The sequence below is a fragment of the Pongo pygmaeus genome, chromosome X (genome assembly GCF_028885625.2).
Source record: "Pongo pygmaeus isolate AG05252 chromosome X, NHGRI_mPonPyg2-v2.0_pri, whole genome shotgun sequence".
Classification (NCBI taxonomy): domain Eukaryota; kingdom Metazoa; phylum Chordata; class Mammalia; order Primates; family Hominidae; genus Pongo; species Pongo pygmaeus.
This window is the reverse complement of record NC_072396.2, coordinates 84,722,554-85,010,911: the sequence shown is the minus strand read 5'-3', so window position 1 is coordinate 85,010,911 and position 288,358 is coordinate 84,722,554. Positions and strand designations below refer to the sequence as shown.

The following is a 288,358-nucleotide window of genomic DNA, read 5'->3' as shown; positions in this document are numbered from 1 at the left end:
GATATTCTCATGCAAAATAAGGAAGTTGGACTCCTACTTCATACCATAAACAAAAATTTACTCAAAATGAATCATAGACCTAAATATAGGCACTAAAATGATAAAACACTCAGAAGAAAACATAAGTGCAAACTTTGTTATATCGGATTTGGCAAAGCCTTGTCAGACATGACAAAGCACAAGTAACCAAAGAAAAAATATATACATTGAACTTCAAAATTAAATAATTTTGTGTGTAAAAGAACATGATCAAGACAGTGAAAATATAATCCATAGAATGGGAGAAAATATTTAGAAATTATATAACTGATAAAGGTATAGTATCCAGAATATGTGAAGAACTATTAGTACTCAACCACAAAAAGGCAAAAAAAATCAATTTATAAGTAAGAAAAAAATTTTTAGATATTTTTCTAGGAAAGATATACAGAAGGCTAACAAACACATGAAAAAATGCTCCACATCATTAGACATCAGGGAAATGCAAATCAAAATACCATGAGATACCACTTCAGACTGACTAGAATGGCTATGATTAAAAAATGGACAATAACAAATGATGATAAAGTAGAAAAATTAGAATGCTCAAACATTGTTGATTGGAACGAAATATGGTGGAAATCTGGGAAAACACACATTAAACACAAATGCCAATTTGCCATTTCCTCAAAAAGTTAAACATAGCAGTTACCATAGAACCCAGCATTTCCACTTTTATATATATAACCAAGATAAATGAAAACATATACCTACACAAAAACTTTTACACAGATGTTCACAACTACACTATTTATAATAACAAAAAAACTGTTAAAAATCAAAATGCTCATCAACCGATACAAGGGTAAACAAAATATTGTATATTCACACAACGAAGTATTTTTCAGCCATAAAAAGAATGAAGTACTTATAACATGCTACAATATGGATGAAACTTGAAAGCATTATACTACATGAAAAAAGCCAGTCACAAATGGCCATTTATTTCATGATTCAATTTATATGAAGTGTCCAGGAAAGACAAATTCACAGAAACAGAAAGTAGATTAGTAGTTGCCAAGAACTTGGAGGAGAGAGTAATAGGAACTGACTGTTAATGAGCATGGAGTTTATTTTTGGGGTAACAAAAATGTTCTGAAATTAGATAGTGGTGATGATTGCACAACTTTGTGACCATACTAAAAACAAATGAAACAAAAATGTACAAACAAACATTGTACATTTTAAAGTGAAACATGTAATTCATGGTACGTGAATTATAAATGTTATTAAAAAATACTCTGGGCATCAGTAGCCAAAATTATACTATAAATAATAGTCTTGGCTGTGCCCAGTGGCTCATGCCTATAATCCCAGCACTTTGAGGGGCAGAGGAGGGAGGATCCCTTGAGCCCAAGAGTTACAGACCAGCCTGGGCAACATGGTGAAAACCCCTGTCTACAAAAAAATTTTTTTTTAATTAACCCAATGTGGTGATACATGCCTGTAGTCCCAGCTACGCGGGAGGCTGAGGTGAGAGAATCACCTGTGCCAGGGAGGTTGAGGCTGCAGTGAGCCGTGATCACCCCGTGCCACTGCACTCCAGCCTGGGCAACAGAGTGAGACCCTGTCTCAATAAAAAATGTTGAGAATAATAGAAGCTGGCATAAGAAGCATATTTCCACCTATGTGGTTCATAGACTAGACTAGGGAGGTGAAGCATCACAGACAATAATACAGTCTTATTCCAGCTATGGTTTCTTAGAAAGGGCTCTGAGAACAGAATATCTGAAAAATGAGGGTGCATGCATCCTTCTTTAGACTTAGAATCCTGGAAGACAGTAGCTTCCCTGCATCAACATGTTAACAGGGATGGAGGGAACTTCACATGGCACAGCATGATAAAGGGGTAGTTATATTTTCTCATACTACCAAAAAAATGATGAAGTACAACAAGAGAGGGGATGGGAGAGGGAGGGAGGGGAAAAAGAGAGAAATCCTGACGGGTTTTGATTTTGATTTTGAGAAGTAAATACTGCAGAGGGTGGGGGATTAGGTTAAGTGTAGTTTGGGCAAATAAAATATGTAATTGAAGCCATCTCAGCAGGTTCTAACATAGGGGAAACATTAGCTAAAGAGAGATGGATTTCCACGCTTTAGCGGATGCCAGTATGGACAGACATTAATGACTAAGTGCCTCCTTGCATATGCCATGATACTATTTGAGCAGCTGGAAATGTTTATGCCACACTGGGGAAAGAGGATGAGGTGAGGACAAGCTCTTGTTAGACTGAATTTGAGCCCTAAAATAACTGAGAAAACTTAAAGTTACTTGAGCTTACCCAGAATTGATTAATAGCAAATTTCAGCCACTAGGTGGACTCAAAACTCAAGGTTGAAATGAAGTTTGGTTATAGAAAAATAATGACTTTTGGAACACTTGAATAAATGGCTTATGAAAGTCAGAATTCCTGCGTAAATTCTATTAATATAGTAGAACAAATTTTAAAACTTTACTATCAAATTTAAATGTGTAATCAAAAACTACTCATATTTTCTTCTTTCATGAATGAACTTCCAGTCCCTTATGCAAGTTTTATTTCCAGATAACAGAATCCAGGATTGGATAAGACTTCATAAAACACCTGGTCTCATGCACTCTCCTGAACTGTACCTACACCCTCCCTGAATATCTTCAGTGACATAGAAATTCAGAATTCACAATGCAGCCCATTCTATTTTGGACTGTTCTAATTGTTAGAATATTTTTTTAATGATCCAAAATCTATCTCGAATGCCTAGAAGCTGGTCCTAATTCTGGTATGATTAATTTATTTATTCCTTTGATAAATATGTAACAGACACCATGCTAGGCCTGGAAGTTGTAACAGGAAACAAGACAGGCATAGTGTAGAGGCTAAGACACACATTAAACACAGATCAAGCACCAGTATCTTTCCCTGGCTTACACAAAAGCTGTGGGTTATAAAGGAATTTAGGAGAAAGTGAATACAACAGACCACATTTTCACAAGTAGTGCCTGTTTGTCAAGATAGTTATTGAAATATATAGTTCATGAAATCTGAAATAGACGGGAAGGAAAGTGAAAATAGAAGGAGGCTACCATAAAGGAAAAAGTCAGAGGTATCAATGGACTAGAAGTCAAAGAACTATTATGGTAGGAGTGTTTGCCTAAACACTCTGGAAGATAGGAGACTCTCATGAGAAAATAGGATGCTTGATGAAGATTAGCACATTTGGGGGTATCTTCAGTAACAACATCTCTGGAAGTTAGTCAGTACTACAGCATAATCTAACATCTTCATTTCCAACTGTTAAGGACTGAGTGTATCTCCCCCAAATTTATATGTTATAATTATACCCAATAATATGATATATTCAGAAGCAGAACTTTTGGGAGGTAATTAGAGTTAGATGAGGTCAGGTGGGTAGGGTCCTCATGATGTGATTAGTGTCCTTATAAGAAGAGAAGGTGACCAGAGCTCTCTCCACCACATGAAGATACAATGAGAAGGTGGTAGTCTGAAAGCTAGGAAGAGGGCTTACTATGAACGGAATCTCCCACCTTGATCTTGGACTTCTCGCCCCCACAACTGTGAGAAAATACATGTCTGTTGTTTAAGCCTTCCATCTATGTTATTTTATTACAGCAGCCCCAGAAGACTAAGACAACAACCTAGAATCTGTTTTCTGGTGTACAAAGAAAATTGTAACCTCAAATATAATTTTCCATCATATGGACTAAATTAGTTATTTCTGGTAAATCACCTACAAACGTTGCTTGACACATAATAAGCACTCAATAGATGTTACATTATTGTTACTATCATTACTATTGTTATATTTACTTCAATCTCTAGAATGAGTTACAAGAAACTTAAGAACCTTTGGAAATTGCAGGAGGGAAAGAAAGTTAAAAAAACTGCATGAATAATATTTTAACATTTGTACAGACTACTGTTGGTTTACAAAGCACCTCCAAACACATTTTATATATATATATATATATATATATATATATATATATGCAGAGTATATATATTATATATATTATATTTTTTATATGCAGAGTATATATTTATCAATATATATGCATATATAATTTTCACAATATTCCTTTGAGGTATAAGTAGCAAAAGTAGTAACCTGACTTTACAGATAAGGCAGTGACTCCCAAAAGCTCTGATAATAGGCAATCTATAATGTGAGCCTGATTAATCTGACCTCACATCTGATGTTCTTTTTTCTCTTCTGCCTCCCCTGATAATAATAGAGCTGAAAAAGAAACCTTAAAAAGCTAACTGGTCCAAGCCAGTCTAAGTTTAAATAGAGAGCAGGAAATCTAAAATAATTATTCAGAACTTTATCATTATTTTCTTGATTACTTTGTAAAATTCTCTCAGAGAAGCCTTCTTTCTGGCTTCTGTACCTGTTCCTCAGAACTGTTTTTCTGTCCTTTCCAACTGAGGAACTATTCCTATAATTAGTTGTTCTTTCCACACATGAGACTCCAATGTCCTTTTCTTTCTCTTCTGCACTAGTCACTTCTTCCTAAAGGAAGACAACACTGCTTTACTCGTAGAAAAACAGCGCATAGTTTTATTTCTCTTCCATTATGCTTCTTTAACAAGTCTTGCACCATTTTGGATCAAATCCATTACAATTAGGTACATTCCTTGTCTTATATGTTTTAAGGGTATTAAGTATGTGATTTTGGGGGGGATCATCCAAAAGTTTTTGCATTGTGTCTAATGAATGCTAAAGATGAAGTCAGAAAACAGCTTGCCTGCTCAAGTTAAGCCTTTTATTGACTTTTCATAGGATACTTTTAATATTTATTCTAAGTGTGAAAAATTGTAAGAGCAAACGACTCCCCATTCAATAAATGGTGCTGGGATAATTGGCTAGCCATAGGCAGAAGATTGAAACTAGACCCCTACCTTACACCACATACAACAATCAATGCAAGATGGATTGAAGACTTAAATGTAAAACCTAAAATTGTAAAAATCCTGGGAGATAACCTAGGAAATATCAATCTGGATATAGGACCTGGCAAAGATTTCATGATGAAGACACCAAAGCAATTGCAACAAAACAAAAATTGACAAACGTAATTTAATTAAAGAGCTTCTGCACAGCAAAAGAAACTATCAACAGCATAAACAGACAACCTACACAGTGGCAGAAAATATTTGCAGACTATGCATCCAACAAAGGTCTAATATCCAGAAACTATAAGGAACTTATACAAATTTACCAAAACCCCCCAAACCACCCCATTAACAAGTGCGCAAAGGACATGACCAGACACTTTTCAAAAGAAGACATACATGCGGCCAACAAGCATAAGAAAAATTACTCCATATCACTAATCATTAGAGAAATACAAATCAAAGCCACAATGAGATACCGTCTCACACCAATCAGAATGACTATTATTAAAAAGTCAAAAAATAACAGATGTTGGAGAGGTTGCGGAGAAAAGGGAATGCTTATTTTGTTGGTGGAAGTGTAAATTAGTTCAACCATTGTGGAAAGCGGTGTGGCAATTCTTCAAAGAGCTACAAACAGAACTACCTTCCAACCCAGTAATCTCATTACTGGGTATGTAACCAAAGGAATATAAATAATTCTATCATAAAGACACATGCACATGTACGTTTGCATCACTCTCCACAATAACAAAGACATAAAATCAGCCTAAATGTCCATCGACAGTAGACTAGATTAAGAAAATGTGGTACATATACACTACTGAATACTATGCAGCCATAAAAAAGAATGAGATCATTTCCTTGGCAGCAATATGGATAGAGCTGGAGGTCATGATCTTAAGCAAACTAATACAGAAAAAGAAAACCAATACTGCATGTTCTCACTTACAAGTGGGAGCTAAACAATGAGAACACATGGATACTAGGAGAGAAACAACAGACACTGGGGCCCACTTGAGGGTGGTGGGTGGGAGGAGAGAGAGGATCACAAAAAAATTACCTATTGGTTATTACATTTATTACCCGAGTGATGAAATTATCTGTATACCAAATTCTCATGACACACATTTTACCTACATAACAAACCTGCACATGTACTCTTGCACCTAAAATACATTTTTAAAAAAGCATAAAAATCACACCTGCATTTCCAAGTCACATTGCACTTCAACAGAGTCTAATCTTTCCCACGAAATGCTGTATGAGAGATTCTGCAAAGCAAGGGTGGATGACCCTGTATCCATGTATGTCCTTCAATATTGGGTCTCCCAATTCCTCACCTAGACCCCCAACCTCTTCAGGAAAAAAAGTAATTGTCTTGAATTATTTTCTACTTGTTTAATGTTTCCTAATCTTATCTTCTCATTTAGAATATGCAACTCCCTCGAATAGGGGAACCCTTCTGTACCACTTACTTCTCTCAGGCTCCAACATTCATTGTTCATGGATACAGGTGAAAAGGAAAAAAAGTTACCTTCAGCAAGTCATTTACTCTTTCTTACTCTACATTTCCTTATCTTTACAGTGAAGGAGTTAATCTAGGTCAGAAGTTCTTCACCAAATGTCTGTATTAGAAACCAGATAAGTTTTCCAAGCCCAAACCTCAAAGTCAAGTTTAGTATATCAGGAATGAGGCCAATAAAATTTATCTCAGAGAAGTTTCTCATGTGTTTCTGAAGTAGATCCCATGTTGAGAAATGAGCTGTAAGAAGTCTATCACTCTATAAACATGCTGTTTTTCTGTAGACCATATAAAAATTTATAGCCCTTCCTGAGATTTTTATTTGTCTAGGGCTCTTCACACTGGCTAGTTTGGCCACTGCTCTGTATAAGGCAGCTATCAGTTCTCATAGTCTGGAATATCTAGATTACTAAATGTAACAGGTAATGAGATTTATTTTGTTATTCTTTGTTTGGATGTTAGCATTACTGAAATGGATGTCCTATATATATTTATATATTAAAGAGCAGTTTTAATGGCCTGGAGTGGCAGGAGAGAAGAGAGAAAATGTTTAACTGTTTATTCAAACAAATAATGGCAGTCAGATTCATTTTCAATAGCTTTTCTTTCCTCTTAGGGAGATTCTATAGTCACTGCATTTTAGTATTTTTCCTATTCATTGTATGAACTCTCAATTGCTCATTTTGATTATTTCATCACCACTGCTCAGTCAGTAAAATTAAAACAATGGGAAAATGATAACATTCACTGTTGTTATTTCTCTTTGAAAAAAATTTTCCCCTCCCTAAATAGAATAAATTTACAAAATACACAGTGTAACAACATTTATTCTTTTATTTTTTAAGTTTTTGGATACTTAGTAGGTGTACACATTTATGGTGTACATGAGATGCTTTGATATAGGCATGGAAAACATAATAATCGCATCATATGAAATACCTCAACATTTATTCTTCATGGATCTACGGATCCATGAAGAATAATGGATGGGATGGGAGATGCGAAATGATGAGTGACTGCCAGTGGTTATGTGACAACTGGTCCCTGTGGTGCTTGGAGGCCTGGAGCAGCAGTTTATGGCACCATTTGGAAGCAAGCTTTTCCACTATACAGAAGCCTGCAAAACATTTTTGGCATGCATGCCACAGGATAAACTTTCTTACAGCTGCCGGTGATGATGCTAATAATGATGTTGATGACACAGTCATATTCTGTTCTCAAAATGATAAAGAAGCAGCATAGGTCTGTGAAATCATCACATTGCTAGCATATAAACACCTGGTACTTCAATTTAAAAAGCAAAAAGAAAACTAGACTGGGAATCAGAAGACATAGGCACCAGTGCCAGTTTGGTCACTCACTAACTCCTTGGGAAATTTCATTCCCTCTCTTTGGGGATCATTTTTTTCATCTATAAGAGTGTTATATTAGACCAATAATATTCAAACTGTTATTTAAGGATTCCCCTCAATGGCTGCCTAAATGTGATAAGAGGGAGCAAAATCTTTATTCTTCCTCTTTCAATCAGAGGAACTCTTCCTCTTCCAATGCCTATTTTATGTAGTGGGCTACTTCGTGTTTGTGTGTGTGTGAGAGAGAGAAAGAAGAGAGAGGTTTAGTTTCCTGGATTTTTAAAAGTAAATTTATTCTAGAACATGGGACTTTATATCTGTGATGTCCTAGAACTCTACAGTATCTATGATTAGAAAACAAAGATCTTCCAAAGATCTTCACGATAAATACCTCCTTTATTTTGCTTCTATTAGATCTTTTGCTATTGCTTTCATACCCTCTACCCCCATCCTCCTGAGCTTCAAGTCATAATGTGCCTAATGAATGGCACTAACACTGTTACCCCCATAGGGCTGACTTAAGACCTAAAAAGATTCAGGGTTATATAGGTAGTGGAATTTTGAGAAACTGGCATGTGAGACTCAAATTCTCATCCCACACCATTTCTGGCTGAAGCCTGAATGCCCTTTTCAGAGAACAGAACCTGTTGTTACACATGGAGAATTTAGGTTTATAAAGGCAGACCCTTCTGGGAGAAAGAACATTGACATAGTCACACTCAATTAGAAATGACTTTTATCTTGGCATGAGCTTTTGATTATGGAAAAACTGAATTATTGAGTACCTCAAGTCACAGGATGGAACACATCTCAATTTCTTCATATATAACATGGGAATAATGATAAATATAATAAAAATAACAATGACACTGACAATTTATTGAGTCTTCAAGGGGTTCCAATATCATATGAGACCCTTGACTTACACTACCCATTTTGTCCTCACCTTATAAGGTGAGTGAATTATCCTTACAAGGTAATGAATTATCTATTGCAATGATAAAGTCTCTGTTATTTATAACTTTATTACTATTATTATTATTATTAGGTAAAGGATCTAGGATGGGGAAGCTAGAAGTCAAATTTTCCCAATTATACAGTCCTGCTCTCATGCTTCCTTGACAGTATGGAGTCAGCTCTCTCTTTTACGTGATATCCTAATCTTTGCCAATGTTACATTCACTTAGAAAAATAAACTACTATAGCTACAGCTTTTGCTGCTGAAACCTACCATAACTTTTCCACAAAGGTTCTCACCAGTCTCTCTACACTTTAGTGTAATAGAAAGTACTGTAAATGAAACTTAAAAGTTTATGTTTCTCTCATCCAGTGTTTACAACATGATTTCTCATTAGAAATCATCCAGCTTAAATTTCCTGCTCTATCAGAAATATTTATTTATTTATTTATGTTCAGAAATGTTATTTTAAATCAAAATGCTATAAAGTTTCTCAAACATTTGGAAACAGCCAGAGAAATCTTTCTCTTCATATATTCCTATAGAACACACAAGTCTGTCACTCTCAGCAGTAAACAGTAGCAGCTTGTGTGGACTCTCATCTCTTATTTTACTTTCAGATGGTCCTATTAAGTAATCACAAGGGATTTATTCAAAGTAAAGTATTTTTTAGGTTGGCAAAAAATAAATGCTTCCCCCATCCCAACCTTGAACATGATGATTAATTAATTTGTTAGAACTGTGCTGATGTTTATTGAAAGGATTTATATTAGTAGACTATTTTACCACTTACCAAGTCTTCTCACCTCCCTTTAATTTTCATAAAATTCCTGTGATATAGTTGGGGCAAGTGTTGCTATCCTCATTTTCCAGATGAGGAGATTGAGACTGGGAGAAACAGTGTGTCTTGTCAGGCAGTTAGTGAGTGGCTGAGTTGCAACATTATTAAAACATAAATATTCTCATTATGCATTCTTTGCTCTTTCCAGCTCTTTCCACCTGTTTCATTACATGATTCGATTGTGTAACAGGATTGAAACAAGGATGTCTCTACTCACCTACCACAGGAAAAAAAAAATCTCTGATAGACTATAGAGTCCCTAAAAGACAAATCTTTCTCCCAAGCTCTCCTTCAAGGTAATGCCTCTATAAATGGTACCTTGTATTTATAGCCTCCAGAATTATTGGTCTTTACCTCTTTCATTGGGTCCTTCAATTCTCCACCAACTGCCTTCAGGTTCTGCTCTACTACTCCCTATCTATCTTGCACATTCTCTGTTTTTTTAATAACCTTGGGAAAAGTATAGGGTAGTTTTTAAGGTAGGGTTGCCAGGATGCCCAGTTAAATTTGGACTTCAGATTAATAATGAAATAATGTTTTAGTATTAGTGTGCCCCAAATATTGCATAAGGACATACTTTATACTAAAATATAATTTGTCGATTATCTGAAATTCAAATTTAACCGAGTATCCTGTATTTTTATTTGATAGATCTGGCAACCCTAGTTAAAAGCAGAGGTTCTGATGTCAAAATAACTTCATTTGAATACTGACCCTGATGAGCTGCATAATCTTGGACGAATTTTTAACTTTTCTCAATTTTAATTTCCTCCTGTCTAAAATAGGGGTAATAATATAATAAGGTTGTTGAAATAATTGAGATAATGTGAATAAAGCTCTTAGCAGAGTGTGTACCACATAATAGATACTCCAAATGGTAATTATTATTATCACTGAATGACAATGAATAATAGCAGCACGCTCCCTGCTAAGTAGACAGGCATTTAATAGATAATAAAATTTTCAGTTCATGGGCAAAGCTCATTTAGAAAACTTCACATAGACAGGTCTTCTCAGGGCATGGACACTTTTTTATAGTTGAGCCTTAAAGTATAAGTCCTCAGTGTTTGAAACAGAAATACCTTTCTTTATGAAGCATAATGCACTATAAGTAGTTTTTAAGTTTTAGTTGACATATAAAGCAGGAATAAATGCTCAGGATAATCAATATCCAGCATCCAAAATGTGGTCCTCTCAGATCACTTAATTTGGTCAACAGGTGTTAGGCAATATATAATTCCATGTCAGCCTGCATTTGTATAGTATATCAAGAAGCAAGTGACCTTAAAGAAGCACACAGCAATAAAGATTGAAAACAAAGCAAAAGAGAATCAAGAAAGGTGAGTAAAAGTGAGGAAGGTCCAGTCAAAGTTTGAGGTTCTGGAATAGGTCTTCATTTACTTAGAAACTGTATGAAAAAAGTAGGGCCCAAGCCTAGGGATACTAGTGACACTGAGCAGGATTTTGAAATGGGAATCTCAATACTGAAGTACACACAAGCAGAAATGAGACTCAAAATATTTAACAACTCATAGGGACAGGAAGTACCACAGGTAGTATTGGAGCTGAGTACTAGAGGCTCCATGTTTGTCTGTGTAGATGCTGGATCATGAGAAGATACAAAGGTCCAGAGGGAGGAGCCAGAGTTGCCAAGATTCTCATGATGGGAGGATTTGGAGGGTTGGGGCAGCAGCTTCATATCAGCTGCTATGGAAAGAATTCAACATGTTTAATGGCCGTTAGAGCCACACTAGTGTACACCAGCAAAATAGCAGTCCTGGATACAAGATTCAGACTAGATTATGAACAGAACAAGCAGGCAGAATGGAACAAGCAGACAGTGTGGAATGATCTAGAGCTGCATGCTTGTACTTCTCATATCCCTAAAGTTGGATTGTGATGATTTACTATTGCTCTCTGCTTTTACATCATCAAGACTATAAGCTCAGTGAAAAACAGGAATTGCATCATTTTTGTTCACTATTTATTCCTATTACCTATCACAGTGCTCAGTAAATATTTGTTTAATACATGAAGAGCCGATCAATTTTTCTTAATATATGGAGTGTTCTGAAGATATTTCTACATGAAAGACAGAAAGATCTGAGAACTCCTTTTTGGTTTTCAATTGGCCTTGGAGAGCTGCTACAGACACAAGCTGGTCCCGTATCATTAAAACCCTTATAATATCAATTTCTAAGCTTCTCTTAAGCAGAAGACTACAAGGATGTTATACAATTACATGACTTCCCTAAAGTAAAGCTGAACCCTTAAATGAAAGAGGTAGAACCACACAAGTCCCTGGGATCCTGAGTTGTTAAACTTTTTCAATTCTATTCAAAATCTATTTAGCAGAAATGGGTTCAGTTTACAATTATTAGCATACATAGGCCGGGCGTGGTGGTTAATGCCTGTAACCCCAGCACTTTGGGAGGCTGAGGCGGGCGGATCACTTGAGGCCAGGAGTTCGAGACCAGCCTGGCCAACATGATGAAACCCCTTCTATCCAAAAAATTAAAAAAAGGAAAGAAAGAAAGAAAAGAAAAAAAGAAAAAAGGAAAGAAAAGAAAAGCCAAGCCAGGCGTGGTGGCGAGTGTCTGTAATCCCAGCTACTCGGGAGGCTGAGAGATGAGAATTGCTTGAACCCGAGAGGTGGAGGTTGCAGTGAGCCGAGATTGCATCACTTAACTTCAGCCTGGGAGACAGAGTGAGACTTCATCTCAAAAAAAAGAAAAAAAACATAAATAGTATATTCAGGAAAAGACTTTGGTCACTTTCAGATAAAACCAAGGTCTTTCACAATTTATTTTTCTCGTAATAAACTGCCTCCACTCATTTGGGGAAATAGAACCAGAACTATAGTGAAATTCTGTAAGCTACAAGTTTCTCAGCTTTAAATAGAAATAGCAGAACAATTCAAAGACAGCTTCCCATAACAATGATTCAGTATTTTTTAAGTTGCAGTCAATATACCTTAATTTGTTTTACATCACTTTACAGATATGATCTTAAATATAATTATTTAGAGGCTATTTCATAAAACTCCAAGTGATGGTGTGTATTTATACCCTAACAAATACTGAACCAATATGTAATAATAAGGCCATTTTTACAAATTTACTAGACCTTGAGGAAAAGAACATAACAATGTAACTGGGGACCAAAAGCTCCAAATTGCCTCTAGGTAATAAAAGGACACCTAGCTTAATTTTAACACTGTGATAACTATTTTGCTTTCAAATTATTATTTCATTTTTCATGGATTTTCACACATACATAGTTGATTGGCTAAATTTCCATGCAAATGACTAGTTATGAAAACATTAAACCACATTTAATTTGATTTAATAGATATCTGTTGATATTAATTTGTTGATTTCTTTCTGCATTGACTAAAAAAAAATCATTCCTTTAACTACACAATTATTCCAGTTTATCCTACACACTAATTCTTATCAAGTCACCTCTCCACCCTTCATCCATGCATACATTATGTAATAATGCTAAGTTAGCCATTTACCTCTTCAAAGTAAAATATTTTAAAAAATATATTCCTTTAATTTTTTAACAGGAAAATAAATTCGTGGTATTTGATACTTCCATTCCCAAAGCAGGAACTATTTACTTTGTTTCTCCATTTCCAAAAACAAGTTTTAGTAAGACTCAGAAAGTCTGCTTACAACCTTGAATGGACCATCACAGTGTTAGGTCCAGTCTTAATAACCTCGGGGAGACTGGCTTCTTTTGAGGACTAACCTATAAGACAAAATGAGCCTGAAAATTCCAGGAGTACATTATGGACTGTATCTCTTAAATAGGTGTTGATGTTTAAAGGACACTCTTGACAGAAAACCACCTGAGACTAGGTCAAATCTACTTTGGGACCCACAATAGTGACCTGAAATCCAAAGACGGGATGTAAATTAAACTGATCTATATAAGCAGGGAGCAACATTGTATTCAGCATCTTTCATAAACTCCTTGACTTTTTTTCCTACCAGAAAACATGATGATCCTCCCCAACGACTGAATCATTTACATTTCGTATATTCATAGAAGCACAAAACGAATACTTTCAACTTCTACAAATGTGAGACAAAAAGAAATTTATTATTCCATACATTTCAAAAAATGTTTTGAAAGGGAACATTATGGTCGTATAAATAATACCCGTGGTGAAAAACAGAATGAAGAATGACTACTTAAAGCCAAACTATGCTAAATCACAACATCATATGCATATTTCATTCAAGCACTGAAGTCAGTAGGTATGAGGTCAGGATAAAACGTAACACCAAATTCATCATCTTTCCTTACTTAAGAATTGCATGACATTTTTAAACCATTTTAACCATAAGTGAGTATCTTTAGATGATAAATATTTTGATGACACAGATAAAGAGGGGAAAATTTTAAATATGAGAGTGTAATTAAATGCATTTATAAATTTGATATATACTAAATACTGTGGTTTTGTATATGATACTATGTAATTTCAACACTTTATGAATATATCTGTTTCATAAAGTATTAATACATATTACTGGACCTAAGAAAACAATCCACACTAGTAATAATGTCCCATGACATTTAATTCACTTTTGTAAATGTTAACATTAATATTTCATAATTTTAGTAACTCTCCTATTAAAATGCCGAAATTTAACAACATAAAAGACAATATACATACAACTTTTTTTCAATATCTAAAGATACCGAGTTACTTTAAACTCTTACTCATTGTCTCTTCAGAATCAAATGTCTGAATGATAAAAATTGATTGGTATGGTTATGGTAGAGGATGGTGTGGAAGGGAGCAATAAAGAGAAAAACAGAGGACAAATCAGGAGTACTTACTATTATTAGATCATATACATTTGAAGAGGGTGAAAATAAACTAAGTATTGTGTGATCATAAAGAACGAGCTATTAGGGCATTACAGTGACTCATTCTACAAGAGTTAATCAAAGACACAAGAAAAAATTGGAAGGTAATATATGATTGTCAATGCACAAATCTTATTAATGCATAATGCAATCATAAGAATTCTATAACAGAAATTAATACCATTTTATTTTACAACACAGAAGTGCATGTCGATCATTTTCCTATTTCTATTAAAAGTATGGAGTCTTCTTTCCAAGTCTGCAATAAATTATACTGTTACTTTAGATATATTTTGTTAATTTATTTAATTTAGATCCAAAAATTTCCATAATAAACTGCTGCCTTTCATTCTAAGCCAGGATCATGATTGAGGATAATCTGATGTGTAATAAGTTGCTGAGAGCCTTTTTATTTCTAAATGGTGGTTCTCTACTTTCTTCACTCTACCTGTGTGTTTTGTTTCCTCCCATCTCTAAAAACAACCAGAGGTAACAGTGATATAAAACAGTTAATGCTCGTTCCAGGAAAGTTCCAAAGCACCACGTTTCAATATAAATGGTACTTACAAATTTTCCATTTTTCCTTAAGCCCTCCCTCCATGTTTCTTTCAAACATCATTTAAATTTGACTTTTGTTTAAAGTATTTCCTTTTATATGTCCCCATACTCAATCTTGATATATAGATATCCACATATAGATAACCAGATATAGATATCCATATCCATAACTACATATCATAATTTCCCCTAGACTATTTTGATTGTCAGTATAAATGCATTTTTGTGGGGAAATAAATGTCCCTCTCTGATATACCTTCTAGTGGTCCTTCAGTATCTTAGAGCAATAATCCACTCCTCATCCCATTTTTGTTGTAAATAAAGCTGTGCGACACTGAGGTAATTGATTTGGGGTGCCAGTAACAATTAAATAGGTAAACACATAGAGAGTTTAACTTGACAACTATTAAAATATCAACACATTAAGAACTTGCACTCTAAAACGTAGTTACTATAGTTGTCTCCTACAAGAATTCAGATGTACCATGGGTCAAATCATTTCTCAAAAACTATAATAACCACACCCCAAAGAAGGCTAGATGTGACATGATAAGCTAGAGAAAACTCTTGTTATTGCAGTCTCTTAAGTCTGTCCAAACAACCTACATTTGTTTTCTACTGTAGATGTGATAGAAGTTCCCTACTTGTCTGGTTCGATATTTGTAAGTTAGGGGTACTGAATTAAGAACTCTTTCCATGAGAAATGTTACACAGATTACATAGTGGTAGAGTATAGGGCAGCTTACTGAGCTTTCCATAACTCAATGTTCTGCTCTTGAGAGATTTGAAAGCTGATGTAATTTACATTATTCATTAGCAAATTGGAAGCCATAAGATTGGTTATAGAGTGTCATCTGGTGAGATTTTCTTCCAATAATTGTTTGCAGAGCTAGTCCACCTTTCTTTCCATATAAGTATTAAGCATAGAATTAGAGAGGGGCTGTTTATGAAACAACATACTTTTTTCTTGGCTTTCATCCCCATTCAATAATTTTGAGGTAGGTAACGCCTCTAGAGGCCCAATGACAGGAGAATGACCCAGTGGCCTACCAACTGAAAACAAAAGGGGACCATTAAAAACATCATTATGTGTGTGTTCCATAAAGCAGCCTGAATCACACATGTTCCTCACATCGTCACCTCCAATCTGTAGGTCAGGATAATTGTGGCAAATACTCATACACAACCAGGATCTATATAAATCTAGTTGTCTTTGTTCATGTTTTTCTCTCTTTGAAAGGGGCAATGCAACTGACACATTTCCTGGAAGAGATAATACCTTTGCATTTTGCTACAGTTGTCTCATCCACAGATTTTATTTGATCTGTATCATCATTTTGCTCTGTTACACTTTCTTTCCTAGCTGTTTCTTGATTTTCCATCTTAGCAGAGGAAAGTGAATTTTCTTCTCTATCTAAAATCTTCTTTTTCCAAGTTTCCTTTTCAGTCTTCTTACATATAAATGGTTTGCAAAATTTTGCATATTTCTGTTCTTTGTACAGCAGGTCAATTAGGAAAGCTTCTCTAAGCATTTTGTTAGACAAGTTTTACAACGTAAGTTTCTAGTATATTCCTGTACTATAAAATAACTCATTAAGGCAATGTACATTAAAAATGTCAAATAAGGATTTATCTCGTACGTGAAACAAAAGTAATTTAGGGAGGCCGTGTTGCTCAAAGGTTAGGAAATAGGACCAGGAATAACGAAACCTGGGTTTCCGTTCTGCCATGAACTTTTAACATAAGCTAATTTATTTAACATTTTGCGGTCTCAAATTTTTCAGCAATTAAATGATGATACTGCACATCATTTAATGAATCTTCACAGGATTATTGTCAGTATAATATTATATGGTGCACATGCAAGTGTTAGAAGTACAAACATACAAATGTATAATTATTATATTCAACTATCTTTAAGGGTTTATTTAGAAATGATAAACTTTCTATCTTCAAAGAGTCTACTTAAAATGAAGGCTGCTGTCAAGGAATTGGTTTTAACTATCATTTTTAATTAATGTCATTTGAGTCATAGATTGAAGTAAATTACTATACCTTAGAATGTATATAAGATGTGGAAATTTATATACAGTTTGGACTCCTGCAAATTTGTTGATTGAAAACATAAATACAGCCACTTTACTTTTTGAATAACGTAGGTGAATAGTTATCATTTCAGTGGTGAGAGCTATGTGAGATAATGCATTTGTTAATTGGCTAGATTTAACCACTCCAAAATGTTGTACATAATAAAAACATACACTGTTATTTGTCAATTTAAAAAATAATGTAAATGTAAATAGGTTTGTCAACTTCATTATCAATCTTTTTTTTTTTCTTTCCCTTTCCCTCCCTCCACTCCTCCACACTTTCTTCTCTTCTCTTCTTTTGTATTAAAATCTTACTTAGCACTTATTGCAGACTTTTGTGTGGCTCTTTAGTGCAATTGGCAATCTTTACACCTCCAATTTTCTCAACACTATAAAAGCATGAAAGAAAAAAGCAGACTTGATTCAAGATACAATTTTCCTCTTATAAGACAAACACTGTTTGTTATAACTGTTTCCAGGAAATGCACTTATATTCATATTTAAAGTCTTCTGTGAAGAAAATTTTAAAAAGAACCAAAATATGTAAGATTTTAGACTTACCTTTTTCAAATATCGGGATACCTAAAGATTTGTTTTTCTGAGACTCCAACAGTACAAACACAGAAGATGTCCTGTTTGGCTCATTTAGTTCTCATATTTCGTTTACTCTTCAAAAATAAAGCTTTAACCACACAAATTGTTCTGCTTTCCACTCATACCCTAGGACTGAACCAAACTAATAAGAAAATGACATGGATTGATCACATGTACGGTATGGTAGTGATCCAAAAGAGGATCTTGAAAATGTTTATTCAAGTTTTCCGTGACAATGAGAATGGGAAAATGTTAATAGCACTAGCTTTTTTTCATAGAAGTTAAGGTAGAGACAAGGTTATTTTAATTTTTAAAAAATATTTACAGATTCATGGGGTACATGTGCAGGTTTGTTATATGGATATATTGTGCAGTGGTGGAGTTTAGGCTTCTAGCATACCCATCGCCTGAAAAGTGAACATTGTACCCAACAGGTAATTTTTCAACCCTCATTCCCCTCCAAACCTGCCCCCTTCTGTAGTCTTCAGTGTCTATTATTTTCCTCCGTATGCTCATTTATACCCATTTAGCTCCCACTTGTAAGTGGGAAAGTGTGGTATTTTGTTTTCTCTTTCTGAGTTATTTCACTTAGGATAATGGCCTCAAACTCCATTCATGCTGCTGCAAAAGACATGATTTCACTCTTTTTTTATGGCTGGGTAGTATTCTATTGTGTGTATACCATATTTTCTTTATCCAATCATCTATTGATGGACACTCAGATTGATTCCATGACTTTTCTATTGTGAATAGTGCTGTGATAAACACACAAGTACAGGTGCTTTTTTGATATAACAATTTATTTTTCTTCTAATAGATACCCAGCAGTGGGTCTAATGGGTCAAATGGTAATTCCATTTTTAGTTAAAGTGTGGATACCAGAATATTTTGTAACAATGAATAATTAGAAGTAATCTAAATGACCATCAACTACAAATTGTTAAATTAATTATAATATATCTATAACATGAAATAATAAACTGAGTGCTTTCAATTACATAATAATAATAAGCATCTACAGAGTAATTACTACATGTCAGTCATTCTAAATGTCCTATATATAGTACTTAATTTAGAGCTAAAGCTACAACCCCCATTTTACAGAGGAAACAAAGACAAAGGAAGGTTATATAGTTCCTGACAGTCATAAAGCTAGTAAATGATAGAACTAGGATTTGCACCTGATAATTGGATTCAGAACCAGAATCCGTGCTCTTAATGGCTACACTACATTTCCCCTATGTGTACAGAATACAAGTTGTGAAACAATATATGCATCATGATTCCATGATGAGTTGTGTGCACTGTATGCCAGGCACTATTCTAAATACTTCACATATGCTAAAGACATCCTCATAACATGTCTATGAAGCGCTTAGTATCCCCATTTTACCTATGAGGAAACCCAGGCACAGAGACATTAGATAACATGACCAATATCACACAACATTAAGTAACAGAATCTGGGTTTTAACCCAGGCAGCCCAGCTTCAAAGAAAGCATGCTTAACTTGTTTGTTAAACTGACTTTTTCTCCCGTTTAGTTACCTTAATATGTGTAACCATGTTGGCGGAAAAGGATACAAATCAAATTCTTAATAGTAGCTTCCTCTGGAGGGAGAGTGGTAGGAGGTAACTGAAGGAATATTTTCACTTTTTACTCTATATATTTACACATGGTTTGAATTCTTGTACAAATGAGCATGTATTCACGTATTACTTGAATAATAATAAAACATTTACACACACAAAAGGAGAAGAAAAATCTTTACTACCTTCTTTACAATGTATTCTCCCAGCCTCACAAATGTCTTACCCGTTTTTTAGAATGATTTTACACCCAGATGCAAACTGCCAAAGTAGACTAGGCAGCATAAGCAAAATATCTATGTAGTTCACATTTTCGTCTACAATTATCAATACAGCTTTTGTTTTACAGTTTTACCATTATAAACGATTATTACAAACATACTATAGGTTATAATTTTGCATGCAATAGTAACCTAATTATTTTAGGTTGTCAAAGATACCCTCTTGTAAGAAATAGTGCACTAATGTAGCTTAGAGTCAAGGGAATGACTCACAGTGAAATGAGGAAGTATGTCACAATCCTATACTGGAAACATAATGAAACCTATTTAAAAAAATAAAAGAAGAAGAAGAAAAAGAGAGAGAAAAGAGCAACCCAACCCCAAAGCTAGCAGAAGACAAAACAAATAACCAAAATCAGAGCTAAATTGAAGAAAAATGAGAAGAAAAACCATAAAAAAGTTCAACTAATCCAGGGTTTGTTCTTTGGAAGAAATTAGACTGCTAGCTAGACTAATAAAAAAAACAAAGAGAAAAACACAATCAGAATGACAAAGGGGACATTACCAATGATACCCAGAAACAGAAAAAAAAAAACACCCTCGGAGACTACTATGAATACCTCTACGCACACAAGCCAGAAAACTTAGAAGAAATAAATTCCTGGCAACATACAACATCTTGAGATTTAACCAGGAAGAGATTGAATCCCTGAACAGACCAATAACAAGTTCTGAAACTGAATCAGTAATAAAAAGCATACCAACCAAAAAAAGCCCAGGACCAGACGAAAACACAGCTGAATTCTACCAGATGCATAAAAAAGAGCTGGTACCATTCCTACTGAAAATATTTCAAAAACAATGAGGGGGATGGACTCCTCCCTAACTCATGATGCCAGCGTGATGCTGATACCAAAACCTTGCAGAGACACAACAAAAAAAGAAAGTTTCAAAGCAATATCCTTGATGAACATAGATGCAAAAATCCTCAACAAAATACTGTTAATATTATAGTAAACAAAGTCCAGCAGCACATCAAAAAGCTAATCCACCATCACCCCTAAAATGCAAGGTTGATTCAACATACACAAATCAATAAATGTGATTCACCACATAAACAGAACTAAAAGTAAAAACCACATGATCATCTCAACAGATGCAGAAAAGGTCTTCCATAAAATTCAATATTTATTCATGTTAAGCACCCTCAACAAACTAGGCATTGAAGGAAAATACTTCAAAATAATAAGCACCATCTATGAAACACCCATAACCAGCATCGTACTGAATGGGTAAAAGCTGGAAGCATTCCCACTGAAAATTGGAAAAAGACAAGGATACGCTCTCTCACTAGTCCTATTCAACATTGTACAGAAAGTCCTGGCCTGAGTAATTAGGCAAGAGCCAGAAATAAAAGGCATCCAATTGGGAAGAGTGGAAGGCAAATTTTTCCTGTTTGCAGACAATATGATTCTATAGCTAGAAAACCCTATAGTCTCTGCCCAAAAGCTCCTTGATCTATCTGATAAACAACTTCAGCAAAGTTTCAGGACACAAAATCATTGTACAAAAATCAGTAGCATCCCTATAAACCAACAACATCCAAGCTGAGAACTAAATTAAGAATGCAATCCCATTCAAAATAGCCACAAAAAGAATAAAATACTTAAGAATATAGCTAACCAAGGAGGTGAAAAACCTCTACAGCAAGAATTACAAAATACTGCTTAATGAAATCAGAGATGGCACAAACAAATGGAAAAACATTCCATGATCATAGGTAGGGAGAATCAATATTGTTAAAATGGCCATAGTGCCCAAAGCAATTTACACATTCAATCCTATTCCTATGAAACTACCAAGTCAATGCTACTCCTATCAAACACAAATTTCATTACAGAATTAGAAAACTCTAATTTAAAATTCATTTGGAACCAAAGAAGAGCCCGAATAGCCAAGGCAACCCTAAGCTAAAAGAACAAAGCTGGAGGCATCACATTATCTGACTTCAAACTATACTAAAAGTCTACAGTAACCAAAATAGCATGATATTGGTACAAGAAAAAATACACATAGGCTAATGGAACAGAATAGAGACTCCAGAAATAATGCCACCCACCTACAACCATCTGATCTTCAACAAAATTGACAAAAGCAAGCAATGGGGAAAGGACTCCCTATTGAATAAATGGTGCTGGAACAACTGGCTACCCATCTGCAGAAGACTGAAACTGGAGCCCTTCCTTACACCATATACAAAAATTATCTCAAGATGGATTAAACACTTAAATGTAAAACCTAAAACTATACAAATTCTGGGGGATAACCTAGGAAATACCATTCTGGACAAAGGACCTGGAAAAGATTTTATGATCAAGATGCCAAAAGCAATTGCAACAGAAACACAAATTGACACTTGGAACCTAAATAAACTAGAGAGCTTCTGCACAGCAGAAGAAACTATCAACAGAGTAAACAGACAATCTACTAAATTGGAGAAAATATTAGCAAATTATGCATCCAACAAAGGTCTAATATCCAGAATCTATAAGGAACTTAAACAAACTAACACGCATAAAACAAACAACCCTATCAAAAAGCAGGCAAAGGACACAGACATTTTTCAAAAGAAGGCATAGACCCAGCCAACACGCATATGACAAAATTTTCAGTATCACTAATTATTAGAGAAGTGCGAATCAAATTCAAAATGAGATTCCCTCTCACACCAGTCAGAATTGCTATTGTTATTATTATTATTATTATTTTTTTTTTTAGGTTCTGGGATACATGTGCAGAATGTGCAGGTTGTTACATAGGTAAATGTGTGTCACAGTGGTTTGCTGCACCAATCCATCACCTACGTATTAAGCTCCACATGCATTAGCTGTTTGTCCTGATGCTCACCTCCCTCTGCCCCCTGACAGGCCCCAGTTCGTGTTGTTCCCCTCCCTGTGTCCATGTGTTCTCGTTGTTCAGCTCCCACTTATGAGTGAGAGCATGTGGTGCTTGGTTTTATTTTCCTGTGTTACTTTGCTGAGGATGATGCCTTCCAGCTCCAAAAGACATAATCTCATTCATTTTTATGGCTGCATAGTATTCCATGGTGTATACGTACCACATTTTCTTTGTCCAGTCTATCATTAATGGGTTTTGGGTTGATTCCATATCTTTGCTATTGTGAATAGTGCTGCAATAAACATATATGTCCATATATCTTTATAACAGAATGATTTATATTCATTTGGGGATATACCCAGTAATTGGATTGCTGGGTCAAATGGTATTTCTGGTTCAGGATCCTAGAGGAATCACCACACTGTCTTCCACAATGGTTGAAGTAATTTACATTCCCACCAACAGTGTAAAAGCTCAGAATGGCTAATATTAAAAAGTCAAAAAATGACAGATGCTGGTGAGTTGTTGGGAAAATGGAACACTTTTTGCTTCTAACATAGACTCCTTTATGTTATATCCCACCTCTTTTGCCGTCCTCATCCCTACCTCCAGCTCAATCCAGTTGTAGCAATGCCCTGTCCTCAGAATATCTGCCTTTTCACTTCTCTCATGACTTTTCGTTCTTGGATTGTTGTAGTTGCTTCCAACCTTGCCTCTTTCCAATCCAATTGCCATCCTAGATTTGTCTACCTTTCTCACAAACCTTCTGAAATTTTCAATGGCTTCGGATCACCCATCAATTAATAATAAGCATAGACACAATTTATTGAGTGTCTCATAAGTGAAAGATGTTCTTAGGAAACTTCTACTCTTAATCTTCGCAGCAAATCTGCCAGTTGGGATTATCCACAATTTTAAAAAACAGAAAACACCCTCCAATGATTAAAAATCAAAATACAATATGAAACCTGAATGCCTCTGTGATTTGCCTTGTTTACTTCCTCAGCCTCCATCTTTTCCTCCACTTGCTCCCAAAGCTCCAATTACCACATTGCTTCATTACCGGTCCTTCTACCTGAAATGTTTTCCTTCTCATAATTTCCTGGCAGACTGTATACATCCATCAGCTTTCAGTGCTTTAAAGATACATGCCTTAACCTACCTAGCCTGGTTTTGGTTTCTCTTAATTGTATTTACTTCATCTTACCAGTTATCACTCTGTGAGTTCCTTGAAGGTAAACACTGTCTTATCCATGCATCTGTTCCCAAGCAATATGGAGAGTGTGGCACTTATTATCATAAACAAAACTTATTATCATTTTCTGCACTACCTACAATGTGTCAGACAGTCTACTAAACACTTTCATGTACTCAATTATTTTAATCCTTACAATGATGTTTTTAGGTTGGTATCACTGCCCTCTTTTTAACAATAAAGAAACTGACACTGGAGGAAGTAATTTACCTGAGATTCATAGTTATTAAGTGGTAGAGCCATAGATTATAAATGGGCCTAACTCAAAAGTTTGGAGTTGAGGTTCTTTGGCCCTTCACTCTCAATTTCCATTCCCCACATTTGGCAAACTGCCCAAATCCTGTAAATATTGCCTATTTTCCACTACTTTACAAGGTTACAATAAAAAATAAAGGCTGAAAAAATGAGATATGAACGTATTGAAGAGGAAGCAAGCATTTAAGACAGAGGTCCCTTTTATACAGGAAAAAGGAAGAGGAAGTGTAGGACAGGCAGGGACAACTGAACCCGCTATTTCAGAAACCAAAAGGTCAACTCTCAGAAGGAAAGGGCAGCTTACATAGCACGCCCTCAAGAAGGGAGGAGAACTGGAGAATGGAGGCATTTCCCTGTGCTAAGAGATAACAAAAGTTGATAAAGTGGTCATGTCCTGACAGGCACCATTTGCTCTGTCCCTACAAGCACAAGCAACGTGATTTTTATTTATCTTTTCTTCACTGATTACATTTTATTTTGGCCATTTTCTCCCTCAGGTATCTAGGTCTTTCAAGAGTGGCTTCAGTTGACAGCAGGAAAGTTCATGTTCTCCTCCATTCCCAAGCATGGAGGGGGAGAAAAGGCAGCAGGATTGCAGAGTCAATTTGCTCTTCCCTCTCCCCCTCCCCTGAGCCTCGCAGATGAGACAATAGAAGAGGACTTACCTGTAGTTTATCATCCCTAGGTGTCCAGACCACTCCCCCAAGCCAGTGGGGATTCCACTCCCTCTTCACCAGCATTCCCTGGAATGGACCCTTGCCTAGGCTACAGAGGCACTTGTTTCCCAGCCAATGGTGAGCGCATGGGCCGCTGGCCCTTACCAATGGCCAAGGATAAGGGCAGGGCTGGGTATGGGAGTTGAGCCTGAAGCAGCGGTGAAGAGGCTGACCCTGTGTTGCTTCTGCAAAGTAGACTCAGTGGAAACAATGAGTTCCATTAAAGTCAGTTACACCAGCATGTCAGGCTCTAGGGAGGTGAGTGGGAAGAAAAGAACCTCAGCCAGTGGGGTGGGGGTAGTGGGTAGGAGTGAAGACTTAAGATTGTGCTAAGACATTATCAGCCCGTTTCTGCCTTCTATTCTTCAACTCTAAGTTTTCAAAGGTGGGAGGTGCAAGGAAGAACAGAGAAAGTGATTATTGCCCTCACTTAGGTTGTGCTCTTAGAACGGAATGATCCGGGAGGTTTCAGTATTCTGAGCTCAACCATCTTAAGGTCCTCCAATAATTTTGCAGATGTTTCAAATGGAAGAAGTAAAAAATCCTGTTTAGTACAGGAGAGGAAAAATGTCAGTAAGTGAATGGCCAAAATCATCCAAGAAGTCAAGGCAACCTAAAAGAAGGGCAAACTGATTGTTGATTTCTAAGAAGCAATTGTATTTGCATAGATGAGACATTTCTTAGATGAATTAAAGTTTAGATGAATTATTTTGATGGGGATAAAAGAAATATTATAGAACAATGTCTTCCAACAGAAATACAATGTGAGTCACATATCAAATTAAAAAAAATTATAGTTGCCACTTAAAAAAAGATACTAAAGTTTTATTTGACACAAAATTTACAAAATGTCATTGCAATATGTAGTCAATGTTTTTAAAAGATGTTACTTATTCTTTTTTCACATTAAGTCTTCAAAATCCAGCATGGATTTGCGCGCATATGGCACATCTCATTTTGGACTAGCGACTTTTCAAGAACACAAAAGTCACATGTGACTAGTGGTTATCACATGGGATAGCACAGTTAAAGACGGACGATTATATGACTTAGAATCTCATTCTGCAAAGTTTTTAGAGAAGAATGAAAACTGAAGGATGTGGAGATTATTATAAATGGTTGACAAACACTCTACATGATTGCTATGTGCCAGACGCCATGATAACTGCAGACAGGAATGAGGTTTGATCTCAGCCTAGAAAGAGTGCATTGCTGTTGCATAAAACCTGGTCTGGTAGATTAGTGATTTCACTTGGGTATTAAGAAACAACGATAGCAAAAGGCTGTTTTTAAAAAGAAAGTTATGAAGAATGGGAGGGTGGGAGGGGTGTGAGTAATGAGAAATTACTTACTGAGTACAATGTACATTATTCAGGTGACGGACACACTAAAAGACCCGACTTCACCACTCTGCAATATACCCATGCAACAAAACTGCAGTTGTACCCCATACATTTATACAGATTTAAAAAAGAAAGAAAGAAAGAAAAAGAAAATTATGGATGATTTGACTAGTTGCTGTTGTTTTTAACACTGTGATTTATGTTATTGAGTATGGTACTAAGCATCCATAAGAGAGAATAACTTAATAAATAAAGACCATGATGGGTGCAGCAAAAGATTCACCCAACTATTGGTCCATGACTCCCAAACTGTAGCAAAAAATCACCTAGAGGACTTGTTAAAACAGATACCTAAGACCCACTCCCACTGAGTCTGATTTTGTAGACTTAAAGTGTAGTAATGCTGATGCTGCCAGTCTGTGAATCACATGCAGAATAACATTGGTCTAGGCTGTTCTTCTCTTAATGGTTTCCTTTGAAAAGGTTTTGAATAACTACTACAAAAATGTGACATGTCACATTCAACATGCTTTTGCAACCTCGAAATCTAAGAAGGCTTAGAAGGTAGAAATGCTGAATTTTGGAACTTCAGAATTTTTTCTGCTGTCTGTTGGAAATAGGCAGAGTTTCTTAAGCATGGCTGGAATATTTGCAAGTCATTAAGCAAAAAGCCCACTGACTTTCACAGGAATCCCACTTGAATAAACTGAGGTTTGTACCTCTCAAATTACTTTCACATATGTTTTCTCCTGCTAGCATTAGAGGTTTTATGTGACAAAATGGCCTAAGATTGTTGTGCAAAAACACAGAAACCTCAACCTTTACCTAACATTCATGCTGTACTTATTTTTAAAATTGTAGTTAAAAAATATGTTTAAAAGACAGCCAACTATTAACATTTTACTTTAGCAGTTACATGTGTTTCAGGGGAAAAGACAATGGAAAAAAAGTCTGTTAACAGATGATACAAATCTTACAGTTCACACGAGAGAACATAGCAAGAACTGACCACTTTTATCCACTCACATACTTGTAAATATTAATCCCTTTATGTATTTATTTTCTTTTATTTTTCCATCCTGTGGATTTTATCTCTATATTTAGGCATAGTCTATGATTATAATTTGGAACTTGTAGTATGGTTTCCACAAACTTAAAAACCTGGTATCATGTCCATTTCCTACACAAAGCTGCCATAGATATTAGCATAAATTAATGCAGTGAGGAGTGCAAAGGCTGCCTCAAGTGTTAGCAGAATGTTCTTACCACTTCAAGTGTGGTATGAAATCAATCTGGTAAATATTTATAACCCACTAGGGATTTTCTGCCCCCACTAAAATTCTTCATATATATATGAAAATGAACATGATACCAGGTTTTTTAATTTGAGGAAAACATACTACAAGTTCCAAATTACAATCAGAAACTATGCCTAAATATAGAAATAAAACCCATGGGAGGATGAAAAATAAAATATATATTATATATCAAATACACCTATTTAATATATTTATATATTACATATATGTGTGTATGTATATGATTTCACAAGAAAGTTATCTAACTTTTGCTCCTCAAAGAAAATTACACCGTTAAAAGCTGTTCCTGTTCCATAATATAATGGACAGGGAAAATGAAAAAAATATGAAAACATTGGGACCAGCCAGCAGATTAACATCTTTCTATTTCTCTCTCCCTCTATCTAGGTGGAGCAGAAACAGGAAGAAGTTACTAGACTTTTAGAGACTTACAATATAAAGTATGAATTAATAGATGTTTCTATCAGTTTTAAAGTACTTCAATAAATGAGAAGAAAGGTTTCTACCCTTAAGGCTCTTCCACCTCAGATATTCAATGGTCAAGAATATCGTGGAGTAAGAGTAAATGTCCATTGTTATTTTATTTTAACACCTTAAGGTCATATACATGGGGAAATATTACATTTATGGAGTACGAGATTCAGATTTACCTAGCTATAGAATAACTTAATTATGTCTCTGAAGACAAAACAATTTGTACTTTTGATAAAAAGATTATCATAAAAGAAAAATATATCATGCCACTTGTTTTGGGATACTTATGCAGTAGTTTTCACCATACATTATAATATGAAATGACTGGTGTTCTGGGGAAATTTTTCATCTAACAGCTGGCAGAGGTTTACAAAGGTCCAGCAAGATAATTAGCAAACTTAACATAGATACCTGAACTTAATAACTTTATAATTAAAAATTATCAGCAGTAGTATTACAAATTAATTATTTTTAGGATTTTGAAATGTTTTACAAAGCAAAGGAGAATAAAGAGATTCTGAAATTCCTGAAGATGGAATGAATGGGTGGTTATGATACAAGAGACATTTACTGGTATGGATCTACATATACATCCATATATATCAGTTACTTTTAAAACTATAAAAATAGAACTCTTTCACTAACATAACCATTTTGACACATGGGCCTTTCCTGTTTCAATCGCGCATTAAAATTATTTCATTACACTGTGAATATTTTATATAGCTGTGTAAAAAACATTGTAAATTGTCTATCATAATCAAACTTTTAAGAATCACTGTCCATTTATAGGCATGAAATATACTTTCAGTATAATTTTAAATTTGCTTTCAGTTTTATTTTGTAAGTGCTTCTTTTTAAAAAAAATTATTTTTTTTTTAAGTTCCAGGGTACATGTAGTGCAGGACATGCAGGTTTGTTACACAGGGTAACGTGTCCACGGTGGTTTGCTGCACCTATCAACTCATCACCTAGGCATTAAGCCCAGCATGCATTAGCTCTTTTCCCTAATGCTCTACCCCTGCCATCCTCCCCTGACAGGCCCCAAATACCGTATGTTCTCACTTATAAATGTGAGTTGAACAATGAGAACACATGGACACAGGGAGGGTAAATATTTCTTAGTATACTTAACTGAGTTTTAAATACCATACTGGGGCTATTTGTTCAAAAAAAAAAAAGAAAAAAAGAAAAAACAAATCACTGGCCTTATTCTAAGTCCTCCTAAAAAGAAAATAGAGAACAGAGTAAAAATCTATATTCTTAACAAGGTCTCAAGTGATTTTTCTTGTACACTGAAATCTGGGAACCAATACTAAAGAATAACAATAGTTTTAGGTCACCTCTCCCTTGCCCCCACCTCCACTATAAAATGATAGTCTTCTTCCAAATCTGTTTCTTCTCCAGTTGTTCTATCATGTTGAATGGCAAGTCCATCCACTCAAATCCCAACTCAGAAACTTGGTAGTCATCATTAATATCACACACTCCCTCACCCCCATATGGAACGAATCACGAAGCCCTAGATGGGTTAGTCTCAACATCTCAGTTACACTCTACTTCTCTAGCTGTTGCGTTTGTTCATGTCCTCATCACTCTTGCCTGCACTACTGCAATGATATCTTAACTAACCCCCTATTTCTAATTTTACTATTCTGATGTCTGCCCTCTACACTGCTGCTAGATTAGTGCTTTTCAAGCTTGGCTGAACACTGGAATCTTCTAAGGAATTTTTAAAACTGTAATGTGTGGATCACACTCTTAATGATTCTAATGGGCAGCTAGGGTTCAGAACAATGGTATTAAAGGAGTCTTTTTAAAAATAAGTTTAATAAAGTCTACATAGCCTGCAACAGAAAGTTTCTCAGCATTTGGTGTGGGAAATTCACGTTCCTTAGAATCATCTGGAGTGCAGAACCTTAAAGCTGGGGCCAAGTTAGTTGAATTTTAAATGAGTAGCTCCAGGTGCTTCTTAAACAATAATTTTTGAAACCTATTGATCAATATGCCTCTATACTCATTCTTTGAAACAGGCATCTGTAGATCATTCTTTTCCACCTCTCAGTTACATCCATCCTTCTCCACCATGCATCATCATCACCTTTGCATTTCCTTGCCTTTTTGCAGACACTTGTAGTCCTGCTTCATCCTACCATCTGCTTGACAGTAATCATTGATCTTTGAAGTACAACTTTCCTATGAGGCTTTTCTTGACATCGTCCTTCTCTAATTGAATGTAACTCCATTCTTCTTTATGACCCAGATGACATTAATTATCTACTTCTTTTTTTTTTTTTTTGTGGTTTGATCACTTTATTTTAAAAGCATAATAGTACTTGGAGAGTCCATGCTAACCACTTTCTCCATGCCTGACAAGTAGATAAAAATGTGTAACAAATCCAGTTGCTCTGAGATGGAAAAGAATGTGCAAATCATTGGTATTTTTAGAATATCATTATACTTCCAACTCCTCGTGTGCTCTCATCAAGTGAGCACAATTCACAATGTTAAGGCAATTTAAACAAAGTATTTTTTGGTAGAACCACATTTGAGATGGAATCCATAAAAATATGTTCGAAATGAGAGTTACCAGCTCTGAAATTATAGAACTAGGGTTTACATAGTAAAAACCACCCTGAAACCTCTAATATTGATTTGAATCCCTTCAGCATTGTCTTATAATGCATATTGGTCATTTGCAATGCATGACGATTCTTTTCCTATCTACTAATTGTCATTTCTTTTTTTCTTTTTTTTTTCAAGTTTTTTTCTTTTTATTATTATTATTATTATTATTATTATACTTTAGGCTCTATGGTACATGTGCGCAACGTGCAGGTAAGTTACATATGTATACATGTGCCATGCTGGTGCGCTGCACCCACCAACTCGTCATCTAGCATTAGGTATATCTCCCAATGCTATCCCTCCCCTCTCCCCCCACCCCAAAACAGTCCCCGAAGTGTGATGCGGTGTTTGGTTTTCAGGATACAAAATCAATGTACAAAAATCACAAGCATTCTTATACATCAATAACAGACAAACAGAGAGTCATGAGTGAACTCCCATTCACAATTGCTTCAAAGAGAATAAAATACCTAGGAATCCAACTTACAAGGGATGTGAAGGACCTCTTCAAGGAGAACTACAAACCACTGCTCAAGGAAATAAAAGAGGATACAAACAAATGGAAGAACATTCCATGCTCATGGGTAGGAAGAATCAATATCATGAAAATGGCCATCCTTCCCAAGGTAATTTACAGATTCAATGCCATCCCCATCAAGTTACCAATGACTTTCTTCACAGAATTGGAAAAAACTACTTTAAAGTTCATATGGAACCAAAAAAGAGCCCGCATCGCCAAGTCAATCCTAAGCCAAAAGAACAAAGCTGGAGGCATCACGCTACCTGACTTCAAACTATACTACAAGGCTACAGTAACCAAAACAGCATGGTACTGGTACCAAAACAGAGATATAGATCAATGGAACAGAACAGAGCCATCAGAAATAATGCCACATATCTACAACTATCTGATCTTTGACAAACCTGACAAAAACAAGAAATGGGGAAAGGATTCCCTATTTAATAAATGGTGCTGGGAAAACTGGCTAGCCATATGTAGAAAGCTGAAACTGGATCCCTTCCTTACACCTTATACAAAAATTAATTATCTACTTCTATCACAGCCCTCATAAAAGTTTAGAACTATTGTCTACTTTAAAAGTAAAGCCAACACTTTTGAATACTTACTATATGCCCGGCACTTTACTAAAGTTTTTTTATATGAATATACCTCATGTAATCCTTACAACCCTATGAGGCAGGTACTATTTGTTAGCTCCACTACATGGATGAGGAAAATGAGTTACCAATTAGTAATTTGCACAAGATGACACAGCTAATAAATGATAACGTCAGGTCTTGAACCCATTACAGACGCAAAATAAAAGGCCTTTCCTACACAATGGGGTTACAGGAAGAGGAGGGAGGATCTGAAAAGAGAGAAGGCAGCAACAAAATGAGTCAGTAGTAGGGGTCCCTAAAAAAGAAGTCCCGGCCAGGCACGGTGGCTCATGCCTGTAATCCCACCACTTTGGGAAGTCGAGACAGGTGGATCACTTGAGTCCAGGAGTTAGAGACCAGCCTGGACAACATGGCGAAACCCCATCCATACAAAAAATACAAAAAAAAAAAAATAGCCAGGCATGGTGGCACGCACCTGTAGTCTCAGCTACTCAGGAGGCTGAGGTAGGAGGATCGCTTGAGCCCAGCAGGCAGAGGTTGCAGTGAGCCGAGATCTTGCCACTGTACTCCAGCCTGGGCAACAGAGTCCCGTATCAAAAAAAAAAAAAAAAAAAAAAAAAAATCCTTTCTTATGGTTAAAACCCAAAACCCAAAACTTCCAGGGAGATGGAGGAATAGACTCTTCAAAAATCTCTCAGCTAATTTTAGGAGGACCAGAAAGCAGAAATGACTGTTGTATCTCATTTCCGAAGTCTAGCCAGAGAAGACTGGCAGCCTTTCATTGCAACACAACTGCAGAGTTGCAGTGCCTAAGTGAGAGTCTAGGATGATGGGGTTCAGGGAAGCCTCACAGAGCCCTACAGCTCCATTTCAGTGAGTGAGAGAGCCTTCCAAAGTTTCATACGCCTCCTGTGGAAATAAATGAAAACCACCAAAAATGAGAACAATTAAAGACTATTTATTCAGTTTGCTATAGCAAAGGAGTGAGCCACAATCACTTGCATTTTGCAGAGATTGAAAAGAAGGCAAAGAACTGGGAAATCTTTATGGCATAAAAAAAGGAAAAGCTTTATATACACCCTGATTGGAGGCTGTTGGCACGGGGAAGCTGAATGCAGGCTAACTAGAAGCAAGGCATCTTACATGATTGATTAAAGAAGCATAGTTGGCTTTCTCCAGTTGGTCGTAAGTTGGAAGTAGGGACAAAAATTAGGGAAGCTGGCAGTTATTAACCAAGTACTAGCTGTTTGAGGCTGACCTCAAAGAGGCTGTGGTTTGATTTCATTAACGGTTTGCTGCAGAGTTCAAGATTTGGCTTTCCAGGTTGGATGTTGCAAGTTATGGGTCAGATATCTATTTTTATATAAAAACTGTCCATCGTCTGTCTCTATATTCAGTTTCTCCACTCCAGGAGATGCTAAAAGATGTGACGTGTGAGCCAGAAGATATAGAATCTTCAAACTCAGAAAATGAATGATTAGAGACCTTTGTGAATCTGATGACAAATAAGTAGAGGGAAATAGACAAATCACTCACAGTTTAAAGTTCATTTCTCCTTTAAAATAAAGACAATGCATACTATATACAAATGAGTTTTTCCCCCATCAACACCTTATTCCTCCAGCTTTCAGACACTGACTAAAAAAACTGAGGATTGTCACTTAGCATAATAACATTCCTTGGAGCTTCCCATAGGACTGTTAACTTGGGTGGCATAAAAACGTCTACTAATTTTGCATATAACACCCTGACAACCATCCACTGGGAAGGTCTTTTCTCTTCTCCTAAACCCCCTGTCATGGGTAAAAAGGTGACCTCTCCCCCCACAAAATAGATGTCTACATATGAATCCCTGGAACCTGTGAATGTTACCTTATTTGGAAAAAGGGGTCTTTGTAAATGTAATTAAGGATTTTGAGATGAGGTGATCACTCTTAATTATCAAAGTGAACCCTAAATCCAATGACAACTTTCCTTATAAGGGTAAGGAAGAGGGAGATTAGACAGAGAGGAGAAGAAAGAGGAGGCATTGTGATCATGGAAACAGAGATGGGAGTGATGCAGCCACATGCCAAGCACTTCCAGAAACCAACAGATGCCAAAACAGACTAAGAACATTTTATCCTCTAGAGTCTCCAGAGGGAATGTAGAAATGTTGATAGCTTGGTTTCAAACTTCTGGCCTCCAGAACTGTGAGAGAGTAAATCTCCATTGTCTTAAGCCACTTGATTTGTGATAGTTTGTTATGGAATTCACAGGAAGTTAATATATACTGCAACCGCCATTTCCCAAAATGAGAGCAGAAGAGAATTAAAATATCTAGGATCGTGGTTGAGGTTGAAAGAAGAAAAGGTTTCCCTTTACACTGATAAAGGATGGACACAGGCGTATTCCTAAGGTTGCACTATGGGTGAAAGCTAGCGGAATAAGGCAAGAGTCACTCTCAAATCCCAAGTATCTTTTATATTAATTCTGTAATGCAGAGACTTTGAAAAGAAAGGAGGTTGTGTGAAATTAATATCTAGTAGTATGCTACTGGCCTTGTTGAGAAAAAGAAATAAAACAGCAGAAAATACTACAGTATATAGCACACGTATAAAAGTACTTAACTCAGAACTCACTCGAGGTGGAAAAACAGTGGGCACTGCTTGAAAACATTGTAAGGTGAATAAGAAACCCACAGCCACCTGAAGCAAATGATTATGACCTATACAAACAGCACACTGTCTAAATCTTGGTAGGAAAGCCTGAGGAGAAAGTTTCTTTGGGAAACTTGGGCATGCAAAAGTCCTCCTATATACCGGGGAATTTAAAAATAGACTTAATGCTAAGGACAGAATGCATGCTCAGAAAAGGCTTGAGAAGACCCTAAGATTTCACCTCTGGCTAATATCTAGACTCAAGGCAAGCAGAAAGTGGAGGTTATGTCAGAGTTGCAAATGGCTTGGCTAAGCCTAAAAGCCTTGCCACAGCACAAAGCCAATACTCAAAGACTGGGAGTGGTGTTTTGTATGTGTTTGTTTTTTTGAACTCCTGGATCTTAAGAAAATCTCAGAAAACACAAGCTGAACAGAAGCTAATCTAACTAGAGACTTCAGTGAACACATGTTCAGTGAATACAATCTTTGCAATAGAAAAATAGAAAAACTGTAACCTTCAAGAATATAGAACAACCAACCTTGGTAACTACATTATAATAGTCAAATGTGCAATTTTTGAAATACAATGAGTATACAAAGAAACAAAAAAGTATAGCCATTCAAAGGAAAAAATAAATCATTCCTGAGGAAGACCAGATATTGGACTTACTACACAAAGACTTTAAGTCAACTGTATTAAATACACTCAAAGAGCTAATGGAAACTATGAATGAAGAACTAAAGGAAACCAAGAAAGCAATATATGAACAAAATGAGAATTTTAATAAAGAGAAACTATAAAAAAGGAACCAAAGTGAAATTATTAAGCTTACGATAACTGAAATTTAAAAAATACTAGAGATTCAAATCATATTTTAAGAGGGAGAAGAAAGAATCAGCAGACCTGAAGACAAGACAATTGAAATAATCCAGTCTGAGAGGCAGAAAAAAATGAACAAAGGTGAACAGATCCTAAGGGACTAGTGGAACTCTATCAAGAAAATCAACACACATGTGCATAATGAGAACAGCAACGCAAAAGGGAAAGAAACAGAATGATTATTTGAAGAAATAACAAAACAACACAAATTTGATAAAATACTTGACTCTACACATCCAAAAACTCAACAGACTTTAAGTAAGACACATTCAAAGAGATTCATAAAGAAATGCATTATAATCAAACTGTCAAAAGCTAAAAACAAAAGGGGAATCTTGAAAGCAGCAAGAGAAGTGGATCATCGAATACAAGGAATCCTCAATAAGAACCACAGCCAATTTCTCATCACAAACCATGGAGTCCAGAAAGCAGTGAGATAACATATTTAAGGTGTTAAAAGAAAAATAAAACATGTCAAGCAAGAATCCTAAAAAATTATATTTCAAAAATGAAGGATAAATTAAGACATACCCAGGTAAACAAATGTTGAGACAGTTTATTGCCAATAAGTCTGCCATATAACAAATGTCAAAGGGAGTCATTTGGTTTCAAATGAAATGACACCAGACTTCATTAAAAACACAAGACTTGATTTAAAATACAAATGCATAAAAAATAAATCAGTTATTGATTACACAATGTAGAAAGATGTAATTTGTGATGAGAACAACAAGATAAAGAGGGGAGAGGACAGAGCTATATAGGCACAAAGTTTTTATATGCTACTGAAGATAAGGTTATATCAATTAAGACTACATTATTATAAATTGAGAATGTGAATTATAATTCCCATGGTAATCACTAAGAAAATATTTTTAAAATATACGTGAAAGGCAATGAGAAGGGAATGAAAACTCCCTACAACACAATAAAAAAAATTACAAATGAAAGCACTAATGAAGAGTTGAGGGACAGAAATGGTATGAAATTTATCAAAACAAAAACAAAAATGTCAGAAGTTTTATTTATCAGTAATTACTTCTAAATGTAAGTGAATTAAACTCTCAAATCAATAGGAAAATTTGGCAGAATGGATTAAAAAACATGGTCCATGCGGGTGTGGCAAAATGGCTGACTAGAAGTCGCTAGTGTGCGCCACTCTCACGGAGAGATGAAAGAGTGGCAAATAAACACTAGCTCTTTAATTGGAACATCCAGGTGGACAAAATGGGATTCATCAAGGAAACAAAACAATCCACAGAGAATGGAGAAGAGTAAGACAGCACAACTCACCAGGGAATGGCATCCCTGGGCTCAGGAGATCCCTTGTGAGTCCCCAGCCCTACCACCCACCACCCACCACCCACTCTCACCCCCATCCCCAGGCCTCCAGATCAACACAGAGAGCTACCGGGACTCTTGGCAGAGCTGCTGCTCAGGCACACATGGAGTTCCAGAAGCCTTGGATCCCTGGGAACCCTGGAACCAGTAGCTGCAGCTCATGCAATGGAGGAGGCCAGGCTCCCTCAGACACAACCAGGAAAGGGGCCAAACCCATGGGGTTGAGCAGGGCCACACTGCAGGCCTCACCTGCAGGGCATCTTGCAGAATAAGAACGACCGGCCTGGGATGCTAGTGAGGCCACCCCAGCCCTATCTAAGTTGTCAGGCCAAGAGCTCCGTGCACTTCCCTGGGACAAAGCTCTCAGAGGGAGAAGCAGGCTGCCATTTTTGTTGCTCTGCAACTCTCACTCCTGTTGCCCTCAGGCTCAGGAAGGTGTGCAGTGATTAGGGACTAACATGGACCCCCCAGCACAGTGCAGCTGCCTTATGGAAAAGTGGTCACGCCGCCTTCCATGTGGGTCCCCCACCCTGCTATATTCACTGGGAACGGCCTAGGGACCTGGGACCCCAGCCACACCCTGCCTGGGCTCTCGGGCTGGTAGCAGCTCTGCACTTCCCTGGAACAGAGCTTCTTGCGGGAGAAGGCAGGCTGCAATTTTGCTTCTCTGCAGCCCTTGTTTCTGTTGCCCTCAGGCTTGGGAGGGTACACAGTGATTAGAGCGTAATGGATACCCCTAGCATAGCACAGCTGTGTCAAGGAAAAGCAGCCAGACTGTTTTCCACGTTGGTCCCCCACTTCTGCTACACTTCACCGAGCAGTGCCTCTCTACCTAGGCACCAAGCACACCCTGCCCCTGCCTCAACACTTCAGTCGGTGGTGCCTCTGCATTTATTTCAGGAGAAAATTCCAGAAACAACTCACAAGCCACTCTGCTATTGCAGCTGCTTACTGTCCTTCCTTACTGTAAGCTTCCTTACTGTCCTTGGGCTGGGGAAAAAACAAAGCGCCTGATTGTTATGCTGGAACCCCCAGCATGCCATAGCCACTATATGGAGAGAGGTCTAGTCTCTCTTCCCTGTAACCCTCCAACCCCCAATCCTCACCAGGCAGGGCCCTCAACTCAGAACCACAGAATAGTCACCCCACTCCTAGCTGAGCATTCAGCCACTGTGATCCTGATCCGCCTCTAGTGGCTTTGGGTTTCCCTGGGGACAGGCTCATAGAGGCAACCAAAATCCAGCAGTAGATCTGCCCCTGATGCCCTCAGACTGAAGAAGAAACAGAGCCTGAGGGCTTTGATCGTGCTTCCAGCAAGACACAGTCACCCCACAGGGAGAGGAGTCCAGTCTCTTCTCCCTGTGAGCCCTGCTCTTCTCCAAGTGGGGCCCTTAGCAAAGGCCAGCAGCACAGCTGCCCCACTCCTGGCTGAACATTCCCAATAGCAGTGGCTCTTCATATTTCTGAGGTGGAGTTTCCAGAGGCAACCAAAAGCACCTCTGCACTGCTGCCAATGGTACTGCCCTTACTGCCCTTGGACTGGGGAAGGAGAAAAGAATGCATGCTTTAACCATACCTTCAACAAGCAGCAGCTGCCCTAAGGAACAGAGGCCAGTCTGTCTCCCCATGAGCCCCCCAGCCACTGCTCATCATCGGGCAAGGCTGTCCAGCTTGGGCCTACAATGCAGCCTCCCCACCCCAGGCCAGTCACACCTATTGACAGTAGCTCTGCATTTCTCTGGGGTGAATCCCCAAGAAACAAGTAAAAAGCTCTCTGCCAGAGCCACTGCCAAGGTCCCTCCCCCTGCTGGATCGAAGCTGGGAAAGAAACATAAACCCTGAGTTCACCCCAGGGCTGCAGTGTGCAGCTCTGGACTGCCAAGTCAAGATCTAGAGTCAGCACTCAAGTGACAGAGGAGTCCACACTTCCAAAGAAGTGAAAGGGAGAAGGGCTGCAATTGTGAGGAAATGCATAGGAGCCAGATAGCTGAGCAAGAGCCTACCTGCTGGTCATTACACTTAAGTGTTATCTACTGGATCAAGCCCACATTTAAACACCAGAAACACTTTACTATTATGACCCCCTGTGAAGCCAAGAAAGATAACTCAGCAACAAATAAGGATGCTGCACAAAGCTGTGGTCCTCTGAAAATATCGAGAAAAGAAGTCAATAGACTGTACTCGAATTACACCACAGTGAAAGGATCATCAGTCGACACAGATGAGAAAAAAAACAGTGCAATAACTCTGGCAACCCAAAAAGCCAGAGTGTCTTGTTCCTTCCAAATGACCGCACTACTTCCTCAGCAAGGGTTCTTACCCAGGCTGACATGGCTGAAATGTCAGAAATAGAACTCAGAATATGGAGAGGAATGAAGATCACTGACATTCAGGAGAAAGTTGAAACCCCATCCAAAGAATCTAAGGAGTAGAATAAAAAGGTACAGGAGCTGACAGACCAAATGGCATTATAAGAAAGAAACAAACTGATCAGATACAGCTGAAAAACACACTAAAAGAATTTCATAATGAAATCACAAATATTAAAAGCAGATTACAACAAGCTGAGAAAAGAATTGCAGAGCTTGAAGACTGGTTTTCTGAACTAACTCAGTCAGACAAAGGTAAAGAAAAAAGAATAAAAAATGATTAACAAAACCTCCAAGAAATATGGGCTTATGGAGGAGCCAAGATGGCCGAATAGGAACAGCTCCGGTCTACAGCTCCCAGCACGAGCGACGCAGAAGACAGGTGATTTCTGCATTTCCATCTGAGGTACCGTGTTCATCGCACTAGGGAGTGCCAGACAGTGGGCGCAGGTCAGTGGGTGAGTGCACCGTGCGCCAGCCGAAGCAGGGGCGAGGCATTGCCTCACTCGGGAAGCGCAAGGGGTCAGGGAGTTCTCTTTCCAGGGGTGACAGACAGCACCTGGAAAATCGGGCCACTCCCACCCGAATACTGTGCTTTTCCGACGGGCTTAGGAAACAGTGCACGAGGAGATTATAGCCCCCACCTGGCTCAGAGGGTCCTATGCCCACGGAGTCTCGCTGATTGCTAGCACAGCAGTCTGAGATCAAACAGCAAGTCAGCAGCGAGGCTGGGGGAGGGGTGCCCGCCATTGCCCAGGCTTGCTTAGGTAAACAAAGCAGCCTGGAAGTTTAAACTGGGTGGAGCCCACCACAGCTCAAGGAGGCCTGCCTGCCTCTGTAGGCTCCACCTCTGGGGGCAGGGCACAGACAAACAGACAGCAGTAACCTCTGCAGACTTAAATGTCCCTGTCTGACAGCTTTGAGGAGAGCAGTGATTCTCCCAGCACGCAGCTGGAGATCTGAGAACCGGCAGACTGCCTCCTCAAGTGGGTCCCTGACCCCGACCCCCGAGCAGCCTAACTGGGAGGCACCCCCCAGCAGGGGCAGACTGACACCTCACAAGGCCGACCTGGTACTCCAACAGACCTGCAGCTGAGGGTCCTGTCTGTTAGAAGGAAAACTAACAGAAAGGACATCCACACCAAAAACCCATCTGTACATCACCATCATCAAAGACCAAAAGTAGATAAAACCACAAAGATGGGGAAAAAACAGAGCAGAAAAACTGGAAACTCTAAAAAGCAGAGTACCTCTCCTCCTCCAAAGGAACGCAGTTCCTCACCAGCAACGGAACAAAGCTCGATGGAGAATGTCTTTGACGAGCTGAGAGAAGAAAGCTTCAGACGATCAAATTACTCCGAGCTACGGGAGGATATTCAAACCAAAGGCAAAGAAGTTGAAAACTTTGAAAAAAATTTAGAAGAATGTATAACTAGAATAACCAATACAGAGAAGTGCTTAAAGGAGCTGATGGAGCTGAAAACCAAGGCTCGAGAACTACGTGAAGAATGCAGAAGCCTCAGGAGCCGATGCGATCAAATGGAAGAAAGGGTATCAGCAATGGAAGATGAAATGAATGAAATGAAGTGAGAAGGGAAGTTTAGAGAAAAAAGAATAAAAAGAAACGAGCAAAGCCTCCAAGAAATGTGGGACGATGTGAAAAGACCAAATCTACGTCTGACTGGTGTAACTGAAAGTGACGGGGAGAATGGAAACAAGTTGGAAAACACTCTGCAGGATATTATCCAGGAGAACTTCCCCAATCTAGCAAGGCAGGCCAACATTCAGATTCGGGAAATACAGAGAATGCCACAAAGATACTCCTCGAGAAGAGCAACTCCAAGACACATAATTGTCAGATTCACCAATGTTGAAATGAAGGAAAAAATGTTAAGGGCAGCCAGAGAGAAAGGTCGGGTTACCCTCAAAGGGAAGCCCATCAGACTAACAGTGGATCCCTTGGCAGAAACCCTACAAGCCAGAAGAGAGTGGGGGCCAATATTCAACATTCTTAAAGAAATGAATTTTCAACCCAGAATTTCATATCCAGCCAAACTAAGCTTCATAAGTGAAGGAGAAATAAAATACGTAACAGACAAGCAAATGCCGAGAGATTTTGTCACCACCAGGCCTGCCCTAAAAGAGCTCCTGAAGGAAGCGCTAAACATGGAAAGGCACAACCGGTACCAGCCGCTGCAAAATCATGCCAAAATGTAAAGACCATCGAGACTAGGAAGAGACTGCATCAACTAACGAGAAAAATAACCAGCTAACCTCATAATGACAGGATCAAATTCACACATAACAATATTAACTTTAAATGTAAATGGACTAAATGCTCCAATTAAAAGACACAGACTGGCAAATTGGATAAGGAGTCAAGATCCATCAGTGTGCTGTATTCAGGAAACCCATCTCACGTGCAGAGACACACATAGGCTCAAAATGAAAGGATGGAGGAAGATCTACCAAGCAAATGGAAAACAAAAAAAGGCAGGGGTTGCAATCCTAGTCTCTGATAAAACAGACTTTAAACCAACAAAGATCAAAAGAGACAAAGAAGGCCATTACATAATGGTAAAAGGATCAATTCAACAAGAAGAGCTAACTATCCTAAATATATATGCACCCAATACAGGAGCACCCAGATTCATAAAGCAAGTCCTGAGTGACCTACAAAGAGACTTAGACTCCCACACAATAATAATGGGAGACTTTAACACCCCACTGTCAACATTAGACAGATCAACGAGACAGAAAATTAACAAGGATACCCAGAAATTGAACTCAGCTCTGCACCAAGCGGACCTAATAGACATCTACAGAACTCTCCACCACAAATCAACAGAATATACATTTTTTTCAGCACCACACCACACCTATTCCAAAATTGACCACATACTTGGAAGTAAAGCTCTCCTCAATAAATGTAAAAGAACAGAAATTATAACAAACTATCTCTCAGATCACAGTGCAATCAAGCTAGAACTCAGGATTAAGAATCTCACTCAAAACCGCTCAACTACATGGCAACTGAACAACCTGCTCCTGAATGACTACTGGGTACATAACGAAATGAAGGCAGAAATAAAGATGTTCTTTGAAACCAACAAGAACCAAGACACAACATACCAGAATCTCTGGGACACATTCAAAGCAGTGTCTAGAGGGAAATTTATAGCACTAAATGCCCATAAGAGAAAGCAGGAAAGATCCAAAATTGACACCCTAACATCACAGTTAAAGGAACTAGAAAAGCAAGAGCAAACACATTCAAAAGCTGGCAGAAGGCAAGAAATAACTAAAATCAGAGCAGAACTGAAGGAAATAGAGACACAAAAAACCCTTCAAAAAATTAATGAATCCAGGAGCTGGTTTTTTGAAAGGATCAACAAAATTGATAGACCGCTAGCAAGATTAATAAAGAAAAAAAGAGAGAAGAATCAAATAGATGCAATAAAAAATGATAAAGGGGATATCACCACCTATCCCACAGAAATACAAACTACCATCAGAGAATACTACAAACACCTCTACGCAAATAAACTAGAAAATCTAGAAGAAATGGATAAATTCCTCAACACATACACCCTCCCAAGACTAAACCAGGAAGAAGTTGAATCTCTGAATAGACCAATAACAGGAGCTGAAATTGTGGCAATAATCAATAGCTTACCAACAAAAAAAAGTCCAGGACCAGACGGGTTCACAGCCGAATTCTACCAGAGGTACAAGGAGGAACTGGTACCATTCCTTCTGAAACTATTCCAATCAACAGAAAAAGAGGGAATCCTCCCTAACTCATTTTATGAGGCCAGCATCATCCTGATACCAAAGCCGGGCAGAGACACAACCAAAAAAGAGAATTTTAGACCAATATCCTTGATGAACATTGATGCAAAAATCCTCAATAAAACACTGGCAAACAGAATCCAGCAGCACATCAAAAAACGTATCCACCATGATCAAGTGGGCTTCATCCCTGGGATGCAAGGCTGGTTCAATATACGCAAATCAATAAATGTAATCCAGCATATCAACAGAACCAAAGACAAAAACCACATGATTATCTCAATGGATGCAGAAAAGGCCTTTGACAAAATTCAACAACACTTCATGCTAAAAACTCTCAATAAATTAGGTATTGATGGGATGTATCTCAAAATAATAAGAGCTATCTATGACAAACCCACAGCCAATATCATACTGAATGGGCAAAAACTGGAAGCATTCCCTTTGAAAACTGGCACAAGACAGGGATGCCCTCTCTCACCACTTCTATTCAACATAGTGTTGGAAGTTCTGGCCAGGGCAATTAGGCAGGAGAAGGAAATAAAGGGTATTCAATTAGGAAAAGAGGAAGTCAAATTGTCCCTGTTTGCAGATGACATGATTGTATATCTAGAAAACCCCATTGTCTCAGCCCAAAATCTCCTTAAGCTGATAAGCAACTTCAGCAAAGTCTCAGGATACAAAATCAATGTACAAAAATCACAAGCATTCTTATACACCAATAACAGACAAACAGAGAGCCAAATCATGAGTGAACTCCCATTCACAATTGCTTCAAAGAGAATAAAATACCTAGGAATCCAACTTACAAGGGATGTGAAGGACCTCTTCAAGGAGAACTACAAACCACTGCTCAAGGAAATGAAAGAGGATACAAACAAATGGAAGAACATTCCATGCTCATGGGTAGGAAGAATCAATATCGTGAAAATGGCCATCCTTCCCAAGGTAATTTACAGATTCAATGCCATCCCCATCAAGCTACCAATGACTTTCTTCACAGAATTGGAAAAAACTACTTTAAAGTTCATATGGAACCAAAAAAGAGCCCGCATCGCCAAGTCAATCCTAAGCCAAAAGAACAAAGCTGGAGGCATCACACTACCTGACTTCAAACTATACTACAAGGCTACAGTAACCAAAACAGCATGGTACTGGTACCAAAACAGAGATATAGATCAATGGAACAGAACAGAGCCATCAGAAATAATGCCACATATCTGCAACTATCTGATCTTTGACAAACCTGAGAAAAACAAGCAATGGGGAAAGGATTCCCTATTTAATAAATGGTGCTGGGAAAACTGGCTAGCCATATGGAGAAAGCTGAAACTGGATCCCTTCCTTACACCTTATACAAAAATCAATTCAAGATGGATTAAAGACTTAAACGTTAGACCTAAAACCATAAAAACCCTAGAAGAAAACCTAGGCATTACCATTCAGGACATAGGCATGGGCAAGGACTTCATGTCTAAAACACCAAAAGCAATGGCAACAAAAGCCAAAATTGACAAATGGGATCTAATTAAACTAAAGAGCTTCTGCACAGCAAAAGAAACTACCATCAGAGTGAACAGGCAACCTACAAAATGGGAGAAAGTTTTCACAACCTACTCATCTGACAAAGGGGTAATATCCAGAATCTACAATGAACTCCAACAAATTTACAAGAAAAAAACAAACAACCCCATCAAAAAGTGGGCGAAGGACATGAACAGACACTTCTCAAAAGAAGACATTTATGCAGCCAAAAAACACATGAAAAAATGCTCACCATCACTGGCCATCAGAGAAATGCAAATCAAAACCACAATGAGATACCATCTCACACCAGTTAGAATGGCAATCATTAAAAAGTCAGGAAATAACAGGTGCTGGAGAGGATGTGGAGAAATAGGAACACTTTTACACTGTTGGTGGGACTGTAAACTAGTTCAACCCTTGTGGTTGTCAGTGTGGCAATTCCTCAGGCATCTAGAACTAGAAATTCCATTTGATCCAGCCATCCCATTACTGGGTATATACCCAAAGGACTATAAATCATGCTGCTATAAAGACACATGCACACGTATGTTTATTGTGGCATTATTGACAATAGCAAAGACTTGGAACCAACCCAAATGTCCAACAATGATAGACTGGATTAAGAAAACGTGGCACATATACACCATGGAATACTATGCAGCCATAAAAAAGGATGAGTTCATGTCGTTTGTAGAGACATGGATGAAATTGAAAATCATCATTCTCAGTAAACTGTCGCAAGAACAAAAAACCAAAGACCGCATATTCTCACTCATAGGTGGGAATTGAACAACGAGAACACATGGACACAGAAAGGGGAACATCACACTCTGGGGACTGTTGCGGGGTGGGGGGAGGGGGGAGGGATAGCATAGGGAGATATACCTAATGCTAGATGACGAGTTGGTGGGTGCAGCGCACCAGCATGGCACATGTATACATATGTAACTAACCTGCACATTGTGCACATGTACTATAAAACCTAAAGTATAATAATAATAATAAATAAAAATAAAAATAAAAAAGAAATATGGGCTTAGGTAAAGAGATCAAATCTATGACTCATTGGCATCACTGAAAGAGAAAGAGGAAAAGCAAGTAACTAGGAAAACATATTTCAAGATATTGTCCATGAAAATTTCCCCTGCCTCTCTAGAGAGACCAATATTGAAATTCAGGAAATGCAGAGAACCCTTGCAAGATACTACCAAAAAAGACCATCCACAAGATACCTAGTCATCAGATTCTCCAAGGTTGAAATGAAAGAATAAATGTTAAAGGCACCTAAAAGAAGGGACAGGTCACCTACAAAGGGAACCCCATCAGGATAACAGCAGATCTTTCAGCAGAAACCCTATAATCCAGAAAAGATTGGGGACCTATATTCAACATTCCTAAAGAAAATAATTTCCAACCAAGAATTTCATATCCAGCCAAACTAAACTTAATAAGTGAAGGAGAAATAAGATCCTTTTCAGACATGCAAATGCTAAGGGAATTTGTAAGCAAAAGACTTACCTTAAAAGAGGCCCCTAAATTATTGCTAAATATGGAAAGGAAAGACTATTACCAAGCACTATCAAAGCACAGTTACATACACAGACCATTGAAACTATAAAGCAACCACACAAAAAACACTGCATAATAACCAGCTGACAAACTGATGACAGGATCAAATCCACACATGTCAACATTAAACTTGAATATAATTGGGCTAAATGTACCAATTAAAAGGCACAGAATATGAAGCTGTAAAAAGAAGTATGACCTAATGGTATGCTGTCTTCAAAAGACACATTTCACATGCAATAATACACATAGGCTTAAAGTAAAGGGATGGAGAAAATTATACAAAGCAAATGGAAAACAGAAAAAGGAAGGAGCTGTAATTGTAATTTCAGACAAAACAGACTTTAAATCAACAAAGATCAAAAAAGACAAAGAAGGGCATTACCTAATGGTAAAGAGTTCAATTGAACAAGAAGACCTAAGTATCCTAAATATAGATGCACTCAATGCAGGAGAAGAACGATCAATAAAGAAAGTTTTTAGAGACCATTAAAGAGACTTAGACTCCCACACAATAACAGTGGGGGATGGTAACTCCCCACTGACAGTATCAGACAGATCACTGAGGCAGAAAATTAACAAAGACATACCCAAAAACCATAGCGTATACATTCTTCTCAATGCCACATGGCCCATACTCTAAAAATGATCACATACTCAATTCTTCTCAGCAAGTGCAAAATAACTGAAATCATAACAGAATCTCTCAGACCACAGTACAATCAAATTAGAAATCAAGACTGAGTAATTCACTTAAAACCATACGACTACATGGAAATTGAATAGCCTGCTCTTGAATGACTTTTGGGTAAATAATATAATTAAGGCAGAAATCAAGAAATTCTTTAAAACTTATGAAAACAAAGATACAACATACCAGAATCTCTGGGACACAGCTAAAGCAGTGTTTAGAGAGAAGGTTATAGCAGTAAACAGCCACATCAAAAAGTCAGAAAGATCTCAAATTATTAATCTAACATCACATATAGAAGGGCTAGAGAAACAAGAATAAACAACACCAAAGCTGGAAGAAGACAATAACCAAAATCAGAGCTGACTTGAAAGGAATTGGGAAACAATAATATACAAAAGATGAACGGATCCGGGGACCAGTTCTTTGAAAGAACTCATAAGATAGATAGATCACTAGTTAGTCTGATAAAAAAGGAGAAAGAGCCAAATAAACACAATTGGAAATGACAAAGGGGACATTTATCATTGAACACACAGAAATACTAAAACCCTCAGAGACTACTAAGAACACAAGTATGCACACAAGATGGAAAACCTAGAAGAAATGAATAAATTCCTGGAAACAAAGGCTCTGACTACTGAATCAGGAAGAAATTGAAACCCTGAACAGACCAACAAGTTCTGAAATTGAATCAGTAACACAAATCCTACTAACCAGAAGCCCAGAACCAGGGAAATTCACAGCCAAATTCTACCAGATGAATAAAGAAGAGCTGGTACCATTGCTAATGATATTATTCCAAAAAACTGAGGAGGAGAGATTCTTCCCTGAGTCATCCTATGAGCCCAGAATTATCCTGATATGAAAACCTGGCAGAGGAACAACAACAACAACAACGACAACAACGAACTTCAGTCCAATATCCTTGATGAACACAGACACAAATTCCTCAACAAAGTACTAGCAAACTGAATCCAGCAGCACATAAAAAAACTAATCCACCACAATCAAGTAGGCTTGATCCCTAGGATGTAAAGTTGGTTGAACATACACAAATCAATAAATATGATTCATCACATAAACAGAACTAAAACCAAAAATGACATTGTCATCTCATAGATGCAGAAAAGGAACTTGATAAAATCCAACATCCTTCCATGTTAAAAACCTTTAACACACTGGGCATTGAATGAACACACTTCAAAATAATAAGAGCCACCTATGACAAACACACAACCAACATCACACTAAGTGCGCAAAAACTCGAAGCATTCCCCTTGAGAACTAGAACAAGAAAAGGATGCAGTCTCTCAACTCTCTTATTCAGCATAGTACTGTAAGTCCTGGCCTGAGTAATCAGGCAAGAGGAAAAAAATAAAAATAAAGGTCATCCAAAAGGAAGTCAAACTATCCCTGTTTGGAGATTATATGATTCTATGTTTAGAAAACCCCAGAGTCCCTGACCAAAAGCTCCTTGATAAGATAAACAACTTCAGTAAAGTTTTGGGATATAAAATTAGTATATAAAAATCAGTAGCATCCCTATATACTAACAACATCCAAACAAAAAGCCAAATCTAGAACACAATCCCATTCACAATAGCCACAATAAATGGTGCTGGGATAATTGACTAACCATATGCAGAAAATTCAAACAGGACTCCTTCCTTACACCATATATAAAATCAACTCAAGATGAATTAAGGACTTAAATGTAAAACCTAAAGCTATAAAAAGGCTAGAAGATAACCTAGGAAATACAATTTTGGACATAGGACCTGGCAAATATTTCATGAAGATGTGAAAAGCAATTTCAGCAGAAATACAAACTTATTAATGGGACCTAAATAAACAAAAGAGCTTCTGCATAGCAAAAGAAACTATCAACAGAGTAAATAGACAACCTATTAAATTGGCGAAAATATTAGCAAACTATGCACCAGACGAAGGTCTAATATACAGAATCTATAAGGAACTTAAATTAACAAGCAAAATACGTCCAGGTGCAGTGGCTCATGCTTGTAATCCCAGCACTTTGAGATGCCAAGGTGGGAGGATCCCTTGAGCCCAGGAGTTTGAGACCATTTTGGGGAACATGGTGAAATCTGGTCTGTACAAAAAATATAAAAATTAGCCATGTGTGGTGGCCTGCAGCTGTAGAACCAGCTACTCAAGAGGCTTATGTGGGAGGGTCACCTGAGACCAGGGAGGTGGAGGCTGCAGTGAGCCAAGATCACAACACTGCACTCCAGTACTCCAGCCTGAGCAGGAAAGTAAAACCCTATATTAAAAAAAATAAAAGGGAAAACCTAAACAACCCTATTAAAAGATGGACAAAGGACATGAACAGAAATGTGTCAAAAGAAGACATACACATGGACAATAAGCATATGATGGAAAGCTCCACATCACTAATCAGTATAGAAATGCAAATCAAACCCCAAATAAGATTCCATCTTGCACTAGTCAAAAGGGCTATTGTTAAAATGGAAAAGAAAAAATGATCCTATATCTGGAAAACCCCTTCGTCTCAGGGTAAAAACTCCTTAAGCTGATAAGCAACTTCAGCAAAGTCTCAGGATACAACATCAATGTGCAAAAATCACAAGCATTCCTATACACCAACAATAGACAAGCAGAGAGCCAAATCATGAATGAACTCCCATTCACAATTGCTACAAAGAGAATAAAATACTTAGAAATGAAGTGAAAAGGGGAAGTGAAAGGCCTCTTCAAGGAGAACTACAAACCACTGCTCAAGGAAAAAAGAGAGGAAACAAACAAATGAAAAAACATTCCATGATCACAGATAGAAAGAATCAATATCTTGAAAATGGCCATACTGCCCAAATTTATAGGTTCAATGCTATTTCCATTAAACTACCATTGACATTCTTCACAGAATTAGAAAAAAAAAAAAAACTTTAAAATTCATACGGAACTAAAAAGAGCCTGTATACCCAAGACAACACTAAGCAAAATGAACAAAGCTGGAGGCATCATGCTTCCTGACTCAAACTATACTACAAGGCTACAGTAACCAAAACAGTATGGTACTGGTACAAAAACCAGACACATAGACCAGTGGAACAGAATAGAGATCACAGAAATAAGACCGCACATCTAAAACCATTTGATCTTCAACAAACCTGACAAAAACAAGCAATGGGGAAAGGATTCCCTATTTAATAAATGGTGCTGGGATAGCTGGCTAGCCATTTGCAGAAAATTGAAACTGGACCCCTTCCTTAAACCTTATTGAAAAACACCTCAAGATGGATTAAAGACTTAAAAGTAAAACCCATAACTATACAAACCCTAGAAGAAATTCTAGGCAATACCATTCAAGACATAGGCACAGGCAAAGATTTCATGGCAAAAACAACAAAAGCAATTGCAACAAAAGCAAAAATTGACAAATGGGATCTATTTAAACTAAAGAGCTTCTGCACAGCAAAATAAACTATCATCAGAGTGAACAGACAATCTGCAGAATGAGAGAAAATGTTTGCAATCTACCCATCTAACAAAGGTCTAATATCCAGAATCCACAAGAAACTTAAACAAATTTACAAGAGAAAAAAAAGCGACCCAATTAAAATTGAGCAAAGGACACGAACAGAACCTTCTCAAAAGAAGACATATATGCAGCCAACAAACATATGAAAAAAAGCTCAACATCACTGATCATTAGAGAAATGCAAATCAGAACCACAATGAGATACTATCTCCTGCCAGTAAGAATGACGATTATTAAAAAGTCAAGAAACAACAGATGCCGGCAAGGCTGCATTTTTCTGTGTTTTATTTTACCTCTGGCTGAGATATCTATTTTTTAACTGATAAATAAAAATTATATATATATTTATGGTGTATATGATGATTTCTTAAAGATGAATTTTTGGGTTTGGTTCTGGATTTTCTGGAAGTTTTTCTCTAATCAAATTAAAGACATTACAGACTCTCTTTCAAGTGGTAAACAGGGCACTCTGTCCATGGCATGATGTGTCAATAAAGATATGCAAAATTTGACCATTGGATACTTCTAATCAAATACTTATAAAGGCAAGGTTCTGGGTTACCATGTATTTGATAGCTTAGGACATTTTTGTCAAACTAATGCATATAATGATATTGACAGGCTACTCCTAACTACACTGGAGAAAGTAGGACAAGAAAAAAGAAGTTTCATTAAATTTATTTTCCAATTACAGTATGTATGGGGAGATAGATATACATGCTTATGAATATGTATTTAGTGACTGATGTAGAGAAAGTCTTATATACTTATAGATCTATATTTACTTATTTATTGAGTCATGATTTAAGTTACATTTCTCACTGGAGATCATAACCAAAAAGTTTGAAGGTAATTATTATAATGGGTTGAAAATAAATGACTCAAGTTAAGGCTACTTTACATTATTTCAGACTGTGTGTGTGTGAAGGGTGTGACAAGCTAAAGAACATTTGGGACCTGGAGTTTTCTGACTCCCTCCTTTCTATGTCAAGAATACTGAGCTGAGACTTTATTTCAGGTTAATTTTGAAAAATAATAGCAATGTGTACAACATATCTAACACAGAATAAGTGCTTGTAATGGTAGCAGCCCAAAGGATAAATAGTAAAGTATATTTCGATTATTTTGCCTTATTTATCCATAGATAGTCTCCTGTAGTATCACTTGCCTGATTTAACGATCCAATATAAAATCTGCTTATTAATCAAATACATTAAAAATGAATCACTAGTTTGTTATATATATGAAGTCCATTGGCATAATTCAGGGAAATATCAGTCTATGACTCTTTGTGTTTGACAAATAGATATGGTATCTGAGTTGAAAAAATATACTTTAAATTATGAATATATAATATTTGCAGTTCCTTTAGGCAGAAACATTTGTTCCTCGAGTGTAATGGCTTTCAAACTGTTCTTTAAAAAGGCTTAGGGGATCCCAAGAGTTACTTGGTGCTTGAGATGGAGTGGGGGAGAGAACAAATACACACACACACTTATTTCACTCAGAAAAGCTTTACTTAACAAATATTTCACACTGGGCTTATATCATATGTTGTTCAAATAAAGAACTCTTTCTGGTGTTTTCTAAGACACTAGTCATAACCAGGGTTGATTAGCACTGAAAACAGAAATGCACGTTTTTCAAGAAAATCTTGAAGTGTGCACTTTATAGTAATTTTCCTGTTACTTCAGAAAATTTCTCTTTCAAGATGACCTTAAAAGACATATAGTAGAAATACCACTGGATTGAGTAAGAAGCACCAGAATTATTCTTCCTTTGCATGTTACAAGTTTTGAGTCCTGGGGTATCATTTGATTTTTCTGTATTTCAGTTTCCTTGTTGGTAAAATGAGGTTGTCTAGACTAGATGGAAGTAGCAAATAGGTTTTAACTCCTGTGCCAGATCTAATGATTGGTAGCGTCTTCCTAAAGTAATGTGTTCAGAAGAATTCTGAGACTCCATAGGAAAGATCACTATAATCATTTAAAGAGTATCTGGCACGGACAAGGGAATAAGTGTGGAAGATTTTATGTAAGACATTTTATATCCCTGGGCCAAATGATCTCTTGAATTCCTTTCCAATTCCAAACAATGTAACATACCTTAAATATAAAAAACAAGGAACACATCAAATAAATGTAAAGCACATTAATAAATGACAAAGAACATTCACTACTATAAGAATAGCATCAAGCCTTTCATGAGGAATCCTCCTCCATGTCCCAAACACCTTTCACTAGGCCCCTCCTCCCAACACTGCCACACTGGGGACCAAATTTCAACGTGTTGTGGTGGGACCAAACTAATCATCCAAATGCTATCCAAACCAAAGCATTCTTCCCCTCCCCCTCAACTCATGTTCTTCTCACATACATCATTTCATCTCAGTAGTCTCAAAAGTCTTAACTTGTTCCAGCATTAACTCTAAAGTCCAAAATCCAGTCTCATTCAAGACTCAGGCAAGTTCCTTCCAGCTATGAGCCTATAAAATAAAAAGCAAGTTATTTACTTCCAAGATATAATGGTGGGACAGACATTTGGTAGACTTTCCCATTCCAAAAAGGAGAAATAGGCCAAAAGAAAAATAAGCCCCATGTAAATCTGCAACCCAGCAGGGCACACTTGCAGAATTAAATCCTTTTTTTTTTTTTCTTCTTTTGAGACAGAGTCTTGCTCTGTCACCCAGACTGGAGTGCAGTGGCAAGATCATGGCTCACTGCAGCCTCAATCTCCTGGACCCTACTGATCCTCCTACCTCAGCATCTTAAGTAGCTAGGATCACAGGTGTGTGCCACCATGCCAGGCTAATTTGTTTTACTTTTCACAGAGACAGGGTCTCCCTATGTTGCCCAGGAAGGTCTTGAACTCCTGGGCTCACGTGACCCTATTGCCTTGGCCTTTCTAACTGCTGGGATTACATTACATCTTAAAGCTCCAGAACAATCTCCTTTGACATCGATGTCCTACATCTAGGGCACACTGGTGTGAGGGGTGGGCTCCCAAGACCCTAGGAAGACCTGCCCACATAGGTTTCCAGGATGTAGCCCACGTGGCTGCTCTCACAAGTTGGAGTTGAATGCCTGTGACTTTTCTTAGCTGGTATTGCACACTGCCTGTGGCTCTACCATTCTGGGGGCCCAGTGGTGGCTCTGCCCCTATGGCTCCACTAGGTAGTGCCCTAGTAGTGATTTCCTGTGGTGGCTCCACCCTGTAGCAAGTTTCTGGATGGGCTCCCAGGCTCTCAGATACATCCTCTGAAATCTAGGTGGAAGCCACCTAGCCTCCACGACTCTTGCATTCTAGGCACTTGTAGACTTAGTACCATATGGAAACCATCAAGACTTACTACTTTGGCCCTCTGGAGCAGTGGCCTGAGCCATACCTGAAGCTGTTAAACTGATGGCTGCTCTACCCAGAGGGGTTGAGATTTGGGGAGCAGCATCCTGAGTTGATGTAAGGCAGTGGTGCCCCAGGTTCATCATAGAAAACCATTCTGCCCTCCCAGGCCTCTGGGCTTGTGTTGGAAAGGACAGCCATGAAGATCTTCAAATGCCGGTGTAGCCTTCTTCTAATTGTTTTGACTATTTGCACCTGTCTCCCTTTTAGCCATGCTAACTTCTTTAGCAATGGGTTGCTCAGCCAGTCTTGATTCCTCTCCTTAAAATTCCCTTTTATTCTCTACCACAAGGCCAGGCTATGAAATTTCCAAATTTTTATGATCTGCTTCATTTTTAATTATAAATTCTGGCTCTTAGGTCATTCCTTTGCTGCCTTAACTAATCATAAGCTATTAAAAGTAATCACACTAATTCTTGAGCACTTTGCTGCTTAGAAATTTCTTCCATCAGACATGCTAGGTCATTATTCTTAGGTTTGACCTTCCACAAAGCTGTAGAGCATAGACATAATGCAGCCAAATTCTTTGCAACTTTATAACAAGCGTGACCTTTGTTCTACTTTTCAAATAAATACTCATTTTCATCTGAAATCTTATCAGAATGTCCTTTACTGTCTAATTTTAGTCACTACCACTTACCCAATCTCTAAAAAGTTGCAAACTTTCCCTCATTTTTTTAGTCTTCTTTTGAGTACTTACCAAAAGCACCCTAATGCTCCCATTGCTGCAATACCATCTCCTTCTGGCCTGCTCTTTCAAACTCTTCTAACTTCTGCCCTTTACCCAGTTCAAAGCCACTTCCCCATTTTCAGCTATCTTTATAGTAACAATCCACTCCTTGGTACCAATTTTATGCCTTAGTCAATTTAGTGTTGCTGTAACAGAATACCTGAGGCTGAATAATATATAATGAAAAGAGGTTTATTTACTTCACAGTTCTGCATGATGGGAAGTTCAAGGACATAGCTCTGGCTTCTGATGAGGAATTTCATACTACGTGGTCATAACATGGCAGAGGAGGTCAAAGGGGAAATAGACACGTACAAAGAGGCAAAACCCAAAGGGCATTATGGCTTTATTAACAGCCCACTTTTCAGGTAATGAACCCATTTCCATGAGAACTAAACTAATCCATTCCCATAAGAAATAATTCAGTCTCACCAGAGAGAGAACTCATTGACTACTGTCAGAATGGCACTAAGCCATTCATGATGGGTCATGCCTCATGATCCAAACACCTCTCACTAGCCACCACTTCTCAACACTGCCACATTGGAGGCCAAATTTCAAGATCAGTTTTGGTAGGAACAAAAAACCACATCCAAACCAAATCCAATCAGTTTCTAAAAGTAGGCATAATGTGTTGTTCATAGTAGTATTCTGATTCTCTAACGAAGTGCCTGCTACATAGTATACAATTAAAAATATGGGTCAAATCAGTGAATAATTATAATTACTATTGACAGTAGCACTTTACAACTTAAACATCACAAAATGTAGAGAATTTGATTTTAAGACTGAGTTTTTTGATGACCCAGAATGTCTTCTTCCTTAATTATATATTCCCAAAGCACAGCATGGTGGCTGATACATCGTAGGAAACAACAAAAAAAGTAGAATTGAGTTGAAATGTCCATTGGCCATTAACCATGTAGACTGTTGCCCCATTTGCTGAGGAGTCAGTCATTAAACCAGATGTTAATTTGTGTTTTTCCCACCTCCACTCCAAGCTAGTTATTATAAAGTTAATAAACACATGCTTCCCCAAATCTTCCACTTAACACTTTACTAACACTTAGAGAGATGTGAAATAGAGAAATGTGATCTGTATATATTTCCAATATATATAGTAAAAAAACTGAAAGGAAATAAAACTATCCACTATTTCGTGCAAGTATCATCAACATAAACAAACCTGTTTGATTATTTTAACTGACTTCACCTCTTCAAGCCAGTCCAGAAACTGTCAGTCCAGTTCTTCATTTGACTTATTTTTACTGATGGAGCTGATAAAACCAATATAAGTATCAAAATGCTTTGTGAATAAAGAGCTAGATTAAAATTATACCAGATAAATAGTTGAGGTAAAATCTGTACCTTCTCTGATTTGTTTATCTAAGTTACTTGCTTGTAGTATTTGCCTTAAAATTCTATTTCAAAGTTTAGACTTTCTGCTGCCACAGAAACTGCAGCATTCAGTAAGATCAGGATGTAATTTTTAAATTTAAGTAAATAAAAAAAAAGTGTTCGTGCCCAAGAATTTGACTTTATAGTCAGTGTTCAGGAATGTATTTATTTTATATATGGTCATCTAAAGAGAATGTAGGGGTAGAGAGAGGCAGGAAAAATGGTTCCGTTCAGCCTCACTTTAAGAGGAATGGCAGTGAGTGGCAAAAACACAGATTTTAGAGTTATTAATATTTAGAGAACTGCTATTTCCCAGCTGTGTAACCCTGGGAAGGTTACGTAATTTCAGTTTCTGCATCAAAAATGTAGAGATAATAATATCTACAGTATTAGCCAAGGTTCTCCAGATAAACAGATAGATATGTAAATAACTACATATATATAAATCTCTCTCTATATATATATAAATATCGATATCTATATATCTATGGGTATAGATATATAGGAATAGATAGCTATATTTATGTTCATATATGTGCTATATGCATATCTATGTTCATATAGATATCTTTACATCTATAAAGACATGTATCTATGTATCTATGTATATTGATCAATGTCTACATATCAAAAAAGATATATATTTATGTAGATATACATAGATATGTATATATTTTTATCTGTATTATATATATATACATCTATATATACATATATAGCAAGAGAGAAAATACATATATAGCAAGAGAGAAAGAAAAGAGAGATTCATATAAGAAATTAATTTAAAAGATACATTTTAAGGAACTGGCTTATACAATTGTGGAGGCTGGCAAGTTTGAAATCTGCAGAGCAAGCTGGCTGGCTGAAAATTCCAGAGTTTACGTTGTAGTCTTGAGTCTGCAAGCAGTCTGGAAGCAGAGTTGCTGCTTCCTCTGTGGGCCTCAACCTTTTTCTCTTAAGGCTTTCACATGATTGAATGGGGTCTGCTCACCTTTATGAAGGGTAATCTGTTTTACAAAGTCTATTAATTTAAATGTTAATCATACCTAAAGAACATCTTTACAGGAACATCTGGACTGGTGTTTGGCCAAACTACTAGGTATCATAGTCTAGCTGGCACATAAAATTAACCCTTGTACCTACTTTTCAGGGCTATCGTGAAGATTAAGTGAAATTATATATGCAGAGTACCTGGCAGAGTGCCCAGAGTAGGTGCACAACTTTCATGATGCCCAGTCACAATAACACAATTGGGACTTGGATAAAAAAAGGGAGAAGAGAAAGGTGTTCTATACAAGTTCTATAGCCATTGTATTTTACTCAAAAGTAAGAGAAGGAAAAAGAAAGTGCTAAAAACATGTGCCCATTACTGTCTCTCTGCCCCTTCCAATACATTACTCGAGTAGTAATACAAATTAAAAGGTCAAAGATTTTTAAAATCTCAGTCAGTTAAATGATTTTGTATGTTAAAGCTTTTAAATTTGTACAGGAAATAAGATTTACTTTATTGTAAAAGGCAACCATGCTGAGCTTTTGTAATGGAAGAGTGAGGAACATGGCAGTCTTTGATACAACAAAACAATTCAACAAAGAAAATTATTTAAAACACAAGTTAAATTTCTGGAACTTTTCCCTAAGGGCATAGAGCAGTACTGTCATAAGGAAATGACAGAAGATGGTAACTCAGTCCCACAGAAATAAATGAAGAGAGCCAAAAGGGTAAATAAGAATATACATATTATAAAAACTCTATATTTGTGTTCTGCTCTATTCTCATAGTCTCTTTAAAAGACATACTATATAACGTTATAATTAAAACAATGTACTTATGGATTTGTAATATATATAGATGCCATATGTATAATTATAATAGCATGAAAATGGTAAAAGGGGATAGAGTTTATAGGAGTAAACATTCTATACTTCACTGAAATTAAGTTAATATGAATCTGAAGCAAATTTTGATAAATTAAAATGTGTATTGTAAGCCCTAGACAGAAACTCTAAGAAAATAACTAAAAATACAATTTTAAAATAATCAACAGAATTAAAAGGTTACACTAAAAATATATCCACTTAACTTAAAAGAAGACAGTAAAAAAGGAACAAAAATGACACGAGACAGAAAACGAAAAGCAAAATCACAGATGTCAATCCAACTATATCAATAATAACATTAATGTCACCAGATTGAACAATCCAATCTAAAAGCAGATAACATCACAAAAAACAACAACATCCAATTTTATACTTTCTATGACACACACACTAAATTCAAAGGTAATAACTGGTTGAAAGCAAAAGGATGAAAAACAACAATAAGATGAGTGACTATACTTATATCACAGAAGATAGATTTTAAACTAACAATAAAAGTTATTTATAGAGAAAGAGGGACATTTTATAATGAAGAAAAAGTCAATTCATGAAGAAGATACAACAATTATAAAAACTATATCAACTATCAGTGAAAGCCTTTCCTCTAAGATCGGAAATAAGACAAGGACGCCCACTTTCACAACTGTTATTCAACACAGTACTGGGAGTCCTAGCTTGAGAAAATAGACAAGATAAACAAATAAAAGGCATTTAAATTGGAAAGAAAGAGGTCATATTATCCTTATTTGCAGATAATATGATCTTAAATTTGGAAAAATCTAAAGATTCCACCAAAAAAAAAAAAACTATTAGAACCGATGAACAAATTCAGTAAAGTGGCAGGACACAAAATCAACATGCAAAAATCAGTATCATTTCTATATGCCAACAGCAAACAATCTGAAAAAAGAAATTTAAAGTAATCTCATTTACAATAGCTACAAATAAAATAAAGTACATAGTAATAAAATTAACCAAAGTGAAAGATCTCTGTGATGAAAACTATAAAACATTGATGCAAGACATTGAAGAGGACACACACAAAAAATGGAAGGATATTCCATGTCACAGACTGGAAGAATCAATATTGTTAAAATGCCCATACTACCCAAAGCAATCTACAGAATCAATACAAACCCTATCAAAATACCAATGACATCCTTCACAGAAGTAGAAAAAAAAACCCTAAAATTTATATGGAAGCATAAAAGACTCAGAATTCTCAAAGCTATGCTGAGCAAAAAGAGGAAAATTGGAGGAATCTCATTACCTAACTTCAAATTACAAAGCTATAGTAACCAAAACAGTGTGGTACTGGCATAAAAACAGACACATAAAACAATGGAGCAGAATGGACAACCCAGAAATGAATCCGTACAACTAAAGTGAACTCACTCTTTTCATTATTTAGATCATATTAGTTCGTATAATGAAACTCATGTGGATAAGACCTCACATACTTAATACAGTGAATTACCCCCATACAAATGGAAAAAATTAAATTTAATGTTTCTAGATCAATATGACTGTTAATTTCTGCACAATGCCAACTCGATAAAATGTAATACACTTTCCAAAGTTGAGAGCACAGCTAAACTTTCAAAAAATACAAATATATATGTATATAATATACAAATATATATAGATAGATCAATAATAACTATGTTATGCATAGTAGCAGCAACAGCTTTTCCAGGTTCTGTAGTCATCTGAACACAATTATAGACACATCTAGCAAACCTCATTTAAAAAGGGAGAAAAGTTAAGAAACAAAACCCCAGAAAATAGCAATGTTCTGTTTTTCTTGTGGTATTTGGCACTATTTTTTAAATTAGCTTCTGAATCATCATCTGGAAAAAAAATTCTGGAATAATATCACTAAACACAGATCTGATGAAGCACTGTCACTACTATGTATCATAAAGCAGGAACAAGATATTTCACATTCACAGAGGTATCATATAGTACTCTCCTATGTCTATAATACTACAAGATACAATTAAAAAGGCATTATTTGAGGCTTGACTCTATCTTTCCAGCAGAGAGCCCAAAGGATGGTATGACAGCTCTGTAAAGAAAGAGGAAGTCAAAATGTCCCTGTTTGCAGATGACATGATTGTATATTTAGAAAACCCCATCGTCTCAGCCCAAAATCTCCTTCAGCTGATAAGCAACTTGAGGAAAGTCTCAGGATACAAAATAAATGTGCAAAAATCAGAAGCATTCTTATACACCAATAACAGACAAACAGACAGCCAAATCATGAGTGAACTCCCATTCACAATTGCTTCAAAGAGAATAAAATACCTAGGAATCCAACTTACAAGGGATGGGAAGGACCTCTTCAAGGAGAACTACAAACCACTGCTCAACAAAATAAAAGAGGACATAAAAAAATGAAAAAACAGCCCATGCTCATGGATACGAAGAATCAATGTCGTGAAAATGGCCATAATGCCCAAGGTAATTTATAGATTCAATGCCATCCCCATCAAGCTACCAATGACTTTCTTCACAGAATTGGAAAAAACTACTTTAAAGTTCATATGGAACCAAAAAAGAGCCTACATTGCCAAGTCAATCCTAAGCCAAAAGAACAAAGCAGGAGGCATCACGCTACCTGACTTCAAACTATACTACAAGGCTACAATAACCAAAACAGCATAGTACTGGTACTAAAACAGAGATATAGAACAATGGAACAGAACAGAGCCCTCAGAAATAATACCACACATCTACAACTATCTGATCTTTGACAAACCTGACAAAAACAAGAAATCGGGAAAGGATTCCCTATTTAATAAATGGTGCTGGGAAAACTGGCTAGCCATATGTAGAAAGCTGAAACTGGATCACTTTCTTACACCTTACGCAAAAATTAACTCAAGATGGACTAAAGACTTAAATGTTAGACGTAAAACCTTAAAATCCCTAGAAGAAGACCTAGGCAATACCATTCAGGACATAGGCATGGGCAAGGACTTCATGTCTAAAACACCAAAAGCAATGGCAACAAAAGCCAAAATTGACAAATGGGATCTAATTAAACTAAAGAGCTTCTGCACAGCAAAAGAAACTGCCATCAGAGTGAACAGGCAACCTACAGAATGGGAGAAAATTTTTGCAATCTACTCAGCTGACAAAGGGCTAATATCTAGAATCTACAAAGAACTCAAACAAATTTACAAGAAAAAACAAACAACCCCATCAAAAAGTGGGCAAAGGATATGAACAGACACTTCTCAAAAGAAGACATTTATGCAGCCAACAGACACATGAAAAAATGCTCATCATCACTGGCCATCAGTGAAATGCAAATCAAAACCACAATGAGATACCATCTTACACCAGTTAGAATGGCGGTCATTAAAAAGTCAGGAAACAACAGGTGCTGGAGAGGATGTGGAAAAATAGGAACACTTTTACACTGTTGGTGGGATTGTAAACTAGTTCAACCATTGTGGAAGACAGTGTGTTGATTCCTCAAGGATCTAGAACTAGAAATACCACTGGACCCAGCCATCCCATTACTGGGTATATACCCAAAGGATTATAAATCATGCTGCTATAAAGACACATGCACACGGATGTTTATTGCGGCACTATTCACTATAGCAAAGACTTGGAACCAACCCAAATGTCCAACAATGATAGACTGGATTAAGAAAACGTGGCACATATACACCATGGAATACTATGCAGCTATAAAAAGGATGAGTTCATGTCCTTTGTAGGGACATGGATGAAGCTGGAAACCATCATTCTCAGCAAACTATCACGAGGACAGAAAACCAAACACCGCATGTTCTCACTCACAGGTGGGAATTGAACAATGAGAACACATGGACACAGGAAGGGGAACATCACACACTGGGGCCTGTTGTGGGGTGGGAGGAGGGGAGAGGGATAGCATTAGGAGATATACCTAATGTAAATGACGAGTTAATGGGTGCAGCACACCAACATGGCACATGTATACATATGTAATAAACCTGCATGTTGTGCACATGTACCCTAGAACTTAAAGTATAATAAAAAAGTACCTTCTTAGACAGCATTTCCTTTCATTAGCTGCGCAGTTCTAGTTACTCACTATTCTTCATAAACATCAGCTAAAAACTGTTAAAAAAAAAAAAAGCCATTGGATTCATACAAAGATCATAGAATGGAGACAAGCAAGACACAATCTAAATAGTACTTTATCCAATCTGTTGTGTTTAACTGGTCAGAGCTCCATGGAAGAAAGGAGATTTCAAGTAGCACCTCAAAGCTTTGAAGCACAACCAAAACACAGCATCATTTCAGACCGAAGCAGTAACAAACATTCCTACTTTGATATGGTTGAAGGATGCTGTCATCAATATTGAATCATCTGCTCACTTATCCAGGAAGAAGGGGAGATTAGTTACTACTGTACTATGATTGTACTCAATCAACATGTTACAAAAATCAAGCTGCCATAATAATAATAAGAAAAAAGGCTCCTATACACTGGACCAACTATCTTCAGTTCTTCACCTCCAAGCATCCAGTGTTTACTTCCACGTGTGCTCAATGTTTAGCTAAGACATATAAGTGAAATGTGTGGTATTTGGTTTTCCATTCCTCCATTAGTTCACTTAGGATTGTGGCCTTCAGCTCCATCCCTGTTGCCACAAGGGAAGTGATTTCATTGTATTTTATGGCTGCATAGTATTTTATTGTGTATATGTACCACATTTTCTTTATCCAGTCCAAAATTGATAGGCTTCTAGGTTGATTCCAGGTCTTTGCCTTTGTAAATGGTATGGCAATGAACATAGAAGTAAATTTATCTTTTTAGTATAATGACCTGTTTTCCTTTGGGTTTATACCCAATAATGGGATTGCTGGGTTACATGTTAGATGTGTTTTAAGTTCTGTGAGAACTCTCCAAACTGCCTTCCACAGTGGATGAATTAATTTACATTCCTACAACCAACAGTGTCTAAGTGGTGAACTCATTTTTGAGAAAGGTGCCAAAAATGTACAGTATTTTCAATAAACAGTGCTGGGAAAACTGAATTTCCATATACAGAAGGGTGAAACTAGACCCCTACCTCTCACTATATACAAAAATCAAATTAAAATGTATTAAAGAATTAAATAAATCTAAAACCTCAACTTATGAAACTACTAAAAGTAAACATTGGGGAAACTCTCCAGGACATTCTGGAGTGGGGAAAGATTTCTTGAGTAACACCGCCACAAGCATAGGCAACGTAAGAAAAAATTGAGAAACTGGATCACATTGAGTTACAAAGTTTCTGCACAGCAAAGGAAGCAATCATCAAAATTACGAGACAAACCACAGAATGGGGAAAAAAAAACCCTGCAAACTCTCCATCTCAGAAGGAATCAATAATCAAAATACATAAGAAACTCAAACAACAATATAGGAAAAAATCTCATAATCCAATTAAAAATTGGGCAAAATATTTGCATAGACATTTCTCAAAATAAGACATAAAAATGGCAAACAGGCATATGAAGAGGTGCTCAACATCACTGATCAACCAAGAAATGCAAATCAAAACTAACTACAATGAGATATCACCTAACCCCAGTTAAAATGACTTTTATCCAAATGTCAGGCAATAACAAATTCTGGCAAGATCGTGTAGAAAGGGGAATCCTTGCACACTGTTGGTGGGAATGTAAATTAGTACTAGCACTATGGAGAACAGTTTGCAGGTTCCTCAAAAAACTAAAAATAGAACTAGCACATGACCCGATAGTCCCACTGTTAGGTATATACCCAAAAGAGAGCAAGTCAGTATACCAAAGAGATATCTGCACTCCCATGCTTATTACAGTACTATTCACATAGACAAGATTTGCAAGCAACCCAAGTGTCCATCAACAACAAAAGGATAAAGTAAATGTGACACAAATACACAATGGAGTACTATTCAGCCATAAAAGAATGAGATCCTATTATTTGCAGCAACATGGATGGAAATGGAGGACATTACATGAAATAAGCCAGACACAGAAAGATAAACTGCACTTGTTCTCACTTATTTGTGGGAGCTAAACTTTAGAACAACTGAACTCATGGAGATAGAGAGTAGAATGATGGTTACAAGAGGTTGGAAACAGTAGTGGAGGGGGGACTTAGGGATGGTTAATGGGTAGAAAAATATAATTAGATAGAATGAATAAGATGTAGTATGTGATAGTACAAGAGGGTGACTACAGTCAACAATAATTTAGTGCACATTTAAAAATAAAAGAGTATAACTGGATTGTCTGTAACACAAAGAAATAAAAACTTGAGGTGATTGATACCCTATTTACTGATGTGATTATTACACATTGTATGTCTGTATCAAAGTCTCATGTATCCCATAAATATATACACCGACTATATACCCGAAAAAATAAACATTAAAAAAGTGCACCTAATAAAAGAGCCCCACAGTAAATGAAGAAAACAGACTGAATTAAAGTGACAAGTGGCCAACTGAACAATAATAGTTGACGGCTTCAATACCCCATTTTCAATTAGTCACCTTTAGAATGCTCCAGCCACTATCAGGGTACTCATTCTTCTCAAGTGTACACAAAATATTCTGCATGGTAGATCACATATTAGGCAATAAAACAAGAATCAATAAATTTAAACAGACTGGATTCATATGAAATAGGCTATCCAACCACAGTGAAAAGAAATTAGAAAAAAAGAACAGAACAAAATTTAGGAAATTCACAAGAAGTAGAAATTTAAAAACACATTCCTGGAGACTCATGGCAGATGGGAGGCAGGACTAGATTGCAGCTCCCACTCGGACAGAGAAGTGTGTGGAGGCTTACATCGTAAACTTTTGCTCCATAACAACTGCAGAAATACATTAGGAAAGGCAAGAGAACCCACAGGCCCTCTGAAGAAAGCAGATTGTTCCTGCAGGAGTAGGGAGACACACCAAAAACTGGGAAACCTGAAGGTCTATGTTACAGAGATTCTGACCTTACTTGGAGCTGAGTCAATTTAGAGAGCCGAGAGAAATACAGGGTAGAGAAAGCAGTGAGAAAATGCCTATGGGCTCACTGGGTCCCCTAGCAAGCCATTTCTGCCCTGCCTCACAGGGGTCCTTAGGGAGGGCAGTCAAAGGCACTGGGAAAAGGGCACAGGGAGAAGGAAACCTCCAGCTCAACACTGTTAACAATTTGAACTGATTGAGAAGTCTCCTGGCCAGAACTCAGGGGAGGGCGTGAATCTGGTGTGCAGACTCCACAGGCAGGAGAAGAATGAAAGCCTTAATTGCTTTCTTTTTATTTTATTTTATTTTTTTTTTTACGTTTCTAATTTTATTTATTTATTTATTTATTTATTTTTATTATACTTTAGGTTTTAGGGTACATGTGTGCAATGTGCAGGTTAGTTACATATGTATACATGTGCCATGCTGGTGCGCTGCACCCACCAACTCATCATCTAGCGTTAGGTATATCTCCCAATGCTATCCCTCCCCCCTCCCCCCTCCCCCCACCCCACAACAGTCCCCAGAGTGTGATGTTCCCCTTCCTGTGTCCATGTGTTCTCGTTGTTCAATTCCCACCTACGAGTGAGAATATGCGGTGTTTGGTTTTTTGTTCTTGCGATAGTTTACTGAGAATGATGATTTCCAATTTCACTCATGTCCCTACAAAGGACATGAACTCATCACTTTTTATGGCTGCATGGTATTCCATGGTGTATATGTGCCACATTTTCTTAATCCAGTCTATCGTTGTTGGACATTTGGGTTGGTTCCAAGTCTTTGCTATTGTGAATAGTGCCACAATAAACATCCGTGTGCATGTGTCTTTATAGCAGCATGATTTATAGTCCTTTGGGTATATACCCAGTAATGGGATGGCTGGGTCCAATGGTATTTCTAGTTCTAGATCCCTGAGGAATTGCCACACTGACTTCCACAATGGTTGAACTAGTTTACAGTCCCACCAACAGTGTAAAAGTGTTCCTATTTCTCCACATCCTCTCCAGCACCTGTTGTTTCCTGACTTTTTAATGATTGCCATTCTAACTGGTGTGAGATGGTATCTCATTGTGGTTTTGATTTGCATTTCTCTGATGGCCAGTGATGGCGAGCATTTTTCGCAACTGGAAGGTGAGTAGCCTGAGGCAAGTTCTCAGCCCCGCTGGCTCAGTGCCTGGGAACAGACTCAGTGTTGTTGGGGGGTGCATGGTGAGGTGAGACTGGCCCTTTGGGTTGAGTGGGACCTGGATGAGGCCTGTTACTGACAGCTTTCCCCCACTTCCCTGACAACATGCATGACAAAGTAAAGGCAGCCGTAATCCTCCTAGGAACATAACTCCATTGACTGGGAACTTCACCCCCATCACCCACAGCAGCCACAAGAAGACCTGCCCGAGGAGAGTCTCATCTCGAACATGCCCTGTCCCCACCTTATGGCACTTTCTTACCCACCTTGGTAAATGAAGACAAAAGGCATATACTCTTAGGAGTTCTAGGGCCCCACCCACCACATGTTCCTCCCCATACTACTACAGCTGATGCTCTCTTGAAAGTGCCACCTTCCAACAAGAGACCAACCAGCACAAAAATAGTGCAGTAAGCAACCAAAGCCAAGGACTCTGACAGAGTCCATCTTACCCCCCTGCCACCTCCACCAGAGCAGGTGCTGGTATCCAGGGCTGAGAGACCCACAGAGAGTTCACATCACAGGACTCTGTGCAGACAAGCCCTAGTACCAACTCAGAGCCTGGTAGACTTGCTGGGTGGCTAGATCCAGAAGAGAGATAACAATCACTACAGCTCAGCTCCCAGAAAGCCACATCCCTTGGAAAATGGGGAGAATACTACATTAAGGGAACACACTGTAGGACAAAAGAATCTGAACAACAGCCTTCAGGCCTAGACCTTCCCTCAGACAGAGTCTACCCAAATGAGAAGGAACCAAAACACCAACTCTGGTAATGTGACTAAACAAGTTTCTTTAACACTACCAAAAAAAATTACACCAGCAATGGATCCAAACCACGAAGAAATCCCTGATTTCCCTGAAAAATAATTTAGAAGGTTAGTTATTAAGCTAATCAGGGAGGCACCAGAAAAAGGTGAAGCCAAATAAAAGGAAATTAAAAACAAACAAACAAACAAGAAGTGAAGGGAGAAATATTCAATGAGATAGCATAAATACAAAAATCAAAATGTCAGGAAACAATGCACACATTTATTGAAATGCAAAATGCTCTGGAACGTCTCAGCAATAGAATTCAACAAGCAGAAGAACTTCAGAGGTCGAAGACAAGGTCTTTGAATTAACCAAATCCAACAAAGAAAAAAAAAAAGAAAATATGAACAAAGCCTCCAAGAAGTCTGAGATTATGTTAAATGACCAAACTTAAGAAAAAATTGCCATTCCTGAGAAAGAAGAGAAATCTAAAAGTTTGGAAAACATATTTGGGGGAATAATAGAGGAAAACTTCCCCAGCCTTGCTAGAAACCTAGACATATAAATACAAGAAGCACAAAGAATACCTGGGAAATTTATCGCAAAAAGATCATCACCTAGGCACATGGTCATCAGGATATCTAAAGAAAGATTAAAGAAAGAATATTAAGAGCTATCAGGCAAAAGCACCAGGTAACGTATAAAATCTATCAGATTAACAGCAGATTTCTCAGCAGAAACCCTACAAGCTAGAAGGAATTGGGGCCTTATCTTCAGCCTCCTTAAGCAAAACAATTATCAGCCAAGTATTTTGTATCCAGCAAAACTAAGATTCATAAATGAAAGAAAGAAAAAGTCTTTTTCAGACAAACAAATGCTGAGAAAATTTGCCATTAACAAGCAGGTACTACAAGAATTGCTTTAAAAGGAGCTCTAAATCTTGAAACAAATCCTGGAAACACATCAAAAAAGGACATTTTAAAAGCATAAATCTTACAAAACCTATAAAACAAAAATACAACTTAAAACAAAAAAATTAAAAACCAAGGTATACAGGCTACAAACAGCACAATGAATGGAATGGTACCTCACATCTCAATACTAATATTCAATGTAAATGGCCTAAATGCTCCACTTAAAATGTACAGGATTGCAGAATGGATAAGAACTCACCAACCAACTATCTGCTGCCTTCACGAGACTCACCTAACATATAAGGTATCATATACATTTAAGGTAAAAAGGTAGAAACTGACGTTCCATGTAAACGGACACAAAAAGTGACCAGAAGTAGCTATTCTTATATCAGACAAAACAAAATTTAAAGCAACAGCAGTTAAAAAAGGAAAAGTCAGACCTAACATAATGATAAAAGGCCTTGCCCAACAGGAAACTATCACAATCCTACATACATATGCACCTAACACTGGCGCTCCCAAATTTATAAAACAATTACTAATAGACCTAAGAAATGAGATAGACAGTAACACAATAATAATAGTGGGGGACTTCAATACTCCACTGACAGTGATAGACAAGTCATCAAGACAGAAAGTCAACAAAAACAGAAAAAACGGATTTAAACTATACACTGAAACAAATAGACTTAACAAATATATACACTACATTCTACCTAACAACTGGACAATATACATTCTGTTCAATAGTGCATGGAAACTTCTCCAAGATAGACCATATGATAGGCCACAAAATAAGCCTCAGTAGATATAAGAAAATTGAAATTATATCAAGAACTCTCTCAAACCACAGTGAAATAAAACTGGGAATCAACTCAAAAAGGAACCTTTGAAACCATGAAAATACATGGAAATTAAGTAACCTGCTCCTGAATAATTATTGGGTCAAAAATGAAATCATGATGGAAATTACAAAATTCTTTGAACTGAATGACAATAGTGAAATAACCTATCAAAATATCTGTGATACAGCAAAGGTGGTGCTAAAAGGTAAGTTCATAGCCCTAAATGCCTACATCAAAAAGTCTAAAAGAGCATAAACAGAAACCTAAGGAATTTAGATTCTCAAGGAATCTAGAGGACACCTCAAGGAACTGGAGAAACAAGAACAAACCAAATTCAAACCCAGCAGAAGAAAAGAAATAACAAAGATCAGAGCAGAACTAAATGAAACTGGAAAACAAAACAAAACAAAAAAAAACGCAAAAGATAAATGAAACAAAAAGCTGGTTCTTGGAAAAGATAAATAAAATTTATAGACAATTAGCAAGATTAACCAAGAAAAGAAGAGAGAAAATCCAAATAAGCTCAATTAGAAATGAAACGGGAGATATTACAAATGACACCACATAAATACAAAAGTCCATTCAAGGCTACTATGAACACCTTTATGCACATGAACTAGAAAACCTACAGGAGATGGAAAAATTGCTGGAAAGACACAACCTTCCTAGCTTAAATCAGGAAGAAATAGACACTCTGAAAATACCAATAACAAGCAGCAAGATTGAAATGGTAATTACAAAATTACCAAAAAAAGGCCAGGACCAGAAAGATTCACAGCAGAATTCTACCAGACATTTGAAGAAGAACTGGTACCAATCCTATTGACACTATTCCACAGGATAGAGAGAAAACCCTCCCTAAATCATGCTATGAAGTCAGTATCACCCTAAAACAAAAATCAGGAAAAGACATAACCAAAAACAAACAAACAAACAAAACAAAACAAAAAAACAACTGCAGACCAATATCCTTGATGAATGTAGATGGTAAAATCCTAAAGAAAAAAACTAGGTAAATGAATCCAATAACATATCAAAAAGTTAATACATCATGATCAAGTGGATGTCATATCAGGGATGCAGGGACAGTTTAACATACACAAGTCAAGAAATGTGATACCCCACATAAACAGAATCAAAAACAAAAATCACATGATCATCTCAACAGATGCAAAAAAAGCATTCAACAAAATCCAACATCCTTTATGATTAAAACTCTCAGCAAAATCAGAATATAAGGTACATCAATGTAATAAAAGCCATCTAGGACAAACCCACAGCCAACATAATACTGAATGGGGAAAAGTTGAAAGCATTCCCTCTAAAAACTGGAACAAGACAAGGATGCCCGCTCTCACCACTCCTCTTCAACATAATGCTAGAAGTCCTAGCCAGAGCAATCAGACAAGAGAAAGAAATAAAGGGCATCCAAATCAGTAAAGAGAAAGTCAAACTGTTGCTGTTTGCTGATTATATGATTGTTTACCTAGAAAACCCTAAAGACTCTTCCAGAAAGCTCCTGAAACTGATTTAAAAAATTCAGCAAAGTTTCTGGATACAAATTTAATGTACACAAATCAGTAACTCTTCTATACACCAACAGTGACAAAGCTGAGAATCAGATCAAGAACTCAATCCCCTTTATAATAGTTGCAAAAAAATAAAATAAAATACTTAGGAATATACCTAACCAAGGTTGTTAAAGACCTCTACAAGGAAAACTACAAAACCCTGCTGAAAAAAATCATAGATGACAGAAACAAATGAAAACACATCCCATGCTCATGGATGGATAGAATCAATATTGTGAAAATGACCACACTGCCAAAAGCAATCTACAAATTCGTCACAATTCCCATCAAAATACCACCCCCATTCTTCGCAGAATTAAAAAAACACAATCCTACAATTCATATGGAACCAAAAAAGAGCCTGTATAGCCAAAGAAAGACTAAGCAAAAAGAACAAATCTGGAGGCATCACATTACCTGATTTTAAACTATACTATAGAGCCATAGTCACAAAAACAGCATGGTACTGGTATAAAAATGGGCACATTGACCAATGGAACAGAAAAGAGAACCCAAAAATAAACCCAAATATTTACAGCCAACTTATCTTTGACAAAGCAAACAAAAAGATAAAGTAGGGCAAGAACACCCTTTTCAACAAATGGTGCTGGGATAATTGGCTAGCCACATGTAGGAGAATGAAACTGGATCCTCATCTCTCATTTTATTTAAAAAAAATCAACTCATGATGGATCAAGGACAAATCTAAGACCAGAAACTATAAAAATTCTGGAAGATAACATTGGAAAAACCCTTCTAGAAATTGGCTTAGGCAAGGATTTCATGACCAAGAACCAAAAAGCAAATGCAATAAAAACAAAGATAAATACCTGGGACTTAACTAAACTAAAGAGCTTTTGTATGGCAAAAGGAACAGTCAGTAGAGTAAACAGACAACTCACAGAGTTGAGAAAATCTTCACAATCTATACATCTGAAAAATGACTAATATCCAGAATGCACAATTAAACAAATCAGAAACAAACAAACAAACAAACGATTCCATCAAAAAGTGGGCTAAGGACATGAATAGACAATTCTCAAAAGAAGATATACAAATGGCCAACAAACATATTAAAAAAATGCTCAACATCACTAATGATCAGGGAAATGCAAATCAAAACCACAATGCGATACTACCTGATTCCTGCAAGAATGGCCATCATCAAAAAATAAAAAAAGAAACACAGATTTTGGCATGGATGTGGTGATCAGGGAACACCTCTGTAAACTAGTATAGTCACTATAGAAAACAGTGTGGAAATTCCTTCAAAAACTAACAGTAGAACTACCATTTGATCCAGCAATCCCACTACTGGGTATCTACCCAGGGGAAAATAAGTCATTATACGAAAAAGATACTTGCACACGCATGTTTATAGCAGCACAATTCACAACGGCAAAAACGTGGAACCAACCCAATGCCCATCAATCAACGAGTGAATAAAGAAGCTGTGATTTATATATATATATAGAAATATATATACGTGTATTTTATATATATATATTATATATATATATAATGAAATACTATTCAGCCATAAAAAGGAATAAATTCATGGCATTCATAACAACCTGGATGAGACTGGAGACTATTGTTCTAAGTGAAGTAACTCAAGAATAAAAAACCAAACTAAATATTCTCACTCATAAGTGAGAGCCAAGCTATGAGGATACAAAGGCATAAGAATGACACAATGGATTTTGAGGACCCAGGGAGAAAGGGTGGGAAGCGGGTGAGAGATAAAAGACCACAAATTGGGTGCAGTGTATACTGCTCAGGTGATGGGTGCACCAAAATCTCACAAATCACTAAGGAAATTACTCATGTAACCAAACACCACCTGTTCCCCAATAACCTATGGAAAATATTATAATAATTTAAAAACATTAAAAATATAAATAAAAAATAAAAACACATTCCTAACCAGTGGGTTAAAGAAAAAAATGAGAAAAGACCTTGATATAAATAAAAGAAACACACACACACACACACACAATATAACAAAACTTATAGGATGTAGTTTAAAAAGTGCTTGGAAGAAAATGTATACGTGTAATATTTTAATTTAAGAAATTTTTCAGATCAATACATTCACTCCCACTTTAATGAGAAACTGGAAAAAATGAGCAAACTAAACAAAAGCAAGCTAATGATTAGAGGGGAAATCAACAAAATATAAAACAGAAAAACAATAGAGAAAATCAACAAAACCCAAACTTGGTTCTTTTAAAGATAAACAAAAATGACAATCCTTTAGCTAGATAGATCAATAAAAATAGAGAGAATACTAAAATTACTAAAATCAGGAATAAAAAAGCAGACATCACTACTGACTATAGAGAAATATGTAGGATTATAAGGGAATTGTATGAACTAGTATAGTTGGAAAATGTTAAAATCTATCAAAACTGAGTTAAAAGAAATAGAATACTTAAAAAGGTATGTAATGAGTAAAGATACTGAATTAGTAATCCAATGACTTCCCACATAGGAAAGTCCAGGTTCAGATGGCTTTACTGGTAGATGCTACCAGATATTTAAAGAAAAATTAATACCAATCCTTTGAAAATTCTTCCAAAAGATGGAAGAGCAGAGCAAGCATTACAATATATTCTTTGGGGCCAATATTAACCTGATAGCAAAAGTATAAAAATATATCACGATATAAAAAATGACAGACCAATATCCCCTTATGAATAAACATGCAAAAATCCTGATGAAAATGTATAGTAAACCAAAATCCAGCAATATATAAAAGAGATTATGCACCATGGCTAAGTGGAACTTTCAGAAATTCAAAGTTGGTTCAACATATGAAAATCAATTAATGTAATATACTGAATTAATAAAAAGAAAACATAATTTTCTCCATAAGTGTAGAAAAAAGCATTTGCCAAAATCCAACACTTTCATGATAAGCAGTCAACAAACTAGAAATTAAATCGAACTTCTTAAACCTGATAAAGAACATCTATGGAAAACCCAAAAGACTGTGACAAGATGCTCAACTAGACACAGCCAGGATGAGCTTCTCCCACTGAGAGAGACCAGAATATAGGGTAGAACAGCATATTCCAAACAAATCGTCTCAGAAAATACACTGAGAGTGAGTAGAGAGAAAAATATAGAAATTGGGGCTGAAGAGAGAGGAAGCTGCGAACCCTGCACTGGGCTGCCAAGCACTGGGATTCATTCTTGGCCCTGAAAGGCTCCTAAGGTAGGGGTGAATGAACTAACTGTGGAGTAACCCACTCTCACCACAGATCTGCAAGATCTTAACTGCAGGAAATCCCATGACTCCTATGGACATATAAATTGCAAGGAGGAACTGCGCAAAGAGTTGGAACAGACAGAGCCCAGGGAGTTGCCATGGGGATAGCTGCAAAGGAACATGGCCATAGGTGCCCATTCCTCAATGCTCTCCATACTACTCTAGATGGCTCTCAGCTGTGTTAACTACAGGGCTTGAAGAGAGCAGGGCTGTCTTTCCCACAGAACAAGGGCAAAACTGATCTAAGTGCTCCCTGTCCACTTCACCATGGGAGCGGGCACACAGTGAAGCCACCACTGGTCAACCAGAGGGCTTTTGCAGGTGACCACTACCAGATTGTTTTCACTGGGGGCCCCTCCCACCATCCCACCAGAGTGCTTTCCCCAGTGCCCCCACCCCCACCACTGCGCCACTGGAGCCCTTTAGCCAGTGGCTCCCTGCCGCTCTGAGGGAGTGCTTGTGACTACTGCCCCCATTGCCCTGACGTAGTGCTTTTACCAGCCAACCCCCACTGACCTGATGGAGTACTTTCACCTTCTGACCCCAACAGAATGCTTTTACCAGCAGCTTGGGAGACTCTCAACCCCCCTAGCACAGCTGGTGCTCAGTCTCAAGGGGCCAGATAACAAGACTATGGGCTCAGTCCCAGTCCCCCAGGGTAAAAGCAGTAGTCCAAGAGTGACAAGGTGAGCCTTGGCCCTCTAAAAGCATCCAGATGTGAAGCCAATCGACCATATTTAACTTGCACCACAAACACTCAAGAGAAATGAAGACTATAAAAACAAAAAGCCCCATCCAAAAGACAGCAATTTCAAAGAATAAATGAACATCGGCTTTCACAGGTGACAAAGAACCAGCACAAAAACTCTGGCAACTCTAAAAGCCAGAGTGTCGTCTTACCTCCAAATGATCACACTAGCTCCCCAGCAATGGTTCTTACCAGATTGAAATGGTTGAAATGTCAAACACAGAATTCAGCCTCTGGATGGAAACCAAGCTCAAAGAGATACAGAGGGTTGAAACCAAACAAGAAAAATGGTAAAATAATGCCAGAGTTGAAAGATGACCTAGCCATCTTAAGAATGAACCATACTGAACTTCTGATAATAAATTTTGTACACAAATTTCATAATACAATTGGAAGCATTAACAACAGAATAGATCAAGCTGAGGAATCACAGAGCTCAAAGACCACTTCTTTGAATCAATGCAAGTAAACAAAAATTTAAAAAATAATTTTAAAAATGCACAAAATCTCTGAAAAATATGGAGTTATGTAAAGAGACCAAACCTATAACTCACTGGTATTCCTGAATGAGGAGAAAGAGTAAGGAACTTTGAAAACATATTTTAGGACACAGTCCCCGAAAATTTTCCCAACATCACTAGAGAGGTCATCATGCAAATTAAAAAATTCAGAGAACCCTTTTGAGATATCATACAAGACAACCATCCCCAAAACACAGACTCATCAGATTTTCCAAAGTGAATGTGAAAGAAAAATTGTAAAGGCAGCTAAAGAGAAGGATCATGTCACCTATAAAGGGAAAGGCTAACATGGGCCTTTCACCAAAAACGTTAGAAGCCAGAAGAGATTGGGGGCCTATTTTCAGCATCTTTAAGAAAATAAATTACAACAAATAATTTCATATCCCACCAAACGAGGCTTCATATGTGAAGGCGAAATAAAATCCTTTTCAGAGAAGCAAATGCTAAGGGAATTTGTTACCACTAGATCTGCCTGAAAAGGCATCCTTAAGTGAGTGCTAAACATGGAAATGAAAGAAAGATACCTACCATCACAAAAACACACTTACATACATATGCCACAGACACTATAAAGCAACTACATAATCAAGTCTACATAACAACGAGCTAACAACATGATGACAAAATCATATCCTTGCACATCAATATTAACCTTGAACATAAACAGGCTAAATGTCCCCACTTAGAAGGCATAGAGTGGCAAGCTGGATAAAGAAGCAAGACTCAACTGTCTGCAGTCTTCAAGAGACCCATCTCATATGCGATGATACCCACAGGTCCACAGTAAAGGGATGGAGAAATATTTATCATGCAAACAGAAAACAAAGAGCAGGGATTGCTATTCTTATATCAGATAAAACAGACTTTAAACCAACAGTAATTTAAAAGGACAAAGAAGGTTGTTACATAATGAAAAAGGGTTCAATTCAAATAGAAAACTTAACTATTCTAAATATATATAAACCCAAATTTGGAACACTCAGATTCATAAAACAGGTACATAGAGACTTATGAAGAGATGTAGATTATGATACAATGATATTAGAAGACATCAACACCTCACTGACAATGTTTCAGACCATCAAAGCAGAAAACTAATAAAGATATATTAGATTTAAACTCAACACTTGAACAATTGGATATAATAGACATCTACAGAATATGCCACCAAATAAGAACAGAATACACATTCTTCTCATCTGCATGCAGTACATGGTCTAAGACTGATCACATGCTTGAGCATAAAACAAGTTTCAACAAATTAAAAAAAAAATCTAACCGTATCACCCACATTCTAAGACCAAAGTATAACAATAATAGAAATCAATACTAAGAAGATCTCTCAAAAGCAGTTACATGGAATTAAACAATGCACTTATAAATGACTGTGAGTAAAAAACAAAATTAATGGAGAAACCAATAAATTATTTGAAATTAATGAAAAAAGAGTCACAACATACTAGAATTGTTGGCACAGAGCTAAAGCAGTGTTAAGAGGTAAGTTTATAGCACTAAAGACGTCAAAAAGAAAGATCTCAAGGTAACAACCTAATATCGAACCTGGAGGAACTAGAAAAACAAGAGCAAACAAACCCCAAAGCTAGCAGGAGAAAATAAATAACCCAAATCAGAGGAAAACAAAATAAAACTGAGATGCAAAAATTCACACAAAGATCTACAAAACCAAAAGTTTGTTCTTTCAAAGGATACGCAAGATTGATAGTCTGCTAGTTCAATTAACAAAGAAAAAAAATGGAGAAGATAAAAATAAGTTCAATCAGAATGGAAAAAAGTGACATTACAATAACCCCATGGAAATACGAAAAAGAATAAATGATCAGAGACTATAACAAACACCTCTATGCACATAAGCTAGAAAACCTAGAAGAAATGGGTAAGTTTTTGGAAACACACAGCCTCCCAACATTGAAAAACTTGATACCCTGAGTAGACCAATAACAACTTCTGAAATTGAATCAGTAATAAAAAACACCTACCAAGCAAAAAATAAAGCCCTAGATCAGATGGATTTACAGCTGAATTTGACCAAATGTGCCAAGAAGAGCTAGTACCAATCCTACTAAAATTATTCCAAAAAATCAAGGACGAGGGGCACCTCCCTAACTCATTCTATGAAGTCAGCACCATTAAGATACCAAAACCTTGCAGAGACACAATAATAGAAGGATACTTCAGGCCAATACCCCTGATGAATATACACACAAAAGTCCTCAACAAAATACTAGCAAACCAAATTGAGCATCACAACAAAAAGTTAATACCTCATGATTAAATAGGCTTCACTCCTGGGATGCAAGGTTGATTCAACATCTGCAAATCAATAAATGTGATTCACCACAAAATAGAATTAAAAAAAAACACGTAATCATCTCTATAGATGCAGAAAAGGCTTTTGATAAAATACAACATCACTTCCTATTAAAAATCCTCAACAAATTAGGCTCTGAAGGAACATACATCAAACTAATTACAGCCATCTATGAAAAACCCACAGCCAACATCATGCTGAATGAGCAAAAGCTGGAAGCATTCCCCTTGAGAACTGGAACAAGGCAAGGATGCCCACTCTCACCACTCCTACTTAACACAGTACTGAAATTTGTAGCCAGAGCAATTAGGCAAGAGAAAGAAATAAAAGGCACCCAAATAGAAAAAGAGGAAGTCACACTATCTCTCTTTGCAGATGATATGATTCTATTGCTAGAAAATGCTAAAGACTCTGCCACAAGGCTCCTAGAACTGAAAAATGACTTCAGTTAAGTTTCAGGATACAAAATTAATGTAGAAAAATCAATAGCATTTCTATACGACAATAACATTCACATTGAGAGCCAGATCAATAATGCAATCCCATTTGCAATAGCCACAAAAATAATAAAATATCTAGGAATACATCCAAACAGAAACATGAAGGATCTCTGCATTGAGAACTACAAAACAGTGCTGAAAGAAATAGAGACAACACAAACAATTGGAAAAATATTCCATGCTCATGCATGGGAAGATTTAATATCATTTAAATGGCCATGCTGCCCAAAGCTATCAATATATTCAATGCTATTCTTATCAAACTACCAATGCCATTTTTCACAGAAGTATAGAAAGCAATTTCAAAATTCACACAGAACCAAAAAAAGAGCCTGAATAGTCAAAGCAATCCTAAGCAAAAAGAGCAAAGCCAGAAGCATCACACTTACCAACTTGAAACTACACTACAAGGCTAAAGTAACCAAAGCAGCATAATACTGGAATAAAAACACATCCATGGACCAATGGAACAGGAGAGAGAACCAAGAAATATAGCTGCACACTTACAACCATCTAATATTTGACAAAGTTGGCAATGACAAGTAATGGGGAAAGGACTTCCTATACAATAAACTGTGCTTTGATAACTGGATAACTATATGCAGAAGATTAAAACTGGACTCCTTTAACCACTTACAAAAATCAACTCAAGCTGAATTAAAGATTTAAGCATAAGACCTCAACCTATAAAAACCCTAAATGAATACCTAGGAAATACTTTTCTCAACATAGGCCTTGGCAAAGATTTTATGACTAAGTCCCAAAAAGCAACTGTAACAAAAACAAAAATTGAGAAATGAGACCTAATTAAACTAAAGAGCTTCTGCACAGCAAAAGAAACTATCAACAATGTAAACAGACTACATACAAAATGGGAGAAAATATTTGTAAACTATGCATCTGACAAAGGTGTAATATCCAGAATCTATAAGGAACTGAAACAAATCAAGAAGCAAAAACCAAATAGCCCCATTTTAAAAATGGTCAAAGTACATAAGCAGACACTTCCCAAAAGAAGACTATTTAAAGGAGCTATTAAATATATGAAAACATTCATAACACCACTAATCATCAAAGATTTGCAAATCAAAACCACAGTGAGATACCATCTCACACCAGTTAATATGGTTATTATTAAAAAGTCAAAAAATAACAGATGCTGCCTAGGTTTGTGGTGAAAAGGAAATGCCTATACACTGTTGGTGGGAATGTAAATTAGTTCAGCCACTGTGGAAAGCCATTTTGAGATTACTTAAACAACTTAAAACAGAACTAGTATTCAAACCAGCAACCGCATTACTGGATATACATCTAAAAGCAAATATATCATTCCACAAAAAAGACACATGCATTCATATGTTCATTGCTGCATTATTAACAATAGCAAAGATATGAAATCAACCTAGATGCCCTTCAACAGTGGCCTGGATTTAAGAAAATGTGGTACATATAGACCCTGGAATACTACACAGTCATAAAAATAATGAAATCATGTCCTTTGCAGAAACATGGATGCAGCTTGAGGCCATCATCCTAAGCCACCTAACACAGGAACAGAAAACCAAATATCACATGTTCCCACTTATAAGTGGGAGCTAAACACTGAGTATACAAGGACACAAAGCTGAGAACAACAGACACTGAAGACTACTTGGAGAGGATAGTGGAAGTGGGTTGATAGTTAAAAAACTAATTATTGTGTACTAAACTCACTCCCTGAGTGACAGGATAATTCCTTCAGCAAACCCCATTAACATGTATTTTACCCATGTAAAAATGGGTAAAGCACATGCAGCTCCTGAACCTACTTTAGAAGTAAAAAGAAAAAAAAAGTGCTTTTAGGTAAAACCAGCTTAATAAATGTGGAAAAAATATATGTCAAACTTATATTTCACTTAACGGCAAAAGATTGACATAAGTAAATAAATAAATCGGGAAGAAGACGAGGATTTATGCTCTAGAAACTTATTTTCAACATTGTAATCGAGGTTCTAACCAGGCCAATCAGGCAAGAAATACAATATATCCAGATCAGAAAGGAAGTAAAAGTTTCTTCCTTTGCAGATGACAGGATTTTTTATTAATATATAAAATATCTTAAAGAATCCACAAGAAAACCTATGAGAAGCAATAAACCAATTCAACAATGTTGCAAGTTACAAAATGAAAATACAAAAATCATACGTAAATACAGTGGTTACGTGTGTTTATGTACACTGGATAGATATGAAGAAACCAAAATTAATATTAAGAAAACAATTCTACTTATAACAGCATCAAAAAGAATAAAATGTTTAGAAATAAGTTTAACAAAAAAGGGTGAAGTATAAACTCTGCAAACTAAAAACCATTGCTGAAAGCAACTAAAAAAGATGCAATTAAATGGAAAGGCATCCATGCTTATGAATTAAAAGAGTTAATATCGTAAAGATGACACTGCTTCCCATGTTCAACTAAAGATTCAACAGAATCCCTATCAAAATACCAGCTGGGTTTTTTGCAGGTATTGACATGCTGATCCTATGAGTCATATAGAAATGCAAGGGATGCCAAAGGAAAAAAAAAAGAATTTAAAAAGAAAGAACAACATTGGAGGACTCACACTTCCAAGTTTCAAAATGTACTATACAGCTACAGAAATCAAAACTGTGTGGAACTGGCAAAGGTACACATATGGTACACTGACATATAAACCAAAGAAATAGAATTGAATGCCCCAAAATATACCTTTACATGCAGCATTATTTACAATAGACAAGTTATGGAATCAACCTAAGTGTCCATCAATGGATGAATGGATAAAGAAAATATGTGTGTGTGTGTGTGTGTGTGTGTATATAAAACATTTTCTTTATATATGTTCCTTTATATATGTTTTTTATAAAGAATATATGTTCTCTATAAAATATCTTAAAATAAATAATATATGTTGTTTATAAAAACATATATAAAGGAACATATATAAAGAACACATACATGTTCTTTATGTTCTTATGTTCTTTTTATGTTCTTTATATGTGTTCTTCTTATGTTCTCTATATATGTTCCTTTATATATGTTTCTTTATATGTTTCTTATATAACATTTCCACTGTATATGTGTGTATTTTATATATATATTATATATTTATATTTTACATATATATAATATAAACACACATATACAGCGGAATACTATCCAGCCTTATAAAAAAGAAGATTCTGTATTTGCAACAACATGGATGAATGTGGAGGACACTATGCTAAGTGAAATATGCCAGATGCAGAAATACAAATACCACAGGGTCTCACTTATATGTGGAATCTAAAACAATGTTGGTTAGCAGAGGCTAGGTGGGGTGGAATAGGGTGATGTTGGTCAAACAGTAAAAAGTTGCATCTGAACAGTAGGAATAAAGTAAGGTTATGGATATATTAATTAGTTTGATTAAATCATTTCACACTGTGCATATATACACATATATAATATGTTATATAAAATAGCATCACACTACTTCTAGTTGTATGCAATTATAATTTGTTAAAATCATTAAATTAACAAATATATAACTACATATTTATGTATGATTATCTTATTTTTGACAAAGCTGCCAGGAAAATTTAATGGGGAAAGAGTGGTCATTTCAGCAAATGGTGCTTGGGCAACTGAATGAACTTAAATCCCTATCCCATATCATATACAAAAAGTAACTCAAAATAGATCACAGACATAAGTGCACAAGGTAAAACTATTAAATGAAAACAGAAAAGTAAATCTTTATGACCTTGGATTAGGCAATGTTTCCTTAGCAAAAATAAAATATAAGCAATAACAAAAAAAAAGCTGAATTTGCCAAAATTTAAAACTTACATACTTCAAAGCATACCCTCAAGAAAATAAGACAACCCATATAATGGTAAAACATTTTCAAACCACATATATAATAACAGACTTGTAATCAGAATATATAAGGAACTGTTAAAATTGAACAATAAAAATACAAATAACCCAATTTAAAGATGAACACAGGATCTGAGAAGACATTTCTCCAAAGAAGATATATAAATGGCTATAATCACATAAAAAGATGCTCAACATATTTAGCCATCAGAGAAATGTAAGTCACAACTACAATGAGAAACCACTTTATAGCCATCGGAATGGCTGTAATCAAAAGGATAAATAACAACAAGCACTGGCCAGAAATTGGGGAAATCAGAACAATACTCATACATTGTTGGTGGGAATGTAAAATAGTGAAGCCAACTTGGAAAAGTCTCACGTTCCTCAAATTGTTAAATACAGAACAATCATGTAACTCTTCTACATATATATCCAAGACACAAAAACAGGTGTTCAAACAAAAAATCTGTACACCGATGTTCACAGCAGCATCATGCATAACAGCCAAAAAGTGGAAACCACCCAAATGTCCATCAACTGATTAATGGGCAAACACAATGTGCTTTTATCCATACAATGGAATGTTATTCAGTAAAACATGTGAAGTACTAATGCATGCTACAACATGGATGAAACTCAAAAATGTGGTAACTAGAAGACACAAACCACAAAAAACTACATATTGTATGATTTTAGTTATATAAAATGTCTAGAATAGGTAAATCCACAGAGACAGAAAGTAAGTTGGTGTTTGTATAGTGCTGAGGGAGTGGGGGATGGGGAGTGACTGCTATTGGGTAGAGTTTATTTGTTGGGTGATGAAACATTCTAAACTTAAATTGTAGTGATGGTTGCACAATTCTGTGAATATACTAAAAGCCACTACCTTACACACTTTAAATGAGCAAAGTTTACAGTATGTGAATTGTATATTTCAGTAAAGATATTAAAAAGACAATTGTGTGAAAATAGGAATTATGGTAACATTATAGTACTCTTTACAAAGGATTTCAGAATTTTGTTTGCTAAATAAAGGAAGGTGATAATAGATACAGGGGAAGAATGATGGGTGGGAGCAGAAGACTAGAAGGTTCAAATTAATCAAATGTGAATGTTTCTTAATCAGTTTTGTTGGAATTCTTCAAAAGAAAAGAAATATGTATTTTACATTAAAAAGATTAGACCAATGTCAACCTTTCAATATTTTTCAGCATCCACAACTGGGTAATAAAATCCATGTGAATCCTCATTTTTCCTTTTGCTGAATGAATGGAATATGTGCAGTGAAATCTGACTTCACTAACATTTTCTGTGTTTAAACTTTCCCAAGCAAGTAATTAACAACTTCTATTTTAAAATTCTGTTTACCCCTACACACAGAGTCCCAAAGAAATGTTGACATTTAACAATGCAATCGACATCCAATTTGCATTGTTTGGTGAAAATGAAAATCTTCCTGAGAGTCAAATATTCCCAAGAAAAAACCAGCTCAATAACTGAACATAACAAATAAACAAGTCTGATTTACAAACAGAAACAATCTGAATGTAATATAACAAGTGGCAAAGATTATATTTTCCAGCCAAATATTTTGGAAGATTTTTTTAAATAAAACTCACCTTCATATTCAGAATTTCACTTGCATTTTTGTATCTACAAAACATATTTCTCAGCTGACAAAATAAAATATTTCAGTTTAGGAAGACTCAATTCAACGTTTTACTTTAATATACTATGTTCATTTTAAATTATATAAACATGGCAAAAAATACATCTATTTTTAAAGAATGCCTGTTTTGTCAGTGTTAACTTATTTGACATTAAAATAAAAGTGAAAATGACCACATAAAATATTCCAAGTATCATCAGCAACATTTAATAAAGCTTAGGAGAAAATATTGACTAAAAAAATGTATTACGAAGCACCCTGATTTCTCTAGAGTTCTTTATGCCGTATTTTTGTAAAACCAATAAAATTGTTCGTTTGACCTCATGTGTATTGTGAGATTAAAAGCCCTAAAAAGAAAATGTAGAAAACAAAAACCTTGAATTGCATTCAAAGCTTTTTCTTTCTGCTATTTTCTCTTTTTGCATTCCCAACCCTCTAAAAAAAGATATTACTCATCTAAAATTACTATTATATAAACTCCAAGAACACATAAGTTATGTTTCTAAAAGTACTGAGTTTATTTTAAAGCATAGCATCAAGTTTGAATCTCATGAAACAAAGGCATCTCTTCATTATATGTTGATTTTGGCAAAAAGTAAAGACCAGCATACAATAGATACATATGATAATGTAGTTTAAAGTAAGAGGTGTTTGCTTTTGGTAATGAAGTAGTGTGAAACTAACTATATAAATCTATGTTGGTTATTTAGGCCATGTTTCTTGTCTTTTTAGAAGTCTTCAGACTTAATATTTTAAAAGTTGCCCTTTTTATTTGATACTTCTACTTTTTGCTGGAATAGAGGCACAGAAAAGATTCTCACTGCTTAGACTAATACACTCATACAATACATGGCTAAACTGAAATAAAAAGGTAAGATATCTTAGGAATAGTAGCATTTACGATTGTGAGTTGTTTTAAACGGGCAAAACTACTAAGATTTGTTTTAGCAAAAAAGGGAAACCAATCTTGGGAAATGATCGCCAATCTGTTTTATAAGAGTTATTTAAAAGTCTAATCTCTTTGCTAGATAATGCCATTTTAAGCTTACTTGGCATCCCACTTTCATGATATACATATGCATATTTCACTGAGGCAAGGAACTTGGATATATCATTCCATCATAGCTGTGTAGATAAACAAGGAACTTGTCCACTGAATGAATCTATTGCTTTTGTGCGTGTAGAAAGATATCTGTTCTGATCACTGAAATGTGCAACGAGAGGCTACATTTAGAAGCTCAGAAAATCTGTGGTTCAATATGTAGAAGTTTCATCTACAAAAGAATGGGAATGTTATAATTACGATAGGAAATTACAATGTTTAACGTATCATAAACATTACCTGCAAGTACTTTTTAATCACAATAATATAGCATCAAAAAGGTACATATTCTTGTTCACGAAAATTAACGAGGCAACTTAGGAATGAGAAACAGGTTATCTCTCTTTCTCCTTTTTAATGTAGAGCCGCAGATACACTTAAGTTGCCATAATAATGGCAGAAGGAGGGAAGGGTGTTTTCTTTGTAAAATCATTGGTGTACACAGGATGGCTTGGCAGGTAACAACACTATTTCTATGATATCTACTTATTAATATAATTTTATGTTAATATCCCATTCTCCTCACCATAATCACCATAATGTTCAAATTTTAATTTTGTATTCATTTTGAATGTTTGCATGTGAAAACCCAACTAATCTATTATTTCAACATTAAGCCGATTTCTTATGAAGCAAAGCTAATTCTGCTATTTTATAAAAGCAATGGAGACTCATTTTTCAGGATGCTTAAAGCACAGTGCTTAAGGTTCATGCTTGCTGCTTTGCTTGCACTTCTGCTTCCTGAAATGAAAAACAAACAAAACAGATAAGTTTAAACATCACAGAGCAGACACGCATGTGTATTTTAGTTAGACTACATTAGTTCCAACTACTAAGAATAAACAAAAGCCCCCAGAAGAGATTTCTTAAAAAGTTCTTAATAGAAAAACTATATAATACAAACAGATTTCTAGAAACAGATATACAAAAAGACTACCTAATCATTCCTAATGATTTGGAATACTTCCATGAAAGCAAGTGATATACAGCTATAATTGATATTTTACTTAAAAATAGTCAGCTAGTTTCCTTTTTGTGTGATTTTTTCATGAAAATTGAGTATACAAAAACATGGTTACTTAAGTTTAAAATCAGTTGAGTTTTGGTTAATTAAGGTTTAAATTACTTAGAAAATGTGCTGTCCATTAAAATATTGTAGTTTTCATGTTTTATGATAAAATACACACCAAAAAATCAGGTTTTCTTCCTTCTCCTCTGTATAGTGAGGTACTCACCTCTAGCATAGGAACTCTGACCTACATGTGTGCTCTGGTGCTCAACATAATACTGGACACAAAATAAACTTCAAGGAAAGTTTGTTGAACTAAAGATGGGTGGCAAGATTGACTCCAGAAAAGGAAACATCAGACTTAAGTTGTAGAAATCAAGCGTGGTAGACAACATCATTCTAAACACCTGTCACTAAATCAATACTTGACAGTCTCAGGAGGACTGATGCTGTCCAAATGAGTCCCAGTATTACATGCAAAAGAAGTGAGAAAAGCTAAAAGAGACACTAGATTTTTACCCAAAAAAAGGCAAAAGTAAAGGAAAGAAGAAAATATGAAATGACACCAAAATTCATTCTTCAAATATACTTTGAAAAAGTAATGAAAAAAAATGACATATACTACCTTAAAAAAATAATGAAATATACTACTGACTCAGTGATATGGTTTGGCTCTGCGTCCCCACTGAAATCCCATGTCAAATTGCAATTCCCAGTGTTGGAGGAGCAGCCTGCTGGGAGGATATTTGATCATGAGGGCGGTTTCTAATGGTTTAGCATCATCCTCCTACTGCTGCTTGTCTAAAAGTTTGTAGCACCTCTCCCTCTCTCTCCTGCCACCATGCGAGGACGCGCTTCCTTCCCCTTCACCCTTTGCCATGATTGTAAGTTTCCTGAGGCCTCCCCAGCCATGGCTCCTGTACAGTCTTTGGAGCTGTGGGTCAATTAAACCTCTTTCTTCTTTATATATTGTCCAATCTCAAAAAGTTCTTTATAGCAGTGTAAGAATGAACTAATATATAAAATTGGTACCAGAGGTGGGCTATTACTATAAAGATACCTGAAAATGTGGAAGCAACTTTGGAGGAAATGTTGGAACAATTTGGAGGGCTCAGAAGAAGGCAGAAAGATGATGGAAAGTTTGGAGCTTCCTAGAGAATTGTTAAATTGTTATGACCGAAATGCTGATAGTGACATGGACAATAAGGTCCATACTGAAGTGGTCTCTGATGAAGATGAAGAACTTATTTGAAACTGGAGTAAAGGTCACAACTACTGTGCTTCAGCAAAGAGACTGGTGACACTGTGCCACAGCTCGAGGGATCTGTTGAACTTTGCACTTGAGAGAGATGATTTAGGGCAAGCTTGTCAAACCTGTGGTCTGTGGGCTGCATGCTGCCCTGGAGAGCTTTGAATGTGGCTGTATTAGTCTGTTTTCATGCTGCTCATAAAGACATACCCAAGACTAGGAAGAAAAAGAGGTTTAATTGGACTTAGAGTTCCACATGGCTGGGGAGACCTCAGAATCATGGCGGAAGGTGAAAGACACTTCTTAAGTGGAGGCAGCAAGAGAAAATGAGGAAGATGCAAAAGTGAAAACGCCTGATAAAACCAACAGGTCTGGTGAGATTTATTCACCACCACAAAAGCAGTATGGGGGAAACTGCCTTCATGATTTAAACTATCTCCCAACGAGTCCCTCTCAAAACAGGTGAAAATTATAGAAATAAAACTCAAGATGAGATGTGGGTGAGAACAAAGTGACAAACCATATCATTCTACCCCTGGCCTCTCCAAATCTCATGTCCTCACATTTCAAAACTAATCATGCCTTCCCAAAAGTCCCACAAAGTCTTAACTCATTTCAGCATTAAACCAAAAATCCACAGTCTGAAATCTCATCTGAAACAAGTAAAGTCCCTTCTGCCTATGAGCCTGTAAAATCAGAAGCAAGTTCATTACTTCCTAGATACAATGGTGGTACAGGCATTGGGTAAATACAGATGTTCCAAATGGGAGAAATTGGCCAAAACAAAGGGGCTACAGGCCCAATGAAAGTTCAAAATCCAGCAGGGCAGTCAAATCTTAAAGCTCCAAAATGATCTCCTTTGACTCCATGTCTCACATCCAGGTTACACTGATGCAAAAGGTAGGTTCCCACGGTCTTGGGCAGCTCTGCCCCTCTGGCTCTGCAGGGTACAGCCTCCCTCCCAGACCCTTTCACAGACTGGTGTTGAGTGTCTGCAGCTTTGCCAGGCACATGGTGCAAGCTGTCAGTGGATCTACCATTCTGGGGTCTGAAAGACAGTGGCCCTCTTCTCACAGCTCTACTAGGTGGTGCCCCGGTAGGGACTCTGTGTGGGGGCTCCAACTCCACATTTCCCTTCCGCGCTGACCTGGCAGAGGTTCTCCATGAGAGCCCCACCTCTGCAGCAAACTTCTGCTTGGATATCCAGGCATTTCCATACATCCTCTGAAATCTAGGCAGAGATTCCCAAACCTCAATTCTTGACTTCTGTGCACCCACAGGCTAAACACCACGTGGAAGTTGCCAGGGCTTGGGGCTTGTGCCCACCACAGCCATGGCACAAGCTGTACTTTGGCCCCTTTTAGTCATGGCTGGAGTGGCTGGGACACAGGGTACAAAGTCCCTAGACTGCACACAGTATGTGGACACTGGGTCTGAACCACAAAACCATTTTTTCCTCCTAGGCCTCTGAGCCTGTGATGGAAGGGGCTGCTGCGAAGACCTCTGACATGCCCTGGAGACATTTTCCCCATTTTCTTGGGGATTAATATTTGGCTCCTCATTACTTATGCAAATTTCTGCAGCCAGTTTGAATTTCTTCTCGGAAAATGGGCTTTTCTTTTCTATTACATTGTCAGGCTGCAAATTTTCCAAACTTTTATGCTCTGCTTTCCTTATGAAAGTGAATGCCTTTAACAGCACCCAAGTCACCTCTTGAATGCTTTACTGCTTCAAAATTTCTTCCACCAGATACCCTAAACCATCTTTCTCAAGTTCAAAGTTCTATAAATCCCTAGGGCAGGGGCAAAATACCACCAGTCTCTTTGCTAAAACATATCAAGAGTCACCTTGCTCCAGTTCCCAACAAGTTCTTCATCTCCATCTGAGACCACCTCAGCCTGGACCTTATTGTCCGTATCACCATCAAGCTTTTGGTCAAAGCCATTCAGTAAGTCTCTAGGAAGTTCCAAACTTTCCCACATTTTCCTGTCTTCTTCTGAGCCCTCCAAACTGTTCCAACCTCTGCCTGTTACCCAGTTACAAAGTCACTTCCACATTTTTTTTGAGATGGAATCTCACTCTATCACCCAGGTTTTTGTGCCATGGTGCAATCTCGGCTCACTGCAACCTCCACCTCCCTGGTTCAAGTGATCCTCCTGCCTCAGCCTCCCAAGTAGCTGGGACTACAGGCACATGCCACCATGCCCAGCTACTTTTTGTATTTTTAGTAGAGACAGGGTTTCACCATGTTGGCCAGGCTGGTCTTGAACTCCTGATCTCAAGTGATCCACCTGCCTCGACCTCCCAAAGTGCTGGGATTACAGGCATGAGCCAGTGCACCTGGCCACGTCCACATTTTTAAGTATCTTTTCAGCAACACTCCACTGCGCTGGTACCAATTTACTGTATTAGTCTGTTTTCACCCTGCTGACAAAGGCATACCCGAGGCTGGGAAGAAAAAAAAAATGCTTAATTAGACTTACAGTTCCACATGGCTGAAGAGGCCTCAAAATCATGGGGGAGGAGAAAGGCACTTCTTACATGGTGGCAGCAAGAGAAAATGAGAAAGATGCAAAAGCAGAAACCTCTGACAAATCTATCAGATCATGAGACTTATTCACTACCACTAGAACAGTATGGGGGAAACTGCTCCCATGGTTCAAATTATCTCCCACTGAGTCTCTCCCACAGCACGTGGGAATTATGGGAGTACAATTCAAGACGAGATTTGGATGCAGACACAGAGCCAAACCATATCAGTGATCCAACACAAAGTCATAAACTTTCTTAAAACATTATGAGATTTTTTTTTTTTGCAATTTTTTTTAGTTCATCAGCTATCACTAGTGTCATTGTATTTTATGTGTGGCCCAAGACAATTCTTCTTTTTCCATTGTGGCCCAGGGAAGCCAAATGATTGGACATCCCTGATTTAGGGTCTCTGGTGGAAGAAACTTCTAAGGAGCAAAGTGTTCAAGATGTAGCCTGGCTGCTTCTAACAGCATAGCTCATATACATTCACAAAGAAATGGTCTGGAATTGCAACTTACATTGAAAAGGGAAGCAGAGAATAAAAGTTTGGAAAATTTGAAACCTAACCATATGGTAGAAAATAATAACCCATTTTCAGGGAAGGAATTCAAGCTGACTGCAGAAATTTGCATAAGTAAAGGGAGCTGAATGTTAATAGCCAAGACAATAAAGAAAATGCCTCCAGGGCATTTCAGAGGCCCTCATGGCAGCCCCTGCCATCAAAAGCCCAGAGGCCTAGAATAGTAAAATGGTTTCGTGGGACAGGCACAGAGCTCCACTGCTCTGTGCAGCCTCAGGATATGGCAACTCATGTTCCAGCCACTCCAGCTACAGCCATGGCTAAAAGAGCCTCAGATATGTGTCAGGCCACTGCTCCAGATGATGGAAGCTACAAGCCTTGGGGACTTCCACATGGTGTTGAGGCTGTGGGTGTACAGCGGGCAAGAGTTGAAGCTTGGGAGTCACAGCCTAGCTTTCAGAGGATGTAGGAAAATACCTGGATGTCCAGGCAGAAGTCTGCTGCAAGCATGGAGCCCTCATGCAGAACCTCTACTGGGGCAGTGCTGAGAGAAAATGTGGGGTTGGAGCCCCCACACAGAGGCCACACTGGGGTACTACCTAGTGTAACTGTGAGAAAGGGGCCACTGCCTCCAGGCCCCAGAATGGTAGATCCACTCACAGCTTGCACCGTGGACCTGGTAAAGCCACAGGCACTCATCACCAGCCCATGAGTGCAGTTGCCAAGGCTGTACCCTGCAAAGCTGCAGGATCAGAGCTGCCCAAGGCCCTGGGATCACATCCCTTGCATGAGCGTGCCCTGGATGTGAGACATGGAGTCAAAGAAGATTATTTTGAAACTTTAAGATGTAATAATTGTCCTACTTGGTTTCAGTCTTACATAGAGCAATTTTGTCAGTTTTGGCCAATTTCCCCCTTTTGTAATAGGAGCATTTACCTAATGCCTGTACTCCTACTGTATCTTGGAAGTAACTAACTTGTTTTTATTTTACAGGCTTATAGGAAAAAGGAACTTGCCTCATCTCAAATGAGACTTTGGACTTGGACTGTTAAGTTAATGCCGAAAGGAGTTAAGACTTTGGAAGACTGTTGAGAAGAGATGACGGTATTTTGCAATGTGAAAAGGACATGAGATTTGGGAGGGGCCAGAGGCATGATGATATGGTTCAGCTCTGCATCCCCACCCAAATCTCATGTCAAATTGTAATTCTCATTGTTGGAGGAGGGGCCTGGTGACAGCTGATTGGATCATGGGGGGTGGTTTCTAATGGTTTAGCACCATCCCCTTATTTCTGCTTCTCTAAAAGTGTGTAGCACCTAACTCCATCCCTCCTGCCAACAAGTGAAGATGTGCTTGCTTCTCCTTTGCCTTCCACCATGATTGTAAGTTTCCCGAGGCCTCCCAAGCCATGCCTGCTTCACACCCTATGGAACTGTAAGTAAATTAATCTTCTTTTCTTTATAAATTACCCAGTCTCGGGTAGTTGTTTATAGCAGTGTGAGAATGAACTAATACATTCACCTTTGTAAATGCCTAGTCAAAAAAGGAAAAGTCCCTAAGTTCTTTTGAAGCTTTAATAGTGTTTAGATGTCAAAATGAATATGTCTTAAAGTCACAGTATGCGTCTTGCTTCATTTTATAGAACAAGCTTTCAAGAGTTTCTACACATAATTCAAAAAATAATTTATACTAAGACCCCTCAAAGACATAGCATACATAGTTGGAGAAGCAGTTGTATAATAATGAAAAAATGACCTAACATGAAATCCTTTTTCCTCTAAGGACCTAACATTGCTACGTAGCCAGTATTTTGTTGTGTTTTTTTATTTTGAATTTTTGTATGTACACAGTAGGTATATATATATTTGTGGGGTATATGACATGTTTTGATACAGGCATGTAATGGATAATAATCACATCTGCGTAAATGGGGTATCCATAACTCCAGTATGTATTGTTTGTATTATAAACAACATAATTATTATGTTATTAGTTATTTTAAAGTATACAATTAATTTATTTTTGACTGTAGTCCTCACGTTTTGGTATCAAATACTAGACCTTACTCATTGTTTCTGTTTTTTGTGCCATTAACCAACCCCACTTCTCAATCTCCCACTACCTTTCTCAACCTCTGGTAACCATCTTTCTATTCTCTATCGCCATGAGTTCAATTTCTTGATTTTTAGATCCACAAATAAGTGAGAACGTGGTAATTGTCTTTCTGTTCTTGGCTTATATCACTTAAAATAGTAATCTCCAGTTCTCTCCATTTTGTTGCAAATGACTGGATCTCATTCTTTTTTATGGCTGAATACTACTCTATTGTGTATAAGTACCACATTTTCCTAACCCACTCATCTGTTCATAGACACTTAGGTTACTTCCAAATCTTGGCTATTATGTACAGTGTGGCAACAAACATGAGATTGCAGATATCTCTTTGATATACTGATTTGCTTTTTTTAGTGTATACACCCAGCAGTAGGATTGCTGAATCATATGGTAGTTCTACTTTTAGTTTTTTGAGGAACCTCCAGACTGTTCTGTATAGTGGCTGTATTAATTTACATTCCCACCAACATTGCACGAATGATCCCTTTTCTCCTCATCCTTACCAGCATGTATTATTGCCTGACCTTTGGATAAAAGCCATATTAACTGAGGTGAGATTATATCTCATTGTAGTTTTTATTTGCATTTCTCTAATGATCAGTGATGTTTAGCACACTTTCACATCTGTTTGCAACTCGTATGTCTTCTTTTGACAAATGATTATTCAAATATTTTGCCTACGTTTTAATTGGATTGTTAGAATTTTTCCTATAGAGTTGTTTTTTGTTTGTTTGAGACAGTCTCACTCTGTCAACCAGGCTGAAGTGCAGTGGTACAAAATTGGCTCACTGCAACCTCCACCTTTTGGGTTCAAGTGATTTTCGTGTCTCAGCTTCCTGAGAAGCATGTCTTACAGATGTGTGCCACTACTCCCAGCTAATTTTTGTATTTTTAGTAGAGACGGGGTTTCACCTTGTTGGTCAGGCAGGTCTCAAACTCCTAGCCTCAAGTGATCTGCCCGTCTTAGTCTCCCAAAGTGCTGGGATTACAGGTGTGAGCCACCATGCATGGCCCCTATAGAGTGGTTTGAGCCTCTCATATATGCTCGTTACCGATCCCCTGTCAGATGGGTAGTTTGCAAATATTTTCTCCCATTCTTTGGGTTGTCTCTTCGCTTTGTTTATTGTTTCCTTTGTTGTGAAGAAACTTTTTAACTTGATATGATCCCATTTGTCCATGATTACTTTCGTTGCCTGTGCTTTTGGGGTATTTCTCAAGAAATTTTTGCCCAGACCAATGTCCTGGAGAGTTTCTACAGTGTTTTCTTGTAGTCATTTCATAGTTTGAGGTATTACATTTAAGTCTTTATTGTGAAATGGTTTTTGTATATGGCAAGAGATAGGGGTCAAGTTTTATTCTTCTGCATATGGATGTCCAGTTTTCCCAGCACCATTTATTGAAGTGACTCTCTTTTCCCTAGTGTATGTTCTTGGCACCTTTGTCAAAAATGAGTTCACTGTAGGTGTGAGGATTTGTTTCTGGGTTCTCTATTCTGTCACCTTGGTTTATGTGTTTGTTTTTATGCCAGTACCGTGCTGTTTTGATTAGTATAGCTCTGTATTATAATTTGAAGTCAGGTAATGTGATTCCTCTAGTTTTGTTCTTTACACTTAGGATAGCTATGGCTATTCTGGGTCTTTTGTGGTTACCTATGAATTTTAGAATTTTTTTTATTTCTGTGAAGAATGTCATTGATATTTTTACATTAATTGAATCTGCAGATTGTTTTGAACAGTATGAACATTTTAATGATATTGATTATTTCAATCCATGAACATGGAATATTTTTTCAATTTTTTGTGTCGTCTTCAATTTCTTTCATCAATGTTCTACATTTTCATTGTAGAAAACTTTAAGATCTTTGGTTAATTCCTAGGTATTTAATTTTATTTGTGGCTATTGTAAATGGAATTACTTCTTATATTTCTTTTTCATATTATTTGCTGTTGACATATAGAAATGCTATTGACTTTGTATGTTGATTTTGCATCCTGCAACTTTACTGAATTTGTTTATCAGTCCTAATAGTTTTTTGGTGAAGTCTTTAAAACTCTTTGAATTCCATATCATATCATTTGCAAACAGGGATAATTTGACTTCTTCATTTTGAATTTGGATAACTTTAGGTATTTTTCTTGGCTGGTTGCTCTAGCTAAGACTCCCAGTACTATGTTAAATAACAGTGGTGAAAGTGGCATCAATGTAGTGCTCCATATCTTGTAGGAAAGGCAATCAGTTTTTCCTCATTCAGTATGATACTAGCTGTGGTTCGGCCATATACAGCTTTTATTGTGTTGAAGTATGTTCCTTCTATACTAAGTCTTTTTGATGGTTTTTATCTTGAAAGGATGTTGAGTTATATCAAACACTTTTTCAGCATCAATTGAAATGATCATATGGTTGTTATCCTTCATTCTGTTGATATAATGTGTCACATTGGTTGATTTGCATATATTGAACCATCATTGCATTCCAGAAAAAAATCTCACTTGGTCAGGATGAATGATCTTTCTAATATAGTGCTGAATTCTGTTTGCTAATATATTTTTGAAAAATTTTGTATCAATATTCATCAGAGATATTGTCCTGTAGTCTTCCTTTCTTTCTTTCCTTTCTTCCTTCCTTCCTTCCTTCCTTTCTTTCTCTCTTTCTTTTTTTTTTTTTTTTAATGTGTCCTTGTGTGATTTTGGCACCAGGGTAATATTGGCCTTGTAGAATGATTTTGGAACTATTCACTCCTCCTCTATTTATCAGAATAGTTTGAGTAAAATTAGTATTACCATTTCTCTTTTATTATTATACTTTAAGTTCTGGGTTACATGTGCAGAACATGCAGTTTCGTTACATAGGTATACACATGCCCTGGTGGTTTGCTGCACCCGTCAACCCATCACCTACATTAAGTATTTCTCCGAATGTTGTCCCTCCCCTACTCCCCCACCCACAGACAGGTACCAGTGTGTGATGTTCCCCTCCCTGTGTCTATGTGTTCTCATTGTTCAACTCCCACTTAGGAATGAGAACATGCAGTGTCTGGTATTAGCATTTCTTTAAATGTTTGGTAAAATTCAGCAGTGAAGCCATTGGGTTCCAGGCTTTTATTTACTGATAGACATTTTGTTATGGCTTTGATATTTTTACTTGTAATTGGTCTGTTCAGGTTTTGGATTTCTTCAAGGTTCAATCTTGGTTGGTTGTATGTGTCTAGAAATTTGTCTATTTCTTCTAGATTTTCCAATTTATTGGCATATAATTGCTTGTAGTAGCCACTAATAATCCTTTGAATTCCTGCAGTATAAGTTGTAATGTCTCATTTTCATCTATGCTTCTTTTTATATAAATCTTCTCCATTTTTTTCTTAGTCTGGCTAAAAGTTTGTTAATTTTGTTTAACTTTTCAAAATACCAACGTATTCTTTCATTTTGTATTGTTTTCTTCATTTCGATTTGTAACTAGTATTTTGGATTAATACTAGTTACACGTATAGGGAAAGAAGTTTATTTCCCTAAAGTGACACACTATCAATCTTTCCTATAATTTGTCATAAATTCTGCAGCTCTAAGTTATCATTTTTAATGGGAGAAATCACTGGCATAGAAATCCAGAACAAAATTCATCTCAAAATTCTTTAAAATTTGTCTTTAGAACACATCAAAGTTATAGTAAATTATTTACCTTTCTAATCTTACTTTATATATCAAATATGTGAATTTATCTGAACTCTTTATTAGTGCCTAAAAGCAAATTGTCAGTATTTGTAGAATGAGTCATCTAATCAAACAGAGAGCTTTAGGAGCAAGCATATAATGTTCTCTTCCTCCGTATTCCCAACGTAAACATCATTCCATAAAGGCACTGGTTTTAAATCAGATAATCTTGGGCTAAAATTTCAGCTTTACTACTAAATCATTATATACTCTTGGACAAATTACTTAAATTATCCTCTCTAAAGTGCTTCTAATTATATCTATCCTAAAGGGATGGTGGAAAGATAAAATGAGATGTACCTGAGGTGCCTCTCTCAGTGTTTGGCCCATTATAGGCAACCACCCTTCTTTCCTGCTTTTCCCCTCTCTCTTTTTTTTTCTTTTTTTTTTTTTTTTTTTTTGGCGTAGTAGCTAAAATCGATACCACAGCTAAGTTTATGAACATGCAGTCTCTCTTGGACATGCAGTAAAAATAGGATGAATTCAGTATAAATAGGATTGCTTCAAATCTCACAGCAGAGACGGACTCCGTAGCTCCTCCCTGGAGCAGTTTAATTCAACTAAAGCTAACGAGGACATTTCTCTGACCCATACTCTCTATTCTTTCAACATAAGTGAACATGCCTTTGCCAATAGAGTCGTTTTCCTTTCTGCACAAGCATCACCAAATATTTATTTTGTAGTAAAAATATCAGTGATCTTATTTCGTATCTCAAAACCATCATCTCCACTTTAAAGTAAGAAATGCCAGTACTAAGAAATGTTTCATATTGACAAAATTGAGTAAATCATAGTAGACAAATACATACCTTGTTTTAAACAATCAAATATAGAAAAGAATACAACAATTATTTGTCTTACACAGAAGGATTCTTTGCCTTATGGAAATATTTGACACAGAGTACCTTTCAATATCAAGCTCTCCAGTGCATTGGTTTCAATTATTTTTTAAATGTAAAGAGTATATTTGATAATTATTTAAAAGTAGAGAATAGGAGAAAATGCATATTAACTACCTTTCAGTCTTTTTTTTGTCCTATCCATACATTTTAAATGTAATTAGAATATTAACCTTACTTTCAAAATAATTCTGTAGCTCATTTACATATATGTTTTCACAAACTTTCATTTTCTTCATGACAGTCCAAGTTCATTCAGTAGATAAACAATTTTTGTTGACACTATTGTTGGATACTTAACTAGTTTCTAAAGTTCAGAATTAGACACAGTATAATACTTTGTTCATATTTTATCCATAAAGTTCATTCAATGCATGAATTAATTTAGTTGAATCTCTTGTTAAATATGTTAAGCATTTAACTTGTTTTCAAAGTTTTAAGATTATAATTAACACTTCTATTCACATTTTTATCTATGAAGTTTTTCCACGTATAGGATTATTTCACTTGATTATAATACCCAATGTGAAGCCACTGGGTGAAGGAGTACCAATATTTTTGAGATCCTTGACACGTATTTGCCATTTTGGTTTTCAAAAAGGAGTACCAATTTATGCCAACATCAGTAATGTATTACAGCAACTGTTTCAATCCACCCTTCTCAGCACTATTATCATTTTGTTTTAGTTTTGCTGACTTTACAGCTAAACATTTTATCTCATTTTATCATATAACTTTTATTATCAATTAACTTTTTCAATGTGGGTTAACTAGTTGTCTTTCTTATTTAGTATACTTTCTGTTCATCTGGTTCTTTGTTGAAGGCTTATTGTCCTGTTAAAGGGGAAAACTCTAGAAATTGAGCTGAAGTATAAAAATATCATTCTGACATGAAATGGATCACTTCTAGTCTTGGAAAAACCTATTAAATACCAAAATTCAAAATCTCCCTATCACCAATCCACCCTTCATGTTCATTGTCAATACCACACCTATTCTTGTTAACCCAGTCTATCAGGTCCTTCTTTCCCATCCTTCATAACATTCACTATTCTTTTACTCTATTCCTACTACCGGGCTTAAGCAATGATGGAAGAAACATGGCAACCAAGATGTCTAGCTTCCTATGGGCCCATCCATTCTAACTACTGCTGGGCCCTGCTTAGCTGTTTTTTATTTATTTGTTTATTTACTTATTTATTTATTTATGATCTTAGCCTATTCCCTAGCCAATTTTCAACTGAATCTGTTCAATTCTTCTCAGGGATCTAATGTTTCAAATTTCCCCTCACTCCTTGCGGCTAAGTTTTCCTCCTGCCTTATACTTTCAAATCTGACTTTCCCTAACCTTCCCACACATTACAATTTCTCTTTATTTTTATTCTTTTCTCCTAATTCCATCCACTCTCGGAACACCACATGCTCTTTCCAAGGCTAACTTCTTCCCTGGATCACTGACTTTCCATTTCCTCCATGACCTTTGCTTCATTTCCCAAACACCAAGGTTAGAGATCCCATGGCTAGCTTTAATCCCGCTCAGGTCTTTATAGGCACAAGCAACTCATTAATTCCTAAATCCTGTAACTTTTTTTTTTTTTTTTTGGTAGGGGGAGGCTCCTAAATCCATCTTTTCCTTTCCATAACTGCTGTCCCATTTTAGGCCCTCTCAATCACTTTTTGATTTCGTATGAATTTTAGAATTTTTTTTCTATGAAGAATGATAGTGGTATTTTAATGGGAATTGCATTGAATTTGTAGATTGCTTTTGGCAGTTTGGTCATTTTCACAATATTGATTGCATCCATCCATGAGCATGGGATGTGCTTCCATTTTTGTGTTATCTATGATTTCTTTCAGCAGTGTTTTGCAGTTTTCCTTGTGGAGGTCTTTCTACTCCTTGGTTAGGTATATTCCTAAGTGGTTTTTTTTTTTCAGCTAACATAAAAGGGGTTGAGTTCTTGATTTGATTCTCCACTTGGTCACTGTTGGTGTATAGAAGAGCTACTGATTTGTGTATATTAATCTTGGATCTGGAAATTTTGCTGAATTCTTTTATCAGTTCTAGGAGCTTTCTGGAGGAGTCCTTAGGGTTTTCAAGATAAATGATCATATCATCAGCAAACAGTGACCAATTGACTTCCTCTTTACCAATTTGGATGCCCATTATTTCTTTCTCTTGTCTGATTGCAATGGCTAAGACTTCCAGTACTATGTTGAAGAGAAGTGGTGACAGTGGGCATCCATGTCTTGCTCTAGTTCTCAGTGGGAATGCTTTCAACTTTTCCCCATTCTGTATTATGTTGGCTGTGGGTTTGTCACAGATGGCTTTTATTACATTAAGGTATGTCCCTTGTATGCTGATTTTGCTGAGAGTTTTAATCATAAAGTGATGCTGGATTTTGTTGAATGCTTTTTCTGCATCTATTGAGCTGATTATGTAATTTTTGTTTTTAATTCTGTTTATGTGGTGCATCACATTTATTGACTTGTGTATGTTAAACCATCCCTGCATCCCTGGTATGAAACCCATTTGATCATGGTGGATTATCTTTTTAATATTTTGTTGGATTCAGTTAGCAAGTATTTTCTTAAGGATTTTAGCATCTATGTTCATCAAGGATATTGGTCTGTAGTTTTCTTTTTTGGTTGTGTCACTTCCTGGTTTTGGTATTAGGGTGATGCTGGCTTCATAGAATGAGTTAGAGAGGGTTCCTTCTTTCATTATCTTGTGGAATAGAGTCCAACAGATTGGTATTAATTCTTCTTTGAAAGTCTAGTAGAATTCTGTTGTGAATCATTCTAATCCTGGACTTTTTTGGTGGTAATTTTTAAATTACCATTTCAATCTTGATGCCTGTTATTGGTCTTTTAAATGTATCTGATTCATTCTGATTTAAGCTAGGAAAGTGATATTTTTCCAGGAATTTATCCATTCTCTTCTAGATTTTCTAGTTTATGTGCATAGAGGTGTTCATATTAGCCTTGAATGATCTTTTGTATTTCAGTGGTGTCAGTTATAATATTTCTAGTTTCATTTCTTAGTGAAGTTATTTGGATTTTCTTTATTCTTTTCTTGGTTAATCTTGCTAATGGTCTATCAATTTTAATCTTTTCAAAGAACCAGCTTTTTGTTTCACGTATCTTTTGTATTTTTTTGTTTCAATTTAATTTAGCTATGTTCTGATCTTGGTTATTTCTTTCTTCTGCTGGGTTTGGGTTTGGTTTGTTCTTGTTTCTCTAGTTCTTTGAAGTGCGACCTTACATTGTTTGTGCTCTTTCAGACTTTTTGATGTAGGCGTTTAGGGCCATAAACTTTCCTCTTAGCACCGCCTTTGCTGTATCCCAGAGGTTTTGATAGGTTGTGTCATTACTGTCATTCAGTTTAAAGAATTTTTTAATATCCATCTTGATTTTGTTTTTAACCCAATGCTCATTCAGGAGCAGGTTATTTAATTTTGGGTTCCTTTTGGAGTTGATTTCCAGTTTTATTCCACTGTGGTCTCAGAAAGTGCTTGATATAATATCAATTTTCTTAAATTTATTGAGACTCATTTTATGGCCTATCATATGGTCTATGTTGGAGAAAGTTCCATGTGCTGTTGAATAGAATGTGTATTCTGCAGTTGGATAAAATGTTCTGTATATATCTGTTAAGTTCATTTGCTCCAAGGTATAGTTTAAATCCATTGTTTCTTTGTTGACTTTCTGTGTTGATGACCTGTCTAGTGCTGTCAGTTGGATATTGAATTCCCCCACTATTATTGTGTTGCTGTCTATCTCATTTCTTAGGTCTATTAGTAATTGTTTTATAAATTTGAAAGCTCCAGTGTTAGGTGCATATATGTTTAAGATTGTGATATTTTCCTGTTGGACAAGGTCTTTCACCACTATATAATGTCTCTCTTTGTCTCTTTTACCACTGTTGCTTTAAAGTTTGTTTTGTCTGATATAAGAATAGTTGCCCCTGCTCTCATTTGGTGTCCATTTGCATGAAATACCTTTTTCCACCCCTTTACTTTATATGCCTCCTTACGTGTTAGGTGAGTCTCCTGAAGGCAGAAGATAGTTGGTTGGTGAGTTCTTATCCATTCTGCAGTTCTGCATCTTTCAAGTGAAGCATTTAAGCCATTTACATTCAATGATAGCATGGAAATGTGAGGTACCATTGCATTCATTGTGCTCTTTGTTGCCTGTGTACTCTAGGTTTTTTCATTGTTGTTTTTTGCTTTTGTTTTCAAGCTTGTATTTTTGTTTTATAGGTCCTGTGTGATTTATGCCTTAAAGAGGTTCTGTTTTGATGTGTTTCCAGGATTCCTTTCAAGATTTAGAGCTCCTGTAGTGGTGGCTTATAATGGTGAATTCTCCCAGCATTTGTTTGTCTGAAAAGAGCTGAGTCTTTCCTTCATATATGATGCTTAGTTTCACCAGATACAAAATTGTTGGCTGATAATCATTTTGTTTAAGGAGGCTGAAGATAGGGCCCTAATCCCTTCTAGCTTGTAGGGTTTTTGCTGAGATATCTGCAGTTAATCTGATAGGTTTTCCTTTATAGGTTACCTAGTGCTTCTGTCTCACAGCTGTTAAGATTATTTCCTTTGTCTTAACTTCGGATAACCTGATGACAATGTGCCTAAGGCGAAGATCTTTTTGCAATGGATTTCCCAGGTGTTCTTTGTGCTTCTTGTATTTGGATGTATATATCTCTAGCTAGGCCAGGGAAGTTTTCCTTGATTATTCCCCCAAATATGTTTTCCAAGATTTTAGAATTCTCTTCTTCCTCAGGAACTCCAATTATTCTTAGGTTTGGTTGTTTAACATAATCTCAGACTTCTTGGAGGCTTTGTTCATATTTTCTTATTCTTTTTTCTTTGTCTTTGTTGGATTGGGTTAATTCAAAGACCTTGTCTTCGAGCTCTGAATTTCTTTCTTCTACTTGTTCAATTCTATTGCTGAGACTTTCCAAAGCATTTTGTGTTTCTAAAAGTGCATCCAAAGTTTCCTGAATTTTTGCTTGTTTTTTTCTTTAAACTGTCTATTTCATTGAATATTTCTCCCTTTACTTCTTGTATCATTTTTTGGATTTCCTTGCATTGGGCTTTGCTTTTCTCTGTTCCCTCCCTGATTAGCTTAATAACTAACCCCCTGAATTCTTTTTCAGGTAAATCAGGGATTTCTTCTTGATTTGGATCATTACTGGTGAACTAGTGTGATTTTTTGCAGATGTTGAAGGGCACTGTTTTGTCATATTACCACTGTTGGTTTTCTGGTTCCTTCTCACTTGGGTAGGCTCTGTCAGAGGGAAGGTCTAAGGCTGAAGGCTGTTGTTCAGATTATTTTGTCCCATGGGGTGCTCCCTTGATATAGTACTCTCCCCCTTTTCCTATGGATGTGGCTTCCTGTGAGCCAAACTGCAGTGATTGTTCTCTCTCTTCTGGGTCTAGCTACCCAGCGAGTCTACCCAGCTCCTGGCTGGTACTGGGGGTTGTCTGCACAGAGTCCTGCGATGTGAACCATCTATGGGTCTCTCAGCCATGCATACCAGCGCCTGGTCTGGTGGAGGAGGTGGAGGGTGCAATGGACTCCGTGAGGGTCCTAAGCTTTGGACCCTCTATTTTTATGCTGGTTGGCCAGGAGGTGGCGCTTTCCAGAAACCATCAGCTGTAGTATTGTGGAGAGGGAACGGCAGTGGGCAGGGCCCTAGAACTTCCAAGATTATATGCCCTTTGTCTTCCACTACCAGGGTGGAAAGGGAAGGACCATCAGGTGGGGGAGGGGCTGGGCATGTCTGAGCTCAGACTCTCCTCGGGTGGGTCTTGCTGTGGCTGCTGTGAGGGGTGGGGGTGAGATTCCCAGGTCACTGGAGTTCTATACCTAGGATGGCTTCCTCTGCTGAGTCACGCAGATTGTCAGGGAAGTCCTGTAAAATCAGCAGTCACAGGCCTCACTCAGCTCCCAGGTAAACCGAAGGGTTGGTCTCACTTCCACCAAGCCCCCCTCCAACAGCCCTCAGTCTGTTTCCAGGTGGAGGGCAAGAGGGGCTTAAAAATTCCCCCAAGGCTATCCACCTCCCAGCTGCGAAAGAAAAGGGCTTTAGTTCTTCCCTTGCCTGTGAAGTCTGCAAGTGATATTTGCACCCTCCCCCCAATTCTGGCCAGAAGGCTACTTGCCCAGTTCGAATTGTTACAAAATTTGGCTAGATAATTCCTTCTTTCTGTGGAGTTTTAACCCCTGCTCCTCTGGCCACCCTCCCGATGGATCCCTGTGGTGCCAGGCAGAAATGAGCTGCTTGGGGACTCAGAGAGATACCAGGGCCTTTCTGTTGCTTCCTCTACCCCTGTATTTCGCTGGGCTCTCTAACTTGACTCAGCTCCAGGTAAAGTTGGAAACTTCTCCCACAAACAGACCTTCAGTTTCTCCAGTGAGGGTATGTGTTCGGGAGAGAAGGGTCTCCCTTTTCCACTTCCTCAGTTGGGGCACTCACAGTATTTGGGGTGTCTCCTGAGTCCTACAGGAGCAGTCCACTTCCTTGAGAGGGTCTGTGGGTCCTCTCAGGATTGCTGGTTTGTTCTTGCAGTCTATTTGGGGCTAAAATTCATAATGCAAGCCTCCAGATGCTACTCTGTCTGGATTGCAGATGCTGCAATCTAGTGCTCTTACTATCTTATTTAAAGAAAAGTGCCGGTAACTCTACTGGTTTAATCCACTAGCTCTCTGAACTTGGATAAGTTGATTATCTTCTGTGCCTCCAGTACAGCTGGTAGATTAAAGTGCCACCCACTATTTACAATAGCAAAGACTTGGAACCAACCCAAATGTCCATCAATGACAGACTGGATTAAGAAACTATGACACATATACACCATGGAATACTATGCAGCCATAAAAAAGGATGTGTTCATGTCCTTTGCAGGGACATGGATGAAGCTGGAAACCATCATTCTCAGCAAACTATCACAAGGACAGAAAACCAAACACTGCATGTTCTCACTCATAGGTGGGAATTGAACAATGAGATCACTTGGACACAGGGCGGAGAACATCACACAGCGGGGCCTGTTGAGGGGTGGGGGGTTGGGGGAGGGATAGCCTTAGGAGAAATACCTAATGTAAATGATGAGTTGATGGGTGCAGCAAACCACCATGGCACATGTATACGTATGTATCAAACCTGCACGTTGTGCACATGTACCCTAGAACTTAAAGTATAATAAAAAAAAATGAAGTACCACAGAAACCCCCCCAAAAAAAAGAAAAGTGCCTTACCTCACTTTTCTTATGGCTCAAATTATACAAAGCCTAAAATATAACATTTTATCCATGGGAAAAGAAAGTTCGGCAAGAAAACCATTTCACAATGACATAAACATAGTACTAGTAAATTTTTGTCTAGTGAAAACAGACAATAACACAGCTTTTTAAAATAGGAGAGGGAATTGGAGTTCAAAGAATCTGTCTAACATACAATTAGTTGCTAAGAGCAAAACATAAAATGATAGAGCAAGAGACACGCATTTTGATTAAGGCAGTTTGTGTGAAGAACTACTATAAAAGGCAAAAGTATGTTTAAAGTTGATAGTTTGGGGACATCTCACTAGACAGACAATTTTATTGTTGCTTTCTTTATTTGGTCTCTCCTGAAAATGCTGCTACTTAAAAAATTAATTTGTGTTGGCAGGAAAAAAGCCTCGAATTTGGCGAGCAATTTAGTGAACAGTTTTGCAATGCAGATGCTCTTAATTAACTTGAATGGATGACTCTATCATTTGCTCTCACACAAAGACAATAAGTGCTGCCAAGGAGATTACCATGAACTAAGATGCTTACTGTCGATGTAGAACCATGCAGGACAGCTGGAATAATGAAGGCTTTAAAATTGCTAAGCACTTATTTGTGCGTAGGTCAATGAGAAATTTGCTCCCGTGGGCAGCTTGATGGGGAAGTCACTCTACCTACCTGCTAAACACATAGTTTATGCATTTGGTTATGCACATCTTTCTGCCCTAATAGGAATTAAGTGGATGCAGAGAAGGCACTTTTTGCTATAAAGGACTGTCTCTGACTTAATCTGAATACTTAACAAAAATGAAAATCTTACTGATTAAAAAAGTTCAGCAGCAATAAAATGACCTATAAAGCAGGAAAAAAAGGGTATCATACCTTTGAACCAGGTGGAGCTGTCAAGCCTAAGAAGGCATACACTGCATTATTTTCTCTGGCTTCAAAGAAGGCATCATAGTCCTTGATGAAAAGAAGGTAAGATGAATTAGCAATATGTAACCAATAAAAGAAAAAAAGGAAATTTATTCAGCCAAGAGCAGTGGCTCATGCCTGTAATCCCAACACTTTGGGAGGCCGAGGTGGGCGGATCACCTAAGGTCGGGAGTTTGAGACCAGCCTGATCAACATGGAGAAACCCCGTCTCTACTAAAAATACAAAAATTAGCCAGGTGTGGTGGCACATGCCTGTAATCTCAGCTACTTGGAAGGTTGAGGCAGGAGAATCGCTTGAGCCTGGGAGGCGGAGTTTGCAGTGAGCCAAGATCACGCCACTGCACTCCAGCCTGGGCAACAAGAGGGAAACTCCATCTCAAAAAAAAAAAACAGAAGGAGATTTATTCAGAATGACCTGACTGGTCGACAGAATCATCTACCTCCTTGGGGACAGACAGACTAACTTCCATAATACTAGAATTCTGGAAGGAATGAGGAGTAATAAAGAGGCAAGGCTTCTGGATCTTATTTAATATAGGTTGAAAAGTGTGCTGTTCTATGTCACAAAAACTGCAGAATGATTTATTCCACATCACATGGAATTTAAATCTGCCTGCAGCTTCCTCCACCATGCAAAACAGCCACCTATTTCCCAGTAGGAAGATGTCTATTTCTGGTCAGACACTGTTGTTTCCATTCACCATATTTCTATTCCATTATTCATTTAGGTTGAGATTTTCTCAGAGCCCACAGTAGACTAGATATTAGCTAGACATGCCCAAGGCCAGAAGAACAGTTAATCTTTGCTGTGTTTTGAGAAAGGCAATGAGATGTCCATGATGCATGACCAGAAGAGCAACCAAACAGCTAAGAGGTTTCAACCTGGAGAATGCAAGAGAATCTTCACATGACTAAATTTGGTTGGGATTTCTACTGCCATCTTATAAGCCACAACGCATTCTCAAAAAGCAACGAATAAACTTTCCTAAATTTGGCTGTGATGCATAATCAATAGCAAACATATTTAGAAAACGTAGCCATTGTCTACATCCAGCCTTTGAGTGAATGCAAAGGACAAATGACTATATGCAAGAGATATGACTATATATATGCAGGCTTGGAGGCAGAGGTGAAAATAATGGATAGATTTGGGGCAATCTATTACAATAAACAAGAATTTAAATTGTTTTCTTACCCCGCGATACTGGCTTTCATTGAAAATCTGAGGTGGCAGGGGGTACCCTGTGGCTGGTCGACTATTTTCAGGTACATTTTCTCTCATCCACTTCCGATTCTCTTCATTGGCTGCAATATCTTTTTCTTCAAATCCTATTTTGTTGGCTTCTAGGAAACCAAGCACATCTTGTTGTTTCTTCTTAATCTAGGACCCAAAGGACAAGAAACCGTATTTTCCAAATTCAACAAAAGTCAAATGTTTGTGAGCTGGCAGAAATGAATTCAGACAGAACAAAGATTGTGGTTTCACAGAAGTTATATGATTTTCCCTCTTTGTTAGTGTATTGTTAATAATGCCTCACAAGTGTATTGAAGAGCTTTTGGTCCACTGGTCCTTTTATCAAGTTGAATTTCTCTTTTTTTTTCCATTGAAAATTCTCATTATTTAATGATGTACATGCAAAACTAACTGATGCATATCAATATCTAAAAATGCAGTTAACTCCAAATTATGTGTAGTGAAAAGTTATGTTTTCTGATACTCTACAAGCCTCCCTTAGTTTCAGCCTTTCAAGAAAGTTTTTCCAAATGACGCATCTGCTTCCCTTCTTAACGAGAATTGTATATGCAATAGAAATGAATCTTTCCTTGACAAACCGCACAAGCTTCAAGAGTCATTCAAGTCTCAATTTTCAGTGTTCAAAACAGAAACTGAACAAGAAGATATTAGCTAATCCTACAACCTATAAAGTTTGCAATATATCTGTACCATTCATTAGCCCTTATCATGTGCTGCTAAGGTATCTTTTATGTGTAGCATGTATTAGGTTGGTGCAAAAGTAATTGCAGTTTTGGTCATTGCCTTCAATGGCAAAAACTGCAATTACCTCTGCACCAACCTAATATGTTCATCTAGATAACCAGGTAGCGATGGCACATGTATTCTGTCTCCTTATCATAGCTAGGAGAGAGCTTTGAAAACAGTAAAATTAATACTATTCAGTTCAGTTTCTCTTCTGATATGCATTTCTTTTAGAACCTGTATTCACACGTCAATGGTAATTAACCCATATTTAAAACCATAACTTAACATTTCTGAGCTATAGGACCGTAATCAATAAGCAAGTTTCTTCATGGAATCACATTAAAATAAAGACACATGGAGTGTTGTCATCAAAAAATAAAATAAAATAAATCTGTCCACCAATGAGAATAAAAATGCAAAATAAGCAACTCACATACAGTCAAGTCCCTCTCTGGATTTACACCCCTCCATCTACCCCCACATACATGCATATATGCATAAAAGTTGTGTTTTTGTCTTTCTAAGTTGCTTGTGATTGTGATTAAATAATTTTCTCTATCATCACATAACCTCAGGAAAATAATTCTCAATTTCTCGCAATAGAAACTGAAAGTTTTCAATGCTATTTAGATTAGAGTACTGAATGTCCCTCTTTAAAGATCAGTTAGAATCTGGCAAAACTTGCTACAAGGTAATTTTTCTAATGAGAATTCTGTTTTTTAATTGGCTTATAAAATCAAACTTTCATTCCTAAATGTAACATATGCCCTCTTTTGAACTGAGAAAAATCAATGTAAAACTCAATAAATAGGAGTGTCTAGTGGACTAATGCACTTGATGAAAGGTTCCATTAAATCAATGGTTTCAACCTCTGAGGTACAGTAGGTGGGTTCAGTCAATGTCAAGTGTGTCAAGTAATTTGTCGATCATTAGCATATTTACAAATTTGAGTAGATACAAAGATGTCCCATTAAGACTGTACTTTCAAGGCTGGGCACGGTGGCTCACATCTGTAATCCCAGCATTTTGGGAAGCTGAAGCAGGAGGATTGCTTGAGCCCAGGAATTCGAGACTGGCCTGGGCAACATGTGAAAACCCCATACTTTGAGGGAACTTGCATTCCAATAGATTTTTTTTTTGAATGAGTGAAGAGACATGCTAAGAATTTTACATACATGACCCTGGCAGAATGTCATCAGTCACATTTGCATGAGCAGAGGACCTTTAAGATAAATTATTTTTTGAGGCTTTTCCTACCTTATTGAACGCTTACTTTGTTGAGAACATGACTCACTGTGCTAAGTTAAAATGGTCGCCAGGCCTGGTATCACTAGGCATGATAGTGTACCTTCACTGAAGTAATTACTCTCCAGCCATCAGTTGGAGAGTAATGGCCAAGTATTTCTCCCATGCCCCGAGATTGCCTGATGACAAGTACACATACCTACTAGTGTGTTCTACATCTCCATAAAGCTGAACAGAATTGGCCATAATCACGCTTCGCTAAGAGGTTCTGCCATGTCAAATATGAACTTTTGTTCAGCTTTGAATCTTCAGGGAAAGTTAAAAAAAATTGTTTCCTAACTTGATCAAATTTTGAAGTCCAAAATTTCACATATTGTTTATTTCCAAGAAGGAATCTATTCCTTTAATTTTTTTTTTCCAAGATAGGGTCTTGCTGTTTCACCCAGGCTGGAGTGCAGTCTCATGAGCTTGCCTCACTGCAGCTTCAAACTCCTGCACTCAAGTGGAGATTTCTAATATATAAATAATTATTGCTTTTTTTTTTTTTTTTTTTGAGACGGAGTCTAGCTCTGTCGCCCAGGCTGGAGTGCAGTGGCGTGATCTCGGCTCACTGCAAGCTCTGCCTCCCGGGTTCAAGTGATTCTTCTGCCTCAGCCTCCTGAGTAGCTGGGATTACAGGTGCACACCACCAAACCCGGCTCATTTTTGTATTTTTAGTAGAGACGGGGTTTCACCATGTTGGTCAGGCTGGTCTCGAACTCCTGACCTCATGATCCGTCCAACTCGGCCTCCCAAAGTGCTGGGATTACAGGCATGAGCCACTGCACCCGGCCAATTATTGTCTTTCTTATACGCCTATAGGCACACGTTCACTATAACACACCCTTATAAGGGAGTATCTGGTGATGGTAATTTCCTAATTTCCCTAATAGGACTTAAAATAAAGGGACACAGTGAACACATGAGACTGAAAACCATATATTGCCAGAACCAAGAGGAACAGGTGTCACAAGGGTTCATTTAGAAATAATATTTAAATTTCTTCCAGGATAAAAACGACTTTGGAGTTAAAAAGCTATTGATAGCCTTTTCAGCAAGTAAATGCATTTGCAAGTGGACAATGCACTGTCCAGGAATTTAAATAAATATTTTTCAAACAGTAAACCACACCCCTCACCTCTACCCAAAGAATTCCAAGTCATTTCTGTCCACATGTCAGATTTTTGAGATTCAGGGTATTCTTCTCTCCAAAGACACAGAGCAGGTACATTAAACAATTGTTTTCTGGAGTAAACAGTTGTCTTCCCACAAGCCTTAGCAAGCTCCCTTTCTGTCATGCTAAGGGTCAAGTTTCTTTCAAAGAAAGGGGAGTGACAAAGTTTCTGCTTTAGAAGGTGCCAGTGTGAATGTTGCAAATACCAAAGAAAGATCAAAACTTCACCAATGATGCTTCAAATGGGAAAATACCCTTTTTATAAAAGAAAGTGTCGACCTTCCAAAAAAAAAAAAAGCCATTTAACCAAAGTGGGAATTTTGCCTTTTTTTATGATCAACCTCTATCACACTTTCTCTACTAACAGTTAATTAACATTGACAGAAGTTCTTGAATACGATGTGCTAAAATATAAAATGATTGTCAGAAGTTACTCAACAATATTTCTTGAGTGTCTCTTAAGTGACTCTCAATGAACTTTGTTAGACTCTCTAAACTAGCTAAAGATAAATAGGTGTGATCCCTTCCCAACATTACAATCTATTGGGAGAGATTAGAAATAGATATATTTAAAAGTTCAATTAAAATAGCGTATTTAAATAAAAAGCTAAGACAACAATACAAGGTTGTTAGGTGAGAGGAGCCAAGAGAATGGCAACGCCAATGAGAGAAGAGAAAACAAGCATTTATTGCTAGTAGCAATGCCACTTAGACTAAGCTTAATAAGGAGAGCACAAATGTTAGATTTTTAATCCTTCTATATTGCATACAATCTATAGTTCTGGTGAGATGACATGCTTAATAAAATTTAATATAACTAGCCAACGGTAAAAACTGAGCTCACAAAGGTGACAGCATATTGAACTAGAACAATGAAGGTACAGTATTACAAAATAAACTTGGAAACTTTCTAAATGGATGCTCACAATTTCTCCTACTAAATTATTACATATAATTGAACTCTATAAATAAATCATGGTGTGTATGTGCATTTGTCTTTTTTCAAACAGGTTATAATTTTTGACTCAGTCAACTTCCTCAAAGAGAAATTCAGATACTGAGTCTCCCTCCATTTGGCTCCATTTATTTCAAATGCTACCCTAGGAAGGGCCACTCTTCATTTTAGAAGAGTAATGAGCCTGAGCCGGGCGCGGTGGCTCACGCCTGTAATCCCAGCACTTTGGGAGGCCGAGGCGGGCGGATCACGAGGTCAGGAGATCGAGACCATCCTGACTAACAAGGTGAAACCCCGTCTCTACTAAAAATACAAAAAATTAGCCAGGCATGGTGTCAGGCACTTGAAGTCCCAGCTACCAGGAGGCTGATGCAGGAGAATGGCCTGAACCCAGGAGGCGGAGCTTGCAGTGAGCCGAGATCTCGCCTGGGCAGCAGAACGAGACTCCATCTCAAAAAAAAAAAAAAAAAAGAAAAGAAAAAAAAGAAAAGTAATGAGCCTGTCTTTGCCTAGTCTGTGTCAAATGATTTAACAGTGGAGTGGACGAGGAGTGAACAAATAGCATTTAAAGCTGCCAGTTCAGTCTTTTACTTAATTACTTACAAAATACATCTAAAAGGAACATCAAATCTGAAACCCCAGTTAGTCAGTTTGTCAATAAGCGAGTGCAGTATTGCCACTGTGTAGTCTTTCAGTAACCAAACAGATCTGTGTCTATTCTTAAATGAATAATGAATACTGCCATGACTTCCTAGACCATTGTCTTCCTTTTTTTTTTTTTTCTTTGGACGTAGTCTCACTCTGTCACCCAGGCTGGAGTGCAGTGGCACGATCTCAGCTCACTGCAAGCTCTGCCTCCCGGGTTCATGCCATTCTCTCACCTCAGCCTCCTGAGTAGCTGGGACTACAGGCGCCTGCCACCATGCCCGGCTAATATTTTTTTTGTATTTTTAGTAGAGACAGGGTTTCACCATGTTAGCCAGGCCGGTCTCAATCTCCTGACCTCATGATCTGCCTGCTTTGGCCTCCCAAAGTGCTGGGATTACAGGCATGGGCCACCATGCGCAGCCACCATTGGCTTCTTCTTGCTCAATTTCAGGGTATAACCACAGCAAGATACAGCTTTTTTTTCAGCTTGTCTGTTTGCAATATTTCCAAAAGTGGTTTGATCACAATCCAATGTGTGAAACCTGTAATTTGTATCTCTTTACCAACAAGAAACAAGTCTTGGTTAAAATGTCTAATAAGAATTTTCTTATCATTCCTCACCTCCACCCCGGTTCCCTAGAGTTCTCATGACAGATGTCCCAAGATATGGCAGCATTAAAGCATAATCTAAGATTTCCTATTTTATTCCTGCTAAAAGAAAAAGAAGATCACTTCCAAGATGGCCAAACAGGAACAGCTCTGGTCTACAACTCCCAGTGAGATCGACGCAGAAGACAAGTGATTTCTGCATTTCCAACAGAGGTGCCTGGTTCATCTCACTGGGACTGGCTGGACAGTGGGTGCAGCCCACAGAGGGCAAGCCAAAGCAGAGTGGGGTGTTGCCTCACCGGGGAAGTGCAAGGGGTCACAGGATTTCCCTTTCCTGGCCAAGGAAAGCTGTGAGTGACTGTACCTGGAGGAGCAGTACACTCCTGCCCAAATACCGCACTTTTCCCAATGTCTTCGCAACCAGCTGACCAGGAGATCCCCTCCCATGTCTGGCTTGGTAGATCCCACACCCACGGAGCCTTGCTCACTGCTAGCACAGCATTCTGAGATTGACCTGGGACACGGGAGCTTGGCAGTGGGAGGGAAGTCCGCCTTTGCTGAGGATTGAGTAGGCAGTTCCATGCTCACAATGTAAACAAAGTGGCAGGGAAGCTGGAACTGGGCGGAGCCCACCTCAGCTCAGCAAGGCCTACTGCCTCTCTAGACTCCACCTGTGGGGGCAGGGTATATCTGAACAAAAGGCAGCTGACCGCTTCTCCAGACTTAAAGTTCACTGCCTGGCAGCTCTGAAAAGAGCAGTAGTTCTCCCGGCATGGTGTTCGAGCTCCAATAACAAACAGACTGCCTCCTCAAGTGGGTCCCTGACCCCCGTGTAGCCTGACTGGGAGACACCTCCCAGTAGGGGCCAACAGACACCTCATACAGGTGGGTGCCCCTGTGGGACGAAGCTTCCAGAGGAAGGATCAGGCAGCAATATGTGCTGTTCTGCAGCCTCCACTGGTGATATCCAGGCACACAGGGTATAGAGTGGACCTCCAGCAAACGCCAACAGACCTGCAGCTGAGGGGCCTGTCTGTTAGAAGTAAACCTAATAAACAGAAAGGAATAGCATCAACATCAACATCGACATCAACAAAAAGGACATCCACACCAAAACCACATCCGTAGATCAACAACATCAAAGACCAAAGGTAGATAAATCCACAAAGATGGTGAGAAACCAGAGCAGAAAGGTGGAAAATTGCAAAAACCAGAATGCCTCTTCTACAAAGGAACACAACTCCATGCCAGCAAGGGAGCAAAACTGGATGGAGAATGAGTTTGACGAGTAGACAGAAATAGGATTCAGAAGATCTGTAATAACAAACTTCTCCGAGCTAAAGGAGCATGTTTTAGCCCATCGCAAGGAGGATAAAAACCTTGACAAAAGGTTAGATGAATGGCTAAGTAGAATAACCAGTGTAGAGAAGAGCTTAAATGACCAGATGGAGCTGAAAACCACAGTACAAGAACTTCGTGAAGCATACACAAGCTTCAATGGCTGATTCAATCAAGCAGAAGGAAAGGATATCACTGACTGAAGATCAAATTAATGAAATACAGTAACAAGACAAGATTAGAGAAAAAAGAGTAAAAAGAAATGAACAAAGCCTCCAAGAAATATAGGACTATGTGAAAAGACCAAATCTACGTCTGATTGGTGTATCTGAAAGTGATGGGGAGAATGGAAACAAGTTGGAAAACACTCTGCAGGATACTATCCAGGAGAACTTCCCCAATCTAGCAAGACAGGCCAACATTCAAATTCAGGAAATACAGAGAACACCACAAAGATACTCCTCAAGAAGAGCAACCCCAAGACACATAATCATCAGATTCACCAAGGTTGAAATGAAGGAAAAAATGTTAAGGGCAGCCAGAGAGAAAGGTCGGGTTACCCACAAAGGGAAGCCCATCAGACTAACAGTGGATCTCTTAGCAGAAACCCTACAAGCCAGAAGAGAGTGGGGGCCAATATTCAACATTCTTAAAGAAAAGAATTTTCAATCCAGAATTTCATATCCAGCCAAACTAAGCTTCCTAAGTGAAGGAGAAATCAAATACTTTACAGACAAGCAAATGCTGAGAGATTTTGTCACCACCAGGCCTGCCTTACAAGAGCTCCTGAAGGAATTACTAAACTTGGAAAGGAGCGACTGGTACCAACCACTGCAAAAACATGCCAAATTCTAAAGACCATCAATGCTATGAAGAAACTGCATCAATTAACAGGCGAAATAACCAGCTAACATCATAATGACAGGATCAAATTCACACATAACAATATTAACCTTAAATGTAAATGGGCTAAATGCCCCAATTAAAAGACACAGACTGGCAAATTGGATAAAGAATCAAGACCCACTGGTGTGCTGTATTCAGGAGACCCATCTCACATGCAAAGACAAACATAGGCCCAAAATAAAGGGATAGAGGAAGATCTACCAAGCAAATGGAAGGCAAAAAAAGCAGGAGTTGCAATCCTGGTCTCTGATAAAACAAACTTTAAGCCAACAAAGATAAAAAGAGACAAAGAAGGCCATTACATAATGGCAAATGGCTCAATTCAACAAGAAGAGCTAACTATCCTAAACATATATTCACTCAATACAGGAGCACCCAGATTCACAAAGCAAGTTCTTACAGACCTACAAAGAGACTTAGACTCCCACACAATAATAATGGAAGACTTTAACACCCCACTGTCAATATTAGACAGATCAATGAGACATATCCAGGACTTGAACTCAGCTCTGGAACAAGCAGACCTAATAGACATCTACAGAACTCTCTACCCCAAATCAACAGAGTATACATTCTTCTCAGCACCACATCGCACTTATTCTAAAATTGACCACATAATTAGAAGAAAAACACTCTTCAGCAAATGTGTAAGAACAAAAATCACAACAAACTGCCTCTCAGACCACAGTGCAATCAAATTAGAACTCAGGAGTAAGAATCTCACTAAACAGCACAACTACATGGAAACTGAACAACCTGCTCCTGAATGACTAATGGGTAAATAATGAATGAAGGCAGAAATAAAGATGTTCTTTGAAACCAAGGAGAACAAAGATACAATGTACTAGAATCTCTGGGACACATTTAAAGCAGTGTGTAGTGGGAAATTTATAGCATTAAATGCCCACAAGAAAAAACAGGAAAGGCCTAAAATCGAAACTGTAAAATCACAATTAAAAGAACTAGAGAAGAAAGAGCAAACAAATTCAAAAGCTAGCAGAAGACAAGAAATAACTAAGATCAGAGCAGAACTGAAGGAGATAGAGACACAAAAAAACCCTTCAAAAAAAATTGGTGGATCCAGGAGCTGGTTTTTTGAAACAATCAACAAAATAGATAGACCCCTAGAAAGACTAATAAAGAAGAAAAGAGAGAAGAATCAAACAGATGCAATAAAAAATGATGATGGGGATTTACCACCGATCCCACAGACATACAAACTACCATCAGAGAATACTATAAACACCTCTACGCAAATAAACTAGAAAATCTAAAAGAAATGGAAAAATTCCTGGACACATACACCCTCCCAAGGCTAAACCAGGAAGAAGTTGAATCTCTGAATAGACCAGTAACAGGATCTGCAATTGAGGCAATAATTAATAGCCTAGCACCCAAAAAAAGTCTAGGACCAGACGGATTCACAGACAAATTCTATTCGAGGTACAAAGAGGGGCTTTATTGCATGCGTAGTTCCTTCTGAAACTATTCCAATCAACACAAAAAGAGGAAATCCTACCTGACTCATTTTATGAGGCGAGCATCATCCTGACACCAAAGCAGGGCAGAGACACACACAAAAAAAGAGAATTTTAGGCCAATATCCGTGATGAACATCGATGTGAAAATCCTCAATAAGATACTGGCAAACCGAATCCAGCAGCACATCAAAAAGCTTATCCACCACAATCAAGTTGGCTTCATCCCTGGGAGGCAAGGCTGGGTCAACACATGCAAATCAATAAACGTAATCCATCACATAAACAGAACCAACGACAAGAAGCACATGATTATCTTGATAGATGCAGAAAAGGCCTTTGACAAGATTCAACAGCCTTTCATGCTAAAAACTCTCAGTAAACTAGGTATCAATGAAACGTATCTCAACATAATAGGAGCTATTTAGGACAAAACCACAGCCGATATCATACTGAATGGGCAATAACTGGAAACATTCCCTTTGAAAACTGGCACAAGACAGGGATGCCCTTTCTCACCATTCCTATTCAACATAGTATTGGAAGTTCTGGCCAGGGCAACCAGGCAAGAGAAAGAAATAAAGCATATTCAAATAGGAACAGAGGAAGTCAAATTGTCCCTGTTTGCAGAGGACATGATTGTATATTTAGAAAATCCCATCGTCTCAACCCAAAATCTCCTTAAGCTGATAAGCAACTTCAGCAAAATCTCAGGATACAAAGTCAATGTGCAAAAATCACAAGCCTTCCTATACACCAATAACAGACAAACATAAAGCCAAATCATGAGTGAACTCCCATTCACAACTGCTACTAATAGAATAAAATACCTAGGAATCCAACTTACAAGGGATGTGAAGGACCTCTTCAAGTAAAACTACAAACCAGTCAGTGCTCAAGGAAATAAGAGAGGACACAAACCAATGGAAAAACATTCCATGCTCAGGGATAGGAAGAATCAATATCGTTAAAATGGCCTCGCTGCCAAAAGCGATGTATAGATTCAATGCTATCCTCATCAAGCTACCAATGACTTTCTTCAAAGAATTGGAAAAAACTACTTTAAACTTCATATGAAACCAAAAAACAGCCCGCATAGCCAAGACAGTCCTGGGCAAGAAGAACAAATCTGAAGGCATCACACTATCTGACTTCAAACTTTACTACAAGGCTACAGTAACCAAAACAGCATGGTACTGGTACCAAGACAGATATATAGACCAATGGAACAGAACAGAGCCCTCAGAAATAACACCACACATCTACCACCATCTGATCTTTGATAAATTTGACACACACAAACAATGAGGAAAAGATTCCTTATTGAATAAATAGTGTTGGGAAAACTGGCTAGCCATATGCAAAAATCTGAAACTGTACCCCTTCCTCACACCGTATACAAAAATCAACTCAAGATGGATCAAAGACTTAAATGTAAGACCTAGGACCATAAAAATCTTAGAAGAAAACCTGGGCAATACCATTCAGGACACATGCATGGGCAAAGACTTCATGTCTAAAACACCAAAAGCAATGGCAACAAAAGCCAGAATTGATAAATGGGATCTAATTAAACTAAAGAGCTTCTGCACAGCAAAAGAAACTATCATCAGAGTGAACAGGCAACCTACAGAACGGGAGAAAATTTTTGCAATCTGTCCATCTGACAAAGGGCTAATACGCAGAATCTTCAAAGAACTTAAACAAATTTACAAGAAAAAAGCAAACAACTGCATCAAAAAATGGGCAAAGGATAGGAACAGACACGTCTCAAAAGAAGACATTTATGCAGCCAACAAACATATGAAAAAATGTTCATCATCACTGGTCATTATAGAAATGCAAATCAAAACCATGAGATACCATCTCATGCCAGTTAGAATGGCAATCATTAAAAAGTCAGGAAACGACAGATGCTGGAGAGGTTGTGGAAAAATAAGAATGCTTTCACTCTGTTGGTGGGAGTGTAAATTAGTTCGACCATTGTGGAAAACAGTGTGGTGATTCCTTAAGGATCTAGAACTAGAAATACCATTTGACCCAGCAATCCCATGACTGGGCATATACCCAAAGAATTATAAATCATTCTATGATAAAGACACATGCACATGTATGTTTATTGCAGCACTATTCACAATAGCAAAGACTTGGAACCAACCAAATGTCCATCAATGATAGACTGGATTAAGAAAATGTGGCACATATACACCATGGAATACTATGCAGCCATAAAAAAGGATGAGTTCATGTCCTTTGCAGGGACATGGATGAAGCTGGAATCCATCATTCTCAGCAAACTATCACAAGATCAGAAAACCAAATACCGCATGTTCTCACTCATAAGCGGGAGTTGAACAATGAGAACACATGGAGACAGTGAGGAGATCATCACACACCGGGGCCTGTGGCGGGTGTGGGACTAGGGGAGGGATAACATTGGGAGAAATACCTAATATAGGTGACAGGTTGATGGATGCAGCAAATCACCATGGCGCGTGTATACCTAACTGTAACAACACTGCACGTTCTGCACATGTAACCCAGAACTTAAAGGATCATTTAAAAAAAAAAAAAAAGAAAAGAAAAAAGAAAAAGAAAAAACTCTACTCTGTTTTCTTTTTTAGTTGCACTTCTACCACAATCATGCCTGCAGTACCTTTTCTAAAAACATGTTAAGGCTTACATAATTTCAAAAATAGAGTCTAGTGTGAAAAGTAAGTAGATCCTTAAAGGATGTTTCTCAAAAACTGCTATGTCTTCAGGTGTTAACAGCAAAAAAAAAAAAAAAAAAAAAAATACAGTCATTCCCAGTTTCCGGGTTAAAAGGGTTTTTCTTCTTGACTATGAAATCGGTTCTGAATAACTTTATCTACGTCTTTTTTATCTGGAATTACTATCTGTCTATACTTTTTTCTGGAGTCAGAAAGAACATTATTTAGTCACTTTCCCATTTCTTCAGAGATGGCTTCATGAGGCTGTGAAATAAGGAGCACTGAGAGTAACATCCTACCCTAAAGCCAATTCTACTTTCGGTGCCTGAAACTCTACTATTACTGATTCCGTACTTTGGTCCTCACAGAAAGGGCCAACAGTGAGCATATTTGAAGTAAAGGGAGGGACCGCCTAGAGTGAATCAGGTAATGGAGACAGTGAAGTTTCTTTGTCTCAGAATTTTGCCTAGAGTTGCCCCATATGTATTCTAACAGAGGGTCACATAATAAAGGAATAGGAAAAGCCTCCCAAGATAACCCCAAAAGGAAATTTCCAAGCCTTACTATATGTTAGTAGCGAGATATGCACAGGATAAAATCGTTTACGGACAGAAGACTAACATTTGTTGAGTGCTTGTTAAGTGTTTTCTGAATATCAAACCCTTTTTGGGGTGGCTATCCATTTCACGGCAAAGGAAACAGGGGCTCAGAGATGTTAAGAAACCTGCTCAGTAAGACAGAGCTATAAATGGTCTTTAAATCAAATTACATGTCTAAATTTAGCTGACTACAAAGCCTTGTTTTTGTTTTGTTTTGTTTTTCATTACTTACAGTACACTACTTCAATGGGGGGGATATACTAGATATACTCCAAATTCAGCTGGAGACTGACATATGAGCGAGTTCCTTCTAAACTATGTAACTAAGTAAGACACCAAAGGTTGAGACATCTTATATTCTTTCCTAAATATCCCTTATGAGTGAACATGAATTCCTAGTTATTATAATCTCCTTTCTCTTGACCAGCCTTAACTGACTTCAACGAAGTCCTAACCCCCTATTATGTGGGCTTGCATGAACACAGGCAGCATGCACACAGGAGAACTGAGTAGAACACCACGAGGCCTCTGGTTTCTGGACCACACCGAGAACAATACAGCACATGCCTCCGCTTTGTCAAGAGTTCAGTTACCTAATAGTTTTGAGTGGGCAAAGTTAGTGTGGAAGATATACTTTCTGTACTTCAAATTTACCAAAAAAACAGACAAGGAAGTGCAAAGGCATCAGACCTCTTCTGTTCTTTTTATTTTTCTTATTAAACACTGCACCCATCACTTTAAAAAAAAAAAAAACCTGCCCAACGAACTTTTTAAAGAGCAAAACGATCTAGTTACAATGTATTTCTTTTGAAAGCAGAAACAAGCTTTGACTGAGTCAGTAACAATAAAGGGACTAAAGTTCCTTCTGACTATGGAAAACAGCATGGACAGAGAAAAGTTCCAGACAAGAAAGGTCTGGATACATGAGATTATTCAGAAGTGATATTTCATTTAGTTAAGAAAGAGCCTTTTTAATCCAGAAAGTGGGCATGGCTGTACTTTCACCTCTTGCAGGTGAAACTGTCCCCATATAGTCTTATCAAACGTACATGTCAAGACAGTTGTTAGCTGATTAATATATGACAGACATAAATTTGGCCAAAGGCTGAAATTCAAAGAATTGAAACACATACAGTTACCCAACTGCTACTGAGGTTCTCTGTGGCCGGTTCCAACCCCTACCCTCTCTGACTGTTTAACTTTCAATGCCCTGCATAATGAGGCCCAGCTTCATTTGCCTCTGTAAAAGTATGCAGCCTCCTCTCTCCCAGATCAGATCAGGCTGCCTTTATTCTCCTCTGAACATGTCATGCCCAGCACTCCAGTGCTTTTTCTCACTTTGTTCCCTTCATCTGCAAGTCTCCCCTCTCTCCACTGATGCCATTCTAATCTATTCTTCCAGGTCTACTCTGAAGTTCTCTGTGGCCACTCCATCTGACCTCCTGCAGTTTTTACCACCCAGTTTGGAGCTTAATCAAAGAGTACCAATGTTTGCCAATCATTTCACATGTCAAAGTAACATCTCTTCAGTTACTTGATAAGCTATCTGGAGGTAGGGACTATGCCTTTTGCTTTTGTCTCCCCATATAGTGCTCACCACAGGGCTGGACACAAAGTAGATACTAAAACTGATTGATCTCACAATTTTATTTTAAATTCAGCAGCACCAAAATGTTTTTAGATTTTAATTATAATAAACTTTAATTCTGAAATGCAATTTACATTTACAGAAAAGTTGCAAATATAGTAAAAAGTCTCCATATATCACTCACCCAGTTTCCGCTGTTGTTAACCTCTTACCTCATAGTGGTACATCTGTCACAACTAAGAAGCCAACATTGGTAGGGTACTACTAACTAAACTCCAGCCTATTTGGATTTCATCAGCTTTTCTAATAATGTTCTTTTTCTGTTCCTTTCCAGGGTGTGTCAGTACACTTATTTGCCATGTCTCCTTAGTCTCCTCTGGGCTGTAAGAGTTTCTCAGACTTTTCTTATTTGCTGTGACCCTGACAGTTTTGAGGGGCCCTGGTTAAGTATTTCGTAGAATGTCCCTCAGGTCAAGTTTGTCTTATGTTTTTCTGATAATTATACTGGGGTTATGGATATTTGGGACAAATACCACAAAGAAGAAATGTCTTTCTCATCACATCATGTCATAGGGCATATTATAGCAACTGACTTATTGATGGTGATATTAACCTTGAATAACTGGTTATAGTAGTGTCTGCCAGAGTTCTGCACCGTTTATCCCTTTTCATCACTGTATATTTAGAACAAAGTCAATAAATCCAGCCCACACTCAAGTAGTCAAGGTGCTTTTATAAAAGCTCCTACTGCATAGTGGGACTCTGACCATACTTTCTAGAGTTTCTGGGAAGTTTGAGAAAAGTAAGGTGGCTGTTATCAGCAACCTATGACAGTTTATTAAAAAGTAATATACATCAGTCTTTGAGGCTGAGCGGGCAGGATTTTTCTTGATTTGGCTCTTATTTGGAAATATTTATTCAAAATAAATCTGGATTAAACATCTCACGTACCAAATTAAATTGATGGGTTCTCCAAAATTGTTTGGAGAAAACCCCATTTATTAGTGGTGTTTACTTATGTTTTTAGTCACTTTTTTGATGCCAGATATTCCTCCCACCCTTTAAGTACTAACGCCTGTGGAATGTACAATATGCCTACATGCATTCTTTTTACCTAGGATTTGAATACAGGGAGGCATTGTTCATAGTTACTGTTTGCACACAGATTCTTATCCATTCCCAACTAGCAAAGTACTTCCTTATTCTCCAAATCCTAGAAGAAAGCTGATCAGAAGAAAGAGTCCTCAAAAATGCCCAGAGCCCTACAAAGTATCCTTCTAGCATATCCTATGGTAAAGAAATAGCATCTGCTTTACCAAAACACAAAAAGATTGAAGCACAAAATTTTTACAAGATTTAGAGTTCTGACCGCACATATGTTATGGGCTCCATCATAGAGAGACACTTTAGGCTATCAGAAGGTGCTCTGTAATTATTTCCAAATTCAGGAGGATTTCAATTTGAGGCTGTGTTCTGAAAATACTGGAAGACAGATACTGTCTTCTTATAATTCATATCAATAAGAGCTACCATTTGTAGAAGGTCAATTAAGTGATAATAGCTACAGTGGGCGCTTTGCATATATTATTTCATTGAATAGTTATAGTAGCCCAGCAAGGTAGATATTATTATCTCCATTTTACAGACTAGAATACTGAGATTCAAAAAGGTTAAGTAAATTTATCCACAGTCACAAAGCAACTGGGTGTCAGGGCTGGAATTCAAACTTAGATATCCCTAACTCTAAATCTTAAGTTTGTTCCACTACTTTTCACTGTCTAGCCTCATGATATTTTATATGGCTTTTTTCTTTAGAGATTTTTATAGAAGATTGACAATCTTTTACAACTAATATCACTTTTGATGTGTTCTTGCTAAATAATTTAAATTTAACTTCCACTTACCAGACTGTGATTTTGCTTCCTTTTTTATCCAAATGAGTATGTACACAATTTAATCAATCTCTACATCATTATAAACAAAATCAATGGAATACCCAATTTCAACTCTAAGATCTTCTGCTTCTAGGGAAGGATCAGCGTTCGACTCCTGCCTAATAATGTTAGGAGCTATAGTTCAATCAAGATGATAGTCCCTGAGTACACATTGAGCCTAATGGCCACTGTTCTTATACCCCGATGTAAGTAAAAATAAAATAAAGATAGTAGTTATGGTCTGAAAGAACTTTAATTATAATTATAAGGTCACAAATTCCATACTAGTAGATAATTTAATGATGGAATCTAACGAGCCCTTAATCAAAGTTTGGCCTCTTTCTGCTACAGGTAAGTGGGTATATTAGGGCTGGGCTCATAAGAAGAAACAGTGAGACACAGACCCCACTTTAGAGTGTGCTAGCAATGGGTTATGGAATTCTATATGTATTAAGTCTCTCTCTGTATTGCAGATATAATTGTATTATAAAGTATAATACAATAATTATTATGTATTAAGTGCTTCCTATGGGCCAGGCACTGTGCTAAGCTCTTTACATGCTTATTTTATTTAATTCTAACAATAATCTTATGAGACAACTGTTATTATTTTCATTCCAAATTCATAGACAAAGAGACAAATGCTCAGATGGATTAAAGAACATGCTCCAAGTTACAGTTAACCATGCTCTGTCAGACCAAAAAGCACCATTTAAACACTAAGCCTACGAATAACAAAATCATGCACTACCATGTATGTTGTCTCATGCTAATTAGACTGTCTGCCAACTTAATGAAGCCTCCTTGAGTGCAGATATGACTCATAATACTTTTGTATTATGCTTAATTCTAAAGTTTGGCCTAAGAAAAAACAAGAATACCTGTTGGTTATTTTGAGTATTTTGAAGGTTTTATACACCATAGGTTTTTTTAGGTAATCATTTTGTCCTTTCCCAGTCTGAGATTATGTGATAATCAAACAAAGAAACATGCCAGCAGCAATAAAAGCCTCTTGGATCTTTAAGATTTCATAAGAAAAAGTTTCCGTGAAGAAGCAATGATTCATATGAATTACAATGACTTTGCCAAAAGAAAGTCTTATCTCCATTTGAAACTGTTTTCATGTATTTAGTCAAATAAAGTGTGAAGTTAAGAACATTCCACAACAGGGCTTCCACAACAGTGTCAGTGGCTTTTGACCATAGGCGGCTACAGAAAATGAGTAATAAAAGGGAAATAGAGGAACAGGTACTTTAGGTTGTTCTGGGGGCTTTGGGAGTAGGTGCCCTTAAAACAAAAGCCTTCCTTGAAACAAATCACACTGTCATAAGCAAGTACCAAAACTAAATATTTGTGACAAGTGCTAGCCTAGCATATGTTGACCTTCCATTTCAAAAATTTCTGACTAGAGTTACACTAAGATTTTGAAAGCAAACAAACCAGTTCATTCCAGCCTCCACTTCCCTGCCCTTATCGCTACCATTACCAATTTGGTACAGTGAGTTTCTGCATAGATTTCAATTCTCTTTAGGGGAACTTTGTCAAGGGACAAGTTAAAGAATCCAGAGAATCAAGGGAATCTGACTAGTTATAAGGATCATTAAGAGCTATGAAATGATGATTATTTTATAGTCCGTAAGATGTTCTCCAACTCACCACCTTCTCTATGCAACAAAGACAATCCACATCCTAAAACCACACTTCCTACAAATGCTACAGTGCTTCTAATTTTGGTCAGACAGATTCTCCAGGCAGCCTTCCCATATAAGGATAAGCAAAAATACACAAACCTTCAAACAGGCTGATGTGAGGTCACAGGGCAGGCATATGCAAACCAAATTTGGTAGCTAAATTCTCCAGCTCACAACAGATACTTTTAAAAAAAGACTGTAACTCCAAACTCCAAACTATCAGTTATTGAATCACAAGAAAAGTAATAATCAATTAATCTGTTCTTGTTAGTGTTAACTGGATGAAAACTATGAGCCAGTCTACTATGTATAACATTAGCTTTTTTTCTTTTTACTTTTCTATTGCAGAAAACCCTACTGTAAAATGTGCTGCTAAAGTGGATACATACAATAGCAGAGTATTGCATCTGAATAAATAAATTAGTCCAACCTGTCCCTGTACACAAGGAAATACAGATTTCCCAAATGTCCTGTGAGAATAGCCTCTGCTCCATTGTAGGAAAGTCACTGTCCTACACTGTGACCAAGAAAAATATCCATAGACATGACATCATTTGATATGAAGGGTAAGGCAGTATCCTGAGGGTATCCATGTCTTCCACTTGAACTCCAGGGTAGAATAAAACCCTTAGAAATGGCCCATGGCCATGAAGAGAAGATAATTCTCCCCACTTCTCTCAACCAAAGCACCTTGATTTAGGACAGGTTAAGATATTGTCTTTCCAGTGATCACAGAGTTCCTAATAGCACTATCATATGCCTTGGCAATTTTGAAGGCTGTTAATTAAGTCAGTCAAATAAAATCAGAAATATTTTGATAGCATGCACCCAGAGCCATGGAAATGTTCATGTTATTTGATCCAGTAATTTCACTTCTGGATTCCTAGTTTAAGTAAATAATCCAAAAGACGACAGAATTCTGAGTCTGAAGTAGTTATGCAACTGTGTTCTGTTGTTGTTGTTCATTTACTTGTTTTCAGAAGTGGAAGATTGAAAGTTGCCTGCATATCCAATCATTTGGATCTGATAAAATGTTTGGTGGCATGGACAGTTGAAAGAATGTTGTGAGCACTCTGAAACTGACAGCTATACAATTCTTCAGCAACAAGAAAAAATGTTAATGATATCAAAATTGAGAAAGGAATTCTGGAGAATAATGTATTTGCTCTGATTTCAACAGTAAAAAGGAGAACTGTGTATATTTTTTAAAGACTAACAGGAACCTAAAGTATAATAATAATAATAATAAAAGAAAAAAAAAAAAGACCCCATCTCTAAAAAAAAAAAAAAAAAAAAAAAAAGACTAACAGGAAGTCAAACACCATCATTATGATGGCTTCGAGACAGCAGGCATGAGTACCTAGCACCTTGCTCAGGAGACTCATTGAACTGTGTTGGGATCATGAGATTATGGGGATTTTACCCCTAAACTTTTCCAATAGTGTTATATAGCTTTACAGAATTTTAAAAAATCAATTCATAGATATTGAGCTCTTACTAGATGCAGCATGGTACAGTGGAATGATTACAGATTGTGGAACCTGTGACCCACTCTAATGTGGCCCCACCATGTTCCCCACCTCCTGGTGTTCACTCCCTTGTATGCTTCCCTCCCCTTGAGTGTGGGTAGGATCTGCTATTTGCTTCCAACCAATAGAATTTGGCAAAGGTGATAGGATGTCACTCTAATGATGACGTTATGTTATAAAAGACTTTTTCTAGAAGACTCACACTAGGGTCTTTCTTTTTCTGGCTATGAAGAAGCAAAATGCCATGAGCACTACAGCCTCAAAGAAATGAATTTTGCCAACATTCACATGAGCTTGAAAATTGATTCTGCCATAGTGGAGCCATCAGATCGAGAAGTCAGTCCTTGCTGACACCTTGATTGTAGTCTTTCAGAGAACTCAGCTAAGCTGTGCCAGGACTCCTGACCCATAGGCACTGTGATGTAATAAGTGTGTGTTGTTTCAAGCTACTAAATACTTAGTATTTGTTACACAGCATAGAAAACTAATACAGAACCTGACTGACTTGCATTTGAATCTCAGATCCTCCATTTATCTGTGTGACTGAGCAACTTGATTAACTTCTCTGAGTCTCAAATTCCTCGATTAGTTGAGAGTCATAATACCTACCTCTCAGAATCGTTGCACAGAAAATTATATATAACAGATGCAATGTGCCTATTGCACTGCCTGTCAAAAAATAAGCTAGATTGTTAATTATAAGCTCTCTCATGGCTGATCATGTTATCTAGTGCCTGCTATCATATCTGACCCATAGCAGGTATTCTATAAATATGTAGAGAATAAACAAATAAATAAATGATAATAAGTGCTCAAGGATTGGTAGCTAGTATTTTAAATATACATAAGGAACTAGAGATATATAGAGTTGAGAGAAAATCTCTCCCCTCAAGCTATTAAAACTAATGAATGACAGAATAATGCATCAACCATAATACAGGAAAGTCTTCCTGGGGCAGTATAATAGTGAAGGTATATAAATGAAGAACTGGACTTTGGGATCAAACATAAGAAAACTGTATCTGCACAATTCAATAAAATGTTTCTTAAGCTGCTGTCAATATCAATAGAAACGACAAATAAGGATGATAAAGTGCTTAAAGAAAGCAATATAGTTGCTAGGTAGCATGATCAGCCAAGTAGTTTACAATACGCTGGGCTGATGCCTAAGCATTAATGAAGCCTAATAACTTTCCTCACTCACATCATGGGGCTCTGAGAAACAAGATAGGCTGCTTTTTATGCCCAGTAAATGTTTGAAGGATCACTGGGAGACTGTAAATTTCTCCCTGAGAAACTTAAGAAGACATAACAATTTATTGAATTACAGCAAAACTCCAAAAGTGTTGTGCTCAGAAAAAGGGCTGACCAAAGTAAGAAATTATATCTTGATAATGATCCATAAAAAGGAGCTTCTAAAGTAAGAGAATCTAATAAGAAAGTTGACTGGCAGTTAAATACTGTGGAGCAATATATTTATTGAGCGCTAAGTCAATTCCCATCAAAGAACATCCTGCCAAATTGTAAAATTGCTCTTTTTCTTAGATTGGCACCTATTAAATTGTTTCAAATGCAAAAGCATTCTCTCTCTCAATGAACAGATAACTCTGAAGCAGTAGAAAATGTTCTAAAGTTAAATAAATCTGAACCTCAATCCCTATACTCAAAACCTACTCAAGTACTTAGCTAGTGTTCACTGTGAAAATCCACCAACATTTGTTTCTGAAAAAGGGGGAAAACCAAAAACATTGTGAAATAATGAGGAGTAAGGAAGTCATTGATATAATCTCTGAAAGTCCCCCAAATCATTCTATGAAGAAGACTAATAATACCCATAGAAACACACATGAAAATTCTCAGAAATGCAACTCCTAATGATTCTAGGTTGAAATAAATGTATTTCTCCACTTCCCTTTATTTTTCCGATGGGAAAAAAAGCTATTTTTACATAGGCCTTTCTGTATTTTCATCCCAGTAAAACGTCTCTTTGTTAGAACCAAATTTTCTCTCAATACAACAAAAATATTTTAAGGCAATGGCTTTTTTAAACTCAAAACTGTTATTACAGTGGCAACCATAAATAACTGAACTATAAATAAAGTGAAAGAAGGGGAGCAAAACAGAAAATTACTCAGAGAGGTCTGACCTATTGCTAATGGCATCACTCTGACAGAATCGCAATCTAACACTCACTGTGAAGCAAGCCCTCAAATGCAGGAAAGAATCATGATCCTTTGGCAGATTGATCAAATTCACTGAAATGGCACACAATGCCCCAATTCAACTTATATAAATTCTTTTTATATATCCTTAATAATTATTATTCTATTAAATGTCTAACAGCAGAAGATAGCAAATCTTTGTACACATTATATAACTGGTTAATTGCCACAGAAAATTCTGTCAGAATTTTAGATCACAGGGTCAGCTTTCAAAACAATGAAACCCTTGTCTAACTAAATAGCATGCTTTATTAACTTCATATAATGAGACAAATAGGCATGTCTTTATTTTTTACACACTGAAAAATTAAACATAGCCACCCATTTCAAAACTAACCTTCAGTTACAGTCTATTCAGGGTAAAAGAGTGTAAATGGCCTTCCACAAACATAGGATGATTGCAATTTTGCTTTTTAAAAGAATTTGTGGCCAGGTGCGGTGGCTCATGCCTGTAATCCCAGCACTTTGGGAGGCTGAGGGGGGTGGACCACGAGGTCAGGAGATCGAGACCATCCTGGCCAACATGATGAAACCCCGTCTTTACTAAAAATACAAAATTTAGCTAGGTGTGGTGGCGCACTTCTGTAGTCCCAGCTACTGGGGAGGCTGAGGCAGGAGAATCGCTTGAACCTGGAGGCAGAGGTTGCAGTGAGCTGAGATTGTGCCACTGCACTCCAGCCTGGCAACAGAGCGAGACTCCATCTCAAAAAAAATAAATAAATTAAGAAAGAAGTTGTAAGAATCTCCACAAAGCAATGTATATTAATAAATGTTGCTTAACAATCTAAAATCTGTTTACATCAATGCCTCTTCAAGGCTGCACAGACTCAGTTGGTAGATAAGTCTTGATCAAGTTACTTTCACACACAAAAATACTGCATTTCCCTGGTCACTCTCTCTAGGCTGGTCTGGGAAAATAACTGTCAAACATCTGTCACTGATGGTGGGTCCACATGGTAATCATCATACCTGAAGGGCTCCCCATGACTAAAGAAAACACACACAACAAAAGCAAATACTACCTTTTCAGACTATGTTAGCTGTAGCACTGGGCTTTTTCCTCTATAGTTGGTAAAGTGATAAGATTTCATTACAAAGGAAATTAAACACTTTCCTTTCAAGGGAGCCTAGCAACTTAGATAATTGTTTACCCACCAAAACAAATTTATTTGCCATAGGAAGAAGAACTAGTCTGAAGCCACAGCGGTGTGCCCCAGATGAACATACCAGAAAGCACTATGAATGTACTCTCAGACACAAGCCAAAAAAGCATGGTCCAAACTGCCCAGCTGAGAACAACTGCCATATATTACCTAATTGGTTAAATAAGACCAGAATCAAATGATCCGAGAAGTTAACCAACTAGTAAACGAGAGGTGCTAAATAAAAGGGGCTTGGGTCATATAATTCTATGGGCTCATTACTGAATTCCTGTGCAATTAATTGTTAGCATAGTTATTTGAACTATGACTATCAAGAACAACAGTATGTCCAGAAATAAGAACTACTGTCAAGAATGGTGGAGTCTGAGATTTTACCCTACTTGCAAACTAACTTGTAAGCCTGCCACAGTTTTAAGGATGCTGGCAGATAACATGAGACCCCTGGGCCACAGATACAGCAGTAATCAGAGTATCAGCATTTTCTTTTACCTGCTTCCTGATCCTCAATTTCTACATGATGATACAGAGGGAAAGGATACATAATCTGAATATACTGGGCAGTAAGCAAATCTACCCTTTGCTCTGAAGGGAGACACTATATCTTTCAAGGATATTTGCATCTTTGAAAAGATAATACAGAACAAAAGCAGTCAGTGCCACTGCTCACAAGTTGTGCAAAAAAGCAAGAGACCAATAAAATTCGTATGCCAACATCTACCATTTACAAGTTATTTTGACTCTTATAAAGTGTCCAGCTCTTGTCTTACAGATTTTTGAAAGGGAAGGTCATCTGAACATCAAATGTTGTGTTGGGTGATTAAAGCCTGTAATTTCACCACCTGGTTGAACAGAAAATTGTGGGTGTTAAGTTGTATAACAATTCAATTAAAAATAGGAGTCATGGATGCTTGAAGAATCCATCAAGTGCCCGGCAAAGTGGCTCACGCTTGTAATTCCAGCACTTTGAGAGGCCAAGGTAAGAGGTTTGCTTGAGGCCAGGAAATTGAGGCTGCAGTGATCCATGACCATGCCACTGGGTAACAATCCAGGTAACAGAGCAAGATTGTCTCAAAAAAATGAAACAAAAACCAAACAAACAAACAAACAGAAAAAACAAAAATAATCCATCAAGCCAGACTCAACTCTTCCATCTCCAGGGATGATAATACAATTCCTTCATCACTCTCTTGTTAAGTGGGTTATTTATTTGTGAAATCAATTATTGTGATCCACATTACATCCTTATCTATTTTCACTCTAAAAGCAAATCTCCATATATTTACCAAAACACAAAAAGTAAACCATGGCCTCATTTTAAAGTATAGACAAGCTGCAAAGCATTTATTCACTTTATGAACATGTTTTTGCCTTAAGCATTTTGATCCTGATTCAGAGAATCACTTATTGACATAAATCTAATAGTATTCAAGTTGAAAAAAGAAAATAACATGTCAGAATCCTTATTGAAAGTAAAGTGTATGAAAAAAGAACTCCAATGTCTGGTGTTATTACTCAAATGTTGTGTAAGCAGAACTGCTTTCTTCTCTTGTTTTGTTTTAATTTTATCAATATTAGTAGCAAGTATAACTTACAGGAAATAAAATTGTAGAAATTCAAATACTCATTTTACCCACTGATTTTTAAAAATGCTGAACTGCTTACCGAAAATGTGGCTAAAACCTGTTTAAGATCCAGTGGGAAGCCATATACTAAAACAAGCTAGTCCAACCCGGGACCCACGGGCCACATGTGGCCCAGGACGGCTTTGAATGTGGTCCAACACAAATCATAAACTTTTTAAAAACACTATGAGATTTTTTTGGAATTTTTTTTTTTTTTAGCTCATCAGCTATCATTAGGGTTACTGTATTTTATTTGTGACCCAAGACAACATTTTTTCCAATGCGGCCCAGGGACACCAAAAGACTGAATACCCCTTTACTAAAAAGCGAAGTTCAGTTACAAGCCAGTTTCCATGGTGAGACAGTAAGATACATTTTCTCCATTAAAATGATGCATTCATATGCACAAGTGGAATGATTTATTCTAAAGTATCTTAGATGATTTATTCTAAAGTATCACTTAGTGATCCAACAATAGATAATTTATTGAAATATATCTAATTTACCTGAGCATCTGACTAACTGGCAAACAGGTATAACTGACAGCAAACAGGTATTGGATTCTGCCCATTATAACCTCTCTAAAATTTAAAGAGGTTACTAATCATCTCTGCGCTTCAGTACATCTCAGGTATGTTTCAGGTATATCTCAGGTAACATCTCAGGAATGTTTCTTTGTTTGTTTGTTTCTTTGTTTATTGGTATAGATGCAGTTTCTGTAAACATTTATGGATATTTTAAAATATCTACATGATAAATATTTGTTAATGATTCTTCATCATAGAATACTGCAATTTTTTTTCTTTTTATTATCATTATTATTATTATTATTATTATTATTATTATACTTTAGGCTCTATGGTACATGTGCGCAACGTGCAGGTAAGTTACATATGTATACACGTGCCATGCTGGTGCGCTGCACCCACCAACTCGTCATCTAGCATTAGGTATATCTCTCAATGCTATCCCTCCCCCCTCCCCCCACCCCACAACAGTCCCCGAAGTGTGATGTTCCCCTTCCTGTGTCCATGTGTTCTCATTGTTCAATTCCCACCTATGAGTGAGAATATGCGGTGTTTGGTTTTTTGTTCTTGCGATAGTTTACTGAGAATGATGATTTCCAATTTCATCCATGTCCCTACAAAAATACTGCAATTTTTTAACATTAGATTTGAAACAGACCAACGCCTAAGTAACTATCTTTTTAGGGGAACAGAAAAAAAGCACTAAATATTCCCAGCCTTCCAGAACATGTAGAATTCCATATAAATAATTCCACTTTTCTTGGTATAAAAACAAGTGGAAGTGTTAAGAAATAATTGGAAAAGATTGCTGCTATGTAGCAATTTTAAAAATGATTAATACTTTTTCCATATTCTTCAGTTCATGTTTCTATGAAATATCCTAGCGGTGGAAGCTACCCCCAGTATCCTGTAGGTTAGTTCTGGTTCCACAGCCTCAGTTTTCGGGGAGCAAAAAAGTAGAAAATACTATTTCTGTTTTAGAATGTTTAAAGTTTAGTGGGACATTAAAATTCAATTTGCCATAATTCAGTGAAATATATGTGAGAATTATACATTTTAAATACTTATATCATATGCCAGACATGACACTAAGCATTGTGTCTCATTTTAATTAATGAGAAAACAGTTCTCAGAGCAGTTTAACTTTCTTGCCCAAGAGAACGCCGCTAGAAAATGGTGGAACAGAGATTCAAACTAAACAGCTCAACTTTAGAACCCATGATCTTTACCACCATATTATACAAGAGGAAATTAAAGAATTAAGTCATAAATAAAAAAATAATAACAGTAATTTGTTAAAGAATTAGGAAATTTTTCATCCTAAAAATTGAAAACGGGAAGCTAACTAGTCAAGCCAATGAAAAAAAAAAAAGAGTGGCTTTAAACTAATAAACAGAAAACTATAGTATTAAAATATAAAATTCCTTTAACAGTTAAAAACATATTTTAAGCAGTTATTCTAATAAATATTTTTGTCTAATACATTTTCCAGCATTCATTGCTTTTCAAGTCTAGAACTGAAATCAAAAATATATTTTAAATGGTATTACATAAAATCCATTAAAATACAAGTAATTTTCATAAAATGTCTCAGATTGCCCAATTTAGTTTATGATAATGAGTAGAGAGCTGGGTGTCCTTTGACTTGTGAAAAGTCTTAGGAAGTTTCTTTAATTATGCAGTCTTCATTAAAAATCAGCAGGATTTTTTACAAATATCACGAACTTAAGATTAGAAGCTATGGTATAACTTAAAGCAGTATTTTTTGAACTCTCTACCTGATGGTGTATTTATGAATATGTTTCATATCAGGTCACAAAATGAAGCTCTATAGCTTTTCCATCCAACGGGGGACCAGGTATATTTGGATACATTCAATGACTGCCTAGTGCCTATTATCTACCAGTACAATTGAAGGAAAAGATGGCTCATGACTGTGAATAGTATTTGCTGAGAAAAAGAAAAACTTAAACTAAGGTCTAAATTCTGCATTTTTATTGCACCTATGGGTGCTTTATGAAGAACAAGAATTTGGCCTTGAAAGTTTGTTCTGAGGAGAAAAAAAATAGTTGAAGTTGGTAAACTTTATATAAATTAGGCTACTGTATGTCAATGAAGGCATAATTTCATCAACTATACTTAATAATTTCTTTTAAATGTGGAAAAGGAAAAAGAAGAGGATGGAGTACAACACCAAACTTGGGTTATACCAAAGTATTATGCGTGAGACTAGGAAGGGAAATAATCACCTATCATTATAGCTAAGACTATTTTTTCTTTTTTTTTTTTTTTTTTTTTTGAGACGGAGTCTCGCTGTGTTGCCCAGGCTGGAATGCAGTGGCGAGATCTTGGATCTCGGCTCACTGCAACCTCTGCCTCCTGGGTTCAAGCGATTCTCCTGCCTCAGCCTCCCAAGTAGCTGGGACTACAGGCACGTGCCACCACGCCCGGCTAATTTTTTGTATTTTTAGTAGAAACAGGGTTTCACCGTGTTAGCCAGGATGGTCTCGATCTCCTGACCTCGTGATCCACCCACCTCGGCCTCCCAAAGTGCTGGGGCTACAGGCGTGAGCCACTGAACCCGGCCAGTTGAAACTATTTTTAAGAAAGAAAAAGCAAGTCCATAACTCCAGAACATGGAGACAAGACGCTGCTTAGTATACTGCATTTAAAAAAAAAAAAAAGTTAAAACCTTCATTACATTAAAAATATTTTTAAAATTTATTTTAAATTATACACTGTGAAATTCACTTTTTTGTTGTACATTTCTATGAATTTTAACAAATGCATAGAGTCATGTAACTACTATACAGAACAGTTTAATTACTCCCCCCAAAATTCCTTTGTACTACCCCTTTATAGCACTAGTTTTTAAGATTAAAATTTCCATTCACCGATATTCTTCCTAACTACTTGCATAGTTACTTTCTGGTTTCTTTCGATCATTTTGTTGAATAAGAGTTTAGCTTTTTCACAAAAACACAAATGGATAACCGTCTGTATGTCAGGACAGCAAGTATTTATTAAGTACTCATTCTGGGCCCAGCAGTGTTCTGGGGACTACAAGAGAAGACAAAAATATTACATAAAAAGGGAAACTATAGGCATGTAAAACTTTGCAGACATAAAAGATATTCTGTAATGGAATGCTTAATTGCAAGGTTCACATTATAAAAGGGATGGTTAACAGGGTTCATGAGTCCCCTAGTAAAATGTGTATGTAATAAGCAATAAAATGGGACAAGGAAAACAGTGAGGAAAATTAGTATAATAGAAGTATGCAAGATAGGTTGAAAATAGACTGTAGTTAAGAAATTATTGTTTAATCTAGGTCTGAAAGAACAAGGGTCAAGTGGAAGATATAAGTTGTAAAAATGCAGAGGAAATTTACTCTCTAAGAGACATTATTAAAATAACTAATGAGATTTACTGATCCATTGGTTGGGAAAGATTAAGAATTAAGAATTATTCAGTCAAGCACTCATTTAACAACTATTTATTGAGCTGAGACTTTTCTTGACACTTGTTCTAGGTGTCAGAACAAGAGCAATAAAGATAGCTAAGTTTTTTTGTTTTTTTTGTTTTGTTTTGCTTTGTTTTGTTTTCCCAAGACAGCGTGTTTGAGCATGCCTCAGCCACTTGGAAATAACAACATAGTGCATATAGATAAACTCTGTGAGCTTTAATTCAAGAAGGAAAATGGGAATCCACCAGAATTGTGAGGGACATCCCAGATCCTTGGGAGAAGAATGTCAGCAAGCAGCCCCTGTGATGGCATACAGCTGATAAAAGTGAGAAAAAATAAAAGTGATTAAAGTACATGAGAGAGGCAGAGAGCCTCTCCCTATGATTCATCTTTCCACTGGGGATCCAAGCAACCCAGGCCAATGCACAGCGCTTTCTTTCTCCCAACCGCTGGAGCTAACATGGGAAGAGGCTTGAAGACACTCTGAGGGAAAGACACCAGGAAAAGCTGCGGATATTTTCCCATACCCAAGGCTAAGAGCAGGATGCCATTTTTAATCTGGGTGCATAAAAGCCAGTCATGTTTTGGCAACCTGGTGGCACAACCACGCAGGCATTTTAGTCCCTTGCCAGAGATTGGAAATTCTGTTCTGGAGTTAGGTAGGGGGTCTCCACAGCCAAAACCGTGAAAAGTGCCTCAGCAGTAGGAACTGGAATTGTGCTCTGCCCTGTCACAAGCCTGGGTAGGGAAGAAAGCTGCTACAGCAGCTATCTCTTCTGGACAATGAGACTTGCTACCAGGGCCAGCTTGTTGACCTGGAACTAGTCTGTGTGGGCCATTGCTGGGTGCCCCAGCCTGGTCTGCTGAAATCGTGGCACAGCAGGGCCCTCTACAAAGAGTCTCTCAGTAAACAAGAATAAAGTATATACCTAGCTGTGTTGAGTGCAGCCAGCTCTTACCTGTAAATGCTATCTACGGACTTGTAGGTTTACCTGCATGGTACAATATAAAACCTGCTGACAGACATACACTATCTAGATTAACAAAGATAAAAAGACATAAGATTCAAATAAGCACAATCAGAAACGACAAACGTGACATTACAAATGACCCCACAGAAATACAAAAGATTCTCAGGAACCATTATGAACACTTCTATGCACAGAAACTAAAAAATCTAGAAGATGATATCAATATATTCCTGGAAACACACAACCTCCTAGGATTGAATCAGGAAGGATTTGAAACCCTAAACAGGCCAATATTGAGTTCCAAAATTGAAGCAGTAATTTAAAAAAAAAAACTTCCAACCAGAAAAAAAGCTCTGGACCAGATGGATTCACAGCCAAATTCTACCAAAGAAGAACTTATACCCATTCCTCTGAAAGTATTCCCAAAACAAGGAGGAAGGACATCTCCCTAACTCATTCTAAAAAGCCAGCATTACCATAATACTAAAACCTGGCAAAGTTACAATAAAAAAAGAAAACTACAGGACAATATCCCTGATAAACCTAGACACAAAAAATCCTCAACAAAATACTAGCAAACTGAGTCCAACAGCACGACAGAAAGTTAACGCACCACAATCAATAAGATTCTACACCTAGAAAACCCTAAACACTCTTCCAAAAGCCTCTTGGAAATGATAGACTATTTCAGTACAAATTTCTAATACAAAATCAATATACACAAATCAGTAGCATTTCTATACAACAATAACATCCAAGCTGAGAGCCAAGTAAATAATTCAATTCCATTACAATAGGCACAAAAGAATAAAATGCCTAGGTTTGATGTGTTCAAACCAAAATGTGAAAGATCTCTATAACAAAAACTACAAAATAGTTCTAAAAGAAATCAAAGACAACACAAACAAATGGAAAAACTTTATATGCTAATGATTTGGAAGAAAAGTATTGTTAAAATGGCCGCACTGCCTAAAGAAATCTACAGATTCAATGTTATTGCTATCAAACTACAAATAACATTCTTCACAGAACTAGAAAAAAACTATGCTAACATTCATACGAAACTAAAATATTGCCCAAATAGCCCTAGAAATCCTAAGCAAAAACAACAAAGCCAGAGGCGTCACATTATCTGACTTCAAGCTGCACTATAAGGCTACAGTAATCAAACCAGCATGGTACTGGTACTAAAACAGACTCCCTGACTAAGATAAAAAAAAAAATAGAGAACCCAGAAATAAAGCTGCACACCTATAGTCATCTGATCTTTGACAAAGTTGAGAAAAATAAACAATTGGAAATAACTTCCTATTCAATAAACATTTCTGGGATAACTGGCTACCCATATGCAGAAGATTGAATCTGGGCCCCTTCCTTTCATGAAGTACAAAATTTAACTCAAGGTGAATTAAATATTTAGATGTAAGACCTCAAACTGTAAGAATCCTAGAAGAAATCCTAGGAAACCATACTGGACATCTTCCTTGAGAAAGAGTTTATGACTAAGTAATCAAAAGCAACTGCAAAAAGCAGAAAAAAAAATTGACAAGTGTGACCTAATTAAAGAACTTCTACCATCAGAGTGAACAGGCAACCTACAAAATGGGAGAAAATTTTCACAACCTACTCATCTGACAAAGGGCTAATATCCAGAATCTACAATGAACTCCAACAAATTTACAAGAAAAAAACAAACAACCCCATCAAAAAGTGGGCGAAGGACATGAACAGACACTTCTCAAAAGAAGACATTTATGCAGCCAAAAAACACATGAAAAAATGCTCACCATCACTGGCCATCAGAGAAATGCAAATCAAAACCATAATGAGATACCATCTCACACCAGTTAGAATGGCAATCATTAAAAAGTCAGGAAACAACAGGTGCTGGAGAGGATGTGGAGAAATAGGAACACTTTTACACTGTTGGTGGGACTGTAAACTAGTTCAACCCTTGTGGAAGTCAGTGTGGCGATTCCTCAGAGATCTAGAGCTAGAAATTCCATTCGACCCAGCCATCTCATTACTGGGTATATACCCAAAGGACTATAAATCATGCTGCTATAAAGACACATGCACATGTATGTTTATTGCGGCATTATTCACAATAGCAAAGACTTGGAACCAACCCAAATGTCCAACAATGATAGACTGGATTAAGAAAATGTGGCACATATACACCATGGAATACTATGCAGCCATAAAAAATGATGAGTTCATGTCCTTTGTAGGGACATGGATGAAATTGGAAATCATCATTCTCAGTAAACTATCGCAAGAACAAAAAACCAAACACCGCATATTCTCACTCGTAGGTGGGAATTGAACAATGAGAACACATGGACACAGGAAGGGGAACATCACACTTCGGGGACTGTTGTGGGGTGGGGGGAGGGGGGAGGGATAGCATTGAGAGATATACCTAATGCTAGATGACGAGTTGGTGGGTGCAGCGCACCAGCATGGCACGTGTATACATATGTAACTTACCTGCACATTGCGCACATGTACCATAAAACCTAAAGTATAATAATAATAATAATAAAAAGAAAAAAAAAAAAAAAAAAGAACTTCTGCACAGCAAAAGAAACTACTGCCAGAGTAAACAGGCCACCTATAGAAGGTGAGACAATATTCGCAAACTACACATCTGACCAAGGTTTAATATCCAGAATCTATAAGGAAATTAAACAAATTAACAAGCAAAAACAAAATAACCCCATTACAAATGGGCAAAAGACATGAACAGACACTACTCAAAGGAAGATATACAAACGGCCAATACACTTATAAAACAATGCTCCACATTACTAATCATCGGAGAAATGTTAATCAAAACCACAATGAGATACCATTTCACACCAGTCAGAATGGCTACTATTTACAAGTCAAAAAGCTGGTGAGGCTGTGGAGAAAAGAGAATGCTTATATGCTGTTGATGCAAACATAATTTATTTCAGCTACTGTAGAAAGCAGTTTGAAGATTTCTCAAAGAACTTAAAACAAAAAACATTTGACCTAGCAATCTAATTGCTGGGAATATATCCAAAAGAAAATCATTCAGCCAAAAAGACACACGTACTTGCATAGTCATCACAGTACTATTCACAACAGCAAAGACACTGAATCAACCTAGGTGCCCATCAATGATGGACTTGGACACCATAAAATGGTAACAGACAGAACCATCTGAACAAAAAGAAAACTGACATGGTACAGCAAAACAAGATATATTCTGTAATTTCTATCTTTACAAGTTAGGATGTTTTAATTTATAATATAAATACAATGCTTATTCACACAGTGAGGCATGGACAATCAGTCAATTAGTGCAATGTACTTCTCTTTTCTATTCGCACAGTTACCTGCTGATATAACTGCTTCTGCATTTTAAGATCTCTTATTACATAAAAGCAAGCTTGCCAAACCAATCATTGTGTGCAAAGGAAGAAATCTGGAAAAAATATATACATACCTATATATTTTTGTGAAATATGATGTCAAATGGGAAAAAATACACTTTCACATAAAAGTCTTGTTGTTCCTACTAGATAACAGAGTCTCCTCAAGGGCAGGTCTCACATCTGATTTATGTTTGTGTGCCTCAGAATACAGAACAGAGTGCCTTATACATTGTGGGTACTCAATAAATACTTTTAAGTACAGGCTTATTCAGAGCAGAAAGCCTTATTTAAACCACAATGCATCATTTGGATAGTACTCTCACAAGAATACTGACAAGATCTATTCTATTGATGCTGTAATCACTGTAAAATCAGTTACTAGCAGTATTTTCATCTTTCAATCCAAGCCTGTTTTGGCCTAATTCTAAATCAGAAGACATTCACTGAAGAAAAGGAGAGTATATTGACTTTCAGGCCCAAGAACTAAACCAGAAAAGAGGGATGCAAAGAAATGAAGTAGGCAAAAATGCTCTGCTAGCATCCGACACCTTCTAGGTTTTTCTTCCTCTGCCTACCCCCAAATTCTAAAATGACCTCTGTTTCTGGACAGGAAAGAATCTTTCTTTTACATGAACACAGGGAGGGGAACATCACACACCACACCGGGGCCTGTCGGGGGGTGGAGGGAGGGATAGCATTAGGAGAAATACCTAATGTACATGACGGGTTGATGGGTGCAGCAAACCACCATGGCACACGTATACGTATGTAACAAACCTGCACATTCTGCACATGTATCTGAGAACTTAAAAGTATAATTGAAAAATTAAATTAAAAAAAGAATCTTTCTTAAAGCTGTTAATCAGACACTTGATTCATGAGCCATTAGAAATCTATTTAGAATTGGTTTAAGTTTAAAGCTGACTATATATTAATACATACAACTGGTTTTTGTTCTCTGCCTGTCTAGTTTGAGAAAGCAAACAATTCGAAGATGATAAATACATCTTAGGGCAACAAGCGTGACATTACATGCTGCATGTTGGCATAATAACCTAAAGTTCATAAAATAGGAGGCTCAGCTAAAATTTTTCATAGAAATGTACCCTGTCAGCTAACACTTTAAATGTTAGTTTAGGTGATGTTTTGTTACTTAATTACAGCCCTATAACTGATTGACAGAGACAACTGCATGAACATAGTCCCAAATGAACATAATCTGTCCAGTCTCGTAATTTATGTGTCCCCCAAGCACTCCTTTTTCTTGGATTTTTTTTCCTACATTTTTTGGTCTGTGTTTCCTAAAGAATTGTGAAGATTTGCATGGAAGAGACATATGTTAGATACAAAGATTTTAGAAGTCAAGAAAGAAAGCCAACTTTGGTAGAAAAAAAAGAACTCAATAAAGATGACTAAATAAATTAATAAAGTGCTGTAAAAACGTCTGACATATGGTAAGCTTTCAATTAATGTCAGTTGTCATTATCACTGTTATCATTTCAATAGGTGAGGGAGACAGTGTGGTGTATTAACAATAACACTGGACTCTGAGTCAAATTTGGTTCACCATTTGGCTATCTGACCTATTAGACATAAGGTAGTAAACAAACCACTTAAATCCTCAAGGCCTCAGTTTCCTGATGTCCAAAAGAGGGACATGAGTTCTTACCCTCGTAAATTATTATGATTATTAATGTAAATATATTAGAATATATGTAAAAGACCTGTATAAATATAATCAAGTGTAAAAATTTACTTATTTTTTTTTATTTTTGTGAGCACATAGTTGGTATATATATTTATGGGGGACATGAGATGTTTTGAAACAGACATGCAATGTTAATAATCACATCATAGAGAATTAGGTATCCATCCCCATATCACAGAGAATCGGGTATCTATCCCCACAAGCATTTATACTTTCATGCTATAAACAATACAATTATACTCAGTTATTTTAAAATTTAACAATTAAGTTATTATTGACAACAGTCACCCTGTTGTGCTATCAAATAGTAGGTCTTATTCATTCTTTCCAGCTTTTTTGTACCCAATAACCATTCCAATCTCCTCCCGACCCCCTCGCTACCCTTCTCAATCTCTGGTAACCATATTTCTACTTTCTATGGCCATGAGTTCAATTGTTTTGAATTTCAGATTCCACAAATAAATGAGAACACATGGCCTTTGCCTTATTGCGCCTGATTTATTTCACTTAACATAATGATCTCCAGTTCTATCCATGTTGTTGCAAATGACAGGATCTCATTTTTATGACTGAATAGTACTGCACTGTGCATATGTACCACATTTTCTTTACATTTCATTCATCTGTCGATGGACACTTAGATTGCTTCCAAATCTTACCTATTGTGAATGCTACAACAAACATGGCAGTGCAGAATACCTCTTTGATATACTGATTTCCTTTCTTTGGGGTATATATCCAGCAGTAGAATTGCTGAATCATGTGGTAGCTCTATTTTCAGTTTTTAGAGGAACCTACGAACAGTTCTCCATACTGGTTGTACTAATGTACATTCCCACCAACAGTGTATGGGGGGTTCCCTTTCCTCCACATCCTCACCAGAATTTTTTATTGCCTGTCTTTCTAGATAAGCCATTTTAACTGGGGTGAGATGATATATCATTGTAGTTTTGATTTACATTTCTCTGGTGATCAGTGATGTTGAGCACTTTTCCATATGTCTGTTTGCCATCTGTATGCCCATTTTTTGATTGGATTATAAGATTTTTTTTCCTCTAGAGTTGTTTGGGCTCCTTAAGTATTCTGGTTATTAATACCTTGTGAGATGGATAGTTTGCAAATATTTTCTACTACTCTGTGGGCTGTCTCTTCACTTTGTTGATTGTTCCCTTGCTGTGCAGAAGCTTTATAACGTGATGTGATCACAGTTGTTCATTTTTGCTTTAGTTGCCGGTGCCTGTGCAGTGTTACTCAAGCAATTTTTGCCCAGACCAATATCCTAAAGAGTTTCCCCCAATGTTTTCTTGTAGTAGTGTCTTGTAGTACTTTTGACATCTCATATTTAAGTCTTTAATCCATTTAAATATGATTTTTGTATATGGCAAGAGATAGGGGTCTTCTTTCATTCTTCTGCATATGGATGTCCAGTTTTCCAGCACCATTAATTGAAGTGACTCTCTTTTCTCCAGTGTATGTTCATGGCACTTTTGTCGAAAATGAGTTCACTGTAAATGTGTGGATTTGTTTCAGGGTTCTCTAGTCTATTCTATTGGTATATGCATCTGTCTTTATGCCAATACCATGCTATTTTGGTTATTATAGCTCTGTAGTATAATTTTGTCATAGGATCCTTGGGGTGTCATTTTGCAAGCTAGAAAACTCTGTAGCTGGCAGCACCTTCTGCTTCAGTATTACTTACAACTTCTGGACTTATTCCGCCCACTCGGTTCGGCATGCTGCACTTGGCTCATGCTACTGGCCTGGATCCCATACCTGCCAAGGGCAAGCCAGGGGCAGAGAAATGAGGGGTGTGTGGGTGAGCAAGTGTGGAGACCAGACACTGTGCACTGCCAGGCATGCTGGCTTCTGCTGTCGGGCAGGCAGCTCCAGGCACTGGCACAGGTACCAGCTCCATGCAAGGCTGTGGCTGGACCAGATGTACCGCACGTGCCTTCCACTGCAAGCAACCTGTATCTGGACGAGAGGAACGTGGTGATGCTTGGAAGTTGCAGATGCCAGGAACTGCAGAGCCCCAAAGTGGATGTCACATCTCTGGCTCAGGGACCCCCTAAGTCTGGGGTCCCCAAAGGGCTGCAGCTCTTCTCTCCTTGTTGCCCACAACATAGTGAGCAGGGGTGCCCGTTTCAGCCAGGAGATGAGCTTCACTGAGTGACAGAACACTCAGGAGACCCAAAGTGGGTAGCTCCTTCCTGCATCTGGTAATCCCAATGTCTGCCAGAGTCTGGCCAAGTCTGGGGTTTTTATGGGCTCACAGGGAGGAAATGATTATTGATTGGTCCATGGGGAGCCATGGGTGGGCCAAGAAAAAGCACCATAAGCTATCACTCTGGGCCATGGACTCCACCTGGAACTGGCAGCCTGGCCCCCAGATTTCAGACTTTATCTGTCTTGAAGGTGGGGTTTCACCTGAAACCTACCCCTTTCTACCCCGGACACTGTCTGCCTTCTGCCATCCATGGCACCCAGGCTGTTTGTGCCAAGGGGTGCGTGCAGGCCTGTGCCAAGCAACCCTCAGCCTCCTCAGTATCCCTCTCATGCTCCTCAGTGCCCAAAGTCCAGAGGAAGCTGAGGCAGCAGGGTCTGGTGTGTCAGCACTGCCCCAATCATGCACACACCCAGTTGGGTGTGCTACAACACCCAGACAAGGCCACAACTTTGCTCCACCCAAGAGCAGGCACTAGGAGTGGGAAGAGGCCAGAGAGAGGGAAAAGGCACTTCTGAGCCTGCAGAAGCATGGATGGCTTTCCAGGCCCCTGAGAGGGCAAGGATGCGTGGGTTCACAACCGTGGCTGGGCATTTTCAGCTGCACACAGGAGCATGGGGCTCCCACCCTGCCAACTCAGTAGGGGATGGGGCTCCCACCTGTTAACAGCCCCCACTGGCTCTGCGGAGTGTGTAGCCCCAGCTGCATCTCCCCCACTGTAGCTGGCATCCCCACAGAGGCTGCTCCAGACAGACCACCACCACCATCAATTTGAAGTCAGGTAATGTGATTCCTCCAGTTTTGTTCTTTTTTGTTTAAGATAGCTTTAACTATTCTGTGTCTTCCGAGGTTCCCTATAACTGTACAGATTGTTGTTTCTATGTTTGTGAAGAATGCCATTGGTATGTTGATATGGATTGCACTGAATCTGGAGATTGCTTTGGGTAGGATGAACATTTAAACAATATTGATTCTTCCAATCCATGAAAATGAGATGTATTTCCATTTTTTGGAGCCCTCTTCAGTTCCTGTCATCAAGGTTTTATGGTTTTCATTAGATCATTTACTTCTTTGGTTAACGCCCAGTTATTTAATTTTATTTCTGGCTATTGTAAATGGGATTAATTTTTTATTTCTTTTTCAGATTGTTCACTGTTGGCATATAAAAATGCTAGTGGTTTTTGTATGTTGATTTTGTATCCTACAACTTTACTGAATTTGTAGATCAGTTTCTAATAGTTTTCTTGTGGAGTCTTTACATTTTTCCAAATATAAGATCATATGATCTGCAAAGATAATTTGACTTCCTCCTTTACAATTTGGTTGCCCTTTATCTCTTTCTTGTCAAATTGCTCTAGTAGGACTTCCAGCACTATATTGAATAACAGTGGTGAAAGTAAGCAGCCTTGACATGTTCCAGATCTTACAGAAAATGCTTTCAGTTTTCTAGCTATGTGCATGTCACATATAGCTTTTACAATGGTGAGATATGTTTCTTCTATACCCAGTTTATTGAGAGTTTTTATAATGAGATGCTGAATTTTATCAAATGATTTTCAGCAACAATTAAAATGATAATATGACTTGTATTCTTCACTCAGTTGATACCATGTATCACATTGATTGATTTGCATGTTAAACAATCCTTGCACCCCAGGAATAAATACCGCTTGGTCACGATGAATGATCTTTCTAATATATTGTTGAATTTGTTTTGCTAGTACATTGTTGAGAATTTTTGCATCAGTTTTCTTTTTCTGAAGTGTCTTTGTCTAGTTTTGGTGTCAGGGTAATGCTGGCCTTGTAGAATGAGTTTGCAAGTATTCCCTCCTCTATTTTTCAAAATGTTTGAGTAGGATTAAAAGTATTTCTTCTGTAAACGTTTGGTAGGATTCAGCAGTCAAACCTTCAGGTTCAAGGCAGTTCTTCACTGGGAGACTTTTACTTATGACTTTGATCTCATTACTTGTTACTGTTGTGCTCAGGTTTTGGATTTCTTCATGGTTCAGTGTCGGTAGGTTTTATGTGTTTAGAATTTTGTCCATTTCTTCTTTATTTTCCAGCTTACTGGAGTATAGTTGCTTATAGTAGACATTAAGAATTAATGGGTGCAGCACACCAGCATGGCACATGTATACATATGTAACTAACTTGCACATTGTGCACATGTACCCTAAAACTTAAAGTATAATAATAATAAAATTAAATTTAAAAAAGAATCAAAAAAAGAATGTCTTTAATTTGTGCAGTATCAATTGTAGTGTCTCCTTTTTCATGTCTGATTTTATGTATTTACATCTCTCATTTTTCCCTTAATTAGTCTAGTTAAACGTTTGTCTATTTTATTTAATTTTTCCAAAAACCAACTTTTACTTTCACAGATCTGTTTTGTTTTCTTCGTTTTAATTATAAACTTTTTAATTTTAATCTATAGACTTTTAATCTATAAACATTTTAAACTATAAATTTCCCTGTTACTACTGCTTTTGCTATATCTCATACATTTTGGTATGTTGTGTTTCCATTATTATTTATTTCAAAAATTTTTCAATTTCTTTAATTCCTTCTTTGACGAACTGGTAATTCAGCAGCATATTATTTAATTTCCATAATTTGTATAGTTTGCAACATTCTTCTTGTTATTTAGTCTATAATGCAGATTAATTTCAATGTTTCTTTTTTGATTTTGCATCTGGAAGATTTGTCCAATGCCGAAAGTGGGATGTAAGTCTCCAGTTAATATTTTATTAGGGACTACCTCTCTTTAGCTCTAACAATATTTGCTTTACATATCTGGGTGCTCCACTGTTGGGTACATACATATTTAAAACTGTTATATCCTCTTGCTGAATTGACTCCTTTATCATTATATAGTGACCTACTTTGTCTCATATAGTTTTTGTCTTGAAACCAATTTTGTCTTATATAAGTATAGCTATTCCTGCTCTGTTTTTGTTTTCCATTGACATGGAATATGTTTTTCTATCCCTTTATTTTCAGACTATGTATATGTACATATGTATCAGTCTATATGTATCTTTAGAGGTGAAATATGTTTCTTATAGGCAACAGATTAATTGCTTTTGTTTTTAATATCCATTCATTCACTCTACATCTTTTGATTAGATAATTCAGTCCACTTACATTAAATGTTATTGTGGATAAGTAAGAAGTTACTCCTGCCAATTCGTTATTTGTTTTCTTGTCGTTTTGTGATCTTCTCTTCCTTCTTTCTTTCTTTCTTGTCTTCCATTAGCGAAGGTGATTTTGTGATATGATCTAGTTTGTTGCTTTTTTATTTTTTGAATATCCACTGTATATTTTTTGGTTTGAGGTTATCATGAGGCTTGCAAATACTATCTTATAACCCATTATTTTCAACTAATAATAACACTTTGCATGAAGAAACAAACATGCAAAATAAAACTAATAAAATCTTTACACCTTAACACCATCCATCTGCTTTTTAACTTTCTGTTGTTTCTGTTTACATATTATCGTATTGTCTATGTCTCCAAAAGATGCTGTAGTTATTGTTTTTGATTGGTTTATCGTTTAGTTCTTGTACTCAGGATAAGAGTGTTACACACCACAGTTACGGTGATATAATAATCTGTGTTTTTTCTGTGTATTTCCTCTTATCAGTGAATTTTGTACTTTCAGAAGATTACTTTTTGCTCATTATCATTATTTTCTTTCTCATTGAAATACTACCCTTAGCATTTCTTGTAGGACAAGTCTGGTGTTAATGAAAACCCTCAGCTTTTGTTTGTCGGGGAAAATATTTCTCCTTCAAGTTTGAAGAATATTTTTGCTAGATGTACTATTCATGGGTTAAAGTTGTTCTCCTTCAGTACTTTAAATATATCGTCCCACTCTCTCCTGGTCTGTAAGGTTTCCACTGAATAGTCTGCTGCCAGATGCACTGGAGCTCCATTGCACATTATTTATTTTCTCTTGTTGCTTTTAGGATCCTTTCTTTATCCTTGATCTTTGGAAGTTTGATTATGAAATGCCTTGAGGCAGTTTTCTTTGGGTTAAATCTGCTCGGTGTTCTACAACCATCTTGTACTTGTTTATTGGTATCTTTCTCTGTTTTGGAAGTTTCTCTGTCATTTTTCCTTTGAATGAACTTTCTACCCCTATCTCTTTCTCTACCTCCTCTCTAAGGCCCGTAACTTTTAGATTTGCCCTTTTCCATCATTTTTTAGACTCTGTATGCGTGCTACACATACTTTTTTCTTTTGTCTCCTCTGACTGTGCATTTTCAAATAGCCAGTTTTTAAGACCACTACTTCTTTCTTGTCTGATCAATTCCACTATTAAAAAACTCTGATGCATTTCTCAGTATCCTCATTGCATTTTCTGCTCCAGAATTTCTGTTTGTTTCTTTTCAATTACTTTAATCTCTTTGCTAAATTTATATGATAGAATTCTGAATTCCTTCTCTGTGTTATCTTGATTTCTTTTGAGTTTCCTCATCACAGCTATTTTGAATTATCAGTCTGAAAGTTCACATATCTCTTTTTCTCCAGGATTGGTCCCTGGTGTCTTATTTAGGAATTAATGAGGTCACGTTTTCCTGGATGATGTTGATGCTAGTAGATGTTCTTTGCCATCTGGGCATTAAAGAGTTAGGTATTTCTTGTAATCTTCAATGTTTGGGCTTGTTCGTACCTTTCTTTCTTAGAAAAGCTCTCCAGATATTCAAAATAAATTGGGTTTGTGATCCAAGCTGCAGCTGCTTCAGAAGGCATGCCAAGTCCATTAATTCTTTGGCTGTTGCATACTCATAGAGGTATCACCTTGATGGTGTTGGGCTAGTTCCAGGAGAATTCTCTGAATTACCAGGCAGAGACTCTTGTTCTCTTCCCTTACCTTCTCCCAAGCAATGGAGTCTCTCTCTCTCTCTCTCTCTCTCTCTCTCTGTTCTGCACTACCCAAACGTAGGAACAGAGTGACACAAGTACCGCTGTGGCCACCACCACTATGACTGCACTGGGTCAGACCTGAAGCAAACATAGCACTGTGTCTCACCCGAGGCCTGCTGTAATCACCCCCTGGCTACTGCCTGTTTGCTCAAAACCCTGGGGCTCTACAATTAGCAGGTGACAAAACCAGCCTGGCCTGTGTTTGTCTCCTCAGTGTGGTGAGTTCCCCTAGATCCCAGGTGGATTCAAAGGTGTTGTGCAGGAGGCCGATAACAGAGTCAAAACCCTTAGCAGTCCACCTGGTGTTCTATTATACTGTGGCTGCACTGGCACTCAAGCCACAAGATGTAGTCCTTTCCACTGTTCACTCCACTTTCCAAAGGCAGAGGTGCCTCACCCCGTGGCCACTGCCACCACAGGCCATGGGGAGTACTGCCAGACTACTGCCAATGTTCCCTTAAGGCCCAAGGGCCCCTAAGTCGGCTTGTAGTTAACGTTGGCTGGCCTGGGACTCACCGTTCAGGGCAGTGGGCTCATACCATCCAAGAGTCAAGTCCCGGAATCAGGGACTCCAAGAGCTTGCCTGATGCTCTACCCTCCTGTGGCCAGCCAAGCGGGTACCTTAAGCCGACAATCAGAGACCCAACCAAGGCCTTTGATGTAGTACCTGGGAATGACTGTTGGTTATTCAGGGCCTGAGGCCTCTTTAGTTAGCAAATGACAGATGCTGCCAATATTGGGTCCTTCCCTTCAAGGCAGTGGGTTACCTTCTGGCCCAGGATATGTCTAGAAATGTCATCCGGGAGCTAGGGCCTGAAACAGGGGCCTCACAACTATGACCAGTGCCCTATCCTGCTGTGGCTGAGCTAGTATCCAAGATACAAGACAAAGTCCTCCCCACTCTTCTTTCTCCTCTCCTCAAGCAGAAGGAAGGGGTTTCTTTTGGAGTTGTTAGCTGTGCAACCTAAGGTTAAGGGAGGGGTGATGACAGCATTCCCTTAGCCAACCCAGCTATTGTCTTAGTAGCTCATGTGCCCCAGTCTACTGTATCTGGACTCAGTTCAGCTCTAGGATTTGCCTTAGTGTTGCAGCCCTTGTAGCCTAGCCTGCCTTTCAAGTTTACTTAGAGACCCAGGGCAATTTAACCCTCTGTGGCAAGGTTTGCAAGAATTCAAGTTCTGACTGCTAGTATCAACAATTCCCTTCTGGCTAGGGCTACTTTAAATGCTCCCTCTGTGTCCAGACATCAGCTGAGTTTGATCTGGTTTTCCTTTCTGCTTTAACAGGAAAGAACTGAGTTGAATGTCTCACAATTACTGAGTTCTCCCTCCCCCAGCACCCAGAGAAGCTCTCTGCACCATGCAACTGCTGCTGGTCGGGGAGGGAGTTATGGGTGACACTGGTGATTCAAGACTATTTTTTTCTACCTTTTCAGTGCCTCTTTCACCAATATGATGTTAAAACCAGGTACTATGAGTACTCACCTGATTTTGAGTTCTTACAAAGGTTTTGTGTGTGTGTATGTAGATAGTTGTTAAATTGATGAAGCTTTTGTGTGTGTGCATGTAGATAGTTGTTAAATTGGTGTTCGTGTGAAGGGGATGATTGGTGGAGCCTTCTATTTCACCATCTTGATCCATCTCTTCCCTAGGAAATCCAAGTAAGAATTTAATTCAATAACATTACTTGACTTTTCTCTCACTACCATAGCCTCCACTGGAATCTATCTAATTTCCATGGTTTCAAGTCTTTAGACTGTGCCTGCTTTCTTACTGAAGGTTCCTTGCCACTTAGAAGCCACACCAGGGCCTCCTTGCACTGTCATCCTATTCTGTCTCTCTCTCTCTCTCTCTCTCTCCCCCTCAGCCTCTCTCTCTCCCTCTGTCCTTCCCTCACGCACACACAACAAAACTTACTGGACTTCAGATCAGATAACTTTCTTTTCTTCTAGAATCCTGTGTATTATAACTTAAATGGTAATTGGTTCCATAGTGTGTGGCTAATTCCAAACACTGCCACTTTTTTATAGAAAGTGAGCATTCTCTAAACTATGTAGTTTTCAGCCCTTTTAGAAATACACGGCTCAGTCTTCTCAAGTCTTCAGCTACATATCCTTAGTTATATATAGCTACTTGATGTTTTTTGATGGTGCACCTGTTGTTGAAAATGCAGACTGTTGAGTCACATTCCCATGGATCCAAATTTAATAAGTCTAGAGCACCCATGAATAAAATTTTAAACAGTCACCCTCTGAGATTTTTGAAGCAGGTGTTACTCATACTGCACCATGAGAAACAATGGAATGTTTATAGAAAACCTAACACTGAGTCATTTACTAGTCCTAAGTCATGTATTTGCTCTTACTGTTACCTCTCACAGGAATGTCCTTTGTCTTCATCTCTAATAATAAAATTATTGCTTATTTTTTGAGATTCTGCTTAAAATGCAGAATCCTTGTCCATTTTTCCACACCTAGCACATGTGCTCTTGTCTATTAAATTAGATATGGACACGATCAGCACTGGGGTACAAAGAAGTATTCGGTGATTATAGAGTCTGTAGGCTATACACACTGAAGTTTTGCATCTGAGTCCATACCCTTGAGTTAAGTTTGCTATCCAGGCTCTAAATTGGGTAAACTTATAAAAAACAAACAAACCTGGGCATCAGATTGGTCAGGGTAGTAATTCAGACCACATAGAAACTAGGGAGAAGAATTGGCAGTCATGTCAGGACCAGACATTGTGGATGAGAGGTAAGGAAATTAAAAGTAGCTGTCAGCTAGAAAACTGTACAAGTTCAGTAGGAGGAGCCAGTGATAGCACTCCAATGGTTTAAGACCAAATGATGGCATGTTACACAACTATCTAGTTGAATAAGTACAGTTAGTTGATTGAGTTATATAATAACAAGGAGAAAAAAGGCTAGAGTGGTAAAAGCAGAGTTGGAGTGGAACATAAGAAGGACAAGAGCCATGGGTACAATTAATAAGTGGAAAAATAAGAATTTGAACTCATATCTACCTTATTCTGTTATACCAGGAGATTTTCAAACCTCAGTATGACTGAAAATATACTTCAGAAAGTCAAGACCTGGGCCTAGGAGTCTGCATTAAAAACACTACTCTGGGTAGAGGTGGGTAGTCTATATATCATACCTGAAAACAGTAAACTATTGCTCTTAATTGTTTGCGTGAGGCACTATTTCTCTTTCCCTTTCTTATGTTCTACTTTTGTAAACTGAGGCAAGTTTCCATATTCACTTTTCAGATACTCAACTACCTGGCAACCCCAAGCATTAAAAATACAAATTCTCTGACCCCTTTTCTCTCTCCCCAACCCTTCCAAACTCTGGGTTGTAAGACCTGGAGACTTCCTAAAAGAAAAAAACAACTACTTTTTGGGACAGTTTGGTAGTGGTCTCTGCCAGGCATACTATATCCTAAATCCTCGAGCTCATAAGCATGTTTTCTTTGCTAACATTAAAATAATATTCATCATAATTTTGTTAGCTTTACCTTTATTGAGTGCCTACTATGTACTAAGCACAGTGTGAAGCATATAACATTATCTCTAAATCCTCAAAATAAATTTATGATGTTGGTATTACTATATTCATTTGACAGATAAAGAAAGGGACTCTCTGAGATGAGGGAAAAGGTAAGTAATCTACTCAAGACAACCACCATTAAATGATAGCTTGTTCCATTACATGAGATTTAAAAACATGTATCCTGAATCCAAAATTTGTGCTTTAAATTGTTCAACTTTACAGTGTATGGAAACCTGGATGTCTCATAAGTACTTGCTAGCTCATAAATATCCACAATAACTACTGGCATTAGTCTAAGACACAATCACAAAAATCTAAAAGGCAAAGGAAAGGGACATAGCTCAAAACCCAGAATTACAACCCTTTCAGATATTAAAACATGCCTAGTAAACTTCTATTAACGGGTACCTACAATCAAGGTGAAGAATTCATATGTCTCAAGACCCAGAGAGCCTTAATGATTTTAGTGGGAGACAGAATTGAAAAAAGAAGAATATTTCCACAGTTAAGCCTCATCTAAGAACTTTAAAATTTCCATAAGTTATCTTGCTGTTCAGTAGTACACACACTTTCACAACAGAAGAAAAGTTTTCCATGTTACACCAAAAAATTCAGTGGAGAACATTTTGCTGTAACACAAATCATAAAGAAAGATAATTAACAATCACATCTCCTGGCCATATTTGAGTGCAAAATAATCAAAACATTGGAAGAATCATTAATACCTTAAAAACGAAAAGCTACACTGAACTGTTCATAAATTTACTTTGTAAAAATCACGCAAGACAACTAAAAAGAAAATGAGGAAAACCATTTCATCATCTGTATTTTATTAATGCGTAATGCAGAAATGATTTTTTAACATTTGCCTTATTACTTTGAGAAAGTGAGCAAGTCAAGGTATTTCTATATTGATGCAACCTATTTGTAATCGGAATCTACTTTTTAAAATTCAATTTGAAGAATTTAGAAAGGGCCAATAAAGGGACTATGTATATTTTTGCAACTTGCTCGAGATAGCCTGTGAAAAACATACTATTCTAGACTATGTAAAGAGCCTAGAGAGTAGAGGTAAATGTTAATAGTAAATCAATGAAAGACAAAACAATCTGTTGAATGATGACCTAGAAAAAAACACAAACTTCCTCAACAGGACATTTAAAAATATCTAGGCAGTTAAGATGGGCCTGCCAAATGAGGAAAGTATAAAAGCAAACAACTATAATTTCTGTGCACTCCTGACTTACCAGTTTAAATTCAAACTTTTTTTACCAGCATTAACAGTAGCTGACTTCTTCCTGTCTTAATCGAACAACAAAAATGTAAAATCCCGGATACGGATCCTGGCTCTAAAATTATTGACTATAAGACCTTGGGCAAGGTATTCAAATGCTCTGAGACTCAGTTTTCTTAAATGTAAAATGGGCATAATAACACCTACTTCACAGACTACATGAAAGAGGAATGCAAAGTGCCTGGCTCCGAGTTTGGCACCCAAAAGGCACTCAATAAACAGAATGTCTTCCCACATTTATTTACTCATTTTCTCCTACTTATTTTTCAAATTCATGCCAAAGTCATGTCAATGTAAAATCCTGGATACGGATCCTGGCTCTGCTAAGTTATTGGCTATATAACCTTGGGCAAGGTATTCAAATGCTCATGGATATCAAAGTCCTATATTCTCTAAACACATTTTAGGCACAATGATTTTCCTTATATCTGAATTCTTACAGCAGTGGTTTCTAATCTGTGGTCCAGAGACCTCTGTCGGGATGAAGAATACGGAGGGAGAAACAGAGTTATTGTAAAGGGTCTACAAAGCTCTATGTATGCAAAGCACTACCTATAGACTGAATAAATAAGTCTTGCACTTAAACACACAACTATTTTTTTCAATATGTATAGATGCTATTGTTTAAACTAAAATACAAATTCATTTCAAAGTGTTACAAAATTCATGATAGCTTCTTGTTATTATTTGTTCTCCCAATCAATTGTAAAAACTCAACTACTATTGTAGAAGATTTCCACATTCATACTCAGAAAAGGTGAATCCCACAATTGCAAGTTGTATATGTATCATATAGTTGTATATCATATAGTTGTATGATATCCTCCAGTGAGAGGAATGAGGCAGTAGTCATCTCTAGCATAAAATTAAAGAAGGCACCAAAACCACAGTAGTCAAGATAAAAATACTTAAAAAAAGTTTTAAAAATAAAAACTAATGCAAAAACATATAAAGAACAAACTATCAAAAGTTTAAATAAAGACATGATCTGACAGGGCCAAGATACAGGTGAAGTGACTGAGGTGCGTCATAAAAGTTCAAGATCAGATGCTGTTTCATAAAAATAGTGAGGATTTCACCCTGCATGTTTTAAGAAGGAAAGACTAGGTCATTATTCCACAATATGAAAAGTGTTTATTAAAATGTACAGCTGGACCTCAAAAATAGTAAGCTAAACTATGTCATTGGTGCTTTCACAAAGAAACAGCTTGCTTTGGCATGCAAGAGTGAGAGAGAGAGAGTGAGAGCGAAGGCATGAGAAAGGAGAGCAGGACAGGCATGTTAAAAGTTTGAATTTAGTAACAGAAACAATTCTGGGAGAGCATCAACTAAGTAGTAAAATCTTGCTATTCAGAAAAACTAGCAGTTAGCCTACATTTCTTTTCTAGAGGACAGGTGACATCATCTTCCTCATCATCATCATCATCACTAATTCACTACTGTTTATTTATTTATTGAATCGTTACTGTATCCCAAGATCTACATTGAGAACTTCATCTTGTTTAGTCATCACAACTATTCTGTGATGTGTATGTAATACTATTACCCCATTTATGATCTAAATTCAGAGGGAATTAAATAACTTGCATTAGATGCTATGCATAGTAAAATATTTTAGGGACAATATGAGTTTAATAAGGTATACCTGTAATAATAATAAAACATATATAAAATATAGCTATAGAACAGTTACCGTTTTAAGTGCTGTGCTAAGCATATTATCATTTAAACTTTATAACAGCCAGGTAAGTATTATTAGCCCCAATTTTACTGAGGCTTTGAGGTGTGTGTGTGTGGGTGTCTGTGTAGACACACACACCTGTACAAACATATACATATATGTGTGTGTATATATAGAGAGAGAAACACATAAAAACATGCATATAAATATGTGAACATTCATATATATTCAGCATCTACTATGTGCTAGTAATGATGCTAAGTACCACACAAATGATTTTATTAATTTCATTTGATAGCACTCAGAAAATATTGCTACAGCAGTCTTGGACCCAAAGCTGCCACTTTTACAACTAGTGTTTGCTAGTGGCTTGCCATGAGTCTATCTGAGTAAGCCGACTGAGCTCCAAAAGGTTCTCCTTAGAGTTACTGCCACTATAACCTATGAAAGCTGATAAAGACCACAAAACCAGAACAGCAATTCAGTTAAATTGATAATAGCTATTGGTTAGTAAGAGTTAGGAATCCTTCTAATCAGCTACATACAGCAACAAACCGCTTTCCAGCAAAGGACAAAATCCTATAACACAGTTTACTACGTTGTTTAGATCACTAGGTTCAGACGGAATTGATTTTTAAAAGAAAGTATCCAAAATGATATTCTAACTTCTCTCTTCTAAAAGTGATGACCATGAATAATGACACCCTCAAAGGCTAACATTATAGAGAAAATAAATAAATAAATAAAATAAAATTCAACTCTCTTTATTTAAAAAAGAAGCCTAATGACACCACATTTCACAACTCTTTTAAGTGATAAACTGAGTTAGGAGTGATGAGTATTCCCTTGACTCCAAATTTACAAATAGAACTTCATCTGTAAGTCCATCTTTTTAGGTACACGTCTGATGAAATGTGCCATTCTTATTGGCGGAAGCTTTTGTTTTCCTAAGAGATTAAGAGTGAACAAAGCTTCTACTGACAGGCTGCTACTAAAATAATATTTAAATCTATTCCTACACGAACATTTTCCAAGGTCAATCCAACCTGGCTTTTCTGACTTCTCTCCTTGAAGAGCCACAGACCACCAACTGGTGAACATATTTGCCTTACTTCTACATATCAACATGTTGTTCTAACGAGCACTGATTCAGTGACCCAATTAGGAACCACAAGATAAGAAAAATCTCATTTGGGGAAAAATAACTACAGAAGAAATCTAAGATTTTTTTTTATCTTAAAGAAAGTTAGGGGAATCCAGCTTTCACCCAATTTAGCTCAGAGTCAAAGCATAAAAACAGGAATCCACAGACTTATCTTCATGCGTCAGCAGTCAGTTGGGGCCACACATTACAAGGATGAAAGAACTCAGGAATGTTATATTGACGAAAGTAGTGCCAATCATACCACCACTTTAAACTTGTATAGGATTTTAGAGTTTATAAAGTTTACCACTGGCTTTATTTGATCTCTCCTCTGACTTCAACTCCAATTTTATTGCATATTATTCAGCCTGTTCTAGCCACACCAAGGATTACCTGTGTTCCTCAAATATGCCAAGATAATTTCCTCATCTAGGTCTTTTCAGTTGCTGGCTCTCAGCCTGAAATGTTATTTTCCTTGCACATCACATACCTGTTTCCTTCTTATTTCCTTTGGAACTCAGTATAAACATCACTTCCAGAGTGGCATCTTCCCTGATCACATTATCTAAAATAAGTCTATTGTTACACTCTCACTCTAAACTCTGTCCTCTTACTTCTTGGCACTTATCAGAAGTCATAATTACATATTTATTTATGCGTTTACTTCTTTAACGTCTGTATTTTCCAGTAGAATGTAACATTAATGAAAGTAGGGGCTATGTCTATGTTGATCCTGTTCACCGCTGAATCCTCAGGGCCTAGCACAAAGTCAAGCACATAGAAGATGCTCAAAATATACTTGTTGATGAATAACTGAATAATGAATATATAATCTTTTTCATTATGACAACCTTATGGAATAGGTAGGGGAGTAGTATTATAATGTATAGTCATTTTTGAGTTGAGGTCACTGAGGTTCACAGAAATGAAGGGACCTGTAACACAGCTATGAATGGTGGAATTCACACTCAACCTCTGAACTTCATACTCCAAGTTCAATGTCCCTTCCACTACGACATATGCCTAGAATTGATACAGAAGGGGAGCATGGAAGTGCTGGGAAGAGGAGGTTGTGGTCCCCGGCTAGGGCTCCATCCCTGGGCATGTGCCCACAGACCTAGGTGAGGACAAGTATTTCTGTTTTCCTGCCCAAATGCTGCATTTCCCAAGACCACCTTGGCCCATCATGCCCCCATCCTGTGCCCATAAAAACCCTGAGCCCCTACTGGGCACACATACAAGCGCCTGGACATCAAGAGGAACACAAAGGTGGAAGAACACACAAGCAGCTGGATGTCGAAAGGAACACACTAGTGTAAGAGCACAACAACAGTCGCTGGCAAGCCACCAACCAGCAGAACGACATGGAGTTTGGCCAGGGCAGTCTGAGGACAGCCCGGCCACTGAGCAGCCTGAATCCAGGGGAAAACCACCTTCCCACTCCATCTCCCTTCTGGCTCCCCAGCCATCTGCTGAGAGCTACTTCCCCTCAATAAAACCTTGCCATCATTCTCCAAGCTCACATGTGATCCGATTTTTCTGGTACACCAAGGCAAGAAACCCCAGGATACAGAAGGTCCTCTGTCCTTGTGATAAGGCAGGGTGGGGTCTAATTGAGCTGACTAACACAAGGCACCTACAGATGGCTAAACTGAAAGAGCATACTGTAACACACGCCCACTGGGGCTTCAGCTGTAAACATTCACCCCTAGACACTGCTGTGGGGTCGAAGTCCCACAGCCTGCCCATCTGCATGCTCCCCCCAGAGGTTTGAGCGGTGGGCCACCGAAGAAGTGAGCCACACCCCCATGGCACATCCTGTAAGGAGTATAACAGAACTTCTCCCATTTCAGAATCTCCTTAATTACTAACAACTCCATGTTGTTTAATCATGGACACTTGCTCCATAGCCTGTGGACACAAATTCTAGGGAGCAGAGACATTAATGGATCACAGACTTCCTTAAAAATCAGCTATCCAATTTTCTAGGTTCTTTGTAAAAGAGGACTGTCATTCTACTCACGACACTCAAGATTTCCAAACTTCAGTAATATCGAATTTTGAACCCTCTAGATGCTGTGTGTAACTCATGAGCTATAGCTCATATGTCACAGCAGTAAGTCATTTGTGGCAAAGAGCTCTTAATGTCACTGTCTTGAGAAATGAATTTACATTATATACCCAAAACATATGAACAAAGTAATGTGAATTAACTACATACTGTAGACCAAAAATAAAATTCAAAGTCTCCCAACCATCTAAATGGACCCCTCCTCTTGGCTAAGGGCATTCCAAAATTAACCTGAAAATCTAGTTCAGGCCATGATGGGAAGGGAGAACTGGTCATGCCTCATTATACCTTCCTCCCTTTTAAAATTACCAATAGAACAGGCTCTTTAAATTTGATAAGAAACTTTCACAAACTATTCTCTCTGAAGCATGCTACCTAGTGGCTTCATCTGCGTGAGAAAACTTCGGTCTCTACAACCCCTTACTTTAACCCAGACATTCCTTTCTATTGATTCCAGATCTGTAGATAGTAATTCTTTCAATCAATTGCCAATCAGAAAATCTTTGAATCTGCCTATGACCTGGAAGCTGTCCCCCCTCCCAGCACCTGCTTCCAGTTGTTCTGCCTTTCTGGACCGAACCAATGTACATCTTACATGTATTGACTGGTGTCTTATGTCTACCTAAATATATAAAACCAAGCTGGAGTCCAACCACCAACATGGGCACATGTTTTCATGATCTCCTAAAGGCTGTGTCATGGGCAATTGGTCACTTAGATATGGTTCAGAATAAACCTCTTCATAAAAGAGTTTGATATTTTTAATTAACAATACTATGGCTCCTTACATGGAACATTTTTCTATTTAAACCCATTCATATGAACCACCACTAGAAAAGGACTATACATATTTACATGAAATTACTATAATTTTTTTAAGCCCTGGTGTCTAAAACTGCATACAAACTGCAATATATGAGAGAACAAGAAGCAACGTGGTCACAGTTTATTTTGTAATAACTTGTGTAAATTCACCAGACAGTGCAGAAATCCAAGAAAGAAATGAAGTATGTTATCATATGGGTTAATACTTCAGGCATTAGTTCACCAATGTACTTATCCCATTCTTGGTTTAGGCTATGTAACAGCATATTCAGCTTACAAGAATTATAAAATAACAAATAAAAATAGATAAAATTATATTATTTTAAAAGTATTTGCAAGTAAATGTTATTATTATTTAAAACTTAAAAAGCAAATGGAATCATTATGTCTTTTAGAGATTTATCAAGATAGCAAGCAAAAAAGAAATCATTTCTAAAGCAAATGTAAAAACATAAGACAACTGATTTCCTCTAGGCAACTGATTTCCTTTAGGCTAGGAAGCAGTCAACAGTCCCAACGATACAAGAATTTTTGCACATTCTTCACACAGACTTGAACTCTAAGGCTTTGCAGGTGATGAGACAGGCCCTCTGTTCTCAAACAGACCCAGCAAAGTAAGGGCATATGGGTTAGAAACTGTGCAGAACAGAACATTTTGTTTGTTTTTAAGTAAAAATACAAAAATGCAACTGTTAAATAGGAAACTAATTGATCGCTTTAGCAATGGATCTGGAAATCTTCCGTAGATCAAAATAAAATGTGGCCATTTCAAATCCATAAAGTGACTGAAAACTTTCCACCATGTTTCTAACTGGTGTCAGGTCTAACAATGACTCAGTAACTGGTTTTTGATGCTCCATTTTTTCATAAGAATATCATTCTTTAGAAAAGTCCAATGTATTTATTTCAGATACAACTTCACAATTCTTATGACAATCTTGAAAGATCTGTAATATGGGCAATGTTAAGCTCAACCTTATTTAAAAGGAACAAAAGCAGTGACAGAGTTAAGTGAACTGCACAAGGATACATGACTTAACAATGACATAGCCAACAACTCTATTAAGTTTCCTATTGTCATTCTAACAAATCACCACAAATTTAGTGGCTTGAAACAACACGGTTCTAAAGGTCAGAGCTTGAAATTAGTCTTACAGGGCTAAAACCAAGGTGGTGGTAAAACTCCTTCCTTCTGAGGGCTCTAGAGGAGATTCTATTTTCCTTGTCTTTTCTAGTTTTCAGAGCCCATCTACATTTCTTGGCTCATGACTTTCCTCACATCACTCCAACCTCTTGTTTACATCATCATACCTCCTATTTCCCTTTATGTCAAAAATTTTCCCTCTGCCTTTCTACTAAAAAAACCGTTGTTATTACATTTAGGGCCCACCCTAAATATAAATATTAATATGATATAAATATAAATAAAATATAAATAAATATATAAAATAAATAGATAAAATATAAACAAAATGTAACAAAAATTATATATCTATATCTATATATATCTCTCTATATATATAAATATATCCAAGACTACATTGACGACTTACACTTAAGGCTTTTGGATTAAACACTTTAAAAATATTAGGGAGGCTCAAATTAGAAGCTGGCAGCCAAGATTGTAAAGGGCATAAAATGTATGCACCATACAGAATGTTTGAAAGAACTAGGAACATTCAATCTTTAGACAGATAATCAAAAGCTGTTTTCAGAAAACTGCAAGGAGACTGACAGGGATCTTATCTTAGGTGAAGTGCTCTAACAGCAAGGAGAAGATTTACTTCAGAATACAAAAATGCAAACCACTGGGTAGATGTTAGAAAGAACCACATTTTGGTTTAATTTTAAATTAAATGTAAATCCTTTGTACTAACTAGAGTTGTCTAACAATGGAACAACCTATCTGAATAATTATTAGAGGTGTCAATGGGAGGTGGTTGGGGAGTTGTTGGTCAAAGGACACAAAACTACAGTTAGATAGGAAGAATAACTTTAAGAGATCTATTGTACATAGCATGGTGATTACAGTTAATGATGATATATTGTACTATTAAAAAATGATGAGAGTAGATGTTTAATGTTCTAACCGCAGAAATGAAAGCTATGTGAGGTAAAAAGAAATCATTCTTCAGAAGAAAAAATAATTTACTGCCAATGCTTAGGTCAAGGTATCATTCTTCTTTCAGAGGACTGGGATTTATTTACAATATAATTAGTAGTGACCCATAATACCGGTTAACATTTCAACTAGGATCATTGTGTTTCCTTAGTCTTAATTATATAAAATTAATTGGATCTAGCTATTGTGTTATTCACAATAGCCAAGTCACAGAATCAACCCGTGTCCATCAGTGGATGATTGGATAAAGAAACTGTGATAAAAATATACACCATGGAATACTACTTAGCCACAAAAAAAGAATGAAATCATGTCCTCTGCAGTAACATGGATGCAATTTCCCACTATCCTAAGTGAACTAACACAGAAACAGAAAGTCAAATACTGCATGCTCCCACTTATACATGAGAGCTAAACAAAGAATACACATAGTCATGCAGAGTTAAATAATAGGCAATGGAGACTATAAAAGGTGAGAGGGTGGAAGGAGGGTGAGAGATGAAAATTTATCTATTGGGTATAAAGTACACTATTTAGATGATGAGTGCACGATGTAATATAGCGACGTTAACAAAACTGCATTTGTACCTCCTAAATTATAAAAATTAAAAATAGAATATATAAATAATCTCCTGCTCTATGCTAAAACAGCTATTCCCCTAATAACTGAAGATCTTATCAAATTTTATTTTTGTTGAAAGATAAAATTAATGCTTTTCCATGGCTAAAGAGCTGGTTTAAAACAATAAAATTGGTACTGGAGATGGCAGAGCTTACCTCAGGCTTGAAAGGCTTGAAAGAAGGCCTGAGTGTTGAGTGAAATATAGTCTCTATTTGCCCAGAGTTTTTATGAGAAAGCCATCTTAGTTTCACATATCATTCATCAAGCAATTATCTGAACCATCACCTTTTTTTTAGAAAAGACTGATGTTGAGTTAGCTTTTATTCAGCAAACTCCAAGAAGAAATAACACCTCCTTCATGGTTTCTCTAGTGACTTAGGGGAAAAAAAAAAAAGTGTTCCCAACTCCAGAGTTGAGGAAAAAGAAGGAGAAAAGACTATTGACAAAAACAACAACAAAAAAAGATTGAACAAAGGATGATTCATAATCCATTTATTATACGATATCCAAAAATGTAGTTTAAGAAAAATGCAGTGGAATCATAAGTGAGGCTCAAAATAAACTTTTTGTATCCAATGAAGTTAGTAAATACAAACCATCTTAATCTCACAGGGTAATTGTGACCTGAAATAATGCCTTCTAGTATCTACTCTTGATTTACTCTTAGTATTGCCTCCAATTATATGGTTTTGGGTTAAGCACGTAACTTGTGCCTCAGCTTGTCTTCCTGACTCATAAATTGTGTTTTAAAGAAGTCACATTAGGGTTTTAACAAATTATTTTGGGCTGCTAATGAAAAAAAATCCTTTCTTTCAAATAAATTCAAAGCTCTTGCTCTTAATCACATTTTAAAAATCTAGCATTCCTAGGAAGTAGAATTAAGGTCATTTCTTTCTTACCTGGTGACTGGGGTTGGGGAATGGGATGAAACAAAGGTTAACCCATTTCCCTAAGGCCCTTTACGCCCCAACACAGGGTTTCCTGGTTGATTAGCATACTGATGATGACAAAGATTTCTAACAAGTTAGCACCAAACTACATTAAAAAGTCACAGCGTTAAGTATAGAGTTCTAAAACAGTGATATTTCTTCTACAACAACAAGCAGTATAATTCAAAGTTTTATGATAAAATTTTTCTGGAAATTGAACCTTTTAAAGCGTGCACTGAGTATTACATTAGCCATGCCATGTAATTTTCTTCATTTATAACACTATCAACTATCATGAATGAACAACTCCCAATACTTGAGCCTTAGGGAATTATTGACTAAAGAATTTGGCCAGGTGCAGTGATTCACACCTGTTATCCCAACACATTGGGAGGTCAAGAGTGGTGGATCACTTGAAGCCAGGAATTCAAGACCAGCCTGGGCAACATAGCAAGATCCCATTTCTACAAAAAAAAATTTTTTTAATCAGTCAGACCTGGTACTAGGGAGGGTACTGAGATGGGAAGATTGCTTGAGCCCAGAAGTCGGAGGCTGCAGTGAGCTGTGACTGCACCACTGCAATCTAGCCTGGGCAACAGAGCGTGACCCTATCTCAAAGAAAACAATAAAAAAACATTTAAAACACTGATTTTAAAATTAGTTTTAATTCAGTACGTCTTGAGTTTCATATAGGAATATTCCCCTTATCACATGATCTTACATTGTACTGATCCACAGGCAGAAGCAATACACAGAAAGCTTCCTAAAAAGAGAAGAGAGGTAGAAAAGAAAAAAAAATCATCAGACTTACGTTAAGCTTTTCAAAACAAAATTAGCTCCTTCAGAATTAAGGCCTTGTTCTCTAGAGAGCTGAATATTTTATCAGTGGGTACTTAGGAAATACAAATTAAATTGATAACTACTGGCTCTCCATGTATTGTATGGTGCTTGATTTCCTCTGCTTCCACAGTTTCAAGAATCTGATCTCCCACTTCACCACAAAAAAAAAGAGGTAAAAAGAAAATGTTAGACCTAAAACCATAAAAACCCTAGAAGAAAACCTAGGCAATACCATTCAGGACATAGGCATGGGCAAGGACTTCATGACTAAAACACCAAAAGCAATGGCAACAAAAGCCAAAATTGACAAATGGGATCTAATTAAACTAAAGAGCTTCTGCACAGCAAAAGAAACCACCATCAGAGTGAACAGGCAACCTACAGAATGGGAGAAAATTTTTGCAATCTACTCATCTGACAAAGGGCTAATATCCAGAATCTACAATGAACTCAAACAAATTTACAAGAAAAAAACAAACAACCCCATCAAAAAGTGGATGAAGGATATGAACAGACACTTCTCAAAAGAAGACATTTATGGAGCCAAAAGACACATGAAAAAATGCTCATCATCATTGGCCGTCAGAGAAATGCAAATCAAAACCACAATGAGATACCATCTCACACCGGTTAGAACGGCGATCATTAAAAAGTCAGGAAACAACAGGTGCTGGAGAGGATGTGGAGAAATAGGAACACTTTTACACCGTTGGTGGGACTGTAAACTAGTTCAACCATTGTGGAAGTCAGTGTGGCGATTCCTCAGGGATCTAGAACTAGAAATACCATTTGACCCAGCCATCCCATTACTGGATATATACCCAAAGGATTATAAAATATGCTGCTATAAAGACACATGCACATGTATATTTATTGCGGCACTATTCACAATAGCAAAGACTTGGAACCAACCCAAATGTCTAACAATGATAGACTGGATTAAGAAAATGCGGCACATATACACCATGGAATACTACGCAGTCATAAAAAAGGATAAGTTCATGTCCTTTGTAGGGACATGGATGAAGCTGGAAACCATCATTCTCAGCAAACTATCACAAGGACAAAAAACCAAACAGTGCATGTTCTCACTCTTAGATGGGAATTGAACTATGAGAACACATGGACACAGGAAAGGGAACATCACACACTGGGGCCTGTTGTGGGGTGGGGAGAGGGGGGAGGGATAGCATTAGGAGATATCCCTAATGTTAAATGACGAGTTAATGGGTGCAGCACACCAACATGGCATATGTATACATATGTAACAAACCTGCACGTTGTGCACATGTACCCTAAAACTTAAAGTATAATAAAAAATAAACACATAAAAAAGAAATAAATCCTTCATTGGTCAGCCAGATTTCTGCAATCTTAGACCCAGAGTCTAGGACAACAAGGAATAGAAAGTATTACTGCAGCATATTACCAAAGGAGGTTGTATGTTTCTTTCCTTGGAGAATATACTAAGAGAAAATTGATAATAACATTTCTGGGACAATTCACAAACAGTCCTTACATGGATGGACTAGATGATTTCCCATGATCCCTTCTATACATATGCTTCTAATATTTTATTTGCAATATGTTTGATGGTGATAAAGGTGGAACAGACTAAAAGTAAATTTCTATACAATTGAGAAGGAACTTTCAGTGTTATGCTCAAGCTTTCTTAATAACAATTGACATTAATAACAAAAAAGAGTAATGTTTTACTGCATGACCTTGCTACCTAGATATCATTGTTTTAGTTCACCTAAAGCACCATTATAAAATGTGGAAAGCCATAATGCTATTTTAAAAAGAACAACCTTGATGGTAGGACAAAATTTATCCACTAGAGCAACAGGGCCCAAATGGATTCTTATGCTTATTAACTCCTGGGAGTAAGACAACCATTTTGCCAGAGTTGAAATGTTTGCAGTAGGGATTGTTACAAATATACTGGGGAAAAAGATAAAGGGGAAAGGTGGAGCAAAAATTATCTTTACTCATTTAGCAATCTGATGGAAACCTAAGGAGAAATAATTACTTTAGCACTTAGACTTTTCGCCATACAGTTGGCCAAAGGCAAACATTGAGCAGCCACAGCACTGAAAATTCTGGTACAATAGGTGATTCTTATCAAATTTAATTGTAGCAGCGACAGGAATTAACTCCAAAACTCAGGAAGGGGGTGAAGAAGATAGATGCAACAACCACTGGAGCACCCAGATATATAAGACAAAAATTATTAGAGCTAAAGAAAGAAATAGACCCTAACACAATAATTGCTGGAGACTTCAAGACCCATCATTCAGCATTGGACAGATTATACAAACAGATAATCAACAAAGAAATATTAGAATTCAGTTGCCCTGTAGAACAAATAGATCTAATAGATATTTACAGAACATATCATTCAATGCCTGCAGAATACACATTCTTCTCCTCAGCACATAGATCATTCTCAAGAATAGACCATATGTTAGGACACAGAACAAGTCTTTAAAAATTCCTCAAAAATGAAATTATAACAAATATATTTTCTGAACACAATGGAATAGAACTGGAAACCAATAACAAGAAGAATTTTGGAAACTATCCAAACACATGAAAATAAGACAATATGCTCCTGAGTGAACAGTGGGTCAATGAAGAAATTAAGAAAATTGAAAAATCTCTTAAACCAATAAAAACAGAAATATGACATACCAAAACCTATGAGATACAGTGAAATAAATAGTAAAAAATAAAAGTTTATAGCTATAAGGCTGACTTCAAAGGTTTTTAGAAAAACTTCAAATAAACAACTTAAAGATGCATCTCAAAGAACTAGAAAAGCAAGATCAAATCATACCCAAACTTAGAAGAAAATAAATAAATAAGGGCAGACCAAAAATAAATTAAATTGAAATGAAAAAAAAAAACACTAAAAAAGATCAATGAAACAAAAAGTGGGTTTTTTGAAAAGATGAAAAGAATGGACAAACTTAAGCTCAGAATAAGAAAAAAGAGAGAAGGCCCAGTTAAATAAAATCAGTGATTAAAAAGGTGATATTACAACCAATACCACAAAAGTTGAAAAGATCATTAGAGGCTACTATGAGCAACTATATGCCAGTTAATTGGAAAACCCAGAAGAAATGGATAAATTCCTAGACAGATACAACTTACATATATTGAACCATGGAGAAATCCAAAACCTGAGCAGACAAAATCAAGTAATGAGAACAAAGCTGCAATAGAGTCTTCCAGCAAGGAAATGCCAGGACCTGATGGGCTTCACTGCTCAATTTTATCAAACATTTAAAGAAGACCTAATACAAATCCTATGTCAAAGTATTCTAAAGAAGAAAAGAAGGAGGAAATACTTCCAAACTGATTCTACAAGGCCAATAGTACACTGGTACCAAAACTGGACAAAGACACACCAAAAAAAGAAAACTATAGGCCAATATCCCTGATGAACATTGATGCAAAACTACTCAACAAAATACTAAAAAAATGAATTCATGAACACATTAAAAAGGTCATTCATCATGACCAAGTGGAATTTACCCCAGGGATGCAAAGATGGTTCAACAGATGCAAATCAATCAATGTAGTACATCATATCAATGGAATGAAGGACAAAAACCATATGATAATTTCAGATGATGCTAAAAAAGCATTTGATAAAATTCAACATACCTTCATGACAGCAAGTGCCAAAATACTGGGGATTGAAACATACCTCAGCATAATAAAAGCCATATATGAGAGAATCGCAGCTAATATAACACTTAATGGGAAAAAAAACTGAAAGGCTTCAGATATATAGATATAGATATAGATGTATAAAACCTGTCAGATTAACAGCAGACTTCTCAACAGAGACCCTACAAGCCAGAAGAGACTGGGGTACCATCTTTAACCTCAGTAAACAAAAACAAAAATATATATAACCTAAGAATTTTGTATCCAGTGAAACTAAGCTTCATAAATGAAGGAGAGATAAAGTCTTTTTGAGACAAACAAATGTGGAGACAATTCCCCACTACCAAGCCAGCACTGTAAGAAATGCTAAAAGGAGTTCTAAATTTTAAAACATAACTTTGAAATACACCAAAATAGAAACTTCTTAAAGCATAAACCTCAGAGGATCTATAAAACAATAACACAATTTTAAAAAAAGTATTCACGCAACAATTAGCATGATGAAAAAAATCTCTCCACACTAACGCTGAATGTAAGTAGCCTAAATGTTCCACTTAAAAAATACAGAATGGCAGGATGGACAAAAATCCAACCACCAACTATTTGCTGTCTTCAAGAGACTCACCTAACACATAAGGACTCATATGAACTTAAGGTAAAGGGAGGGAAAAAGATATTCCATGCAAATGAAAACCAAAAGCAAGCAGGAGTGGTTATTCTTATATCAGACAAAACAGACTTTAAAGCAACAAAAGTTAAAAAAGACAAAGAGGGGCATTATATAATGATAAATATATCAGTCCAACATGAAAATATCACAATCCTAAATATATATGCACTTAACACAGGAGCTCCCAAATTTATAAAACAATTACACTAGACCTAAGAAATGAGATACACAGCAAAACAATAATGGGGAAATTCAATACTTCACTGACAGCACGAGACAGGTCATCAAGACAGAAAGTCAACAAAAAAACAACTGACTTAAAGTGTACCCTAGAACGAATGAACTAAACAGATATTTACAGAACATTCTACCCAACAACTGCAGAATATACATTTTTTATCAGCACATAGAACATTCTCCAAGATAGATCATACGATAGGCCACAAAACAAGTCTCAATAAATTTAAGAAAATTAAAATTCTATCAAGTTCTCTCTCAGACCACAGTGGAATAAGATTGAAAATTCACTCTAAAAGGAACCCTCAAAACTATACAAACACATGAAAATTAAATAGTCTTCTCCTAAATGATCTTTGAGTCAACAGTGAAAATCAAGATGGAAATTTAGAAAATTCTTTAAACTGGATGATAATAGTGATACAAACTATCAAACAGCAAAAGCAGTCCTAAAAGGAAAGTTCCTAACATTAAAGGTCTACATCAAAAAGTCTGAAAGCACAAATAGACCATCTAAGCTCATACCTAATGGAACTAGAGAAACAAAATCCAAACCCAAACCCAGCAGAAGAAAAAAAAATCAAAGATCAGAGCAGAACTAAATGAAATTGAAACAAAAAATTAAAGATAAATGAAACAAAAAGCTGGTTTTTTGAAAATATAAACAAAATTGATTGACCATTAGTGAGATTAAGAAAATAAGAGAGAAGATACAAATAAATACATATAAATAAAATGGCTTTTATCCAAAGACAGGCAATAACATGCTGGCGAGGATGTGGAGAAACGAGAACCCTCGTACACTCTTGGTGGTATGGTAAATTAGTACAACCACTAAAAAGAACAGTTGGGAGGTTCCTCAAAGAAACTAAAAATAGAGCTTACATATATGTGATCCAGCCACCCTACTGCTGCGTACATATCCCAAAGTAAGAAAATTGATATATCAAAGAGATAGCTGCACTCCTGTGTTTATTGCAGCACTATTCACAACAGCCAAGATTTGGAAGCAACTTATGTGTCCGTTGACAGATGAATGGATAAAGAAAAGGTGGCACATATACACAATGGAGTATTACTCAGCTATAAAAAGAATGAGATCCTTCCATTTGCAACAACTTGAATATAACTGGAGGACATTATTTTAAGTGAAATGAGCCAGGCACAGAAAGACAAACTTTGCATGTTCTCACTTATTAGTGGGAGCTAAAAATTAAAACAATTGAACTCATGGAGATAGAGTAGAACCATGATTACAAGAGGCCGGGAAGGACAATGGGTAGGGAGGATGGGGATGGTTAATGGGTACAAAAATATAGTTAGAGTCAATGAATAAGGTCTACTATTTGATAGTGCAACCAGGGTGACTATGGTCAACAATAATTTATTGTACATTTTAAAAACTGAAAAAGTATAACTGGATCATTTGTAACACAAGGGAAAGATAGATGCTTGGGTTCATGGATTCCACATTTATCCTGATGTGATTATTGTGCATTATGTGCCTGTATCAGAGTGTCTCATGTGCCTCATAAATATGTGTACCTACTCTGTACACACAAAAATTAAAAATTGAAAATTAAAGCAAAAACAAAGTAAATAAAGCATATTGATATATAGAATACTGAACTAAATAAACTTCAAACCAAACTGTCAGGAATCCTATAACCCTTGGAAAAGAGAGGGAAAAAACCAAGGAGAGCAGGAAGAGTGACAAACAGAAAATGGTTGAGATTATAAATAAAGGAATGAATACAATTCAGATTTTTATAAGACATAATTGTTTACACAAAAGATCAAAGCTAGGATGATCTCAAGGTGAGGGAATTATAGAAAAGTCTAAAAGGCATTTCTTAGATAATGAAAAAGGGAATTTAGTGGGCTTTGTTCCATAATCTCAGGCTAAATGTTAGAAACAGACAATGAAGCCACAAATCTTTAATTTATTATGACTGCAACATTTGGCTTTAATCAGAACTGTATAATAGTCATGTCTTTGTGGAATGTTCCAGTATAAAAAGGAAGTGCAAATTGTGCTTAGGATCTACTTTCCACACTTCTGTCTAGTGAAATGGCAAGAAAATTGGGTAACAGTTCAATTGAACTAATAAATTATCACTTTTCAGAACTGTCATTCAATAAGAAGATCATTGTCAGGGTGACTGGAAAGGGTAGGCAGAATATATTTGCACACTTGTTGGGGGACAGGAGAATGCTAATTTCTATGAGGCAGCTTACCAACAGGCAGGCAGGGAGTCCCTAAAGTACTTCTGCCTTGACTCCTTTCTTATTTGCAGACCATGTAACTTAGTCCCTCAAATTGACATCCCCATACTTTCTCCTTCATTCTGGCTCAGGGAGGAGGCTAAGAAAATCTTTATTCCTGGCCTTTTCTTGTCCTTCAGAGCCTGGGTCCAGAGTTTAGTCCAGTGGCTGGCAACAAGTAAAGTATTTTCTCAATGAATGAGTGAATTTGAGGGTGAAAGCAAGATAATTCCTAAGCACAAATCATAGATTCAGAATCGGCAGGACCTATCTACATAATCTATTCAAATTGTTCACCCTGTGCAAGGCTCCACACTTGAACATCTCTGCCAAGTGTTTATATGGTACATGTATGTGCACATACGCTCAAGTTAGTTCAATGTAAAAATATTGAATGTAGAAGTATGAAATTCTAGGGGAGAGAGTTTATGGAACCGGAGCTCCATAAACTCTCTCCTCTAGAATTGAATAATGTCATTGATATGGAATCCCAAACTTCTGATTTAATTCCATTTACTTTTCTTTATCTTCTTTCTTGAATAGTATTCACCAGATCTTAAGTCACCCCAGAAATCTTAAAGGAAGTGATCTGCCTACCAATTTTCTAACCGTATACTCTTTCCAGCCTCCTAGAAGCTAGATTGGCATTAGCGAGAAGGGAAAATAAGTGTAAAGTATTAGATCAGTTATACTTTTTTATGACTAAAATAATCCATCCCATAGCCAGAAGTCAAAGTGTAAAAAGCAATATGTTCTAAAGAATCAAACTGATCTTTACTAAATTTAAGCAAATAAATGGTGGTAATAAAAATTGTCCAGCTGTTCATACTTTTTATGAGAACTTTGACTTTCCTGCTTACTTTTTACAAGGGTAATAAAATGCTTTTTGAAATACTATGTATTTGTCTGATAAAATTATTCATTGGGCATTCTCAAGTAGAACAATATAAAAATATTTCTTTGCTTTCATCCTTTCCTATCACAAATATTCATGTTCTCTCTCTATCACAATTTCCAAATATTAATTGTTGAATATTTCAGCCACCAGACACTGAGGTAGTTTGAAGTTGATTCTATGGTGAAATTAAAGAATCAACAATGATCTGATAAATCTAGGCTGGGAAAACAGACAAACAGGATTTTTCTAGGAAAAATTCCAGTTCACTTAATTTTCTTCTTTTTTAATAACTCTGGAATAATATCATTTTATTTTAACTATTTTCAGCAATCTTCTTTTTCCTTTCCTCTCACCAAACTAGACAAATATTAGTCTATATACTCATCTCTTCCTCATTATTTGCTCCATTTCTTAACCTTTCCCAATCAGGCTGTTGTTTTCACCGATCTACTGAAACTGCTTTTCTCCAAAGTCACTAATCATTTCCTTATTTTGAATTCAATGACCTTTTATCAGTTTTCACAATTCCTGTATGGAACGAACGAACAATGTTCATTCTCCTTGAAAATTCTTCCCTACCGTGGTTTCTATTACAAGATGCTACTCTGATCTTTCCTAATGAATCCACGTGTTTCCTGCTATTCCTGTTTCTTTCACCTCCTCCGAAATGTGAACATTCAGCAAAGTCCTGTCTTTGTTTTCAGCTCTCTTCTCATCTCATGCCATATTTCCTTTTTCCTAGTGAGCTCATTCTTTTCCATAGTTTGAAGTAGCACCTATACATGAATGACTCCCATATCTACTCTCCATCCACCATCTTTCCCAAACTCTAGTCACACGTTTCCATCTAGCAACTGCAAACCTCCACTTGGGTGGCCTGTTTTGCACTTGAATTTCAACAGGCCGTCCACTCATATGTGAAAAAATATTTATTTAGAAACTTACCAGTTTATAATTATATTCTGTGTAATAAGAAGTGAGAGAGGTAGATGATAAGTTGCTACTCATCACTTTGTTGAATTTTGAAATAGTACTATTCTACAGTAGAGTTCTACAAAGTATTTTTAACTTTTGACGGGTCCATTAATAAATGAGGAGGAAAGTTAAAAAAAACTGTAAAAATATTCACCTTGCCTCAAAATCTGTTCATTAGGAACAGAAATCTGCCTTATATAACTTGAAACAGTTGCTAAGAGGCAACTGCTAAAGCTTAAGGAAATATTTAGGAAAAATGCATAATGCTATTATGTGCAACATGCCATCTATCTTTTTATCATATGCTTTTACATAGAATAAAGACTCACCATTAGTCATATTAAATAAAAATTGCTATATATTTTTACTAAAACATACACAAATTAATGCCCACCATTCCAACTTCAAATATTTGAAGAAATTGTATGACATCAAGTGGTGGTACTTTGTGGAGGTGTGGGTGTAGAATTCGGTCATGATTACCTCAATCACTGGGAGATAGTCAACTATTTTTTTCTTATAACTGCTTTTGGAGAAATCCATGTTTTGACAATCCAAGGTTTCAAATTTCATTTTTTTTCTTCCCCAAAATATCTTCTCTTATATGAGCTGTTGCACAAGATAGAATCCCATTTTTTGTGCTAATAGCTCCTTTTGAGCCATTCTCCATATATTTTAAGCAATATAATGTTTATGCACTGTATCGCTAGTTTTATACTTCAATGAAAAAGTACAATTCTAAGACTTTCCTACTCAACCACATTATGAAATGAAAAAAAATCAATTCAATCTCTGTAAGTGAATAATTTTCAAAAAGTAATTAGACATTGATTTACAGTAAATCCACTTGGACATGTAGACATAATTTTGACAAGATCATATTAGATGCTTTGAGTTTTCATGAAACCTAGAGTGACTGACTTTGGAAAGTACACACATGCTGTGTGTCTGGTGGGACCTGTCCCAAGCAGTCCCTGGCATTTGGGCAGCATAAGGATCCCCTGGGATGTGTACTTTACTTCTCCAGTTCAACTCTTGGGTTGAGTCAGATTTAATCCCAAGTGAGATACGCACTCCTGACTATTAAGCTCCCCATACAGAGCCTAATCATAGCCACACAATTTCTAATTGGATATAAACACACTAAACAAAACTCATTCTTCAACTTTAACTTAAAAATCTAATAAAAAATCCTAATCTGATCTGATGGGCAATTTGTAAATGTTTAGTCACATTTCTTTCACAATATTTTTTACTTGCCTTTCAACATCCTCTTTTTCAAAAAAAAAAAAAAATCGCATGAATTCAAAGTTGGGTATAAAATTGTCCTTACTTTGGATCTTGTCACACTTCCATTTTGCTCACTTTAAAACCCACCAGGTGTTTGTCTTGTTACCCGGCAAATTGTCTCATCACCACCAACAGCCCTGATTGTCCCCTCAACATTGTTTAGAAAGTTTAAAATTAACACCTTTATTCTTTTTTTTATTTTTTTATTTTTTTAGAGACAGGGTCTCTCTTTGTTCCCCAAGCTGGTCTCAAACGCCTAGCCTCAAATGATCGTCCCCCGCTGGGCCTCCCAAATTACTGGGATTACAGACATGAGCCATTGTGCCAGGTCTACCTTTACTCTTAAGTTTTAAGTAGAAATTCACTGAAAATATTTCACCCCAACTACTGCATCTTTTGAGAAGTTAAAATTACCTGAATCACAAGACCAATTACGTTTTTTCTGAAATTCTGAGATCAGATTTCATTATTTTTAGTAATGAATTTCCAACAACACTTTGTATTAGGGTTCTCTTAGAGGGACAGAAGTAGTAGGTTATATGTATATATATATATATATATATATATATATATATATATGGGGAGTTTATTAAGTATTAACTCACATGATCACAAGGTTCCACAATAGGCTTTCTGCAAGCTGAGGAGCAAGGAGAGCCAGTCCAAGTCCCAAAACTGAAGAACTTGAAGTCCGATGTTCAAAGGCAGGAAGCATCCAGCATGGGAGAAACATGTAAACTGGGAGGCTAGGCCTGTCTACCTTTTTCACGTTTTTCTACCTGCTTTATATTTGCTGGAAGCTGATTAGATTGTGCCCATCAGATTTAGGGTGGATCTGCCTTCCCCAAATCACTGACTTTTTTTTTGAGATGGAGTCTCTCTCTGTCGCCCAGGCTGGAGTGCAGTGGCACGATCTCAGCTCACTGCAAGCTCCGCCTCCCGGGTTCACACCATTCTCCTGCCTCAGCCTCCCGAGTAGCTGGGACTACAGGCGCCTGCCACAACGCCCGGCTAATTTTTTTTGTATTTTCAGTAGAGATGGGGTTTCACCCTGTTAGCCAGGATGTTCTCGATCTCCTGACCTCATGATCCGCCCGCCTCAGCCCCCGCAAAGTGCTGGGATTACAGGCGTGAGCCACCGCGCCCAGCCTCAAATGTTAATCTCTTTTGGCAACACCCACACAGACAATATCCAGGATTAATACTTTGTATCCCTCAATCCAATCAAGTTGACACTCAGTACTAACCATCACACACTTCTAGACGCTTTCTTTCATGATACTCTTCATTTTAAGTTACTCATATTCAGCTTGTGAGAATGATGAGAGGCAAAGAAAGTTTTATGACCTACTCAAATCACACAGGCAATAGCCAATAAAACATATCTCACCCTTACAGCTAAAAAAGCTTTAAAATCTCTTCAAAAAGCAATTCATCTTATCTACTTTTCATTAGATTGCAATAAAATGATTTTCTTAAATTGAGATAAAGGTACATGTTCTGCATTCTAACTAATAGTATATGCTGAGCTCTTATAACTTTGATTTTCCCCTCTGATAAACTCAAGTTCTCCACTTGATGTAACAGACCACCAGAATTATCCTTAGTATTTCTATAGACCACGTATTGCTATAGACCAGTTAATTAAGAAGTATTTTTCATGGTTTTTCAAGTTCATCAGAAAAGAAGTATTACAATGACTTGTAAATCAGTTTCAGAGCTGCATTCAGAGTGGGTAATTAGTGAATATCATCAAGTAGGAAGAATAGCATAGGGCTTCAGATCATGGGTCCTGGAATCAGACAAACCTGGGGGGTACTTTACTAGCTCTGTGACCTGGCTAGTTCTCTGAGCCTCTCTTCTTAAAAAAAGAGATAATAAGAGCACTGGCTTCATTGAGTTGTCAGAAAAATGAAATAATACATGTAAAGTTCTTACTGGTGTGCCTGACTCAATGAATTATAGTTCTTAATATTATTACCCACTAAAGCTGACAATTTGCATGAGAAATTAAAGTAAGATGATTGATCATATGTTTAATAAATTAAGTAATTGTATATGCTTGTCTTCCTTCTAAATCAAATTTGATGTAACATACTGAAGAGAACGGTCTCCAATATCATACAACTACTATTAAATATATATTTACTCATAATTTTAACAGAAAAACAGGCTGCACTTATAATGAAACAACTGGCTGAAAGGTGATGGTGAAACAGACAAAATTTTCCCATGTAGTAAATGTTACCTAAGATGAATATTCTCTGGTGTTTGAAAGGTGAAATTTTATTTGTCTTGACTCATTTTTGGAAATCCCCCAAGCAGAAAGGCTTGGCTAGAACCTAACTCTAGGATAGGGTCTCATTTCCAAAAAGGACTACGCCAAAGGGACAGAAATCAAGGACTAGAGTCTAAAACCAGAGTTTACAAGTTATAGCAGTACTGCCTTCCTGGTTAATTTAGATGTACAGAATCATAGAAACCACCTTTTAATTATGTTGGTCTATAGCCACATAACATGGGAGAGAATTAGTCATAAAAATTCAGTATGTAACACAGGCCAGCATAAGAAAGTACAGACAAATATTATTTTTAAGTGTGCCCTCAATTAATTCATTTGATTTTTTTAAAAAGAACCACATTTTAAAAGAACATGGTGCTACTATCCTCCCTACACTCAGCCTGCCCACCAATGCCAACTCTCATCTCACTCTCGAGTACAGGTTATGAATGAGAACACATTTGCCTACTTACACATCATCCCCTCTTGAATGGCAATTGTATTTCAAAATCATATAACAGGATTTTTATGTAGTATTGACAATTTCTATTCAATACCTATATACATAGGATGTGTAAATAACACAGTGTTTAGGAGTGGGTTCTGAAGTCCGAACAACCAGAGTTCTAATCACAGCCTTGTCATTTCTAGCTCTTCAGTCTTGACCAGTGTACCTATGTTTCTGGATCTTAGAGATACCCCCTCCAGTTAGGTAAAATGAATCTAATAGTAGTTATTACTACGTTAAAATATTATTGTAAAGATAAATTAAATAAAATAATGTAGGTAAAGCCCTGGGCATCTTGCCTGACATATACAATGCATAAATAAGTGTTGTTTTTACTATTACTAAAGTCAAATCTTAGCAGCTGAGCATGGTGGCTAACGCGTGTAATCCCAGCACTTTGGAAGGTCAAGGAGGGCGGATCACTTTAGCTCAAGAGTTTGTGACCAGCCTGGGCAACATGGTGAAAACCCGTCTCTACCAAAAATACAAAAGTTATCCGGGCCTGGTGTTGCATATCTGTGGTCCCAGCTACTTGAGAGGCTGAAGCAGGAAGATCGCTTGAGCCTGGGAGGCAGAGATTGCAGTGAGCCAAGATCATGCCATCACACCACAGCCTGGCAGCCAAAAAACACATGAAAAAATGCTCACCATCACTGGCCATCAGAGAAATGCAAATCAAAACCACAATGAGATACCATCTCACACCAGTTAGAATGGCAATCATTAAAAAGTCAGGAAACAACAGGTGCTGGAGAGGATGTGGAGAAAAAGGAACACCTTTACACTGTTGGTGGGACTGTAAACTAGTTCAACCCGTGTGGAAGTCAGTGTGGCGATTCCTCAGGGATCTAGAACTAGAAATACCATTTGACCCAGCCATCTCATTACTGGGTATATACCCAAAGGATTATAAATCATGCTGCTATAAAGACACATGCACACGTATGTTTATTGCGGCACTATACACAATAGCAAAGACTTGGAACCAACCCAAATGTCCAACAATAATAGACTGGATTAAGAAAATGTGGCACATATACACCACGGAATACTATGCAGCCATAAAAAATGATGAGTTCATGATGGCCGAATAGGAACAGCTCCAGGTCTACAGCTCCCAGCGTGAGCGACGCAGAAGACGGGTGATTTCTGCATTTCCATCTGAGGTACCGTGTTCATCTCACTAGGGAGTGCCAGACAGTGGGCGCAGGTCAGGGGGTGAGCGTACCGTGCCCCAGCCAAAGCAGGCCACCCATCTCACATGCAGAGGCACACATAGGCTCAAAACAAAAGGATGGAGGGACATCTACCAAGCAAATGGAAAACAAAAAAAGGCAGGGGTTGCAATCCTAGTCTCCGATAAAACAGACTTTAAACCAACAAAGATCAAAAGAGACAAAGAAGGCCATTACATAATGGTAAAGGGATTAATTCAACAAGAAGAGCTAACTATCCTAAATATATATGCACCCAATACAGGAGCACCCAGATTCATAAAGCAAGTCCTGAGTGACCTACAAAGAGACTTAGACTCCCACACATTAACAATGGGAGACTTTAACACCCCACTGTCAACATTAGACAGATCAATGAGACAGAAAGTCAACAAGGATACCCAGGAATTGAACTCAGCTCTGTACCAAGCCGACCTAATAGACATCTACAGAACTCTCCACCCAAAATCAACAGAATATACATTTTTTTCAGCACCACACCACACCTATTCCAAAATTGACCACATACTTCGAAGTAAAGCTCTCCTCAGTAAATGTAAAAGAACAGAAATTACAACAAACTATCTCTCAGATCACAGTGCAATCAAGCTAGAACTCAGGGATTAAGAATCTCACTCAAAACCGCTCAACTACATGGAAACTGAACAACCTGCTCCTGAATGACTACTGGGTACATAACGAAATGAAGGCAGAAATAAAGATGTTCTTTGAAACCAACGAGAACCAAGACACAACATACCAGAATCTCTGGGATACATTCAAAGCAGTGTGTACAAGGAAATTTACAGCACTAAATGCCCACAAGAGAAAGCAGGAAAGATCCAAAATTGACACCCTAACATCACAATTAAAAGAACTAGAAAAGCAAGAGCAAACACATTCAAAAGCTAGCAGAAGGCAAGAAATAACTAAAATCAGAGCAGAACTGAAGGAAATAGAGACACAAAAAACCCTTCGAAAAATTAATGAATCCAGGAGCTGGTTTTTTGAAAGGATCAACAAAATGGATAGACCGCTAGCAAGATTGATAAAGAAAAAAAGAGAGAAGAATCAAATAGATGCAATAAAAAATGATAAAGGGGATATCACCACCAATCCCACAGAAATACAAACTACCATCAGAGAATACTACAAACACCTCTATGCAAATAAACTAGAAAATCTAGAAGAAATGGATAATTTCCTCAACACATACACCCTCCCAACACTAAACCAGGAAGAAGTTGAATCTCTGAATAGACCAATAACAGGAGCTGAAATTGTGGCAACAATCAATAGCTTACCAACCAAAAGAAGTCCAGGACCAGATGGATTCACAGCCGAATTCTACCAGAGGTACAAGGAGGAACTGGTACCATTCCTTCTGAAACTATTCCAATCAATAGAAAAAGAGGGAATCCTCCCTAACTCATTTTATGAGGCCAGCATCATCCTCATACCAAAGCCTGGCAGAGACACAACCAAAAAAGAGAATTTTAGACCAATATCCTTGATGAACATTGATGCAAAAATCCTCAATAAAATACTGGCAAAGAGAATCCAGCAGCACATCAAAAAGCTTATCCACCATGATCAAGTGGGCTTCATCCCTGGGATGCAAGGCTGGTTCAATATACGCAAATCAATAAATGTAATCCAGCATATAAACAGAACCAAAGACAAAAACCACATGATTATCTCAATAGATGCAGAAAAGGCCTTTGACAAAATTCAACAACCCTTCATGCTAAAAACTCTCAATAAATTAGGTATTGATGGGATGTATCTCAAAATAATAACAGCTATCTATGACAAACCCACAGCCAATATCATACTGAATGGGCAAAAACTGGAAGCATTCCCTTTGAAAAATGGCACAAGACAGGGATGCCCTCTCTCACCACTTCTATTCAACATAGTGTTGGAAGTTCTGGCCAGGGCAATTAGGCAGGAGAAGGAAATAAAGGGTATTCAATTAGGAAAAGAGGAAGTCAAATTGTCCCTGTTTGCAGATGACATGATTGTATATCTAGAAAACCCCGTTGTCTCAGCCCAAAATCTCCTTAAGCTGATAAGCAACTTCAGCAAAGTCCCAGGATACAAAATCAATGTGCAAAAATCACAAGCATTCCTATACACCAATAACAGAAAAACAGAGAGCCAAATCATGAGTGAACTCCCATTCACAATTGCTTCAAAGAGAATAAAATACCTAGGAATCCAACTTAAAAGGGATGTGAAGGACCTCTTCAAGGAGAACTGCAAACCACTGCTCAAGGAAATGAAAGAGGATACAAACAAATGGAAGAACATTCCATGCTCATGGGTAGGAAGAATCAATATCGTGAAAATGGCCATGCTGCCCAAGGTAATTTACAGATTCAATGCCATCCCCATCAAGCTACCAATGACTTTCTTCACAGAATTGGAAAAAACTACTTTAAAGTTCATATGGAACCAAAAAAGAGCCCGAATCACCAAGTCAATCCTAAGCCAAAAGAACAAAGCTGGAGGCATCACACTACCTGACTTCAAACTATACTACAAGGCTACAGTAACCAAAACAGCATGGTACTGGTACCAAAACAGAGATATCGATCAATGGAACAGAACAGAGCCCTCAGAAATAACGCCGCATATCTACAATTATCTGATCTTTGACAAACCTGACAAAAACAAGCAATGGGGAAAGGATTCCCTATTTAATAAATGGTGCTGGGAAAACTGGCTAGCCATATGTAGAAAGCTAAAACTGGATCCCTTCCTTACACCTTATACAAAAATCAATTCAAGATGGATTAAAGACTTAAATGTTAGACCTAAAACCATAAAAACCCTAGAAGAAAACCTAGGCATTACCATTCAGGACATAGGCATGGGCAAGGACTTCATGTCTAAAACACCAAAAGCAATGTCCACAAAAGCCAAAATTGACAAATTGGATCTAATTAAACTAAAGAGCTTCTGCACAGCAAAAGAAACTACCATCAGAGTGAACAGGCAACCTACAAAATGGGAGAAAATTTTCACAACCTACTCATCTGACAAAGGGCTAATATCCAGAATCTACAATGAACTCAAACAGATTTACAAGAAAAAAACAAACAACCCCATCAAAAAGTGGGCGAAGGACATGAACAGACACTTCTCAAAAGAAGACATTTATGCAGCCAAAAAACACATGAAAAAATGCTCACCATCACTGGCCATCAGAGAAATGCAAATCAAAACCACAATGAGATACCATCTCACACCAGTTAGAATGGCAATCATTAAAAAGTCAGGAAACAACAGGTGCTGGAGAGGATGTGGCGAAATAGGAACACTTTTACACTTTTGGTGGGACTGTAAACTAGTTCAACCATTGTGGAAGTCAGTGTGGCGATTCCTCAGGGATCTAGAACTAGAAATTCCATTTGACCCAGCCATCCCATTACTGGGTATATACCCAAAGGACTATAAATTATGCTGCTATAAAGACACATGCACACGTATGTTTATTGCGGCATTATTCACAGTAGCAAAGACTTGGAACCAACCCAAATGTCCAACAATGATAGACTGGATTAAGAAAATGTGGCACATATACACCATGGAATACTATGCAGCCATAAAAAATGATGAGTTCATGTCCTTTGTAGGGACATGGATGAAATTGGAAATCATCATTCTCAGTAAACTATCGCAAGAACAAAAAACCAAACACCGCATATCTCACTCATAGGTGGGAATTGAACAATGAGAACACATGGACACAGGAAGGGGAACATCACACTTTGGGGACTGTTGTGGGGTGGAGGGAGGGGGGAGGGATAGCACTGGGAGATATACGTAATGCTAGACAACGAGTTGGTGGGTGCAGCGCACCAGCATGGCACATGTATACAAATGTAACTAACCCGCACATTGCGCACATGTACCATAAAACCTAAAGTATAATAATAATAAATAAATAAATAAAATAAGGCAGTAAGCAAAATCCTTTTAAACACAGAAAAAAAAATAAATAAACTTAGGGGTGTGAGAAAGTGAAATAAAAGGCATCGATGTTTGAATGGAAAAAGAAAAAAAAATGATGAGTTCATGTCCTTTGTAGGCACATGGATGAAATTGGAAATCATCATTCTCAGTTAACTATCACAAGAACAAAAAACCAAACACCGCATATTCTCACTCATAGGTGGGAATTGAACAATGGGAACACATGGGCACAGGAAGGGGAACCTCACACTCTGGGGACTGTTGTGGGGTGGGGGGAGTGGGGAGGGATAGCTTTAGGAGATATACCTAATGCTAAATGACGAGTTAATGGGTGCAGCACACCAGTATGGCACATGTATACATATGTAACTAACCTGCACATTGTGTACATGTACCCTAAAACTTAAAGTATAATAACAATAAAAAAAAACTTAGTTATGCTAACGAAAGGGCAATACAACAACAAAAAACCTAGCATCATTGAATACTTAAACATACAGTCTTTGAATTTGTTATGATATTTTTAAACTTATATTTGAATTTTTTGCTTGATGTTCTGGCAATCTGCAAGATTTCAAGCAAACCTAATAAAACCAACATGCAAGACCTGGGCTAGAAAAAAATCTCCTTGCTTAAGATTCTTCTCTGCTATCCAAGTGTAAAAAGTCAGCTTTGTCTCTCATATTAATAAAAACAGTCATCATAAATGAACCGCCTCGTCTCTCTAAATGTACTTTTGTTTAACCTTGGTCTGGATTGAAGAAAGTAATTAAAGACCGGGTTTAAAAGGCCTCCTGGTGGGCCGCAAAGTAGATCTGAAAGCAAACAGATGGTCAGATAGTTAACCAGCAGCTTCTCTCTTAATCTGTTTACTTGTATCAGTAAGAAATGAAATACAAAATTCAACCTTGATAATTCCATTAAAGCAGGAAATGTTTTTGTAAATGATACATGGTTAATTGCACAATATATATTTCATAAAAGATTTTAAAGATTAGCTACAGAGAACATTCAATCTGATTGACATTTGAGGTTTATTTATTTTTTCCCTAGGCTAACCCTGGTGGAGGGTTTATTGATCAAAACCCTTCCTCAACAAAATAACTAGTCTTTGTGCTAGAAATAAGTCCATTTTACCTTTCTCTTCTTCCAAATAATGATTTTTTTTTTTTTTGGAGACCGTGTCTCGCTCTGTCACCCAGGTTGGAGTGCAGTGGCACGATCTCGGCTCACCGCAACCTCTGCCTTCCAGGTTCACGCCATTCTCCTGCCTCAGCCTCCCAAGTAGCTGGGACTACAGGTGCCCACCACCACGCCTGGCTATTTTTTTTTTTTTTTTTGTATTTTTAGTAGAGACGGGGTTTCACCATGTTAGCCAGGCTAGTCTTGAACTCCTGACCTCGTGATCCGCCTGGCTTGGCCTCCCAAAGTGCTGGGATTACAGGTGTGAGCCACCACGCCCAGCCCAGATAATTAATCTTTTACTAGACTTTCACAATATATTCTTCCCTACAACCATTCAACATTTAAGCATCTTTTTAAAAGCCCAAGAATCACCATCACTGATCACTGATCAGCCTCTTTTTGGGCCAAGTTCTTACAATGTTTCTGTGAAATTTAGGAAATCAGCCATCAAATACTAAGCATCAATTTGAAAGCACTGATCTTGAGTCTCCACATTTGCCATGTGAAAGCTGCCATTTTCCACTGTTTGGGACCTCCAAAAAGCATGTCCCAGTCATTTGGTTAAGTTTCTAATTTTAGTCTTCTAAGTGAACATCTTCTATGAACACCTTTAAACAACATTCAAACAAACTTTGGAAGATATGACAAAAATCCTTGCATACACAAAATCAGTGTTTAATGTATAAATACAGAGACAGAGCAGCAAAACATTCTGCACCTAAAATACAATTATTTGAGAACCACATAATGAAGAACTGTGTCTTGCTCTTCTACATTATCCAGATGAAGAAAATACTGTGACTAGTGACTAATTACACAATCAAGAATGTTGTTTTATCTGTTGTTATAAATTGTGCAGTGTACAACCATAGAGAAAAATTATGTATATTTAATTTATGGACAATCCAAGCTACAACTAGCTTCTGTTTTATCAGTTATATAAAATACATCAATTTTTAAAAGTTACTTCACAATTAAAACCCTAAGAAATCATCTATTTCCCACAATCTTAAAATTTCTACACCAAGGCACAAATAGAATACATAGATGCCATGAAATGGAGATCATTATGGGTCTTGGGGAAATAAGTATAGGGAAAAAACTCCCAAACCAGTTAAAATTCTCCAAGCTATCATCTCTCTAGCAATTCTCATCCTAGGCCAATGTTGATTTTTGTTAAGAAGTTATTGCAATTTATTGACTTATATAGGCTCTGAGATTACTATTCATTTTCCATTAAATGTAAATTTACAAGGCATTACAATCTCAAGAAACAAAACGTGGCATATACCTGTGTCACAGTGAGTTAAGACATGTATAAACAATTCTGAACGGCAGAAATCACTTCATATAGACAGACTACTTGGAAGCTGCATTCTTGTTAAATGGTTCCCATCAAACTAAACAGTATTAAGGCCTGAATTTTATACCTTGACCTATACCAGACCAGTTTAGGCTTTCCAACTGTGTAGGTCTTCTCTATCTTCTTGGCCTTGGGTGAGCAGTCACTTACTCTACTTACAGACATTCCCTTTTAGACACAATATCCCTCCTACACACTAGCTGCCCATTTCTCTATTCCCCTATATGCACATGCTCAGGCAACTCTTCTTCCACTTACAGGACTTACTTCCTCCCCTACCTCTTACTCGTGTTCAAATTTATTTCCTCATGCCTACTAGTTGCCATAAATCACTGGGAGGATGCATTTCTTGGTGGTTAAGTACATATTCTTTGGATTCAAACACCTTGCTTGGATTCAAGCTCTATTGCTTACCAACTGTGTAACCTTGAGAAAGTTATTTACTCTTTGAACCTGTATACTGTATTTCCTTCTCTGAAAAATAGAGATAATCATAGTGCTTAATTCAAAGGATTATTTTTAAAAAATGAGATAGTATCTGACATACTTAAGAGTTTCTACTGACGGCCATTATTATGGTTACCATCAAGAAGTCCATTACATTGGTCTGGGCAAAGATTTTTTGGGTAAAACCTCAAAAACAGGCAATGAAAGTAAAAATAGACAAATGGAACTATATTAAGCTAAAAAGCTTCTGCACAGCAAAGGAAACAATCAACAGAGTAAGGAGAAACCTAAAAATGGGAGGAAATATTTTCAAACTATCCATCTAACAAGAGATTAATATGTGGAATATATAAGGAAGTCAGTCAGTAGCAAAAAAGAAACCCACAAACAAACAAATAATCCAATTTTTTTAAATGGCAAATGATTTCAATAAACATTTCACAAAAGAAGACGTACAAATCGCAAACAGGTATAAGAAAAAATGTTCAGCATCACTAACCATCAGGGAAATGCAAATCAAAACCATAATGAGATAACATCTCACTCCAATTAAAACGGCTATTACCAAAAAGATAACAAATGCTGGTAAGGGCACTGAGAAAGCAGAATACTAGTACACTTTTGGTGGGAATGTAAATTAGTACAGCTGCTATGGAAAACAGCACAGAGATTTCTCAAAAAAACAAAAATAGAACTATCACATGATCTAGAGCTGCCATGGAAAACAGCATAGAGGTTCCTCAAAAAACAAAAATAGAACTACCAAACTACCACATGATTTAGCAATCCCACTTTTGGGTATATATCCAAAAGAAAGGATATCAGTATATCAAAGAAATATCTGCACTCCCATGTTTATTAAAGAACTATTCAAAATAACTATGATATGTGGCTAAGTGTCCATCAATGGATGAATGAATAAAGGAAATGTGATATATATATATATATATACACACACACACATATATACACACATATATACACACACAAAATAAAATATTATTCAGGCATAAAAATGATATTCTATTATTTGTGACAACATGGATGAGCCTAGAGGACATTATTTTAAGTGAACTAAGACATAACACAGAAAGACAAAAGACATACCACACGTTCTCACCCATGTGGGAGCTAAAAAAGTCGATCCCATGAAGATATTAGGTAGAATGGTGGTTACCAGAGGCTGAGAAGGGTAGGGGGAAAGAAGGATGAAGAGAGGTTGGTTAATGAGTACACAAATACAGTTAGATAGAAGGAATAAGATCCACTGTTCAATTGCACAATAGGGTGACTATAGTTACCAATACAATTTACTGTATAGCTAGGAAAAACAGCTAGAATATTTGGAATGTTCCCAACACAAATAAATGATAAATGTTTGCGGTAATGGATATCCTAATTACCCTAATTTGATCATCATACATTGTGTGCATGTATCAAAATATCATATGTTCCCCATAAATATGCACAATTATGATATATCAATAAAAATAAAAAATGAAATCCATTGCAAAGACCAACATACTTGTTTTCATTTCTAAACTTTCAAGAAGCAAGTGCTACTCTTCACTATTAGGCCCTCTTTTTTTTTTTTTTTTTTTTGAGAGAAAGTCTCCCTCTGTTGCCCAGGCTGGAGTGCAGTGGCGGGATCTCTGCTCACTGCAAGCTCCGCCTCCCGGGTTCACGCCATTCTCCTGCCTCAGCCTCCCAAGTGGCTGGGACTGCAGGCGCCCGCCACCATAATAAGTTAACATTGTCTTGCCAATTATCACAGATCCAGATCCCCCACTCTGCCCAGTATAACCAGTATAACATCTATTATTGTTTTTTTTTAATGACAACCAGTAGGAAGATTAAGAAACAGTCAGCTACTACCAATCCAAAGCAAAGAAGCTTTTAACTGTTCTTCAGACAACTAAACTTAGTCACTTATTGAAGTATCTCACTATGTGCAATTGTAGGATTCCATCAGGATATTTGCTCAAATCTTTCTAACTTATGTATTAAAACAAACAGGGCATCAATCTTAAAGGAAAACTTTAGTACAGCAAACTGAAAAGTGCCTTTCTGAAGTAAATAATCACCACTCCATTCATGTTCCAAAGAAGTACTCACTTTACACTGTTTCCGTATTATTTAAAAGCGTTGTAATATTATAATAAAGCAAGGATTTATTTTGCCATTATGAAGTAGAGTTTTGATAACAGGTTCATATGAACTGTAATTACTACAGTAGATAAATTTCTAACTACCCATGACAAAAAATTGAAATAAAATACAAATACCATAAACATCTGCCATTTGCATGGTCTTCAACAATAAAGTCCAACAAAGATGGGAACAATAGACACTGGAGACTACAGAGGAGGGAGGGAGGAAGGCAAAGGTTGTAAAATTACCTATTGGGTACTATGCCCAATACCAGGGTGAGTGGTTCAATGGTACCCCAAACCTTGCACAGTATACCCATGTATCAAACCTGCACATGTACCTTCTGAATCTAAAATAAAAGTTGAAATCTAAAAAAAAAAAAAAAAAAAGGAGTCCAATAAAGGAAATAATAGAAGACAGCAGCCATTTCTAAGGCTCTTCGAAACTTAAGACTTAACAAAGAGAGGTACAATTATTCTTACTTGAATAGAAATTCTGAAAGCAGTTTCTTCTTGAATCTACTTTTGAAGAAGGGGTAGAGGAAGGAGAAAGCAAAGAATAAATAACAGTATTGAAACTGTATGACTCCCAAAGCAAAACTAACTGCCTGATCTGTTCAGTCTCGTTAGGGGTTTAACTAAAGGCATTAAGCTGGACTTTACAATTATTGGATTGAGTTGAGACTCTGAGCAACTCAAATTTTACGTTGAAATATTAGACAACATGTATGGAAAATAATACAGCAAGAGGCTCATAAAATTAGGTCCAAAGGAAATATAAAAGGTGTTCTTTTTTTTTCAACCTAAACTTACTCAAAAAATGTAAGATTCAAAATTGCATAAACATATCCACACATGGTGGCCAGAGAAGACAAAGTTCAAATATCAAGGTTCTTGTGATTTAACATAACCTCCACTTCCATTCCACATCCTCTCAGGTGTAAATAAACAAGCCAAAAAATAAAAACACACAACAACCTGGATTAGCTGCTGCTCTAAAGCTCAAGAAGAGGGAAGGGGTTCCTATACCCTACAACCTGAACCCACACATCTGTTCTTGCCACTGTCTGCCTTTCTCTTGAGTTGTAAAAAGCAGAAGCACTTTCATTTATCATGGATATACACTCATCTTGCACCCCAGTTTATCATATTCTCCCGACAGCTGCTGAAAATTTGTTATTCTAAATTAAGAGTAAGTGAATCCATGAAAGAGAAAGTCCTATCATTTGAAGCAGCAGCCACTCAGCCTGCCACTACACAAGAAGCCACTGAGCTCCCTATCCAGTTCTCAATATATTTGAAGCAGTGAGAGAAATTTAAAAGTAAAATATTTTGAAAGAATAGAAAAAGTCAAAATAAGGGACAATATGGGGGGAAAACTGAATCTCTTGTCATATTAAGTTTAAAAAAATTTACGTCATTGTTCCCAACTTCCCCTCCCAATTTGTCTAGTTCTAACAGGCCTTCAAGCTCAAGTTAACCACTTTCTTCTACACACTCTCAAAATAACTCTGTTACCAGGGTCTCACTCACCCAGAATAATTACAATGCCTCGGTAGGCCTCCACTCAATTCCCACCAGTTACAGCATGTGTACCCCCATCCTTTACAGAAGTGCACTCCTCCTTGCCTCAGTACTTAGGGCGTATTCATCAAATGTCTCACTCTTGAAACTCACCAGTGTGCGATTTTACTTGACTTCACGTAACCCTAAAGACCGTATAGCACCATCTCCCATCTCCCAAAACTTGGTAGCTTTCGTTTTCCTTCAAAGGAGAAATGTGCCCCCCAACGTCACGAAGCAAACAAAGCTGAACTCTACGGGGAAAAAAAATGAAATCGATGCAACAAAGGGAAAAAAGGAAGAAGAAGGGTGGGATGGGGGATGCATGAGTCTTCCGAAGGAGAAGCTGCCAGAGGAACTTCTGCATTTTAATGGTTCTGGGGCAGCAGAGGACTGGTGTGTAGGAAAACAACAAAGGTGGACTCCCCACTCTCCTTACCGCTGTAGAGCCAGAGGAAGATGCAATATATACACGGATCACCATCCTGGGAACGGCGGCTGCGGCTGTTTGGGTCCTGAAAAGGGCTGTGGAGCAGCTGCAGCAATGGCTGGAATCCAGCTAGGGGCTGAAACAGCGGTTGGCAGAGAAGGGTGGGGGAAGGTGGAAGGGGAACTCGCCAGAGCCCCGCCTCCGCCTTTAGCAGCTTCCACCGGGCTCTCTAAGCGCTGCAGTTCCAGCCCAAAACCCCGGAAGGAACAGGCTGTTTGCATCAATTCTATTTTTTTTTTTAATAGGGAATCTCGAATAGCACCGCGAGATCTGTTGAAACATTGATTTTTGACGATTCCTTCCCTGAGAAGAGGGAGAGGAGAAGAAGAAAGAAAAAGGAGAACTGAATTGAATTAGATTAGCATGAAGGACCTTTTCACGCGGAGACTAAAAGTACTGCGCATAACTTCCTGCTCAGAAATATATGCAAATAAGAAGACAGATCCTGAAAGAGCAAGCTGTATGTTGAAAACCCATGTTCTCAAAGCCTTGCGCATTTTAAGATTCCTGTTACGTAGTGATTTTTCTGATCTTAGCTCGTTGTAGGAATTAGGCACTAAAGTACTGAGCAATGCTGCAGAGTTTTGAAGGAAAGTTTCAGGTTTCTTAAGCCCAGAAATGGCAGGATTGGTTTTCTTTTTGAATTTTGTGTTTTGTTAAATTAGGGAACCCTGCTTCCGTGGGAATTTGCAGGAGGCCTGATTGGCAAGTTTAAGAATGAAGGAAGAAATTACAAAGAAAAGATTGAAAATATTGTGTAAAAAGATGGATGATTTTTGTTTTGTTTTGCTTTTTAACTGACTGAAGTAAGGGATTTGGGAGAACATATTGCAGATGTTGAAATGGTGAAGAGAGAGATCAGATGGTTATTTGTAGCTCTAAGGAAATGAGCAAACAGTTGATAATGTCCAGAGACAGACCACATACTTCAAAGTGTAGTTTTAGGTTCCCAGATTATGTTAAATGAACAGAAAAAAAGGAATTTGCAAGATGAATGAGAGTGGAGAGAAGGAGTCAGTCGCTTGTCCTACTTCTTTTCCTTTGCTGTTTTTCCACTGTCTCCAGTCTAGTGGTTTACTGTCGTTGCCTAGGCTCAGTGATTACAAACGCTTTGTTAACTGTTCCCTACCCACAGTCTCCAATCTGTCTTAAATACTAATTCCAAATTAATCTCTTAACATGTTGTCCTTAAAACAACCTCAAGAGGTGGGTACTATTACATTAATTTTACAGATGAAGAAACTGAAACTCAGAAAAATAGTTTTCCTAAAATCAGATAGTTAGTACATTCCAGAGTCAGGAACTCCAGAGGCCACCTTCTTATTTTTTTTTTTTTATTATACTTTAAATTCTAGGGTACATGTGCACAACGTGCAGGTTTGTAACATATGTATACATGTGCCATGTTGGTTTGCTGCACCCATTAACTCGGCATTTACATTAGGTATTTCACCTAATGCTATCACTCCCCCAGCCCCCCACCCCCCGACTGGCCCCGGCGTGTGATGTTCCTTGTCCTGTGTCCATGTGTTCTCATTGTTCAACTCCCACATATGAGTGAGAACATGCGGTGTTTGGTTTTCTGTCCTTTTGATAGTTTGCTTAGAATGATGGTTTCCAGCTTCATCCACGTCCCTGCAAAGGACATGAACTCATCCTTTTTTATGGCTGCATAGTATTCCATGGTGTACATGTGCCACATTTTCTTAATCCAGTCTATCACTGGGACATTTGAGTTGGTTCCAAGTCTTTGCTATTGTGAATAGTGCTGCAATAAACATACGTGTGCATGTGTCTTTATTTTAGAAAAATTTATAATCCTTTGGGTATATGCTCAGTAATGGGATTGCTGGGTCAAATGTTATTTCTAGTTCTAGATCCTTGAGAGATCGCCACACCATCTTCCACAATGGTTGAACTAATTTACACTCCCACCAACAGTATAAAAGCATTCCTATTTCTCCAAACCCTCTCCAGCATCTGTTGTATGATTGCCATTCTAACTAGCATGAGATGGTATCTCATTGTGGTTTTGATTTGCATTTCTCTCATGACCAGTGATGATGAGCATTTTTGCATATGTCTGTTGGCTGCATAAATGTCTTCTTTTGAGAAATGTCTGTTCATATCCTTTGCCCACATTTTGATGGGGTTGTTTTTTTCTTGTAAATTTGTTTAAGTTCTTCGTAGATTCTGGATATTAGCCCTTTGTCAGATGAGTAGATTGCAAAAATTTTCTCCCATTTTGTAGGTTGCCTGTTCACTCTGATGATAGTTTCTTTTGCTGTGCAGAAGCTCTTTAGTTTAATTAGATCCCATTTGTCTATTTTGGCTTTTGTTTGCCATTGCTTTCAGTGTTTTAGTCATGAAGTCTTTGCCCATGCCTGTGTCCTGAATGGTACTGCCTAGGTCTTCTTCTAGGGTTTTTATTGTGTTAGGTCTTACATTTAAATATTTAATCCATCTTGAGTCAATTTTTGTATACAATGTAAGGAAAGGATCCAGTTTCAGCTTTCTACATACGGCTAGCCAGTTTTCCCAGCACCATTTATTAAATAGGGAATCCTTTCCCCATTGCTTGTTTTTGTCAGGTTTGTCAAAGATCAGATGGTTGTAGATGTGTGGTGTTATTTCTGAGACCTCTGTTCTGTTCCATTGGTCTATATATCTGTTTTGGTACCAGTACCATGCTGTTTTGGTTACTGTAGCCTTGTAGTACAGTTTGAAGTCAGGTAGCATGATGCCTCCAGCTTTGTTCTTTTTGCTTAGGACTGTCTTGGCCATGTGGGCTCTTTTTTGGTTCTATATGAACTTTAAAGTAGTTTTTTCCAATTCTGTGAAGAAAGTCATTGGTAGCTTGATGGGGACAGCATTGAATCTGTAAATTACTTTGGACAGTGTGGCCATTTTCACGATATTGATTCTTCCTATCCATGAGCACGGAATGTTCTTCCATTTGTTTGTATCCTCTTTTATTTCCTTGAGCAGTGGTTTGTAGTTCTCCTTGAAGAGGTCCTTCACATCCCTTGTAAGCTGGATTCCTAGGTATTTTATTCTATTTGTAGCAATTGTGAATGGGAGTTCACTCATGATTTGGCTCTCTGTTTGTCTGTTATTGGTGTATAGGAATGCTTGTGATTTTTGCACGTTGATTTTGTACCCTGAGACTTTGCTGAAGTTGCTTATCAGCTTAAGGAGATTTTGGGCTGAAACAATGGGGTTTTCTAAATATACAATCATGTCATCTGCAAACAGGGACAATTTGACTTCCTCTTTTCCTAATTGAATACCCTTTATTTCCTTCTCCTGCCTGATTGCCCTAGCCAGAACTTCCAACACTATGTTAAATAGGAGTGGTGAGAGAGGGCATCCTTGTCTTGTGCCAGTTTTCAAAGGGAATGCTTCCAGTTTTTGCCCATTCAGTATGATATTGGCTGTGGGTTTGTCATAAATAGCTCTCATTATTTTGAGATATGTTCCATCAATACCTAGTTTATTGAGAGTTTTTAGCATGAAGGGCTGTTAAATTTTGTCAAAGGCCTTTTCTGCATCTATTGAGATAATCATGTGGTTTTTGTCATTGGTTCTGTTTATGTGATGGATTACATTAATTGATTTGCATATATTGAACTGGCCTTGCATCCCAGGGATGAAGCCAACTTGATCGTGGTAGGTAAGCTTTTTGATGTACTGCTAGATTATGTTTGCCAGTATTTTACTGAGGATTTTCACATCGATGTTCATCAGAGATATTGGCCTAAAATTCTCCTTTTATGTTGTTGTGTCTCTGCCAGGCTTTAGTATCAGGATGCTGCTAGCCTCCAGAGGCCACCTTCTTAACTATTACTGTTAACTCACTGCCTGGAAGAAGGAAAGTACTAAAAAAAAGTTAGCTATTTTTTCATCCTAAAACACCACTTTCTTGTATTACTGAAGACAACGTAGGCAGAAATACTTAAATTAGCTCTCCATTGACTATCGAACTAAACCTAAATTATGTTGCTAAACAGTTTTCACCATAATCTAGGCCCACACTATTCATACAATCGTACTTAGTGCTCCCCCAAACTAACTTCCCTATGTATGTAATCATTGTTGACTACCCGCTGCAATCATCATGCTTATGGTCACTCTCATGCCTTTGCTCTTCCTGTTTCTTTCTTCACCTTCTCCCCACATTCTCATAACCTTTTCTGCCCTCTCCACTTATCCAACTCTTGCCTTTGCTAGACACAACTCAAAATCTTTATACAAATAATCAGGCAAAAGTAAGTCAGCATGATCTAGTGACCCTCCTCATTGCCAACATCAGGGCTACTGCTATTGCACTTTTCGGCCTATGCAACCAGAGACTCTTTCTTCTGTTTTTTTTATTTTGCAAAATGAACATAATTTGTCTTATACTACCGTAGTATGACATCCCTTTCCCTTCTCAAGTGGACACTGCTATGCTCTCACCTCTCACTGAGAACTAAAAGTCTGCAGGTGAGTTATTTCATTTGCCACACCAAAAGTAGCTGAATTTTCTTGATCAGCAAATACTCCCTCAGCAGAAGCACTCTTTATCATCACTGAGCTCTTTGGAGTTGTAATTCACCATCTTTTCTCGCCCTGATAATTCCTCACTTTCCTCTTGAGGTCTTTGATATTTTTCATGTATTATAAAATACCTTCCAACATTTTCAATTCCTTTATCAAGAGAGTTCTTCCAGATCACCTAGTCCCCACCTTTTCCAGAAGCAGAAATTTTACCTACTTTTAAACTTTTGAGAAAGTTAAAATATTATTTACCTACAAAACACTACAAAATTACGGTGTAGAAATGTTTAATGAACTGTCTGAAAAACATTATCATGTCACCTGCGTTGAATATTAAGTTTACTATTTGTAAAAATTTCATTTCATTTGAAAACAACTTGGAGTTTACATTTTTATCTCACATAAGCAGAATTCCTGTTTCTGCAGAGAAATCACTGTCAAGCATATTTTAATGAATTGCTTGTGGCTGAAAACTTTTCAAATTTTAAAACAAAGTTATACAAATTTTAGAATATGTTTAATATTTATATTTAAGTAGGTTTATGAGTACATTTGCATTTTTATGTTTGATACACTGAAGTGGTGTGTATTAGTCTGTTTCACACTGCTATAAAGAAATACCAAAGACTGGGTAATTTATAAAGGAAAGAGGTTTAATTGACTCACAGTTCTGCATAGCTGGGGAGGCCTCAGGAGACTTACAATCACGGTGGAAGGCAAAGGGGAAGCAAGCTTGGACCTTCTCACATGGCAGCAGGAGAGAGAAGAGGGAGGAGCAATGGGGGAAGAGCTCCTTATAAAACCATGAGATCAGCCGGGCACAGTGGCTCACGCCTGTAATCCCAGCACTTTGGGAGGCTGAGATGGGCAGATCATGAGGTCAGGAGATTGAGACCATCTTGGCCAACAAGGTGAAACCCCGTCTCTACTAAAAATACAAAAATTAGCTGGGAGTGGTGGTGGCTGCCTGTAATCCCAGCTACCCAGGAGGCTGAGGTGGGAGAATTGCAGGGAGAGGTTGCAGTGAACCGAGATCACGCCGCTGAACTCCAGCCTGGTGACAGAGCTAAACTCCTCAAAAAACAAAACAAAACAAAACAAAAACAAAAACAAAAAACAAACAAACAAAACCCATGAGATCTCATGAGAACTCATTCACTATCACTAGACCAGCATGGGGGAAACCACCCCCATGATCCAGTCAGCTCCCACCTGGTCTCTCCCTAGACATGTGGGGATTACGAGGATTACAATTCAAGATGAAATTTGGATGGGGACGCAAAGCGTAACCAAATCTTCGCGTTTCCAAAATAAGAATGCCTGGAGTCTTGGTGGTCTTCAAAGAGCCTTGATTTTTAGAAGAACCACCAACATCACTCAATGATGCCCTAGTGCCTACCTTCCTGCCTCCTCCGGCAGATGGGAGACCAGTAATATAACATTTTTTCTCTATTAACACACAACACATTAACACATAAATATGTAAATCACATACAAAATTACCGCACGTTGGAGGATATACTGTTGTTCTCCTCAAGTGCCAGCAGAAGGGGAGTATCTGCAGAGGAGATAGGGTAGGTTAAGTAACACAGTGTTATGCTTAAGAATTCTTATCCTGTCTCAGTCACCTGCTATGTAGTGATGTGCATCAGCAGGAAGCAACATCGACTCCTTACCAGAGGGAGTGCTGGAAGTATTGTGTTCAGAGGTCTTATCTCACCCCAGATGGTACGTTCATGATTAGAGCCACTAGAGGGCGCCACTCAGCTATAGAAAAAAATGTGCAAGGCTTTGAAAAGCCAGACTTAGAGATGTAATTTTTATTAGCTCTTACAGAATTCCAGCAGAGGGATAGAATGTCATTTCATGCGTTGTCCCTGAGCAGTAACAGTAAATGGTCTCAAGGAAGAATAAGGCTCTACTCAAGAGCAACCCCTATTTCCAAAACCTTCTGATAGTTTGAGTAAGGGTTACTGCCCCACTCTTCCGTTGGGTATCACTGACTCCAGAGGAGGAGCGAGTAAATTTGGTTATCATTAGAAAGAGACAGGATAGGGATAGGGTGGAGTTTTAAACCTCTTAAAACCTCAGAAGTCAGTCTAACCCTCTGTGACGGTTAATATTGAGTGTCAACTTGATTGGATTGAGGATGCAAAGTATTGTTCCTGGGTGTGTCTGTGAGGGTGTTGCCAAAGGAGATTAACATATGAGTCAGTGGACTGGGAGATGCTTACCCACCCTCAGTCTGGCTGGGTACCATCTAATCAGCTTCCAGCACTGCTAGGTTAAAAGCAGACAAAGGAACGTGGAAGGACTAGACTGGCTTAGTCTCCTAGCCCACATCTTTCTCCCGTACTAGATGCTTCCTGCGCTTGAACATTGGAATCCAAGTTCTTCAGCTTTGGGACTCTTGGACCTTCGACCACAGACTGAAGGCTGCACTGTCGGCTTCCCTATTTTTGAGGTTTTGGAACTTGGACTGGCTTTCTTGCTCCTCAGCTTGCAGAGAGCCTAATGTGGGACTTCACCTTGTGATCGTGTGAGTCAATCCTTCTTAATAAATTCCCCTTTATATATACACCTATCCTATTAGTTCCGTCCCTCTAGAAAACCCTGACTAATATGCTCTCTATCTTCCCCCCACATCCTACCAGTAATAACTCCATAGGGTGGTTGTTCAGAAATTACTTATGAACACCTCCAGTTACAGTGAGCTGAAAATTCCAGAGGCATTTCCATTCTGCTTTTAGTCAGCTTAAAACATTAGAAAATTATTTTCTGAGATTAAGCTGAGAACTGTTTCCTTTCATGTTTCTTTGATTCTAATAATTACCCATTATAAACTCATCTTTATCCTTGTAATATGAAGCCTTCTCTTCTCCAACTTAGTATTTCCTGTTTCTCTAGCCATTCTTCATATGCTGTGATCTCTAGAGTGTCACTAAATATGTTTCAGTTTGTCAGTTTCTCTCTTCTACAAAAGGTCGTCCCAGAATTGAATGTCGTAATCCAAGTATGGTATGACTAGCATTGTATAAAGTAGTGTAACGTCCTCATTCCGGACACTGTTTCTCTTTTAACTCTTTTATTTTCTGAGGAATAGTATTTCATAGTGGTTTTAATTTACATTTCCCTGATTACTAAGAAGTTGTGCATCTTTTCATATCTTTATTGCCATTTATATATTTTCTTTTGTGGAATATCTGTTAAGAATTTTTTCTATTTTTCTATTTTTTTGTCTCTATTCCTAATAGCAACATTTTGTCCCTGTGTGTTGCAAGTAACTTTTATCCTGAGGCTAGCCTTTTTTTTTAACATTTTTAATTAGTCATATATAAAATATTTTTCTTTATGGTTAGTGCTTTTCTGTGAATTTTTAAAGAAATCTTTCCAGACCCTGAGAACGTGAAAATGTTATCTTACATTTATTTATAAAAGCTTTATTGTGGTGCTTTTTACATTTAGATCTACAATCCACCTGGAATTGATTTGTGTGTAAGGTTTGAGATATATGTCAAGTTTAATTTTTTTTCAAATGGATATCCAATTATTCTAGCACCAATAATTGAAACTACACCCTTTTCCCACTGTTTTGCAATACCATCTTTGTCAAAAATCAAATGATTATACATGCGTGAGTCTGTTTTTGGTGTCTGTATTCTGTTTCATTTGTCTATTTGTCTACCCTTGTGCCATTACCACACTATATTACTTACTATAAATTTAAATATCTTGAAATGTAATATGGCAAGTTCTCCTACTTTGGTCTTCATGAAGTGTCCTGACTGTTCATTGCCTTTTATATTTCCTTTTAAAAAGGTAGAATGTTTATAACTGTAATATACAAATACAATTGATTATAGTATGTTGACCTTGTATCAAGTAATTTTCTAAAGTCATGTGAATATTAATAGTTTATCTGTATATTCTTTTACATTTTCTATTTACACAATAATATCAACCATAAAAAATGGCAGCTCTATTTTTTCTTTCCAACCTTATTTTTTTATTCATTTTCATTTCCTTATTTCCTTTGACACCTCCAGAACACTCATTCCTTTCACCATTGTTGTGTAACAAGCAACCCCAAAGCTTAGTGGCATGAAGCAACCATTTTATTATACTCACAGATTCTGCAGGTCAAGAATTCAGCCAGGGCACAGAGGTGACTACTTGTCTCTTCTCTACTGTAATTAGGACCTCAGCTGGAAAGCCTTGAAGGCTGGGAGTCACTTGATGGCTGCAGGCTAAAACCATTTGGAGGTTTCTTTATTTGTGTGTCTGGTGCCTTTGTTGAGATGATTCAAACATTAAGCTCAGATGTAAATGTTGACTAGAGTGCCTGAATATGGCCTCACCATATGACTTTCTCATGGCATGGCAGCTTCAAAGAGTTGATCTTCTCATACTGCAGCTTACAGCCCAATGAACAAGGCAGAAACTAGATCATCTTTTATGACCTTATCTTGGAAGTCACATAGCATCATTTCTCCAGACAGCTATAATCCAGAAACAAGAAAAACAACACTTGAATGGACTCCAAAGGAACCTTTAAGGTGACTTGGATAGGCTCCAAAAGCAAAAGTTATATGTCTTTGAAAAAAGATAGCATCATCTGGAGCCTCATTATTAGTACCACGTTTTCATCTCAAAGTCTAGCACTCAATTGAAAATAATCTTACCTAAAAAAAATAGATGTGATTGAAAACTAAAGACTAGAAAAGCACACAAAAATTAAAAAGATGTATTACCATCAAAGGAGTAGCAGAAAAAAAAAATTATTGCTGACCGTACATCAGAACAAATGAGAGGCAGAAGACAATGGAAACATGGCTTCAATGTTCTAAAAGAATATAACTGTCAGCATAGAATATAACTGCTAAAATAATAACTGTCAGCATAGAAATCTAAAGCCAACAAAATATCCCTTACAAACTAATGTGAAATAAAGACACTTTCATATAAACAAAAGAGAATTATTCACCAAAGTTTCACACTAATTGAAATACTAAAGGATGTATTTCAGGTAAAATAAAAAAGATTATAGCTAAGAGATGCAGCAATAAGTGAAGAACAACAGAAATGGCAAATATCTGAGTAAATCTGAATGAGCAATATGTAAAACAATAAGTGTCTTGTGAGTTTAAAATATGTACAGAACTAAAAGACGTAAGAAAAATTTAAAATTGTATATATAAATAAAAACCTTCCCACAAAGTAAACTATAGGCCCAGGGTGTTTCATTGGCAAAATTTACCAAACATTTAAAGAATAAATAATGCCAATTTTACCCATATTCTTCAATATAATAGAAGAAAAAGGATATTTCTCAATCATTTCAAGGGCAGCTTAGTGTTCATTCCAAAGCTTGATGAATACATTTCAAGAAAAGAAATACACAGACCAATCTCATCTCTTGAAAAAGAGAAGCAAAGTTGCTAAACTGAGTAGTATCAAACCAAATCCAGTAGTATATAAAAAGGATAGTACTTTATGACCAAGTTGGGTTATTCTAACTGTTAAGCAGAACATTGGGCATCACTTACTAATCCCAGGAATTGACTCTAATCACATATGCCCATTGCATCGCCTTATCAGAGTCATGAAGGAGAACATAATACAGTTGAGCCCTGGATGAAACAACACTTTACTTACATAGAAAAAAGACAGAGCATAATTAGCTTCAATAGTGTGTGCTGGTACCCTCCATGGCTAGACGGTACCCCCTAGCAGCCAACACAGAGCAACTGGATAAGCACACCCTTCTTGTGCCTTAGAGGAAGGACCCTTATCCACACCCACCCCAACCCAGTCTGAAAGACAGAAAGCTAGGACATGTCTGAGAGCCACTGATGCATACACTTAGTAAAACAAAAGAACACTTAGTAAGTCTGAAACAGAAAAATATTTCTAGCCTGGAACAGGGTGTGTAGGCTGCTTATCTCTTGCTAAGGAAATATTTTAGTCTCAACACCTATTTTAAATGGCCAAGTGGGGGTCAAAAGACTGCATACACAAGACTGCCTTTCCCAACACTAAGAATTCAGGGTTGGTTCAACACTTGAAAAGCAATCAATGTAATATGCCTCATTAACTTAAGAAAGAAGAAAAATCACATGATCATCTCAACAGATGAAGAAAAGTAATGTGATAAATTCAACTTCCCTTCATGATTGAAAATTAGCAAACTAGAAATAAAAAAGAGCCTCTTTAATATGATAAAAGATGTATATAAAAAGCTAAAGCAAACACTATACTTAGTGGTGAAATATTAAACTTCTTCCTGTGACAATGGGAATGAAACATGAATACCTACTATTATGTCTTCTACTCAACATAGTGCTAGATATTCTAGGCAATATAAAAGAAGAAAAATAAAATAAAGTTATAATTTTTGGAAGGGAACAAATTTAAATGTAACCAATTGTAAATAATACACATGTATGTAGAAAATACAAAAAAATTAATAAACTATCTTAAATAATAAATTGTTTGAGCAAGATAACTGCCTGCAAGATCAATATATAAATAGAATGGTATTTGAACATATTAGTAACAGACATGGGAAATAAAAATGTTTAAACATACCATTTAAAATAAATAAAACAATATTGAAGGAAAAGAACAGAGTTGGAGGACTGACACTACCCAATTTCAAGGCTTACTATAAAGCTACAGAAATCAAGACAGTGTGGTATTGGTGAAAGAACAGACAAATAGATCAAGGGAACAGACTAGAGAGCCTAGAAATAGACCTACATTAATACAGTCAACTGACCTTTAATAATGAAGGCAATTGAGCTAATAAGATAATTCTTTTAACAAATGGTGCTGGAATAACTGGATACCTGCATGTAAAAAAAATGAGTCTAGACATGAGATTTTACACCCATTACAATAATTAACTCAAAATGGATCACTGACCTAAATTTAAAATGCAAAACTATAAAACTCCTAGAAGATACCATAGGAGAAAATCTAGGTGACTCAGAGCTTAACAATGACATTTTAGATAAAACATCAAAACCACAATCCATAAAAGAAGTAATCAGTAACCTTAACATCATTAAAAGTAACAAATTTCTTACACAGAATATGCAAATTTATTTAGATACAGAGTAGATTGGTAGTTGCTAGAGGCTGTTGGTGAGGGTTTGGGAAGAATAGAGGGGTTGGGAGGTGAGAACTAAAGGGTATGGGGTTTCTTTATGGGGTCGTGAGAATGTCCTAAAATTGGTTGTGGTGATGATTACATAACTGAATATAGTGCAGATAAAAACTATTAGATTGTACCCTTTAAAGGAATAAATTGTATAATATGTGAATTATACTTTAATAAATCTGTTACCAAATAAAATTTAAAAGTTCAGCTCTGCAGAAGACACTGTCAAGAGAATAAAAAGAGAAGCCAGAGACTGGGAGAAAATGTTTACAAAAGACATAACCGATAAGGGACAGTTTTACAAAATATACAAATAACAAAATATACAAAATATACAAATACTTAAAACTCAACAATAAGAAAATATACAAATACTTAAAACTCAACAAAAAGAAAACAAACAACCAAATAAAAATGGGCCAAAGATCTTAACCAACACCTACCTCATTAAAGAAATACAGCTGGCAAATATACACTTGAAAAGATGCTCAGCTTCATATGTCATGATGGAAATGTAAATGAAAACAACAATAAGATACCACTACACAACTATTAGAATAACCAAAATCCAGAACACTGACAACAGCAAATGCTGGTGAGAATGTAGAGCAACAGGAACGTCATTCATTGCTGGTGGAAATGCAAAATGGCACAGCCACTTTGGAAGTCAGTTTGGTGGTTCCTTACAAAATGAAGCATACTCATACCATATTACCCAGCAATCATGCTGCTTGGTGTTTCTCCAAAGGAGTTAAAAAGTTATGTCTACAGAAACCAGCACATGGATGTTTATAGCAGCTTTATTCACAATTGCCTACACTTGGAAGCAAATAAGATGTCCTTCAGTACATAAATGAATAGATTAACTGTGGTACATCCAAAAACGAAATATTATTAGATACTGAAAAGAAATGAGCTATTAAACCATGAAAATACATAGAGGAAACTTAAATCCTTACTATTCAGTGAAATAAGCTAAATAAGCTAGTCTGAAAAGGCTACATACTATATGGTTCCAACTATGGGACATTATGGAAAAGGCGAAACTATGGATAGAGTAAAAACGTCAGTGGCTTCCAGGGGTTGGGGGTAGGTAGACACAAATAGATGGAGCTATTTGAAAATAGTCTATTTGAAAACACACAGCCAGAGGAGACAAATAAAAAAACAATAAAAAACAATGAAGTACACCTGCAGGATCTAGAAAATAGCATCAAAGGGGAAAATCTGAACACAGTTATTGGCCTTCAAGAATAGGTAGAGAGAGAGAGACTCTCGGGCAGCAGACTTTTTAGTGGAAACCTTACAGTCCAGCAGTGCTGGAAGAAGAAAACTTTTACTCTAGAATAGTATATTCAGCAAAAATATCCTTGAAACATAAAAGAGAAATAAAGACTTTCCCAGACAAACAAAAGCTGAGCGATTTCATTAACACCAGACCTGTCCTACAAGAAATACTAAAAGGAGGATTTCAGTCAGAAATAAAAGAACAGTAATAAGCCATGAGAAATCATCTGAAATACAAAGTAAACTGGTAATAATGAATACACAGAAAAAGAAATTGTAGCACTGTGACTGTGGTGTGTAAACTACTCTTACCTTAAATGACCATCAGGGATAGACTGGATTGAGAAAATGTGGCACATATACACCATGGAATACTATGCAGCCATAAAAAATGATGAGTTCATGTCCTTTGCAGGGACATGGATGAAGCTGGAAACCATAATTCTCAGCAAACTATCACAAGGACAAAAAACCAAACACCACATGTTCTCACTCATAGGTGGGAATTGAACAATGAGAACACTTGAACACAGGAAGGGGAACATCACACATCAGGGCCTGTCGTGGGGTGGGGAGGGGGGGAGAGATAGCATTAGGAGATATAACTAATGTAAATGACGAGTTAATGGGTGCAGCAAACCAACATGGCACATGTATACATATGTAACAAACCTGCACATTGTGCACATGTACCCTAGAACTTAAAGTATATATAAAAAAAAAAAGTAGAAAGACTAAATGATGAACCAATCAAAAACAATAATTACAACATTTTGGCTGGGCACAATGGCTCACGTCTGTAATCCTAGCAATTTGGGAGGCCAAGGCTGGTGGATCTTTTGAGCTTAGGAGTTCGAGACCAGCCTGGGCAGTGTAGCAAAATCCCATCAGTACAATAATAATAATAATAATAATTAGCTGTGCACTGTGGCACATGCCTGTAGTCCCAGCTACTCAGGAGGCTGAGGTGGAACAATTGCTTGAGCCCAGGAGGCAGAGATTGCAGTGAGCCATGATTTTGCCACTGCACTCCAGCCTGGGTGACAGAATGAGACTCTGTCTCAAAAAAAAAGGAAAAATAAACAATAATTACAACTTTTCAAGACATAGACAGTACAATAAGATATAAGTAGAAACAACAAAAAGTTAAAAAAAGGAATAAAGTTAATATGTGTGGTTTTTAATAATTTTCTTTTTGCTTGCTTGTTAGGTTTTTTATTCAAACAGTGTAAAATTTCTAACTAAAAATAATGGGTTATAAGATAGTAACCTCTTGTAAGGTTGTAAGCCTCATGGTAACCTCAAATCAAAAAGCATACACTAGATACACAAAAAACCAAGAAATTAAATCATACAGTCAAAGAAAATCATCTTTAATAAAAGAAAGACAGGAAGGAAGGAAAGAAGAAAGAGGAAACACAAATCAGCCAGAAAACAAATAATAAAATGGCAGGAGTAAATCCTTACAATCAACAATAACACTGACCAGAAATGAACTAAATGCTCAAGTGAAAACACATAGACTGGCTGAATGGATTTAAAAAATACCCAATTATCTGTTGCCTGCAAGAAACACACTTCCCCTACAAAGGTGCACATGGATCGAAAACAAAAAGATATAAAAATATATTCCATACCAATGGAAACAAAAAAAGAGGAGGAGTAGCTACACTAATATCAGACAAAATAAATTTCAAGAAAAAATTCTATAAGAAGGAACAAAGACACTCTATAATGATGAAAGTGTCAATACAGTCAGAAAATACGACAATTTTTAATGTAAATGCACCCAACACTGGAATACCCAGATATATAAAACTAATATTATTAGAGCTAAAGAGAGACAGATGCCCCAATACAATAATAGCTGGAGACATCAAACACCCAACTTTCAGCATTGGACAGTTCTTCCAGAAAGAAAATCAACAAAGCAACATTAGAAATAATCTCCACTATAGACCAAAGTGAACTAACAGAAATTAACAGAACATTTCATCCAGTGGCTGCAGAATACACATTCTTCTCAGCACATAGATCATTCTCAAGGATAGACCATATGTACAGTAACAAAACAAGTCTTTAAAAATTTTTAAAAATACTGAAATAATATCAAGCATCTTCTCTAACCACATGGAATAAAACTATAAATCAATGACAAGAGAAATTTAGGAAATTATAAAAACACGTGGAAATTAAATAATATGCTCCTGAATGACCAGTGGATCAGTAAAGAAATTAGGAAGGTAATATAAAAATTGGTTGAAACAAACGATAATGGAAACACAGCATACCAAAACCTATGAGATACCGCAAAAGCACTATAAGATGGAAGTGTATAGCTATAAGTGCTACATAAAAAAATACTTCAAATAAGCAACCTAATAATTTATTGTAAAGATGTGCTTATTTTACATTGCATGCCTATATCAAAACATCTCATGTACCCCATAAATATATACACCTAATATGTACCCAAAAAATTAAAAATTAAAAAATTATAATTAAAGTAAAAGAACTAGAAAAGCAAGAGCAAACAAAACACAAAATTATTCAAAGAAATGATATCAGAGCTGAAATTAGTAAATATGAAATGAAGAAAATAATACAAAAGATCTATGAAACAGAAAGTTGGTGTGCTGAAAAGATAAATTAACAAACTTTTAGTCAAACTAATTCTGAAAAAGAGAGAAGACCCAAATAAAATCAATGTTGAAATATGTGACATTTCAATTGATACTGAAGAATTTCAAAGAATCATTAGTGGCTACTGTGAGCAACCATATGCCAATTGGAAAATCTAGAAGAAATGGATGAATTCCTACACAAATACAAGTTACCAAGATTGAACCATGGATAAATCCAAAACCTGGACAGATCAATAACAAGTAATGAGATTGAAGCCATAATAGAAAGATTTTTAGTAAAGAAAGCCTGGCACCCAGTGGTTTCACTGCTGAATTCCACCAAACATATAAAGAAGAATTAATACCAACCTACTCACACTATTCTGAAAAATAGAAGAAGGGACACTTTTAAATTCATTCTATGAGGCCAGTATTGCTCTGATACAAAAAAACAAAGACACATCAAAAAAGGAGAACTATAGGTGAATATCTTTGTTGAATATTGACACAAAAATACTCAACAAAATACTTCCAAACTGAATTCAATCACACATTAAAAACATCATTCATGATCACCAAGTAGGATTTATCCCATTAATTGAAGGATAGTTCAAGTTATGCAAATCAATTATTGTTATATATCATACAAAGAGAATGAAAGACTAAAATCATATGATTATTTCAATTGATGCTAAAAAAGCATTTGAAAAAATCCAACATCCCTTCATGATAAAAACCCTCAAAAAACTGGGAATAGAAGCAACATACCTTTACATAGTAAAAGCCATATATGACAGACCCATAGTTAATATCATACTTAATGAGGAAAAACTGAAAGTCATTTCTCTAAGATCAAGAACATGACAAGGGTGCCAACTTTTGCCATTGATATTCAGCATAGTACTGGAAGTCCTAGCTAGAGTAATCAGAAAAGAGGAACAAATAAAGAGTACCCAAATTGGAAAAGAAAAATAAAATTATCCTTGTTTGCAGATGATGTAATCTTATATTTGGTAAAACCTAAAATCTCCTCCAAAGAGCTATTAGACCTAATATACAAATTCAGTAAAGTTGCAGGATACAAACTCAACATATAATAACTACTAGCATTTCCATATGGCAACAGAAAACAATCTGAAAAATAAATCAAGTAACCCCATTTGCAGTAGCTACAAATAAAATAAAATAACTGGGAATTAACTTAATCAAAGAAGTGAATGATCTGTACAATAAAAACTATAAAACATTGATGTAAGAAATTGAAGAAAAGAAAAAAAATTGGAAGGGTATTCCACAATCATGAATGGAAAGAATTAATATTGTTAAAATATTCATAGCACTCAAAGCAATCTACAAATTCAATGTAATATCTGTCAATGTAACAATGACATTCTTAACAGAACAAAAATTTAAAATTTATATGGAACCACAATAAACCCAGAATAGCCAAAGCTATTCTAAGAAAAAGAACAGAACTGGAGGAATCACATACCTGACTTCAAATTATATTACAGAGCTATAGTAACTAAAACAGCATGGTAACACCATAAAAACAGACACACACAGACCAATGGAGCAGAATAGAAAAACTAGAAACAAATTCACACACCTAAAGTGAACTCATTTTCAGCAAAGGTGCCAAAAACATACACTGGGGAAAAGAAAGTCACTTCAATAAATGGTGTTGAGAAAACTGGATACTCATTTTCAGAAGAATGGAACTAGATCCCTCTCTCTTGCCACATAGAAAAATCAATTCAAAATGGATTAAAGACTTCAACCTAAGATATAAAACTAAGAAACTAGTAAAAGAAAACATTGGGGAAACTCTCCAGGACATTGGACTAGGCAAAGATCTCTTTGAGTAATAACCCACAAGCATAGGAAACCACAGCAAAAGTTGACAGATGATATCAAATCAAGTTAAAAAGCTTCTGCACAGCAAAAAACAAAAAGACAAAGCAAAACAAAACAAAACAAAAAAAAACAATAAAATGAAGAGACAACCCACCTAGTGGGAGAAAATATTTGTAAACTACCCACCTGCATTACTCAGTTCTCACACTGCTATAAAGAAATATATGAGACTGGGTAATTTGTTTTAAAAAGGTTTAATTGGCTCACAGTTCTGAAGGCCATACAGGAAGCATGATGCTGGCATTTGCTCAGCTTCTGGGAAGGTCTCAGGAAACTTTCAATTATTGAGAAAGGCAAAAGGGAAGCAAGCATGTCTTACCTGGCCAGAGCAGGAGCAAGGGGGCAGAAGGTACCATACACTTTTAAACAACCAGTTCTCACAATAATTACTATTGTGATGACAGCTCCAGGAGGGATGGTATTAAACCATGAGAAACTGCCCCCATAATCCAATCATCTCCCATCAGGCCCCTTCTCCAACACTGGCTATTACAATTGAACATGAAACTTGGGTGAAGACAAAGATCCAAACCATATCATTCCATCCCTGGCCCCTCCCAAAACTCATTTATTTCTCAAATTGCAAAATACAATCAGGCCTTCCCAACAGGCCCCCAAAGTCTTAACTCATTCCAGCATTGACTCAAAAGTCCAAATTTCAAAGTCTCATCTGAGACAAGGCAAGTCCTTTCCACCTAATAGCCTGTAAAATAATAAACAAGTTAGTTACTTCCAAGATACAATGGCGATATAGGCATTTAATAAGCACTCCTGTTTCAAAAGGGAGAAATCATCCAAAATAAGGGACTACAGGCCCCACACAAGTCTGAAACCCAGAAAGAAATTTATTACATCTTAAATCTCCAAAGTAATATTCTTTGACCCCAATGTCTCACATCCAGGGCACACTGGTGCAACACTGCTCCAACCCCACATTTCCCCTCCATGCTGCCCTAGTAGAGGTTCTCCATGAGGGCTCCACCCCTGCAGCAGGCTTCTGCCTGGGCATCCAAGCTTTTCCATACATCTTCTGAAATCTAGATGTAGGCTCCCAAGCCTCAGCTGTTGTATTCTGCACACCCACAGGCTTATTACAACATGGAAGCCACCATGGCTTATGGCTTTCACCCTCTGAGGCAGTGACCCAAGCTGCATCTGGGCCCCTTTTAGCCATAGCTGGGGTTGGAGCAGCTGGGATACAGAAAGCAGTCTCCTGAGGCTGCACAGGGCACCAGGGCCCTGGGCCTGGCTCAGGAAATGATTCTTCCCTCCTAGGCCTCCGGGCTTGTGATGGAAGGAGCTGCCAAGCAAGTCTCTGAAATGCCTTCAAGGCATTTTTTTTTCATTGTCTTGGCTATCAGCACTTGCTTTTCTCTTAGTTATCAAATTTCTGCAGCCAGCTTGAATTCCTTCTCTGAAAATGGCCTTTTCTTTTCTACCACATGACCAGGCTACAAATTTTCCAAACTTTTATGCTTTGCTTCCCTTTTAAATGTAAGTTCCAGTTTCAGTTCATTTCTTTGCTGCTTAGAAATTTCTTCCATCAGATACCCTAAATCATCTCATAACAAAAATGACCAATACGTTTCTTATCTTCATCTGAGACCTCCTGAGACTGGCCTTCACTGTGCATATCACTATCAGCATTTTGGTCATAACCATTTAACCAGTCTCCAGGAAGTTACATACTTTCCCTCATCTTCCTGTCTTCTTCTGAGCCTTCCACACTCTTCCAACCTCTGCCCATTACCCAGTTCCCATTACCCAGTTTCACTTCTACAATTTCAGGTATCTTTATAGCAATGCCACACTCTTTGATACCAATTTGTCATATTAGCCAGTTCACACACTGCTATAAAGATACCTGAGACTGGATAATTTATAAAGCAGCGAGGTTTAATTGGCTTGTTAATGGATAAAGAAATTGTGGTACATATACACAGGCAGGCATACAGGAAGCATAGCAGCATCTACTTCTGGGAAGGCCTCAGGGAGCTTTTACTCATGGCAGAAGGCAAATCAGAAACAGGTGTCTTACATGGCAGGAGCAGGACCAAGGAAGATTGGGGTGGGGGGTGCCACACACTTTTAAACAACCAGCTATCACAAGAATTCATTATCACAACAACAGCTCCAATGGGGATGGAGTTAAACCATTAGAAATCACCCCATGACCAATTGGCCTGCCACCAGGCCCCACCTCCAACATTGGGAATTACAATTGAACATGAGATTTGGGTGGGGACACAGAACCAAACCATGTCACCATCTGACAAGGAATTTATAGCCAGAATATATAAGGAGCTCAAACACGTTCTGTAGGAAAATGCCTAATAATCCAATTCAAAAATAGACAAAAGATTTGAATAGAGATTTCTCAAATGAAGACATACAAATGATAAACAGATATATGAAAAGAGACTCAACATCATTGGTCATCAGAGAAATGCATATCAAAACCGCTATGAGATATCATCTCACCCCAGTTAAAATGGCTTTTATCCAAAGACCGGCAATAACAGATGCTGGCAAGGATGTGGAGAAACGGGAACCCACATACACTGTTGGTAGTAATGTAAGTTAGTACAACCACTATAAAGAACAGTTTGGAAGTTCCTCAAAAAACTAAAAATAGAGCTACAATATGATCCAGCAATCCCACTCCTAGGTATATACCCAAAAAGAAAGGAAATCAGTATATCAAAGAGATATCTGTACTCTCATGTATATTACAGCCCTATTCACAATAGCCAAGATTTGGAAGCAACCTAAGGGTCCGTCAACAAATGAATGAAGGTATTGTGGTACATATACACAACTGACTACTATTCAGCCATAAAAAAGAATGAGATCCTTTCCTTTGCAACAACATAGATGGCACTGTAGGTCACTATATTAAATAAAATAAGCCAGGCACAGAAAGACAAAGATCACACATTCTCACGTATTTGTGGGTGTTAAAAATTAAAACAATTGAACTCATGTTGATTTGGGGTGGAGAGTTCTGTAGATGTCTATTAGGTCTGCTTGGTGCAGAGCTGAGTTCAAGCCCTGGATATCCTTGTTAACCTTCTTTCTCATTGATCTGTCTAATACTGCCACTGGGGTGTTAAAGTCTCCCATTATTATTGTGTGGGAGTCTAAGTCTCTTTGTAGGTCTCTAAGGACTTGCTTTATGAATCTGGGTGCTCCTGTATTGGGTGCATATATATTTAGGATAGTTAGCTCTTCTTATTGAATTGATCCCTTCACCATCATGTAATGGCCTTCTTTGTCTCTTTTGATCTTTGTTGGTTCAAAATCTGTTTTAACAGAGACTAGGATTGCAACCACTTCTTTTTTGCTTTCCATTTGCTTGGTAGATCTTCCTCCATCCCTTTATTTTGAGCCTGGTGGTAACAAAATCTCTTGGCATTTGCTTGTCTGTAAAGGATTTTATTTCTCCTTTACCTATGAAGCTTAGTTTGGCTGGATATGAAATTCTGGGTTGAAATATTTTTTAACATTTTAGTACATTTATTAAATTAATAAATGTAATCTTAGAACATGTATTAGTTCTTTAAGAATGTTGAATATTGGCCCCCAGTCTCTTCTGGCTTGTAGGGTTTCTGCTGAGAGATCCGCTGTTAGTCTGATGGGCTTCCCTTTGTGGGTAACTCGACCTTCCTCCCTGGCTACCCTTATCATTTTTTCCTTTATTTCAGCCTTGGTGAATCTGACAATTATGTGTCTTGCTCTTGCTCTTCTCGAGGAGTATCTTTGTGGTGTTCTCTGTATTTCCTGAAGTTGAATGTTGGCCTGTCTTTCTAGGTCTTTCTAGGTTGGGGAAGTTCTCCTGGATAATATCCTGAAGAGTGTTTTCCAACTTGGTTCCATTCTCCCTGACACTTTCAGGTACACCAATCAAATGTAGATTTGGTCTTTTCACATAGTCCCATATTTCTTGGAGGCTTTGTTCATTTCTTTTTACTCTTTTTCCTCTAACTTTGTCTTCTCACTTTATCTCATTAATTTCATCTTCGGTCACTGATAGCCTTTCTTCCACTTTTCAAATTGGCTATTGAAGCATGTGCATGCATCACGAAGTTCTCGTGCCATAGTTTTCAGCTCCATCAGGTCATTTAAGGTCTTCTCTACACTGTTTATTCTAGTTAGCCATTCGTCTAACCTTTTTTCAAAGTTTTTAGCTTCCTTGCGATGGGTTCAAACATGCTCCTTTAGTTTGGAGAAGTTTGTTATTACCGACCTTCTGAAGCCTACTTCTGTCAACTCATCAAAGTCATTCTCCGTCCAGCTTTGCTCTGTTGCTGATGAAGAACTGTGATCCTTTGGAGGAGAGGAGGTGCTCCTCTGATTTTTAGAATTTTCAACTTTTCTGCTCTGGTTTCTCCCCATCTTTGTGGTTTTATCTACCTTTGGTCTTTCATGTTGGTGACCTACAGATGGGGTTTTGGCGTAGATGTCCTTTTTGTTCATGTTGATGCTATTCCTTTCTGTTTGTTAGCTTTCCTTCTAACAGTCAGGCCCCTCTGCTGCAGGTCTGTTGGAGTTTGCTAGAGGTCCACTCCAGACCTTGTTTGCCTGGGTATCACCAGTGGAGTTTGCAGAATAGCAAATATTGCTTCCTGATCCTTCCTCTGGAAGCTTCCTCCCAGAGGGGCACCCACCTATATGAGGTGTCTATCAGCCCCTACTGGGAAGTGTCTCCCAGTTAGGCTACACAGGGGTCAGGGACCCACTTGAGGAGGCAGTCTGTCCGTTTTCAGAGCTCAAACACCGTGTTGGGAGAACCACTGCTCTCTTCAGAGCTCAGTTGGAAATGCAGAAATCACCTGTCTTCTGGGTCGATCATGCTGGGATCTGCTGACTGGAGCAGTTCCTATTTGGCCATAGTTCCATGTAGCTGGGAGAGACCTCACAATCATGGCAGAAGGTGAAGGCACTTCAGTGGAAAGCAGGGGCTCCAATGGGGTAAAGGCATGCTCCATAACAGATTATTGGCCTACAATGGCGGGTGGAGCCACAGAGTTGGGAGCACAGGCTGCAGGAGCTACGGTGATTGACTGCTTGGCATGCGGCTGAGGAGCCTCTGGGATATATAAATTTTCAAAATTTATTTAAGGGTTATGGAATCAATATATTTAAGTGATCCTGAAGACATGTTTTCATCTTACATTTATGAAATTTCTTCAAACTCCTTATAAAAATTAAAATATAACATAATTTTTTATTTTCCTTTCCACAAGTCTTGTAACTCTACAAATAAAGAAAATTAACTTAAAACTATAGTTAACCAAAACTATATTTCATAGGCCGTTAGTCTAGAATAATGATAAGTAATACACACATATGCACACACACACACACACACACACACACACACACACACAAATAGAATTGTTCTGTGTTCAAATACTTTGCTAAATACCTGTTTCCCATATTTATTTGGCCATAGAACAGATTTTTTAATTCCAGCACCATTCTATTAACATTTAGTATTCTGAGGGACACCAGTTTAAGTAACACTGGTTTCGCATAATACATTCTTAGTGAATCCACATTGACTTTTAGTAACATCCATTTCTTTTTCCAAAGTGCTTTTTAATACATTTAGAATCTTTCTTAGACTTCCACTCTTATGTTCAAATAAATAAATCATATTCTTCCATCATCAGTCTTCTGAACCCTCTTTTATTCTTCTTAGTAAGTTTACTAATAGTTGTTCATCAGTTTCATTTACTAATCTTCTCACTACTTATTCTAAGTTGTTCCCCCCTACCTCGTACAGCTTGAGAATTATGACAAGAGTATCATGTGTCAATGCAGAGTCTATTTATAAGGTTTTGGAATGGAGTCATATACTACATATACTATAAAGCAGATAAATGCTACTCTTAGAAAAAAATACATTGCAGAAAAGAACACTTCTATTTCTACACTACAAGACTTTAAAATACTTATTAAATTATTTATTATATGGCAAGCAGTGTGTATTTTATGTACTTTCATTATTTCATTTAACTCTTCATAGAAATCCTATGAAATAGATATTATCCTTATTTGATGGAGGATAAATCTAAGGCATAATATTTAAGCAATTTGCTCAAGATCATGTAACTAGTAAAGAGAGAAGCAATGTTTCAGAAGTAGATGTATTTAATTCTATGTTTTTAACTACTATGCTATACTGCCTCCCTGAGGACAAACTTTATATTTATTCCTTAGTATCTCAGAATGCCTAGTATAGTAGTTGCTCAAAAAATATTTACTGACTGAATAACTATATAAACAAATGCATTTCAGCTGGGTCAAGGGACTTTCATGCATTCAAAGAATTTATGTACTCTAGGAAAATATCTCTTTCCGTCTTTAAACGCCTATTTACTAGTGTTATTCTACCCTTATCAGTCTATAGAAGTCTGTCTAAATACTATGCGTGTCTTTCAAAATTAATTCTTGAAATTCTGTAAATTAAATAAAAAGGAAAAGGAGATTTTAAAAACAGCTTAACAGATTTCTGCATACCCTTTAATAAAGGACTGTATGATGTGTGAGGTCTCTGTTAGATAAACACATAAGTGTAATAAACATTTTCTTAAGATTTATTTCTTATTTTTCTATAATGAGACTATTATTTTACTAGAGAGTGATCATCTTACATATGATAGTATTAATATCTTTTGTTAACTTAGGAGGAATTACAGAAAAAAATATTTCTAACTTTATGGAAGTCTCTCAGTTCACTGTCTTAATTTAACACATACCATATCTCCAGGAGTTCACATCATAAAGACAAACAAATCTAAGTGAGTAATTCTAACATAAGATAACTATAAATGCAATAAGATAGACACAAGTAAGATGCCATGGGAAGAGATTCACTAAGATAAGGTGGACCTGAAAAGGTTACATTCATTCAAAGACAGTTTACTGGATAACTACCACTTGCCAGGCACTGTGCTCATTATGAGAGAGACAGCAATGCCTTGAAACAAGATTTCTACACTTTAGGAGTTTATAGCTTTGTAGGAATTACCAATAAGAAACAAAAAGTATAGTACTCACTGAGGAGTGTTATAGAAAACAGTATATATATAAAACACACAAAATAGCATGGAAGCACAGCAAAAAGAAATATTAAATCTTCTTGGGAGAAATGGAAAAGATTTGCTGAGGAGCTAACTTTCCTCTTTTAAACTGTTATTTATTTATCTTGTTTTCAATGTGTAATATAGTCACATGTCTCAAAATAAAGCAATATAACAAGGTTTATATTCAGAAGTCCCATTTCTATCCTTTCTCAATCTACATGGCTCCTCCTACCCCCTCCATTAACTGCTTTTATTCAATATTGTGGCTACTTCAAGTGTTTCTTTATGTAAAAGCAAGAAAATTATGATATACTTCACTTTCATTTCCAACCTTTATTTATTACAGAGGTAGTATACTATAGATACTCTTCCTTTCCTTGCTTTTTTTCACTGAACTCTATATCCTGGAACCTTCTCATATCAGTATAAATAAAGAGCGGGTCTTCATTCTTTGTTTTTCAAACAGGTGCGTAGTACTCCATTGTATGAATGTACTGTAACTTATTTAACCAGTTCTCTGTGATGTACATTTGAGTTATTTCTAATATTTTATTAATCCAAGCAGTACACCAATAAAAAGTTTTGTATATATGCATACACAGGTATATCTGTAGACATAAATTCTAATAGGATTGTTGAGTCAAAGAACAAATTCATTTGTATTTTTTATAAATATTACAAAATTAACCTTCATAGGGATTGTTCTACCAAAATATATGAGAGTGCTTACTTCCTGAAGTTTATTGCTGAACATTCTTTTTCATTGTAGTTTAATCCATATTTCTCTTTTATGAGAAAGGTTGAGCATTTTTCATATATGTCTTATCAATTTCTAAAAGTAGGAGGATTAGGTCTTATCTGTGATATCAGTTGCAAATATTTTTTCCAGTTTTTCATTTGTCATTTAAAATTTTTTTATAATGGTATGTTTTATGATCATGTAAATTTTTTGTTTATTTGCTTTTAAAGTAGTTGATATTATCAGTCTTTGTTTCTTTGGCCTGGACTTTTTACCACAGTTTAAAAGGTCTTTCCTGTCACTCAATTATACAAAAATTCACTGTTTCCTTCTTGTTCTTTTATAGTTTTTTTTTTACATTGGGTGTTTTTTTCTGGGTGTTCAGTGTACATAACAACAATCTCTTTACATGTATTCTTTCCTTCGCTTTTTTCTGGAATACTTTAAAGCAAATTTCAGACATTATGTTAGTTCACTCCTTAATATTTCAGAGTACATATCAAACTAGTAGGACTTATTTTTCCACGTAACCACCCTGTTATTACCATACCTACCAAAATTAACAATAATGTTTTGATAACATCTAATACCCAGGTTAGGTTAAAATTTTCCTAATTATCTCAAAGATATCTTTTTCTAACTTTTTTCTCATCAGCATGCAAACAATGTCCACACATTTGGTTTTCATGTTTCTTATGTTTATTCTACATTCCCCTGTTTTTCTCTCTATTGTGTACATAAATTTAAGGAGCAGAGGGAAAAACCAAAAGAGTGAAGTGTTGCTCTTTAAAAATGGATTTACAGCCTCCTCAATTTTTATTTTTAGGGAAAGAAAGATGATTTAAACAAGCAAATAATATTTAGCTTTGTTCAAGCACATTTAATTTTATCAAGACACGATTCATAAGAAGTAATTTATTTTTAATAGAGTTACACTTTATGGAATTAATCTAGGATTCTTTAATTTGTTTCTTGTGAACATTCTTATCAGTTTTGATTTTACATACTTATCGCTTATTTCAAATATTTTCTTATAGGAGGACAAAATGATTTCAGTAATGTATCATAATTTGGGTACAGTATGTAAAATGACCCTGAACCACTGTGGTTGGAATGTAGTGATCAAGGGTTGGAGTGACTTGAGATGAAGTACAAAAAGAGAAACAGATGCTAAACCATGCAGCACTTTCTAGGGCCATTAAGGATTTTAGTTTTTATCCTGAGAACAATGGTGAGTCATCAAAAAGCTTTAATTTTCCAGTTGTATACCTTTAACTCAGGAAAACCACGGATATTTCTATGTGTGATTAACTATCTCACATAAAAATATACAAGGAAATGTAATCTTTTTCGCTCTTATTCATAAATATGTGATTCAAAACAATGAATTTTTAAATAACTGAGTAAATTATGTTGTCAAGTCTGGAAACATGACATCACATTTCTGTACACATTTCCACTGACTTCCAAAGTTTATGTAGAACTAGAACTGACCTGCTACCTGACACATTCAGGGTTCAAAAGTTTCTATTTGAAAGAAAGTTATATTTATAAAAATCAAAAGTTTATATAGTCATCTTTTCAGGTGTTAACTTCAGTCCTATTCATTTTTCTTCTTACTTACCTAAAATTCATGTTTTTCTGTGATAAAAGCTGAAATCTTATCACCTTTGGTTGGTCCATTTATAAAATCCCAAGCTCTCATATGCAGATCTCCAAAGTGTTTTTTGTCAATCACTGAATATTCACCAAATGAGATTTAAGGAACTGACAGTACACAAATAAGATGTTAGAATAAAAACACGTTCTCCTGAGTCTCAATAGCGATGTATTATTCTTGTGACAGCTGTATACATTTTTCCACATTCATTTCAGTCTCTCAAAATCAACCTCCCTGGAAGGCAGCGTATTATAATAGAGAGAACATCAGGATTGAAGTCAGTTCGAACAGGATGGCAAATACAATTCTACCACATAATTACTGTATATCTCAGAGAGTCACAATCTCTCTGAGCCTCAGTTTTTCCATCTACAAAATGGCAATAATAGTACCTAATGTGCAGGGTTGCTGGAAGGATTGAGTGAGATAGTTTAAATGAAGCATCTGGCACATAGTAGATGCTCAACATAATTATGATATTTTCTTGTGGTATTTATCATTACTAATGATAATAGAGTGGGGAATTTGAGATATGTTAGCATTTCCTATTATATATATTACCAGATAGCTGATAACACCTCATTGATAATTGATATCTTTAATCAACTATATATCTTGTTGATAATACCTCATTGACAGCATTTGAAGGATCATTGATTTTACTCTGTATGCCCTGGGTGCACCCACTTAGAGTTTTATAAATTAGGCAATTAACATTACTAGACAAATTGATTATGCCTGATTTTGATTCATTTTCTTAATATAGTCAATTAGTTTACTTTTATACACTTATTTGCTTACTAGAAAAGTAATATATATAACCATAATTGATTTTCATTTCGCAGGCTACATAATAATGGATATAAAATAGAGTTGTGTTAACAATCATCAAATAATTTCTCTTTGACTCTGAACCCATTTGTTTTAAAAATAGGTAGTGCTTGCTCTACTTTGCTCTATTCATGGACTCGGTGCATCACAAATAGTTTTGCAAGTACTTAAGGGACATGACCATCTCTCAGATGCCGTGAGAACCAGTCTTCTTGGCTACTATGTAATGACTCTTATTTTCTTCTCCTTGCTGTAGTAATGCCTCCTATGCCAAAAGAAGCTATGGAATCCATTGCCTCTTAAGATATCTCTCACTACTGATGACTGTTGAAGGTTATTGCTGCTGGTGGTACTCCTCCATGGTTTTTTTTGTTTTTGTTTTTGTTTTTGTTTTTTTTGAGATGGGGTCTCACTCTGTCTCCCAGGTTGGAGTGCAGTGGGGCGTTGTCAGTTCAGTGCAACCTCCACCTCCTGGGTTCAAGTAATCCTCCCACCTCAGCCTCCCAAGTAGCTAGGACTACAGGAGCATACCACCATGACTGGCTAATTTTTGTATTTTTTGTAGAGATGAGGTTTTGCCTTGTTGCCCACCTGGTCACAGCTCCTGGACTCAAGCAATCAGCCCACCTTGGCCTCCCAAAGTGTTGGGATTACAGGCATGAGCCATTGTGCCCAGACAATATTTTTACACTAAGGCTGCTGATGTCCTCTCTCCTTGCCTAGGAGGGATATCTTTGTTTTTTTCTTGATATCCCTCTATGGCTAAAACGTGAATCTCTATAAATGAGCTGGATCAGTAACAAATCTAACTGAGTGATATATGCCTATTCTGTAATTTGAATCACCCTATCTAATGGGACTGGCCAATTGTCTTTGAACTCATCTTGAGTTCTGTGACTTTCTCTTCCCTAAGGACAAATTATTTAACAAAGGTTATTTGGCCCGTTAGGTAGCTAGGACCTTGGCATTGTTTTTTCAAGCAGTTCTCCAAGTATGCTCAGACATGTTAAAAGCCTAAGTGGAGCAGTGGTTGAGGATATGCTGATATCCCCTACAACTTTTATTATACTCTTCCATGTATAAAAAAACTTTATAGTACATGTTACAGTCTATATCTTCATTCATGAATTGGCTCTTGCAAGAATCGGATAATAAGCAGCCTTTTATCTGGGCACTGTAAGCTTGGTTAATAGGCTCCGATTCTCACATACCAAATCACATCCTCCTCCAGGATAACCAGAGTGATAGAACAAAACTGGGCTATTATCCAGGTTTCCAATTACTCCTGGTGTGAATTAGCACTCTTTTTCAAGATGAGCATTTTCCCTTCAGTTCCTTGTTCTCTTACCTTAGAGACACAGGCCTCCAGGTTTTGTTTCTTCTAGAAATTCCTGAGGCCTCTCTAGAAAAGCCTATGTTCAAAGACCACTGTCCATTACAAAGTCTATGGGTATGGGTAGGCAGACTCCCTTGCTTATGATGACAACCACTCCAATCTCATTTCTAACTCACTCTCTAGCTTAGTGTCTCTGTTTCCCAATGAAATGAGACATAGTCAACTGTAAACTTTTCCTAGGCAAAAGACAGCCTCATCCATCAGTCTTAGTTCCCAAGCACGGGGCTCGCAGACGTAGAAAGTCTTCTCCCCAGTTAATCTATAGTTAATAAATCCTACTTGTAGACCCTCTGTATTAGATCCATCCTATTTTCTGCCAACTGTTTTTATACAGGCTGTGGCCACAGACTTTAGCCCCACTATATGGGATGTAAGTGTACCCCTGACATTCATTTCATACGAAAAGGGAGACGCAAAGTCTACAATAGTACTGATCACCCATCTTGAAGTTCCTGGTACCAAACTTGAGCACTGACAGTACTGTTGTGACTCACAGCGGTATTTCATCTGGGAATTTCCAGGTGTAGTTTCTCACTTCACTTACCCACATGCTAGATCAAGCTTATTGAATATCCATTCTCAATAGCCACTCCAAACTAGGGGTCTGTGGACAGTCAGCACTCCCACCAAACACCCCAAAGTAAAAGGTAAACAAAGTGGGCATTTTTTACCTTCATACCACATATTTTACCTTCATAGCCACATGATAAGAATGTTATGTGCTGGTTCCATTAACCCTTTTGCTCTGCCCCCACTCCCTGCTTCCTAGTATGTACAGCAAAGTCCAACAAAATATTTTAAGTTGTGAATCATAAAGAGGATGTTCTGGATTTTTGTGTATCCACTACCTCTAGAGTACTTTGCATAATAGTCCATATATAGAGGTCACCTGGAATACTTCGCATAATAGCCTATATAGAGAGAAGCATTTCTTCCATAAAATCTAGGCAACTGTGATTAGAGCCCTTTAATTTGGGGCATGATGGGTAAAAGAATTGGTTTCCAAGAGTCTGCTCCCACAAGTTCTGCTATCTGGTTTTAAAAACAAGAAGTCTTTGTTCATTAACTCTATGAGCTTGCCATTAAGGATTGTTTCCAGATAGGCTGCCAAATTTGGAGGTCTTTTGCAGTATGCAGAAGTTTCACAGTGTATTTAATGTCTTCGTTCACCCCTGGCAAACAAAACAAAAAAAAATCCAGGTCTAAATTAGTTCTAGGGTCTTTTCTTTTTTAATAGTCACAGCCATTGCTTAATGCTCTCACAAGTACATGCTCATATCCTCTGAGAAAAATAAGATGCATAAAAAAATCACATGTTTCTACTTCCCTTACATAGACCAATGCAAAATATAACTTAATTCCTGGCTTACTATTTTTAACTTTTGTCATTCTTAAAGTAAAATCTTAGTCACACTAGAAGAATATTTTTCAAAGTGAAGATCTTAATCCACTAAGTTATTAAATCAGTTCAGTTGGTCAAAAACAGTATTTTTATAAAAGGAAGTATGAGATAGAACAATAAATATAAGAATATGTGGCATTTAGAAAAGTAATTATTTTGTGAAACTTTTGCTTCAGTTATATGTCTGTGTGTGTGTGTGTACACAAATATGTTTGCTGGATAAAGCCATAAAATGTATTTCATTTGTGGATAGTAGTCAAAATAATTGAAGATTTAAAATCCGCTATCATGGAAGAGTCACCAATCCCCAAGGTGTAGAAGGCCTTTTTCTCTTAGCTCATCATGCTGTCCTCTACCCCATATGTTGAGGCATCAAGGGTTTATGCAAGGCAACATAGCTGAGAGCTACTACAGATACTGTCTGTAGGTTGTCCTAAGTTTTCAAACAGGCTTGCCGTCCCAGAGTGCCATGTACTCTGGGAATTCCAAATAAACCTAATTCCCTCCAAGGGGATAGTTTCTATTTCCCGTAAGTGGAACACTTGAGATGACATATGCAAACCTTTCTTGCTAATCTTGGCCCTATAACATAGATTGAAGCCCTAAAATGATACTCAGAGAACATCACCACCCACTTATGCCTAGTGATATCTATTGTGAAAGTGGTATTCAGTCCCCTCTCCAAGATGAGCAAGTTGTCGGAGACAATAAAGACCAAGGTAGGATGTGGTATTCTGGGAGTCAGTGCCAGCAATTATACTGAAATAGCTGTTTGGGACCTTGTTGTTCATGTAGCTGGGCTGACTGAGTCCAAGAATGTATGAGACTTTGCTTGAACCTTTCTAAAGTTCTTCTTTGCATGAGTCTCTCTTGAATAGCATCACCATGGAACTAGTGCTTTTCTATAGGCATTTTCAAATTGGCTATACCCAAGTGGTTTGGGACCTTAAATAGCCAGCATCCATGTTCTTCCAGTTGCGGAAGGCATTGCTGTCATTCAGGACTACCTATACCTCTAGGTAGTTCATGTAACCCACTGCCTTTCCATTAGGTGTTGTGGAGTGGCAGAAACTTTTGTTTTCCACTGACATATCCTTTTAAACTTATAAAGATCATTTTTAATTCATCTTTATCAACTCTTGGAATCTGGTGATTCATGTTCTACAAATGTAATAGAGTGATTTACTAGCTTTCTGATAAGCCATTCTGTATATCTTATATCAGCCATAGTAATTATGTATGACTTACTATGCATATGCATACATACATAAATAGAAAGTATACATATATAGTAACTATGATAATCTGTGCCCATTGAAAAATTTCCAGTTTTTTATTCTCTCATTACCATAATAGATGAGGTATATATATATGGAAAGAAGAATTTGGTAATAATCCCATTAGTCAACTATCTTTAAAATGATTTCTCATATCATCAGTCTGATATAGCAATTCTCCTAGATCAGTCGCTATTAACTGGGGGCAATTTTGTCATTCAAAAGACATTTAGCAATGTCTGGAGACATTTTGGCTTGTCACAACTGAGGCAGTGGTGCTACTGGCATCTAGTAAGTAGAGGGCACGGATACTGCTAAACACTATACAATGCACAAGGCAGTCCCCACCTTCCCCACACAGAGAGAATTATTTGGTCCTAAATGTCAGTGGTGCTGATGTTGAAAACTCCTGTCCTGATCCTAATATTTTTGTTGTTGTTGTTTTTAAGGACTTTTAACCAAAATAGGTCACCAATTAACTGCAGCTGATATCTGTTATTACATTAGCATTTAGGGCATTAATGATGTAATCATTTATCATAATACACAAAAAAGGTAGAACAAGAAAGAATAATGTAGCTTTTGTATCCATGGCTGATCCTGACGTTTGACCCTGACATTTACTTAAGTCATTCAAACATAGTGGGCTATTCCTTTTTTACACACTTCTATTTATATAGAGACTATACCATGGCAATAACCCTGATCTTCCTTCTCAAGCTTTCATTCAACTTCTCAGAACTTGAAGAGACCCTAGTCTCAAAATTAAGTTAACTTACATCTTAGACTTGGAATTTTATAGGATAATGTCCTGGAGGAAAATAGAAAATGAGAGCTCTTTGTTTCTCTTTGTCTCTAACTTCTGGTGAGCTAATGTGTATAAGACAAGTAAGGGGAGTTTTGTTAAGGATCTATCATCAGTCTGCTGCAAGAAATAATATTCTGGGACTCGAAAAGGCTAAAATTAGCCTCAATCAATGTTATATACACTACAGCAGGCTTGATTCAGCTCATCTCAGTGGCAAATATGGGGGAAATATAATGAGTTCAATTTTAAATATCATGAGTTTGAGGTGCCTGTGAGTCATTCAAGCAGAGATGTCAAGTAGGTAATTGAATATATGGAATTGCAGGTATAAATAGAAATGTAGGCATCATCAGCTTATAGACAGTAATTGAATCCATGGGAATGGATGAGACCAACTAAGGAAAAAATACAGATTTAGAAGAGAAAGTAGCCCATACTGAATTCTTAGGTACTTTCAATATTTGATGTCAGATAAAGGATTATTCCAAAACCAATGACCTTTCCACTATATCATGCTGTCTCCCAGATAGAAAGTGAGCTGCATTTAATCATTCAATAAAATTTCACATTAAGCACCTCTCATATGCCAGACACTATTGTAGGCACTTGGGATACATCAGTTTAAAAAAAAACTGACAAAAATCTCAGAGCTTAAGAGAGGTTATAGTCTAGGGAGTTTCTTTATAATGAAACAGGGGCACCCTTCCACAGCTCAGCTGATAGATGGAAGACTGTGGGGGTTATAATAAAACAAGGGTTACAGAAGGCTTTACTTCCCTGCTGTAAAGCCTCTAACCCCCTGAAACTCTCAATCCCCTCACCTTCAATATTAGAAAGAAATCCTAGACAGCATCTTATTCTTCCCTTTCCCCTACTCCAGCTTCTTTGTTTGGTACTGCATGTGACTAGTTTTTATACAAATTTGTCAGTTGCCTTGAACAAATAGATAATAGAACAACCAAGAAATTAGAGAGACATTGACCTTGGGTGAAAGGAAAAAGAAAGAATGTCACATAAAAAGGAATGAGAGGCATTCATAATAAAATAAATAACATTATAGGCCCAAGTTAAGATAAATGGACAAAGAAATCTCAGTTCCTAGATTGACAAAATAAAACAAAGTTAGGAAAACCTAGCAACATAGTATTAGAGAGAGTGAGGGTAAGGAGGTGGTCCTGGTTTGAAAATGCTAGCATGCATTAGGAAGGAACAATTAGAGGAAAATATGGTAAACTCACACAGTTATCTTTCTGATTCTGTATCTTTCTTCTTGTTATCTTGGATTCAGTTTTACTCCCATCAAGCAACAAATTGATGTGAGTCACACCACATAATAAATACATTGAACTAAAATTTCATGATAAAACTTTTGACTTTCTCAGCACTTTAAAAATAGCTCTGTTATTTGAGGGGACTGGGATTCACTTAGGGAAAGAGCACAGTAACACATAAAGACAGCTTTTCTGCTGCTTCTTAAAATAGCATTGATTGTGCTGGGCATCTATCTGCTTCTGCACATCTCTGACATTTCTGTTCCAACCCAGGGGCCACTTTTAAACAAATATGAAACTACAGAGCTTTATGTGGCACTCCAAGGACACTTGTAAAATAATTATTTCCTTAGTTCTTTGCCATGCCCCTGACTGCCTAGAATTGAAGGCCTGTACAATAAATAACCTGTCTCAGATCTCAGGAGGATATTAGTGTACAAATCAGTGAATCTCAAATGGAGATCGCATAAGAATCTCCAGGATTTAGGGACTTTTTAAAAGTACACATTCCCCCATCCTATCCTCGGTAGATTATTATATATACCTCCTATCCTTATACATAAAAGTTACTTCTATAGAGAGACAATATTACTTATGAGAAAAGGTTTCATTCCTTAGGTTAGGAAGGTAGAAAGTTTGAAGAATACTGACGTGTTTGACATTTTTAAATATATTATATAGATACATCTCTCTGACAAACTCCCAGTTCCAGCAGTAGTGAGTTTTCTATATCAGTACTGTTTCCAGACTAAAACAAACAAATCATCAAAAGTCTAGAAATGGAATTCCTCAGCCAGAACTGTCCAGTGGAACATTCTACCTGTCTGTCTAGAACTTAAGATTCAAGGGTACTGGCTATCAGGTATTGTTCCAGTTACTATTTCTATGTGACAAGTCACCCAAACTTAGTGGCATACAACAATTGATTCATTAATCTCACAGATTCTGAATCAGGGTCAGAAATTTGGAAAGGACACAGCAGGGATGGATTGTTTGTGCTCCACAGTATCTAGGGCCTCAGCTAGGAAGACTCAAAAGTCTGAAGGCTAATATTATCTAAAGCTTCACTCACTTCCATGTCTGGCAGTTGATGATGCTGATTATCAGTCATGATCTCAGCTGGGGCTGTCAGCTGAAACACCTATGTGTGACTTCTTCATGTAGCTGCTTGGAGTTCATCACAGTATAGCAAATGGGTTACAAGAACAAGTTTCCAAAGAGTCATGGAGTAAACTAGCTTTGGAAGTCACAAAACATTACTAGTACCAAGTCACAATTACACTCTGATTGAATGGAGGGGAATGCAGACCCCATTTCTTGATGGAAGAAATGTCAAAGTCACATGTTCAAAAGAGCATGTGGGATTGGAGATATACAGTGTAGTCATCTTTGGAAACTACAATTTGCTATAATCTGCCCACTAGCTACAATAACTAATATCCTCCCAACATTCAAAGTATTCTAATTCCCTCCTCCAAGACCTCTAAGTCGCATAATGACAGCAGCTCAACTACAAGGTCTCATTTTCTATATTAGGTCCAGGTGCAGATGAAGATCCTAAGGTTTGATTCTTTTGAGTACAGTTCCATAAGCACCTCTTGACCTGAAGACATGCAAGCTAAAGTTAAAAGTTACCTGCTCTACACATTCAACATAAAATTATGGGACCAGGCCTAGAATAATTGCCATAGGCCCTCTCATGGAAATGGAAGAGGAGATGGAAAGACTGCAGCAGTCACTAGTTCATAACAATTCTGAAATATAGCTAAGTACATATTGCCAGTTCCTTGTTTTGTCCTACTGCTTGAGATCCACTCTCTATTACTTCTCACTCTGCCTCTAGTCTCTTGGTTCCGTTTTCTGTGTCATCTTCCCTTGTTTCATAAAAAAAGCTTATGTTTGCAGCTGAGTGTTTTTTTTTTCAGTTTGTTTTCTCCTATAGTAGTCTGGAAGTCCAAAGCACTTCATTTTGTACTATCTCTATCCTTTTAAGTCCAACTTATTGCACAATTCCTTGAAAAATTTTCTGTGTACCAATTTATAATCCACTCTATCAAGACAAAAGCCATAATAAGAGATTTCCACTGTTTTTTCTACCTTGAGCTCCCTGTGAGGCTGCTGTGGTATAACCCCCTTAAACTTAAAAGCTCCATCACTTAGCAAAAAGAGATCTGTATCTGTCCTTAAGATCCTTAGAAGGCCTTTGTTCTATCTGAAAGGTTCTAGGAGGTGCTGCTTTACATATTTTTGAGGCTTTAACAAAGAGTCCCAACCTGGTTTTTATCTTTAGCCTAGAGCCTTTTTTGATTTGGGAATCTCTATATGGAGAGACTGGGAAAGAGAAATAGTATTGTATTCAAACTTACCAAGTACTGCATTCTTTATAATAAGAGTCAAACCTTTAGCTCATATATTTCCTTTTGCATTTTATCATATGCAGTGAAAAGAAGCCAAGTGGTATTTTACACATCTCTATAGCTAGTTCATCAAGTTTACTAGGTGTATCCTATTTTTCATGTTACCACAGAAGGGTGTTGCTGAATTTCTGCTACTAAAGAACAAGGTCTCCCTTTCATAGAGCTTCCATTTTTTCTTACTTTCCTTTAAGCCCTCACCAACAGCCCCTTTAAGGCTCTGAAGGCTTTTTTCTGTCACTCTCTTCAAGAGTCTTTCGTACTCCTTTGCTTCCTGGTCCACATATTTTTAGGTTTTCTTATAACAGCACTCTACTTACAGGTACCAAATTATATTTTGGTTAGCAATAATTGAGTAACAAAGCATTCTAAACTTAGAGGCACAAAACAACAACAATTTTATTATGCTTACAGATTCTTTGGGCTTAGAATTTGGAAAGGACATAACAGAAATGTCTTGGTTTTACTCCAAAATGTCTAAGGTCTCAGCTGGGAATACTCAAAGACTAGGGGATAGGACCATTTGAAGGCTTATTCATTCATATATCTGGCAGTAAATGTTAGCCATTAGTTGGGCCAGAACTCCTACATGTGGTTTTTCCATATCACTGATTGAAGACTTTATTTATAGAAATAATTTTGAGGGCACTCATTAACATGTGTCCAAGGGTCAGTCGTCACAACTTGGAACATCAGATCAGTAAGGAAGCACAGCTCATATTTCACACAATGGGCAATATTCTTGCGGCAATTCAAGTTCAAACATGCACATACTAGGTAACCAAAACTTCTGGGTAGATGCATTATCATGCAATCCAGGATGACATAGGGTAGCAGGAGCCACTTAACCCCAGAAGATCCTCTACTCTGGAAATTTTATAGTTGTCTATCAGCAGTTGGAAATAACTCATCAGATATAAGCAACCAGCAGATGATTATATATGTCCTTGCTTGAGGTCCTTTGTGAAAGACACCAAAGTTGTAGACTGAACTAGGAACACATTCCACAGAATGATTGGTTGAAGATGTCCACTCAAAAAGTCTGCACACAAGCACTATTTACAATAACAAACACATGGAACCAACCCAAATGCCCATCAATGATAGACTGGATAAAGAAAATGTGGTACATATACACCATGGAATACTATGCAGCCATAAAAAGGAATGAGATCATATCCTTTGCAGGGATATGGATGAAGCTGGAAGCCATCATCTTCAGCAAACTAACACGGGAACAGAAAACCAAGCACCACATATTCTCACTAACAAGTGGGAGTTGAACAATGAGAACACATGGACACAGGGAGGGGAACATCACACACCAGGGCCAGTTGTGAGGTGAGGGGCAAGGGGAAGGAGAGCATTAGGAAAAATAGCTAATGAATGTGGGGCTTAAAACCTAGATGACAGGTTAGTAGGTGCAGCTACCCACCATTGCACATGTATACCTATGTAACAAACCTACACATCCTGGAACTTAAAGTAAAATAAAAAATAATAAATAAATAAATAAGAAGCAAGAAAAGAAAAAGAAAAAAGAAGTCTGCACACAAGTTATTTGCCTCTGGACGTTACCACAGGGTCTTGTTAATACACTGATAGTAAATTTTCTGGGATTTCTATTGATCTTATATCTGGAATGATGTCTTCAATAAGCCACAAATTTTCCTGAATCAAGAAACACCCAACTAATCCTAAACCTGCTAAGATATCTTTATCAAGGTTGATATGGGATTGAGAATTGAGATTATATGGTAAATACAATTTTGAATGAGCTGTCTTCATCTACAACAATATCATAAGCATTTTTCATGTAATTGCATTATTTTCATAATTAGAAATGTTAAATTCAACAGTTTTCCCTTAAGATTTAATTGCATAAAAATATTTGAATGATAAAAAAACTCAAGTATATCAATAAATTATATCTACATTTCAAATCTCAGAGATGAATATTGTATAGGGATTCATTTTGAAGTAAAGAAAAAGTACTCTTTTTTAAATTAATACATTAAAAGTTGTGCTTTTATCATAAATATATTTTTTAGTATTAAAGAACTGACTATGGCTCATGCCTGTAATCCCAACACTTTAAGAGGCTGAGAGGCGCCATGGTTTGAGCCCAGGAGTTTGAGACCAGACTGGACAACATAGTGAGACACTGTCTCTACCAAAAAAAAAATAGAATTTCACAGGTAAGTTAAGTATTAACCAAGAGAGACAAAATTATCCTAAAACTTTTGTTTACCTCCTTAACTACCATTTGAATTCTCCCTCTGGCTCAAATGGTTATTGATTCATCTTATCACCCAAGACACTTTGGCCCTCTGGGTAGGACTCTTATTGAACTCTGCACAACCTAAATAGGACATGATTGTCATATTATGAAACCCATAGTTTTAGAAGCACTACACATATTGATATAGATGAGCTGATAGCAATTGTGCAGACTTTTCTTTTTTTAATTTTTATTTTTATTTGAAGTTCTGGGGTACATGTGCAGGATGTGCAGGTTTGTTACATAGGTGAAAGTGTGCCATGGTGATTTGCTGCACCTATCAACTCATCACCCAAGCATTAAGCCCAGCATGCATCACCTATTTTTCCTAATGCTCTTTCTCCCCACACTCTACCCCCCAGTAGGCCCCAGTGTGTGTTGTTCCCCTCCCTGTGCCCATGTGTTTCCATTGTTCAGCTCACACTTACAAGTGAGAACATGCAGTGCTTGGTTTTCTGTTCCTGCGTTAGTTTGCTGAAGATAATGGCTTCCAGCTCTATCCATGTCCCAGCAAAGAACGTGGTCTCATTCCTTTTTATAGCTGCATAGTATTCCATGGTGTATATGTACCACATTTTCTTTATCCAGTCTATTACCGATGGACATTTGGGTTGATTCCATGTCTCTGCTATTTTGAATAGTGCTGCAGTGAACATACACGTGCATGTATGTTTGTAATAGAATGATTTATATTCCTTTGGATATATACCCAGTAATGAGATTTCTGGATCAAATGCTAGCTACACATTATATAAAAATTAACTCAAGATGGATTAAAGACTTAAATGTAAAACCCAAAACTATAAAAACCCTAGAAGAAAATCTAAGCAATACCATTCAGGACATAGGCACGGGCAAAGATTTCATGACGAAAACTCCAAAAGCAATTACAACAAAAGCAAAAATTGACAAATGGGATCGAATTAAACTAAAGAGCTTCTGCACAGCAAAAGAAACTATCCTCAGAGTGAACAGCCAACCTACAGAGTGGGAGAAAATTTTTGCAACCTATCCATCTGACAAAAGTCTAATATCCAGAATCTACAAACAACTTAAACAAATTTACAATAAAAGAAAACCATTAAAAAGTGGGCAAAGGACATGAACAGATAATTCTCAAAAGAAGACATTCAAGTGGCCAACAAACATATGAAATAAAGCTCAACATCACTGATCATCAGAGAAATGCAAATCAAAACCACAATGAGATACCATCTCACGCCAGTCAGAATGGTGATTATTAGAAAGTCAAGAAACAACAGATGCTGGCAAGGTTGCAGAGAAACAGGAACACTTTTACATTGTTGGTGGGAATGTGAATTAGTACAACCATTGTGAAAGACGGTATGCAGTCTTTTCATTAGGACAACACTGGAAGGTAACTAAGCAATTTTTGGAAGAAAGCAATTATAGAACTGTTGGTTTTAATCAAATGTCTTACTCGTACATCTCAGGACACAACATTTGCACATTTTTTTCAGGTATATAATGCCGTTTAAAACATTTTACTTGGCTGGGCGTGGTGGCTCACGCCTGTAATCCCAGCACTTTGGGAGGCCGAGGCAGGCAGATCACAAGGTCAGGAGATCGAGACCATCCTGGCTAACATGGTGAAACCCCGTCTCTACTGAAAATACAAAAAAAAGTAGCCAGGTGTGGTGGCGGGCGCCTGTAGTCTCAGCTACTTGAGAGGCTGAGGCAGGAGAATGGCATGAACCCAGGAGGCAGAGCTTGTAGTGAGCCGAGATCGTGCCACAGCACTCCAGCCTGGGTGACAGAGTGAGACTCTGTCTCAAAAAAAAAAAAAAAAAATTATTTTACCTGGGTCAGTTGATAAAATTTTTTTTTTTTTTTTTAAGAAAAAAATAAAAATATTTATTGAAGCAAAAATGGAAACACAACAAACCAAAACCTATGGGATACAGAAAACACAGTTCTTTTTTTTTTTTTTTTTTTTTTTCTTTTTTTTTCTTTTATTATTATTATTATTATTATTATTATACTTTAGGTTTTATGGTACATGTGCGCAATGTGCAGGTAAGTTACATATGTATACATGTGCCATGCTGGTGCGCTGCACCCACCAACTCGTCATCTAGCATTAGGTATATCTCCCAATGCTATCCCTCCCCCCTCCCCCCACCCCACAACAGTCCCCAGAGTGTGATGTTCCCCTTCCTGTGTCCGTGTGTTCTCATTGTTCAATTCCCACCTATGAGTGAGAATATGCAGTGTTTGGTTTTTTGTTCTTGCGATAGTTTACTGAGAATGATGATTTCCAATTTCATCCATGTCCCTACAAAGGACGTGAACTCATCATTTTTTATGGCTGCATAGTATTCCATGGTGTATATGTGCCACATTTTCTTAATCCAGTCTATCATTGTTGGACATTTGGGTTGGTTCCAAGTCTTTGCTATTGTGAATAATGCCGCAATAAACATACGTGTGCATGTGTCTTTATAGCAGCATGATTTATAGTCCTTTGGGTACATACCCAGTAATGGGATGGCTGGGTCGAATGGAATTTCTAGTTCTAGATCCCTGAGGAATCGCCACACTGACTTCCACAAGGGTTGAACTAGTTTACAGTCCCACCAACAGTGTAAAAGTGTTCCTATTTCTCCACATCCTCTCCAGCACCTGTTGTTTCCTGACTTTTTAATGATTGCCATTCTAACTGGTGTGAGATGGTATCTCATTGTGGTTTTGATTTGCATTTCTCTGATGGCCAGCGATGGTGAGCATTTTTTCATGTGTTTTTTGGCTGCATAAATGTCTTCTTTTGAGAAGTGTCTGTTCATGTCCTTCGCCCACTTTTTGATGGGGTTGTTTGTTTTTTTCTTGTAAATTTGTTGGAGTTCATTGTAGATTCTGGATATTAGCCCTTTGTCAGATGAGTAGGTTGCGAAAATTTTCTCCCATTTTGTAGGTTGCCTGTTCACTCTGATGGTAGTTTCTTTTGCTGTGCAGAAGCTCTTTAGTTTAATTAGATCCCATTTTTCAATTTTGGCTTTTGTTGCCATTGCTTTTGGTGTTTTAGACATGAAGTCCTTGCCCATGCCTATGTCCTGAATGGTAATGCCTAGGTTTTCTTCTAGGGTTTTTATGGTTTTAGGTCTAACATTTAAGTCTTTAATCCATCTTGAATTGATTTTTGTATAAGGTGTAAGGAAGGGATCCAGTTTCAGCTTTCTACATATGGCTAGCCAGTTTTCCCAGCACCATTTATTAAATAGGGAATCCTTTCCCCATTTCTTGTTTTTGTCAGGTTTGTCAAAGATCAGATACTTGTAGATATGTGGCATTATTTCTGATGGCTCTGTTCTGTTCCATTGATCTATATCTCTGTTTTGGTACCAGTACCATGCTGTTTTGGTTACTGTAGCCTTGTAGTATAGTTTGAAGTCAGGTAGTGTGATGCCTCCAGCTTTGTTCTTTTGGCTTAGGATTGACTTGGCGATGCGGGCTCTTTTTTGGTTCCATATGAACTTTAAAGTAGTTTTTTCCAGTTCTGTGAAGAAAGTCATTGGTAGCTTGATGGGGATGGCATTGAATCTGTAAATTACCTTGGGAAGGATGGCCATTTTCATGATATTGATTCTTCCTACCCATGAGCATGGAATGTTCTTCCATTTGTTTGTATCCTCTTTTATTTCCTTGAGCAGTGGTTTGTAGTTCTCCTTGAAGAGGTCTTTCACATCCCTTGTAAGTTGGATTCCTAGGTATTTTATTCTCTTTGAAGCAATTGTGAATGGGAGTTCACTCATGATTTGGCTCTCTGTTTGTCTGTTATTGATGTATAAGAATGCTTGTGATTTTTGCACATTGATTTTGTATCCTGAGACTTTGCTGAAGTTGCTTATCAGCTTAAGGAGATTTTGGGCTGAGACAATGGGGTTTTCTAGATATACAATCATGTCATCTGCAAACAGGGACAATTTGACTTCCTCTTTTCCTAATTGAATACCCTTGATTTCCTTCTCCTGCCTAATTGCCCTGGCCAGAACTTCCAACACTATGTTGAATAGAAGTGGTGAGAGAGGGCATCCCTGTCTTGTGCCAGTTTTCAAAGGGAATGCTTCCAGTTTTTGCCCATTCAGTATGATATTGGCTGTGGGTTTGTCATAAATAGCTCTTATTATTTTGAGATACGTCCCATCAATTCCTAATTTATTGAGAGTTTTTAGCATGAAGGGTTGTTGAATTTTGTCAAAGGCCTTTTCTGCATCTATTGAGATAATCATGTGGTTTTTGTCTTTCGTTCTGTTTATATGCTGGATTACATTTATTGATTTGCGTATATTGAACCAGCCTTGCATCCCAGGGATGAAGCCCACTTGATCATGGTGGATAAGCTTTTTGATGTGCTGCTGGATTCTGTTTGCCAGTATTTTATTGAGGATTTTTGCATCAATGTTCATCAAGGATATTGGTCTAAAATTCTCTTTTTTTGTTGTGTCTCTGCCAGGCTTTGGTAACAGGATGATGCTGGCCCCATAAAATGAGTTAGGGAGGATTCCCTCTTTTTCTATTGATTGGAATAGTTTCAGAAGGAATGGTACCAGCTCCTCCTTGTACCTCTGGTAGAATTCGGCTGTGAATCCATCTGGACCTGGACTTTTTTTGGTTGGTAAGCTATTGATTATTGCCACAATTTCAGCTCCTGTTATTGGTCTATTCAGAGATTCAACTTCTTCCTGGTTTAATCTTGGGAGGGTGTATGTGTTGAGGAATTTATCCATTTCTTCTAGATTTTCTAGTTTATTTGCATAGAGGTGTTTGTAATATTCTCTGATGGTAGTTTGTATTTCTGTGGGATCGGTGGTGATATCCCCTTTATCATTTTTTATTGCATCTATTTGATTCTTCTCTCTTTTTTTCTTTATTAATCTTGCTAGCGGTCTATCCATTTTGTTGATCCTTTCAAAAAACCAGCTCCTGGATTCATTGATTTTTTGAAGGGTTTTTTGTGTCTCTATTTCCTTCAGTTCTGCTCTGATTTTAGTTATTTCTTGCCTTCTGCTAGCTTTTGAATGTGTTTGCTCTTGCTTTTCTAGTTCTTTTAATTGTGATGTTAGGGTGTCAATTTTGGATCTTTCCTGCTTTCTCTTGTGGGCATTTAGTGCTATAAATTTCCCTCTACACACTGCTTTGAATGCATCCCAGAGATTCTGGTATGTTGTGTCTTGGTTCTCGTTGGTTTCAAAGAACATCTTTATTTCTGCCTTCATTTCGTTATGTACCCAGTAGTCATTCAGGAGCAGGTTGTTCAGTTTCCACGTAGTTGAGCGGTTTTGAGTGAGATTCTTAATCCTGAGTTCTAGCTTGATTGCACTGTGATCTGAGAGACAGTTTGTTACAATTTCTGTTCTTTTACATTTATTGAGGAGAGCTTTACTTCCAAGTATATGGTCAATTTTGGAATAGGTGTGGTGTGGTGCTGAAAAAAATGTATATTCTGTTGATTTGGGGTGGAGAGTTCTGTAGATGTCTATTAGGTCCGCTTGGTGCAGAGCTGAGTTCAATTCCTGGGTATCCTTGTTGACTTTCTGTCTCGTTGATCTGTCTAATGTTGATAGTGGGGTGTTAAAGTCTCCCATTATTAATGTGTGGGAGTCTAAGTCTCTTTGTAGGTCACTCAGGACTTGCTTTATGAATCTGGGTGCTCCTGTATTGGGTGCATATATATTTAGGATAGTTAGCTCTTCTTGTTGAATTAATCCCTTTACCATTATGTAATGGCCTTCTTTGTCTCTTTTGATCTTTGTTGGTTTAAAGTCTGTTTTATCAGAGACTAGGATTGCAACCCCTGCCTTTTTTTGTTTTCCATTTGCTTGGTAGATCTTCCTCCATCCTTTTATTTTGAGCCTATGTGTGTCTCTGCACGTGAGATGGGTTTCCTGAATACAGCACACTGATGGGTCTTGAGTCTTTATCCAGTTTGCCAGTCTGTGTCTTTTAATTGGAGCATTTAGTCCATTTACATTTAAAGTTAATATTGTTATGTGTGAATTTGATCCTGTCATTATGATGTTAGCTGGATATTTTGCTCGTTAGTTGATGCAGTCTCTTCCTAGTCTCGATGTTCTTTACATTTCGGTGTGATTTTGCAGTGGCTGGTACCGGTTGTGCCTTTCCATGTTTAGCGCTTCCTTCAGGAGCTCTTTTAGGGCAGGCCTGGTGGTGACAAAATCTCTCAGCATTTGCTTGTCTGTGAAGTATTTTATTTCTCCTTCACTTATGAAGCTTAGTTTGGCAGGATATGAAATTCTGGGTTGAAAATTCTTTTCTTTAAGAATGTTGAATATTGGCCCCCACTCTCTTCTGGCTTGTAGGGTTTCTGCCGAGAGATCCGCTGTTAGTCTGATTGGCTTCCCTTTGATGGTAACCCGACCTTTCTCTCTGGCTGCCCTTAACATTTTTTCCTTCATTTCAACTTTGGTGAATCTGACAATTATGTGTCTTGGAGTTGCTCTTCTCGAGGAGTATCTTTGTGGCATTCTCTGTATTTCCTGAATCTGAATGTTGGCCTGCCTTGCTAGATTGGGGAAGTTCTCCTGGATAATATCCTGCAGAGTGTTTTCCAACTTGTTTCCATTCTCCCCGTCACTTTCAGGTACACCAATCAGACGTAGATTTGGTCTTTTCACATAGTCCCACATTTCTTGGAGGCTTTGCTCGTTTCTTTTTATTCTTTTTTCTCTAAACTTCCCTTCTCGCTTCATTTCATTCATTTCATCTTCCAGGGCTGATACCCTTTCTTCCATTTGATCGCATCGGCTCCTGAGGCTTCTGCATTCTTCACGTAGTTCTCGAGCCTTGGTTTTCAGCTCCATCAGCTCCTTTAAGCACTTCTCTGTATTGGTTATTCTAGTTATACATTCTTCTAAATTTTTTTCAAAGTTTTCAACTTCTTTGCCCTTGGTTTGAATATCCTCCCGTAGCTCGTAGTAATTTGATCGTCTGAAGCCTTCTTCTCTCAGCTCGTCAAAGTCATTCTCCGTCCAGCTTTGTTCCGTTGCTGGTGAGGAACTGCGTTCCTTTGGAGGAGGAGAGGTACTCTGCTTTTTAGAGTTTCCAGTTTTTCTGCTCTGTTTTTTCCCCATCTTTGTGGTTTTATCTACTTTTGGTCTTTGATGATGGTGATGTACAGATGGGTTTTTGGTGTGGATGTCCTTTCTGTTAGCTTTCCTTCTAACAGACAGAACCCTCAGCTGCAGGTCTGTTGGAGTACCTGGCCGGCCGTGTGAGGTGTCAGTCTGCCCCTGCTGGGGGGTGCCTCCCAGTTAGGCTGCTCGGGGGTCGGGGTCAGGGACCCACTTGAGGAGGCAGTCAGCCCGTTCTCAGATCTCCAGCTGCGTGCTGGGAGAACCACTGCTCTCCTCACAGCTGTCAGACAGGGACATTTAAGTCTGCAGAGGTTACTGCTGTCTTTTTGTTTGTCTGTGCCCTGCCCCCAGAGGTGGAGCCTACAGAGGCAGGCAGGCCTCCTTGAGCTGTGGTGGGCTCCACCCAGTTCAAGCTTCCAGGCTGCTTTGTTTACCTAAGCGAGCCTGGGCAATGGCGGGCGCCCCTCCCCCAGCCTCGCTGCCGACTTGCTGTTTGATCTCAGACTGCTGTGCTAGCAATCAGCGAGACTCCGTGGGCGTAGGACCCTCTGAGCCAGGTGCGGGCTATACTCTCCTGGGGCACCGTTTCCTAAGCCCATCGGAAAAGCACAGTATTCGGGTGGGAGTGGCCCGATTTTCCAGGTGCCGTCTGTCACCCCTGGAAGGGGAACTCCCTGACCCCTTGCGCTTCCCGAGTGAGGCAATGCCTCGCCCCTGCTTCGGCTGGCGCACGGTGCACTCACCCACTGACCTGCGCCCACTGTCTGGCACTCCCTAGTGAGATGAACACGGTACCTCAGATGGAAATGCAGAAATCACCCGTCTTCTGCGTCGCTCGCGCTGGGAGCTGTAGACCGGAGCTGTTCCTATTCGGCCATCTTGGCTCCTCCCCCCAGCGATAAAATTTTTTATATAACTCCAGGAAACTCAGGCCTCATAATTCTGAGGAAGGCAGAATATTTTAAATATCCTATTTGATGGAAAATATGTAGACTAGGTCATTCTGTCCATAGGTCCCTATGCCAGACCTATGTTGGATTAATATTAGCACTCTAGAGGGTATGTGACTTCTTGCTTATGAGGAGACACCAATACTTTCAAGGTAGGGGACAGACATTGTTTAAAAGTTCCAGTTTTGGAAAAGATGTGCTATGGAATAATGCTGCCTTAACCATGACATTCAAGGAAACGCTTTCGACACTTTTATGTGAACAACTGTTATAGATCGCTAAGGCTGGTCACCTGGAATCTGTATATACAGCTGAAAGGCTACCCGGTCAAATGCATCCACCTCTTAGACATCCTGTTTCAGTCTAGCACCAGCTATGGCTGAGTAAATACACTAGCAGAAAATACCTTATTGCAGAAAACTCAGCCACTTTATGTAAAAGTGTGCCAGGCCCACTGGCAAGAAATGCTGCAGCTACTCAGTAATGATAAAATCAGCTAAGCCCTCCTGCTCTAGCTTTATCTAAATTAGGGGGGGATCTTGGCTGCCCATATACCCACACACTGACAGATTCCAAGGCAATGGGAAACTTAATAATGGTCCAGCAAACCCAGACTCACTTCAAACCTCTGCCAGACTTTGCACACATGTAAAAGGAATCTGATTCCAAGACAGACCCACTATCTATAAGAATCTACTAGGGTAGAAAAATTCATGGAGCTTCTCAAGCTCATGTTGGTACTTAATAGTTCTAGGTCCATAACTGAATTATAATCAGAAGCATCCTGAACTACGAGCTTCATCTTAAACAACTGATAGTATCAGTGCCCACAGGTTATTCAGGGGTGCCTGCTTTATCAATCACACTGACAAGCAGAGTGCAAGACAAGAAATCAATCTTTGGAGAAGCCATCTCTCAACAGAAGACAGAAGAGTTACCCCATTTATTCAGTTATTAAATAGATAATTATTGTAAACTTACTATGAGATAGGCCCTTGGGATACAGTGGTGAGCAAAGTAGACAAAAATCCTTGCCCTATGGAGCTTACTTTCTAGAGTAGGAGATAGAAAATGAACCAAATAAATAAGTAAATTAAATTGCTTATTGAAAGTGATAAGTGCTGTGGAGATAAATAAAGCAAATAAAGGGAATGCAGAGATTATTTTTTAAATAAGTCATCAGGAAAGATCTCACTGAGACACTAATATTTAACCAACGACTTGAAGTTTGAAGTTGGAAGACCCATAGGTGTGTGGAGCTCTAGACAGAGGGACCAAGAATTGGGAATTTCAACTCTGATTTAAACTTTAGGCTGAGGCCTCAGTTGTTCTGATTAAATAAAAAGTGAATCAGCATGATGGTAGCTGTTGCTAATATGTGTTAGCCTGGCTTCACTTCTGGCCATACCTTGGCCTACCTTGATTTAGATCACATTCACATAGTACAATGTTTGCTCCCATTACTACTTTGGAGGCAAACATATTGCAGGAGGATACCAGCCACACCAATAACTACAATGACCATTTAATTTTTAGAAAACAAAATGACATTGAGTATTTTGGAGAACAGGTTGACAAATTCTATTCCATAAGCCAAACTCATCCTTTTTTTAATTGAAATTTTTGTTGAGAGAACTATGGATTCATATGGAGTTGTAAGAAATATTATAGAGTGATACCATATACTTTACCCAGTTTCCCTCAGTGGTAATGACTTTCAAAACTATATCACAAACACGCTATTTACAAGAGACAATCCTCTGACCTTGTTCACATTTCTACATATTTTTATGCACTCATTTGTTTGTGTGTGTGTATTAAGTTCTAAGAAATTTTATCACAAGTATAGGTTCATGTATACACTATCACAGTCTAGATACAAAACAATTCCATTATGACAAGGATCCATTATGTTGTGTTTTTCTAACTACTCCCCCCAGCTCCTTTCCAATTACTACCCTGTTCATAATCCCTGGCAATCTGTTATTTATTTCTAAAATTTTGCTATTTAAAGAATGTTTTAAAAAGGATTCACAGAATATGTGATCATTTGGGGTTGTTTTTTTTCACTCAACTTAATTCCCTGGAAATTCATTCAAGCTATTGGATGTAGCAATAGTTCATTCCTTTACATTGCTGTGTAGTATTACATGGTATAGATGTTCCCTAGCTTAACCATTAACACATTGAAGGACATTTGAGTTTTTACTGTTTGTGGCTATTATGAATAAAGCTGCTACAAACATTCCTGTACAGCTTTATGTGTGAACATAAGTTTTAACTCTCCAGGGAAAAATGACCCAGAGGGCAATTGCTCAGTGACTGTGCCATTTTACATTCTCACCTGCAACATATACATGATCCATTTCTCCACATTCTTGCCAGAATTTTCTAATATCTCTGATTTGTATTTTAGCTGTTTTCATAGATGTGTAATGATAACTTTTTGTAGTTTACTTTGCATTTCCCTAATTGCTAATATTGTTGAACATCTATTTATGTGCTTATCTGCCATCTGGATATCCTCTTTGATGAAATGTCTATTTGTGTCTTTCAGCCACTCTCTAATTACTTCTAATTGTCTAATGGGTTGTAGACAATTGTCTAATTGTCTAATGGGTTGTAGGGAGTTTTTTGGTTAAGTTTTAAGAGTATATATATATGTATATATACATATATATATATATATACACTTACATATATATATATATACTGATATATCCTGATATCCTTTCTTTCGGGCATACACCTGGCAGTGGGATTGCTGGATCATATTTTTAGTAGCTCTATTTTTGGTAGCTCTATTTTTAGTCATTTGAGGAACTTCCAAACTGTTCTCTACAGTGGTTGTACTAATTTACATTCCCACCACCAGTGTACAAGGGTTCCATTTTCTTTATATCCTCACCAGCATTTGTTATTTGCTGTTGTTTTTGGATATAAGCCATTTTAACTGGGATGAAATGATATCTCATTGTAGTTTTGATTTGAATTTCTCTGATAATCAATGATATTGAGCACTTTTTCATATGCCTGTTTGCCATTTGTACGTCTTCTTTTGAGAAATGTCTATTCTAATCTTTTGCTCATTTTTAATTGGATTATTATACTTTTTTTCCTATAGAGTTGTTTGAGCTCCTTATATATTCTGGTTATGAATCCCTTGTCAGATGGGTAGTTTGCAAATATTTTCTCCAATTCTGTGGGTTGTCTGTTTACTTTGTTGTTGTTTCTTTTGCTGTGCAAAAGCTTTTTAACTTGATGTGATCCCATTTGTCCACGTTTGTTTTGGTTGCCTGTGCTTGTGGGAGATAATGCTCAAGAAATTTTTGCCTGGTCTGTTGTTGTGGGGAGTTTCTCCAATGTTTCTTTGTATTAGTTTCACAGCTTGAAGGGTCAGATTTAATTCTTTAATCCATTTTGATTTGATTTTTGTATATGACAAGAGATAGGAGTCAAGTTTCATTATTCTGCATGCTGATATCCAGTTTTCCCAGCACGATATATTGAAGAGACTGTCTTCTCCCCAGTGTATATTCTTGGCAGCTATGTTAAAAATGAGTTCACTGTATATGTATGGATTAACTCTGAGTTTTCTATTCTGTTCCTTTGGTGTATATGTCTGTTTTTATGCCAGTACCATGTTGTTTTGATTACTATAGCTCTGTAGAATTTAAAGTCAGGTAATAGGATTCCTCCAGTTTTGTTCTTTTTGCTTAGGATAATTTCAGCTATCCTGGGTCTTCTGTGGTTTCCTATAAATTTTAGAATATTTTTTTCTATTTCTGTGAAGAATGCCATTGGTATTTTGATAGGGGTTGCATTAAGTCTGTAGATTGCTTAGGGTAGTGTGGACATTTTAATAATATTGATTTGATGAGGTATTTTTCCTTTTTTTGGTATCCTATTCAATTTATTACATCTTGTTTTATAGTTTTCATTACAGAGCTCTTTCACTTTTTTGGTTAAGTTAATTCCTAGGTATTTAATTTTATGTGTGGCTATTATAAATGGGATTACTTTTTTAAACTTCATTTTCAGATTGTATGTAGATTTTGTATCCTGCATCTTTTCTGAATTTTTTAATCAGTCTAATAGTTTTATTCTGGAGTCTTTAGTTTTTTTCAAATATAAGCAAGGATATATATAGAGAGAGGGGTTGGGGGACAGAGTTTCATTCTGTCACCCAGGCTGGAGTGCAGTGGCTTGATCTTGGCTCACTGCGACCTCTGCCTCCCAGGTTCAAGCAATTCTTGTGCCTCAGCCTCCTGAGTAGCTGGGATTACAGGCGTGGGCCACCACACCTAGCTAATTTTTGTATTTTTATTCGAGATTAGGGTTTCATCATGTTGGCCAGGCTGGTCTTGAACTTCTGGCTTTAAGTGATCTACCCACCTCAGCCTTCCAAAGTGCTGGGATTACAGGTGTGAGCCACCAAGCCCGGCCTGATCTTTTTAGTGTATTATTGAATTCAGTTTTGAAGTATTTCGTTGAGGATTTTTGCATCAATATTCAAGAGAGATATTGGCCTGTAGTTTTCTTTTTTTGATGTGACTTTGTCTGGTTTGGGAATCAGGGTAATAGTAGCCTTGTAGAATGAGGTTGGAAGTATTCCTTGTGCCTCAATTTATCAGAATAGTTTAAATAGGATTGGTGTTAGTATTTAGTTAAATTTTTGATAGAATTCAGCACTGAAACCATCAACTTTTCTTTACTGGGATACTTTTTCTTACAGCTTCAATTTTGTTACTTGTTCTGTTCAGGTTTTGGATTTCTTCCTTGTTCAATTTTTGTAGGTTGTATTTGTCTAGGAATTTGTTCATTTCTTCTAGATTTTGCAATTTATTGGCATATAGTTGCTCATAGTAGCTACTAATGATCCTTTGAATTTCTACAGTGTCAATTGTAATGCCTCCTTTTTCATTTCCCATTTAATTGAATCTTCTCTCTTTTTTTCGGTTAGTCTGCCCATAGGTTCGTCAATTTTGTTTAACTTTTTAAAAAAGCAACTTTCTGTTTCATTGATCTTTTGTTTTGCTTTCTTCATTTCAAAATAATTTATTACTGCTCTTATATTTTTAATTTTCATTTTGTTTTGTTTTTGTTTTTGTTTTTGTTTTGTTTTGCAAGACAGAGTTTCGCTCTTAGTGCCCAGGCTGGAGTGCAATGGCGTGATCTCAGTTCACTGCAACCTCCGCCTCCTGGGTTCAAAGCGATTCTCCTGCCTTAGCCTCCTGAGTAGCTGAGATTACAGGCGCCCGCCACCATGCCCGGCTAATTTTTTGTATTTTTAGTAGAGACGGGGTTTCATCATGTTGGCTAGGCTGGTCTCAAACTCCTGACCTCAGGTGATCCACCCACCTCGGCCTCCCAAAGTGCTGGGGTTACAGGCGTGAGCCACCGCACCCGGCACATGTGTTTTTATAGTTTCCAAAATTCCTTATGTTATTGATTTCTAATTTTATTCCATTGTGTTCAGAGAGGATGCTTGATATTATTTCAATTTTAAAAATTGTTTTAAAACTTGTTTTGTGACCTAACATATGGTCTATTCTTGAGAATCATTTATGTGCTGAGGAAAAGAATGTGTATTCCGCAGCCGATGAATGAAGTGTTCTGTAAATATCTGTTAGAATCATTTGGTCTATATAGTGCAGATTAAGTCTAATGTTTCTTTTTTGATTTTCTGTCTGGACGATCTGTACAATGCTGAGAGTGAGGTGTTGAGGTCTCCAGCTATGACTGTATGGGGACCTATCTGTCGCTTTAGCCCTAGTAATATTTGCTTTATAAATCCAGGTGCTCCAGGTTGGGTGCATAAATGTTTAACATTGTTAAAGCATCTTGCTGAATTGGCGACTTTATCATTATATAGTAACCACCTTTGTCTCTTGTTATAGTTTTGTCTTGAAATCTATTCTGTCTGATGTAAGTATAGCTACTCCTGTGCTTTTTCGGTTTCCATTGGCATGGAATATATATTTCCATCCCTTTATGTTCACTCTATGTGTGTCTTCATAGGTGAATTGTATTTCTTTCAGGCAACAGATCAATTGGTCTTGTATTTTTTATTATTACACTTTAAGTTCTGGGATACACATGCAAAACATGCAGATTAGTTACATAGGTATACATGTGCCATGGTGGTTTGCTGCACCCATCAAACCATCATCTACATTAGATATTTCTCCTAATGCTATCCCTTCCCTAGCACCCCCACCCTCTGACAGGGCCCAGTGTGTGATGCTCCTCTCCCTGTGTCCATGTGTTGTCATTGTTCAACTCCCTCTTATGAGTAAGAACATGCAGTGTTTGGTTTTCTGTGCTTGTGTTAGTTTGCTGAGAATGATGGTTTCCAGCTTCATCCATGTCCCTGCAAAGGACATGAACTCATCCTTTTTTATGGCTGCATAGTATTCCATGGTGTATAGGCACCACATTTTCTTTATCCAGTCTACCATTGATGGACATTTGGGTTGGTTCCAAGTCTTTGCTATTGACAACAGTGCTGCATAAACATACAAGTGCATGTGTCTTTATAATAGAATGATTTATAATCCTTTGGGTATATACCTAGTAATGAGATTGCTGGGTCAAATGGTGTTTCTAGTTCTAGATCCTTGAGGAATTGCCACACTGGCTTCCACAACAGTTGAACTAATTTACAGTCTCACCAACAGTGCAAAAGTGTTCCTATTTCTCCACATCCTCTCCAGCATCTGTTGTTTCCTCACTTTTTAATGATCATCATTCTAACTGGCATGAAATCATATCTCATTGTGGTTTTGATTAGCATTTCTCTCATGACCAGTGATGATAAGCATTTTTGCATGTCTGTTGGCTGCATAAATTTTGTCTTTTGAGAAGTGTCTGTTCATATCCTTTGCCCATTTTTTGATGGGATTGTTTTTTTTTCTTGTAAATTTGTTTAAGTTCTTTGTAGATTCTAGATATTAGCCCTTTGTCAGATGGATAGATTGCAAAATTTTTCTCCCATTCTGTATGTTGCCTGTTCGCTCTAATGGTAGTTTCTTTTGCTGTGCAGAAGCTCTTTATTTTAATTAGATCCCATTTGTCAATTTTGGCTTTTGTTGCCATTGCTTTTGGTGATTTAGTCATGAAATCTTTGCCTGTGCCTATGTCCTGAATGGTATTGCCTAGGTTTTCTTCTAGGGTTTTTATGGTTTTAGGTCTTACATTTAAGCCTTTAATCCATCTTGAATTAATTTCTGTATAACGTGTAAGGAAGGGATCCAGTTTCAGCTTTCTGCATATGGCTAGCCAGTTCTCCCAACACCATTTATTAAATAAAGAATCCTTTCCCAATTGCTTGTTTTTGTCACGTTTGTCAAAGATCAGATGGTTGTAGATGTGTGGTATTATTTCTGAGGGCTCTGTTCTGTTCCATTGGTCTGTATATCTGTTTTGGTACCAGTACCATGCTGTTTTTGTTACTGTAGCCTAGTAATAGTTTGAAGTCAGGTAACGTGATGCATCCAGCTTTGTTCTTTTTGCTTAGGACTGTCTTGGCTATGCAGGTTCTTTTTTGGTTCCATGTGAAATTTAAAGTAGTTTTTTCCAGTTCAATGAAGAAAGTCAGTGGTAGCTTGATGGGGACAGCATTGAATCTATAAATTACTTTGGGCAGTATGGCCATTTTCATGATATTGATTCTTCCTATCTATGAGCATGGAATGTTTTTCCATTTGTTTGTGTCCTCTCTTATTTCCTTGAGTGGTGGTTTGTAGTTCTCTTTGAAGAGGTCCTTCACATCCCTTGTAAGTTGGATTCCTAGGTATTTTATTCTCTTTGTAGCAATTGTGAATGGGAGTTCACTCATGATTTGGCTCTCTCTTTGTCTGTTATTGGTGTATAGGAATGCTAGTGATTTTTGCACATCGATTTTGTATCCTGAGAATTTGCTGAAGTTGCTTATCAGCTTAAGGAGGTTTTGGGCTGAGACGATGGGGTTTTCTAAATATACAATCTTGTCATCTGCAAACAGAGACAATTTGACATCCTTTTTTCCTAATTAAATATATTTTATTTCTTTCTCTTGCCTGATTGCCCTAGCCAGAACTAGAGTATTATATCAATGCTTAATTTCTCAAATTTGATAATCAAATTGTGGTTATCTAATGGAATGACTTTTTTCTTAGGAGATACACCCTGAAGCACTTCAGAGTGAAGGATTATGATAGTTGCAACTGTCACTCAAATGATTTAGAAAAAAATATGTATATGTGTGTGTGTATGTATATACAAATTTTTCTGAATCATTTATGTGTATATAAATATATATGATATGTATGTATATATGTGTGTATGTATATATATAAAATAATAAAATAAATTTAAAAAATGATGACATAAAAAAAAAAAGGAGTGATGAGAGAGGGCATCGTTATCTTGTGCCAGTTTTCAAAGGGAATGCTTCCAGTTTTTGCCCACTTAGTATGATATTGGCTGTGGGTTTGTCATAAATAGATCTTATTATTTTTAGATACATTTCATCAATACCTAGTTTATTGAGAGTTTTTGGCATGAAGCTAAATGTCTTTTCCATATCAATCGAGATAATCACGTGGTTTTTGTCTTTGGTTCTGTTTATGTGATGGATTATGTTTATTGATTTGCTTATATTGAGCCATCCTGGCCTCCCAGGGATGAAGCCAACTTGATCGTGGTGGATAAGCTTTTTGATATGCTGCTGGATTCGGTTTGCCAATATTTTATTGAGGATTTTTGCATCGATGTTCACTAAGGATACTGTCCTATAATTTTCTATTTTGTTGTGTCTCTGCCAGGTTTTGGTATCAGGATGATGCTGACCTCATAAGATGAGTTAGGGAGGATTCCCTTTTTTTCTATTATTTGGAATAGTTTCAGAAGGAATGGTACCAGCTCCTCTTTGTACCTCTAGTAGAATTTGGCTGTGAATCCATCTGGTCCTGGACTTTTTTTCATTTGTAGGCTATGAATTGCTCCCTCAATTTCTGAGCTTGTTATTGGTCTATTCAGGGATTTGACTTCTTCCTGGTTTAGTCTTGGGAGGATGTATGTGTCCTGGAACTTATCCATTTCTTCTAGATTTCCTAGCTTATTGGCATAGAGGTGTTATAGTATTCTCTGATGGTAGCTTGTATTTCTGTGGGATCAGTAGTGATATCCCCTTTATCATTTTTTATTGTGTCTATTTGATTCTTCTCTCTTTTCTTCTTTATTAGTCTGGCTAGCAGTCTATCTATTTTGTTGATCTTTTCAAAAAACTAGCTCCTTGATTCATTGATTTTTTGAAGGGTTTTTTAATGTCTCTATCTCCATCAGTTCTGCTCTGATGTTAGTTATTTCTTGTCTTCTGCTAGCTTTTGAATGTGTTTGCTCTTGTTTCTCTAGTTCTTTTAGTTGTGATGTTAGGATGTTGATTTTAGATCTTTCTTTCATTCTCTTGTGAGCATTTGGAGCTATAAATTTCCCTCTACATAGTGCTTTAAATGTGTCCCAGAGATTCTGGTACATTGTGTCTTTGTTCCCCTTGGTTTTAAAGAACATCTTCATTTCTGCCCTCATTTCATTATTTACCCAGTAGTCATTCAGGAGCTGGTTGTTCCGTTTCCATGTAGTTGTGCAGTTTTGAGTGAGTTTCTCAATCCTGAGTTATAATTTGATTTCACTGTGGTCTGAGAGACTGTTATGATTTTCATTCTTTTGCATTTGCTGAGGAGTGTTTTACTTCCAATTATGTGGTCAATTTTAGAATAAGTGTGATGCGGTGCTGAGAAGAATGTGTATTCTGTTGATTTGTGGTAGAGAGTTCTGTAGATGTCTTTTAGGTCCACTTGGTCCAGAGCTGAGTTCAAGTCCTGGATATCATTGTTAATTTCTGTCTCATTGATCTGTCTATTGTTGACAGTGGGGTGTTAAAGTCTCTCACTATTATTGTGTGAGAGTCCAAGTCTCTTTGTAGGTCTCTGAGAACTTGCTCTATCAATCCGGGTGCTCCTGTTTTGGGTGCATATATATTTAGGATAGTTAGCTCTTCTTGTTGCATTTATCCCTTTACTACTATGTAATGCTCCTCTTTGTCTGTCTTGATCTTTGTTGATTTAAAGTCTGTTTTATCAGAGACTAGGATTGCAACCTCTGCTTTTTTAAATTTCCATTTGCTACATAAATATTCCTCCATCCTTTTCTTTTGAGCCTATGTGTGTCTTTGCACGTGAGATGGGTCTCCTGAATACAGCACACAGATGGGTCTTGACTCTTTAACCAATTCTTCAGCCTGTGTCTTTTAATTTGCCCATTTAGCTGATTTACATTTAAGGTTAATATTGTTATGTGTCAATCTGATCCTGTCATTACGATGCTAGCTGGTTATTTTGCCCATTAGTTGATGCAGTTTCTTCATAGCGTCGATGGTCTTTACAATTTGGTATGTTTTTGCAGTGGCTGGCACCTGTTGTTCCTTTCCATGTTTAGTACTTCCTTCCGGAGCTTTTGTAAGGCAGGCCTGGTGGTGACAATATCTCAGCATGTACTTGTCTGAAAGGATTTTATTTCTCCTTCACTTATGAAGCTTACTGTGGCTGCATATGAAATTCTGAGTTGAAAATTCTTTTCTTTAAGAATGTTGAATATTGGTCCCCACTCTCTTCTGGCTTTTAGGGTTTCTGCTGACAGATCTGCTGTTAGTGTGATGGGTTCCCCTTGTGGGTAACCTGACCTTTCTCTCTAAGGTCTGGCTGCCATTAACATTTTTTTCTTCATTTCAACCTTGGTGAATCTGATGATTATGTGTCTGGGGTTGCTCTTCTTGAGGAAAATGTTTGTGTTGTTCTCTGTATTTCCTGAATTTGAATGTTGACCTGTCTTTCTAGGTTGGGGAAGTTCTCCTGGATAATATCCTTAATGGTGTTTCCAACTTGGTTCCATTCTCCCCGTCACTTTCAGGTACACCAATCAAACGTGGATTTGGCCTTTCCACATAGTCCCATATTTCTTGGAGGCTGTGTTCGTTTCTTTTCACTCTTTTTTCTCTAACCTTGTCTTTTTGCTTTATTTCATTGAGTTGATCTTTGATCTCTGATATCATTTCTTCCACTTGATCGATTTGGCAATTGATACTTGTGTATGCTTCAAGAAGTTCTTGTGCTATGTTTTTCAGCTCCATCAGGTCATTTATGTTCTTCTCTAAACTGGTTATTCTAGTTAGCAATTCATCTAACCTCTTTTCAAGGTTCTTAGCTTCCTTGGATTGGGTTAGAAAATGCTCCTTTAGCTCAAAGGAGTTTGTTATTACCCACCTTCTGAAGCCTACTTCTGTCAATTCATCAAACTCATTCTCCGTCCAGTTTTGCTCCCTTACTGGCAAAACGTTGTGCCTTTGGAGGAAGAGAGGTGTTCTGCGTTTTGAAATTTTCAGCCTTTTTGCACTGGTTTTTCCTCATCTTCGTGGATTTATCTACCTTTGGTCTTTGATGTTGGTGACTTTCAAATGGGTTTTCTGTGTGTACATCCTTTTTGTTGATGTTGATGCTATTCCTTTCTGTTTGTTAATTTTCCTTCTAACAGTCAGACTCCTCTGCTGCAAGTCAGCTGGAGTTTGCTGGAGGTCCACTCCAGACCCTGTTTGCCTGGGTATCACCAGTGGAGGTTCCAGAACAGCAAAGATTGCTGCCTGTTCCTTCCTCTGGAAGCTTCGTCCTGGAGGGGCACCTGCCAGATGCCAATGAGAGCTCTCCTGTATAGGTGTCTGTCGGCCTCTACTGGGGGATGTCTCCCAGTCAGGATACACGGGGGTTAAGGACCCATTTGAGGAGGCAGCCTGTCCCTTATCAGAGCTTAAACACTGTTCTGGGAGATCTGATGCTCTCTTAAGAGCTGTCATGCAGGGACGTTTAAGTCTCCTGAAGCTGTGCCCACAGCTGTTCCTTCCCCCAAGTGCTCTGTCCCAGGGAGAAGAGGGTTTTATCTATATGTCTCTGACTTGGGCGGCTGCCTTTTTTTCAGAGATGACCTGCCAAGAGAGGAAATATCTAGAGAGGCAGCCTGGCCACAGCAGCCTTGCTGAGCTGAGGTGGGCTCTGCCCAGTTCGAACTTCCATGTGGCTTTGTTTACATGGTGAGGGTAAAACTGTCTACTCAAGCCTCAGCAATGGTGGACGCTCCTCCCCCCACCAAGCTTGAGCATCCCAGGTTGATTTCAGACTGCTAACAGTGAGAATTTCAAGCAGTGGATCTTAGCTTGCTCTGCTCCATGAGGGTGGGACCCACCAAGCCAGGCACCAGAGGGAATCTCCTGGTCTGCCAGTTGTGAAGACCATGGGAAAAGCGCAGAATCTGGGCTGGAGTGCACTGTGGTTCTCGGTACAGTCTCTTATGGCTCCCTTTGGCTAGAAAAGGGAAATCCCCTGACCCCTTGCACTTCCCGGGTAAGGCGATGCCCCATTCTGCTTCAGCTCACTCTGCGTGGGCTGCATTCACTGTCCAACCAGTCCCAATGAGGTGAACTGGATACCTCAGTTGGAAATGCAGAAATCACCTGCCTTCTGCATCAGTCTCGCTGGGAACTGCAGACAAGAGCTGTTCCTATTCAGCCATCTTGCCGGCAAGTCCCCTGGGTCTTGTTTTTTCATTCATTCAGCCACTCCATGTCTTTTGATGGGAGAGTTTAGTCCATTGATATTCAGTGTTATTATTGATAAGTAAATACTCACCCTGCCATTTTGTTATTTGTTTTCTGGTTGTTTCTTGGTGTTCTCTTCTTTCTTTCTCTCCTTTCTGTCTTCCTTTAGTGAAGGTGATTTTCTCTTCTGATATAATGAAGTTTCTTGTTTCTTATTTTTTATGTATCCATTGTATTTTTTTGTTTGAAGTTATCATGAGGCTTGCAAATACTATGTAATATCCAATTGCTTTAAGCTGATAATAGCTTAATGTTGTTTGCATCAACAAATAAACAGTTAAAAAACTAATAAAAACTTTACACCTTAACTTCATTCCCTCGCTTTTTAGCTTATTGTTGCTTCTATTTATATCTTATTGTATTGTCTATGTCTTGAAAAGTTGTCATAGTCATTATTTTTTATTGATTCATCATTTAATCTTTCTATTTAGCAAGAGTAGTATACACACCACAGTTATGGTGTTATAATATTTTGTGTTTTTCTGTTTACTTACTATGACCAGTGAGATATGTACCTTCAGGTGATTACTTATTGTTCATTAACATCCTTTTCTTTCTGATTGAAGTACTCCCTTTAGCATTTCTTGTAGGACACGTCCGGTGTTGAAATCACTCATCTTTTGTTTTTCTGGAAAAATCTTTATTTCTCCTTCATACTTAAAGGATATTTTTACTGGATATGCTATTCTAGGATAAAAGTTTTTTTTTTCCTTCAGTACTTTAAATATGTCATGCCACTCTCTCCTGGCATGTGAGGTTTCCACTGAAAAATCTGCTGCAAGATTTATTGGAGCTCCACTGTATTAAATATGTTATCTGTTTATTTTCTCTTGCTGCCTTTAGGATTCCCTCTTCATCCGTCGTATTTGGGAGTTTGACTATTAAATGCCTGAGGTAGTCTTCTTTGAGTTAAATCTGCTTGGTGTTGTATAACCTTCTTCTGCTTAGATATTAATACCTTTCTCTTGGTTTCATAAGTTCTATGATATTATCCCTTTGAATCAATTTTCTACCCACATCTCTTTCTCTGCCTCCTCCTTAAAGGCAATAACTCTTAGATTTGCCCTTTTGGGGCTGTTTTCTAAATCCTGAGGATGTGCTTTATGGTTTTTTATTCTTTCTTTCCTTTGTCTCCTCTTACTGTATAATTTTGAATACCCTGTCCTCAAGTTCACTAATTGTTTCTTCTGGTTGATCAGTTCTGCTATTAAAAGATTTTGGAGGGAGGAGCCAAGATGGCCGAATAGGAACAGCTCCAGTCTACAGCTCCCAGCGTGAGCGATGCAGAAGACGGGTGATTTCTGCATTTCCATCTGAGGTACCGTGTTCATCTCACTAGGGAGTGCCAGACAGTGGGCGCAGGTCAGTGGGTGAGTGCACTGTGAGCCAGCCGAAGCAGGGGCGAGGCATTGCCTCACTCAGGAAGTGCAAGGGTCAGGGAGTTCCCTTTCCAGGGGTGACAGACGGCACCTGGAAAATCGGGCCACTCCCACCCGAATACTGTGCTTTTCCGACGGGCTTAGGAAACGGTGCACCTGGAGATTATAGCCCGCACCTGGCTCAGAGGGTCCTATGCCCACGGAGTCTCACTGATTGCTAGCACAGCAGTCTGAGATCAAACAGCAAGTCGGCAGCGAGGCTGGGGGAGGGGCGCCCGCCATTGCCCAGGCTCGCTTAGGTAAACAAAGCAGCCTGGAAGCTTGAACTGGGTGGAGCCCACCACAGCTCAAGGAGGCCTGCCTGCCTCTGTAGGCTCCACCTCTGGGGGCAGGGCACAGACAAACAAAAAGACAGCAGTAACCTCTGCAGACTTAAATGTCCCTGTCTGACAGCTTTGACGACAGCAGTGGTTCTCCCAGCACGCAGCTGGAGATCTGAGAACAGGCTGACTGCCTCCTCAAGTGGGTCCCTGACCCCTGACCCCCGAGCAGCCTAACTGGGAGGCACCCCCCAGCAGGGGCAGGCTGACACCTCACACGGCCGGCCAGGTACTCCAACAGACCTGCAGCTGAGGGTCCTGTCTGTTAGATGGAAAACTAACAGAAAAGACATCCACACCAAAAACCCATCTGTACATCACCATCATCAAAGACCAAAAGTAGATAAAACCACAAAGATGGGGAAAAAACAGAGCAGAAAAATTGGAAACCCTAAAAAGCAGAGTACCTCTCCTCCTCCAAAGGAATGCAGTTCCTCACCAGCAACGGAACAAAGCTGGACGGAGAATGACTTTGACGAGCTGAGAGAAGAAGGCTTCAGACGATCAAATTACTCCGAGCTACAGGAGGATATTCAAACCAAAGGCAAAGAAGTTGAAAACTTTGAAAAAAATTTAGAAGAATGTATAACTAGAATAACCAATACAGAGAAGTGCTTAAAGGAGCTGATGGAGCTGAAAACCAAGGCTCAAGAACTATGTGAAGAATGCAGAAGCCTCAGGAGCCGATGCGATCAAATGGAAGAAAGGGTATCAGCCCTGGAAGATGAAATGAATGAAATGAAGCGAGAAGGGAAGTTTAGAGAAAAAAGAATAAAAAGAACTGTGCAAAGCCTCCAAGAAATGTGGGACTATGTCAAAAGACCAAATCTACATCTGATTGGTGTACCTGAAAGTGACGGAGAGAATGGAAACAAGTTGGAAAACACTCTGCAGGATATTATCCAGGAGAACTTCCCCAATCTAGCAAGGCAGGCCAACATTCAGATTCAGGAAATACAGAGAACGCCACAAAGATACTCCTCGAGAAGAGCAACTCCAAGACACATAATTGTCAGATTCACCAAAGTTGAAATGAAGGAAAAAATGTTAAGGGCAGCCAGAGAGAAAGGTCGGGTTACCCTCAAAGGGAAGCCCATCAGACTAACAGCGGATCTCTCGGCAGAAACCCTACAAGCCAGAAGAGAGTGGGGGGCAATATTCAACATTCTTAAAGAAAAGAATTTTCAACCCAGAATTTCATATCCAGCCAAACTAATCTTCATTAGTGAAGGAGAAATAAAATACTTTACAGACAAGCAAATGCTGAGAGATTTTGTCACCACCAGGCCTGCCCTAAAAGAGCTCCTGAAGGAAGCGCTAAACATGGAAAGGCACAACCGGTACCAGCCACTGCAAAATCATGCCAAAATGTAAAGACCATCGAGACTAGGAAGAGACTGCATCAACTAACGAGCAAAATAACCAGCTAACATCATAATGACAGGATCAGATTCACACATAACAATATTAACTTTAAATGTAAATGGACTAAATGCTCCAATTAAAAGACACAGACTGGCAAATTGGATAAAGACTCAAGACCCATCAGTGTGCTGTATTCAGGAAACCCATCTCACGTGCAGAGACACACATAGGCTCAAAATAAAAGGATGGAGGAAGATCTACCAAGGAAATGGAAAACAAAAAAAGGCAGGGGTTGCAATCCTAGTCTCTGATAAAACAGACTTTAAACCAACAAAGATCAAAAGAGACAAAGAAGGTCATTACATAATGGTAAAGGGATTAATTCAACAAGAAAAGCTAACTATCCTAAATATATATGCACCCAATACAGGAGCACCCAGATTCATAAAGCAAGTCCTGAGTGACCTACAAAGAGACTTAGACTCCCACACATTAATAATGGGAGACTTTAACACCCCACTGTCAACATTAGACAGATCAACGAGACAGAAAGTCAACACGGATACCCAGGAATTCAACTCAGCTCTGCACCAAGCAGACCTAATAGACATCTACAGAACTCTCCACCCCAAATCAACAGAATATACATTTTTTTCAGCACCACCACATCTATTCCAAAACTGACCACATACTTGGAAGTAAAGCTGTCCTCAATAAATGTAAAAGAACAGAAATTATAACAAACTATCTCTCAGATCACATTGCAATCAAGCTAGAACTCAGGATTAAGAATCTCACTCAAAACCGCTCAACTACATGGAAACTGAACAACCTGCTCCTGAATGACTACTGGGTACATAACAAAACGAAGGCAGAAATAAAGATGTTCTTTGAAACCAACGAGAACCAAGACACAACATACCAGAATCTCTGGGATGCATTCAAAGCAGTGTGTAGAGGGAAATTTATAGCACTAAATGCCCACAAGAGAAAGCAGGAAAGATCCAGAATTGACACCCTAACATCACAATTAAAAGAACTAGAAAAGCAAGAGCAAACACATTCAAAAGCTAGCAGAAGGCAAGAAATAACTAAAATCAGAGCAGAACTGAAGGAAATAGAGACACAAAAAACCCTTCAAAAAATTAATGAATCCAGGAGCTGGTTTTTTGAAAGGATCAACAAAATTGATAGACTGCTAGCAAGATTAATAAAGAAAAAGAGAAGAATCAAATAGATGCAATAAAAAATGATAAAGGGGATATCACCACCGATCCCACAGAAATACAAACTACCATCAGAGAATACTACAAACACCTCTATGCAAATAAACTAGAAAATCTAGAAGAAATGGATAAATTCCTCAACACATACACCCTCCCAAGACTAAACCAGGAAGAAGTTGAATCTCTGAATAGACCAATAACAGGAGCTGAAATTGTGGCAATAATCAATAGCTTACCAACCAAAAAAGTCCAGGACCAGATGGGTTCACAGCCGAATTCTACCAGAGGTACAAGGAGGAACTGGTACCATTCCTTCTGAAACTATTCCAATCAATAGAAAAAGAGGGAATCCTCCCTAACTCATTTTATGAGGCCAGCATCATCCTGATACCAAAGCCGGGCAGAGACACAACCAAAAAAGAGAATTTTAGACCAATATCCTTGATGAACATTGATGCAAAAATCCTCAATAAAATACTGGCAAAGAGAATCCAGCAGCACATCAAAAAGCTTATCCACCATGATCAAGTGGGCTTCATCCCTGGGATGCAAGGCTGGTTCAATATACGCAAATCAATAAATGTAATCCAGCATATAAACAGAACCAAAGACAAAAACCACATGATTATCTCAATAGATGCAGAAAAGGCCTTTGACAAAATTCAACAGCCCTTCATGATAAAAACTCTCAATAAATTAGGTATTCATGGGATGTATCTCAAAATAATAAGAGCTATCTATGACAAACCCACAGCCAATATCATACTGAATGGGCAAAAACTGGAAGCACTCCCTTTGAAAAGTGGCACAAGACAGGGATGCCCTCTCTCACCACTTCTATTCAACATAGTGTTGGAAGTTCTGGCCAGGGCAATTAGGCAGGAGAAGGAAATAAAGGGTATTCAATTAGGAAAAGAGAAAGTCAAATTGTCCCTGTTTGCAGATGACATGATTGTATATCTAGAAAACCCCATTGTCTCAGCCCAAAATCTCCTTAAGCTGATAAGCAACTTCAGCAAAGTCTCAGGATACAAAATCAAAGTACAAAAATCACAAGCATTCTTATACATCAATAACAGACAAACAGAGAGCCAAATCATGAGTGAACTCCCATTCACAATTGCTTCAAAGAGAATAAAATACCTAGGAATCCAACTTACAAGGGATGTGAAGGACCTCTTCAAGGAGAACTACAAACCACTGCTCAAGGAAATAAAAGAGGATACAAACAAATGGAAGAACATTCCATGCTCATGGGTAGGAAGAATCAATATCGTGAAAATGGCCATCCTTCCCAAGATAATTTACAGATTCAATGCCATCCCCATCAAGCTACCAATGACTTTCTTCACAGAACTGGAAAAAACTACTTTAAAGTTCATATGGAACCAAAAAAGAGCCCGCATCGCCAAGTCAATCCTAAGCCAAAAGAACAAAGCTGGAGGCATCACACTACCTGACTTCAAACTATACTGCAAGGCTACAGTAACCAAAACAGCATGGTACTGGTACCAAAACAGAGATATGGATCAATGGAACAGAACAGAGCCCTCAGAAATAATGCCACATATCTACAACTATCTGATCTTTGACAAACCTGAGAAAAATAAGAAATGGGGAAAGGATTCCCTATTTAATAAATGGTGCTGGGAAAACTGGCTAGCCATATGTAGAAAGCTGAAACTGGATCCCTTCCTTACACCTTATACAAAAATCAATTCAAGATGGATTAAAGACTTAAATGTTAGACCTAAAACCATAAAAACCCTAGAAGAAAACCTAGGCATTACCATTCAGGACATAAGCATGGGCAAGGACTTCATGTCTAAAACACCAAAAGCAATGTCCACAAAAGCCAAAATTGACAAATGGGATCTAATTAAACTAAAGAGCTTCTGCACAGCAAAAGAAACTACCATCAGAGTGAACAGGCAACCTACAAAATGGGAGAAAATTTTCGCAATCTACTCATCTGACAAAGGGCTAATATCCAGAATCTACAATGAACTCCAACAAATTTACAAGAAAAAAACAAACAACCCCATCAAAAAGTGGGCGAAGGACATGAACAGACACTTCTCAAAAGAAGACATTTATGCAGCCAAAAAACACATGAAAAAATGCTCATCATCACTGGCCATCAGAGAAATGCAAATCAAAACCACAATGAGATACCATCTCACACCAGTTAGAATGGCAATCATTAACAGGTCAGGAAACAACAGGTGCTGGAGAGGATGTGGAGAAATAGGAACACTTTTACACTATTGGTGGGACTGTAAACTAGTTCAACCCTTGTGGAAGTTAGTGTGGCGATTCCTCAGGGATCTAGAACTAGAAATTCCATTCGACCCAGCCATCCCATTACTGGGTATATACCCAAAGGACTATAAATCATGCTGCTATAAAGACACATGCACACGTATGTTTATTGCGGCATTATTCACAATAGCAAAGACTTGGAACCAACCCAAATGTCCAACAGTCATAGACTGGATTAAGGAAATGTGGGACATATACACCATGGAATACTATGCAGCCATAAAAAATGATGAGTTCATGTCCTTTGTAGGGACATGGATGAAATTGGAAATCATCATTCTCAGTAAACTATCGCAAGAACAAAAAACCAAACACCGCATATTCTCACTCATAGGTGGGAATTGAACAATGAGAACACATGGACACAGGAAGGGGAACATCACACTTCGGGGACTGTTGTGGAGTGGGGGGAGGGGGGAGGGATAGCATTGGGAGATATATCTAATGCTAGATGACGAGTTGGTGGGTGCAGCGCACCAGCATGGCACATGTATACATATGTAACTTACCTGCACATTGTGCACATGTACCATAAAACCTAAAGTATAATAATAATAATAATAATAATAATAAAAGATTTTGATATGTTCTTCAGTATACCAATTGCATTTGTCAGCTTCAGAATTTATGCTGGAAACCTTTTAATTACTTCAGTCTGTTAAATTTATCTGATAGAATTCTGAATTCCTTCTCTGTGTTATCTTAAATTTCTTTGGCTTCCTCAACACAGTTACTATTTTGAATTCTCTGTCCTAAAGTTCACATACAGATATGTTTCTCCAGGATTGGTCCCTGATTCCTTATTTAGTTCATTTGGGGAGGTCATGTTTTCCTGGGTGGTGTTGATGCTAATAGATGTTATGTAGTGTCTGGGCATTGAAGAGTTTGGTATTTATTGTTGTCTTCATTGTCTGGGCTTGTTTGCACCCATCCTTCTTTGGAACACTTTCCAGATATTCAAAAGTACTTGGGTGTTGTGTTCCAAGCTGTATCTGTTTTGGGATGCTTCCAAAGCCCAGTAACACTTTGGTTCCTGAAAACTAGTAAAAGTACCACCTTGATGACCTTGGACAAGATCTGGGAGAATATTCTGTGCTACCAGGCAGAGACACTTGTTTTCTTCCCTTACTTTCTCCTAAACAAAAGTAGTCTCTCTGTGTCTCTGTTTTGCATCACTTGAAGCTGGGGATAGAGCGAAATAAGCACTCTTGTGGCCACTGCCACTATAACTGAGCTGGGTCAGACTTGTAGCCAGCACAGCATTGGGTCTCTCCCAAAGCTTTCAATAACCACTCCCTTGCTACTGCCTATGTTCATTTAAGGCCCTGGGGCTCTACAATCAGCAGATGGCAAGGCCAGCCAGGCCTGTGTCCTTCCCTGCAGGGTGAAGACTTCCCCCAGGCACGGGGTGAATCCAGAGGTGCTATCTGGGAGTCAGGGACTAGATTCAAAAACCATGGAAGCCTACCTGGTATTCTATTGTACTGTGACTGAACTGGCACTCAAACCATAAGATGCAGTACTTCCCACTCTTCCCTCTCCTTTTCAAAGGCAGAGGAGCCTCTCCTGGTAGCTACCACCATCCCAGGCCATGGGGAGTTCTGCCAGACTACCACTGATGTTCTCTTAAGGCCCATGGGCTCTTCAGTCAGCTTGTGATGAATTCTGCCTGGCCTGAGACTCACCCTTCAGGGCAGTGGGCTCCCCTCTGACCCAGGGCAAGTCCAGAGATGCTGACTAAGAGTCAAGTCCTGAAATCAGGGATCCCAGGGGCCTGCTTGATGCACTCTCCCCCCGTGGCCATGCTGGTAACTAAGGTGCAAGACAAAATTCCCTTTACTTTTCCATCTGCTTTTCTCAAGCAGAAGGAGTTTTGCACTGTATCCACCACAGCTGGTCATACGCTGAATCTCACCTGAAGGCAGAAAGTCTCAGAGGCTCACCCAAGGCCTTGATGTAGTACCAGGTAATCGCTACTGGTTGTTTAGGGATAAAGGGCTTTTCAGTTAGTGGGTGATGAATGCTGACAGACTGAGTCCTTCCCTTTTTTTTTTTTTTTTTTTTTGAGACAGAGTCTTGCTCTGTCGCCAAGGCTGGAGTGCAGTAGCGCGATCTCGCCTCACTGCAAGCTCCGTCTCCCGGGTTCACGCCATTCTCCTGCCTCAGCCTCCCGAGTAGCTGGGACTATAGGCACCCGCCACCATGCCTGGCTAATTTTTGTATTTTTAGTAGAGACGGGGTTTCACCGTGTTAGCCAGGATGGTCTCGATCTCCTGACCTCGTGATCCGCCCGCCTCGGCCTCCCAAAGTGCTGGGATTACAGGCGTGAGTCACCGCGCCTGGCCCTGAGTCCTTCCCTTTAAGGCAGCAGGTTCCCTTCTGGCTCAAGGTATGTCTGGAAATGTTATCTGGGAACTAGGGCCAGAAACAGTGACCTCACAACTCTGGTGCGCTATCTTGCTGTGACTGAGCTGGTATCCAAGATACAAGACAAAGTCCTCCTCATTCTTTCCTCTCCTCTCCTCATGCGGAAAGAAGAGGTCTCTTTTAAGACTGCCAGCTATGCAGCCTGGGGTTAGGGGAGGGCTGATGCCAATATTCCCTTGACTGCTCCAGCTGGTGTCTCAGTAGGTTGCAAGCTACCCAGTCCACTGTCTCTGGGCTCAATTCAGCCCTAGGACTTGCCTAAGAGTTGCAATCCTTATGTCATAGACTGTCTTTCAAGTTTACTTGCAGACATAGGTTGCTGGAGCCCTCCGTGATGAGGTTTGCAGGAAATCAAGCCTTGACCACTAGGATCCACAATTCCCCTCTGACTAGGGCTGGTTTAAATGCTCCCTCTGTGGACAGGCATCAGCTGAGTTTGGTTCAGTTCTCCTTTCTGCTATAACGGAATAGCACTGAGCTCAGTGCCTCACTGTTGCTGTACTCTTCCTCCTGCAGTGTGGAGTTGCTCCCTGCACCGTGCAGCTTCTGCTGGGGTAGTGGCAGAGGGGCAGTATTAGCAATTCAAGACTGCTTTTTCTATCTCTTCAGTGCCTCTTTCAGCAATACAGAGTTAAAACCAGGTACTGTGACAGCTCACCTGATTTTTGCTTCTTATGAAGATGTTTTTTTCTGTGTAGATAGTTGTTCAATTACTGTCCTTGCGGGGAAGATAATTGATGGAGCTTTCCATTCTGCCATCTTACTCTGCCTCTTTGTGAGTTAGTTTTTAAGATAAGGTGTAAGTTAAGGTCAAGGTTCATTGTTGCCTATGGGTATCCAGTTGTTCCAGTATCATTTGTTGAAAAGACTACCCTTCATTGATTTGTGTTTGCACCTTTACCAAAAGTCAGTTGCCTATGCACCTATTCTTCTGCCAAACCAGACTGCTTTGATTACTGTGGCTATAGTAAACCTTAACATGATATGAAGCGATTCTTCCTGCTTTGTTCTTCTTTTTGAAATTGCTTTAGCTATTCTAGAACCTGTGCATTTTCATAGGAATTTTAGAATATGTCTATGTCTATGTCTACAAAAGCTTGAAATTTTAATAAGAATTACATTAAATCTATAGACCAATTCAGAGAGAATTGACATCTTTTATATACTGAGTTTTTCATCCTGTGAGTATGATATGTCTCTCCATTTCTTTTTTTATGTTCTTCATCAATAGTTTATAATTTTAAGCATATAGAACTTGTACATATTTTAAGTATATACCTAAATGTTTTATTTTCTTTGTAACAATTGTAAATGATATTGCGTTTTTAATTTTACTTTCCACCTGTTCATAGTATATAGAAGTGAAATTAACTTTTGTATGTTGGTCTTGTATCTTCCAAACTTACTGAACACACTTATTAGTTCTAGAGGTTTTTTTATAGACTTCACTGGATTTTCTATGTAAACAATCATATCATCTGCAAATAGGGACAATTTTATTCCTTTCCTTCCAACTGCATACCTTTTATTTCTTTTTCTTGTCTTATTGTGCTGACTAAAACTCCCCACACAGTGTTAAGAAAGAGTGGTGAGAGCATACATCTTTCCCATTTTAGGGGGAAAGCATTCAGTCTTTCACCATTTAATATGATGTTAACAATAGGATTTTTTACATGTTCTTTATCAAGTTGAAGTAATTTCTCTCTATTGCTAACTGGCTAACTGGCTGAGAGTTTTTATCATCAATATCTGTGGCATTTTGTCAAATGTGCCTTCCATATATGTTAATATGATCACATGATTTTTCTTCTTTCACCTGTTGATAAATATTGCACCTACTATGTACCCACAAACAATTAAAAATAAAAAAATTAAAATGATGGATTACTTTAATTGAGCCAAATGTTCAACCAGTCTTGCATACCTGGAATAAATCACACTTTGTCATTTTATGTAATTTATTTTATACATTGTTGGATTAGGTTTGCCAAAGTTTTATCAAAAATTTCTACTTCTAAGTTCTTGATAGATATTGGTCTGTAGTTTTCTTATTTTATACTATCTTTGTCTGGTTTTGGTAGCAGGGTAATACTGGCCTTGTAAAATTAGGAAATGTTATATCTTTGAATTTTTGGAAGGCATCATGTAGAATTTATTTTAATTATGTTTTAAGTGTTTAGTAGCAGGGATTATTCATCATGGTTGAGATTTTAGAGTGTGTGATTTTTAGGAAACTGGTCCATTTCTTATAACTGGTAAAATTTATGAGTGTAAAGTTGTTCATATTCCTCCCTTATTACCCTTTCATTAACTGCAACATCTGTAGTGCTATCTCCTGTTTCATTCCCCATATTGGTTACTTGTGCAATCTGTTTTTGTTTTTGTCAGCCTTGCTAGAGGTTTATCAAGCTTATAATTTGTTTGAGAATCAGCTTTTAATTGTATCAATTTTTTCCAATGTTTTTCTGTTTTCAACTTCATTGATTTCTCCCTTTCTCTGTATTATTTCATAATCTTTCTGCATGCTTTGTGTTTGTCTTTTTTCTTTTTTCTAGCTTGTTGAAAGTATTAGAATATTAATTTGAGACTTGCTTCTTATTTAATGTAATCATTTCATGCTATGAACTTCTCTCTGAGCACTGCTTTAGCTGCATCTCCTATATTTTGATGTGTTTATTTTATTGTTTAGTTTCCCTAGAGACTTTCTCTTTGACTGATGGGCTATATAAAGGTGTTTTGTTTAATTTTGAAGTATTTGGATATTTTCCTGTTTTGTTTTATTATTGATTTCTAATTTGATTTCATTATTGTCAGAGAACATATCTGTATCATTTCAATTGTTTTATATGTATTGAGGTGTCTTATGATGCTGGGTATGGTATATCTTGATGAATGTTCAATGAATGCTTAAAAATGTGTATTCTGATGTTTTCATGTGGAGTGTTAAATCTATATAAATTAGATCCTGTTGGTTTATTGTATTGTTCAGCTCTTTTATATCTTTGATGACTTTCTATCTAGTAGTTCTATCAGTTGCTGTGAAGAATATGTGGAAGTCCCCAACTATACAGATCCATAAGTATAGTTGGGGACTTCAACATACTCTTTCTCCCTTTGGGTCTATCAGATTTTGCTTCATGCATTTGCTTCATTTATTTGTTTTGGGGCACTATTGTTTAATCCATGCACATTTAGGATCATTATGTCTTCAGGGTGAATTGATCCTTTTATCATTATTTAAAGTCCCTCTATCTCTAGTAATTTATTTGCCCTGAAGTTGACTTGATTGGATACTATGTATTAATTCCTGCCTTTTTAAAATTAGTGTTTACTTGGTGTGTCTTTTTCCGTTCTTTTATGTTTAACCTACCCATTACTGAATTTGACAAGTGTTTCTTGCAAACAGTATATCATTGGGTAATGTTTGTTTGTTTCCTTCCAGTCTCTGTCTTTTGATTCCTGTATTTAGACTGTTTACATTTAAGGTTATTATTGATATGTTAGAACTTAAGTCTGCCATTTTATTATTTGTTTTCTGTTTGTTTCCTCTGGATCTCATTCCTCTCTTTCTCTTTTCTTGCCTTCCTGTTGGTTACTTGAACATATTTTAGAATTCTATCTTGAGTCATTTATAGTGTTTTTGTTTTTGAGTGTATATTTTGTATAGTTTTCATAGAGGTTGCTGTAGGTATTACAGTACACATATGTGACTTATCACAGTCTCCTGGTTTCAACATTTTACCACTTTTAGTATAGTGGGGAAACCGTACTTCCATTAAGGTCCCTTTACCTTTCCCACTTTTTAAATACTATTGCCTTTAACATCAGATAATGCTATTTTTTGTTTCAATCATCAACTATAATTTATAAACTATAAACTCACAAGGAAAAAGAGAATTTATTGCACTTACCCACATTTACTTTTAACAGCTTTAGTAAGAAATCATACAGATACCATATAATTCACTCATTTAAAGTGTAAAATTCAACGTTTTTAGTATAACAGGGTTATGCAACATTCACCCCATCTTAGTTTATTTCTATTGCTGTAACAAAATACTTGAGACTGAGTACATTATCAAGACAAGAAATTTACTTAGCTCACAGTTCTGGAGGCTGGAAAATTCAAGATCAGGTGGCTGCATCTGGTGAGAGCCTTGTGCTGCTTCATAGTTTAGCAGAAAAGTGGAAGGGGAATTGGGTATGTGCTAAGAGAGAGGAGACAAAGAAGGCTGACCCATTTTATAATGCAACCTGTTTTTGCAGGAACTGATTCAGTTTCATGAGGACTAACCCAGTCTCCTGAGAAAGAAGGTAATCCATCTTAATGACCTAATCACCACTTAAAGGCCCCACCTCTCAAGATGGTTACAATGGCATTAAATTTCAACATGAATTATGGCAGGGAGAAAACACATCCAAAATATAGCACACTATAATTATTTTTAGAATATTTTTCCCTCTAGAAATAAATCCCATATCCATTAGCAGTTACTCTTCATTCCCCCAAATTCTCCCTCCCTGCCAGCCCCAGGCAAAGACCAAGATATTTTTTGTCTCTATTGATTTGCCTGATCTGGATATTTCACATATATGAAATCAAATCATTTGTAGTCACTTTGTTACTGGGTTCTTTCACTTAGTATAATTTTTTTGAGGTAGCATGTATCACTATCTTATTCCTTTCTACTGCTGAAAAATATTCAGTTGTAGTGATACACTACCTTTTACTTACCCATTTATCCATTGGTGGACATTTGGGTTCTTTCTACTTGGCTATAATGAATAATGCCTATACAAACATCTGTGTATAAGTTCTTATGTGCATGTAAGCTTTTATTTCTATTTCTTATGAATCTAGGAGTGGAATTACTGAGTCATATCAAATCCTTTCCCCATTTATAAATTGGGTTGTTTGTCTTTTTCTTATTGAGTTGTAAGAGTTCTTTATATATTCTGGATAAAAGTCCCTTATTGTACATATTACTTGTAAATATTTTCACATTATATGGGTTGTCTTTTAACTTTACTGATGATATTGCTTGCAGCACAAAATATTTAAATTCGATGAAGTCCAATTTATCTGTTTTTCTTTTATTGAGTGTGCTCTTGGTGTCATATTTAAGAAACCATAGGCTAATTCAAAGTCGTGAAGACTTACTCTTATGTTCTATTATAAGAGTTTTATTGTTTTCACTCTTACATTTAGGTCTGTCATCTATTTTGAGTTGATTTTGTGTGTGTACGATGTGAAGAAGTTCACTCAATTTCATTTGTTTGTGTGCTGATTTTCGCTCTTCCAGTGTCATTTGTTGAAAAGACTATTTTTTTCTCTATGGAATCTCTTTGAACTTTTGTTGAAAATCAGGTGACCACAAATGTAATTGTGTCTTTGTGGATTCTGAGTTCTATTCCATTGAACCACAAGTCTCACCCTATGCCACTGTCTGTCTTAATGTTGCTTTGTAATGAGTTTTGAAACTGAGAATTCTGAGTCCTTCAACTTTATTTTTATTTTCCAAGGGTACTTTGACTAGTCTGTGTCCCTTTAATTTAATTTCCATATAAATGTAGTGATGTGTTAAACTGCAGATACATTGGGGGAGGGAGTTGGGGAGAATGTGAAGTGACTACCAGTGGGCAAGGGATTTCTTTAGTGGGTGGTTTAAATGTTCTAAAATCTATTGTGGTGATGGTTGCACAACTCTGGATATACACTGAACTGTACACTTTAATATACTGAACTGTACTTCAATATATTACTGAACTTCAGTATATACTGTACTTCAGTATATTCAGTAATATACTGAACTGTACACTTCAATATACTGAACTGTACACTTTAAATGAGTTCAGTGTATGGCATGTAAATTATATCTCAATAAAGCTTATTAATGAAATAAATCTAATAATGAAATTTGAAGCTCTCATCACAAATTTAAAATAATTAAGTAATTAAAGAAGCCAAATATTATATCCAAAACTCATTGGAACACTCAAGTTCAATATGAAATCAAATGATAGTGTCCAAACTCATCATGAAGGGCCTAAACTGGCTATAATCGATGTTTGTAACCAAAATTGAGAAATGGCAATACAGTACATAGCATGATTTCTAACAGACCAAAATTCAGTATTTAGTCAGCTATGTTTAAATTAGAAAAGTTTTGTAATATTCATAACCACTGTTTTCTAGTGTCACTCTTTTTTTTCTAGATCTAAATGTATTCATAGTTTCATCATCAATAAATTCGTTCATTTATTGTACTCCTGGAAAACAAACAGGTATTTTTATGCTCATTATAATAAAAATATAATGGAAACTCAATTTACTAGAAACCTAAACCTTTTCATATTTAAAAATTTAATTGAAACATTGAAGTAATTGCCAACAAAAACCTAAAGAAGCTATCAAGTTAAAAAGATAACTTTTTATACTTCTATTTTAAGTTTAGGGGTACCGGTGCAGGTTTGTTACATAGACAAATGTGTGTCATGGAGGTTTGTTGAAGAGATTATTTTATCACACGGGTGTTAAGCCTAATACCCATTAGTTATTTTTCCTGATCCTCTCCCTCCTCCCACCCTCCACTCTCTGATAGGTCCCAGTGTGTGTTGTTCCCCTCTTGTGTGTCCATGTGTTCTCATCATTTAGCTCCCACGTATAAGTGAGAATATGTGGTATTTGGTTTTCTGTTCCTGGGTTAGTTTTCTAAGCATAATGGCCTCCAGCTCCATACATGTCCCTGCAAAGGACATTATTTCATTCTTTTTTATGGCTGCATAGTATTCCATGGTGTATTTGTACCACATTTTCTTCATCCCATCTATGATTGATGAACATCTAGGTTGATTCCATGTCTTTGCTATTGTGAATAGTGCTGCAATGAACAAATGTTTGCAGGTGTCTTTATAATAGAATGATTTACATTCCTTTGGGTATATACACAGTAATAGGATTGCTGGGTCGAATGGTACTTCTGTCTTTAGTAGGTCTTTGAGGAATTGTCACACTGTCTTCCACAATGGTTGAACTAATTTATACTCTCATAAACACTGTATAAGCATTCCTTTTTCTCCACAACCTCACAGCATCTGTTATTTTTTTTGATTTCTTAATAATTGTTATTCTGACTGGTGTGACATGGTATCTCATTGTGGTTTTGATTTGCATTTCTCTAATGATAGGTGATGTTGAGCCTTTTTTAATGTGATTGTTGGCCGCTGTATTTCTTCTTTTGAGAATTGTCTGTTCATGTCCTTTGCCCACTTTTTAATGGTGTTGTTTTATTTCTTCTAAATTTATTTAAGTTCCTTGCAGATGCTGGATATTAGACCTTTGTCAGATGCATAGTTTGCAATTTTTTCCCATTCTGTAGGTTGTCTGTCTACTCTATTGGTGGTGTTTGTTTGTTTGTTTGTTTGTTTTGCTGTGTGGAAGCTTTTTAGTTTAATTAAATCCCACTTGTCAATTTTTGCTTTTGTTGGGATTGCTTTTGGTGTCTTTGTTGTAAAATCTTTGCCTGTTCCTATTTCAAGGATGTCATTGCCTATGTTGTCTTTTAGGGTTTTGTAGTCTTGGGTATTACATTTAAGTCTTTATCCATCTTGAGTTAATTTTTCCATATGATATAAGGAAGGGGTCCAGTTTCAATCTTCTGAGTATCGCTAGCAAGTTATCCCAGCACCGTTTATTGAACACGGAATCCTTTCCCTATTGATTGTTCTTGTCAGGTTTGTCAAAGATCAGATATTTTTAGTTGTGCAGTCTTATTTCTTGGTTCTGTATCCTATTCCATTGGTCTATGCCAGTACCATGCTGTTTGGTTATTTAGCCCTGTAGTATAGTTTGAAGTCAGGTAGCATGATGCCTCCAGCTTTATTCTTTTTGCTTAGGATTGCCTTGGCTATTGGGTCTTTTTTGGTTTCACATGAATTTTAAAATAGTTTTGTTCTAGTTCTGTGAAGAATGTGAATTGTAATTTAATGGGAGTAGCATTGAATCTACAAATTGCTTTGGACAATATGGCCATTTTAACGATAGTGATTCTTCCTTTCCATGATCATGGGGTGTTTTTCCATTTGTTTGTGTCATCTCTGATTTCTTTGAGCAGTGGTTTGTAGTTCTCCTTGTAAAGATCTTTCACCTCCCCAGTTTGCTGTAGTCCTAGGTATTTTGTTGTTTTTGTGGCAACTGTAAATGAAAGTTTACTCATGACAGGTCTTGGCTTGATTGTTGTTGGTGTATAATAATGCTAGCAATTTTTGCACATTGATTTTGCATCCTGAGACTTTGCTGAAGTTGCTTATCAGTTTAAGTAGCTTTTTGGCTGAGATGATGGGGTTTTTGAGAGATAGAATCATGTCACCTGCAAACAAGGATAGTTTGACTTCCTCTCTTCCTATTCGAATGTCCTTTATTTCTTTCTCTTGCCTGATTGCCTTGGCCAGAACTTCTAATACTATGTTGAATAGGAGTGGTGAAATGGGGCATCTTTGTCTTGTGCCAGTTTTCAAGGGGAATAATTCCGGCTTTTGTCCATTCAGTGTGATGTGGGCTGTGAGTTTGTCATATATGTTTCTTATTCTTCGAGGTAAGTTCATTCAATACCTAGCTTATTGAGAGTTTTTAACACGAAGGGATAAAGATAATTTTAATTTTTCATATGTCAGTGAAATTATGTGACATACACATGATGGTAGATATGCCATATGTTCGCCAGTCTTGGATAGTCAACATTTTAAGCAAGGAGGCTAAATTATTCCACAAATCAGCTGAATGATTCATATCTGCCCTTGTTTGCCTAAAATGGAAGCTGCAAGGTCATATTTTTTATTCATTTTGGATACTCATAAAGTCCTTTTCAATGCCCACACAGGTCATTTGCAGGGGTTCACCTGACTGTACTCAATGCAGTGTTCCACTTCTCTGTAGTCAAGAAAGAAAAACGAAATGTCATCCATTCACCACTGCCTAAGAAAGACATAGCCTAAATGGACAGCAAATGTCCAGTTATATAAAAAACCCACACAGCTGCACTGAGCCTTGGGAATAATGCCAGTATTGCTAATAGAGCAATGCTTCTCAATGTGTGGATACACTACCATTGGTGATCCACAAGAAAATTTGCGGGGACACACTGGCAAATGTTTTAATAGTTATGTATTTGTTTTCCTGTGTACTAAGAAAAATTAATACTTAGCACACAAAATTTGTGTTCTCAAAAATATTACTTTTTGAGGATGGGTAAAAATTATGGTATTATTAGTAATTCCTTTACTTAGAATGCTCATCCATCTCTCTTGTTTGTCTTTGCCTCATCAGTAAGTTCTTCCCTGACCCAACTTTCAGACAGTTTTAGTTGGTTCTCCCTCTGGTCCCCATAATGTTTTTCACATATCTCATTTATATCACATTTCAGATTACAGTGTAATTTTTATAAGCACACCTATTTTTATTAGAGTGTGAGCTTCTCAAGAATCAGAGTCAAATATTTGTATCCTTAGAGCCTGATACAGAGGTTGGACCCTTGTAGTGCTCAATTAATATTTGTAGAATTAATGCATATGAATTACAACTGTGGTCAGGATAATTACATTCTACAAGCATTGATCTAGTAGCTATTTCTCAGTTGGAGGCATGATGGCAGGGTATCTCAGGGAGAACTGAAAATTTAAAACTACAAGACAGGAAACCAAGCATAATTAATTCTCTATCTGATTAATTACATTAGCAAAATTTTATATGCTGAGTTTTCTTATAATAATAGATTTCTGATCTAAGATTCAAAAGCAGAATTGCTGAAAAAAAATAAAGGTTGAAATAACTGAAATTTAATTAAGAGAGCAGAGGCTCTAAAATCAAACTGTTCTGAGTTTGAATTCTTACTCAGCAATTACTAGCTTTATCATCTGTAAACTGAGGACCAGAGATAATTCATATAAAGCCTAACAAAGTACTTTATACATAGTAAGATCCTGATAAGTGGAAGCTGTTATTATTAATTTAAAGCATATCTTACTAATTATATACAACTAGTAATTCTGTGAGGTCTAGCCTAAGAGAAAAATATAAAGAAGTCCAGTTCTCCCCTCTTACTTTGTTACCAGTCTTACTCCAACCCTCTGTCATGATAGCATTATGATCATTACCTTCCAGACTTATGCCAACCACCAGTTTAAAGCACACCTGGTCTCTCTCTCCGAAGTTCCTGGTATAAATCTTCCCTATACAAGGAAATAAATCATTTTCTAATTCACACTTTCCTGGTGGCAAGGAGATAATTGTTTAAATTTAAAAAGTTTTTTCATCTAATTTCTACTGGGTTAGAGTAAATCAGAATGCTGTCAAGCCAGGAAAGTACTTAATTAAGTAGAGAAGGTGGCAATGAGTCAGCGTACTTTCTTGGAAAAATTACAGGCCAAAAGTTTAAGTAGGAGACCAGATTTCTAGTCTCTACTTTGCTAATTACTTACTTAGAAACTTTAGGTGAGTTGTTTAACTGCTCTAGCCTCAACTTCCTTACCTGAAGATGGTAAGTTCTATGCTGCCGAGACACTGGCTTATATTTTCAAAAAAATAAGGCTGTATCCCCCACTCACTCCTGAAACCAAAAAAATTCCAGAGGACTGAACAAATATTTAACTATAAAAAGTAAAACTATATAATTTATAAAGAGAAGTGTAAATGTATTTGTTTATACTTTTGGAATAGAGAAACTCTTCTAAAGGAAAACACAACCAGAAGCAATAAAGGAAAATAATAAGACTACATAAAAGCTTAAGTCTTCTCTCTAGAAAAAAATACCACTATTAAGAGCTGAAAAAATGAAAGAGAAAATCCAGTAGAAGAAGAAAGGATATGGTCGAAAAATTCACAGACAGGAAATACAAATGGTCATCAAACATATGAAAAAATGTTCAGCTTCACTCGTAATTAAAGATATGCAAATCAAAAAAAGCTATTTCAATCTATTCAATTTTTAAAAACGAATAATTTTTCAGGTACCAAATGCTGTAGTATCGAAGTGAGCATGCTTCTGTGTCAGAGCGTAAATTGGTGCTGCTCTCCAGTGCCAGTTCTTGCCACCTGTCTCTGAAGTACTTCTTTCCCAATCATTCTCAGAGATGACCCTCTTCCACTATTCCTATTTTCTGATTTGGCGTCCCACAGCCACTTTATAGTCTGGGACACTATGTGCAAATAGTTACTCTTTTCCGTCACACATCATGTCACCTCCTCTGCTTTCTGGAAAGTTCAAAGTTCCTTCAATATGGCTCTTTTTCTCTCTCCTACTCTTTGGAGTCTCTTCTCTAATAAACAAGTTCCACAAATTCCAAGAACCTAGCCAGTGTAATTTTCAAATAGTCATTAGCAGTTGGCTGACTGGAAGAAACGAAGACTTGAGTAAGCTCTTAAAATGTAAACAAAGCAAAAATTAATATTCAAGACGTTAATCTTACCACAGTTATTTTAAAGATGAAATTAAGATAACCAAATATAATAGAATGCTACATTTATAGACAAAAAATAGCATAAACTCACAAAACAATGTTTCTGTTTTCAAGAGCTATACAAATATTAATATTTTTCACAGAGCAAAACCCATCTCACAAACCAAAAAAGCATGAACCATATATATTTTATTCCCTTTTTTATCTCCAGTGTGGGCCTTATTCAGAAGAAATTAAGTGCTAAATGGTATCCAATCTTACAATAAATTTAGAAGTAAACTAGAACATAAAAACAAATAGGAAACTGAAGGAGTAATTATATTTTCCCTTAAACATGAATTGATCATGTGTCTGTATATGAAGTAGACTAAACAATATGTATTCCAACAAGTAAACTATTTAGAGAGCATATTTTTAAAAATATTATCTTATTTCCACTTAGGCAATTTAACCCTGAAACCAAGGGAAGGAGTTCCAAAGATATGCTTAGTTTATTGGAAATAATGAAAATATGTAAATGTGGATTTATACTATCGTCATTAAAATTTGTGAGAATTGAGCATGTCCATTTGCTTGAATTGTTACTCATTTCAATATAAAATATAATCTTTTTAGGTTTTGAGTAGGTGTAAATGATTGAAGCATGTCAGCTATTGTTTAACAAAGGAAGTGAGCATAGACTGAATAAAAAAGGATAGAAATAAACAAACAAAAAAGAATGATTCCTTGAAAAACAAGTAAATGTGAGAATGTCACCATGTCCTTAGAAGGTAAGAACACACACACACACACACACACACACATATATAATGCCTCCAAATATGACTCTTAAGACATAAATTTTAATGATTCCTCCTTAGTGAATCTCCCTTTCTTTCTTCCTTCCTGTACTCTACCTTTGCTGTGCATTCTAGAGCATTTTAAAATTTCACACCTTTGTTGAACAGCCATTTGTCCTTTTATCCTTTTAAAGGACTATATAGTTAATGTTAGCAATAGCATAGATTGCCAATTCCCCATACAAGAAAATCTACTTGAGCTCTACTACTTCATCAGAGTGTTCATATCTACACTTTGAGGATTAAAGACAACTAGTTTTAACATCATTTCATCTCACCTTAAATGTGTCTAAATTAAAGCAAACTCCAGTTGATGGCCCATGTGTTTCAAATAATTTACAACAAAATAAAACAATTCGTAGGTTATATGAAGCTTGTTATAAAATGACAAGTAAGGCTCTAAGTGAATGGATAAAGCCCAAAACAGGAAAAGGAAAAAAAAAATCCTAACATAACACAAACTGAAGAAAATCAATTGTAACAGACATCTAAAAAATCGCATTTAACTTTAGCATTTGGTTAAAATGACACCAGTTTACTAAATTGAATATTTTTCTTAATAAAGATGTTGGTTTCTAACACACAACCTATTCGACAGGTCACCACTATTCTCTCATGAAGGGTGATTATTTCTAATCAACCCTCACTAGTGAACAGTTGGACTACACCGAAAACTGATCTATTCTTGAAAATAGGCTCTTGTCTCATGTAGGCAGCCTGGGGCATTTATCAATTCTTGGATTCTTGTTTCATTTCTTTTTGTAAGAGTAACCAGCATTAGTGAACTTTCCAAGGAGAAAAAGCCTGAACATTAAGGCCAATTAAAATAAATAAAGTGAAAATATAATTGCTTTAAACTAAAGATGTCGTTTTTTCAATGTGCCACAATAGCCGCACAACTTCAGAAGTGTCACAATCTACATTTCCATATTTTAAAAGCTATGAATTAATATCTGTGCTTCTATAAGTTGAGGATGAAGGTTAAACATTCCAATCATATTAAGATTTTAAAAGTCTTCTATTTCATGCAAAAACATAGATATCAACTATACCAAAAGTATAAATTAAGTTCAATAGATAGGATTTAGTAAATACCCTAGACATTTTCTAAGAGAGTAGATATTAGGTGCTCTTACTACAAAACAATAATTTTTTTGTTGTTGAATATGTTGACTTGCTTGACCGTAGTAATCATTTCGTTATATGTATTTCAAAACATCATGTTGTACATCTTAATATATACAATTAATCTTTTAATTTTAAACAATAACTATGTATTATAAATAAGTTTTAGGGAAGCAGAAATCTTATAAAGTAAGAAAGTTTGAAACTCTTTTCAAGTAAATGATGACACCTACTGGATGTTAGAAATCTTCAAATAACATTTAACCAATAATGAATCTCATCCGCAATTTTATCTGAAAACCTCTTTGCTGGCAAGGGAAAGAAGAAAACATGGGCAAGCATTTGGACGTTCAAGATTAAAAACTCACATTCACTAGACTTACTTTAGACCAAAAAACAAATAAAGGATTAAGGTAAAAAGTAGTTTCTCTCTTTTGAATTTTCTACTTTCTTGAGGTATAGAAAACTGACTAGAGAATACAAGTTTAAGATCCCAATGAATCAGTAAAAAGATATATCTGAAGTAGGTTGACAGCCAGAGTTTCTTCTTGAGTTTTAAGGTCATTGAGATGGAACATAATTCGTGTTTACCAAATGTGTCATTTAGTCATTAACATTTCTGTATAAACTGTATAATTGCTGATATTACAACCATAGATAAAATTTTTAGTAAAAAAGTGAAAAAAACTGCCTGATTTATTTATTTATTTTTTTTGAGACTGCGTCTGGCTCTGTCACCCAGGCTGGAGTGCAGTGGCATGATCTCGGCTTATTGCAACCTCTGCCTCCCAGGTTCAAGCGATTCTCCTGCCTCAGCCTCCCGAGTAGCTGGGATTACAGGCGTCCACCACCACGCCCCGCTAATTTTTGTATTTTCGGTAGAGATGGGGTTTCACCATGTTGGCCATGTTGATCTTGAACTCTTCACCTCAGGTGATCCACCCGCCTCAGCGTCCCAAAGAGCTGGGATTACAGACGTGAGCCACCACACCCGGCCAACTGCTTAAATTTTAATAGATGATCTTTGGCAAGTCATTTAAGCTCTCTGGGCTTGTGTTTATTCATCTGTATTCCAAGGGTATTGAAACTAGAAAATCTCTATTAGTATCCTCTAAAGTTGAATGTCTGAAAGCCTAAAAATAGCATTCTTTTAAATTGTTACTTTAAAAGTTGGTAGAAATTTTACAAATAGAAACATAAAATGTATTATATTCCTTTTACCCCTAGAAAGCAGCTCAGTTTACTTTTACCACTGGAAAAATAATCTATCTATCATATCAGTGGCCACTCTTTAATTCAGTATTTTATTAGTCTTTGGCCTGCTGCAAATAAACATAGGACATAGGAAGATTTGGGTCACCAGAATTACAGTTTTTCCAGAGTCAGTCTCAGCTAAGTGGCATCATCAATTCAAATAAATTTCTCATATCAATCTTAAACAAGGCTCAGAAATAAGTGTATTGATGTATTTGGCTCACTGTAGACTTGTATTTATTTTACCCTCTGAAAATACCAACAAAAAATATCTAAAACACTGTATTCTAATAATGATAGAATTCTTGCATTATTTGCTGACAATAGTAAATAGTTTTCCAATTTTTTATTTTATTAAAATACAACAGGAATAATAATGGTGTTGCATGAGGTCAAAATTAGAGATATTTTAACAGAGAAAATAAAATATTTCTTACTAGTCAATCAGTATTTTTGAGATCCCATTGCATGCAAAGTAGTGTATCTACAATGCTTTTAATTAATCACATATATATATAATTTTAAACTATGAATATACAGAACATTTGAAGACCTGTTTTATCTTGGCTGTCTAGCATTCCTTTTCTCATAAATACATAATATTTTCTTTTGGATTCTCTGTCAATATATCCTAATGTTGGTGTCTTTAATCTGTAAATTTTCATATCTTCCTGTGTCATTTTCAACTGGTTACTAAATGGACACGTTACAGTTCCTGTAAATTTTGGGAGTGGTAGTAGCCATGCTTAATAGCCAGGTAAAATTAGGGAATTCTGTGGAGAATTGTCAGGCAATCAATTTTCCTAGTCATTAATAAATTAAAAAGAGAAACAATAGTCCAGTAAAAAGTCTCACTTAGACAATTACACAAAAATAACCTTTTTACTCTGGAATAATTTATCAATTTTAGAAAAATATATTGTAAAATTAGTAAATTCTACAGAAGGTATGTAGAGTGTGATGTGCTGAGTAAATATTTAGGCAAAGGGAAATAAGTATATACAAGTTTGACCCAATTTGAAGAAGTTTGATGGAGTGGTTGGGAAAAAAAGGAAAAATAAAGCTTACTTGTGTCCTATGAGTAGTACAATCTAAATTGTATAGTATAACAGGAGGGAAGAATTTCTTAGGGCTAAAATGATTGAAGAAGGCTTTTGTCAAAGAGGTGATATTTGGATTGGGTCTAAACAGTTTGGTACACATTTGATAGGTGAAGATATTTGAGAATGGGGCTGCAGTCAGAGGTAATAATACTGCAAAGGCAAAGAGCCTAAACAGGTTTGCTAATGTAAAGGACCGCTCTGGTTAATGGTTAGAAGGAAGAACATGAGGAGATGGGGGATTGGGGTCAAGAAACAGAAGAATGTTTCACACTTAGAAAATGTTCTTTTGCATGCATGACTATTTTTTCAATTTAATAAGATATAAATCACAGTTGCAACACGTTAGCCTTCAAGAAGGAAAAACTGGCCAAAAAAGAAAATTGCTGACAAATTTAAGAGGAGTTTTAGAGCTCACTGATCTGCACATTTTGCTTTGCTTCAAACCTCTAAGCTTTACCTTCCAAGGCTCCTCAAGATAATTTGTTTCAACCCACTTGGATTAGGCACTATGTTCCCTGAACAAGTACAAACTTTTCCTGCCTCTGCATTTGCTATAATGTAACAGTCTACCGAACTGTTCACAGGCAAGCCAAATTCCACTTCCTCAATCAAACCCTTTGCCAAGTTACCTTAGTCCTAAAAGAGCCTTCCCTCCTGTTTTATTATTGAATTTAGATTGCACCATTCAGATAATACAATCAGCTTTGATTTGTAAATAGGTAAGCATCTGTTTGCTCAATCCTACAAAATTATAAAATTTCCTTAAAGACAGAAGCTGTGTAATGCAACTTTGCATGCTACAGGGTTTCGCATTTTCATAAGCTAGTCTACAAAAACAAAATCCGACTCACAAAATAATGCTAAATAAGAATTTGTTGAATGGATGCATTCCACTGCTGACACATTTTCATTCCCTTCATTTTTCTTCTTATCCTTATGAGGCAATCCTTATATTAAAATCAATTTTTATGCTTATCTTCTAACTGTTGGAGAATAAAAGGATTGAAACATATCTAGGTTCACCCAGGAATGCTTTTACCATAAGGGCAAAAAGTGACATCAGGAACATCTAGGGATTATCCCAATAACTGTGGACGAAGGAAGCAATTTAAATGTCTTTCTGATTTACTTACTTGAATTAGAATGCAGTATGAAGTTGGGGGAAGGAAACTGAGCAGCAGTCACGCAGGCTCATTCTACCTGATCTATTTAATTCCACACTATCAGTGCTGGGGAAGAATGGGCAATAATAATAATAATAATATAAATATATAACAAAATAAAAATAATATAACAACAGTAAATATAATAATTATAATGGGTTATTCTATTAGGCTGTATTTTTGCTTCAAGGGATGGTTTGGCACTCTGTAGCAGACACAGTGTTTATCTCTTAAACTGATTATTCCAAAATTTTTAACCTACATGAACACAAATGAATTCTTCCTAAAGTAACTGTTCAAAAGGTTAAATTTCTTTTTTGATTAACCCTCCAGGATAAGGATTTGGGTTGTTGTTTGGGAGCACTTTTATACACAGGTAGCTCTTACAACAACCACATCAAGGCGCCTCTGAGAAAGGGCGGTGGGGAATTAGATCCTCTATTTTAATCATATTTATTCCCAAGTAATTTATTCATCAATCTCCACCTCAACCCTGAAACCTTTAGGTCTCAGAAACTGACACTGAAAGGCACCTATAAGCCTCTCTTACAGTGGAAAGTCACCTAAATATGGCTGGGACTAGAGTGACGCTATGGAGACATTCTTCTTTGGCAAAAATTTTAAAGGGCCGCCTAGAAACTCAGTAATGAAGATACTTAATATTTTTAGACAATCTTTTTAAATATCAAAATTCTTGCAAAAAAGTCCATGATGAACAAAATATCAAAAATTTAAATAAAGACAGGATCATACCCTGCACTTGCATGACTCACCTCACTCGCCTCATCCTAGTCTCCTGGGTTTTTGTCACAAGCTTAAATTTTGTGCCTGAGGCGAGTAGCTCAATCGCCTTATGCTAGTCTAGGTTCTGAGTCCTAAACACTTTCGTGGATAGCACCTTCTTGAGTCCTTTCACTAAATGCAACCTTCAGATTAAAAATCTATTCTCAATGTTTTTCATTTGGATAGACCTCTGCTATTACACATTTCCCTCGGAGTCCCACTGAATTCTTCGTATACCCCCTCCAAGTGGGATAACGGTATAGCTCCCGGTTTTGTCGCTACTCTCCACCTGCGGAAAACACGCCATTTTGGCACCCTCCTCTTGCCAGCACCACAGTTCTGCTTTGGCAGGATGTTCCCACACCAGCGAAACATCTCCACTCTTTTGCGCTTTCTGAATGAATGTTCCTGTCGGTTCAACATCATCCCGCCAAAGGTGGCAGGGAAAGACCGGAGCCCAGACTCAACTGGTCTTAAAAGCACTTTCCCCGCTAGGAATAGGGAAGGGTGGCGGGTTTGGAGACTGTGAAGAAAGCAACTGTTGTGGCTTTCGCCTGTCATTATAACATAAAAGAAAAAAAAACTGATCAAGACAGCTCTGGCTTTCCTGCCGTTCTTATTCCTGATCGCTTAGCCCTTGCTAAGTTCGCGTGCTCCGCCACTACACCAGCGGTTAGAGCCGACAGGGAACGAGGGCTTCGGGCAAGTTCGCGGGCCACGCCCCTCAAAGCCGGCTGCCTCTCCTTATTGGCCTGAGAGCCTGTCACTCCAATGTGGCTCCCACTCCGGTTAACCATTCACGTAGTTTGGTTGCGTCTTGGCGTGTTTAATGTTGCCAATAACGAGGGATTTTTTTTTTTTTTTTCAGAGGAGAGTACAGGTCGTGCTGCAATTAGTTCATTGAAAACTCATTTGCTCTTGGAGCAGTCAGGCAGTGACTGCCTTCGGCTTTTTTTCTGCTGAGTAAGATCTCCTATAGAGAGCTACAACAATGCCCAAAAGAAAGGTAAGTGAAATGGAAAGACAGACGGGGAATTAGCTGCTGAGTTACCTATTTCCTAATAGGAAGAATTTATTTGTTTGGTTGGTTTTTATTAAAGCTTTTTGGCTTCTTCCATTTTGTGATGTAATGAAACGGAAAGGGGGAGAAGGGCAAAGAGCAGTCGGTGTAAGGTTTAGGATGGTCTTGCATGCAACTGGTAGTTCACTTTTGGAGTGTTTTGTTTAAGGAGAGAATCTCTTGAAAGGTGTCTCCATGCTGAATTACAAACAGCCATAGCGCTGGGCTGTCGCTTCCTACCCCAACCCCCTTCCTCCGCTTACCCTATTGGAGAACACTTCTCCCAACCATACTTCAGTTTCCTCCTCTGCCACCGGCTTTTCTCGGGGAACCGTCCCGTCTGGGGAACGAAAGCCATGGCTTTCTCCTGTATTTGCCTTTGTTCTTCCCATTTTCTTTTTTCTTTTTTTTTTTCCTTCCCTCCTCCTCCACTTCTTGTCAGGCCAGATGGCTATGCAATGGTAATCCTGTGCCATTAGGCGGCGCAGACTTCAAACTGTCCTGGAGAACAGAGATTCACCGCTGTAATTAGAAACTTTAGGGGTGAGAAAGCTGGACCTTTCCGAGCTCTTTAGCTAAAGATGGGAAGATTATAAGGAAACAGCGTCGGATAAACTTGCTGATGTTGGGATAGCATGGATTTGTTCACTTTAGTAGTGCAGAATTGATCTGAGCCCTTCGAGCTCCACAGGTCTTCTGCAAACCCTCACTTCACAATTCCTGGCTCCTCTCAGACAGGAAACAAGTTCACTCTCGGCGTTTTTTTTCTTAGTCCCCTAGAAGTGAAATCGAACGCTGTTTCATTGCTTGGTAAAACCGTAAAACACTGTGCTAAGACATTATGATTGTTTTTGGATTATTCCTATAAACAAGTCCGCCTTCCTTATTCCTAAAACATAGGAATAATACTGAAATTCCCTCGTGCTCTGTGGCTGCATGAATCGTGCAATAGCTTGATAATTCTCAGGTTAAAGGGCTGCTCAGATATGGAAAACAACTGTTTCTAATCACCATCCCCCCTTCCTTAGATTCCCGCCACTGTGCTTTTCTATACTTGTGCAGTAGGTCTTGCTGTTTTCCAGAGCTGACAGCAACCTTAAAGCAGGTAGTGGCGGGAAGTTTTAAAATCGGCGGCCAGTTTCTTAGAATAAAGCATTGACTTTGTAACAAAGAGGTCTCCTCCACAAAACACTGTGGGGGCTGTAATTCTTGCATGCAAAACTTGGAGAAAATAGTCCAGAATCAGTGGAGAGGATAAGATAGGTACAACTGCATGGCAAACATAAGGCAAGAAAGCGAAATTGCATGAAGCTCCGCCTTCATTTGACCCACCCCCACATTTTTGGCTTTTACATTATCTAAAGCAGGTGGATTTCAAAATTACAAAGGTTTGCTTTTCGGAGATGCAATTTACACAAAAGGATGAAATTAACTATCAATTGTGTAAAAGTATGTCTTGTGCATGCACTTGCATCTTGGTGCACATTAGTAAAACAGCAGTATGTAGCATGGTTCCTAAGAAACAACACGTGTCTACTTGAGCAGGAACCCAGGAAAAGTAATAAGCAATTATATTGAAATTTGTAATCCGCAGGCAGTATTTTCTGATTTATGTGTTTATATCAATGACCTTATTTCTGTGTGGTTTTCTCCTCTGTGTAGGCTGCAGGTCAAGGTGATATGAGGCAGGAGGTGAGTTTCTTTAGTCTTAGCATCTATTAGGAAAAACCACTCGTTTTATAAACTTGACATAAGCAGCTAAAAAATAGATGCTGGTTGGTATATTTGTACAATATGAGTACCAATATGGTATACCAGTGGGCTCTCTCAAAAATATATATCCGAATTTCAGAAGAGAGGACTTTTTAAAATTGCCATTCAGAATAAAAGAAAAGGCTTTTTCACTTTTTTAATAGAAATGATGGTAAGGAAATATTCTTGACATTAGAGATGTGCTAATATTTTATTTGGGTGTTTTGTGGGTTAGACTATCATTTGGTGTGTGTACTTTACAGGCTTACATGTTGCTTACCTTAGAAGGTTGAGGCTCTAAATGACTGTTCACATATGTGAAACATTTCTTAAAGTACTATATAGTTTTTGTTATTGCATTGAATATATATTGTTCTAACTCCTAGAGTATGCCATCTTCTATATGTCCTACAAAGTGAGAATCATCGTTGTGTGACAATTATATTAAAGAAACCTCTCAGTTTACCTTTATGGCCTTGTTAATCTAATGTTTTGGTCAATGCATATTATTAATTTTAATCTAATGCACAATAAAAATATACTGAGTGTGAAAAAAATGTATATATAATAAGTATTAAAAACTGCAAGCTTCTTCGAATTTAAGACCTTATTGCGCTTGTTCAGATGTGGAGAGAACTTCTTCCTTTTAAGCAAAATAATTGCTTTGTCATTTGGCAAGAAAAGACTATATTTTCATTTCTAAATGTGCTCCTTGTTACTAGCTACTGTGTTAATTTAGCCTAGCCGCTTAAGCTTAATTTGGGACTTTTTCCTTAGTATGTAAAGTGTTCAGAGGAGGGAAAAATCAAAACTTATATTTCTCTTGTATTTTCTAACCAAATTCACAATTGCTTCTTTAATGACAATATTTATATATTGTTACACCAAATATTTTGACCTCAATAAAAATAATTCTAGCTTTTTGTATCCATAATTCTCTTAACAGATTTTTGTTTTTAACTTATAGCCAAAGAGAAGATCTGCCAGGTTGTCTGCTGTAAGTAATCTTTTCAAAAAGCAGCCCATGTATTGTGAAATGTCATTTTAAAATTTAGGGAATCCTAAAATATTCAATACACGATTAATTTTTGAAGTTTTAAGAAAAACTTTCACACCAAGGAAATGCATTTTTTTTTCCTAATGCTCATTTATTTTAATTCAGAGGTTGGATTTCATTTTTAGCGTTCTTTCTTCAAATATGATTTTTTTCCTTTTCTTTTCTTTTCCCACAACTTGAAGCAGATGCTTGTGCCCGTTACACCAGAGGTGAAACCCAAAAGAACATCAAGTTCAAGGGTAAATATTCAACTTAGAATACTGAAATAAATTTGCTTTTTTTTTCAAAAATAATTTTTGAAATGGCATACAGCTGATCATTTTACTTTGCTTATATTTTGTTCAGTTAGTAATATATTATATTCTATCATATGATACATGTAAACCCCTTGGGTGGGGATTATTTGTTCCTGTTTTGTGATTGTCCACAGTGTTTTGACATTTTCACTGGGTAGAGACAAAACAATTTCAGTTGGATAGGCCCATTAAATTTACATGCCTTTGCTATCATATAGTGACAGTACTGTTTCCCTGGGAAAACAACAGGTGAAAACAGTAGTAACCGCAAAGTTGTGCTTTGTAATAAAAGTAGTAACTAACATTTGATAATATTTTATAGTTGGCAAAGTATATAAGATTATATATAATTATATATATATAATATATATGTAACGTGTATTTGCATATGTTAATTTTAAATGGACACAATTGATTTTGTATGGACTTATATACTCTGGTGTTGTGGCCAAAGGCATGTAGAAATAGATATAATCTCAATATTTAGTTTACTGCTAATTGCTTAATACATAAGAATATTGGTTGAATTCCTGAAATCATAAAAGGTTAAAGCTATGAGAAACATTAGAGAGCATCTAATCCTATCACTTTGTAGTTGAAGAAAGTATAAACTGTCATCATGTTCATAAATGAAATCCTTTATTAAAAAATATTGCTAAACTTAGGGCAATTGAAGTTTTAGTAATAATTGATATATTTAATGGTGACAAAAGAAAAGAAGGTTTATTTTTTTTCTTCATTTTACTTTTCAAGTCCACTATTATGTAAGGTTAAATATTCAACTTACTAGTTTTTAAAACAGTAAATACAGCGTATTTTCTTTTGAAAAGAAAAGTAAGGCGAGACGTGGTGGCTTACACCTGTAATCTGAGTACTCTGGAAGGTCGAGATGGGCAGATTGCTTGAACGTAGGAGTTTGAGACCAGCCTGGGCAACATAGCAAATCACCGTCACCACAGAAAATACAAAAATTAGCTGGGCGTGCCTGTAGTCCCAGCTGTTTGGGAGGCTGTTGTGGGAGGATTGCTTGAGCCTGGGAGGAGGAGGTTGCAGTGAGCAGAGATTGCCTCACTCCAGCCTGGGTGACAGAGGGAGTCCCTGTCTCAGGAAAAAAAAAAAAAAAAAGAAAAGAAAAGAAAAATAGGGCTAGACTAAAACATATACTATGTAACCATAGACTTTACCCTCCTTGGCTCTGTTTCTCATGTGTTAAAAGAGTAATAACTTATATCTAAATTACAAATTACAGTTTCTAAAGCATTTTTTTCATGTGTTTTCTCATTTTCTCCTTGTAACATCCCTGTGAGGTGGGTGGTATTACTCTCTTTTTGTATATGAAAATAACAGCCTCAAAGATACTTATGCCTTTGCTCAAGATCACATCACATAAGTGGCCGATCTAGAATTCAAACACAGGTTTTCTGGCCCCTCAATCCAGTGGTCTTTCTATTATATACACAGGTAGGCAAAAAATTTTCTTGGTAAAGTCGTCATGAATCAGGGCATTCCAAACTTGTAGACACAAAGATTGAAACACTTACATCACCATAAGTTCTTTTAAAAATATATCTAAATTGTTGTTCTCACTAACAGCATTTCTCTTAATTATTACCAATGGAGGCTTAACAGTCAACAAAACACTGTTCCTTATTAAGTAGATTTGACAGAAATAAACTGACCCTCTCTAGTCAGTTTAATTGATCAATCTAACTTGATGCCAGCAGTTTGTCCTTGGCAGCAACTAGTCAGCATTCTAACTGGTTACCTCTCATCTATATCACTCAACTTAAAAGAAAATTTATTTTGTTTATATCAAGGGAACATTGTTCATTTTTAATCCTGCTTTAGGCTTACAATGAAATTTACAATGAAGATATTATATGGTAATTTTGTTGATACCAGGTTTATATGTGATACTTTAAAGAATTTGCGTAAATTATTACAACAGCTGGTAAAATAATTGTGACCATTTAATCAACACAGCGGTTAAATTGTATATTTACTTTCATTGTTTTATATTGCTTGGCAGAAAATGAAGACAAAAAGTGATGTGATGGAAGAAAACATAGATAAAAGTGCCCAAGCAGTTGCTGAAACCAAGCAAGAAGCAGTTGTTGAAGAAGACTACAATGAAAATGCTAAAAATGGAGAAGCCAAAATTACAGAGGTATCTTCAAATGTTAACAGTTTTATCTATTTGAAAGTTTAACAATGGGTACAACTGAAAGAAATCCTATTTGCCTTTTAGTTTACAAGTTGGAAAAAATTAAGTGAGCAGTGGTTCTGTAGTATAATGGTATCTAAGAGGAAAATAAAATTAACTTAAAATATGAGAATTTAGAGGGACCAGTAGTGCGAGCAGTGGCTTAGCATTGCTGTTACTAGAACAATGCCAATGATTATGACTTAGTACTAACATAACGACCTTCTTATTAAATACAGGCCAATCTTTATTCCTTTTATCAGTACACAGGCTATTTGTAAATCCCTTTTCCAGAATTTATGATTCTTTTATTTCCTCTGCAGATGGCAAAGCAAATCATTATATAAATGTTTTTAATCTTATTTTGCATATTTAATGCATACAACATTTTTAGGTGCTGTAATAAAACACTGAAAATGGGATGTAGCCACCAAATCTATAAACCAAACATATGCAAATATGGAAAATCTTTTGTAAGTTATCTTATAATATCTGGTACAGTACTTTTCAAGTAATTTTTACATAAAAATATCATTATTGTAGAAACAAAATATGTTATTTTTCCAAGGACTATATTTTGTTTACATGCATAGTCCTCATTAAGAATTGCTGATATAGAATAAATATATTGTCATTCTTTAAGTATTTACTTTGTGCTTCTTCATATTTGAAATAAAAGTATTTATAAGTGTTTCTGTATTTATTGTTTCAAATATCTATTTGTAGATATTTCTGTGGACATATTTTAGTTAATCTCATTTCTTAGAATGTTTTCTCATAATGTGATATTTAGCAGGCTTCTTTCACAGGAAAATTACTTTCTTTAAATGAAGCATTAGTCTTTCTGTGAAATAGATATAATCCAGTGTAAATATTTAGGGGAAATGGTTCTAAATTTACAGACAGAGTCTTGTTTTTCTTTTCACTATGCATACAGGCACCAGCTTCTGAAAAAGAAATTGTGGAAGGAAAAGAAGAAAATATTGAAGATGCCACAGAAAAGGGAGGAGAAAAGAAAGAAGCAGTGGCAGCAGAAGTAAAAAACGAAAAAGAAGATCAGAAAGAAGATAAAGAAGATCAAAATGAAGAGAAAGGGGAATCTGGAAAAGAAGACAAAGATGAAAAAGGGGAAGAAGATGGAAAAGAGGATAAAAATGGAAATGAGAAAGGAGAAGATGCAAAAGAGAAAGAAGATGGAAAAAAAGGTGAAGACGAAAAAGGAAATGGAGAAGATAGAAAAGAGAAAGGAGAAGATGAAAAAGAGGAAGAAGACAGAAAAGAAACAGGAGATGGAAAAGAGAATGAAGATGGAAAAGAGAAGGGAGATAAAAAAGAGGAGAAAGATGTAAAAGTCAAGGAAGATGAAAAAGAGAGAGAAGATGGAAAAGAAGATGAAGGTGGAAATGAAGAAGAAGCTGGAAAAGAGAAAGAAGATTTAAAAGAAGAGGAAGAAGGAAAAGAGGAAGATGAGATCGAAGAAGATGGAAAAAAAGAGGAGCCGCAGAGTATTGCTTAAAACTGCCCTATGTAGTTTCATAATTTGGTAACATGTACCTTCATGTTGTAAAGTTAATAGAGATAAATATTTTTATCAAAAATTTTATAAACGCAGCCTTTCTTTAGCATTGATTTAATTTCAGAACATCTTCATATTGATTATTAGCCATAAAGTTTCTAACATGAAACATTTATCTATAAATTTTGTGATTATAGTAGTGGAATATATAGAAAAAAATATGCTTTCAACTTTGCGAGTGAATTTCGTGTTGTGTAAGTTATGTGTCAAATCTTTGAATTTTAATTTTACTCTTTTATATATGTGATAATTTCATTAAGTGAGGGATCCCAAAAAAATAGTTTCATCCAACATTCTTGTTGTTCTGCAGGTTGCTTTTATAAAGAAGGTGAACTATTTTCATGTAATGTTAAGAGTTAAACTTATCTTTCCCAAATATAACTTTATTATTAGCTTGGGAAAAATGAAATTGTATTCCCATTTTTAAAATAAATACAAATGTTTATTTCAGAAGGGCAGTTTTGATTATATGTGAATGCACAAATTTTACTGGATTTATCTTAATAAAAAGACTTTGATGATGATTGTGTTTTGTTATATCTTCAAAAATGTAGCTAGTGAAATATTGTGCTTAATTTTTTTCTATTGTGTTATTCATGAAAATATTTAATATTCACTGACATAAAATTAATATAACATAAAATTCACCATTTTAATTATAATAAAAATAATAAAGTATATAATTCAATGGTTGTCAGTATATTCACAATGTTGTGTCCACTGTTTAATTCCAGAGAATTTTTATCACCCAAATAAGAAACAAAGCACCAATTAGCAGTCTCTCTCCATTTTCGCCCAACTTATCCCCCACCTTCCATCCCTTGGCAACCACTAATCTGCCTTCTATCACCATGGATTTGCCTATTCTGAACATTTAATATAAATGGAATCACACAATACGTGTGTGGCCTTTGGTGTCTGCCTTCTTTAACTTAGCAAAACGTTTTCAGGTCAATCTCCATTGTAATTTGTATCATTACAGCAGGTCTCAATTTTGTTCAATGCTGTTTAGTTATAATTTTGATGAGAAAATAGATTCCCAGCTGGGGTCACTGTTTGTGGAGTTTGCAAGTTCTCACCATGTCTTCATGAGCTTTCTCCAGGTATTTCAGTTTCCTCGTACATCCCAAAGAAGTGCATTTTAGGTTAATTGGCATGCCTAAATGATCCCAGTATGAGTGTGTGTGTGTGCGTGTGTGTGTGTGTTTGTGTGAGTTCCCTGTGAGGAACTGGAGTCCTGTCTAGGAGGGGTTCCCGCCTTGCCTTCTGAGCTGCTGAAATAGGCTGCAGCGATCCGCTACTGTAAACTGGAATAAGCATGTAAATAATTATCTTGTTCTTATTGTTCTTAATTGTATGCATAGCTTATATTTATTTCAGTGTTCAATATTAGAAGTATTTTAGTCTTTAGAAGTTTGGTGATGCTGTGACCAGAAATATTTTGTAGGAACTTAACTCTTATCTATTTCAATTAGCCTGTTGGTAAAATTGGTTTCCTTATGTGTCGCTTAACTTAAAATTACAGTTTCTAAAAATCTGTCAACGATGTTAAGTGAGGACTTACTGTACTTTATTTCTTCTAATGCCTGAATAATATTCTGTTAATATACCACATTATGTTTGTTGATGGGCATTTGGGTTTTCTCCATGTTTTTTCAATTATAAATAATAATGCTGTGAACATTTATGTGCAAGTATTTTTTTGTGGATGTATGTTCTCATTTCTTCTGAGTATATATCTAGGAGTGAAGCTATTGGATCTTATAATAGTTCTATGCATAAATTTTTGAGGAACTTTTGGACTTTTCCAAAGTGGCTTCAGCATTTTATATTTCTACTGGAAATTTATGAGTGTTCTAATTTCTCCACGTCCTTGTTAACACTTATTGCATGTTTTTTATTATAGCCATTCTAGTAGGGTGATTTGGAGATGATGCAAATCATATGATCTTGATTTGTATTTCTCTAATGATGTTGAGCATCTTCTCATGTGCTGGTTGGCCATTTGTATATCTTCTTTGGAGAAATGTCTATGCAAATCATTTTCCATTATTTAATTGGGTTGTCTCTTTAGCATTGAGTTCTAAGATATGTATATCTTTTACATACAAGTCCCTTGTCAGATATATGATTTGCAATATTTTTCTCCCATTCTATGGTTTTTATTTTCTTGATAGTGTCCTTTGATACACAAATTTTAAATTTTTATGATCAATTCATTTTTTTTTCTTTTATAGCTTATATCTTTGGTGGTATATCTAAGAATTTTGTCAAACCCCGGGTTACTAAGGTGTACACATACGTTTTCTTCTAAGAGTTGTATACTTTTTTCTCATACATTTAGGTCTTTGGTACATTTTGTGTTAATTTTTGTATATGAAGTGAAATAGGGATCAATTTTCACTCATTTACATTTGGCTATCCATTTGCCCAAGTATCATTTATTGAAAAAAACTATTCTTTCCCCATTCAATGGCCTTGGCACCTGTGTCAAAGTCAATAAACCACAGATGTATGGGTTTATTTCTGGACCCTGAATTTTGCAACATTGACCTATGTCAATCTTTGTCAGTATAAAAATTTTGATTACTGTAGTATTATAGTAAGTTTGACATCAGAAGTGTCAGTTCTCCAACTTTGCTCATTACTTCGGGTCTCTTGCAATTCCACATAAATTTTAGGATTAGCTTGTCCATTTCTGCAAAAACAAGGCAGGGAGCAGTTGGTGTTTTGACTGGGGTTGCAATTAATATGCAGATCAATTTGGGGAATATTGCCATTTTAGCAATACTAACTCTTCCGATCCATGAACACAGTATGTGTTTCCATTTATTTAGGTTCTCTTTCATTTCTTGCAGCAATAATTTGTATTTTTTGGTGTACAAGACTCCCACCACTTCCTTGGTTAAATTTATTCCTATTAATATATGATGGTGTAAGTGAAATTCTTAATTTCCATTTTGAATCATTCATTGGGAGGGTATAGAAATGCAACTGATTTTTGTATACTAATCTTGTATTCTGCAATTTGGCTGAACTTGTTTATTAGCTGTAATAGGCATTTTGTGGAATTTTCAAGGTTTTCTATTTTACAATTATGACATCTGTGGAGATAGTTTTACTTCTTCCTGTCCAATTTTGATGACTTTATTTTTCTTGCCTAATTGTCCTGGCTTTAAAAAGACTTCACAATACTAAGAATAAAAAAGGAAATAAGCAAAATGCAAGAGGTCTAACTTTTGAAACACAGACCTCTGACTCTACTTTTTCCAGGGCTGGCAAGTCCTTTACCATTTTACACCCTCTCTCAAACTTTGTACAATGCTACAGTTATCAAAACCAACCCTAAATATCAGGATGAACTTCTAGGCACCTTGCTTGGATCCCCTGCTTCCTAGCCACATTGTGCAACCACAGAGAATGGATTCATATAACATTCGACAGAGAAACTAGTCTCTTAAACACCTTGATCCCATTCATTATCAATGCAAAATGAAAATAACGATCTTGGCTTCCTCTTTAGAAACATATTCCAGGTTTCTAGCAGAACTGTGGTAATGGTTATCTTCAGTTTTCATGTGAAAGCTTGCCTTCTACAGAAGGAAGGTAGTCAGCTTCCCTATGCAATGTTATTTTAACTACATGATAAAGCCCTTATATAGCAAGAACACTGTAATATACTAAAACAGGGTCATTTCTTCATACTATATTACAAAAGTAACCTTTCTTCCTCAGGTCTTATTTTGTTTCTTGATGTTTAATTGGATTCTACTTTCCCTTTACCATCCAAATATTGCCTCACACAGTTTCTCTCCTAAAAGCCTCAACAACTGCAAGATGTGGAGGGAAGAGTGGGGTAGGAGTGGTGGTAATTTATAAAAACAGTACACCATCACTGTAAGTGAAAGTGAATGTACATTACAAATCTACTGTAGCAGAATAGTCTTTACTAAAGTTGGAGAGAAATAGCCAATGGTACCAAAAAATCTATAAGGAGCACTACAGGGAAAAGTTGTTGAAAAACGACTTTTGGTGCCTCTTTAGTAATATGAGACATATTTTGTTAATTATCTCATTTGCAACATAAGTTTTCAGTAACATATAATGCTGACTTAGACAATAATTGATTTTCTGAGTATATGCTGCTGAAGTTTTAATCTAAAATTTTCTGGTGACACTATAAAGTACCCCTAAGCTTTATTTTGTCTGGTAGGGAGGCATTCCTCAGAGTCAACAGTTTTCTAATGGGAATAACCTTAGAAGTCATATTGTAATTAGATGCGAAAGTATGATTCTGTTTATCAATCATTTATTGTTGTTCCTTAAAAAAAGAACCATTAAATGTAATTCTTCTGGGGCATTTCTACTACATAAAAAAGGCCTGCTGTTAATGTTTCCTCCAATAATGTTTAAAATGTTCTATGCTGGTTATCATTAATCTTTGTTTTAAAAACCCATGTTTAATATGGCATGAAAAAAGAAGATATAGAGCAAGTGCATGTCAGAGCTGAAGTCTAATCTTATGAACCATAATATAATAGGCATTATTAATGACCTACTGAGATCACAAATAAATCTTGACATCATTTTTAAAAATCAGGTTTTGATAATCCTCAAACAGTAATTTATTGGTCCTAAAAAATTATTTTTTGAATATATTATTGCAGCAATTTTCTAAAATTTAAAAGCAGAACTGTTAGAACAAGTTGTTCAATGTATAAGAAACAGAGAAAAAGTACACCAAGTCAGCTCTGGTTTAGAGCCTCCTGTGCTATAATTAAATTAAATCTAAGCCAGGCAGTAGCCAAATTACTCGTGTGAGAATACTTTTGAAGAATACAGAGACATGATTGCCTCCACCTTGGTCACCTCAGGCTCCACCACCACTGCCTCAACTGCCTTGACCACCTCTCACCTACCCTGCCCAACCCATCCTGGCCTCCCTTCAACATCCTACAGGATAGCACACAGGAGATATATTTCCGCAGAATCTGGTGTTACATGTTCCTGTTCAGAAGTGAGTAGCCAGTGTAACTGGTATCCTCCAGAGGACTATTTACAAGAGAGAAGCTCCTCACATGGTTCTTTGTAAATACTTAAGAGAGGGCTTATCTAGATCATGTGTTATGTGGACTCCACAACAAAAGTCAATCTTTCTATAAATCACTCATTCTGGTTATGATTCTCTGGGTAACAGTACGTTTACACCTTTGCTTTCTATGGATCTGCTATAAATGTTATAGCCTGCTTACGGGAGAATGCTGGTTATCTGAGAAACCATGTTGAGATGCATCATGGCAGCAGACACAGAAAGCAGAGAGGAGCAAAGCTGGGAACCAGCCTGTCTGGGCTCAACATGGAGCCAGGAGAGCCTCTCCAACATAAGAAAGGGTGAGTGAATGAGAACTCCCTGGGGGATTCACCCTCTCCATGAGGACCTGTGCAAGACAAGAAAAGTGAGAATCCCCTGGCCTTCCCTCATCCCTGCCACCAACCTTCTAGACTAAGGCAAAGAGCCACCCGGATGTTTTGTGGTGGCAACTTTCAAGTTCAAGGGAACCTCTACAAGCCTTGGGCCCAAGAGTAGACAAGCACTGGCACCATTGCCCCAACAGAGGACATAGTCATGGGACCTGTGAGCAGAAAGATTGCTTAACTCCTACTTGCCAGATAAGGTTCAGTACCAGCTTTTAGCCTAGCAGTCCTGCTTCTGCCTAAACTCAGCACAGGCACAGCAACCTGCTGTCCCAGGAAGCATTTGAATGGCTGGGCAAGATACCCCACCCACCACTGCCAATGGTAACACCACAGGCAGTGCCTGCTAGAGATTCCAGCCCAGTGGTCCATCTTCTGTGTTAACTCAGCCAGAGGATGCAACCTCCTGTTGTCCCCAGAAACACCCAAATGGCAGGTTGGGTGAGCCCAACCTCTCCACTAGTAGTCGGATGGACAATGCCTGCTAGAGCTTCCAGCCCAGTGGTTTGCTTCTGTCTGAACTCAGCGAGTGGGCATAGCCTCTCATTAACCCAAGTAACATCCTGATGTCAGGATGGGTTTATTAGTTTGTTCTTGCACTACTATAAATAAACATCTGACACTGAGTAATTTATAAAGATAAGATGAGTAGTTGGCTTTTGGTTCTGCATTCTGCATGCTGTACAGGAAGCATGGTGGGATCTACTTCTGGGGAAGCCTCAGGAAACTTACAATCATGGCAGAAAGCAAAGGGGAAACAGGCACGTCTTACATGGCCAAGACAGGAGGAAGAGGAGAGAGGGTAGAGATGCCACACACTTTTAAACAACCAGATCTCAGGAGAATACACTCACTATCATGAGGACAGTACAAAGAGGGAAATCTGCCCCCATGGCCCAATCTCCTCCCACCAGGCCCTACCTCCAACATTGGGGATTACAATTTAACATGAGATTTGGGTGGGGACATAGATCCAAACCATACCATTCTGCCTCTGGCCTCTCCCAAATATCACATGCTTCTCACATTGAAAAACACAATCATGCCTTCTTAACAATGCCCCAAGCTCTTAACTCATTCCAACATTAACTCAGAAGTCCAAAGTCTCATCTGAGACCAGAAGAGCCCCTTCCACTTATGAGCTTGTAAAATAAAAAACAAATCAGTTACTTTCAAGATACAATGGGGGTACAGGCATTGGATAAATATTCTTCTTCAAAAGGGAGAAATCAACAAAAAGAAAGGTGCTACAGACCCCACACATATCTGAAACCCAGCAGGGAAGTCATTAAATCCTAAAGTTCCAAAATAATTTCTTTTGGCTCCGTGTCCAACATCCAAGATCCATTGGTGTAAGGGGTGGGCTCCCTAGGCCTCAGGTATCTCTGACCCTGTGGCATTGCAGGGTTCAGCCCCAGAAGCTGCTCTCATGGGCCGCCATTGAGTGCCTGGGGCTTTTCCAGGTGCAGGTTGCAAGCTGTTGGTGAGTCTACCATTCTGAGGTCTGGAGGATGGCGACCCCCTTTGCAAAGCTCCACTAGGCAGTGTCCCAGTGGGGATGCTGTGTGGGAGCTCCAACCCCACATTTTCCCTCCACATGGCCCTACTAGAAGTTCTCCATGAGGGCTCCACACCTGCAGCAGGCTTCTGCCTGGACATCCTGGCATTTTCATACTTCCTTTGAAATCCAGGTGGAAGCTCCCAGCCTCAGTTCTTGCACTTTGTGAACCCACAGGCTTAGCAACACATGGAAGCTGCTGAGGCTTATGGCATGCACCCTTTGAAACAGTGGCCCAAATTGTACCTGTGCCCCTATTAGCCATGGCTGACCTGGAGCAGCTGGGATGCAGAGAGCAGTGTCCTGAGGCTGTACAGGGAAGTGAGGCCTTGGGCCCGGCCC

The 288,358-nt window shown here is 37.2% G+C and overlaps 2 protein-coding genes across 11 annotated transcripts; one reads left to right on the top strand and one right to left on the bottom strand.

Annotated features, from left to right (window-relative positions):
- Positions 1–82,985: 82,985 nt before the first annotated feature.
- On the bottom strand, positions 82,986–187,233 carry SH3BGRL (SH3 domain binding glutamate rich protein like). Of its 2 annotated transcripts, none has more exons than XM_054471134.2 (4): positions 186,723–187,233; positions 105,031–105,216; positions 103,782–103,862; positions 82,986–84,334 (listed from the first exon to the last, which is right to left on the bottom strand). In XM_054471134.2, exons 1-4 carry the CDS (start codon positions 186,765–186,767, stop codon positions 84,302–84,304), a joined length of 345 nt encoding a protein of 114 aa, XP_054327109.1. In that variant the 5' UTR covers positions 186,768–187,233; the 3' UTR covers positions 82,986–84,301. The 2 variants fall into 2 exon arrangements, 1 of the variants encoding a protein (XP_054327109.1); XR_008497055.2 differs by lacking the exon at positions 82,986–84,334 and adding an exon at positions 84,370–93,891 and having other exon boundaries at positions 102,793–103,862; positions 186,723–186,987.
- HMGN5 (high mobility group nucleosome binding domain 5) lies at positions 187,027–281,505 on the top strand. 9 transcript variants are annotated; one of them, XM_063660327.1, is made up of 9 exons: positions 187,027–187,233; positions 193,672–193,851; positions 259,585–259,632; positions 273,908–274,045; positions 275,762–275,791; positions 276,819–276,848; positions 277,094–277,147; positions 279,234–279,371; positions 280,345–281,505. In XM_063660327.1, the coding sequence occupies exons 4-9, from the start codon at positions 274,031–274,033 to the stop codon at positions 280,921–280,923; spliced, it is 846 nt and encodes a 281-aa protein (XP_063516397.1). In that variant the 5' UTR covers positions 187,027–187,233; positions 193,672–193,851; positions 259,585–259,632; positions 273,908–274,030; the 3' UTR covers positions 280,924–281,505. The 9 variants fall into 9 exon arrangements, with proteins under 9 accessions (XP_063516397.1, XP_054327104.1, XP_054327102.1 ...); XM_054471132.2 differs by lacking the exon at positions 259,585–259,632 and adding an exon at positions 191,186–191,258 and having other exon boundaries at positions 187,045–187,233; XM_054471129.2 differs by lacking the exon at positions 259,585–259,632.
- The last annotated feature ends 6,853 nt before the right edge of the window (positions 281,506–288,358 follow it).

Bases quoted from the DNA above. Each gene is read 5' to 3' on its own strand.
- SH3BGRL (XM_054471134.2), bottom strand. From the start codon at position 186,767: ATGGTGATCCGTGTATATATTGCATCTTCCTCTGGCTCTACAGCG. The intron at 105,217-186,722 runs GTAAGGAGAGTG...TTTGGGTCCTAG, and splicing joins CTTCCTCTGGCTCTACAGCG to ATTAAGAAGAAACAACAAGA. The intron at 103,863-105,030 runs GTAAGAAAACAA...CTTTTCATCAAG, and splicing joins ATGAAAGCCAGTATCGCGGG to GACTATGATGCCTTCTTTGA.
- HMGN5 (XM_054471127.2), top strand. The intron at 277,148-279,233 runs GTAAATATTCAA...ATTGCTTGGCAG, and splicing joins AAAGAACATCAAGTTCAAGG to AAAATGAAGACAAAAAGTGA. The intron at 279,372-280,344 runs GTATCTTCAAAT...CTATGCATACAG, and splicing joins GAGAAGCCAAAATTACAGAG to GCACCAGCTTCTGAAAAAGA.